Genomic DNA, 204,468 nt, shown 5'->3' on the forward strand with positions numbered 1-204,468 from the left:
CTTTTTGTTTGCTTTTCTTACACAAGTCCAGTAATCAGCATTTTGTTCAGGTTGAAGGGGTTATTTTGTGCAGAAATGAATGCTGCCTTTTGGTTTTCTTTTTTTTTTTTTTTTTCCTCCTAGAAGAAATGAATTTAAAATCTTCTGTAACTTAGTTCACTCCAGAGGGATTTTGAGCTGATTTGCTTTGTTTGGCTGATGTACTGAAAAATCACTTTTATTTTCTTAGCCCTAAGCAGCATCCAGTAAGCTCTTCTGAAATGCTCTGTATCTAGTCCTGCCATTTAATGGTGAATTTGAAGAACTAAAAAGGGAAAAGAACATTTTTCTCTTTCTTCCTCTGCCATTGACAGCTCTGCCTATTTGTAGCTGGTACAGCTGTAGCTGCACCCCTTTGATAACCCCTAAAGATACCATTTAACATACTGTGCAATGTTTTCCTGCAAATGATAATATGGAATCCAAATCACCACTACAATTCACCTATGCATCTACCCTGAAATCTTCATCACATGACAGTAGCAAAGTAACAACAAACCAAAGTGGCATCAATTATGGGAACAAACAAAAATTTCCACCATGCTTGAACATAAATGAAACACTGAGTCTTTTAAGGTGATATACATTAAGAATGAAACCACTTATGGAACAATTCCAAGGTTAGAGCCAAATGCTTGCCCCTTTGGTTAGTTAATCATAGTCCCAGAGATGGGAAACTCTGATTTGCAAGTGAAGTCAGGCAAGGCAGAGCAAGTGACCGTGCTTATGAGAACCACAATGTTGTCTAGCTTGGCTCCATAATTTAAAATCTTTAAAATGTGTTTGTAACCTAGAGCAAAATTGGGTAGTGGGAGGCACATCTGGGACTCTGTGGCCTGGGAAGGCCCTTGCCATACCAATACGGTGATGCAGGACACAGCTCGACTCAGTGGGAATCAGATTTTGGCAATAGTTCAAAAGTGCTACAAAACCTATATACACTTACTCAACCCCTGCTGAAAACAAGAATAATAAATTAAAAAATTTAAAAATCCCTTCTTCTGCTAGGAAAATGTCAAGCTGACCTGCTTAAACTTTGGTGGCAGCTAAGGGAATGATATCAAAGCCTCACACCCACCTTACACCAGTTCCACAAACATTTTAAGGTAGGGTTCAAAGCTCAGTGTGTGGGCAGGTCTCACTGACGTCAACCTGCTTTATTTTGTAATTTTCAAGATTTTTTTACACACCTTTCTGAGAGTCTAATGCCAAGTTTTCTCCTAGCTGGATGATTTAGCAGGTGTGACACTTTCTCTCGGGCCTGATCTTGGTCTATTCTTTCTAGGAATTTGCTGTGATTTTTCTGGTCAACTGTGTTGCACCTGGCAGGTGGAACACGTCATCCCACAGATTTTAGAAAATGAGAGAGATGTTTGTGCTGAACTGCAGAATAAAGAGAAGAAATAACCTTTGCTAGAAAGCCAAAATATGAATGTGTTGGAGTAAAAGATGACACCGTCTCCAGGCCCTATTTCGACTGGCTCTTTTCCAAGACCACCCGCATTCAATTCTTGGTCTACATGATTGGCCAGCACCCAGCAAACTTGCTTTAAATCTCTTGCCCTTTTTGGCTCCCCTAACCTCCGCCTGACAAATAGCTTTAAAATTCCCATCAATAACTCTGCAGTTAACCATAACAGTGAAGGCAGGTTCCCTTTTTCACATGCATTAGTGGACCTGGAAAGAGCACAGGTAATAATTCAAGAATCATCCATTTTGGTGGTCCATGCCAACCTTGAAAGGAGGCCCTCAGTTTCACTGGTTTCCAGAAATGGCACTCAATAAGCAGCAGTTTTCCAAAAGACTCTACCTTGTTCTGCCTTGCAAAACCACACTGTTTGGTGAATGAAATCCTAGAAGGGACACTACAGCAAAGGCTGTGAGAGGAGCTGTGAGATGTCCTCCATCGCTGTAGCAGAACTTTTGTGTAGCTGGGAGTCCCCCGCCACCACCACAACCCAGAGCAGAGAGCCAGGCACAAGCTTCAGAGGGGACACAGTTACCAGGGTCCGGCTGATGCTACTGCATGGTGGGGCAGGGTGAAACTGGGCAAGAGGCTGGATTTCAAATTTCTGCTGCCTTCATTAAAGTTCACAGTCTCATCTTTTGTATTTTACTTCCTACTCAAAAAAATCTCTCTCTGTCTTTCTCTCCATCTTGGTGTCACCGCATCAGGATATGCTGGGGGACATTAGCATACTTCTCAGCATATTGTGGTGACTTTGGTATGTACAGTTGCCTGACTGCAATTAAAAGTAATTTCTATTTCTGCTTAAGCACATTCAATACATGACCAGATATATACAATCAAGATTCCAAATCCTGTGGTGACTTTCAAATAACTCTAAGTTATTTGACTGTGTGAAAGTTCCCAGGCCTGAGACCTGTATAGATAGGTGAACACTGAAAATACAAACACAGACTTAAAATACTGTCTAGAAGTTTTATTTCTGTTTTTGTATTACTTTAATGTAACTCTGTGTTCAGAGCACATTAAGACTTTGTAGGTTGTAAACCTCCTAAAGCTGCTGACTGAAGGAGGGATTTCTCATCGTTATGCTGTTGGCTATTTGTTGAAGGTTTTAAGTTGTAGACAGAAGAGAACTGGACCAAAAATATATAAAAATAACTTTGGGGAAAAAAATCAACTTTTCTACTGGATATTCGCTTATAGAAATAAGCATATCAAGTTCAGGGTAGAGTTACTGCAGAAAACTTTCCCTGCCAGTCCAATCTCTCCTTCTTCAACTTTCTTTTCCATACTAGCGGTGACTAGGAGGAATTTGGTAAAGCTGTGTATTTTTGTCCAGCTGTGAGTTTAAGTCTGAAGGACAGGACACATTGTCATCTCTTTAAAAATCAGGTGCATGTAACACCTATCTATGAGCTGGGAATTTATTTTTTGTTCAGCCTTGATAACAATTAATAGCACACTTAATGAAGCCTTTCTCATTAGTAGCATGAGGAAATCATAAAGAAACAGCTGGGTTCCAAATCACAGTTTTTATTGCGTAGGTATATAAACAAACACAGCTTAGCTCCATATGCTGCACCCAGCTCGGGTGCCTTCCACGGTGGAAAACCAGGAAATGTGGCAGGGAGGCCTGCAGGCTGCTGGAAGGAACACTTACACACCCTGTATGGACCCCATACACCAGACTCTGTGACGCGGGGCTGTACACAGGAGCTGCTGGGGATCGGCTGCCCTCGAGTGTATCCAGACTGGCTGTACCAGGACCATCTTGGTCCTGAAATTTCTGAAAGCTTTCAGTTGAATGGAGCCAGTTATCCAATGCTGTAGAGTTCAAGTTCAAGCAAAGCAACATCTAAGGTCTCTTACAGGCTTAAACTGAGAAAGGGTTGATTTTTAAAGGGACAAATAGGACCAATTAAGAAGAGCAGCATTTTACATATGTATTCAAGTGGGTACAAATGTTCCAAGCTTGAACGAAGAAGGGGAGGAGTAACAGTATAGCAAAATATTTTACAAAGAGAAGAAGAAAAAAGCAGAGAAGTTGTGATGGTGTTTTCACAGTGCAAGAACAATAAAGCTTTCATCTCCTTAAAGGTGTTTTCAAGTGGACCACCAGCAGAAACATCCAGGTGTCTTCTTCTGAAACATTTGCCATGCAGCCAGCACAGCCCCTGCCTGAGGAGGCCCTTGGTGGTGGGCAGAAGACATGGGCAGGGTGGTCCCACCAACAGATACAAAGGCAGAAGCACCACTGAAACATTTGCTTGCTGGGACGTGGCAAGATGCTGAGAGTCCCCCGCTCACCCCTGGTTTGAGGTGGGCACCGGTGCCTGACGCCTTCTCCAGATGAGGGGTGGCAGCTGGTGGGGTGAGGTCCTCTCCTGCTCCTGGCATTTTGATTTTCAAAACTTGCCAGATGCTCTCCAGGCTCTGTGAGACACTTTGCTTCTCCTCAAGACCACAAGACTCCATTGAGGCAGAGACCGGCTGTGTCCGTAGGGCTTTCCCAAGCTGCTTTGCTGGGTCTCCAGGTATCCTTGGCCACCCTGCTGAAGGAAAGTGGTGCCCCCAAGCTTTCTGCTTCAGCTTTGTAATATTTTAACCAAAACAGACCACTTTCTTGCAGGTGAACAGAACCAAACATGGAAAGGGTCTTTTGAGGAAAAGCAGCAAAATGATGAGCAGTATTAACTCTGCAGTCATCTTTTGCAATTACGAGGTTTTTTTAGATTAAAAAACCCCCAAACATCAGGTTTTGAGGTGCCTCCTGGAGAAACAGTATCCTTCTACACACTTGGCTAGAATTAGAGCAGAAAAAAATTCCCAATGCTTGTATTTTACCTGAGGTCAAGTTTCTACATAGAGGAATAGACCAATGTGAATGATATATATAGATAAACAGCCAGCGTTCCCAATGTATGGACCTATGAGTGCGGGAAATTAATGACAACTCAGAACCCCGTTCCTTTCCAATTTCCTCCGTTAATGCACATGAATCAGTTAGAGTGCACAATTAGGAGGAGGCCGCCTGTTTTCAATTAGGTCGGAGGAGAGGACCTGCCTCTTTTCTAAATGAATTGCAGATAAAGCTTGCCAGAAGTGGGCCCCCTTCTGTCCCAGCTGGCGTAAATCAGGGAAGGCAGCAGCAGCCTGCAGTATTACACCAGGGAAAGCAAGGTCCAGCCTGCCCAGGGGTCCCATCCTGCCTTGGAGGAGCAACTATGGGTTGGTCAGGACAGCTTTGTCCTCCTTTTTCCCACCATTTCCCACCATTCCTTGGTTTATAACGGTTAATACATATGTGTTCCATTCCCTGCCTTCAGTCGGAAAGGGGCGGGGAGGAAGGTGGTCTCTCTTTCAAAACCCTTGTCAAGAAGATGGAGCTGCTGGAGTAATCTGAAGGGGAAGGGCGAGTTATTTTTGTTGACAGGATTTCAACAAGTAACAGTTCTGGATAATTACACTGTAATTGAATTGGCATGTTAATACAGACTTCGAGGGACTCTCTTTACTTCTTTATCCATTACAAAGGAATTTTGAAATACAGGCTGTTTTGCTTTAAAACCAGAAACATAGCAAATAAAATAGAGCAATTGAATTAATTTGCTAAACTCCCTCAGGCACAGGCAATAACAGTTACCACTGAAAAACCAGATACTCCCCTATGAGGAGCATTCAGGGAAGCTTTAGGAAAACAGATGACCAGGGTAACTGGGCACTGAGCGCTCAGCATTAGCTGCAGTCCAGTTTCCCCTAGCAGTCACCAGAGAGATTTTTCTGTCTTTCTAATGACCTAAAATCTTCGGTTCACAATTGTTTTTTCATCATCATTTTTAATAAAGAGAAAATTTTAATAAAGAGAAAATAACTTTGCATTTATAAAGGAAACAAAAATCACTATTTCAGATCTACATTAAGGGGAATTTATGAAAGTGCAGCCTCTCCCCTTTTCTTCCCCCATGCTTCAGAAGTTAGGCCAACCGGTGCTTCAAACTAATAGTGGGAGAGAAACTTTCCTCTTGTCTAGCATGCTCAAAAATTGTCCAGTCCTTGTTCTGCAGCATCTGGCATTGGTCACTTGGAGTCAGGCTACAAAGGATGAATCTGAACCTAAAGGAATGTGAAAAAAAGCTTTCCTTGTATGAGGATGTATTAATATTGTTTCTACAAAACACAATCTCTATCGTGTTTGCTCTAGTGCAATAGAAGTTTCATCTAAGTGCCTCCATGGACAAGAACACTATGAATGTACTTTGATTCATCCAGTCGCACAATGGCTAAATCATCTAAAGTATCCAAGACCAAGATTATGCTTTTCTCTAATAATAAATGTATTCTGTGAGACTTAAAAATATGACATCAAAAAGCCAAGCAGAATTCCAGCATCCTTCACAAGGTACTGTGATTTTAATGTGATACAATGTGCTGATCTAGCTTTTTCCTTAATTGCCTCCAGTGACCATCTCCCAAATGCTCTTACATGGTATGTGCTTCACTTGCTGAGTCAAATGCCGCCCAACATATCTCAAAGGAAAAGGTGCACATAGGAAAACCAATGCCATGAAAGAATATGGTATTTCTTTCTTCATGAAGTACAGTGACATGTTTTCTCTGCAGAAAGGCAATTGCTAAAGCTGTGACATGGTCTGACTTTGGATACAGTCATGCTGGGAGTGTGTCCCTGTGCTTACCCCAAAGTGCAAAAGCGCTTGCAGTCCTGAGCCCTTTGGAGTGCATTGCACAGCTTTACTTCTTGACTACTGCAGGGCCACGACTTAATATGCTGACCTGACCTAACACCATGGTAAAAGGATGTACCACACCCCATGTGTTGCTCCATCTTTCAATACTGAACAGTCAATAATTAATCACATATGAACAGAGTCTCTGAAAATGATGGATGAAAGGGAAAAAAGTTGGGGCCTTTTGTATGAATTCATGCATAATGATTAAACATGGCTCCCATGCTGAGGGCCAGTGCAAAGACTCTCTGAAAATGCATTCAAAGTGTATTTCAAGGGCCTCAGACGTGCACAAGCTTTTTGTGGATCCTCCACATGGGGTTAGTTTCATGATCTCTGATTTTTCCCTAGAAAAACGGTGACTAGACATGTCCCTCAAAACACTGTGGCGTTGTTATTACAGTGGGATGTGTGGTGCAGTTTGATGTATGTATCCACTGATAGCAATGGAAAAACTTCCATTCAATTAAATGGGCTTGAAGCCAGGCCCACAGTGAAGCCTTGTCTGTAGCTGTTACTGTGATGGTGGATTCTATAACAACTGTATCATAAAACACTTTACAAAAGAGTCATGAACTCTGGAAAAGAGTAAGGCTTACATGTTCTGTTTAAACAGAGGAAGTTGCTCAGTGACTTGGCAGTAAAGCATGACCCCCAGTTATGGGTAACTGAAGCCAACATCAGAGAAACCATATAAGCAGATAATTAATATCAAGGCTCCCATCTTTCCAGTCTGTTACTGATTCTGAGTATTTCTGAGCTGGACCTAGAGATAGATAAGTGGAAAATGAAAGTGATGTGTGATGAAGGTGACAGTCTCCTGCATGCAGAGAGCCTGGGCATAGCTTTTTGCAGGCTGTCGGGTCACTGTTTGAAATTGCATTTTCAGTGAAATCAATAGTTAAATTCCTCTTAACGACAGTGGGGCCAGACTTTCCCATTTTGGACTAAAAAAATGTCAGAGGGTGAAGTGAAATAACTATCACAGAAAGAAAGAATGCAAATATAAATAGAATTGGGACAAATCAACAGCAGACAAAAATTCTTTCTTAGTTGTATGGAAGATCAGGAAAAAAAAAAAAACCACACTGTAAGGAATAAATTAATCCCCAGGTTTCTGGTTTTGGATGATAAATAAATGTCTAAATAAAAGGAGAGGAAATGAGAGGCAGGAACACATAGCTATTTACTCAGAAAGGTCTGAATCCTGGCTAGGAGAAGGCTATAGTGTAAAACAGTTTTCTTTTATTCTCAGGCCAAGGTTTAATGAAATGGAGGCTTTAGTGTCAATACAGCCTTAAATAGGTGCCTTTCCTGGTCTCTTATTTCCACTCCTGAGCAGCAGCACACTATACCCTTACTACATTGACACAACTATTTGTGGAGCCATGCTGTAAACAGGCTCAAATAACTGACCAAGTTTAAAAATAAAAGCTCTGCAGGAGTGTTAGGAAGTTCTTGGAAAGATGGTGGTGCCGTCAGGGTTGGTACAGGTATGGTGACACCAAGATCTGTCATTGGATGTTCCCTGGTTTTGCCAGGGAAAGTAGTTCTCCTTCTCCCCATCCTCTTGACCAAAGAGGCAGGCTGGGCTTGTATAGTACAATCAGGGCAACAGGTTTGGTACATTGCCCTGCATGAGCTGTAATCGGGCTCAGGATTGCCTGTCATGGAATCCTGACTGCATGATTCATGTGTCTTATTCTCCCTTTTCCCATCTATTAATCCTCCTTTTTGCTGTGCTGTTTCTCCCTTTCCCCACCCCAGGCTTCTTCCAAATAAACATCCGATCCCTAATTACTTTTTCTTAATTTTTGCGACATCTGTACCAAATTTGATATTTCTGATACTGGTACCTAGGTAATATTGTCTTTATATGGTGTTCCTGGATATGATAAATTATACGCTGTTGTCCTTGCAATGTTCTATTCCCCGAAAGACTCCCCAGTGCTTCCCTCCAGTTATCTGTGACTTCTGGCCACTGTTCACTTAACACCTCCTTAACCACCTGCAAAATCCAGCCACAGCTTACGGGCTATCTGTAACTTTTGTCAGCTTCTCACATTGTTATCTCTCAAGTCCGGCAGTTTCTCATGTCCCGTCCAGCAGTTTCCCACGTCCTGCTCAGTTAAGTTCAGGCCAGGGCTCAGCCAGTAGCCTTGTCACCTGCCAGCAGCTCTAAAAAAGAGGAAGGAAGGGGAAGAGAGTGAGATAGTATTTCTCAGTCACTCACTTTCAACCTGGGAGACAGTACTGAGCTGAGTTCCCCTGAGATCTATCCTGGAGCCAGTGCTACTCACTACTTTCATTAATGGTTGATGAGGTAGATAAGACACCTAACAACTACGCAGTTACTATGAACCTGTGTAGGGCTGTAAACCAACTCAAGAACTGGCACAGAATTTAGATTAATCTTGTCCAGCTGGGGTCCCAGTCTGGAAAAACATTAGTTGTGATCCAGCAGGGACAAGCACACTGCTCTGTGTGTCCATAGGAACCATCCGCACAAATACAGGACAGAACAACGACCTGCGGGCCAGTTTTGCAGAAAAAGGTTGGGTGGTTTAGCAATTACAGGATGAACTTGGATCAGTAATGATAAACTGCTGAGAAGAAAATGCCCAATCGTTAGAGGTACAGGCAGAAATGCCATGCATAAAACAAACAAAAATAATCCTTTCACTCTGTTGGGTCTAGTTGTGAAGATGTTGGTTGGTTTGCTCTGTCTAGTTTTAGGGACAGTTCTCCAGAAAGGGTGTAAGGTGGAGAATATTTCAGAGGAGAGTAATGAGAATCAGGTCTAAGAAACGAGACCTGTGAGGAAATGTTGAAGGAAATGAAAATGTTTAGGCTAAAGAAAAGCAAAACGAAAGGAAAGGTGCCAGCAACCTTCAACTACATAAAAGGTAGTTGCACAGAGGAAAGAATAAACTGCTCTTTCATGTCCTCAGGGCATAGTGGAAGAATTAGTGGCCTCAAGGAAGATTTAGGTTAATTGTGAGGAAAGTTTTCTAATGAGCTTTGGACAAAGCCCTAGCCCATCTTGCCTTGGGAAACAGGGGAAGCTCTAGCAGGGAAAGTTTTTGAGAAGAAGCTGAAGTAACATCTGTCAGGAAGGGTTAAGTACAACTGATCTTGTATTTAAGCTGTGAGATTGACTTCCTGAGGTGTCTTCCAGCCCTATCCTCAGTAAGCCCATGAAATTTCCCACAGCAATACAAGAATTTTCTCAGTATAGCATTAGCTCTTCTGATCCAAGCCATTAGCTGCACTCAGGGCCCTTTTGACTGTTTCTATTAGGAGAAACTGATGGTGAAATTGGGGATCTGTGACAGAAACCTGATTGTTTACAAAAGATGGACAAAATCCCATTGCACCGAACCCAGTAGATATCCTACAGCAGAAGCCAACTTCTTTGTTTACAGTTTTCAGGCTCCTTTCAGCCAACTCTCAGATCAAAAATATCCCCAGAGGAATTTCTAGCTAGTGTATCCCCAGTGCTAAGTCAAACTGCATCTGGTGTTTTTTTACTGCCTTCTCTTTGAATTCTTTCCATCTTTCTGCTATTTCCCTTTTAAAGACACTTTCCTTTCTCCCTGCATCCCATCATTCCTTTGTATATATGTTTTCATTTCGGGAGGGGATGCGTGGTAACACACAGGTATTTCTTTCAATCTGTTCTTTCAGTAATAGGAAGTGAGGGAGGTTACTTAAACATACATATTCAGTAAGATTTAATTCAAATCAAACCAATATTATGAATGACTAAAAACTTCCCACAGACTGTAAAATGGCAACATACGCAGGCAACAAAAATTATTTAGTGTTAGTCATGATTGTGAATGATGATTTAGGTGGAAAATTGTGAAGAAGACCTTAGCAGAGCTAGGTGAATGAAAACTAAGATATTTAGTCTAATACTGGCAGATGCTGAGGTGTGCATGGAGTCTTGAATTTATACAGGTGAACTCTGCTTAGACTGGAAAAAAAAAAAAAACAAAAAACAAAGTCAGCTGCAAAACAGTTAATGGCAGATGCTCTATTCCTGTTTAACAAGTTTTCAGGCTTTTTAGCCTGAAGAGCAGTGTCTCTTTTCTCACATTAATGGAGATGGTTCTTTTAAAAATACCAAGTTAGGCAGAGAAGAGTAAAACGTATTTATTCTAAATGGAAAGGCAATTACCTCAGTGATGTTCCCCTGGGCATAAAAATCTACACGCACTACTCAGCGGAGCTACAGTAACCTGCTTTTGCAAGTCGTTTAGCACTGGAATTGAGTTGGTTTTAATTGCTTGCTGAATTACCTGGGTTTTAGCTCTCAGCCCTTCCAGCTGTAAATTGGTTACAAGCTGAAGTGGGAAATACAGACAAGCTGTGGGTTTCACAAGAAGCCTGTAAAGAGCTTTCCTCTTCATATAAGGAATTTCCAATCTGAACTGGAATTGTTCTCCCAATGGAAAGAAGAAATTACTGGGGATGCACCATTCAGACATCTAAACAGATTTCTCAGTGAGGTTCTCCCAGATGGAGGGAGAACAGCCTTTGAGTAGTTTTGACTTAGTTTGTACCTATTAAATATAATAGATTGCCTCAACGCTGTCTCCAGCTAATATGAAGGAACAGGTTCACACTGACAGTTTTGTTTGAAATCTTTTGGCATATGAGAAGATGGGATTAAATGGGTTTTTTAAATGAGGGGGTTTTCTTGAGTTAACTGGGGATCTTGGTTTGGATGTTAAGAAATCCATTCTGACCCCTGATGTCAGTTTTTGGGAAAATAATATTTTCAGCAGCAACAGCAATGTAATCCTGGAGGCTGATCTGGAGAAGAAATGGTATCACCACAAAACATCAGTGAGTTAAAAGCCTACTACTTGAGGCTGAACAACTTTACTGGTTTCTACAGTTCAGCAACAGAAACTCCCACCAAAGTCCAGGGCAAACAACCATGTATTAGCTACAGCAGGCTCTAGCCAGAGCAAGGGAAATCTCCTTTGCTGCACCTCCCACACTGCTTCTTTCTTGGGGGCCTCAAAGTCCCTTCCTCTGCTCTGGATCTGAGCATGCTTCAGTAGGAACAAGGCAAACCAGCTCCTCTCAATCCTCTATGACCAGAAATAATGGTAACTGGATTTTTCGCCTCAGTCTGTAGCTCTTCCCATGCTATTTTTTTTATGCCACAATGCCTGAATCTCAAAGAGTTCAAAGATCTCAACCTTCTATGCCCCTGAAAATATATTTCTGTATCCTTTAAGCAGTCCCCCTGTCCACAGTACTGTCCCTGTGCATTTGCACTGACACTGTTGGGATAGCAATGATGCACTTGTGTCATCTCCACAGGCATGTAATGATAGGCTTTTGTGTACTCTTGATGTGGAAATTTACTCTCTGCTCAGCCAGATGTATAGCTACACAAGGATGAAGTAAAAAGGAATGCATCATGTACTGGAGGAATGGGACTGCTGCTTGACAACTGGAAGATTTCTAACATTTCAAACACCATAGAAGCTGGACCTTCAAAAGCAACCCACACCCATGATTCAGAGCCCTATAAAACAAAGATGTGATGGCAATTAAAAGCAAAGCCAAGTCCTGCATTGAAGATACCACTTAATACTTTGCAAATGTGAATGCTTTGTTCTGTCATATATGCTTGTTAAATTCCAGCCTGATGCAATCTGAAGCAGCTGGGACCTTAGTCCTGTGGTGACCCTGGCCTTCCTAAAACCAGAGCTTTCAGCACCATGCTGTTCCTCGTCACCACAGGACTCTCTACCCTTTTCATCTGGCAACAAGGGCTGTGTAGCTGCCACCAGAGCCTTCAACACCTCTGCGTCTCCCCACTTGCCACAGTCCTGCACCGTGGAGGGAAGATGGCTGGCTGACTCCCTGACCTGCGCTTTTTTACAGAATCACAGAATTGTCTAGGTTGGAAAAGACCTTGAAGATCATCCAGTCCAACCATTTACCTAACACTGACCATTCCCAACTACACCATATCCCTCAGCGCTATGTCGACCCAACTCTTAAACACCTTCAGGGATGGGGACTCCACCACCTCCCTGGGCAGCTCATTCCAACGCCTAACAACCCCTTCTGGAAAGAAATGCTCCCTAATATCCAGTCTAAACCTTCCCTGGCACAATGTGAGGCCATTACCTCTTGTCCTGTCGCTTATTACTTGGTTGAAGAGACTCATCCCCAGGTCTCTTCACCCTCCTCTCAGGTAGCTGTAGAGGGTGATGAGGTCTCCCCTCAGCCTCCTCTCTCCAGACTAAACACCCCCAGTTCCCTCAGCTGCTCCTCCTACAACCTGTGCTCCAGACCCTGCACCAGCTTCGTTGCCCTTCTCTGGACACGCTCGAGTCATTCAATGTCCTTTTTGTAGTGAGGGGCCCAAAACTGAACACAGGAATCGAGGTGCGGCCTCACCAGCACCAAGTACAGGGGTCAGATCCCTTCCCTGTCCCTGCTGGCCACGCTATTGCTGACACAAGCCAGGATGCCATTGGCCTTCTTGGCCCCCTGGGCACACTGCTGGCTCCTGTTCATTCAGCTGTCAACCAACACCCCCAGGTCCCTCTCTGACTGGCAGCTCTCCAGCCACTCCTCCCCAAGCCTGTAGCGCTGCTGGGGGTTGTTGTGGCCCAAGGGCAGCCCCCGGCATCTGGCCTTATGGAAACTCATACATTTACGTGGGAGAGACGAGAACATACTCTCATTCAAGTGCTAAAGCTCCATGCACTTGCTATCTCTGAGCCTCAGTGATTGTTTACAGTGTATTTCTCCGAGTGCTTTGTCCCTACTGCGGGTGACTAAATCCCATCCTGGGGAAGGTGATATCAGCTGTTCCCACATGCCACAGATAGGAGCACACTGTGTATCCTGCTTCATGTTGCTTCATCCCAAAGTTGCTAGGATTCTGCTGCCTAGCAGGACACCGCCCATTTAAACCGGCCAAGAGATCTGGGATTCCACCTCGTTTGCTGCTCACAAGCAATGAGGCTTGGAAAGTGAGTCAGAGGAGGCTAAGCATGTGCTTTCTGCTGGAGGAGCACAGATGCTTCAAAGAGAGCCTACACATCAAGGTCCAAAATAGGCTGTTACAGGGAGCATTGTGAAACAATAACACACTAAAGGTAGAACAACCATAATCAAGTGTTGAGCTGCATACAGTGGAGGGGCAGCCAAGAAAATCTCAGTCTCCATGTGCTACGGCTTTTGCCAAGCTAGCTCCTATAGCACGTGCAGCATACAGACTCTCCAGGCACTGCTAGGCTGTGAGTTGCACTGAGCTGCCAACTCCCACGATGAAAACTCAGGGAGGAATAAGTCCAGTCAGCACATACATTACATTACACTTTTATTTTCATTTTCCCCTGCAAATTTTAACTGGCAATTTTTTTCCCAATGTGATTCAAATACCAGTCTGAGGAGGTCATTCAGAGGAAAGGTTTGTTCTTTGCTTAGCTGGCTGGAAACCGGTGTTAATCTTCAGACACGACTGTGCTTTAAGACTGAGCCAACGCACAAAATGCAATGTTCAAATGTCCTACACAAAGCTGTGGCCTCCTCTTTCACAGTTCCGCAGTCAGTTGCCCACTGGAGTAAGGCAATGAGGTATTTTTTTTCTGTGCTGACGTGGCCATCGCCAGCAGAGACAATGGCACTGCAGCACCCTCAGGTCACGAGTTCTGCTTTTCACCCTGGGGCTGATTAAAAGCTCATAGACATTGCTGGAAAGTCTCCCATTGACTCTGATGGTCTCTGGAGCGAACCTGCACACAGCGTAAATGACTCATGGTAGGACGCAGCTGCACATCAGGCAACATTCGGAGCAGGGATGAAATCCAGGCTCATATCCTCAGTTCAGCGGATCATTACTACACATGCTTACAGGACAGAAAGGGTGTGTACGAAGTCAAGCAGGGGAAGATTTGCTGAATAGGAGTGCCCAACTGTGTCCCATTAGCCACGTCTTTTACCACACATGTGCTCTCAACTGTGTGATGTGGTAGCAGCCATGTAACTCCTGAGTGCCCCCTGCTCTCTAGCCACACAACAGCTGCATCCAGCCCCCCGTGGAAGTCGTTTCAAGCCCCTTACAGCTGTGACCTTGCAGACTCTAGCTCAGCAAGCTGGCAGAGCCAGCAGCGCTATGCCAGCGGCTTTTAATGCAGAAGGGGTCATTGAAAAATTCCTCTCTCCTTTCTAGTTATGTCTTCCTTACAGGAAATTTTTGACATGGCTTTGGTCCAGTGGATGTCTGAGGAAAGGAGAGTCTTTCCACATAAACCTGCTGTGAACTTTGTGATATTTCTTAAAAAATTGACAAAGTTAAACATATCAATTGTCAGTTGGTTTAATGAAAGCGGGGAGAGGAAAGGGGTAGTTTTAGGCATGTGAAACCTCCTGTTCTTAAAAACAGAATGGAAACTTAAAACCAATCAGTGCTGCATACGGGTCCAATAGATCTCTGCAGGCAAAGGGAATGCAAGTAAAGAGGGTTATTTTAAGAACTCAGTAAGTAATCAAGTTCCCATTTAGGCTGGGCTGATCATAAGCAAATGAATAGTTCCTTCAATTTCAGAGCACGCAGCCTTGGGAAGTCACGGTGCTGCAGTGGCTAGCCTTTAAAGTAGTTGCAGCCTCTCTGTGAGAGTTAATTCTAGGAGAAAGGGAATAAAATAGGAAGCACACCACTTTGTCAATGTGTGATGTGTGTCTTATCTGTAACAGAAAGCATTCTTCCACAAGGAGGAAAGAGGACTGATCTTCATTGGCACAGCAAGGCCTTTCTGCTGACAAAGGGTCTGAAGTAGATAAAAACCTTCTTCAAAATCCATCCAGATCATCCCTGCCTGGTAATGTTTTCAGACACTTTTATGAGGAACAGGGACTATAGAGAACGCTTTGAAAGGAGACAATAATGTCACTGCCTCCAAGAAAAATTACTCCTGAGGCCACTTAGGGTCTTAGAAATACTACTTTCGGTGTAGTAGGTATGAGTGGACTAGCAACAAAATGAGTATGACTGTGACTGCAGTGCACCTATCTGGATTGGCAGCAAGGGATTTTTAGTGACAGAACAAGGGATTTGATGGAATGTGGACACCTGAAACAGGAAAGGCCAAATTCTGCTCTGATGTAAGTAGCACAGATCTTAGCCAGCCAAGACTCCGTTTGTTTTATGTACTCCCCAAAATGAAGCCATGGCTTCCTCTGGTGTGCGGTTATGTATCTCCAATGCAATATGAGCACAGGGATCTCTGCTGGGTCTTACCAGAGCCCCAGAAGCACAGCCGCAAGGTCCCACATTGAGCTGGGTGGCTCTACACTAGCTCTCTAGCAACTGGGGAAGAAGTTGCATTTCACTCAGGCCCATCAGGGAAACTGGGCCTGTAAAAGTGAATCAGAGACCAAATGGCACTTTGTGATCTGGCCTCTACCACCACAGCAAAGCCAGTGGATTCCTGAACTCGACAGAATTTAGATCTGACCTTGTTTTAGCCTCTCATTCAAGGTAAGACAACTAATTCAATCTGCAAGTCTGACTAACTTGAGTCAGAGACTTTTGTACCCAGAGAGACAGCATAATTACGTAATAATTAAACTGAATTTCTGTTGAAGATGTATTCCTAGAGTAAATACAATTATTTAGACATGTAAAAAGAATTCAGGATGAGCATAACAGAAATTAGTTATGTTGAGTGATCTTCCTGGATGGTTTTTAGCTGAACACAAATGACAAAGATGTCTGATCTAGGACTTATCTCAACACCTTCCCAAGGTGAGGGCTGACATAAGGAATTTTCAAGTCTGGTCATTTGTGTGGAAAACAGGGGAAAATGGACAAAAATACACAATCAGCAGACTGAAAGGAATTTGTGGGAAAGCTAAATGATCATAACTTTTATTGTAGTTTTGTCCTGCTGCTCTAAAAGTCAGATTAATTAGGTGATAGGTACTGGAAAGCCATTTTTTGTGGGTCTACGTGTACATATAGGTATTGCTCTGCATGTACTAATGTACAAAATTTGCCCAGAACCTGCTTCTTCTCAGAATTGGCAACCCATTGCTCAGGGCTAAGTGCAATTTCTATTGAATAAAAGGATAATTACAGTTCATTAGTAGACTAGGCACTGTTCTCTTTCACTTTAGAGCACTGCTTTTTCTTTCTATTGAAGCAAGGCAATATCATGTTTAAAAAAAAAAAAAAAAAAAAAGTGCAGTGTAACTCTGAATGCCAGTAAGGAGAAGAAAAACACTTTTAAGCCTAGAGAAATCCTCTTGTTCTTTAAACTTCGTGGGTAAAATCTTGGACTTACAGAAGCCAGAGGCAAGACTCCCACTCATTTTAGCGGGGCCAAGATTTCAATATGCTTTGTGTATTCTCAGTGTGTATAACTTGATCCCTTCTAAAGAGATTTATAGCAGGCAGGAGAAATTACAACACTATAAAATGTTGGTGTGTACATACAAAGTGAATTAGTAGACACAAAAGATTTTGGCACTTAAAGTTGAGTTTGAAAATGCAGCCCTTTATCAGCTTGAGCAAATGCATGCAGTAAATCCTAATAATTCCCGTTGAACTGCTTGCACATTTTTGAGAATGTGGTTTCTGTGTTTTATACTCGTTGCTTGTCTACAACCAGACTCTGCAATCAGCAGCAGTTCTGTCTGAGTAAGGACTTAAGACCACATCCCTGTAACACATTACAGAATATTCTGTTCCCGAAGTATTATCTCCACAGACAATAAGTATAGATGTTAAATCTGAAAACTTTCTGTAGGGAATTCAAGCGATTTTCCATACACAAAAATACTACCTATACATTGAAATGCGTGAGTTCTCATTTGCAGAGAATCACACATCTGGGTGTAATGCAGAATTTTAAAATATTATGCCATGAATTTTGCATGAAAAGGAAATGTGATCGAAGAAGTCTAAAAAAGTCAAACTGTGATTTTTTAAACAAACAGACCAGCATTAAATGAATACATCTGAGACTCTTCCTGGTAATAAAAGATGGAAATCACGTTGACTGCGCTACGTAGATGGACTCAAAATTAATTCTGAAAAAGATCTTTAAGCAACATAAATTCACTGGCAGTTATGAAATTCAAAGTTGAGTATTGATCTGTAATGAAAACTCGTTTTTAAATTTCAGAGTTTCCTGTGAAATGGAAAGGCGAGTTGACTGGCAGGTTAGCGTAAAATTGGCTCAGGATCTGGTTTTGTAGCAGGTCAGATACAGGCCACCTGTGACTGTGGCACAGGCACAGCAGTGATCTGCTCCTGGCCTTTCGTCCATGAGTTCAGTGCCTGGAAAACAGCAGTAGCCTCAGTAGAGACAATTCCGAGAATTGTCATATTCTGCTTGACCCCCCAGCCCTTTTCTGCCTGCGCAGTGAGGCCAGCCATGCATGGCACGGTGCTGTGGCAGCCTGCCTGCTGCTCTGTCCCTGTGGGCAGCCAGGAAGGGGCTTCCCCAGGGACCAGGAGCCCAACACAGGGGATTGTTCTGGACCAGGCTCCAGACCCCTGGCAGGGGAGACACAAATGCTTTATTAAACAAAAAAAATAAATCAATTATGAATCCAGCTAGCTTAAGCCAACATTTTCATTTCAAATGGCTCCAAGGAAGCCTGGGAGCCCTCTGAAGCCTACGTAATTGCCCGTTTCTGTTATTAGGTCTTTCAGGGACACAATGCAGTGTGTAACAATGCCCCCAGTTCACTGGCACACACCTTTAAAGTGACTGTGCGAACTCTGTGCCCCTGTCTGGGTAGAAAGGAGCTCGTCACCACTCTGTGGGGTCAGGCAGCTGCATGGCCCCCAGTGCTATGAGGCTGCCTCTCCAGCCACTCTGGCTGGCAGTACTTTGACTCCAGCTCAGGGAGGTAGAAAATCTGCATGCAGGCAGCACACAACCAACCCACCCAGCAAGGCGCCTTCTTTCGTCGGCTTTGCCCCTGTGCTGCTTCTCCCTGCGCCTGTCCCCAAGACTGTGGGACTGAGTGCCTGGCCATGGGGAAAGAAAGGGGCAGGCCTGTCCCCTTCCCTGAACACAGCTGGCAGGTAACCTCTGCTGTGACAGGCAATGGCAGACTGGGCATGGTGGCTTTGCTGGCCCCACATCCTTCGCCCTGAAGGAGGGAGTGCCCAGGGGGGTTTTCCCTGCTCCTCCCCACAGAGCGGGCATGCTTGCCCACCATGAGCTCAGAGCCAGCTGGGGTGGCAGTGGGGCCATGGGCACCCACATGGGGCTGATGAGCTGGCTTGGCTCTCAGCCTGCATGGGGCGGACAGCCCCTGGGGAAGCTCACCCACCCCAGGGGTGAAACTGGGTTTTCCTGCAGATGAGGCCAAAACAAGTCATCTTGGTTTCAAGGAAGCACGTTCGGCTCCAATGGAGCCAGCAGTGGTGGAAGGCTGGTGGGGAGGGAGCCGGGTCCAGGCACCACAGCGCAGCAGTCGAGGCCCCTTCAGGCCATCCCAGCTGCCATGACAGGGGAGGGCTGCAGCAGCAACCGCAGAGGTGGCAGCAAAAAGACCAAATCTGATTCCCTCTCCACAAAGGCATGCCAGTGGAGAAACCACTGTCTACAGATGATGTCTCATCCCCCTCAAAGCAGCTGTGCAGACAACCAGGCTTCCCACTGCAGCCTGGCATTCTGCTGGCCCCAGCACCCAGGGTCCGTGGGGTGTCCTGTCCTCCTCAGGGGAGCACCTTCCCTGCAACAAACCCCAGGTCATGGGCCAAGTGCAATAGCTCAATGGTGCTTGAGGCTTAACTCCCTCCCACCCCAAATTTCACTAAAACTGGGTTTTATGAGTCGCTGTGCTGCGGCACTTTATAAAGTGTAAATTGGAAGTGCAGAGGGCAGTGACTTTGTAGGCAAACAGAGCAGCCATTATGTGCATAGCAGTTGTTCAGGGACCTGAACATTAGGGTGTGTTTTATGGAGGGAATAAATACAGGTCAGAGGGGTGAGGTTATCCTGTCCTCACTGAATTATGCACCACAGCTTCTTTAAATACTGTCTAGTCAGCAACCAGAGAGATCTCACTGAAGTAGACTCTTCCAGCTCTTTCAGCCAGATTCCTTTTTAAAGGTAAAATATCCAGGCTGATAGTAAATGTATTAATGTGTAGTGCTGCCTATGCATTTATCTAAATGCCCATAAAATGTCAGGCTGTAAAATCAAAATGTTTTATTTAATTCCAAAATAGACTTACATAGCTTTAACTCTCCAACTTGGAGAAAGGAAAACATCATGTGTATAAAATAGGCTATCCAAGATCCAAAGGCAGTACAGTGTCAGCCTCAGGCCTTTCCACAACTGTTGTGCTTGGGGCTACAATTAAACTTTTCAACTTCAAAAAGAAATATTTTTAAAATTAGAATAATCCTCTGAATTATTCTGACACCAGCTAGAATGTTTACTTTGTATAAATCAATAAGGAATATTTCTATACCACTGAAGAACTTTAAACAGGTTTTAAGGTGCTGCAAGATATTTGCCACCTACAATTTTCAGGCCAAGGAAGCACAGGGAGTGTTTCAGTGACAGGCATAGGTACACGATGGAATTAGTCAGGGGAAAGATTTATTTTCTTCTACTTGTAGGAAATGGATTTCCTAAGATCTTAGAGCTATTGAAACACAGTTCCTAACACTTTTAACAATCTAGGTCATACATTATGTGCATGATACTCCGTTGCATACTTTACAAAGGATTAAAATGATTAGTAGATATTATAAGAAGTTGCTGACATGAACAGTATGTGCTACAGATGGCTACAAATGCGTCAGGATCTTGATTCTAAGTGGTGTCTACTTGCCTTTTTTTCTCAGCACAGTGAAATACTTTGAGAGTTGGGGAAGGTTTTCAGTCTAATTAACATTAAATGAACAAGAGAAAAGCGATCAGGGCAAATGGATAGACTTTTAATATACGAAATCAGTGTGATTGGAAGAACTGTCCCGACACCACCATGTTCACGTTCCTGGGATGGGGCAGAAGGGCAGCTGCACATCCATACATACAGGCTCTCCACTAGCTCACCTTGCCAGGAATGCCTGTTCACAGATCTTTAGAGAAGGCATACACAGAACAGTGTTGGTAAAATGTGCTCCTTCGCCAGCAAACCATCTCTGCTTCCAGGGATCGGGGGTTAGAGACAGTAAGAAGCACTTTAAATCATAAATGTAAAGAACTCAAGGCTCTTTCTTTAAAGTTTGCTCTAAATACTTGCTTCCCAGATAAACCCTTCCATACTTTAAATCCCCTGATACTTTACTAATTTTCATTTGTTGAACTATTTCAGTTCAATCTGAGTTTAGAGCAACAATTTCTCTTTCGCACTCAACTCCCCACTTCTCGCCCTGCCCCATGATCAGAAGCAAACTGTGATACTGAGTTCACAGGGTGCTTTTTGGCTAGTTTTTATGTCTTGTTCACACAAAAATTAATGACAAACCTGTGCTGTGAGGGGTCTGACCCACCCTGGGTTATGTGTTCTTCACCTCAGTGCAGGCATGGCTGTCTGCATAAGTGGGACATTTGCCCCCACACGACTGATCAATTCGTACACCAAGAAAGGCTGATTGCAAAAACATTTGAAAACATTTGGCTTTTTCAAAGCAGACCTTCTTTCTGCTTTTGCCAGACAAGAGAAGAATTGTATTTCCCTTTATATGACAATTTTAAAAGAAGTTGATTCAAAGCAAACAGTAAAATGAGCTTAGAGGAATTCCTGAGTCTATCACAGCATGATGTATGTAGCCTTCTGAAATATTTGCAATTTGTTAGAATCAACAAATTGCCTAAAGAATCAAACCATCCACCAGACAAATAATTTCAGGTTGACACAATATTGTGGTTTCCTTGGGGTCTATCTGCCCTTCACTGCCTTGACTTATACTCATCTTGCAAACTATCTGGAGTGAGGAGTATCTTCTTAGCCTCTGTTTTCAGCATCCTCAGCACAAATACACCCAGCTAAGGCTGGTAGGTGTTGTCATCATAGAAATAAATGCAAATATCAGATTTACAGTAAAGCCTCCATAGCCTTTCTTGAGGTTACACGGCAATGTTTTCCTTAACTTTGCAGCCTGATTTGTGCAAACCACGCTTGTTCTGGGGAGTTTCTGACAGAACCTTGGCTTTTAGCAAGGACTTAAGCCCATGAGTTGTTGCTATTACACTGTATTGAAATGTCTTCTTGAACCAGGGTGGAATGAAGTCCACAAATAAATGTTTTGCTGTAGGTGTTTTTTAAAGCCCACTTCCCTGGAAGAGGTGTTGCCTGTCTTACTCCTCTCCAGGCCCTAATTTTATGTGTTTATGAACCAGATTGTTTCTCTGAGGTGACAGAGTTCCTCTTCCAGAGTCTGCAGTGGGCTCCCAGCCACCTCGTTAGTGCCCTCAGGGAAGGAGTGTGACCCAGTGCAGAATGAACCAGGCTTCCTACCCTAGGCCTTGAATTACTGGAACGCCAAACACTGTACTTTGCATTTTTCATGAAAAACAGGCCTTTCCTCAAGATCTCTTCTGCTGGCATCAGTGGTCAATCTGAAGCATCAACTGCATATGCTACTATTCTTGCTGGGATTATTACTAATATGCATTATAATAAGAAAGCTGTTCCCTATTCCTAATGAACAGAGAGGATTTAAACATCTCCCTTCTAGAGGAAACAGGTGATTCATCTCTCTTACTGGGAGGAAAGACTGACATATGCTGAACATATTGTACCCTCTCTTGTGAAGTTATAAAGCTTCCTCTGTAGGCAAGGATCACTGAGAAGAAAATGCCTTCCTTTCCTCTCCCTTCCCCCGCTCCAGTGGAAACCATTTGATCCTTCTCTGCGCTATAAACAAAGCTGCCTGTGTGCAATTGAGAAGAGCTGTTCAAAGAAGTGAGATGTACAACTGAAGTCAACCACAGAAAGAATGGCTGAGGCTTGGCTAAATTTAATTAAAGTCATTCCCTTACATAGGCTGGGAACCCAGACAATCTAAAAACACTTTGGTCCTTTTTTCTGACTCTGATTTTAGGCATGTGCTCTGTGTTTATTTCTTTTTGGTGACAGAAGATGTTACCTTAGAAGTTGTTGGTTTTATTTTACCATGGGCTTTCCACAAACCATTTTCTGAAAGCTGGGGTATACACTTTACAACAGCTGGGGAATAGCACATGTCCTATGCATTGGTAAAGTATGTTATAATCTATAGCCATTTGCCTGTTGAAAAAATGCAGGTGCCAGGTTGATGGTGGGATTTTTTTAGACTGCAAGATAGCTGAAGTTTAGAAATCCTTATCCTCATTTTTTCCAGCTCGTCACACAATTCTAATGCCATTGCTCAGCCTCTGCAAAATGGTCCTGGAAGTATCCACACCCAAATTTTCTCTTTGAGCAGAAAGACTGGATTAACAAAAAGAATGCTGCTTTACACCATACTGACGCTCTGTATGTGCAACACTTCTGTCTCTGAGAGATGTGTGATCTGATCTTTCTGGCTGATTTTGAAGACAAGAAGAATTCCCCAGCTTCCTCTGAACAACTTTGTTTTGAGGCCTGGATCATAAAAATATATTGAAGATCATGAATCCAAAGGGTGCAAGCTGAAAAGTTTTCATTAAGTTGGTTGACTATTGTTATTAGAAACAGAAGCAAAACGTAAATTTTTATAACAGTTTTTAAGTGGTTGATTACTCCTTTCAGTTTTATTAACTACTGAGAAAGAAAGAAATGATCTGCCAGTCACACTGACATACAAAAGAAACTTAATCAAAAAATGTATTTTTTCCTAAACATGATCATGAAAATGCTGTATTTGTAACCAAAACTTCAAATGTCAACCGAAATGATGTGTCAGTTTCAATTACAAGTCCTGTGGCTGATTGGAAGCAAGATTATATTTTCAATCTTTTAATCTTAAATTGTTGATTGTAATTAAATATCTAGACCAAGCCAGCAAATTTTGCATATTGTATGAGCAAGAGCTCATTTTTGTGCATCTCATGGTATGGCTGCAATACCTACATTACAATCCAAGATGTTATGAAAGAAGAATGCAATTAAAATTTTTAAAAAATTAGCTAGTGAATGGAGAACAGTATGACATGAATCAGAAATAGCATGACTCATTATTTTCTCTTCTAGTCTGAAATTGAGACACTTGTTCTGAGTCTTGCAAAATTTTGATCTTCAGGGGAATTTCACAAAGCACTTAACATACTGCCATACCATTTTCCTAAAGCACCTTCAGTATTTCTCTAAGGGAATGGGTGCTTGCCTATGGGTGCTTGGCCTCTGCCTGTTGGGACTGTGCTCCCCACAAAGCTCTAGGAAAGATCTTTCTCACTCCAGCTGCTGCAGTCACCCTGGACACCCAGCGCTCCTCTCTTCTGACCTTGCAGGTCCATTTCCCAAACCCAGACACTACTGCACTGATAAAGGAGCTCCTCCAAAACAGTTCCCTCCAGAGTTAGCTCTGCAGTCCTGGCATCTACCTCCTGCTTCCCTTCTCCCACCTTCTTCTCCCTGGCTGTTTTCTCAGCTCCTTTTGGGCCCACCAGCAGCTGGGGAAGAAATTGCCACTCTGAGAAACTCGTTTATCTCCCTTTGGATAGTCTGCAAAGCTACACATGTGTGGGAGAGTCCTACTCTTATGTATGCACCCAGGCACTGCCACTACCCCTGCACAGAGCTGCTGCATCACTAACGTGCTTCAAAGCTCAAAGAGACAGCAACTGCCTGCAAAGTGGTGTCACATCCTTCCCAGGGATCTCCCTACCCAGGAAGTGGGGACGCACAGTGGCTCAGGTCAGATTTTCTGGGCTAGCCAGGAGGGCACCAGCAGGACAACCCTGGAGTCTCTGGGTGAAAGCTGCTCTGGGCGAAAGTGGCAGGGAACGCCAGGATGGCAGGCTGCTCAGCTAGTCACAGCTAGTCACAGCTCCTTAGCTGCACCAGCAGTCTTGAGGGACTGCATTAAATGGTCCTGCACTTGGCTCCTGCAGCACCTCCCACAAGTTAGGGGTTTCACCACACCTCCTTGCCCCACAGAGGGGTGGGGAGATCACAGACCTTCCAAAACAAGAGTTGCACCCATACTGCTGTACAGCTATTGCACATCCACCTGAGCTACCTGCAGCCAAGCTCCTCTGAGTACTAGAGAACCCGTCTGTGGCAGCAACGGGCCATGAAGGAGCTAAAAAGCAGATGAGCCTCACATGGGCTAAGCCCCACATCTGGGGGTCTGCTGGAGGGGAGTTCTAGTTACAGTGCTAGCTCTGCCCCACGCAGCCCCGCAGTCTGCCCTGTCTGCAGGCCATACCCACCCCGCTGCGTAGTGCAGCCAGATGTCCCAGCAGCAGCCAGGATCTCGGAGAGGGAAGAGCAGGTCCCTCACCCCTCTCCCATCACCATTCGCAGATGTTGTACTTGGAAAGCTCCTTCTCCCACCAGTGTGGGCCTCCCACATGTTCAGCTTGTAAAACTTCCTTTCCACTCTCCCATCGCCTTCAATTGCTGTGGTCACGTGCTTTGAGGAGGCATCACAGCTTTCCCAGGTGATGCAAGTGATGGTGAAATAAGTGCAGTAAAAACTTGATTAAAAAGAGCTACCTCCTGTCAAAACAGGTCCTGAACTCTGAATGAAGACCAGACTGCAGAGGGGTTTATATGAGAAAAGAAAAATACTAGATTTTACTTTTTCTGCCACGATAATATATGAATAACCACACTTATACTAAGCATATAAGCACACATGTGGAAAGACTTGCAGTAAAGTATGATTAAGACCCTCAGCATTCCAAAGCAGAGCAATGGCAAGCAGATGTTTCATAGGGCCATTTGGTACTCCAATATCATGGCAGCAGGCAGTTGCATGGTCATTGAGACTCTTAAAAGCCCCTTTGTGGTTCCATCCTATATATCTGCCGTTTTTGTCCCATTCACAGTGCCCTTGAATGTGAAAGAGATCACGAGGTGGAGAGATGTACTTTGACTTGTTCAATTCTGCACATTAGGTCAATATTATAGTCCAGAAACACCCACAGGCATAGCTTCTGGGAAGGGCAGTCTCTGCATGAACTGAAATAAATTACTTAAAGTGACAGCTTGACAAAAGGGTCAGGGAAAATATGTTAAGTTACTTTCCATAGTGGTGGGTGCTCAAGTACTGAAAGCTGAGAACTCTGAACCAAATACACCAAAACCAGCTGCTGTCAAAACCATACAGTAATAGAGTGCATGTAAGAAGAATAGGTATGTTGCTCAGGGTCTATGTTTTTGGCATTTGAGCTGAACTTTGAGTGGTCGCATGCCAGATGAGGCACAGAAATTTACACCAGTCTGTCAAGTCACACCTTTTGCTCCCAACCTGTTTTCCTTCAAAGTCCCTGGCCAGTGCTATTTGGGGAGCTCCACCTTCCAGATTGCATGGGCTACCCCAGCATGGGCCAGCTGTACATGGACATGTTGGGAATGCTGTGCCCCAGCAAACTTCCCTGCAAAGCCCTCACTGTCCTCGCAGCTTGGCAGGGCAGCCTGTCACCTGCAACGCAACTCCCAGGTCACTGCAGGGCCAGAGCAAAACCCTCGGATGTCTGGCAGACAGAGCACCCAGGTGTACAGACCCCCTATCTTTTTTTCCCACTTTTTTTTTTTTTTTTTTTAGACTTTCTTTGTGGGGAGAGAAAGCAAACACTAAATTCTTAAAACAATAAGATTTTGCACCTCTAGGGGCAGAATCTCTCTTTTCAACAGGCGTCTAATCTCTTTCCAGCCAGATGTTATGAGTAGAAAATATTTCCCTTTTGGGTGTTCTTTTTTACTCCCTCTCTGTGGCACAGTAAAAAACCGACCGCAATAACCTTCTGCCTCTGCTTTTGCTGGTCCCTGGTAAAGGGTGTGCAGCTGGCTGAGATTCTGACTAGTTAATCACAGAAAGTGAGACTTTAACCTTTAGATATCTGAGAAGGGGCCACCCGTAACAGATATAAGGCTTGAATTTATGGTCATGTTACAATTGAGAGCTTATGGCAATTTTTCCCACCATTTTTGTGTGTTACTGACATGTTGAAATCATGCTACATTAAAACTGTCAAAAGACTTGCAGAAAATGGACTGGAAAAGGAAAAACAATTGATTTTTAAAAGTATAAATAACTTAAGAAAACAAATCAGAAGATTCCAATAACAGCTGAAACCTTGGGTCAAAGGAACTTTAAAACATCAAGATAAATGTCAAGTACTCTGACCTAAAAGTTAGAACACTTAGAGCAGGTGGCTATTTTTTTCCCAAGCAATAAAATCACAGAAAAAATTAGTTCTAGGTTAACCAAAGCTATTCACAACTTCAGGTCAAAGTATCATACATTGCTTCAATTTTTTAAAAATAGGAGAAAAAAACGTTCAGAGAATTTAAAATGTTTCAGTTTCTGTTATCACAACAGCATTTTCAGCTTCTCATTTCACAATGACATTTTCATTTCAAACTGACCTTAAAAAAGGGTTTTTTTAAAAAAAGATAAAACATTTGTATCATCCTCAGGCAATTCCTTCCTTTGTCCTCCCTTTCTTTTCTTCTAAGGATCCAAATCAATCCCCCTGAACCATTATTTCTTTAGCTGCATGGTTTTTAAAGGAGAAAGAAATCTTCCCAGAATTGGAAATCTTTTGCATACCAGCCAATTCCTATTTTTTTCCTCAGTTACAGAAGTGACCGATATAGTAACAGATCCCTTCGGACTGTGAACAGATCTAGTAAATGCCAAACCCATTTACTCCAGAATATGTGCCGCAAATGCCGAGGATGCTTTCATTAATATTCCACAAAGGTTTTAGGATCAACAATAGCATGCATAATAGTATTTAATGACAGCAGGGCTTATTATCAGAATGATTTGGCCTCATCTGGCCTCTTTTGGCAAAATAATGTGCATAATAAGGTATGTTAATGTTAGGCTCTTTGGCAGGTCTTAGAAGATGAGACAGTACAGCTGGCAGGATGAAATGGGAGCAGCTGGAAGAGGAAGACTTGCTTTCTACATATTAAAACATTTGACATTTGGTATCTGAAGGGAACACTGTTTGTTTAGAGCTAATAAATAACTCACTAATGATGACAACCTGTAATGACAGCTTTCATTATGGTCTGGTTAATCCTCAAATTCAGCTTTGTCCTATTAGACCATCTGTCGTCAATTTTTTTTTAATTATTTTTTTGCTTTGTTAAGTATCATGCACTTGAAAAGTTGTAGCCACGCAAATAAGGAATGTACGTCTTGGAGTCATTGCTTGCACAGGGAGGAGAACTAGCAGCAAGGCTCAGAGGAAAAGATGCAGAAATGAGTGCATGGAACATCCGGGTGGACAAGCAGAGATTTTGCCACAGAACATCTAGTGTCCTCCCCTCAAGATGACGATTGATGGATGCTGGCTTATGTGCAGGTCCAGTTGAATGAACTTTTCTTCATGCATTCCCATTTCTAGGCATGGGAAAAGGCCACTTTTTTTTCCCATTGAATGAACGTGGCCTGCTTCTGCCAGACTAATTATAAGCCTCTCTCTCTACAAACATTAAACACATCAGCACCAACGATTTCTTCAAAGCCTGAGGTGATAACCAGGCAAGACCAAACATATTGCTTGCAGACACATGTGGTCGCCGTGGATGTGGTATTACTCTGTGTCTCACAATCCTCATGATGTCTGATGTCACTCATTTTTGGTAAATTGTTAGATTTGGTATAATAACTCTGCCTGAAAGACAATAATATTCACAGATAACCTGTCAAGATGCCAAATGTCTGGGAAATCCAGACATAATGCCACAGTTCATGTTTGAATAGACTACAACACATGCACAGTGTATTGCATGCATCTTGGAAGTGATAGACTGGTTGAAAAAGTGCCGTAAAGCTGATTTCCAGGTAAAACAGCACCAACGAGGAATGACTGCAACTCTCAGCAGAACATGGACTAAAGAAAAGAAAGATCAATAAGAACATTATGAGAAGAGGAAAGTGGTCTGGAAGTGATGACACCTATAGCATGTCAGGAGGTGTTTGTCAGCTTGTTAGGAGTTAAGAAAAAGGCTTGCTTGGCAGTGTGATGAGTTAGGTGCACTCTTCTCTCAGAAACTTAACTTGCCAGGTTAGGAAGGAGGAAAAGTAGTAGAGGGGAGTTTGAAAAGGAAGTCAGTTGTGCACAAGTCTAGAAGTTGCCGATTTCATAAAACAGCCTATTTCACAGAACAGGTGTAAACACTGCAGAAATTAAAAACAAAACAAAACAAAACAAAACTTAAGGTCCCACTTAAAAAAACAGTGTGCGGAAAAGATTGCTTTGCCCAGAACCGTGCAGACAATGATCTCTGCATTCAAAACCTTGGCTCCATCATGGTGACAGGACTGTCCTGTTTCCTTTATTTTCTGGGTCCATATTTTCTTGTCTCACTGAAAAAGGCAACACCATGAATGCTCTCTCTGAGCCCCACGAGGATGTTGCTGAGGTGCAGCCATCCTGGAAACTGCAGCTGCAACACTGGTTGTGCTGGAAGTGGATGCTGTCCATATCCTCAGGACACTGTGATGGGCTTAAAGGTGGCAGTTGGCTGGCTTTCAGGGACCTTGTGACAGGCCAGAGGCATCCAAAGCCTGAAGAGCATGTCCCACAGCACATCTTCATAATGCTCTGGTACCTCAGACAGCTTAGCAGAGCTCTCAAGTTTTCCTGGCTCATGCTTCTGAACTATGTAGTTTGCACTTTAAATTTCTACTATATCTCTGCTTTGGGAACTGGCGCTCTGCTTCCACCTTTAGATTTTCCAGACCTTGAGTGAAGCACTCGACTTCTTTGTCCTGCAGGGTTCCTACCTGTAAAATGAGAGTAACAACCTTCCCCATCCCAGACAAGTTCTTGTGCGGTTAACTTTCCTTGCATTAGTAAGCGCCTACCTGGAGAGCATTTAGCACATAGGATGTACTATAGAATCAAATGTTTTAGGCCAAAAACCAGGGATTTATAACACTGTAGATAGTATATACTTTAAAAATATTCTTTATCTTCCCTTAGGGAAGAAATTAAAAACTTCCAAATGAATGGTTTAGCCTTCGTCTGTGTGGGTTTCCTTTTGTTGTTTAATGAGTAAGATCCCAGGGAAGAAGAGTGCCCTTTTCAAATAGTGTTTCATGTACCAGCGTGTTTTTTTCACCTGTTAATTGATTTCCATCACATTACTCACATTTTGAGGTACACATCACAGCAGCCTTCTCTGAATATTAAGTGCTAGGTATAAAAACAGGTCTGTCTACTGATCGTGCACTTAATCATATCTAATAATGCTTAAATATAACCATGGAGAGTAATTAGAATCAAGAGTGAACATCTTACTACTGATTTCACAGTATTTTTTTCTGTGAAGTTTCCTTTGAGATACTGAATGAAATGAATCAAGCAGAATATTTTAACACAGTGCTGCTTTATGAGTAGCATAGAATGACCAGCAATTCTAAACCTATTCAGAAACAGTCTCTAATTAGGCCACTTACATTAGTCAGGCAAAATCAATGTTTACATAAAAAAAGCCTTCAAGTGAACGCAGCAGAGTGAAAAATATTATCCTTTTCCCACCAGGGCAGATTAGATGGGGATGCCTGTCAGGTTATCTATTATATGCATTTCCATCAGGGCTGAGAAGTTGCAGAGCCAGCCCAGCTCGGTGGCATCTGACCCATCTCAGTGCTGTTCAGCCCAAGAAGAGACAGGCTGCGAAGAAATAGATCCTGCACAGGAAGGCACTTACATCACCTAGTGCACGGTTCCCTGATAGCATGCAATAGTCATCACACTAGGAGGACAGCAAACAAATGATTCCTGTGCTATATCTCTCCATTCTGAGCAGGCTGATGACTCTCCTGGGGAGCCGGGCTCAGAGGCAATCTGGATCCGCTTCAATATACAAGGAAAAGGCACGCTGAAACAGTCTGGTTGTTCGTCTTTTGCTGCGTCCTGTCTCCAGTGACAGTCCCGCAGGGCTTCCCCAGCCACATGGAACCAGGAAAGCTCCCAGACTGAGTATGGCGTGGGGGAGAAGGTGACAAAGATCTGGAGATATCCTCTCCATCACGTATTTCTGAGTCAGAGTGATAGGGGAATTGTCCTAGTATGCAGAAAGGACCCTGAACACGGCCTCCAGCACTGCATGCTGGGGAGGTCTGATCTCTGGGAAACACCATTATTCCAGCCTCTAGGACCAGCTCAGTAATTCCTTTAAATTCAGGAAAATTTCCCTTTCCATGTACAAGAGGAGTCCACTGTCTCCCACCTCTGTTCTGACTTGGTAAGCTCACGAGGACAAGAGGCCGGCACTGTGGTGAAGGCATTAGCCCATGTCCAGTGCACTCAGGGATATTGGGCAATGACCTGAATCTTTTCTACTTTGGGTACCTCTTTGCAAACCAGGCATGAGACTTTCTTGTGTATGAAGATGGTTTAAATTCAATAAAACTTGTGAGGACCTTAGTCAGCAGAGTTATAGATGCTGAGACACACGCTTCAAAATGTGTCAACCCAGAGGTCGGACGTATTCCTGATGTTATGCCCATGTTTTTGTAAGTCTGCTTTAAACCAACTACCCCAGCTTCCACAAGAGCGTAGAAACGGCATCACTGCACATCTTGCCTATAGCACTGGGCAATTGCCCAGCTGTCCAAGCCACACCACGCTCCATAGTGTCACGGCCACCCTCTTACCAGCTCCCACACTTGCTACTTAAAGCTCATTTGAATATGTCTTTCTAGGCAGTTGTTGCACCTCTGCCTCGCATGTGGCCTTACCCTCCCATATGGTGTTACCCTGGGATGCCGGGCTTCTAGCCCAGCACTGGTGGCTTCAGCAACACACAGTTTGCTGGTGCTGTCTGAGGTAGCTTTCTTGGCTCTAAACTACCTCTTTATAAAGTGCTGATAAATTATGTGGCAAACGCTAAGAGAAATTCAGGACACCAAAGCTTTTTTTCACACTACTCATGGCATGATCATTACAGAAACATACATAGAAAAAAGCCTCATACCAGATAGTCTTGGCTTTTTTACACTAGATGAGCCACAGATGTCCTGTACAGGGTAAGTTATAAAATACATGTAAACATTTGTCACTGTGTGGGTTTTTCTTAATGTCTCACTCCTGTCTTTCAGTGGGACTTTGATTTGACTTCTTTAGAAAAAGCAATGAAAAACCTTAATTAAAATTTTGCTGCTCCCTGGACATCTGTTCTTGAGTGTTATATAAAATATTACACATCGTTATAAATATACATTCATATTTTATTTTAAACACATTAGTAATTGGGATTTTATAGGGCCATAGTGATTTATTAGGCATAGGATTGCATCAAGAGGCATATATGCACACACACATGCACACACGTCTGTATAGATGTCAACATATATGTATGCATGTATAAAATTTTGTCATGTCAACAAAATTCTGGGAAAGCTTTCTGGCAAAGAAGCAGCCAGATGCCATATTTACAGTGTGTGCTTTGCTTCTGACATTCATGTTAGACTCACCATTGCTCTTGCCACTGCAAAAATGACTCAAATGTCCTATAAATAAAGGGTATTCAGGGACAGTAATAACCCACAGCATTTTTCATCCTTTTTGATGCTCCATAAATGGATAGCTGCTACAAGACATGCTATTTAATGAAAAGCAGCTCCTAAGGAAGCAATTGTAAACTCTAGCTAGTCAAGACCATCAATGGAGAACTTTACAATCAATGCTCCAATACTTAGAAAAGATGCAAAGAAGACTGTTCATTCACCTGCTCTGGATGATCCAATAGATGGGATTATTTCTTTTTCACAAACTTTTGAAAGAACTTGCAATAAGTTTAAAAATAAAAACTTGCCTTTAGTTATAAACCTAGTTACCATCACAACCCTGATGCGTTTCTAGAATAAGCCTAAGGAGTCTTTGACTTTCTGAAGCTTCTCTACGATTACCACACATCATATGAAAAATACATTGCTAATTAATAGCAAGTCTTTCTTGGAAACTGCTCCCATTGTGGTTCACTCCCATTTAATCATCAGCTAGAAAGTCTGGAAGCAGAGGCCCTTGAGCATGCTGTCCCAGAACTGTTACTGCATTTCCAAGGTTGAGAGGAGTCCTGCTTTCAGCAGCAAAGGACAGAACATGTGACAGTTTCAACAAACCTGAGCACTCTGGACTAAAAGCTGAAGGTGATGAATAGACCAGAACAGTGCTAGCAGAAGAAAAATCTCAGTATTCTTTCCAATGTCACATCAGACTATGTGGGACAAGTGTAGCAAGTCAACTGCTACATGGATTCTGTCAGATTAGTTGCTTGTTGGACTTGGGACTTCCCCTGAACTCCCATCCCTCTTTAATTTCATCCTTTTTCCCTTCTGCATGATCTTCAGAGCTGTCTATCACACTGGCCTCTCCCAACCTGTGCAGATGAACAGAGCTTTCCAGGTCAACAATACAAGCTCAAAATGGAAACTGTCTGATGTTGCCGACTCACTGAATAAAGAACATTTTGTCCGAAACAAGCAGCTTCAGTGAGCTTATTATCCAGCCCAGAGCACAGGACACAGGGAAGAACCTGGTTTAGCACATTGCCCTGGAGCTGGCATACTTGTGATCTTGCAGCCTGGAAACCCACAACAACTAACAGAAAAATTTTGACATCTTCAGTACTGCCTGGACCATGGCTGCAGGCATTTGCACCTCTGGCAGTTCAGGAGAGCTGGGATTCTTCTGAGCTCTCTGAGAAACCCTGATGCCTGAAATTTTTCATTGCATCTCATAGGACTGTGAGCTGCTGGGCAGACTTTGTTTGGGACTGTTGTTTTGAAATTAAACTTCCTTGGAATTCCACAGAGACATATGGAAAATTGCTAATAGTTCTGAATTTGATTAAAAAATCCATAGCTCAGACATCCTGCTTTCTAGCCAGTTTAAGCATCTCTGATGACTAAAAATGTATTTACACTTGCTGCTTAGGACCAGAAAAGACTCCCTCTTTCCAATTCTTATAACCCACTAACCAAAAAAACCAACAAAGGGCCAAGTTTAAGATTTCAGTTTGAAATTTAGCTTGGAACATGCAATACAAGCCCTAGATCACTGGGTTGTGTCCACCGCGCTGTCCTTGACTGCACACGTAGTATATGAAGCTCATTGACATTACACTTGACTGTTGCACAGTTAATGCAGTTTATGTCCAGTTCTGAACTACCTAAAGCTGCAGTTTCCAGAGCAGGGATTCACAGCCTAGAGAGTCCTATCAAGTTGCCCATAGTCTTGGGAATGAGCCCTGGGGCAGCCTTTAGTAGGAGTTTGACATGGATGCATGAAAGTCCGTAAGATATGTTGGCAGATGGTCTGTGGGCCACACTGGGCTATTGCACATGTGTCTAGTGCTGGATTTATCTACAGCATAATGAAGCTTCACAAAATGTTTGCTCTTCCCCTTTAGTGGTCAACAGTGGGAAATCACATGTACCTGTTGAGTTACTGCCTCTAGGTAACATGTGCAGTATCTTCATTTCACGTTATATATTATTTCACAATTGCATATGAATTTTTTCCTGTCCAAACTTTTGTAAGTCAGAGACAAGAAAATGGTCAGGAGAGGAAAAATCTGCCCCCCACAAAGGTACCTTAAGGAATTTCAGGGTAGTTTGTAAAGTTCCCCAGCCATGTGAGAGAGATTTCTATGATTCCTTATAGCTAAATATCTTACCCGGGTTTTGCAGTTTCTCAACATTATATCTGTACTCAATGGAATTTCAAAGCCTCCAACTTATTAACGTAGCTTTTAGGAAGACATGGGGCTGAGGCCTCAGGGCTGACATCTGTTTCAGGGCACCCATGCTTATCATGTCACTTGTTTAATTTGTGTTACACAACCAGTGAGGAAAATCCATCCTAGTAATACCTTCTCTTGGCAAACAGGTGTCTCTGGACATGATATCATTCACAAGAATGTTATTACAGTTTGCATCAGATATAGGAGATGCCTTGTTCCATGAAAAGGGATTAAAATGTGAGTGAGCCTCCCTGTTTCAAGCCTAGGAAATGGCTGCTGGAACCAGTGAAACTGCCTCAGCTGGTTTGCTGCATGCAGTTTAACAGTCTGAACAGCACTTTATCCAAGGGGTGTGCAGTGACTCTTGACAGAGCAATCGAAACCTCAGACCAAGTATTGGTTCTGGTGAACTAACGTGGGATCTCCTGACTGCCTGGCATAACCGTGGATTTCCCTGTCCTTCTCCAAAGCTTGACAGAAGCTCAAGCTGCCTGTCATGGTTATGAAAGGCAACTTGCACACCCCACACGTAATGATTTTGGGTATTCTTCTTTCTTGGCTGCTTCCCTAGTCTCTGAGCTTGCTCCCACCGAGACTGTCCAAAACGCAGCTGCCTTCCCGGTGTGCTTGGTCTTGCCTGCCCTTGGCCTTTTCCTTTCCAGCTCCCAGTCTTTCCTTGCTAACAGCAGCAAGACTGGGGAGGAACCCTCACCCCCATGATGACTTGCCCTGCTCCCAGGAACCACTTTAGACCGTATGGTGTTATAATTTGAATCTGTGCTCAAGCCTTTGGGAGCATCACTTGACATGGGCCTTCTCCTTTCTCACCATGGACATGGCACTTGTGCTCAGTGACAGACTGAGAGCACTGGATTCACTACCACTCTGTCACCTGGACCCCCCTCCAATGCATGGCACCACCAGCCTTAGGTTTGGGTACAGCTGGCCACCCTCATGGGCTTGATGCAACCAAAACCCAGCCAATGCAGGATGAGGATGTAACTTTCCACTCGTTTTCTCACCTGAGGCATCAAGGACCCATCCCTCAGCCCTAAAGCAGAGCAAAGCAGCCACCAGCCAGCAGAAAGAGCCGCAGGAGCCTGGTTGTACCCTGACAGTGGGAGAGGCGGTGAGGATGTGCGCACCCGCCCCCTGGGGAAGAACATAGATCGCTTCATGCAGAAGTGGACTCGGCAAGCTTGACCTACATTTTGGATGGCTCTGGTGCAGCAGACTGGAAACTCGGTGGCAGCTCCAGATAAATTAAAAATAGGGCAGGCTTTTGTTGAATTATGGAAATGATTAGTGCGAAACATGAGTCTGTGTCTTACTTAATCACATTAATTGAATGTTCCCACATCATGTTTTGTATTCAACATACTGCTGGATATTGTATGGAAAATAGAGAGGGGAGCTAAATGTTTACCCTAGCAGGGAGAGAAAGGTTGAGATTTTTTGTGAAAAAAATCATAAAGAATATGTGAAATCATAAGAATGTATGTGGAGTGAGTCTGTACATTGGATGTTTCCACTAAAATGAGAAGCAGGTAAATAGTGAAAAGTGCCAATATTTTCATTTTCATTGTTAGGTTCCAGAGTTAACTGCCAGATACATTGAAATGCATGATTTAGGCCCAGGAATCAGGCTTATTATAGGGCTGTTTGCAGATTCAGACAAGCCTCAGTGACAGATTGTTTTAGTGGGTTTCTTTGAGCCACATTTCAAGATTTTCTTTACAACTGTATTAGCTAAAAATTAGAGCCGGTTAAAAACTGTCATTTTGCACATTCAAATGCAAATTCTCTAAGTCTTCTTACTCCCCTTCAGTTTTGTAAACCTTAGAAGGTAATTTTGCAAGAAGGATATTTGTGATGCTAGGGTTGCTATAGTCATTTCAACTGGAATAGCCAGTAGCTGTTTGGGTCTAGTCTGGGTATTTTAAGTGCACCAGTTTCCTTATGAATATGCTCATCAAGCTTGCAAGTAGGCAGTTGTTTTAAATCTTCCATCAAGCTCTACACAGACAAATATGTACGCACTTGTAAGGAAGAAAATTTTTCCTGATGAGCACAATAACTAGCTACTTCAACACAAGCTCTTTGTTGTCTGAGTGAAAGGTCGAGTCAACAAGTTCAAGCCAGTATGACTGCTCCAGTCAATCCACAGTGCTCCACTGAATGATTTCCTAAATTAACCCATAATTATTTTAAATTGATGTATCGGAAAGGCAGTTCTATTCTAATGTCCTTAACAAGTTGCAAGGCTGATAACTTGAATGTCAATTTTCGGGCTGCTACCACAGGAAAATGCTGAACCATGAGCATCACACTCCATTTCTATGAACTAATGAGGGCTGCTAAGCACACAGACAACATGCCTGCAGCACAGGGATTGTTAGCTGGACATCCAAAATGACAAGGACAGAAAAGCTGAAACCAATTTTCTGGAAGGGATTCGGGTGCCCAAGTTTTGGCTGTGGTTAACTATATCAAGTTGGGCAGGTGGCTACCTGTGAAGGTGACTATGCAGTGAAGTCAGGGGGGTGCAGGTGTGGGCCCATCTATGCCTGCTCCAGAACGGGTCCTGGGTAGGTCACCGCACCCCTTGCCCCTGGGAGGCACAGCTGGAACACAGCCTGTAGGGACACTGCAAAGCACCCTGCTGCATAAACAGCAAATGCCTTTGAACTTCAGCCTCTCTCTGACTGGGGAAAGCAGACTCTGGAGCAGAGTGTGTTGAACTCCAGAGCTAGCTCTCAGAGAGGAATCAAAACTCTTACCCCATTGCTACTCTCTCTGCAGACTCTCTCTTTTACTGCTTTTTAGAGTAATTGTGATTTATTTTTCTTTAAGGGGCTCTCTGTTACCCCTCCTTCAGCCCATCTCCTGGCTCATGACCTGCTATTCTCATCACACTGTGTAAAAAGTCCCAACACGGCAAGATGCTTTAAGCATCAGTACCATGTAACTAAGGTCAAAAAGCCAGATACTGTGTAGCAATGGGGTGATATTGCTAGAGTGTTGTGCCAGAACAGGATACTATTCCCCAAAACCAGGTGCATTGATCCTACTAGAGGCATCAGGACAGATCTCAGCAGTTCAACCAAACAAAATGCTGAAGACAGACATGGATACTGGCCAGACTAGAGAGTTTGCAGCTGGCACAAAGCTAGGAGGGAGCGCTGGCTGTCATTCCAGTTGCCGTTGGTACGAGGACTACGCTGACAAAAGAGTAGGGTTGACATAGCACTGAGGGATATGGTGTAGTTGGGAACTGTCAGTGTTAATGGTTGAACTAGATGATCTTCAAGGTCTTTTCCCACCTAGATGATTCTGTGATACTGTGAAAAAGGGGTGTTTTCAGGATGCAAGTGACATCTAAGCTAAGCCTGTATATATGGTTACTACACTATAGCACAGCTATACCTTCTAATCTACCTCAGGACCAATGCTGACAAGTCTCCCAAAAAAGGGTGACCATTGCCCGTAGCTAAGAAATTGCCATTCTCTCTTGGCAAGCACCAGCAGAAAGAGGAAATGCGTTCTGCAGGAGCAGTGGCAGCCTGTTAGATTTTTCCATCTTCAAGCCCATGCTTAGCTTTCTCCTTCCCTGTTCAAGATGGCAGTCTAACAAGTCTGTACCTGAAAACAAATTATATAGACATTGCTGGCAATGTCTATGTGTACACAGGAGAAATGCATTGCCGTTTCCTCTGGAATTGTTTGAATTGAAATGTTATTATTTTTAGAGACATTTCAAGGGAGATCATATTTTGTAATAGTTTCCCATCTTGGAAATCACAATCCAATTCCACGTCATTCATGAGGAAGTCAATAGATCATCTGAAAAAATGTATCCATGACTTGTGTGTTTCACTTCCTGGATTGCTTGCTCATTTTCTTCAAAAAGTGCAAAACACAGTCATGCCCTGCTCATATCACTTGCCAGATGCCAGATGAGCACTCCTTGCTATGCTGGTTTATCTTCCCTAAATGTTGTGTTTGGTCATAAAATGTTCTTCAGAGGAGGTAACTGATGATGGACAGCTAGATCCTCCCCTGCTGGACACGTGATCATCAGGTTACCCACAAGAAGTTGTGTGAAATGATTAAGCCTCTCCCAGCAGCTGTCACTGAAAATCCTTCTTATGTCATGTAGGATTTGGCATGTTTTATGTATGAAAAAGTCAATGTTATGTTATGAAACTTAAGTGTACAGCGTGAGTTTTATAAGCCAGTCTTTGTGCCTCTAAATAGCAACAGCATGATTTTCAGAGGGATCTATCCTTTTCAGCTTTCATCTCCCCTCCTGGTTACACCACACACACACACACACACACACACACACAGATCCAAAAGGGTTTCTCTTACTCCGTAAAGATCAAGGCTAAAGGACAGAGCCTGTGTGGGAAGGACTTCAGAGACTGAAGCAGACTGGTTTGCCAGAGACACTTCCTAAGCTACATAGGACAGAATCTGACCAAAGGGGGGAGACCATTAAGTTGACGTGCTGAGAGATAAATGCCCAGCAACGAGATGGAGACCGCCTCCCCAACTCAGAAAAGTCTTCCCCAAAACAGGGTCACAAGAAACTTTCTCACAAGAAATTCAGTTAGATTTCAACAAGAGCAAATTGCTCCTTCTTTGGACACAACTAGCTCCATCCTGTGTCTGTGATGCCATCCCAGATTCCCAGCCAGAAGGACGTTATCTCTCAGTGTTGATCTTGTTTACAACACCTCAGGCTTTAGATAAAGGGGAAGGTATGAACACAGACCTCAAGGAGCATCTTGGAAAGGAAAGAGCAGAAGAGCTTCAAGTGCTGAGTAGCCTGAAGTCTGCAATCTCAAAAGGCACCCAGCTGTTCCCAGGGGAAGTTTTCTCTCTTTAAAAATAAGTGACGTTTTCTACTTCTTTCTCCCCTCAGTTATTCCCAGAGAAAAGCCTCCTGTGCAGCTCTGAGTGGAGGTGGAGACCAGCCAGTCCAACACAAAGATTTCAAAAGGACAGGACGCTGACAGCCTGAAAGGAAAAACAAAACCCGTGGGACATTTCCTCCTCACCCATGAAAAGGTATTTGGAACTCACAGAGTCTCTTTTCTCTCCTCTTTGTCTGCAGCTGAGGAGGGGCTGGGGATCAGCCTGTGAGCTCCTTTACTGGGGAAGGCAACTGTAATTGCTTTTCCAGATGGATTGCTGGGCAGTATCCCCTGCTCCCCCAGGCACTCTGTGAATGAGGAGCTTTTATGGAGGCCTTCAGGGCTCTTTTGTTTACATGCCCTGGGCACAGAGGCACTTAGAGAAGGGCCAAGAGCGTCTACACAGTCCTGCTAGGTCTCTAACACAAACGTGAAAAATTTCAGGTGCCCTTGCAAAGTCAGTGTCATTCCTGTTTAGATATAACTGCAGATGGGTAAATTCTTGGCTTAAATTCCTGGACAGGGCTTACAGACTACAGTGGTCCTTAGGGTCAGGTCATGGACTTTGGGCAAAAGTACAGCATTTTCTTTGAGAAAGAGCTTTAATATTCAAATAAATTATAATACAGTGTGACAGGAAGGAGAGGCGTGCTGTAGAAGAGAAGGGGAAGAAGGCTTTTACCAGCAGACAGCAGTTTCCTCCGCTTCTGTGCCTGGTATGGAGGACACACAGAGAGGTTTCCCTCAGAAAGCCATAAATGAAGTACTGCTGTGGGGGCCTGTTGAGGATTGTCTCCAGAAAGAAATAGAATATTTTCCTTATGGTGAACCACAAGAGAATGTTACTACATCCTGCTCCTTGCATGGAGTATAAATAGAAGGAGGAAAGGAATGACTAGTTAACTGTTTGACCTCAGTCTGGGGAAAAAAATTCCCAAGAAACCTCAGGAACTCACCCCATTAAGCATACAGGAAAATGTCACAGATCTGGCACCTTAATTATATGCTAATGACATCCTACCAGGAAGAAAAGCTTCAGATGTCTGAAAGAAAAATACATGACTGAAAAAGGTTGTGTATGCTCACAGAGCACTTTCTGACAACTATTCCTTCTTGGGGGGGGGGGTGGGGGGGGGTGTTAGCATTTGAAAAACAAAACAAAACAAAACAAAAAAGCAGACTGAAGAGCTAGGTGAACCTTTGACATTTGTGTTTGATTTTCAGCCCCTGGGCATGAACTGAGAACTAAACAAATCCTGCTGCAGAGAGGTTTGTCAAATGTGCAGACTTTCAATGACCCTTCAGTCCATAATATTTTTCTGATTCACTTTTAGTTAAGATTGCAAATGGTCTTTACACATCACCTTCTGTTGAATTTGTCTGCAAAATATTTACTATTTTTCTATAAATTTGTTTCACATGCTAAAAAATAAATCTCAGCTAGTATAAATATGTAGTAAAGTTAATGAAGGTATACCCAGATATGCAATCCAAGTATCTAGTATGATTTTTGTTGACTTACTGGTTTGTTCAAATTATTGTTTCCCAAGGATTTGCATTATACCTAAATGCTTAGAGAACCCTCTACTGATAGCAGGAGCTAATGATGACATCTATTTGGACAGCTTTTCTAACTTATATTTACATCCATTCACATGTGGCGCATTTATTGGCACTGAAATTATGCTGCATTTGGTTGTTGAATATTCTTCTGCAAAGCTGTTGGCTGAGGATCTTGGTTCACATGCTATTTCAAGCCTCCATTTGACTGGTGCTGAAAACCAGGCCTGAACCTGCTGACAAGGAAGCCCATAATTCATCTGCTGGACCCCAAAGAGGTGTGAGGCAGCCTGATGTGCCCAAGTCTTCCCTTCAAGAAACTTTTGCAAGCTGGAGCTCCACAGGGCTCTGAGTTGGAGCTGGGGCAGGGTCCTTACCTCATGGAGCTCACTGTGGGAACAGAGGGGTCTTGGCTCTTGTTTCAAGGTCTGCAAAAATGGTACTGTGCAGACATCAAATGTAAGTGAAGTCAAAGCTGTTTACATACATAATAATTGCAAAAAATGGAAAGAAAGGAGTATCTTCAATCAATGTCTGGAAATGGAAAAAAGGAAAAAAAGAAAAAAGATCAGCTCAGGGAGGACAACTGAACATTCATGGCCCAAAAAAAATTAAGAAAAGCCTCCATCATTCTAAAAGCAAACAAAAAAATAATGGTAGAAAACTTGCCTTTGCATCAAGTGGAAAAAACTACCTGAGCCCAGAATGGCAGCTCCAATCCTAGCTAGCATGGGGTTCAAGAACAAAGGCTGGGCCTGGCTGCGTGGGGAAACTAACAAAAATGGTGATGGCAGAACAGATATCATTGTAAAAGAATTAGCACTTTTCCAGAGAGAAGTCACTATTCTGGAATATAATAATTTCTATTCAGTAAGAGTTCCCACCCAAAGCAGTTATTTCAGGATAGCCTATGTGGGCAACCTAATGTAACACTTGCTATTCCAGTTATTTTCTCCAAATGGGCAAGTCTTTACTTACAAGACTAGTCTTGCTGACTTCCCAAGAACATCTCATACATGGAAATGCTACAGACTTGAGATCGCTACCTCACTTGTGACAAAATCATGGAATTATTTGGCTTTTGTTCCCATGGCTATTTTTGCCTTTCATTAATATGGGGTCTACAATTCTCAGTAAAGGTTATGTGATAATCCCTTTAGATTTTATTTAACATTTGGGAAATAGCCCTGATACTTGTACAATAAACAGGGGTTTGCTTTCTCCTGGAGGACGTAAATTGGGTTTACTAGATTCAATTTATTAACTGAATGAAAAAAAAGTGTTCTGTTTAAATTACACTAAAAATGTTAGCCTTGTGTGTGTCAGAAGGAGTAGCAGTCATGGGATAAAACAGCATGGTTTTCAAGGCACATAGAAAGGAGGCAGCTGAAGCTAACAAGATGTTTTCTTCATTGCTAAAAGGTGTGCTGTTTACTTCAAGTATAACCAGGCCACATGGGCTAGCCAAAAGTGAAACCCCAACAAAGCTATTTGAGGTGCGTTAGCTTTACTTTGAGATAGTCTTGCCAAGTTTAGCCTCATTCTTCTGCCACTGGGGTTAACTTTAGTGGTTTTGCTTAAGTGTAAAAAAGGATTGGATTCCTCTTTGGTACCTCTCAGGGCTGTTAGCCTTTGTCTGGCAAAAAAAGATTCCCCTTTTGTATCTTCCCATTTTTTAGTAATGAAACTATCCCAGTCTGGAAGCACATTACAGCAATACCTGAGCAGAGCTTCACAGCTTGGCAGGAGCAACCTCAGCAGTTCCTCTCCGCCTAAGGGGGTAGGTCCCAGCCCTCTTCTACCATCTTCCTCCTCCCTTGCTGCTCCAGGCATTTGCTGTGGTTGCTGCACTTCAGGTACCCCTCCCACTCAGCTGAGCTGAGCTGGTGAGGCAGTCATCAGATTCAAATTCACCAGTACAGCAGAAGACAGCAAAGCAGCAAGGTGTTTTTTTCCCCAAGTTCATGACCCAGTTAAGTGACTCACTCATCTGCCAGAGTGAGTGCAAAGGAGAGGAAGGATGGCATGGTGAGGAGCAGATGGAGAAGGAAGCCAAGACAAGGAAAAGAAACTCTTTGTGTGGCTGAGCTGGGCTGACCCCATAGCTTGGAGTCTCTGCAACACTCAGGAGTGGTGGATTCCAGCACGGCTCTTAGATGTGCCATCCTCTGCTCTGTGTCACTTCTCACTACCCCTGCTCCACCTCTGTTCCTTCTGTTAGGGGTGGGATACAAATGTCTTTTGCAGCACTATGTGGAGCCAGGCACTTTCATATCTAGAGGTGTATTCCACTCCTAATTTATAGCTAAGTAGATCAAGGACAGGTAAAATAGATAGACAGGTGTTTTTGTGGTGACGACACATGGTGCTAGTGACCCTGTTGGGTCAACCAAGAATACCAAAGGTTAAGCTGGCAATTAGACATTTGCTCTGTGAAATTCATGATCAGTCATGCATTATCTTTTTAGGTGCCTTTTTAGAAGAAAAATTGCCATGTCATATTAACACCTGACTGACCTCATAGCAAGTTTCTCTGCCTGGGCAAGCTTTGGGACAGCTTCTTCCTGCCACCTCCATCCCAGATGAGGGGATGTGGCCCTCACTCCTTATAGGCATTATTCAGTGTTCCTTTTGCCAATTAATAGGGAAGATACTGTACATATAGAGCCATCTGACCAGTAGCATGGCTGTCTCCAGCTGAGGCTAACCTGACTGCTTCCCAGAGCTGAGAGCAATCACTGAGCATATGTGAATACAACCTACATTAATACTAAGAGAGAAAATGTGCCTGCATGTGCCTGTGAGTGCATGGGGAAGCGTATGTATGTTTGTGGATGTGTATGGCTGTGATGCAAGTGTGTCTACACACAAGTGTTCACAGGCTTGTATGTGCAAAATGCAGAGTGAGAGAAGCAGACTGTATGTTTGAAGCAGCTGGAGTCCACGTGAGTGTAAACGAACAACAGGAGCTCCTGTTCAATCAAGACAGATAAATGGGGTCAGAGAAGTTCTCCCAAAGTTCTGAGCTGAACACTTCAGCTCACACAGCAGCACTAAATGTACTGCTCTTCACGTGCCTCTGCTTGATGGGGCTGCTAACTCTTTCCAGATGAATATTGTTTATTTAGCTTATTGATTAAACCAGTTGCTGCAGCTAACAGGAAGCTCACATTTTCCGGAAAGACAGATATGAAACTTTAAAATTGGTGACCATTTCCCTCCACCCCCTCTTTCAAGTGGGTATAACTGCTCTTTGTGAAGAAGGCCAGCTTGCATTACACATGGCTGTGCAGCTACAGAACCACGAGTCTGGAGAGGAAATGAAAGCAAGTTCTGCTTGAGGGAAATCTCTAGACCTTGGGTGCCTGTTTCTTTTTTTCTTTTAGCATAAAATTACTAATTTCCTTTAGTATGAAAACTGAGATGGCATCGGAAAATACAGTCACTAAATCGGCTTGATTTATAAAAATCTTTAGACTACCTTGCCACACCGATAAGTGACATGCTGTGCTAGACAAAAGGCTTCGGGTTTGAATGGAGGAGAATGAGGAATTTCTTTTTGGCCGTTGCAGCACTGCCTGCATTGGGAATACCACTGTTGGTGACCATAAGAAGATTCCTGGAGACTGACTTCCCAGAGGGTTCATCACTGGAACACCCGGTGAGCACTTGAGAGCTAAGGTCCTGTCCCTTTGTGACGTAAAGTTGTCTTCTTCTATCCCTGCTTCCCAAGCGGGGAACAAAGAGTGATTTGGACAAGGAAACACAGCAACCTGGCAATGCACCTGGAATTAGGCCTCAGCTGACCTCGTTGTGTGGTGCCCGAGGCACAAGGCCAGTTTGCCTCACTGCTAGCAACGCCTGTGGCCTTCACTTTTTTCGGTGGGAGGTGTTATGGTTTCTTTCTTTAAGGAAGTTGTTGCCACACCTGTGCTCCTGGATCGGTCAAGCCTGATGCAAAACTGCATTGCTCCTGTTTTTACTGAAATCAAAGGCTACTCTCTGCCTTAGCTGTCACTCAGGGGGACATGGCACAGCTGCCTCCTGGTCTAGTCTACCTTGCAGCTGCACCCATCCAAACCACAATCTCATTGTTGGTGGGTCAAGGATTGTGTAGTGACTCCAGCAAAGTAAACTGCAAAGTTTTCCTTGATTTTACAATGAGAAATCAGAGGCTTAACTCGCTCAGTCTGCTGCTCCCTTCTGCTGCAAACATGCTGGTCTTAAAGCATCCCTCTGACATGTGGAAGCAAGGTCTTTTGTTCCCAACCTTCAAATGCCTTCACTTGCCTTTGCAACACAGTTGAAAACCTCTGGAGGACAAAGGGACAAAAAAAAGAGTATTATTATCAGACTGCTGTGTCTGAATAACAGCTCTGGAGCCCTAAAGCTGCATAAGTACCTCACTTCAAGGAGAAGCTGGGTAGAATCTAAACAAAACCACCAAGAATGTGGTTTCTTATTATGTCCCATCCACAAGATAAAGAAACCACATCCAGCCGAGGTAATCAGTTAGACATTAGGACACCCACCACAAACCCAAACATACAGTATAAAAGCTACAGGATTCCTTATGGAGTGATGTCCCTGATCCCCACGCCCTTTGTTGATGCTGCAGTAGCTCCAGCTGCTCCGTGTCCCCCATCACACCCGTACCAGATGAGACCTGTCATGTGCTGCAGTTCCTCTGAGGGTATGAGTCCAGAATGTATAATGATTTAATTCTGCCCACTTTTCCCTCAGTAGGACAGTGTATATCGCTTCCTCACCGCACTGCTGAATTTCACAAAGCTTGTAGCCCAGAGTTACCTTGGAGACTCTTACCCCTTTCTGAAACTTAGCTGAAATATCCATCAAAAGTTACTCCAGGGAGAGACAAATCAACAGGCAGACAGGCAAGCCCATAAGTAAAAAAAAAAAAAAAATCACACTTGACGACTGGCACAGTGCGTGTGAAACGTGTTCACATGCCAGCTTGTAGGAGACTCAGAGCTGTGTGACGAGGCAGGGCTACCGGCTTTCCTGCGTACCACTCTGATGCTTGGTGAGGGAGCTCCTCATGAAAACCATCCCTTGCTTATTACACTTCCAGAGGGAGGCACTGGGGTTACTGCAGACAAATGTTGAGCAGCCTGGAAGGAAATTGCCTTCTTGTTCCCTCCTGATAGGGAGCTAACCTCAGGGAGCATCCAACTGAAAGCTATACATTTTGAACATGCTCCCTTCTGCTAAGAAAATATCCAAGGGAGGACATCTTTCCTGCAGCTTGGAGAAATTCCAGCAGCCTGATAAAACATGACGGCTGTGATACACAAAAAATCCCAGAGGAAAAGATAACTCACAGTGATCTCCCTGCTGACTGACACGAGGCAGTGAGCATTGCACGTTTCCTCAGGCTCCTGAGCTTTAGTATATTTCTTCTCCAAGATTTCTTACCACACAAAGCAGAGACAGCAAACAACTGTTTTGCTGTGAGATGCCAATTGATCTGTAATACATCTAACTGAAACTCTGATTGTCCTCATTTCTTTTTCTCCAGGAAGGAAGGGAGTTACAGCTGTGCTAGAAACCAGTGTGCATGAAATGATTGAATTAGTGAATATTTTCAAAGTTCACTTCAGCAAAAGACTCAGTGTTTGATCTTCCTTCCCCTGCCACCACTGGCAATATTCCCACTAGTTTCAAGGGAAGCAGGAGGAAAGCTTCAGAGCTGACACCTCAACCAGCACTGACCAGAATGAGAAAACAGAAATGAGCCTGCATGGAAAGCAAGACTTACCCATCTAGGTTAAAGTGAGCAAAAGACACAGGTTAACCTAAAGACAGTAAAGCAGAGAGAAGTGAATTAATGCACTGTACTATTCAATGCTGTTGAAAATCAGGTAAGTTTTATTCAAGTTTCACACAGGGTATTTGAAAATTTGGGCACTTTGCAGATTGTCCTTCTTCTGCAATGTGCTCAGGTCTAGGCGCACACATGCCGGCAGCCAAGCACACCAACAAATACAGATAAGATTTCCCTCTATTTAGTACTTCCACACGTTGCAACTTTTTCAAGTCACTTCCTCAGCGTAACAGTCTGAAAGGCACAGAACAGCTTAAAAGCCAACCCTCAGCCACGCCAGCTGGGGGTGCTTCCCCATCACCATTTTCTCTGTTAGACAGCTCTTATCAGAAGAAAGTGTGAGTGACGAGGACAATTGAACAGGGTTGGGTTTTTCCTTATCTTTTTACATGGAGGCTTTGCCAAGCCCTTTTGAAAGAAATAAGCCAAAACAGTAGCACAGTAGTGCAAGAAGAAACCAGGTTTACACATAATTCTTGAACCCTCCTGTGAACCCTAACACAAGCTATGCATGGTTTCGGATGAAATCTCCCTCACAAATCTCCCTCTTCTTTTATTTTTTCCTTTTCCTTTTTTTCAAGTCATGAAGGAAGAGAGCTGGCAGTGGTATCAAATCTGCCCTCGGTTCCTCCTGCGTGTCCTTTCCACCCAGCCAGAAGACTTCTCAAGAGTAAATGGAGTCCAGATGGGTATACTCCCATCTTGTGCTTTGTGACAGAAGTATGACTTCATTTAGAAACAGGAGATGAAGAAATGAGGGAATGAAAGACAAGCTCTTCTCTACCCCTACAGGAAAATGCCCTCTTTGAAAATCACTTTTCCAGTATAGCGTCCTGAGGCTTGGAAGCACAACAGGTTTTGCTTACATTATTCAATTATCTTCTGGTTAAAATAATGGGGAAATATTCTTGCTTCTTTAATGGAGCCAGGCCCTTGGCTAGCTGGTGCAAACCAGCACAGCTCTTATATGGGCAGACTTATTCCCCTGAAACTGCAGTTCCCAAGGACTGGGGTGCATTACAGAGGCAGCAGGTAAGAGGCACACTTATTAAAGGACACATTGTTAATGCAAATGAAGGCAGATGGCATCTCCACTGCAGGGAACACAAACCTCTGGAGAGCTTCTGAACATCCTGTGAGTTTTAATGACCCATTCATTGCTTTAGTGATTTTGCCCTTCAGTCACAATTCAATAGCTTTAAACATGCAGGAAGCCCACTGTCTATAAGGTAGAGTATTTCTCAAGTCTTTACTAAATAATAATGGTTTAAGTTGGCTTGCTTTCTTTTTTCTGTAGTGAATATGATTTTTGCAAGACAGAAATCCAGGAGGAAGATGATGGACTTCACCAGAATCTATGTAGGATTTGAAGCACTTATGTGACTCCTGTGTGAAAGTACTTTATTTTCAGGCAGTAACTCTATCCAAGCATGTATTTTGATCAGTATCAATGTCATCATCTGTGGTCAGGTAGCCTTAATATGTCCCAGACAGGCTCAAGGTTTCATTCTTCTGAAGGTTGGTGACAGCCAGCTAGAGATTTGTAGCAAATGAAAGGGAGGTAACAGAGAGGAAGGATGGTGAGAAGCATGGGTGATTGTGTAGGAAAGCATAGGCACAACCTTGTGAAAAGACTTTCCAAACAATACAGTGTTTTAAAACCAACACACAAACCCAGTAGCCACCTCATCCCCACAGCGGGGTTTTGTTATTTGTACACTGAACTCCCATACAAACTCCCTTGAGGAAGGGAGCATGAGAAGAAACACACACAAAGCTGTGGTATGACCTCCTTAACCAGTACAGGGCATGGCAGCCTGTTATCACTTTCCAGAGATCAGATGCTTCTCAGAAAATTGCACCAACTTCAGTTCTCCTCCCTCCAGATACAACAGCCAGCTGTGGGGTCCAGGCTCCCAAACTATGTGAAGCCCTTTACTGACAGGCTTACCATGGTATTGTCTCTGTTTTCAAAGATAACATCCACTTCTTCCAAGCAGAGCAGAAAAAACAAAACAAAACAAAACAATCTTCAAGAAGGAGGTTATCATTCCCCAAAAAATACTGTCATGTGTCATGAGGGCAGACAGCTAATTCTCTTAAGGGTAAAACAGGCAGCAATTTAAGAGTTACTAGGGCTCCTACTGCAAATATTCTGAAGTATACTTTAGAAACAAAGGAGGAAGAAGAAACTAGGTGACGTCTTTTGGATTAGCAGTGAATAAAATCTCACCAGCAGGAAAAGCATTAAGAACAACCAAGGCAGTGCTAGCTCCATACCAGTTCACAGTGAGATGCTGAAGCTGAGGCACTGGTCCCATGGGAGCCAGCAGATTCAGTATCTTCTGCCCTGTGTGGTGGCAGCTACTTGCTTAGCTGGATGACCAAGATTTAAAAAAAAATCTGGGAAACAGTATGTTTTTTTCTGGAATTCAAGCTATTTGTTTTTTGGTTTGTTTTGGTTTTTTCTGAGCTATCTGGATAACAACCCAATCTCTGTCTTGTTACTGCTGCTCTCTGTCCTGTCGGGGTGCTATCTGTCTGTGTTTCCTGATCAAATTTAGAAGCACTATGTTGTTTAATAAACTTTTTAAATGGTATTTCCTCCTGACAGCGTGGAAATGGATCTGCCTCATGTGAATGATAGACCCACATAGCCTTGAATTATCTGGGGCCCTGTGGGCCCATTCCTTTCTGACGCAAAGGCTTGATGTAGCTTTCTGTTAGAAGCTGTGTTTTACCCCTGTAGGCGCCAGATTTGACAACAGCACATGCCAAGGGGTTTCTTTAGCCTGGGCCAGTAACTCTCTGCAAGGGCAGAGTAATCTAAAGGCCATCACTGTTGGGTGTTGCAAACCTTGCTGCTTCTCTGCAACTGCGCCAGCTCTCTGCCCTCCAGCAGATGCCTACCCATTGCCACCAGGGAAGCACCAGGATGGCTCTGTGCACCGTGGCAGACTGCATCCTGCAGGAAGGCATCTCCTGCATACACCATTACCGCAGCTGGTCCTGGCAGGAGACTGGGTTTCTTTGCATCAGAGACATGATTGAGGAAAGACTTACTGGAAACACCCACAACTCCACCACCACATCCAAGTGTTTCCCAGTGGGTGTGCATGAGGTTTGGACTAGTGCACCACCAAAGCAAATAGTTCACATCAGGCTAGAAGGCAGCAAAGGACTGCTGTGATGGTGGTGAAGCTGGTGAAGAGTTGGGCCCCCGTTAAGTAGTGTGAGGCTGAAGCACATCCAGCATCCTAAACACAGTGTAGACTTACACCAGGGACAGAGGCAATCCCCAGATAGGAGTGACACTGGTGACAAGGCCTGAGGAGGCCAACAGCTCTTGGTAGCCAAGATGTCTCTGCTCAGCTGGTCACTGAGGGCCCACAAAACACCTGGACAGCAGAGGGGAGACCTGGTCCATACCTAACACCCCAGCTGTGGGAAGAGGGAGGCATGATAGGAAGCAAGCTCTGTAACATCTTCCTGCCTTTACCCTGACACCACAGGATTATCTTCTGACACCTGGCCAGGCTTGTGACAGGCCAATGACTGTGACTGTTTACCCCCGAAGTTAATCTTTTTTTTAAAAAAAAAAAAATCTCTTAAATGCCAAGGAGTCATGCTTGGCCATGAGCTGGACTATATTTAAAATATTTGTCGAAGCTAACTTTTTATGCAGATTAAAGTTTGTACTGTATTATCTGCTTCTGTGTTGATGTGATGTACAGCGATGAGGTTCCATGCCCATGGTTTCTCCTGCACATGTCCTAGGATCAGATAAGCTTGACCATTTCAAAAGAACCATATATGACCTGGCCCAACACCATTTCAGTGAACATTACTGATCTGACCATGTAAACGTGAAGCAGTAAAATATCATAGTTTTCAGCAGAAATTAATAACAGTAGGTAAAAAAATCTATTCAGGAAAAAAATCTGACAGATTTTTGGAAAGGAACACAAACACAGTGTGCAAGTTTTTATACCTCAGCCGCTGCCGCAGTAGCCAGGGCAGAGAACAAAAATGATAGTTTGGAAAAAATCTGTTTCTACAGAATGATTCATTCCATATCGAATTTTACAGTTTCGATGATGATTTCCCATGCACGTTACTGCATTGGGTTGCACCATTCATCTTGGTTTAAGGGAGATCATTGCTTGTGCCCAACATTGAGTCATTAAGTGTCACCAGTAATTCAGTCACCCTGCTCTGATCTGAATCCAGAGTTTCACACCTGGAGACTATAGATTCAGCAAAGACCCTGGTGATAGCAGAGAAGGCTCACTGAAGTGGGGAGGACGGTGGGCTCTCTGAAGCACACTCACTCCTCCAAGTGCCTGTTATTTTTGCACATGACTTTGGCTCTCTGCTGCCCTGGCTTTTCCCAACTCCTACATGCTCAGAAGAGCTTTTGCGAAGTCTCTGGTGAGAAAAACAGAAGTACGAGGGATACAGAGTAGCCAGAGGGAAGAACTGCGAGCTGCAATGCTGCGTGGTGGGAAGTCTGCTTCTGCATCCAGAGGCACTCAAACAAGTGATTGGTGGTCTTGGTCCTTTTCAGCTGGCACCAGCATCCCAGGGAGGAGGTGCCAGCATGGACATCAGTGCCATAGCACTATGTGTGATGGACACTGGTTTGTTACAATCTCTGGCTGGGGCTCGGAGTCAAACTTTGAGCTGGTGAGTGTCCCCACATGGAACGCTGTGACAGGCAGCACAGCCAAGGCTGCGACCATATGACACTGCCTAGTCTTTGGTTTTGAATTCTGCAGCAACATGTAAGTGCATGGACAGAAAAGGCAGGCAGCCTGGGGAAGAACACAACAGCTCCCTGATGGGGCAGGGACTGAACAGATGAACTCACCATCATTACCACCACTGCTGGAGTCTGGTTTGCAGGGAGAGAAGAGCCTCCACGGACTTTTCTGTAGGTACAAGTCCTGCATGCAATTCCCCCACAGGGGACTTTGCAGCCACACAAGCCTCTCTGTGTTGAGAGCTCCTCTAGCTAAAGCTCAGGTACTGTGGGCCAGGTGCAGGGTGGTGACAGGAGCACATGCCACTGAGGGATGGAAACTCCTAGGAGGTGGCTCTTCCTCTGCTTGCCTTGTGGTAGTAGGTGCCGCTCAGCCTCTGGCACATGGGATGTCACAGTGAGAGAGACCTGGCAGCACCGTGTCCAATGGGGTATGGGCATGGGGCGGGCAGAGCATAGGCAGCGGGTGAATCAGCTACAAGGGCTGCGAGAACTGACAGACTCGTGCCACATGTGCATTCACATGATTTTCTTCTGGCTGACCCACTAATATTAATGCAGGAGCTTCAAAGTGGTTAGTGAAGACTCTCCATTGCCAAATAGCCACCTAGATTTTTTTTTTTTTTTGACTCAGGACAGCTAATAAAGACAATCTGCAGTTTTAACCCGACTGGCCAATGTTTTGCCAAGGAAAAGTACCCTCAAGAGAATGTGATCCCACCATCTTCCGGTGGGTTATGCGGTATGGCATATTTCTGCTGAGTAAAGCCTTTGGGACTAACTAGCACTGCAGTCCAAAACCCATCCAAATATGGAAAATGGTTTACAAGTTGTGTCCCTAAGCCCTGGCTCCTGCTACCCAGCTTTCACCATGCCTAAGGGGCTGGGTTAGTACTCCAGCAAGAGGGCTAAGACACAGGCTAGATAAAATAAGCAGCCTGAAATTTAACAGCAGCCTTATGAATGTGGACTTCGCAGCTAAGCCAGCCCAGACTTTTGTACTTACAGGGTTCAGGGAGGAGATGCTGTAAGAAAAGACTTCCAATAGCAGCAACCAGGAAGTTCTTGTGTGTTTGCAAACTGCTTCCAAGCCACGTTAATTCCTGCTCAAATATGAAACGCTTAACCCTCCTTTTTCATTAGCTGCTTTCAGAAATGTCCTGCTGTCTTGATATAATGCAGAGGATTGCTTATACAAGGCTTAAAGAACAGCCATTAAAAAGCAGCAGTAGTTTCAGAGAACCATAGGTTTTCAGGGGGTTCACCTTAAATCCAGTGTTCTTCTCTGGATGCGTGCTACTCACAGCTCAAAAGAGGATGCAAAAATTGGTGATTTGGAAAAAAAATGCAGAAAAAAATTGGAGTGTGAACAATGCAAAGCCTATTGTTACTCACACAGGAATCGCTGCATGAAGTCACTCTGTTCCAGGATATTTTTAAATATGTATTCAGTGGGTAGATGTTTCTTTTAGGAATTATTTGGGCTTTGCCAGCAGCGTTAATTAGCTCGTGTTGAACGGTGTGCAGTTTGCCATTCAAAATTTAGGCTGTGGGCTTCTTTTCCAGAATATCACAGTGCCACTGAAAACTAGATTGATTATGGTCTACTTATGAAATCCTTAAATACGCAAGTTTTCATGTTTTCAACCTTATCTTATTTTGCTTTGTAAAGATGAGCTAAATTATTTTAGTTTCTGTCAAATAATGGACATTTGCTCCTCAACATGGATTAAATGAATGCTTGCTGCATTTTTTTTCTTCTATAACATCTATCAGAAACAAAAGACAGATGTGAGCCTCGATGTACTCTCAAGATGAGAAAAACCTGTCTTGTTCAGGGTTTTTTCAGGGAAAGCATCACAAGAATAATAGTACATCATCCCCAAGGAACCCCCAGGAAAGTAACAGATGAGAGTCCTATGAACTCCTTTGTGGCTCCATAGGAATAGTTTTGAGCCTAAAGAGTATTCAACAAACCCACACCTCCTACCTCCAAGCAACAAAGCAGGGCAGCTGGCAGTTTCCAGCTAGGCTGCAAATTCATCTTGAAGAACAAATACGTGAAGAAAGGCAAAAACCACGCAGCACTACATAGTGAAAAACCCAAGTCCTGAGTGAGCAGAATGAACTGGATAGGAAAATCCTAATTGTCACTGTTAAGCAGCAGTGAAATCTCTTATGGAGATGTGCCCTCTCCCGGCCTGTCCAGGAAAGCCTGGATGGACCACAGGGGCCAGGGACAGAGGCGCTGCGAGCAGGTTTGGGAGCCTCTGTCACCCTGCTGTAATATTAGCAAGCAAAGAAATGGGATGCATATCGATCTCTCAGTTATATATTAACAGGTCATTTGGGGCAAGATTTAAGTAAGTAGAGAGGCTGCCCGAAGTCCAGCTCCCAGGTGGACATTGAAGCACTGGTTTTACACAAGTGCCGGAGCACCTGAGACTAAAGCTGGCTTCAGCTCCTGAGGTTGCATTTGGACAGTTGCCAGCAGCTGGAAAGTCACACCTCCTATTTGAATGCTTGAAGGTGGTTATCTGAACCCAGTTTCCATCTCTGTTGGGTTGGGGTTTTTGTTGTTGTTGTTGTTATAGCTGCTCGTTTGTGGTTTTAAACTGGGGCCTGGGAGGGAAAGCTTTACTGGGAAGGGGCCCAGGGAAGGCTGCCCATACACCAGTCCTGCCAGATGGAACAAGCCCTGGCTGCAAGTCCCACACCTCTGGGGGCTGCTCCGAACCATGCCACCCACACAGCTACGGCCCAGGGCCCCCCCAAACCCACAGCCAGCGGGGAACAGTGCCTATCTTACACAGTGTCAGCCATGAAGCGTCCTTTATTTGAGCACATCAGTGCTAGCAGTTGCCTTACTGATTCTGTTAAAAATCATACATTTCACTTCCAATATGATTTTAGCCTAGCTTGCAGTCCAAAGCACTGACCTTTCTTGTGTTGCTGGACTGAAGGTCCCTGCATTAACAGATCTCTGTTCCTCAGAGATGAATTGACAGACCACACTAAAATTTCCACTCCCTGGATAAGCTAAACAGTTTGAATGTTTTAAATTCTTAATGAAATAAAGCATATTTTGCTATCCTTAAGACATTCTGCTGCCCTCTTCAGTATCACCCTGCTCGAACCATGGATATGAAGCAGGAACATGGGTCTTCCAGGAGCTGCTCACTCTCTGCCCAGCACAGGAGCAGCCTTCCTGTCCTACCTTCACTAGGGTTAGTGCCCTCTCTTTAATTCTTCTACCTGAAACACAAAGAAACACATCTAGACCTGTTCCTCTCATAGCAAATTCTTACTGGAGAAGAAAACTGCATGGAAAATAATTTTGAAATGTTTGAAGTGGCTCTACTAACGGAGTGGATTCATGAGAAGTTGTGCAATAGCAATGTATTTTTGGTAGTCTAGCATAGCTAAAAAGTCAGACAAGTCAAATGCATTCCTGGTTTTTAATACATTATCATTTGAAATGTCTATTAGCCATGCTGAGAGATTTGAGAAGAGTTTTCTCTGTTTACAAAAAATTCAGAACAAACCTTTTCTCTCATTCTGGTATAAGCACTAGCCCTCAGGGGTTAGGGGGGAAATGTAGCTTTCACACCAGCAGAGAGTGAAAACAAGAGGATCTTTCCTAATTTATGTCCCCAGTGCTTTTGTCCTAGCAGAAAACACAAAGCCTTGTACTATAAAATTACATAGGTTTGGTCTCCTGGGTGACTTGGCTGAGCTTGGAGTTCTTGTTAATTTAAAATAAAACACAATTGTGTTTCTGTGCTCATTTTCAAGCTGACAATGCTCTGCTTCCCTAGCCCCATGGTAGGAAGCCATAGGAGACACATGGAAAGAATTGTGGCGATGGCATCATGCTACTTGACATTGTAACAACGGACCTTACTTCTATTGCAGCCCCATAGCACAGTCATCATTGCTATTAGCAGGCCACAGCCCTTGTATTCTCCTGGCAATAAAAGGCTTTAGAAATGTGGTTGGGGCTTGTCTGGCCTTGAACTTCTTTAGCTTGGTCATAGCTGCATCAGCCCATTGCCAACAGTCAGTTGACTACAGTCTAATTTGTCTTGGCTGTAATGGCAGAGCTGCCTAGCAGTTTAATGTTCGTTTTCAGCTTTAGTTTTAACTCCAATTATTACCCCAAAGCATTATGCCATATATGTTCATGGATTTTGCTACCCTGCTAACATTATATTACTGAATTTGTAGACCAATCAGAAAGATGTTGTTAGCAGCCAGCCACATGGAAATGTGCACGAATGACATCAAGCTGTCCTAATTAACCCCCCACTACCAACATCAGTACATCACCTGGTGAAGAACCTGGGCACTGAAATATCTGCATCATCCCATCTGAGGGGAAAAAAGACCCTCCATTCTGACCATGGGTACAAAGGTGAGCATCACAAACAAGAGAAGAGGGGGAGATGGTTTGAAGTCTACAAAAGTTTTAATTCTATTATTAATGGGAATTAGCAATAATTGGAAAATTTGGACAGTAAGTGCTGATATCATTGTAACTAGATTAACAATAGCTGCTTGCTACTATTTTGACTAGATAGCTAAAGCAATCAATAGATTGCAATTTTTTGCTCCATATAAGAGGAGCTAAGTTCCTGTTACCACTTCCTGTAGATCATACAGATATTAAGGAAAAAAAATAATCTACCAGTATTTAAGCTCCTTTTGCCATTTTCTTCCTGTTATTTTTTTCACTGAGAATTTTCATTGGCTTTCGCTTTTCAGTTAGGGAATATGTTTTCTGCAGTCCTTCCCTGCCCTGAAGACTTGTGAGAAGGGTTTTCAAAGGATCTGTTGCCTTGTTCAGATAGAAGACTTGACATGCATCTGCACTACAATGCCTGCTCTGGTTTTTCCCCACCATATAAATCTATTTTTCTGAGGATGAAAGTTATTTTATTCCAGAAACCATCTGCTGTGTCAGTTTACTCTCCTGTAGCTGTATCAGTCAGTTTGCTTGTGTACACAAGGCCTCAAGGAATCTGATGTTCAGATCTCTCTGGAACTGAACAGATTCAGGTGCTTTGCTCCTTTAGGAATCACACATCTATTTTCTTCATGCTTACTCCCACAGGATCATGCTTTCCTGTCAGGATATTATGTGCCAGTTTTCTCAACTTCCTGTTCCTTCTGCTCTAGCACACTTTCTCTAGTTCAGGCTCCTCTTCAGCTTTTGTCTATCCTGCCAGTTGAAAGGGAAGGGAAAGAGGCATTGATGGAGATGGTTTTCCAGCTAGTGGATTCTCAAGAACTAAATGGGATAAACTACAGGGCACTAGTGGACACCAGGGTTTCCTGCCAAATGGTTGATTTCACTTTACACATCTACCTCAGGTCTCTCAATGATGAGGCCACCTTTAGTCAGGTAAGAAACCTTTCCTTGCCTGCAGAGGACACAGGTACCCTAACCTTCTGATCTAGAAACCTCAGTCAAGGGGTGTTTTCTTTTCTCATGAGCCTTCATAGTACAGCCATAAAAGTGTTTCCACCTTTATCTCAGTCCTTTCCACCCCCAATTCCTTTCTCCCTCCAGGTGAAATCTGTCCCACCTTGAGCAGTAGTTTTATTTTACACTTTCTCTTCTTTCTATTCATTGTGTCTTTTTAGCTATCTTGCTTGCTTAGTGTCCTTCCAGGAAGCCCCAGCTATATCCACAATGCTTTAAGATTAACAGCAGCAACTACAATTTTCAGCCCACTGCTACCTGCTGGACCTTTACTCTACCACGCCTTGCCATGAAGTGCACACTTAACTGCTCCCTATACCTTTCTTTTTAGAGCAGAAATAACAGACAAGAACATTAATTTTTGCTCCTTTCCTACTCATTACTTCTACTGTTATTACCAGAACAAAAAGTTGAACAACAGCCAGGAGAATTTTGAGACCCTCATCTTCTAGACCTCTCTTGAAACCAAGAGCTCTAATTATAATATGGATTAGCCAAGGAGCTACCACTCTCAACACTGCCTGTTTGGGACATGTTTTCAGGAAGGTATGTCCAGCCTCTGATGCAGTACTAAGTTTGGAAAATTAACAAAAGCAATCTCTACCTAATTTATGAATCTTAGCCTAACCTGAAATTTTGGTGCAAAAAATTAAAAAACCCACCCAATCTGTGGCTCTGTCACCTTGGCAACTTTGAAATCCTAACCTGAGCAGCTTGATCAGCGTCATCTGATAAAGGCACGTCGAAAGGTTACCAGACGCCAAAGTCAGCACAAATCTTGCTAACCATCCTTGTTAGACGCTCCACTTTCTTATGCAGAAAGGAGTGATTGCCCCCGTGTTGGTTCCCTAGGCCCTTACAGACAAGTACATGTGTGCTGCTAAATGCTTTACAGTCCATTCATCAATACTTCTACATGGTTAACATGACTGTCAGGCAGCAGCTTTCCCCCAACTCGAGAAGATTAAGGACCACAGTAGGCTACATTTTGCAAGCACAGAACACAAAGCACAGCATCTATTTATCCTCCCAGCTCATGCCATTCACAGGGCTACTGTAAAATAGCAGCATGTCAGCTTTGACAAAGCAGTTACCACCCATGGAAGCTTTGACCAATATCCTCTGAAGTCATTACAAGCATTTCTGGCAAAGATGAGTTTGGGAAAGAAAGCTGTTAGGGACAGTTTTCAAGTACAGATACACATGCTAATAGAGACAAAATTTGTAAGAAAGGAGACAAATCATTGCTTTTTTCTGTAACAGTAGCCAAGATGTCAGCAGGTGCCAGGTAGGAAGGTTCCATTCAGCATTACCTGGGGCTAAAGACACAGGGAAACGGGGGTGGGTATGTTTAAGTTAAACAGTTAACAGAATTTCAGTATTTCAGACACATTGACACTCTAGCAAACAGTACTCTACAGTCATAAGAGGACGGCTAGGACTAAAATATAGCTCACCTATTTATTCCCTATCCCTGCTTCAAAAACAGCTTACGAGCTTGTCCTATCTAAACTAACTCCCAGTTTTCATCTTTCCTAATTGTATACAGATCTTTTAACACACCTGTGACAGCTTTTGTTTGACACTTTTCTTCAATTGTCAGTTCCATGATGTGCTTATTAATAAACTACTGAGAACATGTGCAACATCATCCAGCCATAATTACATTCTCTGCGTGGAACGTATTGCCTTCTCCAACCTCATTCCTGTCCTGCTAGTGGATTCTCTACACATGGAGTTTTGCTTGTTATTCTTATCAGTGTTTTGGGGACATTTTCAAGTTACAGAAAAGTGTTTTAAAGTTTGACTCAGGGGATACTAAAACCTCAATTTTAATCCTCTGAACACATGTATTCTATGTTATACCATTTTCTCTCTAGAGTGAGTTATGAAGCACTGCTGTATTTAAAACTAAACCTCTGCCATTATTAACTGTATACAAAGTTAAAGAACTTTTCTCCCTTCCAGCACTTAATGCACAAAGTATATGAAACACTTAATGCAGAAGTATAAGAAAGTGTACCACAGAGCATGCCACTTCCCCCCCAAAAATTAAACTTCCTACTTATCCTGCATTCAAGGGTAGAAACTGGGTATAGAAAGAACTATCACCCAGTAACAGGCACTGCTTATTAAGCAAGGAGCAATACCCTTTACATAACTGTATACTGTACATCCTGCTGGCACACAAACTTTGCTACTGATTTGGTTAGCTAACAGCTACAGGTCTCCTTAATGGATAAAAATTGTTCAAGTGTACTATAATACACATTTATACATTTAAAGAGAAAAATTCTCTATTACCTTTAATCCAGTTAACTACTCAAGATACTAACTCCTAATTGAATTTCGCAGTAAATATTTCAGCCTCTTGTAATAATATACATACACACATTTCCCCATTCAGATCTAAATATCTACATTCATATGAAATTTATGCTAAATTTAGGACTGTTCATTGCACACCTTAGCAAAGCAGAAGCTGGCAACCCTTGAGAGTGTGGAAACACTATTTTGAGAGAGACTCTTGTGTTAATGTACTCAAGCTCCCACCTACAATATGCTAAGAAACATTGTTCTAAATATACACTGATGCCAAATGCAGGTATTCACTAAAGATATGGAAAACCATAACACTAAAGCAAGTAGAAAAATGGTTACTTAACACGCATTTTAAAATATGTTACCTGTTAGGTTCCATCACAGGAAAACACTATAATCCAGATTCTTACATTTCTACAATCTAAACATTTCCGCCTGTGAGATCAGGAGCATACTGGTGGGATTATGGTTTCTGGGTTCTTTCTTCAGCAAGCATTTTTCCCAAAGTAGCTAGAAAAGAGCAATATCTATGGAATTCACATGCTTACCTTATGATAAGCAACCATTTCTTATTTTGAATACTTGCTTACATATATACATATGCTACTTTTGTTACACATAGTAGCAATATACAGGAAACAGGTGCCAGGAATCTATCTAAAGGAGTCTCAGAAGAAACTCAAGCTGGTGAATCTATTCAGAGAGCTCACTCTGAACCAGTTAGCTGTCCTCCACATTTAATGGAGGAACATGCTTAAAGCTACAGGTGCTGCTTGAAGCCAAACCTGGTTCTTTCCATCAAGGGTAGATCTAAAACAGTTTTCATAATATAATTGAACAACTGCAAGAACCCACTTAGAAGCTACCTCCAGGTTGACAAATATTAGAGGTGGGAGATTGAATAACCTAACACGCCAATAATTTGGATATGGAAGTATCAGAGAAGCATGCAAGTTTATCTTTGCACCTTTGTGTTTTGCTTCTGCTTTGTTGGAATACAGATGTTGTGTTGTCTCAATCTTTGGTTAAAAAAATTGAACACATGTTCACCTCTACAAAAAAAAAAATCTACAGAGATCCTTCTGGGCTTGTGTCCCTGCTCCCATAGTTGTCCCTCGTAGAAAAAGAAATCCACATGTTAAATGCACATGTATCTGGAAAAAGGATTATGTCTGAAAAAGTAGGCCTATCAAGCCATCAACTGTTAACATTCCCCACAAAAACATACTCTGTATACAAAGATAAACATCAGCCACTTTTCAATTAAAGAGCAGAGTTCATGGTTCTCTTCAGACAACCAGGATGAAGTCTATTATGTCGCTTACTAGCATTCAAAAACTTGTTACAGAAGAAACTGCCCCAAAAATTACACCAAGTAATTTGACTAGAAAGATTAGTGATTACAATTCTTTTGGCAGGTATGCAAGGAATAAAATGTTTTAGTTATCTGAACATGAAAGAATATGAGACCCATCACTACATGCCAAACTTGATTACTACTTCAAAACAAAGCAGTAAATACAGAAAAGGTGAGGGGAGAAGTCATCAAGAGAAACACTGCTTACCAATGAGGGAGAAGAGTAAAAAATTCATTCTAGGTTTTTGGAGAAAACCTCAACTTGCAGTAGTAAGTCATGTTGTGTAACAAAAAAACCTCAAAATTATACTTCCTTCAGACTACAACTGCCTGCTTTTGTTTTATTAAGCAGAAAATTACTCGGAACACTCACACTATATAAGAAACCCTGATAACTAAGTTAAAACACACAGAAAATCAAAGACAAATTAACTGAAATATCTGCATTAACAAAATACCGACAAGTGTTCTCAATTAGCATTTTGAATTCATTGCTCAAATATATACCCCAAGCTTTGCTTAAAAGTGTGCTACTACTACCAGCTTTCTTTGTTTTCCTCCCCTTGAAGCTGTAAAACATATGGCCTTCAATACTGCATGGAAAGCCATTTTATCTAATACTTTTAAAGCCTTCTTTTACATTACATTTTAGCCTTAAGCTTGCAAAAAAAGACAACAAAACCACCCTGTACAGTTATTGTGCTCAGTGTGCTCAGACAGGAATGGCACAGATCAAGCGAAGGCTGTGGAGACAAGAAAAATTACATGTTTCTCCTTCAGACATCACAGGGATATATTTTCTAATTGGTTTAGGAAAGGGATGCACACCCAGTTCAGTAGATATTGAATAGCAAGGAACTCAGAAAAGAAGTCATTTGCTTTCAGAAATAAAAATTGAAATAAATAGTTAAATCTAAACTAAATGTCTACAGAAACTCAATTTAAAAGTTCTATTTCTTTCTGGGGTATCCTTTTAACAGAAAAGAGGAACTCCTTGTCTATGGTGAAGACTCGGTCAGCATTGCTCTGCCGCTGCATGAGCCACCAACGTCTTTCAGTTCTTTGCACAGCTTTTGCAATGATCCCACAGATTCCAGAGGATTACAAGTTCCACATACATCATTCTCCTGCAGTTAAACTTCCTGAACATAATTTCTTTCAAACTCTGTGGTGAAGGGATGCCATACTCAATTCAACAGCAATCAGTCTTGATTCCAGAGCTTTTAATACAGTGTCTGCCTGGAAAGTAAACAGGTAAAGATACTCGGTTATAAACAGAACTTGACAATAAAAAGAGGACATGTAGATGTCAGTAAGTGTGCAAATTTGATCTTGCATCACCAGTCCTATTTGATTCTATTCCTGCTACTTTCGTAGTTTGAAAGTTCACTCAACTCTAAAATTAACTCTCCACACTTTCTCAAAGTAATTGTCTCCAACCTTGGTGTCAGATCTGCTCATTCATCTTTTGCTAGACAATCATCAGCTTTCAGAGCAAACTTCATTACGCTATTTGCTCTCAACTCTCCCTACCTGCAACCACAAGTTTTCAGTAGAGTAAAATGTCAACTTTATTATGTAATATTTCAGTACAAAGTAACAGCAAAAGCATTAAGCCAGTTTACATGAAAGACAGAAGAGACAGGACTAAAAGTGAAAAATCTAGAGACTTGAATCAACTAATTAGAAACTAAATTTATGATTTCTGACAGACATAAATAGGCATCTAATGCTATGCTTGATAAACAGAAAATGCTAATTACCATTAAATTCAAAGAAAAATCTTGTACAAAACATTAATAATAGCATGAAGTATTACAGCATATGTTAAAACCCAAAGAACTGATCTGGATGAAATAAGCTGTTCTGTATAAGCTATTTAAGAATATTAAGATTTCAGAGAGGTGATTAAAAAATTATATAAGGTTAAATCTTACCCTTTCTACTACCTCTTCCAAGACAGCTCGACTTTCAAGAGTTAAAGGTTCTTCATCAGCAAGAGCTTGCTTTTCTGAGGATCCTAGAGTGTAACTGATACACTACAGTTTAAATCATGCACTTTTCACTCTGAAGGCAAAAAACAACTGTAGGACTCATCCACTGTTCTCAATAATTATGAGATTATGATTAATACACTAACAAAGTGAAATCATGATTCCAGAGACAACAAAAAAGCTTGCATATTTGGTAATCTTGTAAACAAACTGTGTGGTGGAATGAAAACAGTTTTAAGCACAGAACTACCAAGACACTTTATAAAAGTTAGAACTCCAAGAGACAATCATGAATTCTGATGCTACAGGACACAGTGAAAAATTATGCAAACATTGAGAATAGTGTAGCACTAGCTGGGAGGATTAGCCATCACCATTACTGCACAAGAAAATGCCATTTTGTGGCCATGATAGTGTTCCAGGGAATTTTACTGCCATGGAAAAAGCAAAGTACCATAGCTGTGGAAAAAGGAAAAAACCCAACTGTCCAGAGTAGGAAGGTGAACATCCATACAGACACAGCAGAAAAAAACGAAACTTAACAAAAGCAGAAACATTAGAACTAGCCCAGACAGAAATAAAAGCAACCTATCACCGTTTACTAGAGTCATGCTTGGATGAAAGCACTCTGGCTGGCATGGAGACTCAATTCAGGATATAGTTACTGAAGAATATTTAAAGACCATTTTAAAGTGCTATAAACCAATAAACCCCAACAAAACAGTGCACCTTCATTTTCTAGACAGTTTTTGACTGTAAGACAGTTAAGTGAGAGCCTCAGGCACATACTCAAGTTTTGAGACTTGCTTTCACCTACCTTAGCAAGGAAAAAGCAGACTTGATCAGCAGAGGTCAGACCATACCCTAAGTTCTGCTTAAGCCCCTCTGCCTATGTTCTCTGCTAAGAATGTTTACCTCTAATAGCTTATAGCCAGGCCTATTTGGTACTACCTATGACTACAGGCTCATTTTATGTGGTCTAAAGCAGAGCACACATGTAGTCTCTTCTGATCAAATGAGAGGAAACCCTCCTGTATTGTGTACCGAGCGTTACTTTCTTGGGCAGTATGCAATTTCTTATATAAAAGGCAGACCTGGTATTTTATTTTTTTCTAGCAATTGCCTAACATGACACAGATGATGTTTCTCACACCTCAGCCCTATGATGCTAAGAGTAATGCAGAAAACCACCCTGGAACAAAGCAGCAGAAACTGCTACCTCTAGACACACCACAAATATTAACAGGAACATCCCTCAGTATGACGCCTGGTGGGTGAGGTTTAGTGGGCAAGGCTTACCAACAAAAATTCTGCCTTTACCTTTCAATTGAGTCAATAGCAAAACAGAACAAATCCCTCTTGTAGTCGAGATGCTTTGGTGTGCATCTGTAGATGTTGCCAAGGGTCTGTGAGCAGCCAGAACAGAATAATGTTTCTAGCATGCTGTAAGATAGATACATAACATTTATTCGGGATAAAAGAAAAGGAAACACTTATCCTTATCTCTATTCTAAAAAACCACCCCACCATCCATTACCTTTATTTTTTAGAGCATTCATTCCTGCTCTGCATAGTGCAATTACGAGCACTCATCTTTCAGCCAGCGTTCCCACTCAGGCCGGCCGACCTCAGCAAGACTAATGCATCAGCACCTTGCACAAGACCACCCGAAATAAGTGCCCGGGCCCAGCAGGCCTCCCGGCCCTGCCCGGGGGGACACGGGCACTCCCGCCCACCGGGCTTTTCCACACGGCCTCCGCGGGGACCCTCCCAGCTCCCTCAGGAGAAGGGGGAAGGGCATCGGTGGGGACCCCCGCAGCACCCCCCGGGGCAGCAGCGGGGCTCCGGGCCTCACCATCCGCACTCGCCAGGCCGCCTGGAGAGCTTCTTCTCCTCGTCCACCGAGACGCCGGTGGCCGCACCTGCGCGGAAAAGGGCGGGGGGGAAGGAAGTGGGTGACTAAGGGCCACGGCGGCGGTAGGGCGGCGGGAGCGGGGCGGGGTCAGCACTCACTGCGCAGCAGGATGCAGCCCGTCTCCTCGTCGTTGGCCACCCAGCTCAGCGTGTCGCCCACCGGCCGCCTGCAGCCGGCGCAGAGGAACACCATGGGCATCAGGTCCTCGTCCTCCGCGTCCATCGCGCCCGCCTGCTGCTCCTGCCGCTGCCGCCAGTGGCGGTCCTGCTCGAGCAGCTCCCGGTCGTCGCCCGCCTCCAGCAGCGCCGGGGAGCCCCGCTCCCCCACACCGCCCAGCGACTGGTACCGCGCTCCCGCCATCGCCTTCGAACGGCCCGCGCCGGAAGCGGCAGTGACGCACACACGCCCCGCCCCCTGCGCGCGCCAACGGGGGTGAGGGTGGGGGCGTGGCCACGCGCGGTGCGTTCCCGCCCCCCCGCCCTGAGGCGCCGCCCCCCAGCCGTGAGGGGCCGCCCCCGCTGCCGGCCTGTCCCGGGGGCCCGCGGCCGCGCCTGCCGAAACGCCTCCGGGGGCTCCGAGTGCGGGGCGTGGGCACGGGAAAAAGCGATTTTTTTTCATGTTTTGAAGGCTGCCTGCGGGCGCTCGGGTCTAAGAGGGGCCCCTGGGGTGTCCGGCAGGCCCTGCCGTGCCTCCGACTGCCCAGGGCCGACGACGGAATGGGCAGCCCTGGCCCCGCCAGCTGCAGTGTACCCTGGGGGCTTCAGGGCCGCCGCCAAAAGCGGCCTGAGGGTCGGTGTCACGGTTTAGCGTGAGCCTCTCCCTGAACCTCGGCGGAGCCCGAACGCGTGTGTTTGCCAAGGCGCGGGACTGCCGGGAGCCGAACGCCTTCCACTGGCCTGGCCTCCCTTGCTGGGGAGCCGGCCTCTCCGGTCATTGCCTTCGGGGCGGAGGGGGTGAGGGAGTAGCAAAGCAAAACAGCGGTCATTCCAAAACATCCTGTAATTATGAAGCATTTTCTCACGTCTTGCCTACTTCTTTACATCAAGAGAAATTCAGAAATGTCTCTCAGCCCAGCTGTCCTCAGTAGCTCCAGAGAGCGCCGTGTTGCTGTGAGTTTCCGAGAGGGAAGGCTTTGTGACCCAGCTGGCACTTGTCCACTCCGTTCTTGGGTTACTTGACATCCATCTCAATTTAAAATACGCTGAGGAATAATGTAATTGCCCACCAGGAAGCGAGGATTAGGTTTTAAGGGCTGCTGTTACGTATCTGTCAGACATTAATATTCATTGCTGCTAGATGTTGTTCAGTACCAAGGCAGTCCTTGAGCTGCAGGACCCCAGAGTGATTTACATAGGCATCAGTTATGCAATCACTTTCTGAGGGCGCTGAAGTACAATGAAAAAAAAGTATTTGGTAGGAGTTCTGAGCTGGTTTAAAATGCACCACTGAAATGGCTAACAGAACAAACTCCTCCGAGTATTTTTGGTCGTATGAATATTACTGGGATTATATAGATCCAATTCCAGTAGATGGAAGCAAGTTGAAGGTTAATAAATGTAAGTATTGTAGAGTAGTAAGTGCTAATCTAGTACAGGAAAAATGTTGTGTAGCCTGTCTCACTGACTTATTTTTTGTTTTCCTTGCACTAGTGACTGTGCTGGATTATATGTGCGTGGTTTGTATGGATGGGTGTCTGCCGTCCAAACTGACTGTGCTCTATAGCAGTTATTGCTAATAGTGAAACTCTTTGCTTTATCTTACAGTATTTGAAATTATAAGGCTGCTGATACTAACTTCTGTTTAGAAGGACAGAGTCTTTTTTAGCCATTTGTTAAGCAGAAACCTAATGACTTTCAAATCTGTAGTTTGGGGTGTGAGTTACCTGCTACTATCAGAAAAGTTGACTGAATGAGCAGAGCTTTTTGTAACACTATCGTGTTTTCGTCTTGGGATGTAAGGCTTACATTACAACTGATAAACATTCAAAACCTTACTAAAAGAAGAGTGTATGTTTCCGTTAGCCAGGAACAACAACCTGAAAACATATTCTATTACCTTTCCTCCTTTGATTTAGTGCTACTGAACTGTAAGATAAAGTAATAATACCCATTGTTGTCAAAATACTTTATTACCATGGAAGCTGATTCTGCTGGGTTTAGAAGTTTATTTTCAAAGTATAGAATACGAAATAGCATTCACCAAATTCACCCCGCAACAGTTAATTCTGTTTCACACTTGGTTTTGCACAATGAGATAGTGATGCCTTTCTATGGTTACTTATAGTGACAGGTAATTTTTTTTTTTTTTTTTTTCTAATGTAACTGCATTGGTTAGGTTTTGAAAAATGGCAAGCTATGTCATGAGGGATTAACTTACCCGAGTATAGTTAGATGGACTGACAAAGATCAAGGGAGAGCAGGTAGGCATGTTTGAGTGACTCAGGCTGTAGGCAGTGTTTTCCCTCGATTTCTGCCAAGAGTCTATCTATGGTTGTATCTTCATTTGAGTGACAAAGCTATGGACTTTACTGGTTGCTGTTTAGTCTACTGAAGACAACTACAACTGTTCAGATATGGTTTCAGAGACTAAAATTGCTTTCCCCAAGGTTATTATAGTGATCTGATCTGTAAGGAAAATGTGATAGTCTTTCAAAATATTTTCATGTCTCTAATTAATAGTGCGAGAAACTGTCTTTCTAATAGTAAAGATTGAACTGACACTGCTAGGAGCTTCATGTCCTTCACTTGCATTATGAAACCAAGAATAAGAAAAGGGAGCAAGAAAGTCTTATTCTGCACTGCCTTTAGAAAAGCTTTTTTTGTCTACGCTGATGAACCTAGGGTTTATTGCCCACAAACTTAGAACATCATGTCTTAAAGAAGGTGGTGTAAATATCTACATCCTTCCATATATAAAATCTTGCTTTATAATGCTGTAGAGCAATATTTGGTGCTGCTGGGAGCAGGCAGGTTATGAGCAGCTTCTCTGATTATCTTAATTTTAAAGTTAGGGCAGATAATTACACCCAAATTCCATCAGGGAAACCCCAAACCTCTGACTTAAGTTAGCTGTAGGTCCCTGACAGGTGGCTGACAGCAAAAAAACCCCAAAAATCAGGACTCTAAACTTTCCCTTTTTTTTCTCATTAATAACATATTCCTAACATTTGGGTTGCCTGATACATAATAGAGGTGGATTTGTGTTACAACATTTCCCTCCCTTGCAATTTATAGGATATTTCTCTTTACCCAGCTGCCTGTTTTCTTGAAACTTGTAGAAATTGTGCTTCTGAGAGAAGACGCTCACCCTCTGTTTAATTTAATTTAAATGCATTCGTAGTTTCATGAAGGAAATTACCACACACAAGTATGTGAGTGCTTATGAGAGATCTCATAAGCCTTATTTCCATTAAGAAAGCATAGTAAACTCATCTCTCAGTATTTTTTTTTTTTTTTGTCCTCTCCCCGTAAAGAAGTAGAGAAGTCTGCCAACTTTCAGGTCTTTTTATATTCTAAGGAGATGATTTATGCAATCATAATTTGTGTTTATGCATCTCCTCTGCTCCTGCAGTAACTCCAACTGGATCTAAGTTACAAAGGAGTGGAGACCTCAGAAAGGATACAAAATATCTGTAAATTCCTACAGCTGGTGACCAGATAATAGAGGAAGAACATTGTGAGCAAAGACCTTTACTGATAAAAAGGCTGCAGTGTGAGATCATGACCTGTTGGACACCAAAGGAAAACACCTTTGGGCTCAGCTTTGGGAAATAAATCTGGAGGAAAACAGGCTTCTGCTCAGCTCCCAGGCAAAGAAGAAAAAGATGCAGGTGTAGGGTTTGGGATGTACTTTTTTTTTTTTTTTCCTCTCTGCAGGTTAATGTTAAGGTAATTTCAGTTCCCTGAGGCAGCTGTTTATGTAAGGTATTTCCTAGGCAGCTTGTCAAAAGGGAGTTCTGCTCCATGATTTGTGTCTTTTAAAGAGCTCGCATTGGCTGTACCAATTTCTAAACTAAAAATGTTGGACTTGGTTTTCTGATAGCCAGGGAAGTGGAACCGTTTGGTTGGGGGTTTTTTGTTGTTTGCTTGGGTTTTTTCTTCCTATAGAAATAGACATTTTTCCATGTCAGCAGTCTAGGAGGAATGGAGACTGCATCATTTTGGTAGTTTTATTTTTCCCTCTCCAAATACCAGTGGGAGAACAGTGAGTTAAAAGTTATAAAGAAAACAGCAAGGAAAATAATTCCACATTTGGTTATTTTTTTCCTTGTTTTGAATAAAAGCACTAGTCAAGCAACGAATATACTTTGTAGGTTTTTCTGTCTTTGCGTAACATTTACATTGTTATACCTTCAAAAGCCACTGTTGGGATTATTGTCTTCATGTGCTTGGAACTATATAGACAAAGTTAGTTCAGCAAGTCCTTGCCCTTTGTGCTGGAGATGAAATGTAATAATCTCCCCTCAGATAGCCACAAACATTCCAAGTCTGGCAAAACGCAGGATAGCTCCGGGATTACAATAACTGCTGTACTGATGTTCCAGAGGGCCTCTGCTGACTGACTGCAATGGGACCCGAGCGTTTGTTTCGGTGCATTGCTGAATCAACCCAAATGAATCATACAGTCGTTACAACACCTGGGATGGGATTATAGCTCCCTAATTCAGTTTTGCCTGCTTGTTTGGGTTTTTTTATTATTTAATGTAAAACAGAGACCTGAATCTCTGCACTTTCTTTCCTCTGTTATGTGGCCTGTCCCTGAAGCATTGTGAGACTGTTTGTCTCATGAAAATGAATTTAAATCCAGCTATAAAGTCATGGTCTTGCTTTCTATTAATAGTGTTGTATGGCTCTCCATTTTGTATAAAAATAATAACAAGCTTAATTAGCCCATGAACTAATAGGCTGTTTAAAAACATCTGCACACACACACAAAAGGTGGCTGTAAAATTTAGCAATAGAAGAGCTTTTTATATACTGTTAAAATATATTGTCCCAGTTTTAAAAAAATCCTAATTGCAGGACTAAAAACAGGAAGTTTCTGTTTATCCCTCAAGAGTTCAAACTCCCCCTGAGACATGGAGCAAATTTGATTAGCTTCAGTGAATTCCATGAATCATATTAAAGCTGCTTTTAAAAGCTGAAACCACAATAGCTCTGATAGAGAATTCTGTAAACCCAAACTTTTCATTTCTGTCCTGATGGCTTTGAACACTTCAGAACTTTGAGCTTTTCAGAATATTCCTGGACCGTGAACTTGCTTTTTTTTTTTTTTTTTAAACAGAAGTTCCCTGATTCTCCCTTGAGGAGTTGGTGGGCAGTAGCACTCCATCGCTCTTTCCTATAATAAATTTGGGAAGAGCAGGTCAGAGTATTGACCCTCACATACTAATTTACCATCCTCTGAATTAAAGCTCAGTAAAACTTTTTTTTATAGAGGAAGAATAAAATAAGATGACCCTCCACATTCTTATTTCTCAGTAGCCCAGCCAAAACTTGGCTTTCCGATAAGACTCTGGCTGGGTCAGCCCTAGTTTTAGATTTAAAAAGAGCTGGAATAATCCCCCCTAATCTCTTTGTGGCTCTGATGACAACACGTCCTGAACTTTTTCACAAAGAAACACCTAATCAAACATATTGGACCTGTTTCAAAGAACACAATGTTTTCTGTCCTTTCGGATGGAAGATTTATTTTATCTTGGTCAATATTTGTCTCTGGGGTCAATGACCCTTCTTTTTCACCTCAGTCTAAGTGAGTAGCCAGTCATGAATTTGGGGCATTTCTCGACTTGTGCCCTGCAGAACAACCAACCTTTTCAAGGCTTTAACTGGGACATTCAGCACCACCACACTGATCCCAGGAAGCGGCATTTTTGAAACACTGACCCAATGTGCTACTGGAGCAGGAGCAGATTCATCCCATCTAACAGCAAGCCCCTAACTGAGTCAGGAATTTCAGCAACACCGTAGCCTTCATTCATGAAAGAGCAACTCCCTTTTATCCTCCAACCAGTTCATGCTCCCATTAGCATGGGTTTCCCTTGTCAGGGATCAGTTCATCTTTTATTTTCTTTTACTAATTAAAAAACCCCAAAGTTTTCATCTGAGTCAGGGATAACTGTAGTGGCAGGATTTTAGCCTTTGGTGTATAATAAGTTTAAACCAATTGTGAACCCATACTTCAGTGCTAGGAATCCAGTTGTTCCTTAAAGAAACCACTTAGTCCTGATAAAGTAGGCTGCATTTTGAACAATTTTATGTTGAATACAGAAGTATTGCAGCTGAACAGGGGAAGGTTCACATTCTCTTCCACTGGACTGATGTGCTGTGAGAGTCCCAGGCACTTTTCCATAAACTTTCCTTGATATTTCTCTTGGTAGAAAATATCCTCAAGGCTAGTATTCCCTCCCTAAAAGTATCATCTTAAAGATCATGGGTTGTTGTACTTTTTCACCTAAGAGCAGGATTTGGCTATACACCAAGCGGTAATGGCTTGGTTTTGAGTACCACACTGCTTACCACACAGCAATTTTGTAAAAGAAACCGTATCCTCTGCAAAGAGCTGAAACTGTGAAGACCATCAGTGCTCAGTATTACCTTCTAAATATACCTATAGTGCTAGTCACCACCACACTTACTGAATTTTTTTTGCCAATCTCTCCCCCAGCCCTGGCTGTGCACTGTTACAATAAACTGCTAGGAGACTCTTAACACTTTTAACAGGCACTCAGATTGCTCTCTCTCAAGGGTTTAATTACATTGAATTAATTAAATGACACCTTTCTTAGAGATCATAAATTATATTGCTGTGTTTTCTATTTGCTATAGTACCAGTGACAGAATTACTGTGTTGTGTCCACAGATTCTATTGTCATAGCCTTTTGGGTTGGGCTTGCTGCGTTTGTGACGTTTCTTTTCCTTATTTTACTGTATATGTCCCGCTCTGGATCAACTCCAGTAAAGTAAGTACAACCAGAGATAAAGTAAGTATAGATTAGTGTGATAAAATAATCTGCATGAAACAGTCATTCACTGCTTCAAGTGATTCAGCAATTTCCACATTTACAATTGCACACAGAGATGACACTTTTTATGTTATTATTTGGTCTGAGTGCCTCTCAACCCACAGCTATTCACTATTTGTATTAATCACCTGAATAAAAATAAGTCCATAACTGATGAGGTTGGCAGGTGACAGAAAGATAGAACAGTAAACCACGAGGCTAGGCAGAGCATCTGAACTTCTAGGTATTGTTGGCAAACAACATGCATTTTACGTATGCCAGCTCTCCAGGTTGCATACTGTGGAAGTAAGTGTCTGTTTTACACACAGAATGGGAAAGTATCTCTTGTAAACCACGCCTGAGAAGGAAGTAGGAATCATGGTGGTAAAGCACGTGAATGCAAGCTCCCCAAACAATTCTGTAAGCCTTGATCAAACTAAGAGAAAATTTATTAGTGAGATCAGGAAGATAATAGTATGTGTGCCATTGCTTAGACCATCCCAAGAATGTTGTACTTATGTTAGAATGCACTCTTTAAAGGGGGTTTTAAAGAAATTGGGAGGAATTGGGGGAAAAAAATGATTTGAGTTCCAGAAACGTATCTTACAGTGAGAGAAATCATCCCAAATCAATTAGTTTCTCAAGGAGCAGTGGCTCAAAGATGCTCCTTGTAAACTGTCTGCATCTTTTAGAACGCTAGTGTCCAGTTCAAGAGCCCCATGACAACTATCAGACAGTAAAGTACCCTACTAAAATGCAGTGGCTGGAAGTTGATGCTACACAAACTCAGATGTACCACATATTTGATGTGAAGGTAATGATTCACTGGAACAATTTACAGTAGAATATTAAATGGGTTGTGATTAATTCTTTTTTTTACTTGGTGACTGAACATCTGAAAAACATGCATTTGTATTCATCCAAAAATTACTGTGAGGAGCCTATGCTCCATCTTTCTCTGGCCTGTTATGCAAAAGGTTAAGCAAGCTTCTTTCTTGTCTAAAATAAGTGTATGACTCATTCCCTGAACACTTTTAAATTCTTGTAGGTTAAATTAACTCACAGAAATTACTGACTTATAATTGGCTGCAGATCTGGGCAAACTTTCCATTTGTTTGTTTGTTTTGCAAATCCCAGCAGGAGTATGACAATACCTTCCTTTCCAAAGATGGCCCATATCTGAACTTCTGTCCTTCAGCATAGTAAGCCCATGGTAAAACTACAAATATGCTTAGCGAGAGTATTAACCAGTTGGAAGTGTGGATGTGAAATGACTTGAAACTCCTGCCAATCATGGATGTATAGCATTCACAGTACCAGTCAGTTTAGGAGTGAGACAACATGGTTAAACTGGATTTTCTGTTGGGACAGAATCTCCTGGCATTTGCCTCGGGCCATTTCATTAGTGATTAAAGTTTACAGGTGTGATTCAGTCACTCTCACCTGAGTACCTTAATTTAAATTTCAGTAGAGTACTATTCAGCATTAGGAAGACAGAGATGGGTCTGAGCTAGTGAGTAGTCCAGTAAAGCCCAATAGCACCTTCAGGCTTCAAGTGTGTGCAGCATATCTAAGCTCTACAGACAGAGATTCCAGAGCCCCATGTTCGTGTTATCCAGACTGTTTTTTGTAGCTGGGTTTGATGAAACAGGGAAATATCCTCCAGTGGCAGATGGATGGAATAACTAATCTATTCTAGTAGCATGTTTGTACCTGAAACCTCCATGACTGAAAAGAGGGGCTGCATAAACACCTCGCTGTTGACAGGCACATCCCCAGTCTCCTAAGACTATAGACAATGTCCTGTGAATTTAGCTGCGTTGGGTGTGCCTGATGGAGACGCAGTGCCCACAGATGTGCAGCAGCCACATGTTGAATGGGAATGTAGTTCTAATGCTGCCTGTGAGTTTGAACTTTGTCTAAGGACAGGTTTCTGTTTGCAGCTTTCTACATTTGGTTTACTTTGTTTGCTGCTAGTTTTTCTGGCAAACATGTTTTATGCAAACAAGGATGCATTTGCCCACTGCTCCTCCTAATCTGATCAGGACGCAGAAAATTCAGATCAGCAGATTAGGCAGAGGTTCAAGATTAGGTCACAAACAAGCAGAGGGAAACAAGTATAATATGGCAGTAAAAACGAGCACTAATATTCTAATTTACTGGCACCCTAAGGCCTCTGGCATGCTCACAAAAGGTAACAACAACAAAAAAAAGGCAATTTGCCCAAATAAACCACAATGCAGGAGGCAAGCTAACAATACCAGAAACACATGGAAAGGGACATAAAATTACAGGGTAACAGAGGTATGTTCCCATTAATTTACTGTTCCTAAAAAGCTGGCAGAAGTCTATATACATGAAAATCTCAGAGTGTTTGGAACACTTAAACAAAAGTATTCATTTTTTTTTAAATTTTCACTTTTGCATCGTGTTACTGAGTGAAATACTGGGCTTTAGAATATCCATATTTATCCATTATATGTTCAATTTTGCTCATTGAAAGAGCGGTTGTGAACGAAGGAAGTCTAGGAATGTTCTGTGGAGAGCCCGGGAATCATTAATGGAAAGCAATACTGGATGAGATTAGCTTAGGTTTTGAAATCATCCTGTCATCATTTTTCTAGGCTTCTAACATACTAGAAGAAAAGAATTTTAGGACTGAAGAGATTATTCAACACCCCCACCCCCCCAAACTTGCCCTTTTTCATTGAGTTCCATTTGGTTTTTAACCCCCACTCCAATTACACTTCTCCCAATCCCAGCAATAAAATGTGAGATGCCTGAAAGAAGATCTTCCTGTTAACTTCCACCATCCTCCTGTCATCTTCTTTATATGCAATCCATCCATTATACTTGGCATGATGATAATTTTATTTCTGTATTGAAATCTGCCTCCTCTTTTCCAGTGATAATTCTGATATATTCACCCAATGAACGTACATACACGTCACTGGTCAAGGCTGGAGAACTTTTACCTTCACTGTTTCTGTGCTCATCCATCTCTCTGTCAAGCCCTGGGGATATAGGGCAGCGTGTACTCTTCCAGCTTGCTCAACCCCCTGGTGAAACAAGCCTGCTTTCATGCCTGGCAGTTCATAAGAGTGTACCTTCTTGCTTCAGCTGACTGTTGAGCAAACCTCCACCGCCACATGTCAGCTGTCTTTATTTGCAGCTGGATTTCTGGGGGCTCCCTGAAGATTACATTTTGGCCTTGTACAATATGCAGTGATTATATCTCTTCCACCACTGTGTACGCCAAGGTCTTACTATTTTAGCAAGGGCATGTCATCTACAACAGTATAGTCTGCTTTTTACCTGCATATCCACACAGAAAACAACTCAGTGTCAGAAGTGTCTTCTGAAAGGCATATGCAACAACTAGATCTGCTTATGGCACAGCATAATCCTTAGACACTGAGAGGTCCTGGACACAACTCCATGATCTGATTGCACCACATTCTTCTCTGCAATACAAAGTAATCTGGTGCCAAGTCAGATGAGTGAGTTGGGGAGAGGGGGAAGGGTTGATGCCTGCAAGAAAGCTGCAGCAAGGAATCCATGTCCCAGTCCCTTTTGTCACCATTACACTATTCCTACAGAAATAAAGAAAAAAGGTTCGAGGCATTGGGCTAATTAATTCAAATCTATTAGCATGCCAAGGCAGCTGATTACCACACGGATGTAATCAAGAGCCACTATTAACATTTGCTTCAACTATGTTTCTTGCCATCCAAAATGATACAGAAAAATAAGGGTAGTGGCTGGACAGAGCTCCTGGCCAAGGCTGGAACTTCATGCAGTGAAGTGGAGCAGTGAAAGTTCCTTCCTGGACCTCTTAAGAGGAGGCTGTGCGTTCCTGACAGCTGTGATTGAGACTGCTGTGGACATGAAAATCTTCTGGCTATCACTTTCCTACCAGACAGTGTAATGTAGGGGAGGGAAAAAAAATAAAGGGGGGGGGGTGTACCCAGAGAGTTGGAAGATCCATATGTCTCATCCTTTGTCGACATTTCTTGCTGTCATAGTAGCCATAGAGAGGATCAATCAAGGGACTCTGAACTGCTTGGCAGCATGAGCCTTGCTGGCTTCGGACAGATTTCTTGCAATAAGAAATGTTTAGATATTTTCCCCCTGACTACCACCAACTTTTACCCAACATTTCTGGGGCATATTGTAACACAGTTTGAGGATTCCTCTTGCCAAACAGAGATGTGGGAGCTGGATTGAAAACACTTGTTCTACAGCCAGCTTTCTTCTCAGTTTGCAGGTGACAGTTTCCTTCATGGACAGATAACCACTGATTCAGTGGCCAGACTGTACAATGTCCATGTGCTCTTTCAATTTTTTGCTCCGTCCAGATCAATTGCAACAGCTGCTTCATTCCTGGAACTGGAGAACTAATTTGGATATTTGACAGCTCAGGGATTTTTGTCCCTAGGACAAAAAAAAAGTATCCATAGCAATATCCTAGATCTCACATGAAGGCAAATAGTTTTCAGACAGGTTTTTTTTAAGCTTATCTTCAAGGTTATGATATTCATTAGTGAACAATATAACCACCATATATTACAGTAACAAAAAAAGTATTTCTGTACACAAAGGCAGTGAATCTGACACTCAAAGCACCATATTCTTTCAGATAACAGTGAGATGTCTCATAGCTCTACTTGAGCATGCTACCTTGTCTTTGGGGAGAGGAAGTCCTTTTTAATACTATAATAATAAGATCCTCACGAGAGATACTTCTCTGGCTAAGCAGACCACGCTCCTGTTTTCTACTTTCTTAAGGCAGTTGCTCCTGTTCTTTACTTTCTTCAGCCTTCTCTTTACTATCACAGTAGACTGTTTCATGGAATCAAGGTAATTTGTGTGTCTATAAACTCACTTAAGATATAGTCAACTGCGATCTCTACCTGTTGTCTCTCACTAGTGGTAATCACATATTCTCACACCCAGGTATCTTGAAATTCCTAGCCAAGACTGGCTAAGAACTCAGAAAGAATGCGGTTTCTCAGTGGTACTTAAATCTCATGGTCGGGACCCTCACAAGACCAGTATTTGAGGTCTACATGACTTGTCTGCATAGATTACAGCATCTGTCCTTGTGTCAGAAAAAGCAGAGACAGCTAAGTCATTACAGCTGGCTTCCCATATACAGTGTTCCTGGGGATCTATCCCAATTTCTCCCCAATAGTTTCTGAATTCCATAGAATCACAGAATCATTTAGGTTGGAAAAGACCCTTGGGATCATTGAGTCCAACCATCAGCCCTACTCTACAAGTTCTCCCCTATGCCATATCCCCCAACATCCCATCTAAATGACCCTTAAACACATCCAGGGATGGTGACTCCATCACCTCCCCGGGCAGCCCATTCCACTGTCTGACCACTCTTTCTGTGAAAATTTTTTTCCTAATGACCAGTCTAAACCTCCCCTGTTGCATTTTAAAGCCAGTCCCTCTTGTTCTATCGCTAATCACCTGTGAGGAGAGACCAGCACCAACCTCCCTACCATGTCCTTTCAGGTAGTTGTAGAGAGTGATGAGGTCTCCCCTCAGCCTTCTCTTCCTCAAACTAAACAGTCCCAGCTCCTTCAATCGCGCCTCACAGGATTTGTTCTCCAGGCCCTTCACCAGCTTTGTTGCTCTCCTCTGCACTCGATCCAGCACCTCAATATCTCTCTTGTATTGAGGTGCCCAAAACTGAACACAGTATTCAAGGTGTGGCCTCACCAGTGCAGAGTAGAGGGGGACTATCATCTCCCTGCTTCTGCTGGGATTTAGATTTAATCTAAAAAGCAAATAATCTTGCTATTCTCAAGCCTCTGGTTTCAAGGGATAAAGCGCTATTTCACACCTCCATCTTTAGAAGAACTTTTTCATGTTCACAGTACCAGGTCCCTTCGATGTGAGCAGCTGTCAGACCCACAGGAGAGAGGCTGTAAAAAATGGCTAGCTATGAACTGTCAAAGCCTGCTCTAAGGCTTCAGCCACCAGAGCTCAAATTACAGTGTCTTCACAGGAAAGTGTTCTCACTCCTGTTATCTAAAGAAACATGCTCCATACCTTTTAGCAGGTATCATGCCACTGGAGAGAGGCCTGGAATTGGTATCACACTTGTGAGGGTGGTGCTGAGGCTGATCAGAGATAACTGATAACTCCAAGTGAAAACTAATGGGCTGGGGTTTGGTTTAGCACCAGCCACTGTGTGAATAGATGTGTGAACTCAGAGCCAGGAATATTCCTTACCAGTAGCCTGTGTCCCTCCAGAAATCCCATGCCCTGAGACTCTGCAGCTGAGAGGACACCACTTGCTGGACGTGAGGTCAGAACAAGATTGGTGCAGCTGCTGCTCAGACAGTCTCTGAGTCTGGTTCCACCAGGCAAACATCCATCCAGGTGGGCTGTGCAGTGGACCACACTGCTCAGGTACTTGGAAGCAGGCTGTGTTAGCGTTCGGGTGCTCTCTGTTGCTTTCTGAAGCTGTTTCTAGTTTTTGCCCCTTCTCCTACAAACTGAAACGATGGGGCTTTTTGTTTTTGAACTGTTAAATGGTTTTAAATTACACAAAAAGGCTTCCATCCTATATCGACCAGACAGACATTTACAAGTGACAATCAAGAGAGTGCAATAACTCTTGAGCCGTGCATTCAAATAGTGTCCTATGAACAATAGTATTATCAAATCCAACATTATCCCCTCAGAGGGTGCAGCATGCCCAGGCCAGGCAGTTCTGAGATTATGTCAGCTCACTCTCGAGGGACATAAACCAAACCACAAACAACTTGTGCACTGGAAGAGATTTGAGAGTGATGCCTACTGAGGGCATGGATGCAGGCTCCCAAAGTCTCTGAAGAGGAGAACAAGTTCTTGTATTTATTAAGCTGGTCAGTATTTCTTATTTCTCTGCCTAGCTAAATCACAGTGCCTTGGCATTGCATCTTGGCTTAACCGATAAACTTCTTCAATAAAATTAGGGCTAAACGTGTATTTGCATTTTTAAAATTACAGTTGTTCATTAATGAAGAATGTCAAAAAGTGATCACTGTGGATAGACAGTGTGATAAATAGATGAAATTTTGGAATCACATTATCACCTGCTCCAAGCTTTCAAAGATCATGTCTGTCCCCAGAAATCCATAAATACAAAATATTAGCTCTGCTTTCTTCTGAGTATCTCAAGCTTTTGTGTGTGCCACAGTTCACTGTCTTTAGAAAGAATAGTCTATGAAAAACCTGCAGTTCTCAATAAAAAATATTAATGCCAGAGTTGAGGCTTTAAATTTAATATATTGACACTGTTAATAACATCAGGTGCTTATGGAGCCCTGCTAGAAACAGTCACCATCAAACATCAGTCTCCAGTTACTCTTTGAGAAGCCTGATTCCCATGATACCTGTTTAATGGGGCTCATGTATAGTTCTTTTTAAAGAAGGCAGTATGGAATATTAAGTCAAATGCCTTACTGCAGCTTAAATAGCTACATATATGTAGCTACCTTTATTCTCCAAATTGTGTCCCTCTCAAAAAATGGCATCAGACATTTTTCGCCATACTTGTCTTTCTGTAAAACCACACTGTCTGGAATTAGTTTTTCTGTCCTTTGAAATACTTTTTCAGTTGTATCTTATCTTAGCTTTAATTCCATGATTTTGCCTGGGCCTGAGGTCCATTGCCCTGCCTTACAGTGACCTGGCTTGATCAGCTTGCAGTCTTTGAGTACTGGGACACTAGGGTTCTTCCAGCCTCCTCAAACTTCCCTGCTATTCCAGGGATGGTTAACGATTAACAACAGCTGGACAGAGTTCTCCTCAGACCGTCTCCAGGTCTCTGGGATGCAAGTTCTCCAGCTGATTGTAAAATATGGATAGCTAGGTGATGAAATTTAGCTACCTAATGGACTGGAAAGAAAACATCCTGTTTTGGTAAGAGTATTTTTGTCTTGCTTCTGTCAAACAGAGAGAAGAGAGGTGTTTTGAATACGCCTGCATCATAGCAAAGAAAACCTCAAATCTGCCTGCATGTGGTGGGCCTGTTCCTGAGACTTTTGGGTTTTGTTTTGGTTTTTTGAATTACCATTAAGCAAAATTCCTGTTGTATTAGTCTTGTCAGGCACAAATAATTTAAAGTTTCATTCAATCAATATAAATTTGAAGCTATAAAGTTTTTACTTCCCTTCCTCCAAAGTATTAAAAATAAAATTACTTTCCTTTTCATCCCATTTACTTTATCTTGTTTTTTAGATTTTTGTTGTTACATTTGTCTGACTACTGAAACACTGGCTTTTAGTCAAAGATGTCTTCTTTCTCATCTCTAAAGCCATGGCTCCAGGACTTTTTCAGAAGTTTTCCATTTTCATTCTCACTTTTGGATTACATTTTCCTTCCTAATGTAAAGTTCCTCCCCACCCTTGAAGCCCTAAGGATGTAGTAGTAGTGGGGATCTTGTGTTCAGCTATACTGAATGGAACTTACTGCTTCTAGGCCAGGACTCATCTGCTACTTATTAAGGGTGAAGTTTGGGAAGCTGCTGGGAAGAAGGCTCAGGGAGGAGGAGGCAGGGTGCACTCTGCTGTTTTCATAGCATTGCTCCCTCCACCCCACCACTAACTTGTTTTTCTGGCAGAACCATACATCTTTGTATTGTTACTATTTGTACACTGGAAATTTCCTGCTACCATAGTCCTACCCACTCCTTTTTAGGTCTGTCCCATTTTCTTCTTCAGATCCCCACCAGCCCTTAGGGCTGTGCCTTGCCTTTTCCCAATCCCAGTGTCAGGGAATCTTACCCAAGCATCTGTCTTGTTCTTGTCCCCAGTGACACCCATTCACAGTCACACGAAGCTCATCCCTCCTCTCTTTCCAAGGAGCAGCCATGACAGTTCCCTTCACCCTTGGTACAGAGCAAGTCATAGCAAAGTTTCTAGTTTCCTCCTTAAAAATCCAGTGAAAGAACCAAGCTTAAGGGCTGGACTGAAAGTCCCATCTTGAGGGGGAAAGAGAAAGTCACCACATATCAGCCACAGCTCACACTTTGACACTGCTGGTCATGCTCCATTTCCAGGTAAGGACATGATTCTCATGGTGAATAAAGAGGGCTGAAACCCAAAAGCATCTCTCATGCTGGATTCAATGTCTTCTGTGTTCGAAGAATCATGTTTTGTATTTTTAAAAATTTTGATAGTGTACTTCCTTATGAAACTGCTGCTATCTCTCTTCCAAACAGATATCCCTGATAACTGTATGGTTTTTTTAATCTCTATATATTACAGACAAGTGATTGTAGGGAGCCAGATAGAAGAAAGCAGTTCCAATGGTGAACAGCCTCACTGCGATGATCTCAGTAGCCCATACTCAGATGTGGTTGCTTCTCAAACACCTACCTCCCTTTCAAATGAAACTGGCATTCATGGAAGGATCTGAGCTGGAGTTAAAACTGGAACAGGTTAAACAAAACTGGCAGTACAGTTCTCCTGACTGCAAAGTTCAGTGCTGTGACTGTCTATTAAACGCTGATACCACAAACCTGAATTAATTCAGGAGAAGAAGAAAAATGTCTTTCAACAAAGGACAAACATGAAAAATCCTGGATGCGTAAGAGGAAGTCTTAACAACCATATCTGAGCAATGTTGCTGGAGTTACCTGATCAACATTTTAGATGAACATTTTAGATCCTGATGATGATGATGACGACTGTAAAATTTTTCTGTCTTTCTTAAGTAAGGATTCGGAGTCAGACTCCTCTCCCAGTTAAGTGGTGCAAAGGGTGTGCTGCTGACTAAGTGGTTCCAATTAAGACCCATGTGGCTGAGAGCAGATTTACTCCTCTTGTGGGAAGTCTATACCAGTTATGCCCTGAATCCTGTAAAGAGTTCACCTGAAGGCACACTGAGTCCTGTTATCCTCAGGGGTGTCTCTGCAGCATCAGTTTTCACTGCGCTGTCTTGCTGTGAAAGCAAGAAGCATCCCACTGATCTTACTGAATAGGCAGCATCACCAACATTGTTTATGTATCATGAGAGCCACAAGTCATCCATTTCTGCCTCTGTCCTCAGATCACACTCATCAGTTACATCTTAATGATACCTGCACTTGGTTATCCTCTGAAAATGAGCAACAGTGTCAAGTGCAACATTGACAATAAAACTTTGCTTTTAGAAGGGTTACAACATGCTTCACTAACTTAAAGCTCAGCAGTTCCCTCAGTGACTGAGTATGCCTTTTTATTTACTTTGTTATTGCAAAAAATATTTGGGCTACTTAAAATTTGTTAAAACACTGTTCACCTAGAATGGCCTTTAAAAAGCTAATGGCAGCACTAATTATCTCAAGTAAGAGTCTTACTGAATAAAGTCATTAGCTTTACCTACTGCCTGTAAATGCAGTTTTGCTACCAATAACTGATTACTTTTTGCTTCCATTTTGATATGGTAGATGGAGAAGAAACTGTTAATATCGAACAGTCTTGAAATGGTATCTGTTAGTTACCCAGGCATTAGAAATAGAGAAGCGTGTTTACCATATTTGGTATCAAAGGGAAATGCTGGCAAAACCACAAAAGCAACATTTCATTTCTGCACGAGTTGTCTGCTTTCAGCCTCGACTGACAAGTAGTTTAACAGAAGCTACAGCCCTCCATGAGAGCCACAGCAGCTTTTCGGTGAGGTGGAGAGGACGGATTTAGCTCAGCTGGAGCAGAGTCAGAAGGGCCACTCGCACTCCCTCTCTCTTCAGTGGCCTCTGCTCTCTCCACCTTTCCTCACATGTGGAGCTTCACCAAACCCAGGCAGGACAAGACAAAGGTCCACGAGAGGTTGAGGTACACTTAGAGCTGCAGTAAGCATGAAGCTGAGGCTGCAGAGTTGAGATGAAGAAGGCAGCAAGGGTTGGAATGGATTTTAAGACTGCATAGCTAGTTGCTGGGCTGAGAACAACACAAACTTTATTTGAAGCTTGAGAAGCTTAGGAATTCCACTTCCCAAAGCAGGCAGCAGAAACTCCTACGGTGAAGCACTGCCAGAGCAGCCTTATGCTGTGTGCAGGGAATGTGGGCTATGATGTTACCAGAGACTGGGTGGGCTGGGCTGTGTTAAAAAAGCCTTAAACAGAAGAGACAGACCAAACCTGGTGGCATATGTTTGTATTGTGGTTTTTTTTTTTTAATCTTCAATTTTTTTAATCTCTGAGATAAACACTTCTGCAGTTTGCTTTTTGAGCAAAATACTACGGGTGTTGGGCTTGGAAACCTGTCAAGGCGTAAAGTATGTTGAGTCAGACTGAGTCATGGGCAAAGGGAGAAAACAAGGAAAGGCTGCAGGAACTGAGGGTGCCACATGGACAGAGATGTATCAGAGAACCAAACATTTCCATCGGTCAACTCAGATGGCCACAGCAGCCTTCCCCTCCCCTCAGACACCTTTACCTTTTCCTGGAGCTGAGGTAGTTCTCACAGGAGACATGAATCAACTCCCTTGTTGGCACCAGCTCTCCCGCTGCAAACTGGCACAGTTTCCTTTAACCCCACTGCAATCACACAGTATCATCAAAGACAATCTGAAGAGAACCCAGCCATCTAGACCCATTTCCCTCCTCAAGGATGCAGCAACTGCATTTCGGTCATTCCTGCCATGTCCATCTACACTGAGCTAGAACATCTCTCCTGCAAGTTCTGCACTGCCTGCCGGTGCAGTCTGCTCTGGCATCCTCCTCCCTGACCCACGGCAGACTCGTATCACGGTGATTTTCAAGACTCTCTTTTCTACACATGGATTCCAAGGGAATTTCTGAAAGATGTGAATACTCCCATTCCTAACAACTGGTGTTCTTTCACTAGTTGGACTGGAACATGACTCAAAGTACATAACCACTGAAGACTTGTCCCCTTTCAAATTACCTGGAAATGGAAGGCATATAGTATGAAGTATATAAAGAATAATAAATAATATATAAAATGCAGACCTACCTTATAGCACCTAACTTGGGAGGAGGGACGCGGGGAGGAGAGAGAAATGCATTTCCTTCTGTGACATTTCTGTATATTCCCATTTCAAGGCTCTTCCAGTGTTTTGCTCTTCACAGTGAGCACCTTATTTCCCCTTCCCCCAGGGTCCTCCATTAACAGGGGCCTTTCTTCCCTGTGTGGTCTGCACCATTCATGATGGTTGCAATGCTGCACCCACCAGTCAATAAACTGTGACCCAAATCAGCTCAAGCTGCTGCTTCAAAGACAGTTGACCTCTATAAAAATGTTGCCCTAAACCACTACCCCCACAAAAGCCACAACATTCTGGCCAGTTGCTCATGCTACATGAAGTCCTCTCCTGCTAAGGTGTCAGATGTCCTCATCTGAGCACTGGCACCAGCAGCCCATTGCTGAGATCCATTTCAAATCCTGAGGAGCCTCACCTGCAACTCAGACTCTCCATGGTCTACATATGTAGGAGGCACTATGTTCTTCTAGGCTGTTGACTTCACTGAGTTTTTGTGAGTTTTGAGTAAAAGGCTTAAAAGGCCTGTCCTGGCAACAACTTCCGTGAGGGCAGCCCAGACCACTGGGCCTGCTGCAGAGCGCTCTAGACCTTCATCCACATGGTTCTCATCACAACAGCATCAAAGTGAGTGACTTGTGTTAAACTGTAGAAACTCCTTGTTTTAAAATGTAGGCCCATATATGGAGCAAGTTTTCCATTTCCAAACACTCTCCACAATTTATTTTAATCAAGCTTAATTTCTTAAAATAATGACTCTCCATCTATATAATTTAAAATGCATTTTGACTATGTTGGCGGTAATTCACACACACAAATCATTCAACTGCTAACTATGTATGGATTTTAAAGATATTTAACCATAATTTCCAAAGGATTTCATAATAATCTTTTTGTCACATTACTAGAATATGTTAAAGCTTAGAGACAGTGAGAGATTAAGCCTTATTTTTAAAAGTTCCCAACTGCACAGCTACATTCTCTTTACTGATAAGCACATACAAGCTATGTATCTTCTATTAGACAAGCTAGTAGCTTTAAACTGTCTGTGCATTTGCATTCACCTTCTGTTTCCAAAACTACCACTTAAAAAGAAGAAAAGAAATGCATATGAACAATCCTCCAACCCTGAGTATTTTGCTAATAGTATTGGAGATACTAAAGAAACATTACAAGCTAGGGAGAAAGTACTCACTGCTGGGCCTTCCTGAATACTTAAGGCCATCAGAAGATCGTAATTCAAGTATGAACCCGTAGGAGGGATTCATGTGCAATTGGTCAGGATCTAGATGCCCTACTGTAAGGAAAGCACACCAACATGCACGACTGGCCCTAGTCACAGTCATGGTCTCCTGATAGTGCTTTCCACTTCTCTAGCACTGTGCATCTCATTAGCTAAAGCCTGCTATAGGCTTGAAAGTTACCTTCCTTATTTTAGCAGTGACAAAACTGCATTCAGGAATCACTGTCTCAATCCACAGAGAGATACCAAGGTGTGCAAATAGCCGTTTAAGCAGAAATAATTTAGCATGCCTGTCTGCATCTGCAGTGCCTATTTCTAGAATGAGATCTTGATACTCAAGAATCACTTGTCTAATGGGTTGAAAAAAAAAAGTAGAGCTAATATTTTGTATTTATGGATTTCTGGGGACAGACATGATCTTTGAAAGCTTCAAGTAGGTGATACTGTGATTCCAAATTTTCATATAATTATTGCCCTGTCTATCCACAGTTGCACAATTTATTTTTTTAAGCAAACATGGACAAAGGGCATGTGAAAGACTATTGCAAGGCATGCAAGCACACACCCAAAAACATTTCTGCAACTTGCTGGAGAGTGTATAACAACTGGGTTGTGGCATTTAGGATTTGGGTTTTGTTACTTTATTAAGGGATGGGAAGGGGCTACACCACCTTACATATTTTGGTGGGTTGCCCTTGGCTGGCTGCCAGATGCCTACCCAGCTGCTCTCTCACTCCCCCTCAGCAGGACAGGGGGGAAAACGGGATGAAAAAGTTTGTGAGTCAGGACTGAGATAGGGAGATCAGTGAGTAGGTACCATCACGGGAAAAACAGGCTCAACTCAGGGAAAATTAATTTAATTTACTGTCAATTAAGATAGATTTGGGTAGAGAAAATGTTTCTGTACTACTGTCCTTAGGTTGGCTGAATGGTGTTACCTCATTTCTTTCATTCTCTCAAGAAAATCATACTAGAAACCACTGTTACATGTGCTCAGTCTCTCAAGACAGCTGAAAAACTCCCTTGCCTATGTGTCATGACATTTTATTTTCCAGTTAGATGAGATGGAAAGACATCTTCTGTTTTGGAACACCTTCGGTTTCATTGTACCTGTTTTGTTTGTTTTTTAAATTAAGTAAGTTTTTTTCATCACAAAGATTTCCTGATGTCAGACCCTAGGGATTTTATATGACACAAAATTTAGCCTCTAATAGGCTTGCAGCTTTTTTAAGAAATATGTGTTATTTTAAAATTGTCTTGATATAGATATTATTTATTTTTTAGGACAAGAACATTTAGATGCAGAAACAATCCTCATTATTTGCATCTCACGTTTTTTTATTAAAAAACGCTCAAACATCATAAGGAGTGTGCATTTCTGATTTTTTCCCTGTACAGAATTTGTACAAAGTACCTAGGCACTGCACATATTCATGAGTCAATTTAATAAATCCTGTTTTACATTTCAAAGGTTCAAGTTCAGACTCTGCATGTTTGCATATCTGGAATGATATGTTAAACTGCCCTCAAGGCCATATTCAAGAAATATTTATCAGATTTCACAGAGAATTTCCAATAAAGAACATGTATAATCAATGAGCAGCAAGTCATTTGGGTTTTAGTTCCATCTCTCATCTTTTCAGAGTGAAGAGAAGATGGGCCTTTGTTGCAAGTCCCAGCAGCGGTGGTCTGGGCTTTTTTTCATTAAAAAACCCCAACCAAACAAACAAAAAACCAACACCCAAAACCCAGCAGAAGGGAGAATAAAACCAGACCAGCTCAGATATAAATGCTTTCAAAAGCTATTTAATTTAAAACCAAGAAGAATCACAGACCATCATGATTTCAAGTGTTCAGTCTTCTGATCATACTGGTTTTGGTATTATGTATCATGAAAGAAACTGGGTTCTTTAAGAAATAGTAAATCATTGTGGCTAAAATCGCTGCTTACTTGTTCATTGCACTTATACCACATTGTGGTGAAGTTCTGCAGTCTGTCTTCCCCATCTTATATTGGAGAGAGGATAGAGTTTAACTACATGGGGACTGAAATACAGTCCAGAGGCAATGCACTAATCAGTCTTTCTTGGTTCTTCATAAAGTTAAAATTGTAATAAAAATTATATAAATAACATTCAGTGCTCCATACTGTTCAAGAAAAGGGAAATTATAGCTTTAATGTTTCACTGAGAGATGATGAATACAATTTTCCCCATCTGAGTTTGCACACAGTAATAAAATATTGATCTTTATGACAAAACAAGTTAGATTTGTATGGAGAACAGTTCAGGAGGGTTTCATGGCTCGCAGCAATGACGGCAGAGCATATAACATTAAAGATTAAGTGTCAATTCACTGAATTAATGCCCCAATGTAGCCAAGTAAAGGGTTTTGCAAAGAGGCATAATACTTTCTTCTCCTTGTTTATGAGTTTCCAAGTCATCATTGTTTAATTTATCATCTGTACTACTGCAGATCAATTTGACATGGGTTATTAACATATCTGGCTCCTGTGCTCCAAGCCATACGTCCCCAATGTAAACAGAAGTCAGGAATACACAAACAGCTGTAGAAGAAAAATTAGAGAAAAATCAGAACAGATATTCTATTTCCACACAGTAATACAACACCAAACCATTTCACCTCCAGATCTATGTTTCAGAATAGTTTCCTAACTTTTTCTAGATGGAAAATTTGTGGAGTTTTTGCCCATGCAAAGCCTCACACTAAGGGAAGAGAACAGTTTCTTGTTAGCACAACCTTCTGACTTATTTAAATAAAAAAGTTGAAAATCTGACCTGTGGCTTTTGATATCAAATGATAACAGTGAAGATATGGATCAGAACTCATACCCACAAGGACTCCTTTGTTGCAGACTATTTTTCCCCTTGGAATTACATTTTTCATACCTCACTGAACTCCATTTTAGTCCTAGAAAGGAAAATTTCTTTGAGAGAATATGACTGTTGTACTATCAGAAACGCCTACAGTGTGACCCTAATCTGTGCTACCAACCCCTGTGCCGATATCAACAAAGACACAGCTTTTACTTTTGAAGTGATGAGCACCAACGGGCACAGGCAAACTTCAGACTGTTTTGATTAATTAAGAAAAACATGGAACTACCTACTTTCTACCATTACCACCTTGTAACGTGAGTGAAAAGATGAGTTACCTTTCTTGTTCACACCCTCTTCTGCCATTGCTGAGAGGCACAAGGTTTTCACAAGTTCATGAAAGCTGTTGTTGGTCAGGCCCTGAGCATCCATTAGATGAAGCATGATTGAACTGAACAAACAGACCTCCTTAAAGAGTCCATCCATCCCACTGCTGGCCTCACAGATCTGGCTGTACAACTTGAAGATGTTGTTTCTCAATGTCTCATCCCTGAGCACCTCTTGCACTGCCACTGGATGTGGCAAGATGCAATTCTGTAGCCACCGCAGAGTTAATGAAACATTTTGCATATTGAGGCTGTGCTCAACCATGGACTTCAGGAGCCATTTAGTTACTATGTAAGTGGATGCACAGCTCAGACTGACTGTTTCATCAGCAAGGTCAGCAGATTTGAGGGGCTCCCCATGGTGTTGGCTAGGTGGTGCAGGGAAAACAGGCTCCCAGTGGGCAAATATGGAATTCAAATGATCTCTGCATTTCTTCAGCTCAGAGACCTTCAGGTCTGCAGCAGTGTCATGTTCCCTTTCTATCTCATTCTTTTTCTGAATGTGATGATATGTACGAGATGAAGCTTGAGATTTGTTCTTTTCTTTAATATTTTCTGTAGGAAGAAAAACACCACCAAAACAAACATCAGATACTCCAAAGGATTTTCTTGGTACAAAATCAAGCAAGAAAGATGGTATCGTGTGTTGTTTCAGCTGCTAAAGGGGTAAGCACCAGCCTCATTTAGCAGTCTAATCGACCCTATGCAATTCAGGGCAAATGGGCTACAGGCAGCTCCTGGTGACTCATGGGCTAAAACACTTTTCTGAACTGGATCGCCTAACTCTGAAGAGAGCGATAATGTCACCCAGACCTGGGCCCCCAGCCCTGCAAAGCCAAGGCCACGAGAGTAAGGCTACATTATTTACACCACATCATGAGAAATGCTCAAGCTGCTGTTCTCTGGGCTAGCGAAGGCACAGTACACAACTGCCTGTGGAAGGAGGTATCAGCACAGCTACGTTGCTTTTGAATGGCGCAGGCTAAAGCTGCAAAGTCTGCCTCCCTCCAGCACAGCCGCATCCTGGCTGGGTGTCTGGCTGGGCGAGGTGCTGTCAGCCAAGGGCACATGAATTTTTCACACCCCAAGGGAAGAGATAGGCAGCTGAACTCTGTGATACAGGGCTGCCCTGCGTTAGAAGCTGCCTGTGTCACAGGGAGCAGCAAATCTCCCAAACAGCAACAGCACTTTGCTGCCACCATACCACACAGAGAACATTTTATGGCAATCTGCTTTCAAGAAGTCATTGATAAAATCAACAGAAATTTCAATTATGTTGCTGCATTCAGCAGCTTAAAATGAACTACATGTATTTCAGTATTTTTCCCCCAGGAGCTGTGGGAGATGGAGACAAATGTAAGCTCAGAAACGAAATTTCAGATAAGGATCCATTTTTGTAACTGCTTTTTAAGCTTCTGAGGCTTGCAGCAACAGATTTTTTTTTTAAAACCACATATACATAAGTTACAGATGTTACTATAATAACTCTCTAAAAATCATAGAATGTATTGAGTTGGAAAGGACCTTAAAGATCACTTAGTTCCAAGCCCCCTGCCATGGGCAGGGACACCTTTCACCAGACCAGGTTGCTCCAAGCCCTGTCCAACCTGGCCTTGAACACTGCCAGGGAGGGGGCAGCCACAGCTCCTCTGGGCAACCTGTGCCAGTGTCTCACCACCCTCACATGGAAGAATTTCTTCCTTACATCTAATCCAAACCTACACTCTGTCAGTTTAAAACTGTTACACCTTGTTCTATCACTACAGTCTCTGATTAAAAGTCCCTCCCCATCTTTCCTGTGGGTCATCTTTAAGTACTGGAAGGTGCTATAAGGTCTCCTCAGAGCCTTCCCTTCTCCAGGCTGAACAAACCCAAGTCTCTCAGCCTGCCCTCACAGGGGAGGTGCTCCAGCCCCCTGATCATCTTCGTGGCCTCCTCTGGACCCGCTTGAGCATGTCCATGTCCTTCTTATGTTGGGGGCCCCAGAGCTGGACACAGCGCTGCAGGTGGGGTCTCATGAGAGCAGAGTAGAGGGGGAGAATCCCCTCCCTCACCTGCTGGCCACACTGCCCAGGACAGGGTTGGCTTTCTGGCTTATAAGCACACATGGCTGGCTCATAGTCAGTTTTCCATCCACTAATACCTCCAAGCCCTTCTCCTCAGGGCTGCCCTCAACCCACTCTTTGCCCATCCTGTAGTTGTGCATGGGATTGCCTCAACCCATGTGCAGGACCTTGCACTTGGCCTTATTGAACTTCATGACGTTTGCACAGGCCCCCCTCTCAAGCCTGCCAAGGTGTCTCTGGATGGCCCATCCCTTCCCTCCAGCTTGTTGACTGAACCACACAGCTTGGTGTTGTTGGAAAACTTGCTGAGGGTGCACTCAATCCCCCTGTCCATGTTGCTGACAAAGATGTTAAACAGTGCTGGTCCCAACACCAACCCCTGAGGAACACCACTCGTCACTGCTCTCCACTTGGACATCAACCCATTGACCACAACTCTGAGTGCAACCATCCAGCCAATTCCTTATCCACCGAGTGGTCCATCCATCAAATCCATGTCTCCAATTTAGACACAAGGATGTTGTATGAGACAATGTCAAATGCCTTGCACAAGTCCAGGTAGGTGACACCGGTTGATCTTACCTTATCCACCTGCGCTGTATCCCCATCACAGAAGGCCTCCAAAGTTGTCAGACACGATTTGCCCTTAGTGAAACCATGTTGACTGTCACCTCCTTATTTTCCATGTGCCCTAGGATAGTTTCCAGGAGGATCCACGCCACAATCTTGTCAGGCACAGAGGTGAGACTGACTGGCCTGTAGTTCCCTAGGTCTTCCTTTTTTCCCTTTTTAAAAATGGGGGTTATGTTTCCCCTTTACCAGTCAAGCAGGAACTTCACTGGACTGCCACAACTTCTCAAATATGACAGATAGTGGCTTAGCCACTTCATCCACCAGTTCCCTCAGGACCCACAGATGCATCTCATCAGGCCCCATGGACCTGTGCACCTTCAAGTTCCTTAGATGGTCTCGAATCTGATCTTCTCCTACAGTGGGTGGTTCTCCTTTCTCTCAGTCCTCACCTTTGCCTTCTGTGACTTGGGTGGTATGGCTGGAGCCCTTGTTGGTGAAGACTGAGGCAAAAAAGTTATTGAGTACCTCAGCCTTCTCCATATCCTGGATAACCAGGTCTCCTGTTTCCTTCTGGAGAGGGCCCACATTTTCCCTAGTCTTCTTTTCATCACCAACATACCTGTAGAAGCTTATCTTGTTGCCCTTGACGTCCCTGGCCAGATTTAATTCTGTCAGGGCTTTGGCCTTTGCAACCTGATCCCTGGCTGCTGAGACAGTTTCTCTGTATTCCTCCCAGGCTACCTGTCCTTGCTTCCACCCTCTGTAGGCTTCCTTTTTGTGTTTGAGCTTGTCCAGGAGCTCCTTGTTCATCCATGCAGGCCTCCTGGCTGTCTTACCTGACTTCCTCTTTGTCGTGATGCATCGCTCCTGAGCTTGGAGGAGGTGATCCTTGAATATTAAACAGCTTTCTTGGGGCCCTCTTCCCTCCAGGAATTTATCCCATGCTACTCTGCCATGCAGATCCCTGAGGAGGCCAAGTCTGCTCTCCTGAAGACCAGGGTAACGAGCTTGCTGTGCTCCTCCCTGCTGCCCTAATAAGGATCCTGAATGTCACCATTTTATGGTCCCTGCAGCCAAGGCTGCCCTTGAGCTTCACACTCCCCACCAGTCCCTCCTTGTTGGTGAGAACAAGGTCCAGCATAGCACCTCTCCTCACTGGCTCCTTCATCACTTGGAGAAGGAAGTTATCATCAACATATTCCAGGAACCTCCTGGATTGCCTATGCCCTGCTGTGTTGTCCCTGCAACAGATATCGGGGTGGTTAGGGTCCCCCATGAGGGCCAGGACTGGTGAATGTGAGGCTGCTCCTATATAGAGAGCCTCACCTGCTCAGTCTTCCTGGTCGGGTGGCCTGTAGCAGACCCCCACTATAACATCTCCCATCCCTGCCCACCCTCTAATCTTGACCCATAAGCTCTCTGTCAGCTCCTCATTCATACCCAGGCAGAGCTCCTGCCCTACATCCACAGAAAGACACTAAAAGGGTGTGAAACTGCAGAAAAACTAAAGCTTTATAGTATCCCTTAAATATAGTGATATGTTAATAATTAGTTTAACTGATACAGAACATTTAAAGAAACCTATAGAAGTTTTGATGTGCATCAAGAGCAGTTGTATTTGTGGGAAACCAGCACTGTTTAACACCTCTCCCTACAAAGTTCCTTGTACATTTTATTCACAGAGATAACAAGAGAAGTCATGCAAGTCCAAATGTATTTTGCTTTCTTCCAACACTGATGACAATAAGAAAAATTAACTATTTCATTTTCGCTTGCTTTACTGAGTTTTTACCCATATTTCACTTTCAGATGCCCCATCTACACGTAGAATGATTCAAATCTTTGAGCACAAAGCCTCCAGGCACTGGCTTTTTTAAGATTTCATTTAAGAATACAATTTTTCAAAGCCCAACACTAGATCTGCAACCAAGTTTCATTTTAAAGCTCCTTCCCTTTTTGAAACTGTGTTTCTCCAAAGCTTCCAGAATTGTGTTAGTTAGAAATCACTACCAATGCAGACCTGAAAAACTGCTTTCCATTTCCATTCCTCCTCCCTCAAGATATATCAGATTGTCCAACAAAAGTTAATATTACTACTTGCTATGAAGTTTGCCTCACTTGTATGGTTAGCTTCTAACAGCCTAAACAATATTACTTTTCTGAAATATTTTAGTACTTACTAAGCAATTCTTTGATTTGGTATTTCTGAGCAAGAGTCTGCACATCCTCTTGCAGTTGCAGGTCTTTTTCAATGATGCTCCACTTATGCAGCAGCAGCAGGATCTCTTTGTTTGAGAGAACGTTCTCATTCACAGTGAACCGGCTCATTTCTTTGAAGGCCTCAACAACTATAGCACGATATTCCAGCACAGAATTGAGTGTACTGAAAAACTGAGTCAGTTTGGCTAGATCTAAATTAGTCCTACGAAAAGAAAACAGAAGTGCCATGTATTTTTCTGCACGCTAATCAATAAACTAAAATAAGTACAATTATTTTCTCCTTACAGTCTCTTCTTACAGTTTTCTCATGCAGTTCTCTAGACATATACTTTGGTTTCTCAGGATGTCAGTCATAATTAGTTTAATTCCCACTGAATGCCCAGTGCTTCACTCCATCAGTGTTTGGCAGAACAGACCATGAGACACAGTCTTTGCCCTCCTGCCTGTAAATAGCAAAGGCTGATAGCACACAAGCAAAAGGTCTGGAGCTTTCCCTATGCTTCTTTATTTTTCAAAATGTTCAAAATTTTGAGGAAATAAAATAAACATAGTTTCTCCAGACTGTGACAATACTTGTCTGCATGAAGATATGCAGGTGCTATCATGAACCCAAGCAGAACTGTTTACCCATTTGCTTTCTACTATTCCTGCTGCAACTGCTGTGCTTAGATAGGTTAAGTGCTCTAGATCTGGAGAGAAGAGACCAATCCCTTCTTAACACAGTCATGCAGAACTTTGCACAGTTTCTCCTCATACAATTTGCAAGTGTGGTACAGAAACGGAAAGTCTAAACCATCAGAAGGTATGAAAGATCCTTGCAGCAAATAGCATTGCTAACTGCAGACTCTGATCCAGCCATAAAAAGGTGAAACATAGCAGCTTAAAAATGGCCAGTAATTAACGATGTAGAACTTGACAGTAACTGTGCCTCAGCCGTTATTTAATTCCCCATGTATTTAAACAGCTTTATCTTCCTGTCAAAGAAATATCATCAAAATTCACTAGGGGAAAAAAAAAAAAAGCATTAAACAAGAAATTCTTCTTGCCTTAATAATTTTTGAATTGGACAGAGGATGAGATGCAAATTGATTCAAAAGACAAAAAACCCAAAAAGGACTCACCGAATGTGTTTGATTAATGTGATCAAAACATACAGAAATTCATTTACAAGCTGAATAGGAAGAAACTTCCTGTTTTCCTGGGATTGATTCTTGTTTTCTCTCTTGCCTCCTAAATTTGTTAGCCACAGAGTATGGAGTAAGGAAATAATTTTATTTAACAGCTTGTTTTCCAGAAACCTGAAAAACAAAAAAAGAAGCAAACACCCAGTTGGAAGGCAGATCCTAATCAGGAACCAGTCCATCACCTAGAGGGGACCATATTCTAGTGCACTTTTGAAGCCGTTGAATGGCAATAGGTGCCTCTCAGCCAGGGCCCCATCAGGGGATGGAAGTGCACCCCTTTGAAGCCCCATCCCTGGTTACTGTCCTCCTCTTGCCATGCTGCAGCTGGGGAACACAGCTGTGTATCACAGGCCCTGCATGGAACGAGTGACTTCTGACTTGCATCTTTCATTACACAGGTCTGCCAAGTATTCCATTACATTGCAACCATTGCCACCACTTCTCCAGAGAAGTTACTGTTCGAGACAGCTTGGTTCCTTTTATGTTCCTAAGGCCTTAAGTAATAACAGCAATGCTTACAGCACAGTATCAGGAGCCATATTTACTTTGTTATTTTAGGAGCTGGGGTGGGGAGGGAAGGGAGCTATCTCACTTTTGTACAGTGGATGCAAGAATACTTCTCAAAAGTACAATCACAAAATACTGGGTGCCCGAGGCGAAGACCAGGCTTATTCACTTCCAAGAGTACTAAACTGTACCAAAGAGAGGTGTACAACAAGGGAGCAGTACTGGGAACCTGTTCAGGCCAATCACACTGTTGATGATCCAGAAACCTTGCTTGAATCTGCCAGAGCAATCTATGTAAAAGAGATTTTGTGAGTGCATGCGTGAGAGCATGTGTATGTGTGCATACGTGTGAGTGTATGTGGGGGAGAGGCAAGGGGAGGAGGAAGAAGCAGGAGCAGAAATGTTACAGATGGCTCAAATTCATTATTGTGGCAATTATTGTGTAAGGAGGTCCTATGATAGCATGTGAAGTGTGAGTATTTGAACTGAAAGAGTCACATATGCTAAAATAAGGTGCTATTTTGTTTTCTAAGTTTTTCAAGAAAGTGTTATCAAAAACATGGAGCCACCCCACCATCATCCCTCCTACTACAATCTCAAAACATCTTGATTTCATTTTCAGAAACACAAGGGAATTCAGAGTTCAGCAAGTTCTCCCAGTACAGCCCTAGGTGCCAAATGTCACAGCTGGCTGATATGTCATCTCCATACCGGTCATCCTTGTTTTCATACTCAGCTGCACAATTATTCTACTGCGGACAGTAAAATTGTTCCCATTTCACCACTATTTCCCTAGTTACCTTTTCTCTAAGATGTGCAGTACCCAGGTTAGGAGGCTGTGATCTTGTATCAGCTCATAGGCAGCTCTGGTGACATGAGCAGCATTTTGTAGTATCTCCAGAATACGACTCTGAAACAGAAAATATAATTTGTTCTTTTTACAAAATTAGAATACAGTCAGGATCTAATTATTATCAATCTTTCAGAAGGATATAATTAGCAGTCTGACTGGTACCTGGGATCTGATCGACTTAAAAGTTAAAATGTACTACCAAATACCACATTTTTTTAAGCAACTCCAGGAAAAAAAAAAAAAAAAAAAAAAAGAAATTCTCTTTTCAAGGCTTTATACACACAAACACTACTCTTAAAAAGAAGTCTTAAGGTAGCAAGAAAATTTCTCTTTTTGCCCAAGATTTTGATACCTAACTAAGATACTTTTAACAGGCTGGATTTCTCAGGGTGGATGCTTATGAACATGAAAGCTTCCGGCATGTGAGTTTTCTTCCTGATAAAGCACTGTGCAGGTAACATGCTGGTTAGGGAATAAGGAGACCTAAAAAAGCAAAGGCCCTGACCGTATGAGTAAAACTGTGGTTTCTGCAATATATTCCATGAAACAGTAGAAATAGGACTAGTGCCAGGCCACCAGTTGATGAAACTGAGTGAGGTTCCATGATGGCAGGGACCTGTTCCAATTTCAGGGAAGGAGGATGTGACTCTTGTTTAGACATAAGCAATTATTTCCCACTCCACACACGCACAAAATCAGCAAAAAAATAGGTTTTCAAGAGGGCAAGGGAAGAGTCAACTGCTCCTTTCTGCTTTGAATTTGTTTAAGATCTCCAAACTATGAAAACTCTTGTGGTTTGGGGTTTTTTTGTGGTGTTGTTTTTTTATTTAAAAAGAAAAGAAAAAAAAATTCTTACCTGGGAGCTCTCATCACACAAAGGACTGTTGAAAAAGGAAAGAATGACCTGGAAAATCCTCTGGTAGTCATAAAGCTCATAGCAATGTTTATCACGCAGCCCTTCTCCAAGAAATCTGAGAATCCACTCACGTTCTATTTTGTACTAGAAACCATAAGAAAAATACCACCATCAGACATTTAAAAATAATGGCTGCTCATATGAGCACAAAAAATCTGGTTCCCTCAGAGCGCTAGCACAGTGCTTAACAGCTTTTTCTAGACTTCTCAATTTTCATCCTTATCAAATTTAATCAATAACATCCATCAGGAAGAGTAACTCTGCAGCCCAAATATGCACCAATAATGGAACTTTAAAAGTTGCTGTTTCTAAAAGATCTCAGTTGAACTCAACATTAATAATCTAAACTCAAAGATAAATGTAAGCTAGCTTGGACAGAACATTCTGTTTGTTGTGCTTACACAGCATGCACAGCACAACTCATGATTTCATTATATGTTACTATTAAGAAAACAACAAAGAAACTAAAATATATTTCTAATTCCAATATAAAACAAAACAAAGATGCCTCTAATTAATTACCTATGGAAGAATAAGATTTCATTGCATTTTTATGGCTTTCTTCTATTATTTTCTGAAGAATTAGTGGACACCTAAGATGGGATTCTTACATTACCTCAAAATCAAAACTGTAGAAAAGCTGGAAAAACCCTGGTACTTTCCTCAGGTCCAAATACTGGTGTGACAGAAGGAATCTGTTTACCTTTACATACATGTGCTCCTCTGTGAAGAGAAACAATAGTTATTGTGGAGGAGGACAACGTTCACAATACACAACCATGCAGAAAAATAAATGGAACCTGTATTTTCCAGCGTTTCAGCTAGCTGTCAGAACAGTACACTAGTTACAGTGAGGAGGCCTGCTGCTCTGATTATATCATTGGCCATCCCTCCCCTTCTCTTCCCCAAAATGAAAAGCTTATTCAGAATGTGCACAAAGCAGGTGAGAAGATAAACACTCAACATGACTCTGATTTCAGCAAATTCAATGTTACTTCATTGACAAAGCAGAAATCTGCAAAGTGAGAGGCAAATCTCTCCACGTTTCAAGCCTAACACTTCATGTTAGGCAACCATAATTTTTAACTTACAGACCAGACCCCCATGAGCACCAGAACAAGTTACCCAGAGGCACTATACAGTCTCTATCCTTGGAGGCTTTCTAGGATCAGTCTAGAGGTCTGGAGGTTTTCTAGGATAAAGCCCTGTGCAAAGTGGTCTGCCCTCAGAGCTGGCCCTGCTATGGGGAGAAGGTTTAGCTAGAGACCTCACAAGGTCCCTTCCAAACTGAATTACTCCCCAGTTATACGATTCTTCTTTGCAACAATGACTAATATTGATTCAGTGTCTAAGGACAAAAGGACACCCGGGCCAGCCTACTCTGATCTGCTGAACAGGACCAGGACACTCATCTAGTTTTACTCATCTAGTCCTCTGCCCACCTTCACCCCAAAATTATGAAGAGGTAGTGGCTTCACCCCCGATGGATCAGACTGGTTTTGTACACAGATCAAAATGGCACTTCCCACTTCTCCAGTAATGCAGTCTACACAAGCACTGGAAGTTTTTCTTTGAAATACGGGAAATCATACACTTCATGGTTCCTACCAGGGTCACAGCTATCTCAACTTCCAGTATTGGCCAAGGACATACTCCATGCACAGTGACTCACCCCAGGAGTTCAACATGCACAGTAGGTTACAGTACCTGGCTTCAGAATCTGCTGTGCCACACGAGCAATGTAGAGTGTCAAAGAGAAGGTAAATCTGAGGTTTGGCTGCCTGATTCCATTTTGCACAGCATCCAAGAGATACAGCAACTGCAGCACAAGAGCCCAAGGAAGAAAAGCTTGAACCATAACCCAAACGAATACAAACAGGAGAGTGAGAATACATAAATAAGCTTTCAGGATATTTTACAGTCCATAAATCAAATACCAATCCCATCAGGATTTCCATTCCTACAAATAAAATTCTTAAGAATTTCTAAAACATATTTTCCCCCCTTTTTTTCTGTCCACTGATTATAACAGGAGGAAAACACAAAGCAGTAGAGGAGCAACAATGGAACAGAAGATAAAAAGCTTCTTTTATCTCTCTCACCGTGTGCATGTAGACAGATGAGTAAAGCAGTGAGTCTACCCTAAGTGTCCTGACGTAAAGTGTCTAACCTGGCAAACTTATCAATTGAGCTCAGTCTTACCTGACTCTTCTCTCGGAAGCGAGCTCCTTCCAGATGAGAACGAAAGGAAGCCAGGACAAAATATGCGGCTGCTCTCATGTTGGAATCATAGCTGCTAAGGGCAGCTACTGTTAGACCCAGGGCATTGACTTCGACAAACTTCTGACATGCCACTACACACTCTGTGTGGGAAAAGGGAACAAAATGAAAGAAAAATGCCCAGTGCATTATATCACAGGGTATATAACAAAACTTCTATTCATAAACACTGATTTCTAGATCTACCCATGCAAGCTATTATTTCACTACATGCTGAAGGCTCCTTCAGCTAACAAAGGCATTCTGCAAATCACTCTGAACAAGAATTCTTTACCTGAGCTGAAATTAATGTGGTTAGTCTCATTTACATTAGATGAAGACAATTCTGCCTGCTAGACTATACGAAGTTAGGAGTAAATTCTGTAAACACATCACATATCTCAGTGGTTCAGAAAAGTTAAGTATAAAGAAGAGAGGAAATTTTCCTGCTCAAAACATTCTCTAGGCACTTGATAAGTCTGTGCCTGAAAGATCAGCATAGCCTATGAAAAACCCATCTGCACTAAAGAGCTTCTCTGATAGAACAGACAGAAGAATAATACATAAATAAGCCATTAGCCACACCAGTTGTTACTGTGCAGGCATGAGTGATTCTGCTGGTAAGGCATGTTCCAAGCAAAGTACTAAACTGTACCTCTATTCCCTTCTGGGACAAACAAAATCCAGCAATGAACAGTAACCAGCCAAACAGAAAACACACCCTTGAATCTAACATTTACCTTGCATAGCATTTCACCATCAAGATTTAGAGTTTCTCATTTAAGGGGCGTGGAAGAGTTTGTGTCATTTTTACCCACTGATGGCTAGAAATGATTTGATGTAAAACCTCCAGAGTACCTCCTGTGCTATTTCTATTCCATTCACCAGTGATGGAATACAACGGCACATCAGCTGTATTTTGCTAGCTAAAGTGCAAATGTACTGCAGTTCTGAGTTTAGCAACAATATTCACATATTTTCGTGTAATTTACACTGAAGGTCAAGAGGAAGTTTCTGAGAAACAAATATTCCTATTTAAGTAGAGGCTGTAGTCTTACTGACAAGTACCTATATTTGGTCCACTGATTTCATCCCTAACCACCACCCCCACACAACTAAAATATATATATTTTATATATTTATGTAAAAATCACAGATTATTTATGTCCTCACACCAGTATCTGAGCTGTTTTTCTCATCTTTTCCTCAACTGCCAGAACTCCTACTTCAATTTCATGCCTGGCAGTTTCACACCCAGCTCTACTAGTTATGGGCCAGGCTACGGTAGGGTCTCCACCTCCCAGCACTGTCTCCCAAGCAGCCCACTGCTCCGTGACCAGTGCAAAGGCATCACTGAACTGCAATATCAGATCTTTTCAGTGAGTGTTTTACAAGTTATTTCAATACTAGCAATTATTGTACACTTCCCTACACCACCAAAACACATGAAGTTTAACTGATGTAATGCTAAACACCTCAGTCGTTCTAGTTAGCACAGGATACCTCTCTCATCACCAGAGCTCGTACAAATACAGCTCTACCCACCTCTACTTCTAGGCACTGAGCCAGGCCACCACCCGACCGCTAAAGATGATGAGAGGAGTAGCAACAATAAGGCAGGTGAAAGAGAAACAGAGCCCAGAGAGACACCTAATCTATGCCTTCTCCTACCTTCTGCCTGTGGCAACACAACTCTGCAGTTCGCACTCTTCAGGCAAGGTGCAAGGCTGCAAGGTAAGCACTGGGAGATGGACGCTTTCTATTGAATCCCAAGGGAACACATAAAGATGATCTAAAACTCGTCTGCCTATAGAGAATTCTCCACCACTTATGGATACCTCACACATAGCCCTGGCCTATACAACAACCCCTCTTCAGTACAGGATCAAATACGTGTTGTATGCCCTTCCAGAGCAAGGCACCACATGGCTCTCCTTCAGAGTGCAGTTCTTGAGAACTACTAACGCACACCAATTGGCAGACAAAGTGGATAATTTTATGGGGTGCTACCATATAGTGAAATCCAGCGTCCTCACTTCAGCAGTAAAGTTCATGCTGGTCACAGAAAGATTTATTTAGAAAACTTTCTTTCACTGAAAACACGCAATGGAAATATTTTCCATTCAGCTGACCTTGGAGAGTGCATACAACAACTAACATAAAATAACAAGCTATTACTAAAAAAAAAAAAAAATTCTATGTCTGACATACAGTTTGTTTAAAGTACCTTGAGAATCATGATGAAAAAGCTTTCCACAAGATGCTTATCAGGGCTAAAGTTAGACAAAACTTGCTATCTGCCCAATTCAAGATTTACTTTTTACTCAGTGAGCATTAAACACTGTGTAATAAGTCTATGTTTATAAATTCAGCAGTTATATAACATCTGTGCACAGGGTACTGTGCAGTCAGTACAAAGAGCAAATAAATAAAGAGGAATTGGGAATTCCAAGAGCAGCTGACATGGTTTAGGAGCCCCATGGGACTTGAACTCATAAATCACTTGGGCCCTTTAAAAATGCCCCTCTTAGGACACAGACTCTCACTCAGTGTGGAGCAGTTAAGAGAACTATTTTTCCCCTTTCTAGTTTTAGACTCAGCCTACGTCTGGACAGCCCCGGCCTCCACAGCTCTGCAAGAACATGATGTACAGGAGCTCCCTCAACCCCACTGTGCTGCCTGCACAAGTGGTTGTCCTTGCTGTCTGACTATAGCACTGCCAAGGCTGACCAACAGCCACCAAATCCCTCACACTGGTTAAGGTGGTGGCCTCCAGGTGGTGGGTGATGATGACAGGTGCATGACAGCAGTGCTTTTTCCAACTATTACACCCAGGTTCAAAACACATTGGCTGTCCATTCTCAGTAACAATCTCAAAGACCCACCATTAACTGGATCATCTAAGATCCCTCCTCCCGCAAAACACCAAATAGTTCTGGTACCTTTTCTTCCTTGGCAGATGAAAAAACAGTTGTTTTCACTGTTGTCAAAATTATATGGAGCGGTTTACCACTATAGCTAAGTATAAGCTAAGAAGACACAAAACAGGTACTGTACCATAAGGGTACAGGTGAACAAAGAAGGACTGAAGTATGATATCCCTGAACGACAGCTATCAGCCTGCCAATTGCTTCTGATATTACTGTTGTGGAAAGCCAAATCCAGCTGTAACTGCACAGTGGTTAACCATAATCAACATAGGGAGGGAGGGAGGGAGCTGGTTGGGAAACTCCCTATGGTACCTATCTCACTTTGATCTTTAAGGACTCTCTAAACACACAGCACGCCTGTAAAGTACAGCAGGAATCTGCCTATGTGACGCAGGGTTATGTCAATCAAGAAAAGTGAGTCTAAGCAGCTAGCTTTCAAGCACCATGTAGATCTCAAACTTCCCAGCAACTCTGAGCAGGCCTATTCAAGACATACAATGGCTCCAGGCATCTCTGATGGAAAATGAGTTGGCTGAAGTTTCCCTCTACTATAACCAGTCTGTAACAGGCCAGATCTCCAGTCAAGTCAGTCACAGTGTCCCTCACAGAAATCAATACCCCTGCAGAGATTCACTCTGGTCAGGAAACAGCTTCACTCTTCCCCAGCAATGGTGGCTTCTGGTTTATGCTCAGAGAACTTTGACAAGATCTCCAACCTGCCCTACCTCTGCCAAGCTCTCACTGAGAGCGCACAGCTGAAAGGAGCTGATTACTTCTCCCAAAAACTCAGGCACAAAGCAGACCCAGATCACAGCAGCCCTGTCAGCTGCAGGTGGGGCACTGCGTGTAGCAGCAGAAGGAAACATCCTTCCCATGCCTGTTTTGCTAATTGTGTTGCTGTGACACCATAGCTGATGCAGAACACAGCTCTACACATTCACCAGAAAAATACACAACTTTCCAGTGGGGAATATTCTCTACTGATCCCTCTTATGCTATTTTACAATACCATTGTGCTGAGTTTTGTGATATACAGAATGCTGTTCAACAGATCAGAGAACATAAACCTCTGTCTACTTTTTGTCTCTCCCAAGCTGTTCCCAGTTCCAGTTTAAAAACATCTCCTTGCCTTAAGCAGACCAGTCTCTCTACATACAATTAAACCCACTACATTTGAAAAAGCTACGAGGGAGCAACTAGTTGTCTGGACAAGAGCAGCTTGTCAGGAATGCCCTTGTGCTGCTACATTGATCTATTTCTGAATAGTCAAATCTCACTAGATACATTGCATTATTTGGAAAAGTGCTTTACAAAACCCCTAAAAGCTTTAATGCCAATTATACCTTCTTAGTTTTTAAGTCATTCTGAAAATTACAGTGCAGTGCAGTAGGTGGTTAAATGATGTATGTTTCTTCCCTCCAAAGCCATGCATAAATTTCTTTGTAGTATTAGATTCTCCATCTTAGATGGAGAATAACAGAGCTACAGATGGAGCCATGCAGCTCCTGCAGCAGAGTGAAATGACACTAAATATCAAAGAGAAACATTCACTTTACCTGGTCTGGTCAGTTCACTAAAGAGCTGAAGTAGAAAACAAGGATCGTAGAAGTCATCAAGACTCTTGACACTTTCATCTCTATATAGTGATTCTTGTACCTCCTGAAATCAAATCCAAGCCAGTATTTGTAATGAACAACACCAATTTCCAGCTTGGTTTCAGATCTCCCCAACCACCTCATCCCATTATAAAGTAGCCTATACTAAACCTTGCAAAATAGAACACAACACAGGGCGAGACATGCTTGTGTTTAAATCTGGCTTTCACTATCAGGGTTCCAAAACTATTTCCACTGACTTGCGCAAACAGGTATAGAAGCATGTTAGCAAACTGTATGGAAGACGGAAGAGCCCATTGTCAGTGGATCCTCGGACAGTCAAATTAAACAACTCTTTAAAAGTCAAATTCTGGTCTCACTTATACAAGGCAATGTCTGCAACACTGCCCAATCACACCTGCCAACAAGATGTGGTCTGTACATTGCAATTAATTTTAAAAGTGCTCCTAAATAATTAATTGCAGCCCTCCTATGAATTTAAATTACTCTCGTGATACAAACAAATTGTAATGTATTACATGAATGCAAGAAAGAAATGACTGAAGTGAAAGGCTCTTTTTCTACATCAAAAGAAGAATAATTCAGCAGTCTGAACTAAAGCACCTGTGATGACAGAAGACGGCGATGCTGAGGGAAAGACAGAATTGTCTTCATCATCTTTTCTCGATCAAGCAGACACAAAATCTCCTCCATGCTTGGCTGCTGCCATAGTGACTTCCCTAGACTCTTGCAAGTCTTGTGATGCTCCACAGCAGCTGGACCCCATAGCAGGATTCTTAAACATTGTTAGAAGATATGAGTCAACAGACAGCTAGCACTGAGCGAAAAGCAATTACAGAGGATATAAATTACTATTTAAATTTTCCCTTCATTTGTACCTATTATCCTGTGGGAACTTGAAACTAGAACTTGTCTCCCTAGCAACACCTTTTTCATCCATCCAAATGCTTTTCAAACTCAGTCTGAGGGTGTCTCATTAGCTATTTCCTACCCTGTTAATCCAAGTCAGAACTTACCTTCTAAGAAGAAACCACTTTTTTATTTAAGCTATAAATGCTGGTAGGTATGATAGCAGCTGCGTAAAGAGACAGTGATCAAGAACTGGTCAGACAAGGTTGTCTCAAATGCAATTGATACTTCAAACCAGAATCACAGTGTTTCAGTAACATAAATCCTTCCTCTCCTCCAAGTTGCTCCTTAGACCTCACTTACTTTGCCACTGTACTTAAAGTGCTATTGATATTGTCATTTATTATGTGGGTATGGCCAGCAGCTGGAGGGATAGATGGTGTTAGGCTTCTTATCACCCAGAACCTGAAAGCTTCCATTTGTAACACAAGGTGGGCTCTGTTAGGTTGCATCTACAGCACTCTTCCTGAATGTTCTCTATATTTGCTCAAAATCTTCAGTGCTGGGATCAAGTCTAACCAAGTATCTGGCTAGCCATTTACTTCAGGGTACAGTATGAAATTGTTTCCCCTTTAAAAAGGCTACAAAATTTTGGGACCTAACTACCTCTGAAATCGGTCTCTTCCTCACATAACACCCTCCCATCTGCAAACATTTTCAGTAAAGATTTATGCAGGATGTGGCTAGTGCCAGAGCCCTGGCTTCTGGAAGCCACTTCAATTCCCTGCTGACAAGAACTTTCATTTCCCAACCCCCTTCACAGGCTGCAAGGATTATCTATATCCTCAGGCAAAGCTAAGGGAGATTCTTAATTCAGAGTCCAGTCCTGCTTCAACTGCCTGAGCCAGTAGTCCTGCATCGATGTTAATATTTATGCCCATACCCTCAAAGACAGAAAAGTGCATTTGAGCAAGGCACACCAAAAACATCAGTGTAAAAACTGTTAGCAACAGATTTTGCTGTGGACTGCTTGGGCATAAGGCCTGCAAAGAAATGTATTATTTTATACAGTACATAGTTCTCTCTTATGAAATCTGCAGATGTATTGCAAGGTTGCACTATAAGGAGAGCTACAGTCCAGACTGGTGAAAGACAAGGAAGGCATTGACACCATGTTAGCATCCCAAAACTAACAATACATGTGTTAATGCAAGAGGTTATACATCACTCCTCCACTGGCATATTCCTCTCCTCTCCTCTCCAGCAAAGCACAAGATGAATATCATGCATAGAGGGGCAAGATCATTGAAAAGCCAAGGGCTGTGCTGAGTGGTGAATCCTGCATCTCAAGGGAACAGGGAAGGGAAAGGAGTCCTACACTAGCAACGTGTGCTTTGGCTGCCTTCATCTGTGATGAAATCCCTATAGTGGGTTCATACTATGGAGAGAGAAGGACTACTGAAATGAGATAGTCCCTCACCCAATCCACAGGCACCAAAAGTTCAGGCAACACATGAGAATTAAGAAAATATATAGGAAAAATGTTTCCAAAAGCAACATTCACCTCTAGGTTTATCTCAGCTAAAAATAAGACCCTGGAAAAATGCCAATTGTGAGACTGCTTATTTGTGTGCAGTTAGTTGAACGAAGGAAGGTGGTCAGCTTACCTGGATTTTATAAGACTTTGATTATTCTTCTCATATAACTGAAGCAGTAGCAGTATCTTTTGATCTAAAAAACCAAGATGAAACCCAAAGTCAGTCACCTATGAAGATGAAAACCAGATCTAGTAGGAATCACCTTTCCCAGGCTAGCACACTTACCTACAGCACTCAGTGTAGCCCCGTAAGCACCCAACAACACGGCAAGGTGACTGCTCTCACAGAAAGAAGGGCTGAGTTTCACCATTGTCAGCAGTATATCCACCAAGGCCTCTGAAATAAACACACAGCTTTAGCTTTGCTGCTCTCTTCAGTGCATATATAAATTCCCTTCACATATTCCCTCTCTAAATAGCTGCACACACAGTACTGTACATTTTAGATCAAGATCTATCTCTAAAAATAGCAAAAAAACATTTCCTCGACTACACTAAAGGATAATTATGATGCATTTAATTCAAGTGGAACAACTGTTTTTGAAGAAATTAAAGTATTTCCAAGCTGGACACACATATGTTATCATGAGGTAAGGTCCACAATGTGGCATACTACCATGAGAAAGTTTCCATGTGTACACATCTGCTCTCTGGTTAAAAAGAAATGCTATACTCTATCCTACCACACCACAGCTCCCTCCTCTTCTAGGAAGGCATCTTAAATTAGCTCAGCAGTTGCACAGAGTAAAGCAGACATTCCAGCAGCCTCCCCAAACTACTCAAGAAGTTTCAGCAAGAACTTGTGAATTCACACCCCAGCTGCAGTAACTTAACAACATGCTTCTGCACTGTGCATTTAAACAGAGGTCATCACTGCAGAATCCTATTAGTCAGCAAGCTACAGGAACTCTGTCCTGGAGCATACAAAAACTATCCACCTACATTTTATAACTAGCTGAGAAACAGATCAAACAAGTGATCAGGTCACTCAAAGGCAAATAGGCTATCTGTGGCAGATTCAAAGCCTGAGTCCCAATTTCTTAACTCCCAGAATGTGAAAAGGCACAGGCTTTTCCCCCTAGTATCTACAAGAATATAAGATGTCAAAACAAAACAGATCATAAAGACAACAGCCTGAATGAATGCACTCTTGACACCAAGCTTCTGAATTACTGAAGTTAGCCTCAAAGAATCCATCTCTCTGTTCTACAGAAACACATTCAAAAGGTAAAATGCATACAGTAAGCAGCAAAATCTGTTACTCATTTTTACTTCACTAAATTTGTGACTTCACAAGAGCTTTTTGCTCTTTTCAGGCAATTTAAAACTTTGAAGTCTGTTTACATGTTGCTCACCAATACACACAAAATTTGTTATGAATATGCTGCCCTGAGAATCTCCTCCCCTTTTCTTATACAGCTCCTTCAATCACCGAATCTGAAAGCCCTGTACAGTGGGAAAAAGCTGAGGTGTATACAGATTAAATGATTGCTTCAAGGTCAGGTAGTATTTCAGATGGCACTGACAAAGAAACAAAGCAAATCCTACACATGAACTAGCACCCAGTTTATACTGCTCATGGAAGGATACCTCATGAAAGGTTCCAATATGAAATACACATCAATTAAATCAACATTTTGGACACAACTTGCAAAATCAACTTAAAATCTTCTGTATCAACCTATTTTAAAATAGGTTTAAATGTCACACGTTTCTTACAGAACCTATATGCACTTCAGTGAGCTTACACCAAGAGCCTCACAGAAACCAAAATAATCAATTCAAGATTTCAACAGGGTTAAAAAAACCGAAATTAACTAACCAAAAACCCCCAAGCCCACCTTTTCAGTAGTTTTAGAAACTTAAGTGTTTAAAAATGGCAGCAATAAAATGAATGCAATATTTGGATCCAAGCAGAGGTAGAATTTAAAACTAATATTCTGGAATTGTTTAATTGCTCTGCAAGTATATGTAGGTGGATAGGTTACTGGATGGATAGACTATAATGCGAGAAAGACAAGATTACTAAATATAGTTAAAGGGAAGAAGATAAAAAAATACCTCTTGTCTGGATATTTGTGCCATCTTCTTCTCTTGACCTCAGTATGGCTGACAAAAATAGAGAGTGCTGCGTGACCATCATGTGAAGTTTGGAGAGCTTGACTAAGCTCTGACTAAGTGAGGATTCTTTCTTGTATAATAACTGAACAGCAATGTTCAGGACTTTCAAAAATGCTTCATCTCTGTAGCGGTACCTTTCAAAGCAAGGATCACAGAAAAGTCAGATCCTAACCAAACCGAAAGAAACTTGCTTGAAAAGATGAGTGTTTAAAAATGAGAAATTTGTAAAGAAAGCAAAATTAGTAAAACCAAAACAATTTTTTAAAAAAATGAAAGTACATACACCTCCTTCCCTGAGCTGTTTTGATTTAATTCTTTTTAAGTTATACTAGTATCTAATTATAAAAAAAAATAAAGGAGAATCAACAGTCATACTTGTATAGCCACACTGATCTTAATAAAGGATTAGAATTTTGCCTAGTAACCTTCAGACAGCAATCCTTCAGATTAACACTTCTACCTTCACAGAAGCTAAGATTATCCTAAACTATCTTTTCTTTCTTTTATTTAAATGGTTTACATTAAAGGTGAAAGGTATGATTCTGCTTTCATATTAACCATATTTAAGAAATATCTTAAAGAAGTTATAGGAGCATAAAGCTTCTTTACGCCAGTTGAAAGGAAGCTAGTCCAGCTATGCAGCTGGAGCACAAAATCCAAACCTGTCTGCAGTTGTGCAGGTTAAGGCTCCAACAAAGCCAGTGGATGTGACATGAAGTGCATCTTGAGAAACAAGGAGCATCGTTAAATATGACTGAATTCAAGGGACACAGGGTGTTTCCAGTATAATGCAAGACAAGGCCAAGTGAACCTCCTACAGCAGCTTTGGTGCGTCTCAAAATTACTTACTTGAGTCCTGTCTTCACAAGGGTGTACCAGTCATCTGGGTCCACTTCTTCAACAAAGCGCTGTGCATGTAGAAAGTAAAAGCAGATGTTATCACTTAGCACATAGAGCTTACACAGATCATCAAGACAAGCAATTTTTGTTCAATGGACACACTAACAACACACAAGGCACTCAGGTGGGATGATCAAAGGATAACAGGGAAGAAATCTCTTGCATACAACAGCCCTACCTCCTGATTCAAATGAAATTACAAGTCTTGGTTTGTTGATCCTGGAAGCAAGGGAGCATATAAGGGCTGTATGCAATTAAAAAGCAAGCTGGTCTGTAGGTACCAAAAAAACCCAGAGTCTTGAAACTCTTTACACTCTCAAAGTGTGAAAGGAATAAAAAGTCATCAAGTCAAAGCAAGAGACTCAGGTACTAGATTTTTCTGTACCTATGATGTGCTTAAGCTAACCAACCTTTGCACATGGCAAAGAGGGTGGCTGGGTGTATTTGTTTGTTACAAAAATTGATCTTGCTGAAATGCTATAAACCACAATACACAGCAATCAGTTTTAAGATGACTGACAGCTGCACGTGCCAGCAATGCCAGTCATGACTGGTGCTAACCTTGTCAGGCTGGTGAACACTGTTCAGATGAACACTATGAGATGGCCCCTCAGGTCCTGCAAAACCAGTCATGTCCTAAAAGAGAGTCTCACCAGAAGCAAGCAAGAGGTCAAAGGCATTTGCTGCCTGCAGAGCTCTTCATTTTTATGTCTTACATGGATCTGTCTACCTTACTGAACCACAAAAAGACTCGCAGTACAGAGGGAATGATCAAGCAGTGTTTTTTATGATCAGAGTCCAGAGTTCTATCTATGATCAACCGGATTTCTGCCACAGACTTCAGAAGGCATGGCAGGTGGGTCTTGTCAGAAGTGTCTCTATAATTTGTTGTGGTTTTGGTTTTTTGGGTTTTTTTTAAATGAAAACATCCATTGGCAACCTTTGATTTTTAACTCCCGAACACCTCAAACTCTGATTTTCAAAGGGGACTGTTAGCAGAAAGCCATCATCAAGAACAACTCAAAACTGCTTCTTATAGAGGATTAGCAGGGTTAAATTAACTCTGCAAAAGCTATTAAAAGCCCACAGAAGCCATAATCTAAAAAACCAGAAAATAAAGTCCATCTATATTTATGCAAGATACAAGAGCACAATAACAAATTTGCACACAGTCACATTCTAGCAATGCAGATAAGAAGCCTCACCAATAATTCTTCAAGCCTCAGCAACATGGACCTCTCCACGTCTTGCTTGCTTTCATCTTTGTTGTTGTTGTACATGACAATTAACCCCTTCATGCAGGCCGCTAACAGGTGTCTCCTCCAGGAATGCAGCTCTTCAGAGTTTTGAAGCACTCTAGATATGGCATCTGCCACTGTCCAGCTGCAGAAAGATATTTATTTTTTAATGATATAACATGCTTTTTGTATAGTTTAAAGATGTCTTGCTGCCAAAGTGTGAAGTGACAGATTCTCAGGAGAGGATGCCCTTTTGCTACAATATTTGCATTCGTGCATACCTATCACAGTGCTTTATAGGACAAACCGTGTCCAGGGCAGCTGGATTTGCCTACCTCTCATTATTTTCTGCTTTCTCAAGAGCAGCAGGAAGCTGATCAATAAGGTTTCGCAGCACTTTACTTCCTGAAGATGGCAACAACCTTGAAAGAACTTGCAGTTTCACAGTGGCCTCATGTGATGCTTCTGTGTCTTGAAATACACCGCAGAGCTCCTTCCACAGAGCCTTCCTCAAGACAGGTATAACAGCTGAGACAACTGTTGGAAGAGAGCAGGGGGCACAGGTTCCACCATCTGAGTGTGGTAAGCAACAATAGACTTGTAATTACAAAAAACCCAAATCACTTTCCTAATCAAGGCCCAGATCACTTAGTTTCTCGGAAATGATACCACATTAGCTGCTAATCTGCTACAGAGGAGTGCACTCTCTATTGCTCCATAGCACCATTAGGAAGTATATGTACCAGACAACTGCTTGCTATACAGCCAAAATGATTAAACACGGGCAAACAATGCAGACCTTCAAAAGAGGGACAACTTCCTAATAAGAAGCCTTGTCCTTGCATCTCAGGAAGGATGAAACTTTACTCTGACCTTGGGCTCAAAGGAAATTTTCTCTCACATCAACAGACAGCTAACAGATACCTTATAACTCAAGTCAGATAGCAGTTTCCCCTTCTAGAGTTCAAGCACGAAACCACCAGTGTGCATTTCTGTGTAATGATGAGGTCTTTTCATGACTTGAACTTCTCCTAGATAGAGCTAGCCTTCTCCAACAACAGCTACAGTCAGCCTGTTTCTGTTGCTATTTACATTTCTATGTAATAAGAGAAACAAAATCAAAGTGATCCTGTTCTGTTGAGTTAAATCCTAACTCATAATTTTGCTGGTAGAAAATTTAACTGTCTTGTTAGTTTAATGCTGCTGTTGGCTTGGAAAGTTTTGGACTGCCAGCTTAGGAAGGCATTAGAGTGGGAAGCTGTATTTGGAGATTTATTTTAGAAGAAAGTTTTGGACTCTTACACTTGCAAAAGTGAAAGCTTGCGTTTTGCAAAACCATATGGCTATGGCATTCCACTCACCAGACAGTGTTCTATCTATGCCCAAGAAAAGGTTTTTCCCTCCTATACTGAACAAAGCATGAAGACAAATTTTCACATGCATTAAGTATTAAATACAGGCTTCATAAGAGAAAACTGGGCAGCAGCAACTGTGAGAGTACTTTGCTTCAATCTAACAGCTCATCTTCACTATAGTCCTTTTTATGGTGCAGAAGTACTTATAAGAGAATCACTAGAAGTCAGACATGTAAATTTTATCACCTCTATTTATTATGCAGAGGATTCAAGAGTTTAAGGCCAGCAGTCTACACTGGGAATCTGGCCTCCTGAATCACAAATAGGTATCAGTTGTGGTTTTACCTGTGGAAGGTCGGGTGAATTCATACTGGCCTCTGCATTGCAAATACACATTAATGAGTGGAAGAAAGCTCTCCATATTCTTCCTGAGGTACTTTCCAGTGGCACTGCTCAGACACCACAGCTCGAACTGCAGCAGGTGAGTCCTAGAGTGTTTTATCAGCATGCCCACAATGGCAAGGGAGGTGTCTGACCTCTGGTTAAGGCAGTGAACGTGTACCTCTACACTGACTGCATGTGCAAGGACTGGCTCGCTTTGGAGAGCATGAAGGAAAACTTTCTCCAAATCTTTGCTGGCTGATGCTGACATCAATATTCCCAAAGCTTTAATGTGCTCTGTGAATAGCAGTAGTTCTCCTTGTTGGGGCTGCCTTTGGTAGCTTTCTGTGAGGAGCTGCACCAAAATCTGTCCATAGAAGCTTAGCTGTTTCCCTTTTTTAGGGGATTTTTCAGATTTCTGAGTAGTCAGGCTTGTCTCAGGAAGTCGCAGCATGGTTAAAGTGATCTCCTTCAGCTGAGCTGAAGCCATATATATGTGCAGCTCCTCCAGAGCCTCCAGCTGGTGAGACTTCTTGGGAGAGACCGGGCTTCTGTCGTTCCCCACAACATGTAGCTCTTTCAAGACACTTTTTGTTATAGCTTGAAAATACTTCGATAACACATGTTTGTGATCCATGCTCTGCAACATCGGGGCACCTGTTTTCAACAGCTGGAGCACACCAGAATTGAGATGAGCTGACAGGAGCTTCACAGTGACAGGGTTTAAACTGTGCTGAGGAAGAGAATGTTGTTCTAAAGCCAGGAACCAACTCTCCAGTGTAGGATGTCTGAAAATCAACATGAGTGTATCTTCTAGTGTCTGTAACAAACGGGTGTAACAATATTACTGAATCGATAATTATAGTTCCTGGGAGAGAAAAAAAGTACAGTTCATCTGCCTATTTTCCAGAACTTGTTAGTCACAATTACTGAACATGAAATTGTTGATTAACTGGTCAGAGGATAAAAATATTAATGAATTACAAGCACATAAATACCATTCTTCCAACATTTATGACGTGGGAGGCATGCCTCCACTGAACATTCTCCATGTGTTTAAGCACATTTCCAGGGGAAAACTGTATATTCTGGGGTTTGTCAATACAATTCCAATCTAATCTCCACAAGATTCACTCCTCCAAGTACATAATTTTCATAACCAGGCCTTACACAGGGCTTAGAGAATTTCTTCTGCAAAGGCAAGTGATCTGTCAGGACCTATCCTGACTGTATTCCAGCTCAGGGGTGAGACTGTGGATGATGCAGCTTGGTCAAATCTCCAGGCACTAGTTTCCTAACTGCTGGACCACATGCTCAAAGTTCCTAAGTCCTCCTCCTAGACCTTAACAGCATCTCTCTGCATCAACCTGTTTCCCTTCAGTACAACTCTTGAAATACAGTGTATCATATCCCATTCACTCTCTGCCCTTCTGAGAAGAACCCGGAAAAAGCTACAGTAATTCTTCTACAAAGCAGTAAAATCCTATTCAAGACCTTATACAGTGAGTGTGTGACAGACACACTTTAATCCCAACTGAAACCCCTGAAATCCTCATGACTGTTTATGAAAGTCACAGCACTCGCAAAGCCTGATCCCTGCTAAATCCCGCCCTGTTCTCTGTTACATTTAGCCAGTTCCATGTTTTAGTGATCGGTGAAAATAGATAAAAATAATTTGTGCTCAAAAATTGTTCATGTTTAAGATCATTTGCTTTAATTAATAGTTCAGCAAAACTTATTACGAATAAATAAAATCAAAATTTACTAACAGGTAAGCTTTTGGCCTGTGTATCAAGGGATTCGGTACCTTGTCATCTGAAGACTCCTCTGTAATCAGAGATTCCTCGTCCATAAAGAGATCTGATTCAGTCTGATGCTCTTCTCGTTTCTGCTGATTATCCAACTCTATCTGATTTCCCCGGCACAACAAGCTACTCAGCAGGTCCACATAGAGGTCAACAAGGTGAGGACCAAAAGTTTTACCGAGCTGTGAAAACACAGACACATTAGAAGCTGATAAAAGAGCAGGATGGGAGCAGAAGGATAATTATCCAACAGGAACAGAAATTAACTAAGAAATTCCTAGATTACAACCTTTTGAGGGGGAAGGAACCACTCCCCTCTGTAGAGCCTTGATTCTAAGAGAAATATCAGGGTACCAAATAAAGATTCATAGATTTTCACCTATACTGCAACTTTTGGTGTAACACAGGCCAGTGAATTTCATTCTCTGGAAAGACTTCTTATGGAGACCCAGGAACTGGATTAAAATCTGGAGTTTATTTGCACTACACACAGACCAGTAAAGTAACCCATGCAAAGTAAATCCAAGACTCCTCAACAACTAGAAGGACAGACATTTGTTTAGAAATTAGGTGCAGGTTTGTCTGGTGCTCCATAGCCTCAGTGAGAGATGAGTATCTGAAAAAGCTGTGGGACTGGATTCAAGTTTTAACAGCCAGGTCATTTGTACTTTCTGTGTTAAAATAAAACAAACCCACAGTGTCATCACAATATTGCTCTTACACTGCCAAAGTTCTCCACTGTGGATTTCAGATATAGCAACACATGCTTTACTCCTAACAAAAGCTGCTCAGGCGGGAGCTGGGAAGCCAAGTCTTTCAATTTCATCTGGATATCATCTTCCAGTAAGGTGTGGCTTCCTCTCTCATAGGCTTTCTTTAGCAAAGTGGTAAATACAGAATCCAGGGCCGCTGCAGGTTCTTTGCATACCTCTTTGAATTTTTTAAACTGTTTAAAATGGAAAAAAAGGAAAAGAAAAATAAAGATGAGTAAGAATAAAAAGTTTCTTCAGCTACCTTTGTTTTGAAATGAGTTCTGTGCTGAAACCAGGGCTGAAGTTCCAGGACCACATGTGTACAGTCCTACTATCACAGAGCTAGTCAAAGGTGTCCCATGGGGAACCTGCACATGGTCACTGCTGGGCAGAAAAACACATCAACACCTAGCACAGTTGGTCTGTGGATCCCCAACCCATATCTGGGTGAACTCCAACCACTGTAAACCATCTCCTCGGGCAATGTCACACATTATGCTACACTGTGCCTGATGAGGAGATGTAGTTCCCATCACATACATCAAGTGCAATGCTTGAGTCCTGGCTTCACTTCCCAACCACAACAAAGACCTTTTGTGTTGTTAGAGAAAAGTTCTTGAGCAAAATTGCGTCCCAGTGTGATAAAAAAGAAATAACAGAATTAGCTTAATGTAAATGCACTTTCTAATGGGAATGTAACCTTTATACACTGTGGGGTTTTACAGTAATACTGGCTCAGGCATTCGAGTGCTTCAGTTATTCCATACCACAGGTTCCTGAGATTGCTGGGGTATCCAGAGTTTATAATACTGGTTAAATCTGTAGAGCTGAGGATACTTAGAAATCTTCAGGGACTGCAGATCTTTATCATAGAGCTGGAACATCAAGCAGAGGGCAAGGGGTTCTCTCTGAGAGTGCAGGAGGTCAGTGAAAACAGCAACAAGATACTCTATGATGTGTGCTCCTAGAAAAGCAAAATAAAAAATGAAAATTTTGTCAACAGAAGTAATCTGCATGAGCACAGACACTAGGACAACCCTCTTTTCTTAAGGTCTGGGAAACAGGTCATGTAGCATCATTTAGAAAAATACTAAATAGGATTAAAAGGTGTTTGTGATAAACTAGACAAGTGCTTTTGACCCACTGAGGTATCTGGAAAAATACTCCATACAGTAGTTCTTGTTAAAATAAATAATCATGCCACTTTAACATACATGCTTAGGTTAGCCTGTTTCCTTCCAGAGAAGCATAAAACTAACTCCCCCTTTACTGTGTTGTGCTAAATTTGTCTATATTTTGATGGATGAGGACCCCAGTTAAACACCACCTAAGAAGAACTGATTTGTACTGGGAAGGAACACACTCAGGTTAACACACACTGGTTAAATATGGAGGATTTTCTTTCAGAACTGGGACTTTCAGTTCTACCCCAGGTGCTACTCAAAAGCCAAACATACATAGGACTTAGTGAGCTGCTGTGGGATTGGCAAATCCTGCTCTGAGGAAAACTGCTGCCCCTGCGACTCCTCACTCCACCTAATCCTTTCCTCAAGGAGGTGGTAGAACTTTGCAGCATTCACTCCTGGAGCTTCATCTCTGAAGAAGTTTTCTTTGGAAAATGCATTCATTTTCTATTCAACAGTCCAGTCCCCCCTCTTCTACTGACTGGTCTCAGTGGAAGAGCTGCCTACAGCCACTGAAACCACCTTCCTCTCAGAACCTGCACACTCTATGCTTAAAACACTGTTATTGAAACACACCTGCTTGTCCATGCAGGGACAGTGTCTCTGCACTGTTCCTCAGTCCCTTGGGCTCATACTCCTCCTCCGCTTCCCTGTATTTCATAGGTGGGCTCTCTTTTTCTAACCTGGGCAAATTTGTTTTCCCACAGTAGGAGCTCCCTAGTGTCAAATGGCAGTTTATAGAATGCCTGCATTTCCATTTATTTTCCTTTCTCCAGAAACCAAGAGCAAGCTTCTTTAGGGTCAGGAAAAACAGGGCAGAAGCACCCTATAAGCTTTAATGCCTCTTCTGAGAAGGGAACACCATGGAACTGCACCTTCCACTCCACTAGCATAGACGATACATAGAAACAAAAAAGTCTGTACCTGTTCCATTTTCAGTTTGAAGCAACAGTATATTCCTGGCTTCTAATGCAGCAGGGACAACAGCACTGAATGGAAATGTTTGGATAATCATGTCTTCATTTAAAGTGAAGCCAATTTCTTCATCTAAGCCATCACTGCCCTCAATTAGGACATCTACCATATCCAAGACATCTATTAAGTGAATTAAAAAAATGTAAGCAGAGGATTCAGACTAACTAGAAAACAACAGAAGTAGAATCCAACACTCCAAGAACACAAGGCAGCTTCAGAATTCCCAAAGCAGAAAAAAAAAGGATGAAAGACACATTTGTCTAGTGGTGTAATGGTAAATGCAACTCTAAAAATCACTGTCTCTTACTATGTGCTTTACTTTACTTTCTGCCTTTCAACACTGCTGTCCAGCTGACAGAAGTAAGGGAAGAGGTGCCTCACCTACTGCTATCATGATGGCATTAGGTAAGGACTACCAGAGCATAACAGTGACGGGAAACATGTATGGAAAGTACAAAGGAAACAGCCACTTCCCCATTAAAAGAACATCCTAAGCAGTCCTTGAAGACCTCCTCAGCTCTACGTGGCCAGAGAACCAAATCTTGGTCATGAAAGAGTCAAAGACAGCTTTAACATACCATATATTCTGTGACTGGCATTACATCTAATACAGCCAGCTCAAGGCAACTGATCCATCTGGTACTGACTGTTAAACTACCTCAATTATCTTGCATTTATGTATTGCAAAATCCTACACACAGACTGTTATGGCAGATCAGCTAGCACATGGTAAGTTGTCCAAGAGTCCACATTTGCAGAATTTTGAGTTTGTCTGCAGTAGGGCTGTGGCTGGTCCCAGAAAGCAGAAGCAGCAAAATTCTAGCTGTGTGCTTGGGAGTAATAAAGTTCCCTGGGCACTCCAGCCCCCTCCTCCTAGATGAACTGATACGAGCAGCCCCAAGGGAGAGGAACTGTAATAACAGTTTTAGTTTTAGTTAGAAAATGCTGCTACAGGAGCCTGAAGAGAGATTTAAAATACTGTTAAAATGGTGTAACTACATCAGAACTTACTGTGGTAACTTTACAATTCAGACTACTCCTTCTGATACTAAGTACAACTGGAGGGCTGAATCCTGTAGCTCCTTACTCAAGCAGGATTTCTATAGTTATCAGTCATTAGTTTGCAGATTAGCACTAGAAAATTTAGCACAAAGTCCTGGAGTTCTCTGTTGTTGAGGGATTTGCCACATACCGTCAATGTGAGAGATGGGGATGCTGACGTTATCAGAGTCTTGTTTAAACATATTAATTTGGAGCATACTGGCTTCCTGAACAAGGTCTGCTGCTTTATCTGTATATGGATAGGGGTTTGTCACCAGTTTCAACAGGATCTGTTAACAAAGGTTGAGAGAGAAACCTAAGTGCACAGGCTATTAAGTCTACGGGAACCATATCTTGTTAAGAAAGACCTTGTGCTAAAAGTGACTGTAAGCTGGCAAAGTTTTAGGAGGACAGCTTTCATTTACTTCTGCAGGAATCTGCCTATGGCTACTGCTGTACATGGGACACTGGGTCTGATGGAAAAAGAAATGTCCACTGCAATTTTGCACCTGAAGTGCTACCACAGACTGAGTCCCTGGGGAATCTGCAATGAAAAGGAAGCACTGGGTATTTAACATCCTGAAAAGTAAACAGGAAATACCAACTTTTCTTGTAAAACATTATCATTTACTTAGGTCTGATAATTTTGGCAGGTATTGCCACATGAAGAAAAGAGGAGATAAGAGCTACCCACACATACAACACTCTACCCGTATATCAACAATGCTGTAATAACAACTTATCTTTCTGGATTTAATTTTCCTCCGAATCATTTTGCTGTCCTCCCACCCAAGACAAGAAAGATGTCAGTTCTGCATAAAAAATTACAAACACTGCTTTTCTCAGAATTCATTCACTGATCTTTGACAGGTTTCTCAACAACAGCAACAAAATAGTTAGTTTCCATTAATGCTATTCTTGGCATTGTTTATCCAGCTAATTTGAACAGTTGTTACCCTTTCCAAAAATTGAATCACTGCTTCCTTTTTGTCTTCTTTTGTATTATCCAAGTGTTCCAGCCAAACTGAAAGTTCCTTCCACGTGTACTCAAACACTCCACTGTCACGTAAAACCTGTCCAGAAAACCAAAGGGGAGGGTTAAAAAACCAAAACAACTAAAATACAAAACCTCAAAAAAGCACAGATCTTTTTGTATAGCAACTTTATGTTTTCTTCTTCTTGGAAAAAAAAAAAAAAAAGAACAGGTTGATTAAAAGAAATATCCACTATCTGCTGTTCTCTTCTCACTCCCTCAATTCAAGAGGCCTTATTTCCCCTCACTAGGGCCACTCAAACTGCGTAACAGAGGGTAAAACTGAATGCATTTTTTAAAACAAAATCTCCCAATACTGTATCAACTGGCCTTAGTGTAACTAGGACCAAGCTCTAGGGTCTTCATCAAGGCTGTTTGCTTACTGGTCTCTCAGTGAGAGCAGTAGGAAGCGAAGCATGGCTATGTTAGAGCTGACGAGTGAAACCCGCTGAGCTCTGCCAGACACACATGGGCTTTGTAGGAAAAGGGCAAGTAGTCGTCTTGGGGCAGAGAAAGAAGGGCTTTACAAATGACCAAATTAAAAGGCAAAACATGGCTTACTCTCTCACAACTGGGAAAGTGAGCTGAGAGCGATTTCTTTCTGCTCCTGTCTTCTCAGAGCCTCTCCTCCTCCTCTCACCTGCTGTCTGCAGCACAAACCCAGTACAACTCCACTTGACTGCTGCCCTCACGCTGACCACACGTATGGGATGGATCCCACAAGCATCCCACTCAAGTTCGCTGCAATCACCTATTCACCAGACTGGGCAGCGAGCGCATGGCGATCTCACTACGAACATTTTTTCCCACGCATTTGAAACACAAGACTTCCACAAGCACATGCCAGGGCAGTATGCACCAGACCTAGAGGCCACTGTGCTACCTGCCGTGCTACTCACTGCAGCAGCCTCTCTGCTGCTTCACTGCTGAAAGCCTATGGTGCAGGGACACATAGGAATTCAAACACTACATCACAGAACCACAGCCAGGGCCAATCCATCTTGCAGGTCCCATCCTGCAAAGAGTCTGATTTGTTAGACAGCTTCAATGGACCGTGTTCCCTGTCCCATGAAGCAGCCTGAAACACCCCATGTGTCCCCTGCAACAGGGGCTACTACAATGCTGTCTCACACACTGGCAAGGAAAGTCCCCGTAAGGCACAGCCAAAGGCAAGAGCCAGGATAAAGGCTAGCGGGACTTTCAGTCCAACCATGTCAAGTCCTTCCGTTGTCAGCAGTCAGTCAGCACAAACCCTACGGAGGTCAAAGTTGCTTGGTACAGAGTATTCGTTCCCTCTACCTTAGCAAATCTTATTTTTATAATTTCAGGGGAGAAGGCTATACTGCTTTAAGAGGGTTGTACATCTTTATACCATTACAGCAAGAAAAAAAAAGTACCGTGCCCTTAAAAAATGTCATTGAAAGGAAAATCATTGCTAAATTAAATCTAAATTAGGCTACTTGTGCTTAAAAGAGTTGGGCAGATGGGTAAACAGTCAGATAAAGGAACAGCGGGTCATGACCACAGCAAGGTCCAGAGAGAAGCGTAGGCATACTCACGGTTGCTGTGGGTGGTGAGGTAGACACAATTTTATCACAATCAAGTAACAGGCATTAACATATTTAGAAATATTAGCCCACTTTCATGCTCTCTAAATTCAGGCCCTTATCTGAGGCACCTAAATTAGGAACTTCGTGACCCTATGCTCCATCTGTAAAAGAAAGAAAGGAGGAGGAGGGAGAAGAGGAGAAGGAGGAATGGCTATCTGAAGGACAATCCAGATGACAGGCAATTTTAACTGTATGATAGCAGAACTGCTTGTCCCTCACCTCAACAAAAGAAGAAGCCTTGACCAGCTTCCTAACTCTGGCACCTACATTAAATGACTGTAATTATACAGGATGAATCTGTGCCTTGGTTTCTCCCCACACACAAAATACAAAGGAAGCTATCACAGCTCATTTGCTCTACATTTACTGTGTATACCACCAGCAGCTATAAAAATAACACCGCTGCTTACACAAATCTGACAGGATAATTAATTTAAAGAAAGAAAAAAAAAAAAAGAAAAAAGGATTCGTTTTTAAATATTTAACTATTTTTGGCAAAGTCTCGAAATAGAAATACACTTGCAGCTCTCATGAAAACAGGCAGGAACAGAATGTGAAATCCAAAAACATGCCTTCCGATTATACGGGACTGTGTTGAAAAATAAGCAAAACACACTCATTAACATCTATTCTTAGCAGCTTTTCTGCTGACATAACTGCTCTAACTTCACTGCTCCTGCATTCTCTTCAGAAAAAATGAAATGGACTGAATCTAAAAGATGAAACAAGAATGAGTCAGGCAGCCCACATCTCCACTCAGCAAAAGAATCCAAATACACCAGAAAAACAGTACTGGGTAGCTTCTGACTGAGATATTCATTACATTGAGACAGTTAACCTCACTTTAATCCCTTGCAGGGATGAAGGGCAACTCAAACCTAGTTCAACCACTCTAACTTTTGTTTAGTGGATTGAACATTACAATTGCACCCTGTTATTGAAGCTAAACACAGAAATTAAATGGACAAAGCTGTACACAAACTTGCATGCCACTATTACTACTGGACACTGCACAAGGAGCTCTGTTCAGGGCTTAGAACAGCTTTTTGGATTTTCTCTTCGTGGGGACAGTTGTTTGCTTAGGTTTGTTTTTAATCTAAGTCTCTACCCCTACTAAAAGATGCCCAGTTTTAAAAAGATACTGAAAACAGCCACTGATGCCTTCATGAGACTTGTAGTTGATTGGCACTTCTTAAAAGTCAGCTAACTTATTTAAAAGCACAGAAAGGCAGTTTAATGAATTTTTAAGACAAAAGTACTTTTTGCATCAGAACTTGTATCAGACTGTAACAAACAGGACTGTTTTGTAAGGCCACAGCAAACTAGCTAAGGCTTTAGGAAGGCTAGAGTGATGAAGTACAGATTAAATAAATGAGGATAACAGAAAAATCAAAAATAACCTCTTCCTGATTGATGACAAGACCTTTGCAGGCACAAACTACACTGATTTATTACAGTATCAGAATTCACTCAGTTTAGGGGGTGGGCAAACATTAAAGACATTTTGCTTACTATTCCATCAACTGTTGCCACAAATTCAGTTTATGTCATTTACTTTCATAGAATATTTAGCTAATAGTTATCTGACAGCAAATTCCAAGAACGGTCACAGAAAACAGGAAAGAAGACTGTCGGCCACACAACTATGCAGTAAATGTATCTGCTTTAAGAAAAAATTTTACAATCCTGAAATTTCAGACTTATGGGATATAGTGAATATCCCAATACTTCAGATCAAACGCTTACCTTGATTATCAGTTTTTTCGTTGAAATTTTCAGATGAGTATGGTTACTTGTAACAAACATTTTCATCAGTAAATAGAATACTGATTTTTCAGCAGATACCTTCTCTGTCTCAGAGACATCCTAAAAGAAAAATATATTAAAATTCCCCTAGTACGGCAACACTGTACAGCATTATGTTGCACTGAAGCAGATATGTAATGTAAGTACATTATTTTATAGACCTGCTCCAAAATACCAAGGCCAGAAATGAAAAGGATCATTTACACCACTTTGCATTCAGTAAGCCAGGAAAACGGCTTGGAAAAGTGGAAGAGAGGAGCAAAAGAAACACCAGCTAACACAAGCATCCAAGATAATAAAGCCACCTTCCTCCCCAGTCATCCATTCTACTTCTATTACTGTTATCCCCATGAATTGAGACTTTCTACAAGTACCATCTGAATATAATCATTTAAAAGGCTGATCCCCAAAGAACAGGAAAACAATGCAAGTCACAGGGATGCTGAACACTACCTGAACATCAAATGACAATCCTGCAGCCACCTCCCCTGCTTTTCTCACTGACTTGCATATGATGTCTAACAACCATAAGCCTCTGTCATATTACCAGATTTGGCTTTTATCTCTTCTGTTAAAATCTATCTATAGATACTTCAGTTTCTTCGCCCATTTCCAGGTTTTCCTTTGCTTGACTTTAACTCTCCTCACTTTTTCTTTATGATCAACTGGAGAGAACAGAAAATCTCCTACAAGGCAGGGTTATAATCACAACAGTCATGGGTCTCTCTGCTTCCCCACAAAGCTAGGCTCACTCCTCTCTCCAGACATGAAAAGCAGGCCCTCTACATCTTTCTTATGTTACAAATCTGCAGTAAAGAAGAGGGCAGTGGACCTGAAAGTTTCCAGTAATTATGGAAAGGAAGGACAGCCTTAACAAAGGTCACAATTTTTCTTGGGAATGGGTGGGATGGTTCCCCTCAGCAGCTCATTCCCTTGGTCTGAAATCTCACACTTTCCAGATAAGTGGAAACCAGTAAATTCTCACTCGTGCTCCTCTCCAAAGACAAGAAGAGCTGAAGAAACCCTGATCAACCCTTGTCAGGGTGGCAAAAATATCTGTCCTTGTAGAAAAACTTCTCAGTTCAGAAGGGATTCTTCATTAATGCTAAGACTTTAATTCCTACTGGTTTTACAAAAGGGCCAACTCCTAAAACAACTGGACTAGGACTAGTTTAAAACTAGGCAGTGCCAGATGTAAAAGAATTGAGAACAGGCCAAGGAAATAAAAATCTGCCTTAAAGCTTCTTACCTGTACTCTGAACCAGGCAAATTTATTTGCAGGAAGTTCCAAAGCCACTTTAAGTATATGGTGCTGCAGAACAGGAGGAACCTCCTCTCGGAGGCCCTTTTCAGTGACGATACCTGAGGTTTGAAAGCAATACAATCAACTTTATTTTGGTATATCTTCCCAAGATCTCAGGAGCACTAGTCATTTCAGGTTTCAAACCACTGTGAGATAAGCTGACAATCCACAAATTATTTTCCTGCCCTGAGACCCAGACACACTACAATGATGTTTGGCTAACCTAAGGTTGGAATCCAGCCCTCAGCAGGGAGAGTCTAACACCTGCCTCTGGCACAAGCCATCACTGACTGATGCATGGCAATACAAAAATCTCTCCTATTAGTTTCAGAAGCCCTGAAAAGCTGTGTCCTACAAGAAGTAAAGAGCATGGATAAACTAGAGACCAAAATACAGAATTTAAATCAACAACAAATCTTAAACCTTATACTATTACAATATTTGCTACAGCCAATGGAACTTTTGTCTCTCCCTACATCCCTTTTATCATCTGCTCACAACTGCTATGGCCTAACTTCAGAATTATCCACGTTACAGGTCACAAACCTGTGCAGAGACCCTCACAGTGTGCTCCAAAAAACTGACCTGCCCACACTTTAAATGCAGTTAAGTTACATACAGAGATCAGTTGTATAAAGGTTTTGTGTCAGTGTGCTTTTCATAGTCTGTGCAGTATCTTTATGGTCCACATTAGAGAGAGAACAATAAACTTTAAAAAGTCACTATAAAAGCCAACAGTAAGACCAAACAGAAAAACTGTTTAAAGAACATATTGCTACAAGGTAGAAATACTGCCTTTGGAGTGTATGTTTCAACCAGGGTGAGCAGAAGGAGAGACAGAACTCTCAATCTGACATCTGAGAGAATGAAGTTTCATGATTAATTTACACCATCGTTTTCTACCATATCATCTTTCATCAAAATTAATATTCAGGTTCACTTCACTGCATTTGTTTAAGAATGACACTGTTTTCCAGCCTGTTCAACTTCATTATTTCATACTGTAACAAAGAGATTTCTGCCTCACAAAAAGGTGTGCTGCCTTTTGTCCATTTTGAATAAAGCAGACCAATGCAAGAAAAAAGGGATAAACAGGGTATGTGATTTGGTGAGTCACCAAGTATACAAACCAATTAAATACACTTTGACAGAGAGAGGAAAAACCTCATGCATGAGACAGTTGATTTAGAGGGTTTTTTTTGTTTAAAGCCCTTTCTCTGCTGACAGACTTTAATTAAGGCATTTACATAACTCCCATCCCTACACATCTCAGACCTGCCTAAAACCCAGATCATTGCTCTAGTTTGGTGGCCTACAAGTTTTGGTGGCTCACAGACACCAATGACACCAGAACACGTTGCACTCTCCTCCGGTCTCCATTTTAAATGGCTGTATTTATTGCACCACAAACGGTATTGGAGGATCTTGCCCACAGTCCATAATTTGTGGCTTATCATCCTTGCTGCATTAAGCAGGTACAGAGCGTCTATGTTTATTTCTGCTGTATGAAGAGGAATACCCTTCATGAACATGACATCAGAGACAAAAATACAACAATATTGCTAATGTGCTTCCTCACATAGATTTTCTACAGGAGATAATACTATACAGAATACTGTTCTTCTCCCCACAGACTGCAAAACTATGACAAAATAATTCAAAACACAGCAAATGGAAAAAATACTTGAATGTTAAAATATTTTCCAGAGGAAACCGGTAAATCCGTATGTGCTCTTCCCCCACCCCAAATGTTCCATGAACTATCCTGTTAAAAAAAATCCATTGCAGCTAAATGCAGTATCATTGCAGCTAATAAGAGTTTGGAAATAGCTTACTTATGTTGGGATTGTTGACATAAGTCTAGGAGAATTACACACCCAAATCTCATTAAGAGTTGGATGTAAGTCTTCCTCAGAAACATTACAATTAAAGCCCCATAAAGACCAAATATTTGTAAGAATATGACACAAAAAGAGGGAGACTGTAGCAGAAACTACCATTTGCAACAACTGAGTGTAGCAGAGCAGCTATGGAATTTAAGAGGGCAGAATGCCAGAGCACTGCAGAAATAGCAACAATAAATGCCAACACAACGAAGAAACTAAAATGGGTTACTTTTAGAAAACAGTTCTTTCTCTGTCTACACAGAAGAGCAAACATTTCCTTCTGCTGTGGACTTTGCAAATATCCAGAGAAAACAATGAAGGTAATAGAAAATAACTATCGCATACCTTTTAGCAGCTTGCTAAAATCGAAGTTGCTCCGTGCTACCAAGTGGGGCACAACCTTCTGATAAAGGCATATGACCTGAAGCAGTGCAGCTTTCAGAAACAGTGTCTCAGCATCATCTGAACCTAAACAAAGTGTTTACATAATTAGTTTCTCCTTCTTTCATACCAAGAGAGCACAGTGTAGCACCTGCATTATCCAACATAAGAATTACTACGTCCAATAGATATGCCTATGAAATGATCAGTTATCTTCCTCACTAACATGAAGAAACAGACAAAAAGTCATGGAATCCCCAGTTTCCTTCCCCAGTATTCCTGCATGAATACTTCTGAAACTAAATCAGCTTATTCAGTGTTTAAATTTGCAGCTGACATTTGTAATTTGATCTGAAAATGCTCACACATATAAAAGACAACCTCAACGTTTTAACACTCACTATAGGAATCCAACCAGCCCCACTGTTATTTAATTTAAGGCTGAACAATAATAGAAAAAAGTGAAGTTACGCTGCTGGTTTCCAAGGACACTATTTTTACCTAATGCCAGGTAGGTTTGACTGGGGAAGTGCAGGAGACACTACACTAATTTGTTACTAATTTATTACTTCAATTAAAGGTTTCTTTCCCTTCCCTCTTTCAAAATAATACTTTCTCAGTGTGACCTCTTGGTAAGAGGAAGACAACAAATATCTACAGGAGAGAAACACCAACCCCAGTTAAGGCAGCTGTTTACTTCTTAGCTAAAGCTATCTCAGCAGCTAAATATTCTTTTAGTTTATAACATGAGGATGCATAAAAGCTACTTGTTATCCAGTCACTAACGAAAGGAAGCAAAATAAATGAAGGGCAGCCAAAAATTTTTTTTAACACCTAATTTTTTCCTGTTAACTGGGTCTCCCTCAGGGAGCTATGAAGAACTGGATGGATGCCATGCATAAACTTTGTCTTTGTTTGCCTGAGTCTCAACTCCCATTAAAAAAGAATTCTCTAGTGGCCACAGTGCAAATAAAGCTGTAAAAGATGAGCTGAAAGTAAGTGATACAGTATTATCACCCTAGTATGCAGAGAAACTACTACTGCGGTACTTTAGAGATTAGCTGCTCCATTGGTTTCAGCAGGAACTCTACCAGTAAATAGCCTTGGAGTGTCAGTGTTGACAACTGTTTTGCTGCTCAAAGCCACACATAGGACATACACTGAAACAGTCTCTGCTCCAGGAAGTCTCACTGTGGAATATGCCCTGTGAAGGACATGAAACTGGCTGTAGATCTACCTTCAGTCTGTAAGTAAAACATTGCAGGCTGCTAGCCAAGCTACAGAGAGTACTAAAACTTCCAGTTCCCTGCCATGGAACTGTGAAACCAAGTCCTTTAGGAGTGACACTGGATCTGAGAGAGGAAAACTGAAGCCTTCATTCCAATCCTCTCTCCCTCTTCCAGTACTTGCATATTTCTACTCCTGTGCTACAGCAACACTGTGGCTACAGAAGTGCTTGTAACTAACTGCTTCAAAAAAATGATGTAATTTGGCCAAACAAAAATTCCTCAAAAAATTGTTTTTCAGGCAGATCAGTTTCCCCGCCTGCTTTATTGCATAGCTGCAAAATATTCTTACTAGCATAGGAAGATCAAGGACAGGAGGGTTCAACAAGGGGAATTGCAGAGCCCTGCACCTGAGGGGGAACAATCCATTTCACCAGTACATGTTGGGGGCCACAGAGCTGGAAAGCAGCTTGGCAGAAAAAGATCTGGGGGTCCTGGTGGACACCAGGCTGATGCGCCCTTGCTGCAAAGAGGACGAATGGTACCCTGGGCTGCATTAGGCAAAGCAGTGCCGGCACATGGAGGGAGGCGATCCTTCCCCTCTACTTTCCCCCTGGTGAGGCCACACCTGGAGCACCGTGTCCGTGTCCAGTTCTGGGCTCCCCAGTGCAAGAGAGGCATGGACATACCGGAGAGAGTCCAGCAAAGGCCAACAGAGATGGTGAAGGGACTGAAGCACCTCTCCTACGCCTTTGCTGGGAGAGCTGGGACTGCTCAGCCTGGAGAAGAGAAGGCTCAGGGGGATCTTATCAATGTATATAAATACCTGCAGGGAGGGTGCAAAGAGGACAGAGCCAGGCTCTGCTCAGTGCTGCCCAGTGACAGGACCAGAGGCAATGGGCACAAGTGAAACACAGGAGGGTCTCTTGAACATCAGGAAACACTTTTTTATTGTGAGGGTGACTAAGCACTGGCACAAGCTGCCCAGAGAGGTTGTTGGAGCCTCCTTCCTTGGAGATACTTAAAAGCCATCTGGACATGGTCCTGGGCAATGAGATTTAGGCAGGGGGACTGGACAAGATGATCTCCAGAGGTCTCTTCCAACCCCAACCATTCTGTGATGCTGTGACAGCAGAAAGTGAAACTTTACCTCCCAGTAGCAATGGCAGCCTGTTTGTCAAACTGACACTGGTCAGAATTAAACTGCCTGAAGAACTGGAAAAAGCAAAATATGAACAGTAAACGCACACGTGACATCTGGACTCTGCTGAAGTTAACAACCTTACATGGGGTGAGGATTTCACAACAGCCATTCACATACATGGAAAAAGGAGTAACTCCACCTGCTTTCCTACCATGCTGTCCAGTAACTTCTGCTGTCTCAGTCATTGCCTTCCCAGCGGAGATATCACTTCCCCTTTTCTCCTCTTGGCCATTGTGGTGTTCTCTCCCTTGCTTCAGAAGAGACTGCCAGACAGCCACTATATTATTCATGTCTGGTAAAAGCTAAAAGCAAAACCAGTAAATTGCAGTAGCTCTCCTGCATGACACAAAGCCGCTGTGATAAAAATATTCACAACCAACCAACACAAGAATTTGCTGCTCTTCACAAAGGTCTTGTATGCAATCAGAAAAAGATCTGAAATCAAGTAATGGACTTTCGCTTTTACAGAACATAAATATTGGAAAGAACATTTTACTGAAGTTTCTTGTGAAAAATTTGTTTGTTTTTTCACCCTCCTGGTATTTTCAACTAAGTGCTACATTGTCTAACTTCTAACTCTGAGTGAACTCTGCTGGCTACAATTCACTTGAACCAGGGGATAATTTGCTTCAGAGCCTGCTCTTGGAATTCATTTGCAGCACACTAGTTATGTTACCAATTTGTCTCCCAACAAAATTTTCTTTGCTTTCCATCAGCCAGCTGTGTTAGGAAATGTAGTCTACTACCACACCCGTTATTAACACCTTGTAACCCACAGCCTTCCCCTCCCCCTGGCCAAAGATACCATCTCCTCACTCCCAGGTCACAACCACTTGGGGAGAAAGTGCAGAGTAGTTATCAGCTGCAAAATGACTCATGTTAGAACCCAATTTTCTTTTTACTTTTACCTTGCTGATGGCTTCTCTGTACAGCTGTACGAATTCCTGCATCATTGACAGTGTGTAGATTTCTGACTTTTGCCAAGTTTCTTCATTCAAACAGTACTCTATATTCTTCAAGGCTCTTCTCAGAACCATTGACACAAGTGACAGTATACTGTGCTTCACTACCGTGCTGGGTAACTACGAAAAGGAAGTTGAATTAATGACATTTCAGTGCTTCCTCTTATGCTTTGCACATAATCTGTATTCTGAAAATACGTTAAAATTTGTTAGCTAATTCATTATTTCCTCAACCTCGCCTTGCAGGAAAGAATCTGTAGGTTTTCAGATCCCCAGCCTAAACTACTAGGGAGCACTGTCAGAATTGGTGCTTGTGAACAGCTCTTAGAAGCAGTATCAATGGGCTACAATTCATTTTCCAGTGCTTCCCCAAGCCAGATTTATGCTGGGACAGACAATATAAAATGTATGTAAATAACCAACCTAAGAAACTTCTTGGATGATCACACACTTAAACAGTACTAACTGGGACAGAAAAACCCACTGTAATACTACAGTCTGCTCTTACATTTAGCCCTTGGGTGAACATTATTTTGTTGCACACTGCAGGGACTGTTGTTACCATCACCATTGAAAGCAACTTGGGAAGAGGAATGAACTCTGAAGTCTTAAAAGAACTGGAGATCTCTGGTTGAGCCTCATAGATCTGAAATAAAAGTAACAATTTAATCAACATCGATATATTCCTGGAGATAACAGATTCTTCTGGGGAGCATTTTACAGAAGGGTTTTGACTTGTCAAAAGTAATGACAGCATTAAATATCAACTTTTACGCAGAAATGCTACAGAGCATCCCCCAGACTCCTACTCAACTAAATAGAACATCCATGTGTGACCTGCATCCCTGCTAAAGATCACTCCTTTTCAACAAATAGGCTACAGATCCTACCTACCCATTTTAAGGTAAGCAAAAAGGCAAAGGAACACTCAAAAAAGGACAAAAGGTTTTTCTAGCTGAACATCAATGTTGCTGCATCTCAAAAAAAGTATCATCAATTTGACGTCTCCCACTGCTTCTTATGTCAATTCCTTCTTTTCCAGTTTAGTTAAATGTTTATATAGCCTCCTGCTCTGAGCATGGCTTTTTACCAAATGACCTTCCAACTCACTCTATGTCTACACTTTTTTAAGCAGCTGTGGCTCTGAGCCATGGCTCGTTTTCCCTCAGCACCCATAGAAAACAGGATGCCATTTCCCCCCCCATCACTTACCATCTTCGACATTTAACAGCATCCTGCTGCTTCTTTCCTAACATACCGTAACTGATGGTGTTATTTTAGAACCATTAGGTCCTTCCTGTTTAGTTCACTTAGCCACCTAACTTCCCCACTGCTGAACTGATTTGTTTTTACAATCATTATTTATGAAAAATTGTGCCTGTCTGCTTTCTAGTGATTTTAATAAACTCCGAAGCACTGTGAATTTACAGCTGTGAACACAATACATCTTCAGACATGTGAGTTTCCTCTGATACAGAACAGCTGCTTCTGAAACAAAACCAAACCCATTCCCTGATCCTCAGCTTAGTTCCTCTGAAATCAGTGGAATCTTGTTCCTTGTCGCTAGGAAGACCTTGGCTAAATTAATGAATTCAGATTTAGTTTAAACCTAACATGGCCACACCACAAACTGTCTGGGCTCTGTACTGCACAGTACCCAAACTGTAACAGGAATAGCATTATAATATCTACCTGTAATAAAAGCAATCAAAGGCATGCTTACCAATATACTACCAAGCTCCTTGAATTGGTAGCTTTTCTTTAGATCAGGAATGTCTGACTTCACCATCTTTCTTATTAAGATGCTGTGTAATTCTGCACTACTGTAATAAAAACTACTTCAATTTTTGGAGGAAAAAAGAGCATTGGGATTGCACATTTCTGTTGAGAGGTGGTGTGCATCATTCATACTCTTACCTTTCTGAGCAACTTTATATTGTCCATCCAAGCAGACTTCAGTCTAGGAACAAAGGAATAACGGGTCTCCTTAAAGTATCTATTCAATAAATCTGGGCATACTTTAAGAACATTCACCATGAGATCAGCAACCATTTCATCTTCTGTTGCAGTTTTTAAACCAAGCAGAAAGCGCAGAAGCACCACATTTCCTCCCCTATTGAAGAAAACAACAACTTTAGAAAAAAAAGTTTAGGGAAAAAAAACAACTTTAGAAAAGAAATCCTTATTTCGATACTTTACATGTGATGCTAACTCTGCAACTCCTCTAACTGTTGCTGGAGTAAAATTCAAGGCAAGACCTCTCACAATGCTGACATAATTTCTGAGTTCATACTCAGAAAAGTAAGAACTGAATTTAACTCCAGGCTTTATGCATCACAAACAGTAATTACTTTTAATTAAATCCACAGTTTCAGAAATATTCTGAGTAAACTTCACAAAGCTAAAAATGTAGAATTAAAACTTAATATTAAACTTGGAAGTATTTTCTGTGGTCTTTCTTTTTTTCTTCTGCATGTCCATAAACAAAGTGAGAATACCGCAGATACCACATGAATACCAGTTAAAATTTTGCTCAAAGTAAGAAACAAACTGCTCTAGCACCACTCAGTATTAGTACCTGTTAATACAATCTAGTACCTTCTTTCCCAGCTAATGTGATGAAGCATATACCCACCCTGTGAGAACCCCTCCATGGAACTACAAGAGCCTCAATTATTTTCTCTGTCAGTCATAATCTTAGCGCACACATATTTTAATCAGTTACCAGATAAATAGGTGCTTCCAGATCTGGCACTACCAAAATCAATGTCAGTATTTTGCCAAAATTTGGCATAAACCACTTCTGGCTCTACACATAAATTAGACGAGGTATTTTACCGCCATCTGGTTAAAACTGCAGCTTTGATGCTTTATTGTCACGTCAAAAAAAAAAATCTATAGTCCAAAAAAATCACACCTTACAACAAGGGACTTTGTATCTAGTTATAAAGATACAAAGATGGAGATGGCTCAGAGAAACATGACATTGGTTAAGCCCCTGTGAATAGGGCAGAGCACTTTCTAGTATACTGAGGTATAAAGAGATGCAGTAGTTTGATCTTGGGAAGTTAAAACCAAAACCAACAAAAACTCCAACATATCTCCATCATCTGCCACAGAAGAAAGAGATGGAAGCTGAATTCAGTACAGCTACTTGTAAAGGCCTGGAAGGGCAGACAACTAGTGAGGTCTCTCTTGTTCCTAGCACAAAGTTCACATACATTCTCAGCTGTCCAGTGACTTACTTGCCAGAAGTTCCAAGACTTGGATCATAGAAAGTTATGCCATGTTTCAGAGAGCAGCAGAGGTCCATTAAGAAATTATGAACAAGTTCCCGTACCATCACCTTTCCTACCTCTTCAGAAACTTGAGTCACCTATAAAAATAAGGTAGAAAAGGCATATGATTTTTGGCATCATAGAAGAAAATCTTCCATCAATTTATCTCTAAATTTTATGAGGCTCCTTTTACAGAAATGCTAAAAGACAGTTTGGCTTTTGTTCAGATTAACAAGACTCAATTTCTGTATTAAACACATTCAATATTACAATGCTTTTTGTTTCAAGGAAAGCAAACCTCCCAAATTTAGGTACATATGTACTGTTTGCAGGACATTACTGACTTAAGGCATCTGCTAAGGCAACAGACAAGAAAAGACAGAGAAAATCAAGCTAAAGAAAAGTAGTGATATAAAACTTGAATAAATTGGACAAGGCCATCCGGGGACTCTGAAGTCAAGGATCTAATATTTAATCTGAAATAACCAACTTCCAATCATACAGACCAGGTTCACCATGAGAAAGTTCAGAAAGACCAGAAAAAAAAAAAAAAAAAATCACTGAAGCCTTCAGCATAAAGCATGTGAAGCAAGCACATGTATGTCTTTAGAGCCAATTTGGCAGAAGTTGGAACAACTTTAATACCAGGTGAGAAAGGTGGATAGCTAACAACGCACTGAATATGCCAAGACTTCAGAGAAAGGTGGGGCAGAAATGCCATTACAGTCACCATAAAAAATAGAAGAAATGACCAAATATCCATGTCAAACAAAAAGAAAAAAAAAAAGTGAACCCACATTCCATTAACCGTTTACATCCAGCACAACTCAAGATCCCTATAAACGAGAAGTCTCTTGGCAAATGTGGCTGGGAAATCACAAACCATATACCTCACAAGGGCTGCATGGAATTGTAAAAATTTAAAATTACTCAAAACTGAAATGCATGTTTATGAATGGGGTCATAGATTTGCATAGCTCCAAGCAGTCATTTACTAGAATCAGACCTCCTTCAAAAGGTGTTTACAATATATCAGGATTGGAATGGCATAAGCATAAACAAACAGTAAAGGAAGTATAACAAGTTAACAGTTGTTCAGTGACAGACATTTTGAAGAAGAATGCTTGGACTTCTAAAAAAAAAAAAAAAAAAAAATCAAGCAACACAAAGGTGAAAAGTCTGCAGCCAAAACCCAGTGGAAGCATAGAAGTCTTTCTACTGTTTGCATTGAGTTTACAGCCACGCCTTAGACATTCCCACAGTGAAAGGGTGACAAAAAGAGGTTACATGATTAACAAAAATAAAAAACCAAAATTTTAATCTATTTATGAAGAGAAGATGACAAAACATCTGCAGTACTAACACACACCCACCAGTTGTGGCTCTGATCCTTGCTTCATCTATGACTTTAGGAATGTGATTTCACAGACCAGTAGAATCAATAACAGCTCAACCCTCAGAAACCCTGTCAACCTCTCAAACAATGTAAGATGAAAAGGCTGGCAACCATCTTGGGAGTTTAGCTCTTCTACCAGGTCAGTGTGTAGGATGGGAATGAGGCATGCGGTCAGAACACTGCTCCCTGATGTATTCTCCTACAGACACACAAATGTGTCCAGGAAATGGAATACAGTACTCACACCCAAAAGACCCAGTTCTGGCAATCAGGGAGAGGAAACAAACCCTCATCCTCAAGTGGTGAGAAACAGCAGAAAGTTGGGGTTTCTTCTTAAGTAGCCTCAGCAGATCCCTCTTCTTGAGCTCATCAAGGTTAGAGTAACTGGGAGCTATTTCAAAACCTGTGGACTGCAGGACAGGTGGGGGAAAAAAAAGAAGGCAGGACAAGGACTAGGAGTTACAAATAAATTACCAGACCTTTAAATCCCCAGGGCTGACATCAGTAATCCCATTCCATCGGTAAAGTGAAGCGATGTGAATCAACACTTCTGCAGTAAAAAAGCGCACCTTCTGGGTTTTGGTGATATTTTTGTTTTGAACCACCTGAAAACAATGAGGAAAAAAACAAACAGCTCTTACCTTTATTGCAAGTTATCACAACACAATAGCAAATTAGCAACATACCTCATTCTTCTAGCATACACATAGCTTGCTCTCCAGACTACAGCAGACAAAAGGTTCTGCGTGTCCTGTTAACACTTCTTTCACACACTCCTGCTCCCATCTTGATATGGTTGAAGCCACAGGACTCTACACCAAACACTGCACATGCTGGAGAGGACAGACTTTCAAGCTCAACTAAAGAGCTCAACTTAGAGCAGCACAGCCACAGACTAGGATCAAGAAAACCTGCTGGTAGAGATGGTAGAACCTGCTACAAATAAAGTTTGAATGGAAGGGAAAACACAGCAAGGGACTTTCTCAAAAGTTCTACTGTGTTCTTCTGTCTGCATTTTTTCAATTCTTATTTTCCTTGCTAAACTGAAGGAGTAGTACAGTGCCTTAGGTTTCATCGATAACGTAACAATATATGATGTATTTTCTAAATGGAGCTTTTCCCATGTGGAATAAAGTTTCAGGGAGGTTTGTTTTACATTTAAATGCTAACTTTCTTCTTCTTCCAAGGTTATTGGAACAAAAAATGAAAGAATACTTTTGTCTTTAAATTGTGAGTTGTGAAAAGCCTGAGTCTGAGGCCAGCTCTTATGGTTACGCTCTAAATTTGAATCTATTTTTTCTTCATTCTGATTGATCATACAACAGCTTGTGCAACATTGGTACAGTAATTCAAAACAGAGATCAAAAATCATAGATACCGGAACTAAAAACTTCTTTATAGACATAAAATAAATCTCTGGTGCAATTGCTGTACCCACAGCAGCAACAAGCTGGTACATCACAGGGAAAGAGGCACAGACATGCTCAGAAGCTAAGGAACAACAGAGCACAAGAAAGGCAGTTGAGACTAAACCAACTCTTGCACCTTTCAGTAATTCCTGCTTTCAACCCTGCTATATCACAAGGTTATTTCTGTCTGCTATGAAAGAATCAGTAAAAACAACTTCAAAAGGGGAGCAAACTTACCTCTCCAACAGTATTTTCTGTTAGAAGGTGGAATGTACCCCTCCTTCACAAAAAACTTCTCTGATCTTGGGAAGACAATTTGATGATATGACTTCCCTTTTCCTCTACCCCACCAAGAAATACCTTTGACCGAATTTACCTCCTGCAGCAGAAACCTTGCCATCCTAACAGTAACCAAGTCCAAAGACCAGCTAACCAGGACCACAGGATGTGGTCTCAATGGAGCCCTGCCAAGACTGGTTGGGGAACGGTACCACACATCCTTCAGCTGCAACAAGATAGCTCCTAGAGACCCATTTCATGTCACAGTCCCCACACTAAAACCACACAAAATCCTTTCTCTCCTGGAAAGAAGATTGTATGTCATTACCTAGCTCAGAGCTAACAAATCTAGCTGACCTCCTCATTTCAGCATGAGACATATTAACTGAAAGACCAATCTTACTGTCACTGGAAGCACTAAAAAGTCTCCAGTACTTTTGACCTTCAGGCTTGACACTGATGCAATCAGAATCCATGAAATAATCAGAATCTGTTGGACACCACACACTAAAGATAAGCTGAAATTAGCATCCAAGTACAAGCTACTGCAATGAATTCCTTTAAAAGAGGGCACTGGAAAAGTACAACAACCTTCAGTCTTGAAACAGTAATATGGCCAAGCTATCAATTTCCAATGAAGACTACCAGTAACAGACACACCGACAAACTTTCAGCAGCAGCAGCACAGTGCCAACATCTGAAAGAGCCATACACTTTAGAGAAATTACTACAAATCTGTTTTCAGCAGCAAAGAAAATAAAAAAGAAGAGACAATGCAGTTTCAAAGTCATATCATACCTTAGTTCTCAGTGTGGAAAGTAGAAGATTGACAGTAGAAACTTTGTCTTCCTTTATTTCAGAGCGAAGAATATCTGGAATGAAATCTAAGAAGACATTTCAAATGTTAAGTGAAAATGTGAAAGCTATTGTCATACTAAAATGCTTCAGGGAATTCATACCCATTTCTCTTCAATGTCATATTATTTACCTTGCTGTTGTATTTAAGGATGAACCAAAAGGCTGCAATCAAGAGTGCAGAAGGATGATGTGTCTGTAACTACAGTGATGAACAAGTAATGCTGCCAAACCTACTCTCATCATAACTAGCTAATTTGCCAACTTGATTATTAACACTTATTGCAACAGCATCTGCCAACTTCAAATACATTTTGGGCCCCAATGTGCTATGCAGTACTTAAACCTAAGCAAATGTCTATACTTTCCATTGAAGGACTCACAGTTGTTTCACTGAGTGATTCTCAGCTGTTTGGAGGTTACATCTCCAACCACATGTATCATTTGGCTCACCTGTGCATCCCAAAGTTAGAGAACTTCAGTTTATAGATAACTTCAGTATCTTACAGTGGAATGAAAGCCAGCTGTGCTGACTGGGTCTAGGTGTGTACCGCCATTCCCTGTAAAGAATGAACTGAACAACTGCAAGCAATTAAAGGAAATCAGCAGCCCCCAGGGTAGTGAGAACAACAGAAGTAAATAATTATGGCCTGTTCTCACTCCCTCATGGTAGAAAAAAATTAATTTCTGCCAGCTAATTACTTGTGGGAGGTTTTTTAGAGTATTTCTAGATTCCTTCTGAATTCTTTCATAACCTTAACAAGGGTTGCAATTCACAGCTTAGGAAATACCAGCAGTAGATTTCAAATCACAGAATCATCAAGGTTGGAAAGGACCTCGAAGATCATCTAGTCCAACCATTAACCTAACACTGACAGTTCCCAACTACACCAGATCCCTCAGCACTATGTCAACCCTACTCTTAAACACCTCCAGGGGTGGGGACTCCACCACCTCCCTGGGCAGCCCATTCCAACACCTAACAACCCCTTCTGGAAAGAAATGCTTCCTAATATCTAGTCTAAACCTTCCCTGGCACAACGTGAGGCCATTACCTCTTGTCCTATCGCTTATTTCTTGGTTAAAGAGACTCATCCCCAGCTCTCTGCAACCTCCTTTCAGGTAGCTGTAGAGGGCGATGAGGTCTCCCCTCAGCCTCCTCTTCTCCAGACTAAACACCCCCAGTTCCCTCAGCCGCTCCCCGTACGACCTGTGCTCCAGACCCTGCACCAGCTTCGTTGCCCTTCTCTGGACACACTCGAGTAATTCAATGTCCTTTTTGTAGTGAGGGGCCCAAAACTGAACACAGGAATCAAGGTGCGGCCTCACCAGTGCCAAGTACAGGGGTCAGATCCCTTCCCTGTCCCTGCTGGCCACGCTATTGCTGACACAAGCCAGGATACTACTGAATTCACTGAAATCAAAAGAAGTTTTAAATTATCTTCAGCACATAAGTGACTATGTATTATTAATCAAGGGTATGTAAGATTCAACTTTCTAGATCATCTTCTTTATCAGCTCAGGTTGTCTCCCTTCTCTAAGAGACATGGGTGTAACATACTCCTGGACTGCACTCCCATGTAATGCATCCATAAAGGATGCAAAAGACATTACACTGGTCTCCTGAATCCTTGACAAAAAGTGGTCTAATGGAGTACACAACAGTTGTCCTGCATGAGGATAGATGTAAACTAAAGTACGCAGAGTCTTTAACACTTTTTTAAAAAACTGTAATGCAACACATACACTATTACTGTGTTATGAGCAAGGCTGGAGCCTGTGAAGTTTTTTCCTGCTTATTGACTCTATGGCCTCAAAGTTATATTACTTTTAACTTTTTTACATCTGTATCACAACAGACTTTCTATTTTTGCAAAGTTTTTGTGGATAGCAAACATTATTCTCAAGCAGAAGAGGCACTCACTATAATACTGTAGAAGTTTAAAGCTTTTCAGTAATAAGCATTTTGTATCTTATGCTGTTTAACTGATTCCCGTTTTGAATTAACTCATATTTATTATGAGCTATAAAAGAGTCTGCTTTAAAAAAAAAAAAAAAAAAACAACAAAGAAGCAATTGTGAAGTACCTTTTAATTCCAGCACCTGTGACAAGATTGCATTGTCACCAGCAATTAAAAAGGAGAGAGCAAACTGAATATAGGCCATACGGACATCAGTTCTCCCCTAAAAAAGACAAAAGGCACTGTTAGGATACAGATTGCACACAACTGCGAAACCGATACTGCAACAATTGATTATCCTTCTAAGTACAATAAATGGGTAAATTAAGCAACTTCTATAAACATGCTGCACATAGTCACACACATACATTTATATGCAATACATCCACAGTATATTAATTTGAAAAACTTCTTATGTTAAGCAGATCACAGTCTGTTAAAAGAAAGCATCAAAAAGGAAGGTATTTTTCAATTCTCAATATATGAGATAGGCCATAAATAATAAAAAAAAATGTTAACAGTAGTTTCATGCCAAACCCTGTACACACATCATGAACATCCTCACTTCTGCACCAGTTGGTACACTGGTCAGTTCACAAAAATACTCAAGAATGTAGTAGTGCTGCTGCAATTTATAACTGTACAGACTTCCAGAGTAGTGCCAGCTTTGGGGACCCTTGCAGTTTGTTGCCATCTCTGTGCATTACACACATCTGGCTTTCACAGCTGCTCATGGAGCTACCCAGGCCACGTGACTTAGACTGGCCAGGAAAAAAAAAAAAAAGCCCTTAAAAAAGGGGCTAATATGTTATAAAACTATAAATTCAAGCACAGTAAAAATAGCAAAAACTTTGCCTAGAAAAGGACCGCAGGATGTGAACATAGAAAGGTTTGGGTTGAAAGGGCCCTTAATGATCACCTAGTTCCAACTCCACCACCAGACCAGGTTGCTCCAAGCCCCGTCCAACCTGGCCTTGAACATTTCCAGGGAGGGGGCAGCCACAGCTTCTCTGGGCAACCTGTGCCAGTGCCTCACCACCCTCACTGTAAATAATTTCTTCCTAATATCTAATCTCAATCTATCCTCTTTCAGTTTAAAACTGTTACCCCTCATTCTATCCCTACACTCCCTGATAAAGAGTCCCTCCATGATTTGCAATTTTTTGAAACTTACTATGCAAAAAAGTTGCATGTAAAAATGCCTGAAAGAAGATACCGACTAGGCTAAACATAAGGCAGAAGTGAACTCATGAAAGGGTTGAAAGAAGAAATAAAAAGAAAGTAAGTTCTAAGCTTTGGGCCTGATATTTTTGTATTAAAAATTCCCCTCTCACAGCCAGTTGTGACAATAATTTCAGTGAAAGCTGAGCAAGAGTAAGCTTCAATCTGGTTTTGGAAACTTTTTTCCTTGTACCTTATTTGCATATCTAATACGCTTGTGGTCAAAAGACTACATCCAAGCATTTAAATTTAAGGGGTAGAGGTACTCCTAAAGACAACTTTTGCAGTAAGGTCAAAACCCATGAAATCTGATATTCCCAGGCTTGTAAAAGATGGTTTCAGGGAAAAAGGAGCGTGTTTGGTATTTTGCCTTCTACTTGATTGCTTTATATATAAAGAGTCTCACTTGTCACCACAGATGGCACAAATCCAACACAAATGTACACATTCATTCTGCAAGTCATCTTGAAAAACCAGAAACAATGTATCAGTGTTGAGAATAAGACTGGATTTGGAATGACATATAAATATTCTTGTTCTAAATATAAATAAATATCCACTTGTATTTGGAATGATGTATAAATATTCTTGTTCTAAAACACAGGTTCAGGTCAGTCCTGATTATTTTTAGCAAAGGGATAGGAAAACAGAAATAAAGTTCCTTTTAGAAAAAGAGGAGTGTCTTTTTCTAGTCACTCGCATATCCTCCTTAAGGATTTCCACCAAGAGACTGTTTAATACTCTTTGTTATATTTCCACCAAGAAACTGTTTAAAACTCTTTGTTATATTTCCCAATGTGATTACTCTGACTGTACTAGTACTGTGCAAAAGCCTCTCTCCATTAAAACAACCACAGAACTTCCAACCTCTATTTATTTCCAATTGCAATCCTTGCACTGGAAAAAAAATTAGCTCTTCCCAAACACATCATTGAATACGTTTCAGAAGTTTATCATCTATTTCACTCCATTTAGACATTGAAAGGGTAGCCCACAGAAACTATACATTTATACATTAAACTATACATTTCACCACAACTTATTAGAAACAGATGAGGCACTTCAATGTTTTGCAGTAAATTCTACAAAGCAGTGTAAATACAAGGCTATCCTGAGGGGCTCTGCACCGTGACAAGATGAGATTGACCAGCACAGGATGGAAAATGAAGCAACCTATACCTCAAGGGTGCAGGCCAGCTCTCCCACTATGGCAGATACTCAGAAACATTCCCTGGGGATTTCCCATGTAAGGAGATGGGAAGCTCTTGTCTCACAGATCAGTTCTGCTGCCAATTAGAAACAATCAAGAAGCATTTCAGCCTGACACAGGACAGGAAGAGGTAAGTTCTTGCAGACAAAAATACAGCAAACAGACTGTGGCAACAGCTTAGTTTTCAATACTTGGCAGAAGAAAACTGATGGAGCCATGGTGTAGCATTTCATGGCACAAAGAAACATAATTTACCTTCTTACATCTTTTTTTCAGTAATCCAGGCAGAAACTTATTATTGAAATCAAAATGGCTATACACATCCCTTGCTGAATCTGGCCCCTGAGCCACCATTGCTGACAACAGGGTAAGGCACACTCGGCTCATCCTAAAACAAAATGCAGAGGAAAACCTGCAGGTTACTTCCAGGATGACAGTTACACAAACAACCAAATCAAGAGTTTAAAATCTAAAGAAAGACCAGTTTCCTGTAAAAGAAATTATCCTACTCCACCTCCAATATCCACTCAAGCCTTCAGCCATTTCAGGCATGAAGCAGTTCTGAGTCAGTCCCAACACAAGCAACCAAGATAGCCATTAAGAAAGTATCCCTGGTCATGCAAAGCTCTTGCTGCAGTTGATGGGAGCTTTAGTTGAATATGTAACCAACCATTTTAATAACAATCACAATACAGATTTAAGCCAAACACAAATGTTACTCTGCTATTCACAAAGAACCTTGGTCATATTTGTGAACAGCCTATTTCTACAAGCATATGTCTTGGACAAAGCCCCCAGTCCTGCAAACGCTTATGCACTTTACTGCCACAAGCAGGTCCATAGGAGCTACAGCTGATGCCAAAGTTAAGGATGCACACAGCGTAGGCACAAGTAAGACTGCATTTTTTTGTGTTTTATCTGAATGACAGAGGTTTTCTTCAGTTTAAGTATGCAGCATGGTCTTGTTGTTAACTAAAGCCCAAGATCTACACTTAGTTTTGATTCTTGCTCACCGCACACTGGGAAAATTTGCCTGAAAAAATAGAACGGAAGTTAAAACAACCAAAACCATTATTTTAGACAGTGATAATGGCAACTGAGAAGGAGAGAAGGGAAGAGGTAATGCCTATTTATATTCTTCCCCAAAATAAAGCTGTAATGAGAGGCTGGACATTCATTTTATTAAGTAGGATAAAAGGAAGAAAGTGCCAAAAAATAAGAACTCCTAAATTTGTGGGAGTTTGCCATTTATTTCAATGGGAACATGACAAGGCCATTGGGTACAAGTCTCCAGACCTCCATCATCTGAATAGCCACTACCCATAAAGGGTTTTGGAATCTGTCCATCACGTTTCATTCACAGACAATCTTAAGAAAGCCATAAGATTAAAGCAGAGATCCCACCCAGACAGACCACCACAGTAAAATCCCTTTGCACATCAAAGAGGTAGCACAGAAAAAGCAGAGCATATACTGTCAGAGTACCATTAGAAATCTGCAGCTTCCTCCTTGCAGGTTCTAGAAAAATTTTTTCAAAAGCTGTAATCTTTAAATACTTAATAAAGAAGTACAGATATTGCATAGTTTCAAAATTTATTCACAATATACCTAGTCACACGTATTTGGGATTCTATGTACAGTTAAAACGCTTATTGTAATGAGATCAACTGAGTGGTGCTGGAAGTGTGGTTGTGTCCATGAACCGGAAAGCAGAAAATCCTTTGTGATTCTGGACTGTCCAAAGGCTGAAAGACACTGTCCTTGGACAAGTCATTTTCAGTCTCCAATGTTTTCTCTCCCTTCCACTTCCTCCCAGATTTGTATTAAAATGTCTCTGGCACTTGGAACTCCTCTCACCCTGCCCACAGAGCATGAGAAATCGTTGTTTAGAATGGAGTAGATAACGTGAGTGCTTCAATTGGCCTAAAATGGCCTTAGATTTAAGAAATGGGAAAAGTTACACAGGAAAATCCAGTCTGAAAGAAAAAAATCTATTATAAACATGGACATCAGACTACAAAAATTACAGGGAAGTAAAACACTCAAGAGTAGTTCTTTCTGCCATCACAAGATAAGACTGCTCAGCCTCTGTGAACTATACAAAAGCCTGTTCCTCCCTGTCCATGCAGTACATTTAACTTCACAAACAAGTAACATTAAAAGAACAGGACTCAAGATACCATCCACTTCACCTCTCACTAGTACAGGCACAACCAATGAAAACTACAGCCTTGGGAAAGTATCATATGGCATTTGATTGTACATTATACCAGAGCTTCTACCTTGCAAAGACTTCCACATGCAATTATTTTATGAAATGTGGAACAGTATCATTAAATAAAGGTAGATTATTAGCAATAAGTCAAGTTGAATTTTCATCATCTTGTACACATGTCCAAGACCCAGAGAGCCCCTTGGGATCAATTGACTGAGATTCTTCACAACAGTACGGAGAAGGCTTACCTGTGATTTTCAGAATACAAAGCAGCATAGACCAATCTCATGTAGGAATGAATCAACTTTTTGACTATGTTCATTCCCACAACAGAAAAATGGGAGAGGTCACTGGCTGTCCTCAGTAAAATGGCTTCTAGAGCTTGAAAAATTAACAGCATCTGTAACATAAAGAATAATGTTAATATCTGCCAGTATCAGGTGTGGCTTGACATTAGTAGCTGAGCAAACAGTAACAAACACCATGAAAAAAAGAGTAACCCCACCACAAGAGGAAAGGTTCCACATGTTAAGGCGAAGTTAACTTCTGAATTCTCTCCCAAATTAATGCTTCCTCTTCTACAGGATTAGTTCTGAGAGCGTGAATTTTCAAGAAGACCCTATACAAATACTATATGAAAGACCAGAGAATCACAAGAGGTCAGCTGACTCCTTTTTTTTCAGTTACTAAACTCATGAAATTCCGTAGTAAGGAGGGACAACCTCCCCTAGAAGCCCAAGTCGGTGTGCTGACTGAAGATAGGTACAATCCTGGACAAATCAACTGAATGTAAAACAGGATCCCTTCTCACTCGTGAATCAAGACCTACACACATATGAATGTTTTATCTGCATATGCACAACAGCCGCTTCTGGGGATGCAAACACTGACCACAGTGCAAATCTCAGCACAGGCTGATAGATCTTGAAGGCCCTTTTCAAGTAGGAGGCCAAGGCCTACGGCTAATGAACCAACACTTTAAGAGACAACTGCTAGTAAGTGCACAATGAAACAATGGAATGCGCTAGAGAAAACCATCTGAGCCGCTCCAGTCTTGAAATTACCTCTTTCTGGATGAATCCAGAGTCCACACAGCACTGGGACTCCATTCATTACAAGTAATAGACCCTATTAGTATAAGGTTCTTGAAGAAAGCATGTCACTGAACATCACACAGGTTGTCAGTACACGGAACAAATTATTATCTAATGCAAAGACCAACAAGTGGAGGTTAATAAGAACACTATCCAACTTCATGCTGTAAGCAGATTTAAGCTAATCACGCTGCCCCAGTATTCACAGTAAAAACACGTTTTTTAATTCTTCATTCATCATATGCTGATGAGGAAAAATTGTGTCCAGCTCAGATGAGAAAAATGAGGTCAACTTTACCAGTGGCTTCCTAGAAATAGTGATGTATCAGGGAGATGTCTAGTTATCTAAAACCAATTACTTTCTCTGGACTACTTATTTTCTTTGTTTAACTGCTTCTGTTGACCCTCTTATTTCATAAATGATCTTCTGATAACGTTTAGAAAACCTTAACAGCTTGAGTTTGGCAGGACTACTGGTTGTGCTTATCATAAACCCAGGAACTTCTCTGGATTGAAAAGGCCATTTCCCACTGGATCAGTGCTTCTGTCACTGTGACTTTCAAAAAAAAACCCCAAACCCAAACCCATGCCAAATTAGCAGAGTTATTTATGCCGCAAAGCGTTTATTTGGCAGTTCCTCTCCCTGTCGGGACGCACGCGGCCAACTTACTTCACTTTCAGGCTTCCTTTCTCCGTCCAGAAGTTTGAATATTTCAGCACATTCCATGGAAATTTTCACGTATCCCTCCACGACATCATATACTTCAGGTGACGGCAGCGTCTTGGCGACCGAGACGAAGGTCTCCAGACCTGCAAGGCGTGCGTTTCACCCGCGGAGCCAACCCCTGGCCCGCGACGCGCTCCGCGCCGCCCCCCCGGGCCGGGACACTCCGGTTCTGCCGCCCGGGGCCCGCGGCGGCCCGCACCGTGCGGAGGGGCCCGTGCCCGCCGGCCCGCGACAGCAACCGGCATCATCGCCATCGCCACGACGTCGCTCTGGCGACGGGGATGCCCGGGAGCCGCTCCGGCCCCCGCTGCGCCGGCGGAGCACGCCTTTACCTCACGATCGCACCGCCCGCCCGGCCCGGCCCGGCGCCTCACCCTTCCCGGCGGCGGCGGGGTCCCGCAGCAGCGCCTTGAAGCGGGCGCCGTTGAACTCCTCCTGCCCCTCCCCGCCACGGGCTCGCTTGGCCGCCGGCGCGCCGGCCGCGGGCACGCCGCCGCGCTTCACCGCCATGCCGCTGCCGCCCCGCCAGCGCCGCCCCGGAAGCGGCTGAGCGAGGCCGCCGCGCCCCGGCAGGAAGCGGCCGCGGCCTCCTGCTGCTCCCCGCCGCGGCCCCGCTGCCGGCGACAGCGGAGCGGGGCTGTGCCCGGGCCCTCAGCGAGGGCGGCCGGCCGGCAGCAGCGGCGCCGCTCCCGCCGAGACGAGGGCGGCCTTTCCAGCCCCGCCCGCCGTCTCTCCGTGAGGCTTCCCGGCCTTGCGCGCCTCCCGCCTCCTCCCCGGCTGCTTGGCGGCTCGTACGGAGCCCGCTGCCCGGCCGCGCTGTCCCGCGGCCTCCCCCGGCCGGCCCTCCCCCGGCCGCCCCCTCGGGGCTTGTCTGCTGGAAAGTGCCCCCGCTCCGAAATCCCGCTCCGCCGGCCCGGGCGCAGTTCTGCGAGGCAGCCGTGGGCGCTTGGTCGCCCGCGTCTGCTGGTGGCCCTGCCCCTGTCCCTGTCACGCGTTTCAGAGGGCGCTTCCCTGCGCGAAGCTGCCCCGTGAGTGGGGTCACCCTGGTCGGGCAGCCGCCCTCCCGGTGGGGCGTTCGGGGGGCGAAAGCAAAAGCCCTGGGTACGTATGCCTGCATAAAAGCACGAAGTACCCTTTGACTGTAGGTGTGCATTTGGTTGTCAGAGCAGGCAGTGCTCAAGTTGACGAAAAGAGTTAAAAATCGTTAACCACGCGTTTTCTTTCCTCGAGCTTCTCTCTCAGGGGGGCTTTAGTTGGCCTCATCTGAAGTGCAGCTACACAGTCCCGGCTGGTACCACTGAGGAGTGAAAACTTCTGGAGTAGGGGGACTTTGGAAGCAGATCTCCAGCACCCTGCAACAGTTTCTCATTCACTGCTGCTCACAAGGCCGAGCAGGTTTTTGTCTTCATTGGTATCACAGTTTCGAAGGACTGCGGTCCCATGCAGTCCTGAACCAAGGAGACACAAACTTTGGAGTGGAAGGGGAAAGCATGGGGTGCCAGGTAGCAGGGAGAGGAGAGAACATCTCCAAATACTGGGGAAAAGGTAAAATGACTGTCATTTGCAAAAGCAGTAGTCATAATATGCTTTCCAATTAACAGGCCGTGTCTCCATTGCGTTTTTAAATCTGTCTGGTTAAAATGTCATTTAAACACAATTACAACCAATAAGACACTATACAAGGGTACTTGTCACCTGTCAGCCTGTGAAACACATCACTCAAGGTGGCCAAACACATTGTGCTCTCGACTTAAACAGAAACCAGAGGTTTTGCTTTCAGCAAGTTATTCCAGGAGAAGCACGACGATGAGGAATGGAAAGTCTTGTTCTGATAAACTGTTGGATATGAAATGCCAGCAGTTGAAGCAGTAGTGGAAGACAAAGGAGATTTTTATATTATGTCAGTAAGAAAAAACTAAAATCAAGTTAGACATCTACCAAAATTGGATTATTTTTCCTATTAACAAGTAATAAATGAAAGCAACATCAATATTTTTCTGTTTTTCCTGGCATGAGTTTTTGTTAAAACTTTTTTTAACAAAATACTGTTTAAAAAAAGTGAAGTGATCCAGAAGAGGGCAACATTAACAGCCATTCTAAGATTTAGGATGGACAAACGCTTTAATGTTGATGAAAGATGCTGAGATATTTTGAGAACAGATGGTGAAGTAAAATAAAAGGTGAAGTTAGAAGGCACAAAAGGGTAAAATAAAAGGGTACATGAGACTGGGAGAAAAGGAAACGTGAAAATATGAATTGCTAGGTACTAGATACAAAGGCTTTTTAAAACTAACTTAGAAGAACAAGGCTAAAAAGCATCTTAGTGCTGCTAGTTGCATCATACTCCAAACTCTGCTAATCATTCATGATGTTTCCAGAAATAGTTAAATTTTAACTCAGTAGATTTCAACTATTTTTCTGCTTGTTTCGATGGCTCTTCAATTTGGAATTCACCATAGTATAGCAATTTTTATGCAAAGGCACAGACTGTTCAGTTCTTCCATAAAACATTATCGATGGTTTGTTCAGGATGATGGGAATCCTTTGTTTCAGCCTTACAGTTTTCTTGAAAATTAATCAAAGGTATGAAAATATACAAATACATTTGCAATTCCAGAAATTGGGAGGCACATAATATAGCAAGTAAACAACATTCTCAAGAGGGAGTTGTTTTGTTTCTGAGGGGATGAAAAGGAAGGATAGAGCTAGTAGAACTGAAAAAAAATGTATTTAACACAGCTTTTAAAAGGCTCAAAGCACCCATACTGATATCTTCCAGGTGAAAGTCATAGTTGTCAGACTTAGAAGCCCAATCACTATCATCAGACCATATTTCTTAGAGTATCAGTATAAAAATATTACTGCAAAATGCTAAAAAATATTTTAATTTCAACTTTATATTCAGTTGTTCTCTCCCTTTGCTGCCTGAGTAGCTGTCATAGGCTTTAATGAGGATGGTGAGGAAGGCTGTTATTTCACTTCACGCCAGATTACTTCCATGTTCTTGCCATAGTGTACTTTGAAGTCTATGTCCTTTTCTTTCTCTATTATACCTATGAAAGTTTTCCTTCCCCAAGTCTGTTTTTTGGCCAACTCCATTCATGGAGGCCCAACTGAAGAATGAGACATCAAGTTCAGACAAAGTTCACTACTCCGTTGTGCCTACATTTTTAATAGATGTAAGCAGTGAATGAGTCAAGTATTAATTTCCGAGCTGCCCGGTTTTCAGTAACCGAAATATACTTCTATGGTTCTTGCCAGATTAACATATAATCATATCCAAGATATGTATTGCCCCTTTGGCATTTCCAAGTCTGAAAAATAATACCAAGTCCCTCACATGAACCTTAGATCTCGCCCTTGTTCAGTGAACAATTACAGATACAAAACTAATCAAGCCATGTGACCCTGTCCTGCATCAGCCATAATCTGACCTCTCAAGCCTTTACTGGCTTGAACAGTGTCTAAAGTAGTAAGCCCCAGCTCTGTCTAATTTGTTTTTGCCTCCCAAACTTGAACATTATTCCTTACTCTAGAATCCTCAGTCGTGCAATCCTGAAGACAAAATCTGTTCTGGCAGATTAGGCCACTTCTTACCATCAAGGTCTATCTTCTGATTTCAGCCATAAACACTCCCATCCCACTCACGCAGCCCCTCTCTGTAGTCTTTAGCTATAGCTCAGCAATACTTGCTACGCCAGCCCTCAAGCTCAAGTCTGTTGATACAAATTTATATCATTCCCTAACCATGCCCTGGTGACCCTTACCAAACTTGGCCTGACCTCCTGGCCTGCAGCCTCACACTACAGATGAACGGCTACCACTATGAGTAGGGCTGCTGATAGACCTGTTCCTAAACAGACCTATACAGCCCATGCTAGTTCCAGACCAGACTTGACCTTTAAATCCACAGATGTTTGGTTTAGTGGAGACCCTGCCAGTTACAGTACCACTGCACCACTACTGCTCTCAGTGATGGTATCACTTAATGGCCATACATGATCTGTGATCCCCTACTCCACACTAACTCTGGTCCAGAGCATGTAGGAAATGCATTAGTTTATCATAAAATTTTTATTTGCTGTATAAATTAATTATAGTAAGCATTCAGAGGGACTGAATTTAATCAAAACCCACATCTTTAAAACTGCTGTTCTGAATGTTCTTTGATGGTTCACAGAATTATTTCACAGAAAAGTTTCCTTTGTTTTTTCCCAAAAATTTTAAGTTCCTGTGCAAGATACAGCTGTTTATCAGATCTTCCTGCTTTCCAGCCTTTGACACCTGAGGCATGGGATCACAGAGGGAGAGAGGGTGGATGCTGCCAACAGATGGGCTAAGTGCCAGGACCACTTCCTTAACACAGCCTCGCAAGAAGGAAGTATTCCCAACACAGCCCAACACTATCCCTTCTTTGTCGTCACACATCCAAATGCCCTGAGCACTATGCTCCCACCACCCTTGCTGTGATCAGCCCGGTGCCAGCTCACACGCTTAGAGATGCAGACATCGCAGAGCTTGAATTCCAGATGTTTAGAAACAAGGGGGCTGGGTGATGCGCAAGAATCGTGTCTGGGCTCAGGAACTGCGTGGGTAGGCTGGGCTAACACAATAATCCTGGTGAAACTGTTCTGCAGTGCAAATGCCACTCTGGCATAAGCAGTTACACCAGTTTAGTAAAACCACTTTTTTTGCTCTTGATGCTGAAAAACAAAGTCACTTCTTCCTCTCCTCTGCTAGCTTCTTAGTTATTTCAGCTGGAGCAGCACTTTTCTGAATAGCTAAAGGAGTGCATTTTAAAACCTGACTAATGTCAGTTTATCTTCCCTACCATTACACTAGAGCCCTATTGATATCAAAGGACCTAACATGCCTGCAGCATCAGCAGTATGAACGTGCATTAGCAGCAGAGTTTTGAGCCAGAGCACGGTATGAGTCGGGAATCAGGCTGCTTGCCCAGATGCTGAAGATGGATGGAAAGATCAGAAGAAAAGGGAAGAGGATGGAAGAACAGGAAGGTCAGTGAGGAGGCTGGGAAAAGCTAGAGGAGGTATAAGCTGAAAGTAGCTATGGGTATTGTCGTGGCTTAACCCCAGCCAGCAGCCAGGCACCACACAGCTGTTCACTCACTACCCCCTGATGGGAAGGGAAAACAGTGAGAAAACTCGTGGGTGGAGATAAAGACAGTTTAACAGATAAAGCAAAAGCCCCACGTGCAAGCAAAGCAAAATATGGAATTCATTCACCCCTTCCCATCAGCAGGCAGGTGTTCAGCCATCTCCAGGAAAGCAGGGCTCCATCGCATGTAACGGGTACTTGGGAAGACAAACACTATCACTTCAAATGTCCCCCCCCTTCCTTCTTCTTCCCCCAGCTTTACATGCTGAGCATGACACCATACGGTATGGGATATCCCTGTGGTCAGTTGGGGTCAGCTGTCCCGACTGTGTCCCCTCACAACTTCTTGTGCACCCCCAGCCTCCTCGCTGGTGGGGTGGGGTGAGAAGCAGAAAAGGCCTCGACTGTGTAAGCACTGCTCAGCAACAGCTAAAACACACCCCTGTGCTATCAACACTGTTTTCAGCACAAATCCAAAATATGGCCTCATACCAGCTACTGTGAAGAAAATTAACTCTATCCTGGACAAAACTAGCACAGGTATCTACTTGAAATACACTGAATAAACCCTTTAGTTCAATGTACAGAACAGGACCTTTAGCACTATGGGATAGTTACATCCAGAGGTAGAAAAAGGGTATCTTCCATGTGTACTGAAATCCCTCCCATCTTCTATACATGGAATAATCTTCAGTCATCATCAAGCCTGAGTTAGTTTAACATACTCACTGTACATGTCTTCAGAATATGCCGTGGATCCCTTAGGGTCCTGAGAGGAAAAGCAAGCACTTAGAAACAATGCAATATTCTTTTCAGATTTTGTTATTTGCTTCTAATTTTGGGGTGCTCAGGTTGAATTAGTGTGAGGTCTGTATCTCAACACTGTTAACTCTCACTGATTAGATATTGATACAGGCTACTTTTTTTCTGAAACACTACCAGTCTTGAATGCCTTTGCATACCTAACTTGAAAGACCTTGAGGCCTGATTTTCCGAGGCTTTTGAAAAAGTCACTGCTTTTTCAGTGCTTTGACATTGATTCTGTGGCTTTAAAAAGCCGCTATCTTGAATTTCAAGTACACAAAATCATTAGTTATTTTGGAAAATCTTAACCTAAATATGTATTAAAGGAGAAACAGTGACAGCAACCAGCCAAAAGGCAGGCTCATAAACCCATAATAAGGCACTTTCACAAGTAAACAGGCTGATTTCCAAGACTGTGGTCCACCCAGAAACTCTGTCCTAATGTCCTTCCTAAACTGAGAGGCAAGATGCATAGTCTTTTCCAGTCTGACTTTGAATATTCATGTCAGGAAGTGACCAGGGATGTCTTAAGTGCTTTAAGAGGGCAAGAACAACAAAGCCAGTCCCGTTTTCTTGGTGTGTTTGTTCCTCCACCTTAGGTCTTTTTTTTCTCTTGTTTCCAGCAGTAAGCTCTGTAAGACGGGGCATGCCTCTTACTTCATGTCTATACAAGTGCCCAGGTGTACTGCTCGAAAAAATAATCTGTATACAGGAGAGGTGCCAGTAAGACTGTCAGCATTAAGGAGGATGAGGAGTGGTGACCTTTCTGCTGCGTGTGGTGAGGAAGCTGGAATGAGATTTCCTTCAGATGGAATGAAACATGAGAAGAAACACAAGAAGATTGGTTTTACAAACCTCATGTGTTACGTCTTACTTCTTTTTTGTGAAGTGGTCAGGGTCTCATATGATTGGTTCAGCCAGGAGCTGACTATGCAAGAAGTAGCTGATGACCACAAAACTCAAAACTTGTTAGCTAACTTTGCTCTCTGAAGTGAGTCAAAAAATGCCAGAAAGTAGCAAATATTTCCCTTCTTCCTAAACCTGCTGGGTGAAGTACTGTGCTCTGTATTCATTCAAACTTCTGCTTACATGCATGAGAATGTTTCCTAACTACGGCTTGCAGAGTCCTCTCCTCTCAAGTTCAAATTACTGCACTCTTGAAGACCTTGTTAGAACTTAAAATCTGTAGCACCCCGTGAGAACTTACAGCATCCAAAACACATTTAGAATTGAAAAAATACAAGAGAGTCTTCTCTACCACTATTTTCATTCTTGTATCCATAGAAATAGAGGTTGAATTGGGAAAAATGTGCTATGTTATTTTAAATAATCACCATATAGTGATTACTGTAAAGCATGTGCTTTGTTTTAACCAGTCTGACGCTCATTTCCATAGAAACAGAGAGAGGATAGCAGCCCACTTGTTTGAACTGTCTTGTAGATTTCATCTGTGTCAGAATGCAGGAACATAAAGCATTTAAAAATGTGGGAAAAGCCTGGGGTTTTGTACTCTAGAGGTTTTTTTACCTCCAAAGCCGAAGGGAACATTAGTGAACTTCTTGGAAACTTTATTCTTGGAGAAGAGAACAAAAATTACATAAATGAGCTCCCGATAAATTTATTGGGGAGAAAGGAGGAAGAAAAAGCAGTAGGATGTATAGTGGGGAGATGTGTATATATATATATATACATGCAAAAAAAGTATTCCCAGGATTATGTATTTCTGATAATTTTTTTTTTTACTGTGCCATAGATGATCTTGTGATTTTTTTACTCATAGAAAACTTTAGGACTTCTAACTAAAGTGTCTTCTATTATTTCACACTGTTTATTTCCTAACAGACAGCACTAGTTTTATTTGAATTTCTATACACTAAGTCATGATATGAGTTTCAAATTGCCAATTTGGCTGAAGTTCAGAGAAAAATGAATAATACGGAGAAATAAGAAATAAAGAGCTCAGATTTTGGCTTTGCTCTTTCAAAGCTTCCATGCAACAACACAGTTCCTGCATTTTTGACACAGTGCAATGATTTGTTTTCTCCCCAAGTTCAAAAGAGATAAACTGTTTGAAGCAGACATGGTATCTATCCTGGATTCTAACTCATGGGCTTTCATTTTTTCTTTGGGGAAAAAATGAATCTCAGTCCCGTTGCTCATAAGGGAAGGCCAAGGCTGAGAGATTCTGTAATTCTACATGCTGAACGTGTCTGGATTAGTATATTGTCTTCCAACTACTGAACGTTGCCAGCTTGTAGAAGCTGCTTTCAAGTCTGTGGCAAAGAAACACATTCTGCACATCAGGATAAATAATACTTTCTGCCTCCCTACCTTAAAGTTTACAAGGCTGTCTCTAACTATTTAAGCACTACCCATAGCAGGGAATAGCCGGGATTACCAAAACCATTGCAGATTTTAGGTTAATGTTGGGGGTGTGTGTGGGGTGTGTGGGAGGGACAGGGACATTGTCAGTGCCATTTTACTGAAAGCATGTCTTCCCATTTGCTGCAATGTTTATAAGTTGCTCTCCTCCATAAGAAGATTTCCCTAAAAGGCAGATATCTACATGTAGGAGCACCCAGCTGCCTCTTGCACTGTTGTTCAGCCTCACTGCCTCACATCCCTGGAGGTTACCTACAGCATTTTGAATCCGTCCCAGTTCAGTCATTCCACTTGAGAACTGCGTTTGCCTTTGGGTTATACCTGCACAGTGCCAGAAGCATACCAGGCTCATTCCTGCTCCACTGGATGGCCTTTTTCTTACAGCACCACAGGGCTAGAAAAGGCAATTTTATCTCATTGGAAAGAGAAGATTCACAAGTTCTCATTAGGCAAACAGCTCTGCGGGATCTTCCAATTCAAAGCCTTTCAAGCATGAGTACAGCACATCTCTCAGTGATTTTTGACGCTTTATATATTCTTCTGCATTCATTGTGTACTTATGAGAGATCCATTGTCTACTCAGAGTCCCACACAGCAGACTGAGTTGCCATCATTGACATGTATGTTCTAGGGATTAATTCACAATTCAAAGAGGAGGAGGTGCAACACTTTCTGTTAGAGTTATAGCAGGTGTCCTGAATAGGAGATACCTCTCCACTGGCTGTATAGGGAGTGAGAGTCTGGCATCCTGAAGCTATAGATCATCTGACAGCACTCACATGAAGTTACGGTAGATACGTAGTTATGGTAGACATAGCAGGTATGAAGTTAGGGTAGACGAGTAAGTTCATCGTAGTCATCTAAACACCTTTCTAGAAGATGTGAGTATGGCCCGCAAATGCTGTCTTTTATGGAGGGGTAAAAATCTACTGTGCTACTTATAATGTTCTCCTGGCATTCATTTCTGCCTTCGGTGGAACTGACCCATGACAACAGGTGCAGGAAGTGTCAGATTAAATGACCAGGTATAGCAAGATCAAGGGAAAAAATGAGGAGTAGGCAGGAGTCTCCCACAAGTCTCCTTCCAGTACCACAGTTGGAAGGTACAGGGTAGCTGATTCAGTTCAAAGGAAAACACTGTCCTTATCTGAAGCAGCCAGAAGGAAGAGCTTCACACACCTGGCAGAGCTACTGTTCTCTCTTCCCACCTGTGTTTGCAGTTGCAGAGGCTTCAGAGCTATTCCATTTTATCCTGTTATTTCGGTATGTTTGATCCCATTTATCTGAGTTCAGTAAAACTTGATGGAGTGTCCCTGACCTCAGGAAGGTTCGTGTGAAACCTGGTTTGCTCTTACCTGCCCAAGACTAAGGAAGCATGTATGTATTACCCAGTTGTTGTTCTGTGTGTGAAGAGGGAGAGGGTGAGGAAAGAAAGTGGATTCAGACTCAAACATGAAGTTCAAGCTGGTCAAAGTTCAGTGTAACCTCCAGAAAGAGGTGCCAAAGTTTGGAAATTCAAATCTGGACGTAATCCAACTTGAGTTGGAACAGGAGGAGAGGAACGGATTTAACAGAATTAGTTTGGTTCCGTCATCTCTCACCTACTGACTCATGTTTTTTTCAGGAGAAAGATCAGTGTGAACATGCATGCCAGGATGTAAACAGCTAGACGGTCTTGCCTACCTGCTTTATGCCCAAGCACAATCCCAGAGCAGAAGATGCTTTCATGTCTCGTTTCCAATGTTACTTCTAGGCTCTCTTTCCTGAGGGCAGCTCTTACAGGAACTAGGAAATGAGTGTCCTGATTTATTCTCTTTAATTCCTCATACCATAAAAGGAGCTCCAAATTATATGTGAAGGTGGCTTAGCAGGCTGTAACGACAGTTTGTTTGAACTTCCCAGCGGTTTACTTTTCAGTCTTACGAAAGATTTCAGGGAACAACCTGAACTTCCTCAGAGTAACTTCAAGATGTTTTCTCACTTTGTAATGAAAAGCCTTAAGCAAGCCTACACACTTCAAACTCAGCTATGCTGAGCTACACGAGTCTCAAAGGCAAGGGCTGCGATAAGGTGGTGTCAGGCAACAACAGGAGGAAACTGAGAAAGGGAAAGTCACTTTTGCGACGTGGAAGTCAGGGCCATTACGGAACGCGGCTGTTTGCCCGCTGAAATCCCTCATCCGGAGATCCTGCAGGGCGCAGCTGTCAGCTGGGTTTCCCCGAGCCCTGTGAGCCAGCGTGTGAGGAGAGGAGCCGGGCTGGAGCAGTAGACTTGGCAGGGTCTGGCATGCGGGCGAGGGGGTCCGAAGGAGGGAACGCAGGGAAGCTGCGCTGCGGGGGCCAGGGAGCGGTGGGGAGCACCTTGCACCTGTCTGGGGAAAACTACCAGTTGTCACGAGTCGGGGGGGTGCGTAAGTCCGTGACAGTCCTCCAACCATTGCCAAGCAGGAGCGAGGGGGAAAATAAGTTAAAAATAAAGCCCTTCGCAGGGGGTGTGAAGGCGAAATCGTGCTTTTTCGCCAAGAGGGAGGTGCCGGGACCTCGAACTGCCCGGAGAGGGGTGGAGAGAGCCGGGGGAGGGCGGGCGAGGTGCCGCCGGGTCTGAGTCAGCCCGGCCCGCATGATGTGCGTTGAGGGCAGTGCCAGGCACGGCGCCGCCGAGGAGCCTCTTCCCTTCCCCTCCGCCCTCCCGGGCTCCCCCGCGGCGGCGACGCGCCTCCCGGGGCCGCGGGCCAGCCGGGACCCCCTCCCGCTGCGGCGGGGGGCGGCTGCGCTGCGGCCTCGGCCGCGGCCTCGGGCAGGGCTGCTCCGCCCTCCTCCTCCTCCTCCTTTCTCCTCCTCCCGCGCGGTGCCGGGGCAGCCGGCGCTGCCCCGCGGCGGAGGGCGCCCGGCGGGCCGGGGGTGGCCGAGCCGCCAGCCGGGGCCGGCTCCGCCATGTGAGGCGGCGGGCCTGCCCCCCCCGCCCCGCCCCGAGCCGCCCTCTCCCGCACCATGAGGGAAGGGGGCGCGGGGCAGCCCCCACGCCGGAGACAGGTAGAGCCCGGGCGGCTCCTCCGCCTCCTCTCCTGCGTGATCCTCGTGTGCAGCGCGGAGGTGGCGGCGCTCGCCGACTTTTCAGGTACGGGGCGGCGGCCGCAGCGGCACCGACTAACGGTCACCCGGGGCGCGGTGCCCGGCGCGGCGGGCTGAGGGGCGCAGGCGGCCGGAGGAGGAGAAGGAGAGGAGGGCACCTGCGCCCCAGCCGCCGGGACAGAGCTTTGGTGGCTCTCCGGGCTGCCGGCCCCCCGTAACGCCCCGGGTGGGAAGCCGTCGTACCCCGGCACCCCCGGGCGGGCCCCGCCCGGAGCGGCTCGGAAAGCGCCGTGAGGACCGGCTGGCGGCCGGTACGCCGCGGCCCGGGGGGCGGCAGGAGGGCTTGGGCCCGGGGGGGCGCGGGCGCAGGAGCGACACGGGCCGTGGCTGCGACCCCGCGTGTGGAGGGAGCGAGGGAGGAAAGAGGGGGTTAAGGGCTTCCAGGGGGGTCAGGCGGGAAGGGACGCGAGGACCTGAACTGTCGGTTTCTTCTCAGCTGCGCGGTGGGAAGGCTGTGCGTGAATCGGCCAGGGCCTGACCCAAAGTGCGTGGAAGTCCCTGGAAAAGTTCCCAACTTTCTCCTGGAGGCTTGGAGTCGGGCCCTGAGCGAGCCGTCGGCAGCCCCGGTGGCCAACAAGCGCTGCCCTTCTCCCCGCTGGGAGCGCCTCTCGCCCGGTTGCGGTGGGATGGTGGGAGCCGCTTCCGAGGGAACAGAGGCACTGGTTGTCAGTCAGAAACCACGTAGGTGATCGCTGCGAGGGTGCCGTGTCCCTGCAGAGTGGCTGTAGAAACTGGAAAGATGTCCTTGCTTCCAGCAGAACAACGAAGCAATATTTCTTTTCTGTTTGAGAAAACGGCACTCGTGTAGTTTTTTTTGTGCTCCAGGACATCTCACTGCCGTTAGAAAGTTGTTTAGTAGAGCCGTTTCTCTCCTTCCTATATTTCACAGTAGGCACAGTATATTCCTGGCAATTGCAAGCCTAAGAAAAACTGCCTCTAGGGCAGAAAGCAAACCTTACGCTTCCTGAACTGGACAGAACTTTCCCAAAGCCAGTCGAGTGCACTAGAACAAAGTTAGTATATAATTAATAGTCCAAATGTGTCGTTATGCACGTTAATGTAGTTTGTGTTAATACACTTCAAAACGCTGGTGAAGGTTTGGTAGAATCTATTTTCTCAGCGATAGGAAAATACAGTCTGTGATTTTATTATTGTGTCCAGCTCCATAAGCCTGAACATTTCTAAGCAAGCAACCACCAGATACAAAGACCAGAATTATATACTTGGATATCTCCTTATTGGATTCCTTTCACATGTAAAAGGCTTTTAAATGCTTGCTATCTCATTCTTTGGTGTTTTTTTGGCTTAAGTTCTGGCTTGTATATGTTAGTTTTGGAATCACATGGTAGTTCTCCACAAGAAAATAAAATAAATGTTAAATTTTTCCCTTTCAAATAGCCGCTGAGTTAAAAAATATCCCTCTAGTTTATCTAGGAAAGTTCCTCTCACAAAAGTCCATTCACTTTTCAAATGAAGTTATTTAGATAAGGTTATCCAAGATACATTTCAGAAGTACAGCTGTATTCAGTATTCATTGTGCACTGAGCTTTCCCAATAGGTAGAATGACGGAGGAAAAATCTCTGTCTCACCTCAGAGATCAGTATTAAAAGTGTCATGCAGACAATTCAGTAAATAAGATGTAGAAAAGGAAATCAGATTCCAAAATTCTTGCCAGACTGGGAAGTTTCCAGGCCTGAACAAATTCTGCTCATATTTTGTTTTTACTTTTAACATGGAGATCTAATCCACAATGACAGAAAAGCCAAAAATGTGACAGCAGCCTTTTAAAAAAGGTATTCAGAACACATGGAGAAATTTTTAGCTACTTCAGAAGTAGGTGCTGTGGGCCGGGAACTGTCAGAGGTAAGATGACACCCTGCAGTGCCATCCCCAGTCTGTTTAATAAAGAATTACAACAGGCTCTGTCACACCAGCTTCAAGCTGAGCTTCTAGAGTTGCTGAATTTCCTGATGTGCTCCCTCCCTCAGCAGGAACAGCGACTTGATTTTCATAAGCACTGTTGAATTTACATGAAAACAAACCTGCCCCGTTTAAAGGGGCAGTGCCTTGTAGCTCCCAAGGTGGAGGCAGCTCCTGGGGTGTTATCCCGAGGAATGAGGAGCGGGGATAACCCTGGCGGCAGCTGACTCCCCCTGCTTTGCCCATCACCTGCACTTTCCGTCTTCTGGGAAGGGTCAGGTGTAACCCTGCCCTTCTGCGGGGAAAGCTTCCAGGCAGCAGGTTATAGTTTCCACGTGCCACCTGTGCCATAGCAAAAGGAGCTGAGATTCACACCTCGAATGCGTTCTGCATGAGTTGAGCCGGTGCTGGAATTCAGGAGTGCACAGAGAACTAGGAGGCCAGTTGCTTAAACTTTTCTCCCTCTTCACAGATTTCAGTCTTTTATACTCAGATTATCAGGGGCATACTTTTTTGGATCATTGCCTTTTCCGCTCTGTATGTTTCCAGCATCAGATCTCTACCTCAACAGCCCAAACTGTTCCTCTGTCCTTCTCCCTCCTTCCCTGTTCTGACAGCATTCTACAATTACTTCCCAGACTGCTGTCAGATGGCAACAACTGCACATGTAATCTTTGGTATTCTCTTTATGTATGTATTAAATTGTGCTAGCGATTCCAACCTGCCCAGGGTCCATTTTTTAATCCCAAGATCTAGCTGCTTGCTTGTAACAACACGAAGATGACCCTTCTGGGGATCTGTTTGGTGGGGTGGAAAGGGAGTAGGGAACAGTGTATGTGGGTAGTGAAGGGTTATTTTTTTTTTTATGTTTGACTTGTATTTATTTCCCCATTTAGAAAACTGGTCATTTTTTATGGATCACTTCACAGAACAGCAACAGTGAAACTAGTACAGTATTTATCCCTCCCTTTTCATAAGAGAGAGGTTGGCAGCTCTAGCTGTGAGTACAATCTCTTCATTTGGTTATTGCAGGTCAGTTGCTGTTGTGGTCTTCTTACTACTCTTGCCCTTATAGGATATTGAACTTCAGGTTCTTGTTGTCATATGTTTCTCAGTCCAGCTTTTAGCTTTGAAAAAAATTTGGGGTTTTTGGTTTGTTTGTGGGTTTTTTTAAAGAGAAATTTCTTCACTGTACAATATCCTTTTATGAATTCGTATGTGAATTGCTGTTTTCTAGGGAGAAAAATGTTCTAAAACAAGACTCCAGCAGCAGTTCTAAATCAAACTTTGTGAGGAAGACTCAGTGTCAATAAGCAAAATTAGTTTCTTCTTTTAATAACAGGAGGTATTGGAGGTAATGTTGATACACACAATACTTAAAGATCTGCATAATCTATTCTTGTCTAGGAGTTTGGTGGCAACAAAGAACGTATTTATTAATTGCATTAGTTATTGTAAGTGGAGGTTTGCTCTGAGGTCTGCAGTCCTTTTATGTGATTAATTTTAAAAGAGGGTTCCAAGCATTTGTGCCCGAACTTGAAACTGAAAGCTGAAAGTTCGGAAGAAGACAGATTTAATCCACAGTTCTTTCCTTAGATCTTCATGCATATTGGTTTGATCCTACAGCTAGAGAATTTTCTTCCCCTCGTGCTTACTCTTCAAAACACATTTAGAATACCTTTTCACCAAAATATTTATTCATGTCCACAGTTTCAACTCCTACTTGACAAAGCTCTCAGAAATTGCTGAAATTTGCTGGCAAAACCAGCAAACTTATGTGCTACACTTTCATGTTAACTTCTATACTGTATTTAACTTGTATACCTGTACTGGTGCTATAGAAAGCCTAACTGCTACCACTGCTACTGAGGAGATCTGGTTTTGCTGGGGATTGGTGGCATTTGCTCAGGAGCCTGTACCCTCCCAACAACAGCAGGAGTCACTGCTCCCTCGTCTCATCCCCCTGACCTCCTTGCTGGCAATGGGAAAAGTGCTCAGTGCACCTTGTCTCTCTGTCCTAGCCCTGCTCCTTCTCCCACCTTTTTCCTGTCTGCTGCAAAAGTGAACTGACCTCTTATCTGTCTAAATTCCTTCTCTCTGGCAACACTGAGGAACACCCACTCACCTTTTTTTATACACCTTTTTCTTCTTCTTTTCGTTCTTTTCTCCATGCTACTTTGAATTTAGGCTTTCTGCTTGAGCTGGCCTCTTTGCTCACTTCATCAGTCAATCTCCCTTTCTTTACCTTAGTCCCAGCCAGGTTTTCTGGGCAGCTTTCAAGAAACGTGGCTGTAACCGAAGATCAAAAATGAAGTAACTGTGTGATTGCATAACTGGGCTGAAGAATGACTTTCTGGATGTGAACAGAAAAAGCAGTGGCTACTTAGGTAGAACCTTTTAATCTTTGTCCACTGGTGTCAACTTTTCTTTTTTCCAGAACAGTTCAGACAGAGCTAGGCATTGCTTTAACTCCATAGACTTGATCTTCTGACCCAACAACAGAAGACAAATGGATCTAATGGAAGAGCAAACCAGTTCATCCAAGAAATATAATCTGATCCTGTGGCCTTTCTGCATTAAAAGTTTCTATTAAGTTCTGTGGCATTCACCCATCCCAGATTCCCCCAGGCAAAAGGAAAGCAAACAAATGCTTGGAGCAAATGCTTTGTTTGTAATAACGTGGCAGGATCAATCATGACCACAATGATGCAGAGGTTTTTTTGTTGGTTTTGTGTTGGTTAGATAATATCCTGTATAAATTTTCTTGAGTTGGTTCTGTTGACTCACCGTGGCAAAGTGGAGCTTGTCCTTCAACCAGGGTATTTAAAGAGGTGCTAAAAGGAGTGATGTCAATGATGCATCTTCTTGATACTGCCTTGTAAAAGTCAAATGAATAATTTGGTTGCTTTGCATAAAGAAAAACATTTCATATTAGAAACATGTTTCATTTCAATAATATGGGAGTTAAACCTCAAAGTCTGGTTTAAAGTTTCTCAAAGTGGAGCAGGTTTGGATCTGGGATTTGTTCTGTGGAACAGAGGTGTGTATCAGAAGTGAGATTTTAGTTTAGATCATCATGCTGAGATCCAAGGTTTTGTTTCAGGCCTGTCTGCAGTTCTTGCTGCTTTCTTGAGGAAGTGTAGCTTATGAAATCCCATTTTAGATGTGGATTTTGCCTAATACTTTTAGTTAAATCTGCTGATCAGATTTAATCATCCATGTTAGAGAAGTAAAAGCTTTGATCCTGTTAAGTTGCTGAACATCTTGTGAGCATAAATAGTAGGCCCTACTAGCATCCCCAAGAAAGGATGCTGCTCCAAAAGCTCTCCCAAAGTGAGTTAAAGCATAGTGTGATGCTCCTACCTCTACAACAGATGTTGGGAAATTCAGGCATGAGACACAAACCTATAGGAAACCTGACTTCCTGAGCTCCACTGCTCAGAGACCAACATGTTTGAGTCTGTCTTGCAAAATTTTACACCTTTGGGGCAAGAACTCTCTTTGTTCTCACTGTGCAGATTGCTGGCATCATATGGTATTTTTATTCAAAATAAATAGCAGGGATTAGCTCCCCTCTGACTTCCTATTCCATCTGCTGATGATACCCTTCTTAGTAAGACAGTTTCCAGACAGTCTTAGCTTTATTAGAGAAAGGGGTTACAGACCTGATCCAAATAAATACTCAGATTTTGATGGAAGTGTCCCCAGACAGAGAAAGCACTGTCTGACAGTCACCAGTTATCAGAATTCTGTCTGATCTGCCAACCATAATCTACAATTAAAATTGAAATATTTTGATATATTACCAAAGACAGAGAAAATAGTGTCTTAAAGGGAGCTGAAGAGCAGAAGGAGGCATGGTTGCACTCTGTTTGTTCAGCATTGGTGAGTCATTTCATCTGAATTTCTATGCATTTTGAGAGTTTTGTTTCAAAGGTCTATTGTGTGGCTTCTGGCAACAAATTAAATACCAGTGATGTTTGACTCTTAATTTAGAATTAATTTCAAAACATCACTCATAATATAAGACCTGATTGAAAGCCTATGGTCACTGGAAGGATTCCCAAGGATTTCACTGGGCTTTGGATGAGGGTCTCAACCCACAAATATCTGTTTATTTTTCTTCATTGTATTTATTCTTGGACAGGAAGACAAGCATTAATTTTCCAGAATCATTTTGCAATTTTGGACTTTTCATTTCTTCAGGCTAAAACTGAGTTGGGGACAATGAAGCGTTGTTGTAAAGAAAATCATCAGGCTATGAGGTAAGGTGGGGTGTTGTTTTTTTTTTTTACTTTTCTGGCTTGGACTCACTGTTCTATAAGCCATCATAACACTGCAGATCTGTGAGCTGCCAGAGGATGGACTTAGTGATTCAATAGGAAAATTCCCTGATCTCTAATTTATCTGATTTTTTGAGTGTCACATATAAATAGAAATACAAAAAACGCATAGTTTGAGTCAGAGTTCTGTTTGCAAAATGAAACCTGCAATGTGTTTTCTGAGGAGCTGGCAATGAACAGCACCCTCCCCGCCCCCCCCCCCACCCACCCTGCAAGTTTGCATGGAGGTTCAAGTTCATAAATCCAAATTTTCAGAGAAACATTTTCCTCTAGTCCCTGAAGTTCTCCTGCTTGCAGTTTTTGGGAAGATTATAACTTTGCTGTCTCTTGGGAATAATGATTCACTCATTCTGTCTCCAGAAGTGGTTGTCACCCGCTGAGCCTTTCTCTCGTTACTTCTTGTTAATGGCACTGGAAGAGGCTACTCTGTCTCCAGTCAAAAGAAGGATTTTCTGGCAAGGGCAGAAAAGAGCCTCACAGTCTCCCTTAACAGTGTCATACCTCTTGTCAGCATCGTGGGACAGGAGGAAGAAAATCTTCCTTTTCTACTGTAATAGTTTCCTTATTAAGTCCCAGGACAAGTGTTTGCCCATATGGCTTCGTGGAGTAGCCTGAGAGAAGTATAACTGACCATAGCGTGGAGTTTACTACAGACCAAAATCTCTGGGGATCAGTAAGAGTTTGCCTCTTTGTAACACAAGAAGGGAAGAGGGAAATAAAAAGAGAAAGTGAGTGAGAAAAAGGAAAGTGCATAGGGATCTCTCCAATTTCCTCAGAAAGCCATTTGGATACAATGAAAATAAGCATCACTCCTAGGAGATAATACAAGGGAATATGAAACTGTAGATCTGAAGGAAACAGAAAACAGCTGTGGGAGGATATGAGAAAGAGAATAGGCATCTGGTCTGTGAGTGCAGGATTCATGGATTTTCCCACTCTGCAAAAATTTAATTCACATAACTGCAAGTCTGAGCTGAGTGGCATGTATATGTAGAGGTTATGTGGTTCCTGGAGAAACAATGCCTGTTTGGCATAACCAAAATTTATGGGAGGTCTATACTTCATGATGTCTTGGGTTTGTTCTTCTAAAGTGAGCTCATGGCTTGGCTTCTTGTGTGCACTGCTGCTCACTGAATAAACCCCGTTCACATACTAGAGTTTGAATGTTTTTACACTGAATTATCTGCTGGTTACCTGGGTCCTTTCTCTGGCTTAAGTGGAACCAAGCTCTTGCTTTATTGGACCCTCTGATTTAGCAGACAATGAGAATTATGTTCGATAAGATGGTTATGATCCATGTTATGGTCTATGAGGGAAAAAATTAAACAAGACAATTTCCTTATGAAAGCACACATGTTGATAAAGCAGTTAATGGAAAACCTGACCGACATCTTCATCACTGATGCCTGCTTTGATTGCCATACTATGCCAAAATTATTTTCACTTTTAACTTAAGCATTTTCTTATTGAAGGCTTAATCCTTCATCTGTCATGAAGGCCACTGAAAACACATTTCTCCATTACAGTAGGCTGATTAGCTCTCCAGTGTAAGTATGCTGTCTCTTCAACAACTAGTTGACTTTTAGCATTAGTCAATTAGATTGAGTAGGAAGCAACAGTTCCTACTTTGACCTGTCAGCTCAGGCTTCAATTTTGGTGAAACTTGTAGGAATTTTATTTCTTTGAGCTCTGTACCCCTCAGGTTGAAAACTGGCCATTGAGCTTAAAAATTGTTCAGCTGAGTAAGGGAATGGCGGGGGGACAGAGATTATGATCTCATAAACTTCATCTCCTTTAGAAATGGTCAACTAAAAACTCTCAAGGACTGATTCTAAGAAAAGGAACAGCTTTCAATGCTCTGAAACCAAACTAGACATTGGAAATGGAAAGTTTTTTTACGGTCACTAGCGTATCAGTGAAACTAGACTACCACTATTTTTTTTTTTTTTTCCAGTGAACGTCTATCCCCACATCAAAAAGGTTTAGATAATATAAAAAGTATAGTGATTATACAAAAATTATTTTTCTTGCATGGCAAACCGGCTTTGCATGCCATCTGCTGCTGTACAAGCAAAAGGGTGAGGTTAGTAGGGTAGCAGTCACTTGTAAAGAGTATGAGTATTGAGAGAGATAGTGGAAAAAGGCACTCTGAAAAAAAACAAGCAATGGGGGGAAATAAAGTCAAATTAGTGACTGTGCAAGAAAGCACATATTAAGCAAGTATGGATTTTATGTGTATCTGCTGAGTGAAGCTGTTATGCTCATTTCTGAGCAGTGAGTAGAATAAATAATGCTTCTGCCAAAGGGTATTTCTTACTGATAAAAGACTCTAAGACCAAGTCTGGCTGGAGTGACTCAAACAGTATGCTTACAAGGCACTTGGATGAAAAAGAATAAATTAATGGGGTGAGTAACATAGCGTTGTGAATTTTAGAAACAGTGTCTTTTCTGTATAATGTTTTGTCCTCTGTCACGATTACTAATTCTAAAAAAGAGCTACTTCAGAAGGAAATTGCAGACAACCCAGGTAAGAGACTAGAGAGATTTACGAGAGGCAGATCCTTGCTTCTGTGAACAGAGCCAAATGGGCACTGTCATTTACACACACACCAGCCGACTCTGAGAGCAGTGATTATGCAATAACCCTGAACAACATGGTCTGTGGTGTAGCTGCCTCTAAAGACCAGTTGAGGGTATGGGGGAGGAAACTTAGGGGTTAATTTCTCTTCAGTGCTTCCTTCACACACCAATGGAGAAAATATTGCTGGAGAAGTACTGCAGCTGGATCCCAAATACCAATAAATATCAGATTGATGCTTCTAGTGGTGTTTGTAGAGTTTATCAACAGTTCTGTTATCACCGCATGAGATCTCTTCTTTCAAACTTGCCAGTCTTGCTTGTGTATTTTTAATGACTGTTGGCACAGTTCTTCATAAAATGGTAGGAGCTGATGTAGATTTACCGAATGGATTAGCCTTCTGGGACTCCCACAACAATATGTGTGCTATTTCAACCTATTTTGATCTAAAATGGATTTGTATGTCTTTAAAACAAGCTAGCAAATTACTTTGCTAATTAAGATAGATTGAATGATGCACAGGAACTAATATTACTAAATCTGTATATGAAGGCCCAATTCTGAGAATCCTTATGGACTCTGTGCTACTCAGCTTCAGGCTCTAAAAATATTCCATTGCAAAGCTGCTCTCTTGCCAAAAAGACATTACATCAGTCAACGCTGAGATTGCATTTAATATGTGCTAGGCATTAGACTCACAGTTTGAAATGCTATTCTCCTTGTTGCTTCCATATGGCGAGGTTCACGCCAGTCCAGTGAGGCTGGACAGAATATACACATTTCTTTCTTACTCTAATGCCGACAACTGAAAAGGGGTCTTAAAGCTTCACATTAGCATCCTCCACCATAAGGAACAAATCCAGAAAATCTGAGCACCCTGTAGTGTCTTGTGCCGTACACTGGAGACATAACACATCTCTTGGCTGACCACCTCCAGGCTTTCTGGTAGTCATAATTTTAAACTGAAACTTTCTAAGTTCCCAGTTTTTCAGTGCTTTTAAGAGAAGAAAAAAAATTCTTTCTGGATTTTCATACCTTCAGGTTCATTACTACCATTATTGTTGCTGTTTAAAGCAATAATGCCAGGGCCAAACGTGGAGTATAAAAACAATAACCTCTTAAGAGCTCTTTTTCACACAGAGAGGTATCTATTTACAACCTTCACTCTCTTAGGCCAGTTATTTTTGTCTGTCATTGTTATTAACAGTTGTTAGTCCTCCTTTGCAAGAAGAAGCAATTGGTAAGACTTAAAGCTTTGTTCAGTTGCTCAGCCTCAGTGTTTCTGGTGCTATGTTTTTTTAGTTGAAGCTCTTTGTCAACACAGTGGGTGCTGTGACTAATTTGGCTAATTCTGGAAGAAAGGATTACGCTTGGATTCTGCATTGGTGTTTTGAGTCTCAGTTTAAAGTTACAATGAGTGAGTAGTCTGGGTTATGCAGACAGTTGAGTGGGATGGTACCTTCTGCCTTCAAATCAATGGGATCTGTTTATTGCCATATGATGCAGGCTTAACTCCTGAGCCAGTCTGTAATGTTTTGTACATGATTGTGTATGCAGAGCACCCCATACATTGCTTATGAATGTGTGTCTTGGATAAATGGGAAAGCTCCCGTGTGGCTTTCACACAGAGGCGTAGAGACGTTATTGGGACACTGCAGTATTGTCAAGTTTTTCTAATTTAGACAGTTCTCACAGTAGCTGACTTTTTAAAACGAAGTTTCATGGTGTTTTAAAGAAGAGTGACATTATTTTTGAAAAAAAGAGAGAGGAAATCTATAGTCCTCCTTATTGCAGAATAACCCTTGAAAAAGTGACAGCCATAGCTAAACACCAACTCCCCCTCCATCACCCAACAACCCAGAAAACAAAGAGAGAAAAACAACATTAGGTTTAAAACATTGTCATCTAAGGATTTTTTTAGGTTCTGCTTAAGATTCTGTTTGGGGTAAGAAAACCCATAACTCACAAGTCTTCTGGTTTCCCAGTCCGGGTGCACATGCAGCCATGACCTCGCTCGGTCCATGCTGGGGTGAGCTGTGGTTGTGCTCCAGTCCTCCCTGTGCCCTGCTTTCCAGGGGAAGGGAATCTTCATATGCTGGCTGGAGAGGAGCTAGCAAGTACTTCCCTAGCATGCAGGACTTACAGGTGTGCCGTAGTCCATCCAGGCACAGCCTCTAGCTCCCATATTAGATATTTTAAAAAAATAATTTTCTCAGGATTCACAGCTAACAGATACTGATTAACTAGACATACAAACTGAGAGCTTCTGAACAACAAATAGTGCCCTGAAGTGCCTGTAGCCCACGCGATGTGCTGGGCTGGTGCCTGAAAGTGACACAATCCTGCTGTCTGATTTGGACGGTGACACAACTCCACCATCTATTTTGGATGACCTGATTTAATTGCGCCAGTTGAGAGAAATGCAGAAAAGGAAGCATGCCTCAGAAAGAGTGACAGACCCATTCAGCTGTTACAATGCCCTCTCTCCTGATAACCATGGCTGTTATTAATTGTAGAGATAAGAACATATTTTTTCCCTAACCTTACATTGTCATTTGGCTAAATTTGCTGCCTTGAGGGAAGTGTGTTTCTGTACAGAATTTGGTAAACAATGTGGGGATACTCATGGTCTCAAGAAGATGACGCTTTCTACCAGGGTGACTACAAGGCCACACTGCCCAGGAAAGGAGGGAAAACAACTGGAAACTGCTCCCTCCTGTGCAAACACCACTCTGGGACCAAGGTGAGAGGCGGCAGGTGCTGAGAAAACTCTTATTCCTGAGCCAAGCACGGGGCAGGCAGCACCCCAGTGCATGAAGAGGGCCAGCATGAGGAGGGGAAAAAAGCTGGTGTTTTTCAAGGAAGAGCAAGAGGAAATCATGACTTTTTGAGTGTGAATTCTTTCTCAACATGGGCCATGAGCTGCCCAGTTGGCACCACTCTTCACAAAGGGCTGACCACTCCACTTACGACTATGTAGTCTGTGTGTGTAGTAATAAAGAATGCAGGTTTACATGGTTGGCCATGTGAGACGAGTAATTTAGTAATACGTCACCACTTCTCTTATCAGAGAACATTAAGTTTCAGTCAATTTCCATTACTATTTTTATCCTTTATTGTGTGCAAATACACAAGGATTTTAATAACAGCAGAGTCACTTTAAATGCTGCTTAGAAGGCTGGAGAGCGTGATGTCTTACTTTCACTGGTTCACCTAGCACTATTTTTACAAGTGAACCATATTGCTTATACAGAATCAGAGCAAGTTTTTTATAAAGGCATTTTTTTAAAGGATTGAATAGTTGCAATTGTTGGAGAAAGGTGCTTAGATACTGGATTAGGAATTTGCAGGATCAAAGTAGCAGTTAAGATGCCAGGGAACTCATCCAAATCACAACATAGCTGATATTCTTTAGGGAATACTGGGCTGTTTTGTAGACAGCGCACTTGGCTCCAAGTAACTTAAAACCTGAAGAATTGAAATGATTACAAATATCGGGCAAATCTTTCAAGGTGTTGAGTGCCCACAACTCATGTTGGGCTGAATACTCTTTTACACTGTGGCCCTTTATGCTGCGATGGCAATGTCAAAGGCATTCAGTGGCAGTAAATGTCACTGGAGGCCCCTTTACAGTATCGGACCGTAGCAAAGCCACTTGGGTGCAATTGGGCATTCAGCCCATTTTCCTGGCAATACTCAGCACCTTTCAGGAGCAGGCTGACAGAGGAGTGGCTCTGACAGGAAAGCTCAACTATTTGTGATCTCAATTACACAGAAAATGTAGGGGATGGATTTTTGAGGGGGGTTGGGGGTTTTTTTGGTTTTTTTTTTTTTTTTTTTTTTTTTTTTTTTTTTTTTTTTAACCTGTGAGAAGCCATGGGTATTTCTGCTGGGCTGGTCTCCTTGAGATCCAGACTGCAAATACAGGGCATGAAATTCTCTCCATTTGGATTTTAGTGCCAGTGCTCAGACTGAGTTCAGTGAGGTGAGGAACTCACCTACATCTTTGCTGCACTGGAAGGTGCATCTAGCTGACTCCTGTCCTCTCTTGGACCCTAGCTGAGGAACAGCAACGACAATAGCGGAGCAGGCTTCTCCTTTCTCCAGACTTAGTAACAGGTAGGGGAGTTGAATTTTACTATGCAGCCGCACAGCTGGAGCTGGAAGATATGCAAGAGAACTGAAATGTTTTATTTTTACATAATTTACTTGGAATATTTATGTTTATATTTTGAAAATTTTTTTTTTTAAATTGCCCGTCTTTGGTGAAAGGTTTAAAAAAAGGCCAAAAGTGTGAAAATTAAATGGCATGAACAAACTCTTTTTCAATATTTTCTTAGAGAAAACTAATTTTTATTTTAAACAAGAACCTTGTCATTCTGATTCAGCCACCAGAACAAGAAAATATGGTTTGTTGTTTTTTCTCTGTTACACTTAACAATAATATTGTTGCTGTCACCACAGTGGTGTAAGCAAGGCTTCTGAGGAGAAGATACTAGCTTTTGTCTTTTATTTAGACCAATTGTATGTTTGGAAAAGACACAAAGATAGGAAAAATATAATTTTTGAAATAAAAAAGATATATATAATCATGGTCTCAGTTTTAAAACTTTACAAATCTTTTCTTAAATCTCAAATTGTGCTTTCATAATATGTTAGGTCTTGAGAATTTTGTTTGGGTTTTTTGATGCGAATATGGGTTAACTTGGTGTTCTAGAAGTTGGGAATTGATTTTAGAGGAATTATACAGAATTGAATGCATGTATAAGAATAAGGAAACTATTCAAATATAGTTATTGTGTGCACATTAATAAAAAGTTTGGCTAATAGTGGAAGAGAAAACAGATTTACTTTGATTGTAGTGTATTGGGTTGTCATAAAACTCATTAGGAAAAAAGGTGAGTTTGGGTCTAATTTTCATGTGTTTATGGGTGAGGGATGGGGAAGAATATTGCTTTAATTATGGACTGGTATTTTTTATCCTGTATCTCTTCTGTCCCTCACACTTCTTCCCCTTCACCCACAAACCTTTTTTGCTTAAAGATTGATTTCAATCATGACAGAGTGGTAGAGATATCAAAGATTCATAAGTATAGGTGAGGAAAGTCTTTGAATTAAGTTACCCCTAATCGTTTCTTATTATAATGGCTAATTTGTAATTGTCAAAGGTAGTAGCCTGTATGTTTCCATTAAATAATTTTGCAGAACAGAGAGAAGGGCAGTAGGAGATTAAATTTTTAAATATTTGTGGTGATAACAGAAACCTTGGCTAAAGAGACAATACACAATGAAATACAAATCAGAAAAACAATTATTAGCTCTGCTGCTCATGGACTTATTTATTGGAAGATGCAAACGGACGGTACAGGTGAACAGCTGCATACAGATCCTACCTCTCCCTCTCCTGGTAACAACTCTCAACAAACTCCCTAGCAAATACAAAATTCTGTGTATCTTACTTCTGTGTTTCTGTCCAGCACCTATGATGTCCAGTACTGATGGACCACCTTTCCTCTGCTATCCCAGCATCTGATTCAGTGATATAGAACCACTTTTGTTATAACTTTTGTGAAACCCAGCTGCCTAGGAGCCCAGAAGTGCAAAGCATCAAGTTTAAGACGAGGTGCAAGGAGTACCTTAGCCAGCTGGAATGCAAGAGTCTAGCCCACAAAATCAAGTAATAGCCCTTCTGTCTTCTGCAAACACACCCTGGGATTGTTAGCAGCCATGACTGGCAAGGGCCTGAGCCCATTTATTGCCTGTGAAATGACATCTCCAACATAGTGTCGCTGCTGGACTGCTGGTAGGGTTCTGACTCACTGCCACATGACCTCTTCTTTTCCAGACCCGAGCGTTGCGAGCATGTAAAGGTTGACCCATTCACAGAACCATGTGGTGTGGCAGCGGGCCATACGTATAACCTTGACTACAATGCCCTTTCCAGAGACTGATTGTGGTTTTCTTATAATCTAATGAGCTTGTCATTTCCTCTACTAGTTGTAACAGAACTGAATATTTTCTAGGTTACCTAACAAAACTTCTGCAAAATCATACTGCCTATGCCTGCGATGGGGAACATTTGAGTCTGCACTGTCCTCGGCACTCAACAATAAGTGTTCAGTCAGCATTTTATGGGCAAGACTACCACATGTGTAGTACTCAGGAGCCTGAAACCAGGATGACAGAACCCATAAACTGTGTGGCACCCACCTCTTTGCAGGTATCGCACGTTGTAAAGGTTCTTAATGCACAAAATGTTTTTGATGGTTTCCATGTGGTGAACTATGGTGTGTGAAAATGGCAAGTGTTCACAACATTGAATGAAATGACATTGTGTCTATGTCAGTTTACCATCAGAAGTATTACAACTGAAAGGATTTGTCTGGCCAGCAGGATATTATCATAGGATTGTGAAAGCTTTGTAGATTGCCTTCTATTTTGATGAACCTTGCTTTGGAAACCCCATTCTTAAAGTTCCCTCAAATAATCAATTCCCTTCTAATAGAGGGCTGGTCATGACTGGGCAGACCAGTCTTAATCCATCACACAGGCCCTTCTTGTCCTCGGTAGAGGATACAAACATTGCGCAGAACTGGGTTACAAATCCACTGAGTAAGATGGCATTCTGGTTGGTGTTTGGCTTGTTCCATGCCTATTTTCACTCACTGAAAAGGCATTGTGACAGCTGAACAGCAGATCCTAAAAACTTCTGCAGATAACTGCGTTTTCCTGAATGCATGATTAATAATAATGCACAAGTAATATCCTATGGCTTGTTTGCTGTGCCCACTTAAGTGTAACTTAAAATCATTTATGCTTCATAAGTTACTTTCTGCTGTGGAGTCTTTTGTAACAAGGCCTAGAAGGTCTGACTTACAGTGCTATCAAAGGCTTGTTTCATCATAGTGAAAATGCCCAGTGTTAGGCCAAATTCAGTAAATCATTGCAAAAATGAGTGGTCAGTGGAATCTGAACACATTCTGCCAGTGAAGCTATTGTTAAGTGCTCTATAGAAGCTTTGATGAAGCTTGCAACATTTGTGCTTGCAGCTGATACATTGCTTCTTGACAACAGGTCTGTTCCCACCACTACTGAGTTGAAGAGTTCTACAGAGTGGTTTGGCAGTAATATCCTCTCTCCAGAAACAATATTAGGGCAGTTTCATAAGTGTGGCTTGCTCATGCTGTACTGCAACTTCTAAAGACATTCCAGACATGACCTATGAGCCATGTGAAAGTACATCTCTTCACTGAAAACAGTAGGCCAGATGCATCCTTGATGCCATTTTACTGACTTCAGTGGAGTAACACCAATGATTATTTTGGGCTTGTGAGTGCTTCTGTGAGGTCTCCATGGACAGTTTTTTCCCTTGAATGTAATAAACACAGCATGGGATAACTGTTGTATAAACTGTCATCATCGTTCAGGCACTGTCACTGATCAAAGGCATGAAAGCATTTTGACAAGGCCATGAACGTGAAAGATACGAATGCTCTGCATCTTGGGGAGTTCCGGTTCTGTCAAGGAGAAGAAACACATCCTGTAAACTGATTTCTTAGAAAATAGCACCAGTGATCTCATCCCTCCTGCCCTTCCCTTTGGAACTGCATCTGCAGTCTGCATAATAGGGCGTGATGCTACCCTGCAGCCGGGAGGAAACATAACTGGCATTTTTTACAGTGACCTCTTATTAAAAAGATCACTGCAAAGTTAGATCTGCCCCAAGATATTAAAAGCCCAGTGTTATCTCATTTACCAGTATCATTGTTTGCTTTTGTGGTTGTGTGATTTTGCACAGCAACATGATAGAAAATGCGACTGCTGTTCACATTAAGTAGGAGAAAATACAAACAGAAGCACAGGAGATGATTTAGCTCAGGTGCAAACAGAAGGTGACTCAGTAGGAGGGGACAGTATCTCCACTTACTAAAAATGTAACTCTATTTCACTGGCCTGTTCCAGAACCATCCCAATTAAGGAGGAGTCATTTGTTTGACTTGCAACTCTGTAAAAGAAGAATTGGCTGACTGATCAAATTAAGTCTGCTGTGCTTTTCCTTCCCTTTTAAACTCTTTAGAGTGCACTTAATGCTCAGAAAGCATTGGATGCAAGTCCTCTTCTACCAATGGGAGTAAAATGGCAAGAGTGTTACAGGATCACTGCAACGTGTTGCCAATGTGTATCATTTCTGCTTGGGAGGGATGGCTTCCAGGGATGACAGGAGAGATTCAGCCACTGCCAACTCTCTCAGCCTGGAAACAAGAGTGCAGCTTGTGCTATCACAGTGGCAAATTTGTGATTTGGCCTCTTGGTATGACTGAGACGCCTTCTGATGAGAAACAAGGCAAAAATTCCCATAGATCTTATGGGGGTACCGAAAAGCATCAGAGAATGGTATCTTAATTACTCCTGTTAAGAGTGTGGTGACTCAGAGACAACACCCTCCTTATCACAGCCTGCTGTGATTTTAAACATCAAGAATCCCAGCCACAACAACATTGACTATCCAAAAATAGCATATAGAAAGCCCTCTCTAAACTGGGCCTTGAAGGTGTATAAGAATTTCGTATGTACACTGCTGCATTTAAATTGGGGGATTTTTAGGTGCTTTGGCTTGTGACTGTGTTAGAAACTGGATGCAGGCTCATCTTGGGCAATGTCTTCACATTTTCCATAGCTACAGCTCCAAAACTGCACTAATGTGAGCACTAGGACTGCTCAGTCCTTTTGCTGGACTTGGAGAGGGCCCATGTGCACCTTTGCATTTAACGCTACTGACCTTTTTATTGTCTTCCTCTGTTGCCACTCCAAGTGAAGCAGCACAGTAAGAACCATGGTTTATTGCTGGGCCAAAAAATCTGGGGTAGATACGGCCTTAGAACAGCATTTAGGAAAAAAAAAAAAAAAAAAGACAAGCAGACTCAGGATAGACAGGGGCATCTGAGCTATCTGATCAAACCAATTCTGAAATTTGTTCAAGTTGCAAGTAAATACCTGATTATGTGTGTAACTGCAAGCAAGAAGTGCCCCTTAAGCAGGAGGTCCTACATATGGCTTAAAGCTAGGGTTGTGATTAAGTGTCACTAAGCACACCAAGTCATTAGTTAGAACTCTTTCAAGTGAAGGTATTACAGAGCATGATCAGGTAAACTTGAGTAGATGAAGGTGAAATCGTTAAAAAGACATCTTTTTGAGTTACCATGCTTCACCTGGACATTGTACTCCTGTAAATGCTGTTAGGAGTGTGTGAGTGCCTCAGGCATGTCAGTGGAGAGACTGGGGGATGAATGTGTTCCCACTTGCTCTGGGCTCTGCATGGAGACCCAGGCACCACTGAGGCTGTGGTGACACACAGCAAGATCTGGGGGCAGAGGGAACAGGGACAAACAACAGCAAATTGGTAACATCCTCAGTTGCCATGGACATCGCTATTCCCATATACCTGGCCATGACCTGCAGTCCAGTAGAGATGTGGCCTAAATCCAGTGATACAGATGTTTCTTACATGCTTATAGCCAGAAAGTTATGAAGGAATGTTTTCTCTCCTGTATAGAACAAAGTACGACTAAGTGTTCTCATTGCTATATAGCTTCATACCTTGTTTTCAAGCCTATCCTTTTTGCCCATTGTTCTAGAAAGTACTGGATGAATGCCAAAACCTGAGATCCTGCCAACTCCTTGTCAATAGTCGGGTTTTTGGGCCTGATCTGTGTCCAGGGACCACTAAATTCCTCCTTGTCTCCTTTAAATGCAAGCCTAGTAAGTAATCCACATCAGGCAAATGTGTTTTTGTGTGTATTTTGTTGTTTGTTTTGGTTAAAATGCCACTGCACAAGGCTTTGCGTAAATCCGTGTGAAGTTTTGAGACTCTTAGATTAATAGCAAGTTGTTTTTTTCTACATTACCTTAGCTCTCCATTGTATTTGCAACTTCAGTGTGCTTGCTGCCAATTTAATGACCAGTGTAGTGTGGCAGAGTCAGATGTCAGACAGCAGACTAGAAAAGAAAAATGATTTGGAAATTTTTTTAAAGAGATGGCAATGAAAATGTCATATTAGAATGATAGAGCTGAACAGCAAAAACAGATGCTTGGGCTAAGGACCCAAATGATGAAGAAGATACTATAAAAGGAATATGCAAAAAATGTTTAAGGAGGTAGGACCAAAGCTTTCAAAGGTTCTCTGTTGCTACCTCCCATTTATAGAATAATGGCTGGAGGATACACATGCATGGCTAACTTTATTACAGAATGTCATTATAGAATAACCTGTATTCTATGCAAGTAATTGACATTGATATGTAAACGGACAAATTCTACCTCAAATAGAATTCACTTTGTAAACATGAAAAAAGTGTAGAGAAAGATTAAGGCAATCATCATGAGGTTTCATTTATTGGTGGTTTTAAATTGTTTTTCTTGTTGCTATTGTATATAAGAACAAGCCCCAGTAGCCTGGGGGCTCAGCTTTTTTTGGCAGCTAATCCCCAGTGTGGCTGAAATGGGTCCCAAAGAAAATAGTTGAATGATGATTTATGGGTAGGTTCACCAGCCAACTCAGAAATACCATCCCAAAACCAAAGGAGAAAGCACAATAGGGATTTTCTTTAATCAGAGCATTAAGATAGATATCATTGGTGGAATAGGAGCAGCAGTGGCAAGCAAACTGAAGGCCCAATTTATGCAGAGTATTGAAGTCAGAGCAGAGATACGGGAATGAAGTAGGCAGATGTTACTGTTGGCAAAGCACTGACACAAGAACTCCCAGCAAGATTTACTGGGCTGATTATTAGGGGGAGAAAAAATATCTGAAATTTTAAATGTTAATAATCTGGTTTATTATCTTAGTAGGGTTTTTTTACATATTACAATTAATGCATTAGTAATAGTAGATGGACTTGAATATCATATAATTTTCTGTGTCATTGAAAATTATTTTTATTAATCAAAAGTGGATTGTGATCCTGTTTGTTACTTTTATGAGCTGCTTAATATTTTTCCCACTGGAAGTGAGCTACTTTGAATCTATAATATTCTCAGTGATCTGAGTTTTACAAAAACTGGTCAAAAGTGTATCTAACAGCAAGTGCTGCCTTCAGAATTGAGGAATAGTCCAGTTCCAGTACAAGTCACATGATTTCATGTGAGAGGAAATTTGTATTTGTAGGTAAGATACCAATATTGTTAGGCTTGGCTGTGGAAAACATCCTTACTCAGGAAATCACTTGAGTGCAACTTCAGGTATGTTTTACAGTCTCCTTGCCTTCAAGGGGGCACTTAAGCAATTGCCTGAATCCCTTAGTTTTTAATCTATTGAGAAATATTGTTGAAATATTGTTGCTGTGTCTCTGCAGAGGTTTCTGTTGTATTCTTACCCTTGTCTTACACCACTTGGGGATTTGTTTCTGTTGTCTGTACTTCCTCTCCAGCAACCACGAGCACAGCCATACAGTCACAGTGCCAGCTTTAGGCTGATCAGCCCTTGGGTCAGAGCCTCTGTTTTCTTGGCATGATCCTCATGGTTGCATGCTATGGCAGATGCTTCTGCAGAAGTAACAGTCTGCAGCAGGTCAACTATTTTTTAAAACCACTCTTTTTAGACTTAAACTTGTGACTGCTGATTCACTCGAATGGAAGAAACTGGACTATTACCAAGAACATAAACCCATTTTTTTATCTGCTCTATTGAAAAATTCTCTTTGAGAATGGCCAGTGTTAGGTTAATGGTTAATGGTTGGACTAGATGATCTTCAAGGTCTTTCCCAACCTAGATGATTCTGTGATTCTGTGAAATGAAACAATAATGTTTTCTGTATTGAATAGATAGGAGTTTTTTCTCTCTCTAGTTCCCCTAGCACCAACACCCACCCTCCACTCACAGGGATACCACTCAGTAACAATAAGGTTTCCCTTTTCTCCTGCTCAGCTCAGGAACCTCCTTTTCCTGTTTTCACATTTTTGAAGAACAAAAAAATGGAGCAAAATAAACTCTTCTCACTGGCCTTATCTGCAGTAAAAATATTTGTCACCATACCTAGACCAGGAAGACTTGAGTGGTAAAATGCTGCAAGCATAACGACTGCTTAGGCCAGCAAGATGGCCTTGGCCAGATGGCAGATGTTAACCAGTTCCCTTAGGAGGGATAAACCAGGCTGTCTGGAAGACGATCTCACTGGCTTCCCCACCGCTGTGCTGAGCGTGCGTGCTTGTGCCAGCTGAGAAAGGGAGGGGGTGTATTTTTCTCAGGCTCCTGATTCACATCGCTTTGTCAGTAAAACTTTCAAATGAGCCTGTGCTGGATAGTCACGCCCAGGGAAACCCACTGACCTTGGTGGAGCTGTGCAAATACAGCCGAGAGCACCGTCTGGCTTCGGATACACAGCCCGTCCCCGTGCCTTTGTGCCTTCCATTATTCAGTGCTCGCTCAGTGCTGTACAGAGTGGCACTGGGTGATGCCAGCCATCTCTGTGATTGATGAGTGGTCGGAGGCTCTCAGCACTCAGGCGGGCATCTGAAGTAAGCGTAGAATGCAACATTGTCCTGGGGAGAGACAAAAGGAAAGGACGAGGCTTCTCCTACTGAGTAGCAGTGGAAAGCAAGCCAGGAAATCATACGGGAAGGAGGGAGGCTGTTCCACAGGGAGAGGAGATTGGCAAAAATTAACTTTTTTATGCCTTTCAAAAAGGAGCCAGAGGCTTTAGGTAGTCATATGGGAACAATTCAGTTGGAGGAAACACTCCGCTTTGCTATTGGCTTTGTCTCTGGTTGTAATAGTGCCACATATCACTTGCAACAGAACTTGCAGAAAAGCTGTTTTCTGTCATGCTGCTATTTGCTATTAACAGTCCAGCTGAGTAATTGCTTCATGCTACCATGTTGTTATTTGCTTCTATTTTAGCTGAATACAAAACCAAATCAGCATGTGAAAACCAGGAACTGAAACTCCACTGTCAGGAGTCCAAGTTCCTTATCATCTACTCTGCCACCTATGGCAGATGGGCACACGAGGAGAACGTCTGCTCGACAGAAGTGGAGCGTGTCACCCGCTTTGGTATGTTTTTGTGCTGTTGATAGACCTTCTCCAGGCAGGTGCACAGAGAAGTGGGGAAAAGAGATGGGGAGAAAACTTCAGGTACAAGAGCAATGACATTTTGAAAACACCAGTGATTGAAATATAAGAGATTATTTCTGAAACTCAAACAGATTGCCCAGTGTGAGGGAGAAATACAGAGTAGGAAATTCAGAAAAGTAATAAAATTTCATATAGTTAATCAGTCCTTGGTATGACTAACATCAAAAACTCTAGTTCTTGGCCATCTTTTACTTAGGTGATGTATACTAAATATCAGCTGTTTGCCTCTCTTCCTCGTCCAACTTCTGAAAATGATTAGGCAACCCAAGTGTCATGACACCTTGTCTTACTGTTCTTCTTCTTACCTTCTTCTCTGATCTCTGTTTCTGCCAGCTCTTCCTTGCCTTAAATGCAGACAGTAAGGATAGGGTTCATAGGTCAGGGTCCATTGCTTTCGGTGCTGTTATATGACCAGACTCCAAGACCGTGGTGGTATACTAGAAAATGAAATGTGCCTAGGACTTCTCTCTGGTGCCAAGTCCATCAGACACGAACACCCTATGTATGTAGTACTAAACTCTTACCTGCCAGAGCAGGACGACTGCCTGCAAACTGCTTCTTGGGGCTGCTCCCTGGTCTGCGCTAGCTCCTCAGATGTGATGGGAAGTTGCTGAGAGGATGCTGTTGGCCTGGGCCACACAGATGCAGGGCCAAATGCGTGGCACTGTGTTGCAGTGCCAGAAACATTCCCTCTCACTGCTGATTTACTGGTACAGGTGTAACCCAATACACATATATATTAATATACATTAGTAATTAATATATAAACAATATATTATTGTTGCTATAATATTAATATTACTTTGGTCAGATTGTGAACACTTACAGGCACAGATTGTTCCCTTCCAAATAGGTTAAAGAACCCAAAACATCATAGGTAGTGTATGGTCTGCATTGATAACCAGTCATTGACTTCACTGTATAGTCTCATCTGGTGTATGATTAATGACTTATGACTCACTTTTTATCACTAAATATTTAAATTTATAGTATCATGTGGTTGTGGGGGTCCTTGATGCTTGTATGAATAATATGTTCAAGTGGCTGACACAAAATGTATGAAGATAAATTTTCATGCCACGGAGCAGGCCAGCACAAGATAGGTGTGTTGTTCAAATCCCTTAATACCGCAGAGGGAAGGACTTACATGACTGATGCCAGCCCTCTGAAAAGGCTGAACTTTACTGCTAAGAAACATGCTACAAGTAAAATCTACAAGAAACATCCCTGAATGTCAAGAAAAGATCAACAGTTAGTCTTAAAAGCCATTTGTCTGCAAGACAATTGTTTCTATTTAGTTATATAGATATTATTAAAAATGTATTGGCTGAAAATTGTAATCCGTTCTTAGACAAGAATCTATTTAAAATTACGAGGTCTGTGTTTCACACTGTCTGTCTTGTGTGGTCCTTCACACAGACTTTTTCTTCCACAGAAGGTGGCAAAGGTACATTTTAGCAGGTTTCTGACAAGCCCATATGTCCTTCATGATGATGGCATTAGTGTATGACACAAGGCAGAGCAGAGATAGCTCAGCTGATCGAGAAGGGTTGCCATCATGCTTCCTTCTTGCATTTCATTCACCTCCAGAAATCACTCACTCGCCTCTAATGTCAACACTTACAGTTCACAGATCAGAATACTGCAAACCCTTCTTACTGGGTAAAGTTTCCTCGTATAAATAGAGACAGAATTTGCAACAGCAACAAACTCTCTGCTGTGGCCCCCTGCATGCAAGCACCTCTTGAGCAGCACACTGGCTGTTGCTGGTTTTGTGTTCTATAACACAACCTAAAACTGTGATAACAGGAGAGTGTGTAAAACCTAAGACAAACACAAGGTAGATCTGTAGAAGGTAGATCCTCGTATACATTTCCCATTACTTAATGAAAGTGCTTGGCCTTTTTCTGCATGGTACCACTGCAATGAGTATAATTTTCAAAAGCACCTATGTGGCTTGGGAGTACACATTCAGTTATCACAAAAGACTTAGCACTTAGGAGACAAATCCAATTGATTCCAGATCTATCCATCTCAAGTTCAAATCTTATTTATGTGGTTATTTACGCATATACAGATGTGAGTGGGTGCATGATTAGACTCTTTAAATATCTGTGTACCTTTCAGGGAAAGCAATGGTAATTTGGATGTCAATGTGATTTTAATGATTTGACACAATTTAAAAAATTTACTTCAGCTGCTCTTCATTCCTGAATCACAGTCCACATACTTGTATATGTTTACATCAAAGGCTAAATCTGCTCCGACACACATCCATTTTTGTTTTTACCCACGTTTGTGCATCTCAGCCTAAAGGCAGTACTTGAGCCTTTCCATTTCTTTCACTGCATCACAGTGTCCTAATGGCAAGCATAGGAAGTCTCTGTGAAGCTCAAGAGTTTTGCATCTATCCATACCTGATATGGTCCTGCTAGGAGTACTGGGTATTGAATTAATTAGATACTTCTCTAGATTTTGGTGACCTCATGTTATGTGTAATATAACTGATAAGCAGTTAATGACAAACATTATCTTTGGACTGAGACACATGTATTCTGAACTATTGCTTTTCTCTGAACAGTCTATCAAATCAGCTGACAGATTTTTGAAGCTTTGCTTCAGAAGGAACACAGGAAAACATAAAATTTCTTTAGTATAAAGGCTTTTCTCCATATAGGAAATAGAGTATATAAATCCACCTCTGGTATTGGTGATATCTGTGTGGCCTCAGACCACTTGTAGGATCCTGACCCTCAGCTCAACATTTAGCATGACTTCCTTTTGAAACTAGTTTTCTTAGCCAGTTTAGTAATGTAAATTAGGTGCCATTTTCAGTACAGAGGAGAAAGAAGAGCAATGGCATCATTGTGTCATTCTTGCTAGATAAAGCCTTTATATAGTAGAGTTGTCCTCTGGTCTGGTTAAATCTTGCTTACCCTAGACAATGGGACAACTTTAGCACAAGACAAAGCCAACTAAAAAACCCACACAGGATGGGTTAAGGGAGACATAGATTCAAGTCCTTGTTCTGATTCAGATAAAGAGAAAATTTGTATCTGGGTAAAGATTTGAACTAGTGTGAGTACAAGAAGCTCTCTAACGTGTACCACAGCTGGTAAGACAACACTACTTCAGTCCTAGGACTGATACCTGATTATATGTGTAACTTGCACCTTGCCTTTCAAAATGTCTCTTGCTATTGTTAAAAATTACTTGAAACAATAAGCTGTGCTTAGAACAACTCATCTTGCTCGATGCAGATTGGGGAGGGGAAGGATTTTTCAAAGAATGTGAAATTTCCATATAAGATCACTATAAAACATTTTTCCTTTTTTGAATAACTTTCATCATCAAACTGAAATAAGATGTTTTTACGTGTCTCTGGTCTTGCTCTCAACTTGTCATCAAGGCCATTCATTGTTATGAGGGGTCACCATTGCCCACTTCAAAGAACAGTGAGTAAAATCTTGTCTCCCAGCATTTTAGGATATTTTACCTTGAGGAAGTTTCTTCTGCAAAGTAAGCCCTTATCATAAGTAACAGAGTTCATTGAAGCAGAGGGAATTATCTCTGCTGTAAGATCTCTGGATAATTGCAGAAAAATAAAAAACCCCAAGCAGTGTCCTGCTTCTGCAGCTGTTCAAATAACTGGCACTGTTAAGACTGTACAGACTTTACAGAAAGTAACTTCCCTGTTTTACTAAGATTATCAAAAATTTCACAATAAAACAAAAACTTTTTTGGGTGCAGTTTTGTAGCAGATGGTTCTGCTTAGAGGAATCTATTGTGTCTAGCACCAAAGCATGAAATTGTTGCAGTTCATTTCTGTGTGAGTTGTTGCCCTTTCTGACATATTATCTCTTCTATATTTGTACTGACATGTGAGTGAGGAAAGAGAAAATGTATTGGCCAAAAGAAGTTAAAGAGTTGTGCCAGAACAGGTTACCATAGAGAGTACAAGGAAGATTCAGGTCAACAAACACTTCTCAAACTGTAAATTACTTTTGTTAATACATGAAAGTACTTGAAAGAGGGCTTGGTAGTGGGTCGCCTCTAGCTGCAGCTTGCAGGCTAGAACACTCAAACGTCCTTCCCAGAAATTTCACCTGGGTGTGCATTGGCTGGTCAGATGTGCATTGAGCACTAATGACCAGCAGAGCCCTGAATTACATGTCTTCATTGCTGGAGGGTAGGCTCCAGCACAGCCCTCTCTTTTACCTGTTTCCCACTTTTGGGAGGTTGAGAGGGGAGGTGGAGAATTCAGGTACTGTCATCACAGCTTGCACCATGGCATGACATACCCTGGAGCTGGGTTTTGTCCTAATCCCCTCTTCCCAGTGAAATGGCATTCAGCTATGAAGAAGGGGTGTCAGCAGGGCAAGAGAGATTTGCAAAATCCTGTAGGTTCCTTCCAGCCCAATAGAGTGTCGTGATTTTGTTATATAACAGTATTTTGTGATACTGTGCTTCCTTCTCCCCCTCTTTTTTTTTTTTTTTTTTTTTTTTTAATCAGTATTGCATACAATTCAAAAGGCCTACATCTCTTAATCACTAACAGGGATTGAAAATCTTTTGGTTTCTTTCTCTTACTAAGACATGTATCCTCCTAGTGTGAGCCAGTCCCTTGTTTATATCTGTTGAGAGCAGATGTAAATGAAGTAAAGGTACAAATGACTATAGGCAGATCTGGAAATGCTTACACACTGAAGTTACTAGGTTCATGCTAGCTATAGACTTCTAGGTGCCATAAAACACAAACCATGTAAGTTGGCCAAAAGCTAGGAAATGCTAGGTGTTGAATACAGACACTTCAAGGCACACTTAGTCAATTAACAGAAATACTGAACCCAGTCCTCTGCTGGGGGAAGAAGCAAAAGCCTGCAGCTCAGAGCTGCTACAGAGAAGGTGGCCAAGTCACAGAATCACAGAATCACGGTCCTTTTTTGACTGCAGGTATCACTGCTTCAAGGCCAATGGGTTTGCCCTTCCATTCCTGAGCATCATGTGCATGGCTAACTAAGGGACTGATTTCAAACACAAGCCCTGTGGGCAGTCATGCAAGTGGCATGAGTGGAAGAAACCTGAGGCTGCAGAGCAGTTATTTTAGTAACCAAGCATAGGAACTCTTACAGGAACACCGTGAAAGAGCAAATGTGCTCCAGCTGTGAAGGCAGAGGGATGGTGGGAGCAGGGGAGATGCAGAGGCACTGTTCTGTAACAGGACCAGGGCTCAGGGATGTGGGATAGGCTCACATCTCCCTTTGCAGCTTTTGCCATTAGTGCCTTGCCACTTTAGGTGTGGGAGATGACAGTCAACTGAATTTTATGAGTGCAAAAGTAAGGATAAAATTGTTCAGTTTTGCTTCTACCACAAAAAACCTTAAGCCTATGTGCAGACATCAGATATGAAAAGTTCCTTGTCTGTGTCAGCCTGGGCAAACTGGGAAGCTTAGTAGGTGTTTTGGACCGCAGAAGGTGCCAGTAGGGACCCTTGACCCCAAAAAATCTTGTCGAGACAAAGCTCCCCAAAAAGAAAAGTTGGTCAAAGCAGTGGCAGGATGAGAAGTGACTGTTTGAAGGGAAGAAGAGAGCAGTCACCATTTTTAGAGTCCAGTTAACTTTCTGCTGATGTGAAAAGGGAAGGTCACATTTGGCTGAGCTGCTGTTTGAAGTTGCTTGAAGCACACTTGGACGCACATCACTTCATCCATTAATGTTTTTACTAGCAATTCAGGGGTTTTCTTGTGTGTAGGGTTTTTTGGCTTAGATTTTTGAAGTTTGGAAAAGTACATTTGGCACTCAAGTCTAGAACAAGCTAAGGAACTCCTGCCTGTGTACATGCAGACCCAAATGGTGCAAGGCAAAGCAACAAGCATTTGAGTAGAGGGAGTCTGGTCCCTGCTGTTGCCAGTGAGCATGGAGCTCCACTTGTCTCTTGTCCTCAGTGTTCGTGCTGGCAGATGGCTCTCCCACTCTGTGCATATGCACGTGCAAGAAGGAGAGAAGGACCACGGGGCGGGGGTTGTGCAAAATATTTACAGACTGAATTCTGAGCTCAGAGCTGCTTGTAAATAAAACCAAGCAATGGGCTAATCTCATGCAGGCTTACAAGGGCCTCACAACAGCCACTGCAGTGAGAGGGAGAGAAGAGGGTGCAGCGTTTCAGAAAGCCTTGGTGCTGTATTCACTTCTAAGGAATGGCCTATGCTGGCAGAAGGTAGTATTTTTACCTTATCATACTGCCTTGTTTACTGACAATACTTGGACCTGGAATAGAAAGGTACCAGCAACACTTTTCATAAGTGCTGCTGATCATATTATTGCTAGAATCAGTGGTTCAAATGGCCCTTTTCTGATGCATAGGCAGGACCCTGTGTGCCATGCTCTTGCATAAATTACCATATTATTATGGTAACTTTCTTTAGGAGTCTGCAGCCTTAGGTTTCCCCAAACTCTGTAGTTTCCCCTTGTCAATTCTTATCCCCAGAGCTGATATTCGGGCTCCACAAAGCACAAGCCATCCCGATTTGGTAGTGTGAAATCTTTGCTTTCAGTTGATTTTAAAAGCAAGCTCCTTATTCTTTTGCGGGTAGGCACAGCCCAGAAAGCTTAAAACAGCATAAACCAACAGTTTGGGATGAAAGCAAGAGGCAGCTGGGCTCCAGTATTGGAGTGACAAATTGTGTAGGGGTTTCTTTTTTGAGTGCCCTTGGTCCTTCACCAGCATGTTACGTCATGCAGATCTACATTTGATACACATCTCCTACCCACCATGTCTTGAGGCTCACCCTGTGCATAGTGATGTGGGAGAAAACAACAGTTAGTAATGTTTGGAGAGGGTGTGACAGGACGCTGTTGCCAGAGCTTGGCACAAGATACTCAGGCCAGCTCTGGCTGCTCCATCACCTGCAGGTCTTGTGTGGCAGGGTGGAAAGAAAGGGAGGGAAGGCTCCTTCTGTCTGAATTGAGAGAAGCTTTAAGAAACCAGAAGACAAATTGCTTCTCATTAAAGCCTGCATGATTTATGGCATGTCATTTGCATGCCAAAACTTTCCTAAACAAAGCTAATTAGGGAGCTGAAAGCTTTTCCTCCAGAAACAAGGCTTTCTACTCTTAACTGTTAAATAGCTGCAGTCAGATTTGATAGTTTATTACTGCATTAAGAACCTCTTCTTGACACCCGTATCTCTATGCCATCTATATAAGTGTCTGTTTCAAAAGATCCACCAGCGGTCTTGATATGTAGCACGCAGCTATGGGAGAAAGGCGTGAAGAATGGGAGTGTTTTCCCAGCTTCACATCACTGCCTTTTCTGCCACTGTTGGTGGATGCCACCAGCTTTCTAGCACACTGGGAACGTGCCTTTCAAAAGGCAGTTTATTTTAAATGTATGGTACCAATTTAGAAAGCCCCATAAACATATGTGGAGCTCAAGTATTACTTAGGTATTCAGAAAGAAGACACATTGTGTATTTATGTTCATCTACTGATTGGTGATTTCTTCGGGACCATTCACTCTTTTGCTCAAAATGCAGCACTGATGGAATCCCCTCCACATTCAGACACTGCAGTAAGGTGTTTGACCAAAAGAAAGCTAAGTTATTCCTAGCATGAGCTCTACGTTGCTGCAGCTGGATTGCTATTAGACCCCCAAGCAAGTTTGGTTGAAACTAGCTTGGATATCCCTTCAGCACACAATGATTCCTCTGACTTCTGTGCAGAACACTTCTGTGATGTCTTATGTGAGATTGTACAGACAAAGCTGCAGACATTGCAAAAGTGGCCTTCAGTACCAAGTATACAGAATTCTTCCATGCTGAACTCATTGCTCAGCTGGCATCATAGCTGCCAGGAGAGCTAGAGGGGAGATAGCAAGGAGGCACATAAACCAGAGAGAAAAAAAGTGAATATTTTTTGACTGAATCACTAAAAGCCAAACTGTTGTTAGACCACAGGAAGCTGTTAGGAGGGGTTTTTTTTATAAGTCTTTCCAATTAAGATCTGTGGTGTCCTGCAAAGGCAAGCCAGCCTTGGTTTTCACCTGTGACACCAGGCGAGCCTTAGGAAATTCTCAAAAAACTGGCCTGCCAAGAGCCCACAGGCATGTGATGACTGGCTCCTCGGGCAGAGGAGCCAAATCCAACATGAATATAGATGATAAGGAGCTATTAACTCCCACAGAAACATGAGCAAACATCCACCAAAGGCAAAATGAAACATGTACTCGCTGTATCACTGAATTTATAGAAAACCATCAGCACAATGGCCTCCTGTTTTTTAAGACACTGTGAGTAGCTTCCAGGGCAGGAAATTTTGTAGAAAACACAATTCAGTTTGCCAGATTGCTGTTGTGTTCCCAATCATTCATTTATGAATCATCTGATAATTCCTCCTGATATTCTTCAGTTGTTTCTGTACTTGCCAAAATAAGCTACTTGTCTGCCTAAAATGTCCACCCGAATATATCCTTACTCATCTAAAATTGCCAGGGAGGGAAACTAAAATGGCTCAGTTACTTAATCAGAACCACCTAGTGTTTTACGTCAGCATTCCCTGCCTGTCCAGCAGCCTCCCAGGACACGTGGACATTAGGATTTTAGGTCTCTGAAAAGACAAAGGAAGAGTTGCTCTTCCAGAAATCAATGTCAGAGGTAACCTGTGAGCCTTTTGCCAAACAAACAGAGCAGACCAGTATCTCCCGATGGCTCTGCTCAAGTACATGACTTATTTAGTGCTTGTGTCAGGGCATTAACTCTTTAAATCACAAATCTGTCCCATTTTCATATAGTAAATGTCAGTCTTCTTTCTTCAGAACTCCAGTCTAAAACCTCTTATTTATTTTCAAACAAGACTGAGGAACCTTTGGAATGTCTTTGCAAACACTGTTTCTCCTTCCTCTATAGAGGTACAAATGAGCTTCAGCAGTTGGAAGGTGACAAGATGCTGTCCTTGTCTGAGCTCTATTATAGGAAGAAGGAAGAAGGACTGTTTTAATGCCCAGAGAAATACGTTTTCAGACCTCTAGAGTGTCCCTGCCTCAGAAGACTAGAGTGAGAAATAGCCGTCATCCACAGAAAGTCACAGAACACTGCTGCCTGGAAGCAGACAGCTTCAGAAAACTCTTACTTACTGCAGACTTGTAATTTCAGCATACTTTCTGTTTCGAAAATGAAACTAAGAGGAATTTTTGCGTGGTGGCTTGGAGTTTAGCACATGTGGATTCCAGGAGTTTAATCACATCTAGAGACAGTTTTTCTTGTTTGAAAGCAGATTTTTTTAAAGTTTGTCTGACATCCTCATTTTCCCACTCAAATAATTTCTGCATCAGTGCAAAATCCTGCTAATCAAGTTTTATTCTTTTATAAATTGTGGTAGAAGGGTACATCTTGAATAAAGAAATCCCAACTCCGAGTGTAGATCTTAGCAAGGCAGGTTTTCCACACACAGTGCATGTTTCTTGCTCTGAATCTTGGGAGAAGTTCAGCAATCTGGACTCTTTTCATCTGCACAAAGTCAGGGGTAGTTTAGGCTGCTTTGAAAATGATGTGAGTTACCTCATGTAATTAGGGCATGAAGGCAGTGCAGTGTAGATGCGTTGAGGTTGCTATAGGCATGCAAATTTGGCTTGTTGTGTCAGCCTTACTAGAACAGCCTGGAATTTGGTATGGGAGGAGGAAGCCAAATGTTGCCCTGGTTAAATATTGAGCCCATTTTGACCTCTTTGCCATGGCAGAATGGCTCCTGCCAGTGACGGGCCTAATAAATCAAAGCTACTTTTAAGACACTGAAGTTCACTGTAGCCCTAACTGTTGCAGCACACAAGAATTGATCTCACCTGACTTGAACTGAAATCAGGCATCCAGTGAAATGATCTCAATAACCCAGGGACCAAGAGAAAGACTTGCAAACAGAATTGCATCTCCCTTTATTTGCACACTCATCTTGAGATGGAATAGATGGGGAGCTGTTTGGATGTGCTTATTTTTTCCAAGTCATCATGAAGGGAACACAGAGGCCTTGTACTGGGCACCTTGTTTGGAGCTTGACATAAATCTTAGTATGCACCTGGAAGTCAGCATGAGGTAGCTAGCTTGCTGCGAGTTCACATTTTCATTGCACCTGACTTCCTTGCATTGACAAATCTTAATATTTAATTCTAAAATCCTGCTTAGGCAAACATAAGTCTGAAATAAATAGCAGATTTATATCTCTAGTTGTGCATTTAGCAGCTATCATTTCGCTAACACCAGTGTTGTATATTTATTGTATGTATTTTTCTTTCAGATTGTTTGTCTTACACAGCGCTAGAAGTTTTATCAAAAAGGTGTCATGGGAAACAGAGATGCAAAATTGTTGTCACTAGCCGGGATTTTGGAAGTCCATGCCTACCTGGAGTGACAAAATACCTTAATGTCAGCTATGCATGTGGTAAGAGCAAATGCATGATCATTTTAAAGCCCTCATTCTGCTTGCAAAGTAAAACAGTGCCAAATAATGTGCACACGGTGACACGTACACACACACACGTGTGCACAGTGGCTTCCTAAATCTCCCTTTTAACATAGGAAGTCTGTGACATAGCCATACAAGAACAACCAAAATAGGTGCACAATCCCATGGACAGAGATGCACCTAATGTAAACTCGGGCATTAAGGGTTTTCTTCCTATAAAAATGCAATTGACAGTAAAATATAAAGTATGTGTTTTAATATTTTGAGAAATACTATCAAAATAAGATTCTGTTCTACAGAATTCACCCACAACAGAAGAAAAATAACCTGGCATTGCCAGCCATCAGTGGAGGTAAAGCAGTCCAGAATAATTGAAGCAGTGTGTACAAGCCCAGTCCTGAAATCTGATTCACATGAGCACACCTACAACCTTCAACCTTGCAGACGGATTTCCTTTCTCATAGGCAAAGTCTCACTAAAAGTAAAGGTTTGAGGTTATACATCCCCTGCAGGACTGAAGTCTACTTCAGCTCATTCCTCAAAGAGGGAACAGTTTTCCCTATACTTTACCACAGACTAATATATTTACATCAGGGGAAAGCAGAATTCCCTACAATTTTTTTTTTTTTCTCAAATGCAAAGGCTGTGGGACAGCAAAGTGTAATATCGATGAAGGTAGGAGATTGCAGAAATGTAGTGCCTTATTTTTGGTATTGCACATTTTTAGGAATGGCTGCACTTTTCTTATGCCTGGAACTGATTTCCTCAGGCTCTGCTTTCTGCTGCTGGCTAGCTGTGGGGTGGAAGTGTGAGGGTCAGGGGTGATTATCTCTCACACTCCTCTGCTTCAGCCAGAAGATGTGTTTTTCACTAAGTTACCGCTCTGCTTACTGTGCACCGCTTGGAAAGCTGCCAGCCCTGCTCCTTTCTGGCTCTTTCTGGTCTGTAGGGAGTCACAGCAGTAGCTCCACAGGGACATATCATAGAGTCCTTTCGCTGCATCTCTAGTGAGTAGTGGTCAAAGGGCACAGGTTATCTGAGACGTGCTTTTGGGAACAGCAACGTAGGATTGATTACCAGATCACCGTGTACCTAAAGATCAGAGGAAAATGAGTTCTGGCTGCTTCCTTACTGCCATGAGAGATTTTCTTTTTCGGTCTCCCTCTGAGTTAATTGTCAGGTGAGAGGCATTGCAGTAATTCAGCTTTATATTTGTGAAGAGAGCTGGAGATCTGCCTTTGCACTAATACGTTGTATTATTGTGCATTTGCCTTCATGCTGTAGTAACTTTATGAATGAGTTAATGAGATTCTCTTTAATTAGAGTAAGGATAATTATAACAGACTGTTCTTTCTTGCATATCTGTGTAGTAGAAAACCAGTGTATGTTTGATTGCAGTGATGTTATGCATTCTGTTATTTAGTGAAGTGGTTTTGCAAAAACACGTGGGTAATAAACAGTGTTCTTGTGTGTTGCTGGCACATTTTGAAGACTTTTTCTTCTGCCAAATCCTACTGAGCTGTGCAATCTGAAGCATTAGCCAATGATTTGCAGGTCTAATTATTTTACAGATCATCTAGTGAACATGGGAAGAGTTTGGGCATATTCCAAAATGACATTTTACATTCTTTCCCCTCACTAGAAGATCCCTGCTAATCTGATGCTTCCTAAGATAAGGTAAATAGGCCTCCCTCTGAAGTGACAGGAGCACAACACAGCAGACCACATTCTCCAAGGGCCGTGCCCCACTTGGAAGTATATCCATCATGGTCAGGAATGTGAAAGAAATTATACTTCCCACCTCAGTGGCCAGCAACCATTTATGGATAGCGTGTCTGGCTGCATTTTTATTTTTGCAGTTAATTCCTGCAAGTGAAAACTTAGCAGCAGCTGGGAGGTGCTAGTTTCTCACAGTCCAAATGCCCCCGATGACCTGCTCAGTATCATCTCATGTCTACATGAGGTGACATCTCCTGGCTCTTGCTGGGGCTGGACTCCAGGAGCCCCCGACAGCTCCTGATGCCCTCCGTTGTATTTGCACTCCCTGGATGCCATTCAGAGTCTGTCTGTGGGCTGCCTTTGGCAGCTTGTGGTAGGTGACTGACTCCTACCCTATTTGACAAAGTAGTGCTGGCACATTCTGTAGTATAGGTGTGATTATCTTGATAAAAATTCCTTGTGCTAGTACCAGTTATTCTGTTCAGCGACCTGACATAGCCTATCGTAGTTAAAGTCCTCATGTCTGAAATGAAGCCATGACAGAAATTAACAATGGAAGCAGTCAGGAGCTTTTTTTGTCCATCCCATTTTGAATTAAGCACCCCCCTACAACAGATATCTGAATGGCATATTAAATAGCTGTTCAAACCCAATAGGAAGCCATGGGGAAAGGATTCAGTCCTGTAGCAAGCAAAGCTCTGGGAAGTTCCCCCTGGGAGGGGAGCAGGAGGAATATCAGCACAGGTGAAGGAGCCCCTGCCTGGGCACGAGGCCATGCGACAGGAGCTTCTGGTCACACAAAGGCTCTGGGGACAGTGTGTCCTCACAGGACGTTGTTCGTAACACGTGCACATTGTTCATAACAGCCAGGCCTGCAAATTCAGAGTGCAGTCTGAAAACAAACCAACCTGCTCACTGTCTGCCTCATGCACCAACAAAAATATTCTGCCACAGGAAAACAGTTAAGAATTACAATGAGGTACAAGCCAAAATAGAAATGAGCTAATTCTCCCCTATCTCTGTTGGCCTCATTGCAAACGGGAGTTAAGAGTCCCCCCAAAATTCCTTCATCAGAAAAACCAGCTATGACTTTGAGCCCACACACAAACAAAAGTTCTGCTCAGAAAGAAGTGCTATTTTTAGTTGTTTTTCAAATGAAAACTATGCTAAGCCGCAAACCTCAGTCTCCTCTGTTCCGTTTAACTTTCCTTAACGCTATTGGCAAATGTTTCTGTGTGGGATAGAGGTGAGCTTCATACCTGCAATTCTTATTTTTTTTCCCCTTTCACATCAGTCTGAAAATCAATCAATCTGCCTTCACATAGTACAGGGAACAAGTGACAAGATCTGGGTATCTGAAGGGCCCATTCACAGAATATGTGAACTCTCAATGTCTGCACGATGCACCTGCTTTTAGGTCTTTCAATTAAGAAAAGTGTGAAAACTTATCAAGGGAAAAAATTAATGAAATGAGAAGGATGCAGCGCACTCCCACCCAGCACATTTCTTCCCATCCTGTGACCGTCCTTCTCGGTGGCCATTCGTCTCAGAGGCTTTGCAGGGGACGTCACACAAGACTTTAAACATTTCTCTGAGAATTACAGTGAACTATCCTCATCTAAAACCAGTATCTAGATGCGGTTTTAACATCTGACTAAATTCAGGATAAGTTCAGTTTATCTTTAATTTATAGGCTAATTTTGTCTCCTGTCCACTGGTTGGCACACCCCTTGGGGGGTGGAAGACAAGGGCAGAAAACAAGAGGGCAGGTTCCCAGCACTGATGTTCCTGGAGCTCCACACATACAGGTGTGTGAATCCAGTCATAGGTCCAGAGCTGCCCTTGCTAGTCCCTAGCAAGAAGTCTCAGCGTTGTGTCTCCTCTTTGGTGTTTTGCTCATCTTAAGGTGAAAATTGCTGGCTCTCTACCTGTGCGTCCCGTCTCTCAGGCTCACTTTGCCTGACGCTCTTGCCCTTGTCACCCTTCCCTGCTCACCCCACCTTCCTTTCAGTCTTCTTCCCAGTTACTTTATTGCCTTTCCCACCTCCTTTTCCTCCCTGCCAGTGCTCACCCTGTGAGCAGCATTCTCTTTGCCCCTGTCCTATGCCAGAGCATCCCAGTGCTGTGCCTCCCGGTGTGTGGGGTTGGTGGGTGGTGGTGGAGGGAGGAGGGTGTGTCGCTGGGCACAGCCCTTCTCCTGGGCTGTTTGCCAGCCATCAGGGTTAGCGTAGAACTATGTTAGTAAAAGTCAAGGCAGCACAGCAGGCAGCGGCAGCAGCCCTGTCTGGGGCTGGCACAGGGGGATAAGCAGCACAGCTCTGCCTGGGGCTGCACCACAGACCACCTCTGCAAACACTCCCACGCTTCAGGCGTGAGGGAGCATCTTGGGGCCACTGAGGAAGCTCAGGCTGGCTGCAGCGCCGGGGCCAGGCTTGCACACACTGGCAGGGCTGGCACTTGCCCACGCTGCCTCTGGGCACAGCCACCCGCTACCATCCCTTCGCTACCACCATCAGAAACCCGGTTAATAAACCCAGGGCTAGCAATGGGACTGGTAATTAACTGGGGATCTGGTTCCTAAAACTAACAGTACACAATTTGTCTTTCATCTTTTCAGTTCCTAAATTTATCCTCACGGCTGTCAACCCCCCAGTCACCGATAAGTCTTCCGTCAAACAAAACGATGGTATGTACCATCAAAAACAAATGCAGTTTTCTGCTCTGTTTGTCTTTGATTGAGATAGGATGTTTTCCCCCTGCAGAACTTGATCTGAGGGAGGTGGGATGAGGTAGTAGAAACCCTGCTGAGGCAGCTGCTCCTCCCCTCAGAGGGCAGCGTGATGGGCTGGGAGCAGGATGGGACCCGTGAGCACCGTCATGCGGTCACAGCAACACTGCGGCGAAACGAGTGACCCGTCCAAACGCACAACCAGCATGCTGTCTTCTGACTTTGATTGAACCGTGGGGAAAGTAAAAGTGAAACTGCATTTGTTTCAGGGTGAAGAGTCTTTTAAGAGTTATGCCAACACCCGCTCTTCTTAAAGGCAACAAAATTAATGATGTGGGTAAAGTGTATTTGCTGTCATCGATAACACGAGTGTATTGCAAGGACTGGGCTGGGAATTTCATTTGAGAGCTGTGAAGCTTAATGAAGTAAAATTATTTCAGAAACCTTAACAGGAATAGGCAAGGGGCAATAGATTCTTTTAAATAAATTTGCCATTTTCTAGATAGTATTTTCAGTACTTTATTTATACTTTATTTCAATATTTATTTTATTTATCAACCATTGTTTTGTCTAATTCTCTGCAAGGTTCCTACAGCACAGCACTGGCCTGCCTGTGTTTTAGGTGGACTTGTTAAAAGTTATTGGGTGAATATCAGTTTAGTAGCTTCATCATCTATGATTTGATTGAATTTGCTTTGCCTCCTTGTGTCAACAGGTGTTGACCTTGATCCAAAGGAATCAAGACTTCCGAAGAAAGATGGAATTATCGTTAGCAACTCCTTGGCTACATTTGCATACATTAGAGGTAGGAGAATGAAGCAAGATTGTTTGGTTCATTAGATCATGGCATTTTGGGAAAAGGGAAGATCACCTCAGAAGGTCACAACTGGTAATCCCTTGTTTATAGTAACAATATTATTACAATGTAATCATAGTCTTGTGGATGGGACAATTGCAGCATAATTGTTATTTATAGAATATTTTCCATCTTGAAGGATCCAAATGCTTTTAGAGACTGCAGCCAAGATATTTTTTAATTAATATTTTCAATGGGGACTGTTGGTTGTTCAGTATTTTTGAAAACCTGGTCCTGATCTGGGAGCAGCACTTGAGACATCCATTTTTGGAAATGTTGTTTTGCATACATATAAGGATCATCAAGGAGCAGTTAAAAAAAAAAAAAAACCAAAACCCAAAAAACACAACCAAAAAAACCCAGCCCAAATCCAGCTGTGTCTGTTATAGGACATGGCAGGTTTTGTGACCTAGCATCACTAAGGCAAATTTTGTTAAATCACCAGATCTTGAACACCACTTAAGTCACAGATTTTGGAAGTGAGCAAAGACTGATGCTGAGAAGCGATTCTGGAGCTAAGATTGCTGCTCTTCTAGAAGACACCAAGAACCACACAACTGTCGAGCATCATCCCACAGCCATTGCAAGGGCTTCCCCCACCAGCACAAAGGGCGGCCGCAGCCTGCTGTCACCGCGAGACAGGCTGTCCCTGCCAGCAGCAGCCGGCTGCCCCCAGCAGCTCTCCCCAAACCCCCAGGCCCCACCGCCCTTGAGACCTCCTTGCAACACCCTGAGTAGCCACGATTGGCTTTTACAACCCACTGAGAAAGGCTGTTTCCACATCTGTCTCACTTGTTGCTATACTGAGACGTGATCTCAGACTATGTCAAGGAAGAAAAATGTTCCTTACCCAGCCTGGCCCGGAGATGCTGCCATGGCTCTGCGGAGCCCAGAGTTGCTCTTCCCATGCCCCCTCTTCATGAGGGTAAGGCCCATTTTGGCAAGATGGCTGGAAAAAAAAAAAAAAGGGTATGCTTCTGGTAGCTGGTTGAGAGTGCTAGTAAGTTGCTAATAAAAAGATGGGATAATTTTTTTAATAATGTTACTAAGAGGCTGGGATTTTTGCACCGTAATTTGAAGAGGCAGAGACAACAGCATTCAGACTGCAAGTGCAGGGTGGTTTCAGTGACAGAAAATGCCTCCCCCCACTCCCCCATGCACACCGCTCTGTTATGGCTACATAATGTAGCGCATTTTGGAAATGGCAGCTGACTTTTCTTGTAGCTAGGCTTTGGCAGAGTTTGTAAAGTGTTTAAGCACTGGCTTTCTGATTTCAGATCATCCTGAAAGAGCTGCTCTCCTGTTTGTGTCCAGCGTTTGCGTGGGATTAATCTTCACGCTGTGTGCATTGGTGATCTGTGTGCCATGCTCGAATGACCTCCAGAAATTGCACAGAAAGAAGGAGCATTTGGTGCCAGAAAGTGACAGAGCGTACGAGAACAGTGAAAATGAGGAGGAGGAGGAGGAGGATTCCTCCGATTCAGACATCCAGGATGAGAGAGTGGGACTTTACAGACCTTCTTACCCAGGTTATAATTCAACAGAGGCAGCAGAACTGGCTGAAAGGATAGAACGCAGGGAGCAGATCATACAAGAAATTTGGATGAACAGTGGTTTGGATATGTCACCTCCTAGAAATATGAATACATTTTATATTAACGAACAATAAATGGCTTATTTTGGATGACACCCTAGCCCTTTTTTTTTAAAAAAAGAAATGTACCTTCTATGAAGGAACATTTGTATCAATGCATATAATTATTTGTAAAGTAAGAAAAAATATATGCAATAAAAGGAGAGTTTCAAACCCTTGACTGTAAATGATTCTGTGAAAAACATTTACAAGCTTTCATAGTTTTAAGTTATGTTATGGATGACATTTCACTGTAATTTGGGATCAACTGCCATATGCAGGTTAAGGAATATTAAAAAAGGATAAATATTTAAGCAGCATAATATGGAGAAACACCTTCATTAGGTTATGGCACTTGTAACCAGTTAGTGTGTTGCAGCTTGTAAATCACGTAAGTACTTGCTCTAGTGATGAGAAATGTATTATTAATAGCATGAGCAGGACAAAGCAAACACAGGTTCTTGAAGCTTTCCTGCTGTTTTCTTAATCCAACATTTCCCTAATAAATCCCATTGCTCTGGTAACAGTGATCCTGACTACAAGGGGGTTAAATTCTGCTCACTTGAGTCCGGTTGAGGCAGTTAATTAAGAAGAGAGAAGGGTCCCTCTCTGGGCTGGGAGGTCTGGAAACTAATTTACAAAAAAGTGCCCAGTATTTCAGTGAAAATTTTCACGGTTTGAGAATTAGTTTCCTCAGCAGCAGTCCTCTTGATTGTAGTGCAACAGCACCTGAAGTCAGGCACACTTTGGCGTAGAGAGATTTCACAGTACCTCTCCAAGTCTACCCCTTCTTTTTTAAAGCACGTAGCCACCAGATAAGGCCAGCCCCAGGAAGAAAAGCACTGCTGAAGCATGGACATAAGGGCAAAAATCAATCTGCATTTGCGACCTTCAGTGGCCTGTTGTTAAGGGAAAGATCATCATCCAACCATCAGAAGATGCCTACCCGAGATGTAATTCTGCTGTTACCCATGCTGGCAAATTTTGTGAAGCCCAAGCTTGAAAATGGCTGCTTTTATAAAAGACCCTTGAAGTTGACACATAATAAGAGCACTTCTGAAGTGAAATGCTGTGTTGATTTTTCTGATATTAAATCATTGTTTAGAGCCAGCACTTGACTGAAGGCTATATTCTCAGGGTTTTTTTGTAAGTTTGCAATCCTCACTTGAAAAATTCAGACTAGTCAGATTTGGTTTCAGTAAGACAAAATTAAATCAGAAATGTATCTAAGTTGAAAGCACAATCTTCCTGTCTTTAAATAGAATGTATCCAATATTTTAACTGCAGTCCATAGGGAATTTACTGAACAAAAGGAGGAAAAATGTCACTTCCTATTGGTAATACTTCATGAATCCATTGTGCTTTCCCACTCAAATGCTGTGCGTCTAGGTAGAGTGAAGTAGTATGAAACACTTGGAAAGAAAAAAGTGACATGACTTGTCATTTCCTACTTATACAAAGTTGGATTAAGCATGGGAAAACATTAAAGGGAGGAAGGGGGCTTGCTCAAATGACTAAGGCGCAATCCCATGCTCAGCTGGAAAAATCTTAGCAGCAATTAGCATCCTATCAGCGGAAGGAAGAGAGGCTGAGGAGATGGACGGCAAGCTGAGGTCACCCGTGGCACTGGGAAACTGCATGAAATGCTTGGCGCAGCCCAGGGGCCTGGCCGCACGCCCGCTGGGCCTCGACTCTCCCTCTTTCCAATAGAAAATCATCACAGCCTGTGTCACTGCATGATACTGGTGAATAGGTTTGGTCTGGAAAACCATGTGCCTTTGTCCCGAGGGTGGAAGAAGGCAGGTTTTCCTTTTGCTGGCCCTGTGGGTAAGTGTGGGACAGCTCTGGTCAGGAGCTGGTTTCTTCCTCCTGACTCATGGGGGCAGGTGCCACCCATTTCCCTGTCAGAAAGAAAGGAGAGTGATCTACATCCCAACAATTCCCCCCGCTGATAGACCATACTAGTAAAAACATGGAGCCTCTTCCTCCTACAAAGAGGCCATCGTTCAACTGCAGAGTGGGCTCCAACGCACAGGGCTGAGGGCAGGGGTTCCTGGGTGCTGCCTCTTCCCAGCGCAGGGTCCTGCTCTGGCTGTCTCCCCAAAATGCTGAGCCCCAGTCAAACTTCCTTCTGAAAAGCCTGGGGCCTGCAGGCCAGCTGATCTCCAGGTGATCTATTTTTAGAAGTTACCTGTCCTATCACCTGTTTAGAAGTTAATGTTTTAATTCGCTAAAATTGCTGTATTTTATTTCCTCAATTTTTATCTGTAAGCCTCCATGGGGTTTTAGTCCTGAAGCTAACATCATGACAACACCTGTGAGTTAGTCTTTCCACCAGACTTTCACTTTGCTGAAGCCTGTGTACAGTAGCATGTCCTAGGGCTGGCCACAGAATCACACATGGTTGAGGTCGGAAGGCACCTCTGAAGGGCATCTGGTCCAACCCCCCCTGCTCAAGCAGGGCCACCTACAGCAGGTTGCCCAGGAGCCTGTCAAGGCGGCTTCTGAATATCTCCAGGGATGGAGACTCCACAGTCTCTCTGGGCAACCTGTGCCAGTGCTCGGTCACCCTCACAGGAAAAAAGTGTTTCCTGACATTCAGAGGGAACCTCCCGTGTGTGTTTGTGCCCACTGCCTCTGGTCCTACCACTGGGAACCATAAGTCCTTTCCCTGTTGTTTTGTTCACTTCATCCATGCATGTCTTCCACCTGATAGGCCTGCTTTGGGGTTCCCATCTGAAAACAGGAGTGTTCATTCCTGGTGATGAAGCAACCAAAATGGCAGCAGATCAAAAGAAAGCAGTTTGTAACTTACAGGTTTGTCCCTTCCTTGAAGCAAAACACTTTTCCCAAATCCCAGCACTCTCATCTATTTTTACAATCCTGGAGGGAAAAAATCCTTTGTATTAAAGTGAAGATTACCAATTTACTTTTCTGTTACCTTTGCACAGTCGCCTTTAAATGACTTAACAGACCCGATACCCTCCTGATTTTCCTCCCTGCCTGCCGCCACAAGCTGCACATGGGCAGTAAAAGATAGCTGCAGGTGACAGAGAAGAGCCCGCTTCCCAATATGGAGCCTTTCACAGCCTCTGGGAATGTATTTCGTGAAGAAAAAACAAGGGCTTAATAATGCATCCCTGTTTAAATGCATCCTCAGACATGGTGACAAAGCCCTATCACGAACCCCAGCACCAGGAATAACTCAGCAGGGCAGGAAAAGCAGCTTTTGCTCCAGACTCTGAGGTCAAGCTTCACTCAGGAGCTGTTCCCTTGACAGAATTGCTTGTAGTCTGAGTTTGGGTTGCTATTTTATTCTTTTTGCATAACCATTCCAAGTCTAGTTGGGGAAAGCTATCAATTAGTGGTTCACCTTGTTCCCAAATGTTCACAGCAGTCTGAAAGTTAGAATGAAAACAAGCAAGTAAAAACCTGACAAATGAACATTGAATTATTTCAATCTTTCTGAAGAGACATCCTCTGCAGAAAAAGCATCCAGCATAGAAACCAGAAAATTAATGGGGAGCATACTCACCTGACCCAAGCGCACACAAATCATGATTTTATGGGAAAACACAGCATATGCCAATTAAAGAGAAACAGTGTGTACAGTGAGCCAGGCTCTTTTCAAAGGCACGTCTGCTTTACTGGGACAGGAGCAATGATAAGAAGCAATTGGATTTGGCTAGTTATTAGTGGGATGTGTAAACTGAAAAATCAAAAAGCAGAAATGCTGTAGCCTGTATCTACTTCATTTCCAGGCTAAGGGCAGAAATATCATTGAGGAGGGTGCCATAGGGCAGCAGCAACACTATGTGGAGGCCATTCAGGGCTAGCAGCAGGATGAAGTTTCAGCAGTAAAATCCTTGTGGCTGCCCAGAAGAGCAGCCTAAGAAGAAAATATTACAAAGATGAACTTGCAGGTTGTTTGGTCATAACTATTAGGTTCATGCTACACGCATGGCTGGGGGAATGACGTGCATTTGAAAATCATATGACCCAGCATTAACACCTACACCTGCTGGAAGGCGATGTGCAATGCTGGTGTGACTGTTTTAACTCTCCACTCCTGCCTTTAAAATAGCCCTGAGTTTACCACCAGGAATCCCTGGGTGAGGTTCCAGGAAGCAGTAAACAAATCCTTCTGAAATGTGCACCTTTTATCGGCAGCCACTCAGGTGTGGCACCTAACACTTGTGTGACACCGTGGCCAAAAATCCCTGGTGTGACCCTGTGATTTTGCTGGAGGCAGCTGTGGTCAGTGGGATGGGGTGCTGGTGCTGGGGGTGGCAGGGAAGGAAGGGGGGCAGGGCTGGGGGCAAGCTGTGGTGAGGGTAGAGCCTGGAGCAACCTGGGAAAGCAAAACCTGGGAAAGCAAAACTGTTTACCTGTGAGCGAGGAGTGAAGGACACCACCAAGGTGGCAGTGCTTGCTGTCCTCAGGGTGCCAGAGAGCCAAATTCCAGCTCAGGAGCATGAAAGCAACACAGAGACCCTGCCAAGGAGCACAGCTTAGCCCCACAGAGTTTGTAGCATGCCGAGCCCTACGCCAGCATGCCATACTGCCCAGGCCTGTGCCAAAATAGCCTGTCTGCTGGTGCACCTCACCCCACGGTTCCAGCAGTGCTGAGGATGCTCCCTGCTCTGCTGCCAGGTGTCACTTTCAGTAATGAAGAGAAAGTGGGGCTCCTGCCAGTCCCTGAGCACTGCCACCCCAACAGACCCCTGGGTGGCTGCCCACAGTGGTCACCCTTGGTCCAGGCACTCTGAGATGCCCCTGGCAAATCAAGTTCTCCAGGGATGTCCTTCAGCACATTAGGGGACTGATTTTTTTTCTCATGTCCTCATTTCTGCAAGAAAAAAAAGAAAAAAAAGCAGCCCCAACATGTAGTTGACATAGCACTGTAGTAAAAAGCTCCTTTTCCAGCACTGTAGAAAATGGCAGGACTTGTGGCTTCTGTGGAGAAAGAGACAAATCCTAGCTTGATGTTACAAACTACTCTGGTGGCATCCTGGTTACAGTCTGTGCAGGGATCAGATGCTGGGAACGTGCCTTCAAACACACAGGGCACCTGAGAAATATGCATCCAGGGGCTGTGCAATGCACACTAATAGTGCCTATCCATTAACGATCCCTGGTGCAAAGTAATTATGACTGTACAGAATTACCTGCGTGCTGGCTGTGAGGTGAGCATTGACTCAGCCCTATACAAATCCCCAGACTCTAAGACCATTGCATTTTTAAGACCGTGTATTTTTAAGACCTGAAGACATGATGATAATACCCAGTTGCTCTTCTGGGGTAGTGAGAGCTTGAAAGTGGCAGCCAGAGATCACACCTTCTTCATGCAATACAGTCAAGCAGCCAGGAGATAAAAATCTGTAGGAAACCTTGGTAGGTCCAGTCACAATGGAGCTGCCTGTTTGTCGGTTTTTCTTTTGAAAAATCAGGACCCTAAGCAACATGATTTAGTTTTGAATCTGGATCTAGTTCATAACCAGAACCTGCTTCAAGTGCATGGTAGGACCAGCAGCCCTCGAGAGGTCAGCCCAACCTAAATTGTTTTTATAAGCCTGTAACCAGCTCTAACCACATCTGGAAGCCAGCCTTTGGAGCTGCAACAACCCTGCTCTCCAGCCTTTTGGCTGCATTGCAACTCCACCACCCTGCTGATCTATCTGCAGCAAAGATTTAAAATAGAATTTCCAAAAAAATCCCTCATCAGGAAAGAGGTGAAATGTCCTTTTCTGAATGAGGCTGCTGGGAGAGGCAGGAAGAAACAGAGCTGCAGACTCACGACTGACCACTGTGCTGGGGACATTTATAGGTTGAATCCTTAAACTGAAACTGCAGGAGCTGTTGCTTGAGTGAAAGAAAAAGGAGAGGTGGTATGAAACCTCACAGCATTTAACACAGCGGCGCCCCCAGATCCTTACACGGTGCATGAGTGGCAGCTGTATGCTGATTATGAGGGGAAAAAAAATCCCCACACAACAGATTTTAACGACAATATTGTAAGTTCTTGGCTGTATTACTCAGCCCTTGCTGAGACCTGCTCTCACAAACATGGCCCTTGGAATAAAACCATTATTATCTTTTTAATTTTCCTTGAGGAAGGACCAGATTTCCTGTTTTTGCTATAAACTTCCTCATTCCCAACACAATCCTGCTGTAGCTGCTGTATGGCCTGTACTCACCGGGGCAGGGGACAGGGACACGCACAGACCTCGACACAGGTAGGCAGGTGGGTTTGGGTGAGGCACAGCCATGCTCCCAGCACATGCATGCAGCCAGAGCTGGGTGGCAAGGAGGGGCCAGCCCGTGGGTGCCACAGGCCGCTGCCGCCCTGTCACCCAGCACCCTGAGATTGTGGGCAAAGATGGGAACAGCCAGAGGAAAGGCACAAGCTCGTACTCTCGGTGACTCCTGACTCGCACACCACTGACAGCCAAGCAGGCGGATGCAATTCGTTGCATCTTCCTCCAACACCAGCGTGCCAGAGTGCACAGGCTCAGGAGGCCACTGGCAGCTGGAAAATCCTCCCGTCTGCTGGCAGGGAGACCTTGCCGTCAATGGTGGCGGGTGTCCTCTGCTTTCTGGCCCCATCATGGCAGACCTCTGTAGGCTCCCATGGTTGTCAGTGCTGAGCAGGAACAAGAGCTGCACCCCAGAGGGACATCAGCACTGCCAAAAGCAGTGGCTCCAGCTACCTGTGCCCACTGGGCCCCCACCTCGGGCATGGAGTTGAGGACCGGGTGCTCACCTCCCCACCAGGGTCATCTCTGCAGCAACAGCAGCCCACCACAGACACCCCATCCCACAGCCATGCCAACAGCGGTACCCTCCTGCCATTTGGAAAACCTGCAACAGAGCACAAGGGTTTGTGGGCAGGGGAAGGGGAACAGAGAGGGAAAACAATCAGGAAATGTTACTGGAGTATTTTAAAACACGTTCTGCATATTAGGCTCACCCTGTTTTAAGACCTTCCAGTACAACAACCGAATTCCTGCTTCCCAGTGGCTTCTGCCAATAACCCTCAAGCAGTGGAATGATACAGGACAATATGTTCATGGATCAGAAGAACCCACCGGTGGGCATGAGGCAGGCTGGGGGTGGTGGCAGCATCCCAGGGCAGAGCAGCGCCCACCCTGCACACCGGAGAGTGCAGCCTTCCTCTCAGGGAGCAGGGAAAGTGGCACCAGAGCCACGTCCACACAGAGCAAAGGGCCCGTGCCTTGCTTCCTCTCACCCTCCTTTTCAAGGAAACGTCAATAGCACATTAAGGACTGTAATGGCATTAGCAACTCTCACAACACATAATGTGAGTTTTCATTAATCGGGATGGTGATATGGCTGCAAAACAAACATTTTAGCAATGTTCTGCTGTGCGTGTCCTTTGATGGAGAACAGATTTTCATTCTGGAAGGGCACGTCTGCTATCAAATTTCCAGAAATAAACAGTTTAGAAGAAAGATAAAACGCTTTTGCAAATTTGTAAACCTACATGTGGTGTTCCTATCTCATAATTCTCAAATTCTTTAGATATTTAGATACATATAGGCTTTGCTTTGTTCCTATACTCTTTCATCTTTTTCCAATAAGCTCATTCAATTTCAGCCATAATAAATGAATCCAGCAGATGAACAGACACTGTCATGAGAACTCAGAAGAGCATTGATCTGACAGTTTCCTCAGCTAAAGAACAGCAGTCAAAGGTATGCAGAATAAAATGGAGTCTCTTCTGTGTTAATTATTTCCTTTTCCTGGTAACACCCCCCTCGGAATCCTCTGTATAATGGTAATTTAAAAGTCTCTTTTTCACTGAAACAATAACTCTCAACAAGTCTTGGAAAGATAATACTTCTTGTGCTCCTTTGACATGTATGCCAGTTGCAGAGAGCTCTTTGGGGAGGAAGGCACTAGTAACACGTTAGGGTTTTGTCACGGAAAACCAGTAACTTGCAGCCGTGGATGTGCAGTGGGGTTTAACAAGCAAGATCCAACGAGCATAGATACTTTACTGCTTATGTTATTTTCATTCTGCCTTCTCTGCTATTGAGTACTTTCTCGGTATCAAGGACATTAAATCAAATGGCCAAAAGCCAACAATGACTTCAGTTATTTACAGGACTGGGAACCCACAGAACAAACTCCTCGGAATAATACTAATCTAAGATGAAAGCTCTATTTGTAAGAGGGATTCAGTTGGGTATTTTCAAGCATTCATTATAACTGATCCAAAACATCTGGGAAGCTTCCTGTCAAGGCCACTAAACTCAATGCTGTAACTAAAAAAAGCTACTTTCAAATGATGAAGAGCAGGCAAATAAGTACTTCCGCTAAAAAATTGTTCAGGGTGCATAAATGCCAACAAACAAGCCCCACAAGGTAAGGTCACGTTGTAACCCCTGATCCTGGAGTGGATCTCCACCTTGGGTAGCTCATGGGCAGCCTGTCTTTCAGGAATCTCCCTTCCAGGACAAATATCACACGGCAAAGTTGGCTGTCCTCAGCCAGCTTGTAAAATTAGATTTTGGGGAGGGGAAGCGTTGTCACCAGCAGCAGGAGAGACAAAGTGATCCCTGGAGGAATTAAGTTTGGGAACTGCCAGGTTGTAACTCCTCCTTGGATACAAAATCTGCCAGGCTGCCACCCAACTTGCTTCAAAAGCTTATCAACAGGGCTACATTTTTTCTGGCTGCCAAAAGGACATCGATATTTCAGAACGTTTCTGGAAAAGAGGAAGACAAATGTGCAACAACCCTAAGTCATTAATCTATAGTAATTTGATTTTTTTTGAAGCATGTATATATAACTGCCCAAACAAAAGAATTACTTTCAAGGCAGAACCTGTTCTGAAATTTGGGCCCTCAGACAGCACTCGTACACATCCCTGCAAAACCCCGAAGGAGAGCATTGCAGGGGAGCGGAGAGGGGGGGAAGAGGTATTTTTGTATCTGTAGAAGCCCCCTTAAAAGCCACAGCAACATCTCTGGCAACCCGGGCCTCTTACAACTGCTAGGACTGGGTCAGGAGCAGGAGCTGGGTCACTAAAAACCTTTATACTAAATCAATGACTTTTATGATTTTATAATGATTTTACTGAGTGCTCCCAATCCCAGTTACGGCTCAAGAACATTCACTGTGGGCTGCAATGCCAGTGATACTAAGAAATGAAGTATTTCCAGATTTTCTTCACTCCACCCTTTGATGACAACAAAGGAGGACATGAGGAAAAAAGCCTTCAGCTATGGGAATGGTTAAAAGTTTCCAAAGAGCTGTACAGGACACTGATTTTCATCTGACGAAGTGGTAGAACAAAGTGTTCTGTTAAAACATGCTCTATTTTCTTGCCACATAGAAATAATTCCAAGTAGTTTTTAAATATAAAATATTTGAAGTTTTGCAACTTAGAAAAATCCCACATACTGTATTTTTTTTTGTTAAAAAACATGTTACTGTTGATATTCAAGAGGTTGATATTCAAGAAAAACTATCAGACATCAAATTTTCTTAAAAGAATCTGATTGAGGTAAATACATCATTAATAGTTCCCTGAA

The 204,468-nt window shown here is 42.6% G+C and overlaps 3 protein-coding genes across 10 annotated transcripts; 1 reads left to right on the forward strand and 2 right to left on the reverse strand.

Annotated features, from left to right (window-relative positions):
- Positions 1-60,139: 60,139 nt before the first annotated feature.
- MIS18A (MIS18 kinetochore protein A) lies at positions 60,140-64,649 on the reverse strand. 2 transcript variants are annotated; one of them, XM_074928901.1, is made up of 5 exons: positions 64,377-64,649; positions 64,219-64,285; positions 63,684-63,806; positions 62,307-62,400; positions 60,140-61,608 (listed from the first exon to the last, which is right to left on the reverse strand). In XM_074928901.1, exons 1-5 carry the CDS (start codon positions 64,636-64,638, stop codon positions 61,528-61,530), a joined length of 627 nt encoding a protein of 208 aa, XP_074785002.1. In that variant the 5' UTR covers positions 64,639-64,649; the 3' UTR covers positions 60,140-61,527. The 2 variants fall into 2 exon arrangements, with proteins under 2 accessions (XP_074785002.1, XP_074785011.1); XM_074928910.1 differs by lacking the exon at positions 60,140-61,608 and having other exon boundaries at positions 62,385-62,436.
- A 21,365-nt stretch (positions 64,650-86,014) lies between these two features.
- URB1 (URB1 ribosome biogenesis homolog) lies at positions 86,015-144,623 on the reverse strand. 3 transcript variants are annotated; one of them, XM_074902850.1, is made up of 39 exons: positions 144,488-144,623; positions 144,057-144,196; positions 142,541-142,692; positions 140,333-140,465; positions 137,773-137,869; positions 135,629-135,714; positions 133,622-133,747; positions 131,714-131,844; positions 130,386-130,581; positions 128,977-129,114; positions 128,415-128,588; positions 127,658-127,808; positions 125,041-125,163; positions 122,756-122,868; positions 121,447-121,566; positions 118,014-118,130; positions 117,209-117,347; positions 115,966-116,136; positions 114,625-114,821; positions 113,827-114,051; positions 113,108-113,287; positions 111,265-112,120; positions 109,900-110,101; positions 109,532-109,709; positions 108,276-108,334; positions 107,367-107,560; positions 105,532-105,642; positions 105,376-105,439; positions 103,463-103,634; positions 102,800-102,902; positions 98,257-98,417; positions 97,762-97,873; positions 96,671-96,777; positions 95,995-96,138; positions 95,086-95,195; positions 93,716-93,892; positions 92,555-92,796; positions 87,688-88,290; positions 86,015-87,078 (listed from the first exon to the last, which is right to left on the reverse strand). In XM_074902850.1, the coding sequence occupies exons 1-39, from the start codon at positions 144,621-144,623 to the stop codon at positions 86,873-86,875; spliced, it is 6,846 nt and encodes a 2,281-aa protein (XP_074758951.1). In that variant the 3' UTR covers positions 86,015-86,872. The 3 variants fall into 3 exon arrangements, with proteins under 3 accessions (XP_074758951.1, XP_074758970.1, XP_074758960.1); XM_074902869.1 differs by having other exon boundaries at positions 125,041-125,157; positions 144,488-144,614; XM_074902859.1 differs by having other exon boundaries at positions 127,646-127,808; positions 144,488-144,614.
- A 10,490-nt stretch (positions 144,624-155,113) lies between these two features.
- Positions 155,114-195,071, forward strand: EVA1C (eva-1 homolog C). 5 transcript variants are annotated; one of them, XM_074928943.1, is made up of 9 exons: positions 155,507-155,534; positions 161,676-161,734; positions 170,414-170,610; positions 174,026-174,149; positions 177,287-177,439; positions 187,805-187,948; positions 192,309-192,377; positions 193,135-193,224; positions 194,553-195,071. In XM_074928943.1, exons 3-9 carry the CDS (start codon positions 170,539-170,541, stop codon positions 194,942-194,944), a joined length of 1,044 nt encoding a protein of 347 aa, XP_074785044.1. In that variant the 5' UTR covers positions 155,507-155,534; positions 161,676-161,734; positions 170,414-170,538; the 3' UTR covers positions 194,945-195,071. The 5 variants fall into 5 exon arrangements, with proteins under 5 accessions (XP_074785053.1, XP_074785029.1, XP_074785037.1 ...); XM_074928928.1 differs by lacking the exon at positions 161,676-161,734 and having other exon boundaries at positions 155,117-155,534; positions 192,309-192,385; positions 193,134-193,224; XM_074928919.1 differs by lacking the exon at positions 161,676-161,734 and having other exon boundaries at positions 155,120-155,534.
- The last annotated feature ends 9,397 nt before the right edge of the window (positions 195,072-204,468 follow it).

Source organism: Athene noctua, chromosome 1 (genome assembly GCF_965140245.1).
Source record: "Athene noctua chromosome 1, bAthNoc1.hap1.1, whole genome shotgun sequence".
Lineage (NCBI taxonomy): Eukaryota > Metazoa > Chordata > Aves > Strigiformes > Strigidae > Athene > Athene noctua.

Excerpts from the sequence above, each read along its gene's own strand:
- MIS18A (XM_074928901.1), bottom strand. The coding sequence starts at position 64,638 with ATGGCGGGAGCGCGGTACCAGTCGCTGGGCGGTGTGGGGGAGCGGGGC. Across the intron at positions 62,401-63,683 it reads GCTATTGACTCAATTGAAAG|TTACACTCTAGGATCCTCAG; the intron begins GTAAAGGCAGAA and ends GTAGTGTATCAG. Across the intron at positions 61,609-62,306 it reads TGGAAGAGGTAGTAGAAAGG|GCAGACACTGTATTAAAAGC; the intron begins GTAAGATTTAAC and ends TTTACTTTCCAG.
- URB1 (XM_074902850.1), bottom strand. The coding sequence starts at position 144,623 with ATGGCGGTGAAGCGCGGCGGCGTGCCCGCGGCCGGCGCGCCGGCGGCC. Across the intron at positions 128,589-128,976 it reads TGTTCACCCAAGGGCTAAAT|TTACCCAGCACGGTAGTGAA; the intron begins GTAAGAGCAGAC and ends TCCTTTTCGTAG. Across the intron at positions 109,710-109,899 it reads AAAGCAGAAAATAATGAGAG|CTGGACAGTGGCAGATGCCA; the intron begins GTAGGCAAATCC and ends ATCTTTCTGCAG.
- EVA1C (XM_074928928.1), top strand. The coding sequence starts at position 155,408 with ATGAGGGAAGGGGGCGCGGGGCAGCCCCCACGCCGGAGACAGGTAGAG. Across the intron at positions 155,535-170,413 it reads GGCGCTCGCCGACTTTTCAG|GTTACCTAACAAAACTTCTG; the intron begins GTACGGGGCGGC and ends AATATTTTCTAG. Across the intron at positions 170,611-174,025 it reads TGGCACCCACCTCTTTGCAG|AAAGTACTGGATGAATGCCA; the intron begins GTATCGCACGTT and ends CCATTGTTCTAG.